Raw genomic sequence first — 267,500 nt, 5'->3', positions numbered from 1 at the left:
TGCGTGAATGAAGTGGAGTTACACAGAGAGAGGGAAAGGGGTCACCTGTGGATATGAGGAGGAGGGCTTTCTAAGGAACTGCAACCATCACCCAACACACAAAAGGAAGAGGACAGTGTCAGCAGCAAGTAGATCACTGTAAAGGTAAGCTGGTTGAAGAAAAGGACCTAACCATCTTTTCTTCTGATACAGGCACTGCTGTATGAATGGGTTCTACATGTATGCACTTCTTACCACGTCTGTCTGTGCATCATCTTCATGATTCTGTTTCCAATAGAGACAAGGGTGTGCAAAAGGATCCGATCTGGTTCCAGGTGGTTCAGTTCACTAGAGTAATTCCAGCAGCCTGATGTGTTCTACTTCTTTTCCTTGAATTAGCCAATATCTGAAAATTTCCCATGGGCTATAATTGGAACAATCTAAATCTGTACCACCGCTGACAGTAGGGTTCCTGTGACTTGTATTACAGTGCTTTAAAAAAACACGTTCTCATATTAAAGAGATCCAGTCAGCTATTACTGAGACAAAAATAAAGCTGCTACTATTTTAAAATAATAGTTCACTATTTAAGGAAGAATAGTGAGTTAAAAAGAAGTATAGAAGTGGAATAAAAATGGGGTTGTCGTTCACTAGCATTGTAACCTCACCTTACACCTTGATTTTGTGTAAGCGGCAAAGAGCCAGTGAAGTTGAGCCTGTAACAGCTACAGAGGACGTGCTTGAAATGTCTGAATCTCAGTGGTGTGCAGTGACTTTTATACAGGCAAAGTTGATTGCCAAATTCTATAATAATACAAAACAATATGACCTCCATGTTGTTCTCCAATGTGTTCATCAGTGTTAATGTTGGATAGAAAGCAGGTGTAGAAAAATGTTTATATGAATGGGAGAACGAAGCAGGCTCCATAAAGTGCCTCGAGTCCTCCAGCAGAGTAGAAAACTCCTATTTTTAAAAAAAACAGCCATTTAGCTGAATGATAGAGTGATTATGCATGTGTCCTTTAAATGTTCCATATGTTTGCATAAATATGGATACGAGGGCTTTCACGTTACATTGATCTGGAGAATTCTCACAGATCTGTACAGATACCATGCACTGCAGAGTAGATATCATCCACAAATAGCAGCAGAACATGAACTCCCTCAACAAGATGTACAATATAACAAATTAAAAACACCACCATAAACTAATGAAGAGGCTCACCTTGCACAGAGCTGAATGCCGCAGGTCTTTGGATAGAGAGAAAGGATGAAAGCAGAGGCAGGAAGTAACCAAGGACAAATTCTCCGGTTTTTATTCGTTTTTTACGGTTTTTATTATTATGAATTTGCCTTCAAACACCAAACCTTTCTGAACCTATATGTGGAGAACAATAAGAGATAAAAGACAACCCTCTTGGTGTATCCATCACCAGTAGATTTACACTACAAGTCAAAAATGTGGACACGCCTTCTCATTCAATGGCCTTCTCTCCATGAGCTTCATGAGGTCGTCACCTGAAATGGTTTTCCAGCAGTCTTGAAGGAGTTCAGAGATGCTGAGCACTTGTTGGTCCTTTTGCCTTCACTCTGCGCTCCATCTCATCCCAAACCATCTCTACTAAGTTTAGGTCAGGTGACTGTGGAGGCCAAGCCATCTGCCGCAGCACTCCACTCTCCTTGTTGGAAAAATAGCCCTCACACAGCCTGGAGTTGTGTTTGGGGTCATTGTGCTGTTGAAAAATAAATGAAGGTCCAACTAAACACAAAGGCTGGTGACTCGTATGAATTATCCTCAGCAGCAGAGGTGACTCTTGCTCTTCCATTCCCGGGGCGTCCTTGTGTGAGTCGGTTTCTTCATAGCACTTGATGGTTTTTGCAGTTCTTGCCAAAATATTAATTCTAACAACCGTCAAATAGGGCTGTCAGCTGTTTACCAACCTGACTTCTACACAACACAACTCATGGTCCCGACTCCATTAAGAAGGCAAGAAATTCCACCAATGAACCCTGACAGGCTCACAAGTATTGAAAGTCAAGAACTATTAAACAGGAAGGTGTGTCCAAACTTTTGACTGGGTGTGTACAAACAAAATTTATGGTTTTATATTATTTATTGCTCTATACTCAAGGGTGAAAGTTGGCTGGAATGACTTGGAAAGACATTCAAGGTGCCAGTGTTAATACGCTTTCTGTTTATTCAACATTTTTTTAGCCCTAAAGTGATTATTTTACAGTTCTGTGTCCTGGATAAGACGGAGCGCTTCACCCGACACCTATAAAAAGAATTGAATCAAGGGACCAGTCTATCCTGCCCAAATAGGGTTTATTCAATTAAACTGAATTGAATTTCTAAACTATTTAAGGGGGGAAAGGTCGCACAATAATAGCGTGAAAACAGAAAAACGTCCAACAGTCAGATGACCCCCCTCGCTTTTCACAGGAAGAAACATCAGGCAGAACCAGACTTAAGAATCGGTGGCCATCTGCTGCAACTGGTTAGGGTTAAAGGGAGGATGAGGCCCTATCCTGGAGCCGGTTCTAGGGAGGGAGCTCGATGATCAGGCTCTACACTGTAGTGAAGCGAGAGCTGAGTGTGAAAGTGAAGCTGTCAGTTTGCTGGTCAAGCAGCAGAAAATAGCTTTTCTGAAAGGTGGCTGGATTGATGAATGGTTCTCATCAGATGACCGTTATGGAGATAATATAACCAAGTAACCTCACACAGAGCAGAAATACTGGGAGCCTGCCTTGTGGATCTAATCTAAGGAAGATTTTGGGTGGTCTATTACTTTGTGGCAGGCAGTGGCAAAAGTGGCCAGAGGCAGTTGCCTTGGCAATCCCTCCCAGGTTACCAAGTCTAGCTTTAGGGGATGAAAACTAATTTCTCTAATGAGGAAATATTCCAAGCTTGTATGTGAAAATACCACTAGATATGAGAAATGAGCGAGAAACACTATTTATTCTATAGTTATAACCAGTGTTGGGTAAGTTACTTTAAAAAAGTAATTCATTACTAATTACTTAGTCAATATTGTATTTTAAATACTTATCTAATTACTGTCAGAAAAGTAACTTAATTACTAAATAAGTAATTTAACCAAATACTTCTTAGAATCCCTCTAAACCTCGAGTGGCAGACGATAGAAATTAAACTCTTTAAATAATGAATAAAGACGGAGACTCTGCAGTACGCAGCGGCAGCATCTCTTCCACAGTGTAGCCTGCAGTCGTTTTTAAGCTCACCTTCAGACGCTTTCTGCGCTGCTGAAGTAAAATCAGGTTTTGCTGCCTAGCGGGAGTTGCCGCGGTGTTATCCATGGATGATGAACAAGGATCGCTCAGAAGTGTTCGTCTATGCTCCGTGTCAGGCGCTTCAGTAGATGACTCGTGCTACGAACAGCAGCCCATAGTTTTTACATATTACTGTAATGTTCTTGTCTGCTCGTTTCAGAAAAGTGAAGAGACGGGAATATGTCCACCTCAAAAAACAGCCACTCGCTTCAGTCCGACAGCTTCCGCTGTAGAAAACGACTGTGCAGCAAACCGGTGTGAAATGACGCGCAGCTGCACTACAGCCATGTTAAAGCGGCAGAGTTTACTTCTACGTTTAGAAGACAAATGATTGAAATGAAATATTCAGCCAGTTTAATTATTTTACCATGTAACGCAAGTACATTGTAAGTAACTGTAATTGAAATACCTAAAAATGAACAGTAATCAGTTACTCTACTCTTTCAGTGGAAAAGTAACTTAATTACAGTAACGCGTTACACCCAACACTGGTCATAAATAATTTGTGGAGCACATAGTCGCGGGGCATCTAATAAGCATCTAATGTGCATTATAATTATGATAGTAAGAACACACACACACAGATTCTGTTTTAAAGAAAATAATTAAGAAACAGAATATATTAGATTTATATTTCAAATATGACAAAATGCTGATTTTACAGCAGCAAAATGATTCTATTTCTACAGTTTAAACATTTAATAAGTTTTCTGCCTGCACAGAGTGAATAGTCAAACAAACTGAATTATCATAAATACATTATTTTATATGTATGACTTAATTTTTTTGCTATTATTATTATTATTATTATTATTATATCACTAGGAATAAATAATAAGGAAAAGATTGTGGATCAGTTTTTATTGTGGCCATAGTATATACAGTATTGTGGAGAACGTATAAAATCTCACTGTATGTCCGTGTGTGTGTTTGTGTATAGATTTTTTTAAGTTATTACTCAACTATAAAAACAATAATAAACACAACTGCAGTGCTTTGGTTCTATAACATTCTTCTGTCATTACTTTATCATGGATTAGGTGAAACGAGTTTAAGTGTGGATAATTAAGTAATAGATCAATGCAATAGCAAATTGTGCCTTGTTGTCAGATGGACAGCAAGTGGAGAGTGATGGATCAGAGGAGATGGAAGGAGAAAGAGTGAGTCACAGGCAGAGTCTAGTTTATTTCCTGTTGCCTTATGGTTCCAAGTGCTGTCACCAATATGATCCCATATTAGATTCTTGATGAATGTGGGTTGTTGTTATTCAGCCTGGTTCTGTGTGCTCCTTTTTAACTTAACCCTAACCCTAAAACATCTCTGCACAGCGCTGGTGCTCACTTTTATCCAACATTTTCCCGAGTGGATAATCAACCCACTCTGCACTGTTCTACAAGCCTCAAATCCCTGCTTTTTCAGGTGCTGGAAGAAGGCTGGGCAGTGCACGTTTGCTGATAGGTGATAAGTAAAATTTAAAATAACAAAAATACAAAAAACTTGGCACGAAACATGAAAAACACAGCAAAAACAAAATGTCAAACATAATGTCAGTTTTCTGTATAACTCCTTCGCACTCTCTTTCGACCTTCATCTTCCTGATGCTGCTGTGGCGCTGTGCTTGTGATTACCTTAATGACTTAATGAATGAAAAGCACTGAGTCGCTCCTTTCAGAAACCATTGGAATTTTTAAGATTGCACAAACTGTTCAAGATTTACAGTAGTTTAAAGAAACATTGGAAAAACCTTTAGCTGGTGGCAGGTTGGAGGTTAAAGGATTGCTCACAATGAGCATAGCATGTGCAAGCCTTAGAACGGTCACCACAGCAGGTCATCTGCCTTCCTTTCACCCTATCCTTACCATTCTTCTCTGGCACACCAACCGTTTGCATGTCCTCCTTCACTACAGCCATGGATCTTTTTTGTGGTCTTCCTCGTTTCCTCCTGTTTGCAGCTCCGTCTTCAACTTTGTTCAACATATGCACTGTCCTTCTAGTGTACAAGTCCATGGTGGTTTATTAAAAATTGGGTAAACACTGAAAATTTGTAATGATTTATGTTACTACAGCACCATGTAGCACTGTAGCTATTTTAAAAACAGTCATTTGTGGACTGTGCTTATTTTTTGCAAATGATTACAATAAATTCATCTTGTCAGCTGGAAAATACATCACAATTCACTATTGTGAACAAATAAGTATTAGTATTTCTATTGAATTAAATAATGAATGCAGTATTAAAGTATGCATTTATTATTCTGTTTTCTGCTCTGTTGTATCTGTGCTGTCACCTACACAATATGTTGTATTTCTTCCTAAAGGCCTTCCATGGCAGAGGCAGGGCGTCCCATGTCAGAGCTGCATCCAATGGGAGGAACTATTCCACTGCAGCCTATTTTTTCCAACCAGTCCGTCTTTGACACCACAGAGACACCTACACAAGTAACATCACCCTCTGGACTGCCTCAACGACCATGTTACAACTGCCAGGAGAAATCCCCCAGTGAAATCTGTGAAGAACAATGTCATTCAACTCCTACTGCAACAGAAACCGCTAAACACCAACAAAGCCCATCTGAACACTTCCCGCTCATCATGGCTTCAAATCACCCACTTCGTCCAGTTGTGACAGAAACACTTTCAGACAATGATGAGATAGTTGTGAATACAAACACTAATTATCCTGAGACCATCAGAACAGAGCAGAATGTGAAGCTGGCCACCCTGATTGTTCACAGGAGTCACTCGGACACTTTGCCTTTGGCGAAAACTGAAATTGCTTTCCACAGCAGAGATGCAAGCGTCCAAGAGGCTGAGACTCACTCCATGATGGCTTGCAAGCAGCCCATGCAGCTACATCAGTGCAACACTGTTACCACTATTTGCAGTGGAGACTGTAGCTTACAGCATCCTCAGAGGAGAGGTCTCTGTATCTCATCTGATGACGCAGATATCAAAGCGCAGTGTCAAGGAGAAGGCGGCCCTCTTTCCACTAAATGTGACAAGCCACACTGTTGCAGCTCCTATATCCACCATGCCAATTTTGAGGATACATTTGCTGCCTACTGCCATCCTCAGCCTATTCCAGCCCCCTCGCAGATGCTGCCACGTCTGGCAGACTCCAGTATCCAGCCTCCAGTACCACCTTCTTCAGCAGGAAACCACCTTACACTGCCTCGCCTCTTCTCCTCTGTTAGTGAGACTGGCTTAGATGCCAAACATTTGCTGCGTTGCTGCAATCTGAGCTGCTCCTGGATTAGTTCACTGCCACCTGGTACTGGCCCACAATGCTCCCAAAAACACTTAGGTAAAGATGACTGGTGCAGTACGACAACTGGCCAAGAAAGAATCACAACGCGTGACATGGGAACTATGACAGCCCAAAAAGTTCTGAGAGATATCGGGGTGCAGACAAATCAGACCACCGGTTCTCATGTGTTCCCTCAGATCTATCTGGCAGAAGCTAACAAGAGTAAGATGTCTTCTAGCCAGACTGACAGCGACAGAGACAAAAAAGCGAGTGGTGCACCTAAGTCCCCAGTCAAGGAAGTGAAGTGGGATGCAGAAGGGATGACATGGGAGGTCTATGGGGCCTCCGTGGACCCTGAGGAGCTGGGTCTCGCCATCCAGAAACACCTTGAGCTGCAGATCAAGGAGACAGCAAACCGTGCGGCCAAGCTCTCACAGCAAAACCCCAACCCCTCCCAGCAAGTCAGGAATGCTGGCTGTTACAGAAAAAGAAGGATGATGGGCTACCTCCAATCTCCGGCTTGCTGCAGTTGCAGCTCTGCAGCTGTTGATTAACTGAGCACCTGACAGATGAACAGGACCTGAACACTGTGCTTAGTAGCCACAAGGGCTGCTCATAGCGTCAACCTCAAATGTCTGGATGATACTGCATTCTTATAAGACAAACCTCTATACCAAATTGAATGGAAAAACTTTTCAGAAAGTGATCCTTATTCAAATATTGTAAAGATTATGAAAGCCTGATAATGATTAAAGATCACTATGACAAAGAAAATGTTAAAAAGAAATAAAACAAAAAACAACAAATTTTTGTTCCATCATTTCTCAGTGAAATATTACCCAGGGACATATTCTATTTCTCTCTCAGTGGATGCAGACATCATTCATCAGTAGTCCATAATATGCTTCTGTGCACTATTACTGTTAATTAAATTGGTGTTTAGCTCAGTCAACATCTCTTTTCACTGCCAGTTTTGCACAAACAGTACAGTACCAACGTCTAAATAACATTCATTCTTTTGGAGTTAACAGACTCCATGACAGTTCTCTGGGAAACTGCTAAAACTTCCACGTTTCACCTCTTTAATGCTGCATTTTTATTGGTCATTAAAATTGTCAATGTTTTCATCTAATCTAGTTCTAGCTGTTGAACTGAATCTCTACCTTTTATTAAGAGTGTTTCATGAATGAAAAATGCCTGAAGTTCCCCATATCTTAATATAATAATAACTCACGATTAACTGCACAGTGGTGTGTAAAACACAGTGAGTGAAGGTTATCATCTCATCAAGTTAACCCAGCGTTTCCCCTGCGAGTTCACATCATATGACCCTTCTACAGAAAATGATCCCTATGAGTGCCACCTTCTCAGAGATGTTATCAAACTGTGATTTATAAAAAAAAAGAAAAAATTGTGAAGATCAAAAGCATATACCAATAAAATGCAACACTTTTGTAAAAAGGATACAATACACAATAAGATTTTAATTAATTTAAATACAGTCCCACAACCTGATAAAGGAGATGTGGAAATCACGTCAGTTTGTCACAGATCAAAGTAAAATGGTAAATGGCCTGTATTTGTACAGCGCTTTACTCGTCCCTAAGGACCCCAAAGCGCTTCACACTACATCCAGTCATCCACCCATTCACACACACATTCACACACTGGTGATGGCAGCTACATTGTAGCCACAGCCACCCTGGGGCGCACTGACAGAGGCGAGGCTGCCGGACACTGGCGCCACCGGGCCCTCTGACCACCACCAGTAGGCAACGGGTGAAGTGTCTCGCCCAAGGACACAACGACCGAGACTGTCCAAGCCGGGGCTCGAACCGGCAACCTTCCGATTACAAGGTGAACTATAAATGTGACCGATTAACAAAAAACTCCACGAGAATCTATAACACACGTTCCCAACAGTTTTAGTTTTTACTTCTTTATCTACAGACTCTGCTGTTTATGGTTCAAGAGTAAAGATTACATATAAAAACACAATTCAAACTTAGTGCAAATTTGATAGAAGTTGTGCAAGTACATAGCAGATGTCCTGTTTCAGGATCTGATATGAAAGCTTATAGAACAATAAAAATATTGCAATGTTTGCTGCTAACAGAGAAAGCATTGCATTAAAAATCTACATTATTTATTATTTGTTGCAGATGCTCTTTAGGCAAGGCAAGGCAAGTTTATTTGTATAGCACAATTCAACAACAAGGTGATTCAAAGTGCTTTACAGAGACATTAGAAACAAGAACAAATAAAAAGCATGATTTAAAATTGATTAAAACAAACAAATAAACTAACTAATTAACTAACAAACAAACAACAGTATATAAAATCAAAACAGATAAAATCAGAACAGTAGATAAAATCAGTAGTTAAATGTAAGTTTTGAAATTTAAGCTTAAAGTGTGGATTTGGTGCTTTATTCAAATGCAGCTGAGAACAGGTGAGTCTTCAACCTGGATTTAAATAAACTGAGTGTTTCAGCTGATCTGAGGCTTTCTGGGAGTTTGTTCCAGATATAAGGAGCATAAAAGCTGAATGCAGCTTCTCCGTGTCTGGTTCTGACTCTGGGAACTGATAAAAGACCGGATCCAGATCCAGGGAAACATAAAGACATTACATGGTATTATTAAACTTCAGGCCCTCCTGCTGTTTGAGCACAGAGGTCCGAGGGATACAAAGGAATATTAGGACCACATTAAGAAAAAATATATATTATTGATCATTATGAGATTAGATTCAAAATTTCTAGATTAACTTCAAAATAATATTTTGAGAGTAAAGTTGAAATGTGGAGATTAAAGCCTTCTAGAAAACGCTTTGTGTACATGAGTTTGTGATCATACTTCAGAATTGTTTTTAGTTAGAAGGAAATAATTTCCTTGTAAGAGCTTTGAAAAGATTGCAGAAAGCTGCATCTGGTCAGAAGGAAGAACACACGACTGTGTACAAAATGAAATACCTGGCATTGGACAGACGCAAGGATAATGATGGTTTACACCCTCAAGCAATAAACACGATGTATGTTGTATCACAAGACCCAATACAATAGATGACGACGTCTATGCATGGCATTTTCTAGAGCAGGGGAGTCAAATTCAAGGCCTCGAGGGCCGGTGTCCTGCAGGTTTTAGATGTGTCCTTGATCCAACACAGCTGATTTAAATGGCTAAATGACCTCCTCAGCAACCTCCTCTTGAACTTCTCCAGAAGCCTGTTAATGAACTAATCATCTGATTCAGGTGTGGTGACCCACGGTGATATCTAAAACCTGCAGGGCACCGGGCCTCGAGGCCTGCAGTTCGACAGCCCTGGCTTAAAATGACAACTGCAGTCTCCACATTTCAACTTTTTTCTCAAAATAGTATTTTAAGTTTAATCTCAAAATTCCATCTTTAATCTGAAAATTAACACTTTTTGTTTAACTTAATGTGCCCCTAATACTCTGTCAGACATGGAATGGTGACACTATTTTCTGGAGAATTGATTGGTCAGTAGGCAATGATTTCAAACCTACTCCAGAACAGGTTACCATGGCAATTTACCCAGGGTTAACCCTGATGTTACCTGGATAAGTCAAAACCCTGGTCCATAGTGTAAGGCTCCGGCCCTAAAAATATAACACTGAGCAGACATGGATCAATATTTTGCAGAGATAAATAGTTTTGTTTTTTTTTTTGATTTTGTGTAAGATTGATGAGACATGTGCAAGCCATTTTATTTAACTTTTTAATATTGTTAATGATAATTAAACTATATATATATATATATATATATATATATATATATATATATATATATATATATATATATATATATATATATATTAATATATTATTATTATTTAACACGGTAAAGGCAACTAAAATGTGTTAAACTCATCTGTTTAAAATTGCCTATTCTTAAATTTCTGTATGTTTTAACTTTATCTTCTATTTTTATCATTGTGTATATTTCCAGTTTTTATCTGTTGTACAGTGTCCTTGGGTGCTTTGAAAGGCGCTATTTAAATAAAATGTATTATTATTATTATTTATTATTAATCTGACACATTTTTAACACAAAAAATCTCACCTACTTCTTCAGATTTCAGGAGTGTATACGCAGAGCCGGACAGCTGAGCCAGAGGTTTGGCCTGGCAGCAGGTCGTCAGATGAAGTGATTTTTAAAAAGGGTCTGCCTGCACCAATTACATGTTGAATAAAAGGACAAAAACAAGCACCCCCTTCTAGCGCTCAGCATCAGCTAGGAGCGCGTGCACCTGGACCAAACCAAATCATGAAATAAGGATGGGGGAGACGCCAAAAACTAAAGCGGAAATCAAGACTTGAAACTAGATCATTTTTAAACGACTGACTTTTACTCAATGCACAGTTTATCCCACCGAGTTCTTTTTCGTAGGCTGAGTGCTTGATGTTGGCCTTTGCGTCTATCACCACCATATCAACCACAAAGAACTGATTATTCATCACCGATAACCACACAGTGCCTCCGAGTGCTACTGACGAATGACTGCAGTTTTTATTCATCACTCAGTGTGAACTGGCGCAAAGTCCATGAACACTGCAGTATGAGCATACTGTGAAAAACACCCGATGCTGCAATTTTGATCTTGTCTCCCGTATAAGAGCCAAATTTCTCCGCGTGCATATTAGAGAGAAACCCCCTGATTCATACAGCTGCTGATGGAGAGGAGAGAACCACTACTGTACCGTAAAGGAGGTGCGGGCGGAGCCAAAGACTCCCCGCCCACTCGGCAAAATGGCAGCCCGCATGGAGAACGTGGAAGAAATTCGGAATCGAGTAATATTGGGAGAATTTGGTGTGACGAATGTAAGTGCGGCTGTGATCGTGGATTTGGAGACGCACAGCATGTCCTCTGTGGGGTAGTGAGGCTCTGACTGACACGCTTTAACTGATACGCGTGTTTGACACGGACTGCATTAATATTACTTAATGAGCACTTATTATAATATACAACAAGGAGGTGAAAGCAGAATGTGTTTCTGCGTTGATTATTCACTAGTAGTATCACCTGCCGGTGTCGTGCCAAACTAGGTATCCCCGACAGAATGTGTCTGATCATACTTGTGGACCTGTGTGCTGTTGTTGTCTCTTATTACTCTCAGCCATTATTTATCTGTTGCTCTTAGGTTCATACTACGGATTTCCCTGGAAACTACCCCGGATATGACGACACTTGGAACGTGGAGAAATTTCAAAAGGTAAAATGTTGTCACTGCGGTGGCCCTGTAAACGCTGGGAGGACGAATGTCATCAGTTTTCTTCTGTAAATCTCACATGGCTTTTCCAAAATGTGTATAAATGGCCTGCATTTGTATAGCGCTTTTCTAGTCCCTAAGGACCCCAAAGCGCTTCACACTACATCCAGTCATCCACCCATTCACACACTGGTGATGGCAGCTACATTGTAGCCACAGCCACCCTGGGGCGCACTGACGGAGGCGAGGCTGCTGGACACTGGCGCCACCGGGCCCTCTGACCACCACCAGTAGGCAAACACGGGGTTAGTATCTTGCCCAAGGATATTTGGCATGCAGCCAGGAGGCAGCCTGGGATCGAACCACCGACCTTCTGATTAGTGGCTGACCTGCTCTGCCACCTGAGCTACAGCCACCCCTAAATGTTTGCACAGCAACAGATTTGTAATTTCACCTATGCATACCACCACATTTCATTTTTAATCAAGTAATCGAGATGCGGCTGAAGTGCAGCCGTTCAGTAGTAACTTAAAGCATTTAACCAAAGTACTGCTTTTAACACACCACAGGGTCATAATTACTCTAAGCATCATTCCTGGCCTGATTCGACGCCAGCAGCACCTTTAGGTTATGTTAGTCACCTGCCTTTTCCTTACATTTGTCTGTCCACCAGTAAAAAGTATTGAATGTGTATTTGGACAAAGATGTGTACAGACTAGAGTGACTAACGTGCTAAATAAAAGACCAGTGCTTGACTTGTGCCTTTAACAAATGCGTGCGATTCTAAATAGAAATGGAACTCTCCTGTTTCTTTGCAGAACTTCAGAATCGATGTCGTGCATCTGGATGAAAACAGTATGGAGTTCGACATGGTGGGGATTGATGCAGCCATTGCCAATGCCTTCAGAAGGATCTTACTGGCAGAGGTGAGCTTGTTTTGTTGTGTCACTACGGTTTCAGACCTGGTCTTGAACTTTCATTATGTGAGGGACTTTGGTTGATGAAGAACGTGTACATTTTGTGAATTTAGGCATTTAGTTTATTCATTTTATGCAAATATATTTTGAAAGCTGCTAATTATTATTTAATTTTTTTTAGGTGCCTACTATGGCTACAGAAAAGGTGTTCATCTATAGTAATACCTCCATTGTCCAAGACGAAGTCCTGGCCCACAGATTAGGCCTCATCCCCATCAAAGCTGACCCTCGTCTGTTTGAGTACAGAAACACTGGTAAAGCATCATATTGAACCACTCACCCATAAGGCAGTTGACACCAATGCTCATTTTATCCCACTGTGTCATCTTCTTGTCATGTGACAAAGTGCCGGTTTAGATAACATCTTGCTTAGTCATAAGTCTAAGAATAAAGACAGTTTTCCTGCTGTGCTGCAGAAACTGAAACTTGACAATGAGCCTGACCTCAGTTGTACTGAGCATCTGAAACAGATATGACGGAGAGGTCATGCCTGCTTCCTACTTATGCCATGTTCTAGTTGCCTCGTTCATTCATGCGTTATGAGCATTAGTACCTTTAGAACACATCTCGTCCTGTAGCTGTGCTTGGTGGGGAAAAAGCTGTGACTCCACGTGAATGTGGAGTCAGCCATCTGTCCGCAGGTTTGTGCTGTGACTGAAAGACTAAATAATCACTTTTTATAATTTCATGAGCTGCAAATTTCCAGTGTCTCCTGCACTTGATTTAACAGTGATGATGTGCAGCATGTTAAGCAACATGTCTAAAATGCTGCTTTGGTTTTTTTAGGGGAGGAGTCTGCAGAGGAAGAGGGTTCAGAAATAGACACAATTCAACTGCAGCTGAAGATTAAGTGCAGCAGGAATCCCAGAGCAAGCAAAGACTCATCAGACCCACGAGAGCTGTACTTAAACCACATGGGTGGGTATTTTTAGGTGTCACAAAATGGTGCAGATATCCTAGTAAAAAAAAAGTATTCCTGTCTAATTGCAGATATCTGCTCTGTCCACTTTTATCTGCTCATAGTTTATTCCAAGGACATAAAGTGGGTCCCCATCGGGAACCAGGCAGACGTGTTTGCAGACTGCTGTATTGGGCCTGTGCATGATGACATTCTGATAGCTCAGCTACGACCGGGACAAGAGCTGGACATTGTCATGCACTGTGTCAAAGGAATTGGTAAGCTTTGTCTCTGAGCGGCTGCAGTGCTGAAGATAGAGACACTAAACAGGCAAACAGAAACAGGAGCATTATTATTATTATTATTATTTACATTTTAATAACAATGCATTATTTCTATTGGCTGGACAGAGATGCTCATAATACACTGCAGTAAGTAGGTAATGTAACATGTAAGTAAGTAAGTAAGTAAGTAAAATTTTATTTATATAGCACATTTCTAGATAAAAGATCACAAAGTGCTTCACAAGGTATAAAAGAAAAAAACAGTCAAAAGTTAACAAAATGCAATTTTAAAAAGATGTTTTTGGCTGCTTTTTAAAAGTAATCACTGAGTCTGCAGATCTTAAGTTCTGAGGAAGAGAGTCCACAGTCTGGCGGCCACAGTGGCAAAAGCTCTGTCACCCTTGCTTTTCAGTCTTGTATACTGAATAACAAGTAGGCCCTGATCACAAGACCTCAGGGACCTGCTAGGGACATAGGGCTGTAAAAGTTCAATGATGTAGGCTGGTGCTTGTTCTTGAAGAGCCTTAAAGGTCAGAACCAGAATCTTAAAGTGGACTCTGAATTCAACAGGGAGCCAGTGCAGCTGTATAAGCAACGGTGTTACATGAGAGTACTTCACCCGTTGCCTACTGGTGGTGGTCAGAGGGCCCGGTGGCGCCAGTGTCCGGCAGCCTCGCCTCTGTCAGTGCGCCCCAGGGTGGCTGTGGCTACAATGTAGCTTACCATCACCAGTGTGTGAATGTGTGCGTGAATGGGTGGATGACTGGATATGTAAAGCGCTTTGGGGTCCTTAGGGACTAGAAAAGCGCTATATAAATACAGGCCATTTATTTACCATTTAGATGTTTTGTCAGAAGCCTTGCTGCAGCATTTTGGACAATCTGCAGACGCTCCAGGGAGTTTTTGTTTAGACATGTAAACAGTGAATTACAGTAGTCCAATCGTGATGAAATGAATGCATGAATAACAATCTCCAGTTCAGTATGAGACACTGTAGGGCTCAATTTAGAAATGCTTCTTAAATGATAGAAGCAGGACCGAACCAGAGATTTGACGTGGACATCCAGGGTAGGAGCAGAATCAAAGGTTACCCCGAGGTTCCTGATAGACGGTTTCACAAATGTTGAAAGAGGACCAAGAGCATTCATTATGTCAGGTACATGTCTGTCTGGAGCACATACAAGGACTTCAGTCTTTTCTTCATTAGGTTGGAGGAAGTTGTCGGCCATCCAACCTTTGATGGTTTCTAAGCACACACTTAGAATCTGCAGTTTAGAAACATCTTCAGATTAATTTCATCAAACTGATATTAAGAAATTTCTCAGTCCGACACAAACCATTGGGATATATGTGTTACATCTGGCTCCAGTAACATTATACAATAGTGTTTTAAACAATCTTTGATTTAACAACATTTTATATGTTGAAGTGCTTCCATGTCACACTTTATTGGTTTGGGATACACGTGGTCCCATTAGGGTTTGAATCCACTGGTCGGTCAGGGGCTCTCCGTCCTCAGTTTGCATGCTCTTCCTGTGTGTGTGGGTTCTCTCAAGGTACGCTGGCTCCCTCCCACAGTCCAAAGATGTGTATGCACATGCATTAATTGGCAACACTGAATCGGCTATAATGCCTGGATTACACTTTGCTGCGGACATCGACACGAGCAGCTGGAGGCCAGATTCCTGAATAGTAATTCCTGTTATATTTCTTTGAATTCATAGTTGTTGGGTTGTAATGTAAATTCTCAGCAGATGAGTACATACAGTCACAAAAAAAGGCCTGGCCAACGGACATCTGTGTGGACCCTCATACTACTGAAGCATGGAGGAGAGGGGGTGTGATGGTGGGGGGGTGCTTTGCTGGTGACACTGTTGGGGATTTATTCAAAATTACCTAAACTCAATGGAGATGGTTTGGGATGAGATGGAGCGCAGAGTGAAGGCCAAAGGACCAACAAGTGCTCAGCATCTCTGGGAACTCCTTCAGGACAAGAGAAGCATTTCAGGGAATGCGTGACAAGCAGTAATCCAAGCAAAGGGTGACTGCTTTGAAGAACCTAAAATATCAAACATGTTTTGAGTTATTTCACACTTTTTTGTTTACTACATAATTCCATATGTGTCCATTGTGTTTTGAGACTTTCAGTGAGATGTGTGTGCGTGTGTGTTTGTAGGGCTTTAGATAGGTGTGTGCACCAAATGGTGGCGTACAGGAGTGGCTGACTTTTTCCATAATATCACGTTCTGGCTGCAGGGAGTTCAAGTACAAGATGAAATGTGAGTTAACAGGTGACCCTGGGTATGTGGCTGGTGCACTACTAAAACATCTCAAGCTAAGGGTGGAATGTTTTCAGGATGTGCTGAAGTGAATGCAGCAGTTTACATACTACTTGGATGTTATCAGTCCAAATAACGGGATAGTCTGTAAACAGTATTTTCTGCTGCCTAATGCTAAAGTGTGTCCTCTGTTGTGTGTTTAGGCAAAGACCATGCCAAGTTCTCCCCAGTGGCCACAGCGAGTTACCGCCTCCTCCCAGAGATCACCCTCCTGGAGGTGGTGGAGGGAGAGAAGGCGGAGCGATTAAAACAGTGCTTCTCACGAGGAGTTATAGACCTGGAAGATATTAATGGTAAGAGTGGCTTCACTTAAATTCAACAAGTTACATTGTATTAACCTGCAATCAGTCACCTGATGCTGCGAATGTTATCACATTTTTTGTGTATTTAAGGGACAAAGGTTGCCAAAGTTGTGAACAGTCGCCTGGACACATGCAGCCGGGAAGTCCTCCGACACAGTGACCTGAAGAATGTGGTGAAGCTTGGACGAGTGCGAGACCATTTCATCTGTACGTTCATGTGTAGCTGCTATAAGACACCATGCAAACTCACTGATAAAAATGCAAATATTCCTTTTACAGTGGCCTAGCCACTCCTAAAACCATGAATCAGTGCCCTGTCTCTTTGTTTATTCCACACACAGTCTGTAACAGAGTCAGTTTGAGAGATCGCGGCATTCAAAGAATCTGAAGTCTATATGCTGTGAAACCACTGCTGCTTTATTCAAGGGGTCAATCCATACCTGAAATGATAAATGATAATGAGTCTTGGTGTTGGACAGATGCGCATTCACTTGTATGCTAAACTATATCTGTACTGATTATTAGTCGGTGTTCTTTTCGGTGTTTACCCCTCGGCCAGAATAAGCTGATTGGTTGTTGTAGTCACCCTACTGGGTGGGCGACGTGGACACTTAAGTTTGTGATTGCATTACTCACCTAGAGTTGTGAAATTGATACCATAGGTGCATCTACTAAAACCCTCAGACGAGTTCAGTGACCTCAAACTTAAAGCCAGGGGTCAGAGGTCGAGTTTTCTGAAAATCTTTTGAATGCGATAACTCAGGACCCCGTGGGGCTGCACGGTTAGCTCGTTAACACGTTAGCGCCGGTGATCCGCGCTAACTTGCTAACAGAGATTTGCCACGTTAATGCGGTTATGGCGTAAACGTCATTTTAACAAGATTAACGCTGACAGCACTAATTTCTACACTTGCACAGACTTTGAAGGATAGGATAGGATAGAACTTTATTAATCCCTCGGGTGGGTTCCTCTGGGAAATTCGACTTCCAAAAAAGCACAGCAACGACCGAAGTTACAGTTACAGAATTGTTATACATACACACACACACACACACACACACACACACACACACACACACACACACACACACACACACACATATATATAAATACAGAGACAAATATAAATAAAATATACGAAGGGGATAAATAGAATAAATAGGAATAAAAATAAAAATACAAGTGAATTGCACATTTCAAGTATTGAGTCTATTGCACTGTTGACTATTTACAAAAAGTATTGCACAAAAGGTATTGCACAGTGAGGTGCAGAGGCACTACAGCTTAGTTGTTCCCCCCTCCTTTGTCCTCCTGTTTCCCCTCCCTCTCCCCTCCAGAGAGGAGTTAAACAGTCTGATGGCGTGTGGGACAAAGGAGTTTTTAAGTCTGTTAGTTCTTGTCTTTGGGAGAAGCAACCTGTCACTGAACAGACTCTTCTGGTTGTTAATGGCCGTGTGCAGAGGATGCCCAGCATTGTCCATAATGTCCATCAGTTTCTTTAATGTCCTTTTCTCTGCCACTGTCACCAGAGTGTCCAGCTTCATGCCGACCACAGAGCTAGCCTTCCTGATCAGTTTCTCCAGCCTGGATGAGTCCTTCTTTGCTGTGCTGCTCCCCCAGCACACCACAGCATAGAAAAGTACTCCAGCAACCACCGACTGGTAAAACATCCTCAGGAGCTTCCTGCAGATGTTAAAAGACCTCAGCCTCCTGAGGAAGTACAGTCGGCTTTGGGCTTTTTTATACAGGTGCTCTGTGTTGCATGACCAGTCCAGTTTATTGTCCACCCACAGCCCGAGGTACTTGTACTTGTTGACCACCTCCACCTCCTCCCCCTCTATCTGAACCGGCAGTGGACCTTCTCTGGACCTCCCGAAGTCCACAACCAGTTCCTTCGTCTTTGAGGTGTTGAGTTGCAGGTGGTTTGTGTGACTCCATGCGACAAAGTTCCTCACCAGACTTCTGTACTCCTCTTCCTGATCATCCCAGATACACCCCATGATGGCCGTGTCATCTGCAAACTTCTGAATATGGCATAATTCAGAGTTGTAGCAGAAGTCAGAGGTGTACAGGGTGAAGAGAAGAGGGGACAGCACAGTTCCCTGTGGGGCTCCTGTGCTGCTGACCACAGTGTCAGACGTGATGTCCTTCAGCCTGACGTACTGTGGTCTGTCGGTGAGGTAGTCGGAGATCCAAGCCACCAGGCAGGGGTCCACCTCCATCCTGTTCAGTTTTTCCTGAAGCATACAGGGCCGGATGGTATTAAAGGCACTGGAAAAGTCAAGAAACAGGATCCTGACCGTGCCTTTTCCCCCATCCAGGTGTGAGTGGGCTCTGTGTAGGAGGTACAGGATGGCATCCTCCACTCCGACACCCGCCTTGTATGCAAACTGTAGTGGGTCCTGGGCATGTTGTACCTGTGGTCGGAGGAGGTTGAGGAAGAGCCGCTCTAGAGTCTTCATAAGATGTGACGTCAGTGCCACCGGTCGGAAGTCATTCAGCTCATTGGGCCGGTTCCTTTTGGGGACCGGGACGATGCAGGATGTCTTCCATAGGGCGGGCACTCTCCCCAGTCGCAGACTGAGGTTGAAGACTCGTTGTAGCGGCTCCCCAAGTTCAGCAGCACACGCCTTAAGCATCCTAGGACACACCTTGTCTGGGCCTGCTGCCTTTCTGGGGCGAAGCTTCCTCAGTTGCCTCCTGACCTGATCCACTGTGACACTGGGAGATGTTTGGGAGGAGGGGAGGGGGGGAGATGTCTTGCTGCTGAGAGAGGGATTGGAGGAGGGGGGTGTCATGGTGTCAGGAAGGGGGGGAAGCGAAGGAGGTAGGAGAGTGGGGATTGGACTCTGTAGTGAAGGTGAGGGTGGGGGGGAGATGTCTTGCTGCTGAGAGAAGGATTGGAGGAGGGGGGTGTCATGGTGTCAGGAAGGGGGGGAAGCGAAGGAGGTAGGAGAGTGGGGAGAGGACTCTGTAGTGAAGGTGAGGGTGGGGGGGAGATGTCTTGCTGCTGAGAGAGGGATTGGAGGAGGGGGGTGTCATGGTGTCAGGAAGGGGGGGAAGCGAGGGAGGTAGGAGAGTGGGGAGAGGACTCTGTAGTGAAGGTGAGGGTGAGGGTGGGGGGGTTGTGGGCTGGTCAAACCTGTTGAAGAAGTTGTTGAGTTCGTTTGCCTTCTCCACAGTCCCCCCCACTGTGCTTTTCTTGGTGTTGTGGCCTGTGATGGTTTTCACACCATTCCAGACCTCCCTCATATTGTTCCTCTCCAACTTCTGCTCCACCTTCCTCCTGTAGGTGTCCTTTGCTTCTCTCAGGCAGCGTTTCACCTCCCGCTGTGCTGCTTTCATCTCCTCCTTCACTTTGCTCCTGAAAGCCTTCTTCTTCATGTTGAGGACAGCTTTGACTTCCTGTGTTACCCACGGTTTGTTTTTAGGATAACACCGTACCGTCTTAGCAGGGGCGACTGTGTCCACACAAAAGTTGAGGTAGTCTGTAAGACAGTGTGTCGCCCCCTCTATGTCCTCACCATGTGGGCTCAGGAGCACATCCCAGTCTGTGGTGTCATAGCAGTCTCTCAGAGCATCCTCCTTTTCTGGGGTCCATCTCCGGATGGAGCGCGTTGTGACCGGCTGCCTTTGGACGAGGGGTGTGTATTGTGGCTGTAGGTAAACCAGGTTGTGGTCTGACTTCCCTAGTGGGGGGAGGGGGGTGGCTCTGTATGCATCTCTCACATTAGCATACAGTAGGTCAATTGTCCTGTTGCTCCTTGTGGGACAATTCACAAACTGGTGAAAAGCAGCCAGAGTAGAGTCCAGTGTGGCATGGTTAAAGTCTCCAGATATAATAATGAAAGCCTCGGGGTTTTGTGTCTGAAGTCTTGCTGTGACTGTGTGTATTTTCTCACAGGCAGCTGTTGCGTCGGCCCTCGGAGGGATGTAAACACACACACAGATCACATGACTGAACTCCCGAGGTAGATAATATGGCCGCAAGCTAACAGCTAGCAGCTCCAGGTCCGGACGGCATACTGAAACTTTAACGGAGACGTGTCCAGGGTTACAGTATCTGTTGTTAACGTAGACAATGAGTCCCCCACCTCTGCTTTTTCCGCTGGCCTGCGTGTCCCTATCGGCTCTCACGGATGTGAAACCGCATAGGTCTACGTTAGCCTGCGGCGTTAGCTCGGTTAGCCACGTCTCCGTGAAGATAAACAAGCTGCACTCACGGTATAGTCTGTGGTTGTTCAGAGCGCACAGTTCGTCAATCTTATACGTGAATACGTGCATCACTGTCTTTACACTATTTTAGCCCATGGATGTTTTTTCTTTTACAGTTACAGTGGAATCCACCGGGATCCTGCCTCCAGACGTCTTAGTCACAGAGGCGATTAAGGTCCTCGTGGCTAAATGTCAGAGGTTTCTCAATGAACTGGACTCGACTGCTATGGAATGAAAGGATGACTGAGCAGCCCGTCAGACCTCGGACGGTTCTTACTATGCTGTCAGTGGAATGACTGTGTTCAAATATTCTATACTGATAAAGAGTACACAGAAATTTCAAAATGCAGGTGTTTTGTTGGTATCATCTGAGTATGTATATACAGCTTTGTCTGGTATTTTGTATACTTTCCATTAAACAAATGTTGAATTGAAGACAAACATCTTAATATTATTGACTGTCAGAGTACTTTCCACTTTTTTCTCTTTTCTAAATAAAATAGCATTAACTGTTTAGGAATTACAGCTATTTTTATGCACGGTTCTCCATCGTTAGAGACTCAAAACCAAATTGGACAGTTGACTGACAATATGAGATCCAAAGAGATTTCAGTCCAAATGAAGGAGACCACCATGAGATCTATTTTGTTTTCGAGCTTCTCAGTTAGAGAGAAAAACACTGCAAGAATGCCAAACTCATTGTTAAAAAAGGAACTCGCTGCCAACAGGTCCAGAAGACCACAGAAGTGGATGTACTTAGTAAAGTAAAAGGAGGTATGTTTATCGTCGCCAAAATCTGCAATCAAGAGAAATTACTGTTTATTTTCTAGAAGGAGAATCCCAGATCCGACTACCAGGAAGCATGTAAACAGTTCTGGTAAAGAATGTTTGGACAGATTAAGCTGGGAAAAGAGACACGGAGGAGGAGAGAAGCAACTCTTGATTGGACACCACATGTATCAAATATGATGGAGGCAGTGTAATGGCATAGGTATGTATGGTTGACAGTGGGATGAAGTCAGTAGTGCTTATTGATTGTGTGATAGAAGTATCAGGATGTATTATGAAACACACAAAACTATGTCCTCTGCTTCAGTCAAATGCTACAAAACTGACAGAGCTTTACATGGATAGCGACCCAAAGCAAAATGGAAACCGAACCAAAGACTTTCTTAAGGCAAAGAAATGGGATATTTTTCTAGACTAGACTACAAAAACCTTTCCTTACATTTAAAATTGTACTAGTTTGTCCAGTTACGTTTGAGCTTGTGATAATGGGTGACTGTATATAATGTAACTCATAAACAGTTACAGAACTTCTGTTGAGCCCTTTGAGTCTAAAAGTGTGCACTTCTGTCCCGTCTTGACAGTGTGATTTCAAATTCACCATTGTGGTCCGCACAGGCAGAACTATGAAAAACATACCATTGACCCAACTGTATGCACTACTGTCCAAAAGTTGTGGATACTTTGCACAGCTGGACTGGCCATCGGGCATACCGGGCATTTGCCAGGTAGGCTGATGTTGTTTGTTTGTTTGTTTCTAACGTTATAAACAATGAAAGGTGGTGGATTGAGTGGTCATGATCGACTCTGGGCTGGACCAATTACAATACATCCATATTGAGGTGAAAAGGAACGTGATTTGTCCCGTACGTCACATCTGCCTCGGGTACAAACAAAGGCGGCGGTGTATGCATTTACATCAACAACACTGGACCACAGCGCTAGGACTACTGCATGACATCATCAGCAAACACGAGACTGCTCACCCAGTTGCTGCGTTTGTTGCTGCCGGGGATTTTAATCACTGCACCCTCAGGACTGTGGTCCCAAAGTTCCATCAATACTTGAGCTTTCCGACAAGGAATAACAACATCATAGACCAGGTCTACAGCAATGTAAGAGGTGCATACAAGGCAGTGCCTCGCCCGCATTTTGGACAGTCCGACCACATTTCTGTGTTCCTCTATCTGGCAAACAGGCAGCTCCTCAAACGAGCCCCCCAAGTAAGTAAAATTACTAAAGCTTGGAGCGAAAAGACTGATTCGGTGCTTCAGAACTGCTTTGGTGCTACAAACTGCGACGTGTTTAAGACTGCTGCCATGAGAGAGGACTGCTCTGTGGATTTAAAGGAATATGCACCAGTGGTCACCAGCTACCTCACCACATGCATTGACAATATTGTCCCCACCAAGCGCTACAAAACATATCCAAATCAGACACCATGGTTGAACTGTGAGGTACGTTCCATGCTACATGCACACTCCACTGCGTTTGCCTCTGGTGGCACAGAGCGCTACAAAAAGGCCAGATATGACCCACATACAGACTGAAGCTGGAGGGATACTACAACAACTCGAATCCCGCCGAATGTGGCAGGGCCTCCAACACATCACTGATTTCCCCTGACAACATCCCAGGCCATGCTTTGAGTGTTTGCTCTTCAGAGACATTTTCAATTTGTCCCTCACCCAGTCAGCTGTGCCCACATGCTTCGAGACCACCATCATAGTGCCCCTCCCCACGTAAATAACCTGTTTGAATGACTTTCGCCCCATTGCACTCACTTCAAATTGTAATGAAGTGTTCTGAGAGGATTGTCATGTCCCATATCAAAGAAGCCATCCCGGACAGATTAGACCCTCTGCAATTTGCATATCGGAGGAATCGCTCTCCCGAGGACGCCGTTAATGCAGCTATCCACACAGCCCTCTCACACCTCGGAAACAAGGACATGTATGTTCAAATGCTGTTTATAGACTACAGCTCAGCATTCAACACCATCATCCCACCATGAAAAAGCTCTCTACTCTTGGACTGACACCCCCCTCTGTCTCTGGGTCCTGGGCTTCCTCACAGGCAGACTCCAGGCAGTCAGAGTTGGTACCGGGACATGAGGTACAAAGATAGTGAGCACAGCGACTCCCCAAGGCTGTGTGCTCAGTCCACTCCTGTACACCTGTTCACCTATGACTGTGTCCCCTCCCAAAGCAACACCTCCATCATTAAATGACACAACCATCGTCAGGCTGATTACTGCTGGAGAGGAGACTGCCTCAGTGAGGATCTCACCTGGACCCATAACACACGGCAGATCATCGAGAAGTCTCAACAACGACTCTTCTTCCTAGGGAAGCTGAGAAAATTTGGATTAACCTCCAAACTTCTCAGCAACTTTTACAGATGCACAGTGGAGAGTATCCTGACAAACTCCATCACAGTGTGCTACGGGAACTCAGGACAGGAAGGCTCTCCAACGTGTCATCAAAATGGCACAACTCATCTGTGGAGTACCACTACAGGACATTTACAACACTCAGGGCAAACTATATCATTAAGGACAGCACCCACCCACAGCACACACTGTTCACACTCCTACCATCTGGCAGACGATACAGGAGTGTGAAAGCTTTGGAGTTTGTACGTGTTTTGTCTCTAGGGGCCACCGTATTTATTTATATATAAACATATATAAATAAAGCCACTTTTTTACATTAGTAATTACTTTTGTGCATAATTTTATATTATTGTTAATAATAAATTAATTAAAGCAACAAAAGAACCTGAAGAGCCGGTTTGGAGCCGAAAGAGCCGTAAATCCCATCACTAATCCACAGCAGAGATGGGCAGTAACGCGTTACTCTAATCTGATTACTTTTTTCAAGTAACGAGTAAAGTAAGGGATTACTATTGCAAAAACGGTAATTAGATTACCGTTACTTTCCCGTAGGAACGCTGCGTTACTGCGTTACTAAAACCGTGATTTTTCTGCGAGAACGTCTCATGACAGTGACGTAAGCGAGTGCGACATCCGTGACAACAGCTGTGTGCAGATCAACAATGGATCATATATCGAGTGCAGAGAGAGTATGAGCGTGCAGCGTTTAAAGCGTGGAAGTACTGACCTTACTTTGAGTTTGATTCCATAAAAAGTGACAAAAACATTAGTGTCCGCTGTGCGTGGGAAGAAAACTTCTTTTTACAGCGAAAAAAAACCCCTAAACTTCCAAGCAAGCACCGAGTAGCTACGACGTAATGGGAAACTCACAGAGAAACTCGCGGATTCTTCCACTGACCGCGGCACACCTGCACCAGGGTAACCCTCCGCCTACCCCACTCCTGCTTTACAGGTGAAAATAGAGCAACAGGACCGCTGAGTCTTTGACTTTATTTATTTTCTGCTGTGTTTTACTTGCATCTATTTGAAAGACTGAGTGTAAACACACAAAATATTTTATTTTATGTGCTGGAATGTGCAGAAAATAGGTTTAAATGTTAAACTAATTTCTTCCAGTCAGTGAATGTTGCATATAATTAAATTTTTGCTTGATGCATAAAGTTAAAAGATTAAAACTAATAAAACAAGTTTTAAAAAGAGACTTTTCCATTTGATTACATTTGTATGATGGATTATGCAGAAAAAGTAGAATTGGGCTGAAAGATCTATCGCTTTATCACCTCTTCAGGTTGTAAATCGTGTTTTTAAAAAGTAACTAAGTAACTAAGTAATTAATTACCTTTGAAAATAAGTAATCAGTAAAGTAACAGGATTACTTTTTTGGGGAAGTAATCAGTAATTAGTTACTGATTACTTTTTTCAAGTAACTTGACCAACACTGATCCACAGGCCATCAGGCTACTGAATCAACCCACACAAACATTTCAGCGTCAGCTACAGTGACAAAAGTCCAAACTGAAACGCTGAGTCAATGACCCAGGTACTCTGACAAGTATATTATTCCCGTTTTATCCTCACTACACTGGTTGCCTGTCCATTTTAGAGTTCCGTTTATTCTTTTATTTTATTCTTTTATTTGTTTTTAAAGCATTAAATGGTCTTGCCCCACACTTCCTCTCTGAGCTCCTAAATTGTGGTACGCACTTCCATTACAAATTAGAAAGGCTTCCTGACTCGGCTTGGCTAGAGCTGGTCTACTCTGTGGCATCACAGACATGCAGTCTGTTTGCTTCTTTCATAGAATGATGACACACTGAAAAGAATTCCACATGACAGAACTTCAAAGTCTATAAAGAGAGGTTGTAACCTTGAGTCATTCCATATCACCTTAGCCGGAGGAGAGAGGAGGTGGCTACGCTCCGTTGAAGAGGCCCGGCGATACATCGACCACCAACCTACTGTGCCACCCGCACAGTAACTGAGACAGACTGCCTTTCTGATCAACACAGCACCTTTACTCGGACGATAACCCCCCCTTTTTTTCCTTCCTCTGTTTTTTAAGCACCTTACAACCTTTTCAAAAGGTGCTGGACTCACTGTCGGCGCCGGAGATATGGTCAGGTGACGTAGCGTTTTAATTCCATACCCTTCTGTTCCATCTTAACTCAGATGTAGAAGAATTTATATATTTATAGTTATTTTTATTTAATTTATTCACTTGTGTTGCCTTCATTACCACTGTCTATGTAACTATATCCCCCCTTTTTTCTCTCTGTTTTTACTGGGTGGCAGGGTGTGGTTAGTATTTTTATTAGTTTGTTTTTGCTTTAGGGTTTCTTTTCCATACCTTTCTACTGTGCTGTTTCCACTAACAGAGTGCGCTGTCAGTCTTCCCTTGTGTTTTTGTTTTGGTTTTTTTCTTGTCTTTTTGTCTATAGGGAAGTCACTCTTCATTCTGGATTTTTTGTGAATGGGGAGAAATCGGGCAAACTCCTAGCTAACCAAGTAAGGGGTCTAAAGCCATGTCAGTGTATAACCGCCATTAACTCAGATGATGGGCTCGTTACTGATCATGCCAAAATCAATGATGCGTTCAGGGAATATTATCTGAAGCTTTATTCCTCTGAATCTCCCACCGACCACTCACTAATCACAAATTTTCTTAAAAGCTTAGACTTTCTTGAGCTGGCAGACACCCACAGAGAGATCTTGGATGCGCCATTTTCCAAAGAAGAGATTAGCGCTGCAATTTTCTCTCTGCAGTCAGGGAAGTTCCCTGGCCCAGACAGCTTTTCGGTAGAATGACACTCCAGAATGTGTTCTTCGCTTGATGCGGAAAAAGCATTTGACCGTGTCGAATGGAACTATTTATTTGCTGTGCTGGAGAGATTTGGGTCCGGTCCCAATTTCATCTCATGGATCAAGTACCTATACTTCTCCCCTGATGTGTCTGTTTGCACCAATAGCCAGAAATCAAAACCATTCCAACTTAAACGAGGCACACGTCAGGGTTGCCCCCTTAGCCCGTTGTTATTTGATCTAGCTATTGAACCCTTAGCAATGCTTTTTCGAAGCAGTAAACTTGTTCAGGGTCTACAAATAGGTCAAACTGAACACAAAGTCAATTCATTCAATTTAAATGAACATCTTTCCTAAATTCTTATACTTATTTCAATCTTTACCAGTCTTCATCTCCAAGTCTTTCTTTACAACTCTAGACTCTATAATCTCCTCTTATATTTGGAAGGGTAAACGGGTAGCTAAGGTGCATTTACAGAAATCTAAGATTGAAGGGGGTCTGGCACTCACCAACTTCCGCTTTTACTATTGGGCTGCCAATATTCGGTCCCTGACCTAGTGGTTAAAGTCTGGGGAGGGTGTGGGACCCACCAGCTGGCTGGCAATGGAATTAGACTCAACGCAGGGTATTTCTCTTGCCTTCTTTCTGGGTTCTTCTCTTCCTTTATCCATTGACAACTTTACATCTAATCCGATAATTCGGCACTCCCTCAGGGTGTGGGCGCAGTTCAGGAGACATTTCAATCTTAATAATTTTTCACTTCAAAGCCCCATCCTTTCAAACCACCTATTCCTCCCCCCAACCTTGGACAACTTGTTCCAGGTCTGGTCTAGAGCAGGTATTATTTGCTTTAAAGATCTCTTTGTACACAATAAACTAGTATCATTTGATCAGCTGTCAAAAAAATACAGTATCCCAAAACTCACTTTTTTAGGTATTTACAACTCAGACATTTTTTGCAATCCCACCTGTCCAATTTTCCAGAAGCTCCAGCTGCTAACTTACTGGACGAGCTCCTTAATTTCCAACTATCAGGCATTTATAATAAACTGCAGTGTAACCCCAGCTCCCGTTGTAGGCTTCAAGTCCACATGGGAGAAGGAGTTGGGTATATCTATGTCAGATGACGTCTAGGACTCAGTCCTTTCTCTGGTAAATTCTACATCACTCTGCGTCCGTCATTCCCTGTTACAATTCAAAGTAGTCCACAGGGCCCACTTATCTAAATCCAAATTAGCTAAGCTTTATCTCAGTTTAGACCCTTGCTGTAACAGGTGAGGGTCTCATGATGCCAATCTAACCCACATGTTTTGGACCCGCCCTGTCCTGGCAAATTTTGGGAAGGAAGTTTTCTGCACTTTGAACAAGGCTACCGGCCTGAAACTAGCCCCCTACTTGCTGTCTTTGGTACAACGGGAGAGGATTATAAGTATATTCCCAGAGCAAAGCGTAGGGTGCTGTCTTTTGGTTCCCTCCTGGCTAGGCGTACAATTTTGATGAGGTGGAAGGCCGCTGCCCCGCCCCTCCATGTTCGGTGGCTTGCTGATCTCATGTCGTGCCTCAGTCTGGAAAAGATCCACTGCTCCATCCAGAACCAAAAGGGCACATTTGATAAAATGCGGGGGGTTTTTCTGGAAAACTTCTCTAAACTTCAACTTAAGGATGTTCCAGCTGACTAACGGATTTGCTTCTCCATAGAGGTCTGGTGTCTGTCTGTGTTAATGGGAACGTGAAGCTCAGTGATGTCGTAGCAAACTTCTGAGTGGTTCTTAAGGGAAGGGTTAGTTAATATCATAATCCCTCCCAGGTTGTGGCTTTTGTTATTTTGTTGGGTTTTTTGTTTTCTCTCTCTCTCTCTCTTTTTCCTTTTACTGGGATTTTTTTTGTCGCTTGTTTGATAAATTAAAAGAGCAAAACAATGTTCTCACCTGAGAAATTCTGTTTTGTATTCAATGTAAACAGTTTGTATTTTCCCTCTTCTTTTTTCTTTATAAACTGTGTCCACAATTAATACAAAATATTGTGAATAATAAAAAAAAAAAGATAAGATGGGGCCTGATTATTTAAGACCTTGTATGTGATTAGCAGGATTTTGAATTCTGGATTTAACAGGGAGCCAATGAAGGGAAGCCAATACAGAGATGAGTCCACTGTCAGAGGCCATAAGAAGATCATTTGTAACCTTCACTAAAGCTGTTTCTGTGCTGTGCTGAGCTCTGAAACCTGACTGAAACTCTTCAAATAAACCATTCCTCTGCAGATGATCTGTTAGCTGTTTGACAACTACTCTTTCAAGGATGTTTGATATGAAAGGAAGGTTGGAGATTGGCCTATAATTAGCTAAGACTGCTGGGTCTAGAGATGCTTTTTGAGTAAAGGTTTAACTACAGCTAGCTTGAAGGCCTGTGGTACATAGCTGATTATTAGAGAAAGTTTAATCATATTTAAGATCGAAGAATTAATTAATGGCAGGACTTCTTTGAGCAGTTTTGTAGGAATGGGGTCTAAAAGACACGTTGAAGGTTTGGAGGAAGTAATTATTGAAGTTAACTCAGAAAGATCAATTAGAGAAAAAGAGTCTAACTTAACATCAATGGTACTAAGAGTAGCTGTAGATAATATTACATCTGTGGGATGATTACTGGTAATTTTTTCTCTAATGATAAAAATTTTATTTGTGAAGAAGTTCATGAAGTCATTACTAGTTAACGTTAAAGGGATGGTTGGCTTAACAGAGCTCTGACTTTTTGTCAGCCTGGCTACAGAGCTGAAGAGAAACCTGGGGTTGTTCTTATTTTCTTCAATCAGTGATGAGTAGTAAGATGTTCTGGCTTTGTGGAGGGCTTTCTTATAAAGCAGCAAACTATTTCTCCAGGCTAAATAATGATCCTCTAAATTTGTGACACGTCATTTCCTCTCCAGATTACGAGTCATCTGCTTTAGGGTACGTGTTTGAGAATTATACCACGGAGTCAGGTACTTCTGATTAGAGACCTTAGTTTTCACTGGAGCTACAGTATCCAGAGTCGTACGTAGTGAGGAGGTGAAATTATTAACAAGATGATCGACCTCTGGAGTAGTGTTCAGATAGCTGCTCTGCTCTGTGTTGGTACAGGGCATTGAAGATGATAACAGTGGGTGGATTATATTCTTAAACTTAGTTACAGCGCTTTCAGAAAGACATCTACTTTGATAAAGTCTACTCTCCACCGCTGTGTAATCAATTATTAGTGTGAATGCTTGAAAAGCATTCACAGTATTGTTCTTCTAATCTTTATTATTATATATTCCGTACGTTTTTTGGCATCTAACTCCTTCAAAACCGTTCAACTTAGAAAAACCATTCAAACACCGTTAGATTCCTCTTCTTTTGGACATGACTGCTTCTACTTTTCTCATTTTTAACATTTATATTTTTAAAATTATTCAACTTTTTTCAACAAAAATTTCCCATGTATTTCAATGGGGAGACCCTTCAAATTCTCATTCAACTTCCTCCTCTTTAAACTGTATCTACTTCCACATACATTGTCATAGAGCCACCATTCAAACTTTAAAACGAAGACAAGACATTCAACTATTCAACTTGTATTTATCTTTTCAATATCTATTATACTTTTTCTTCAGTTCCAGATTAAGTTTCATGATGTTTTTTCACCCGTTTCAGAGTTTATCATGGGTGTGTATGGGACGGAATGTTGGGGCTAGAGTGAGACAGCTCAACTGCTAGAGTGAGAGGAGCAAAAAAATTAATCTTAAAATCTTTTTTAAAACTGCTGCTGTGTCTGCAGCGTTTGCTCTACAGGTATGATTTTACCCTCAAAATGTAGCCATCGCTGTCCTCTTTCATCCAATGTGTTTACTATTGTACTAGGTGTTATGGTTCTTTCGTAAATGTCACCAATGCACAGCCTCCTCCCTCCAACTCTTCCATAGAGACTAATGTTAAAACGGCTCAGAAGGTTCGTTTGAAAATCAGAAGAGCATGGTGTTTTTACACTGTCACCACATCCATATAATAAACTCCACAGGCATGAAAACTGAGAATTAGGTAGACTGGACATTGCTGCCGCTCACGGTGAAAGAATTTCGTCAATACGACCTATACTTTTCATTTGGGAGCGATTTGTTTCGGCCTGACTTTTCTGTTCATTTTAAGCAGCAAAAGTGAGGTGCATGTCTGTGTCCGTGTGTATGGAGCCATTGGGTGCGGTCACTATAGCAACCAGGCTCACACCTGCCTGCTTAACGAGCTCTCTCTGCCACTCTGCCAAGATTCAACTTAAACACTTCTCTTTCAACTGCTGCTGTGTCCACAGTGTTACAGCCATCATTTTACCCTCAAAATGTCGCCATCGTTGTTCTCTTTCTAACACTGTGTCTTTAAAAGCTCAGACATTTAAAATTTTTAAATGGTGTGGATCCAAGCGGAGGGATCACATTTTAGTCATTCAGTGATTCAAAGAATATGACCTTTTAATATTCATTCAGATGTTTTCTGACTCTAAATGTTCTTTTCTCATTTCTTAGGTTTTTTTAATTTAAAATTAAAACATTTTCAGCTTTTTTCCAACTTCTTCTTCTGTGTAACCTTCAGCTTTTAGCAGTTCAGCACTTTTGTTTTCAGGTTAAATTCGGTTTTTTTTTTTATCTCATTCAAGATTTTTAACTTAAATTCAGTAATTAATTCATTTCAGTGCATACATTCAGATTCAAGCATTCACACTGCAGTTTCTTCAGAAAATGCACTTTCTAGTTGTAAATGTAAATGTTATCAGGAAATGATCAGACAGCAGAGGGTTTTCAGGAAACACTGTTAAATGTTCAGTTTCTATGCATATGTTAAAACAAGATCTAGAGTGTGATTAAAGTGGTGGGTGGGTTCTTTTACATTTTGAGAGACGCCAATTGAGTCTAATAACAGATTAAATGCCATGTTGAGGCTGTCATTTTTAGCATCTACATGGATGTTAAAATCACCCACAATAATTATTTTATCTGAGCTCAGAACTAAATTAGATATAAAGTCTGAGAAATCAGACAGAAACTCTGTGTAAGGCCCAGGGATGGATTCCGTCTCTCCTAACAAGACCAGGTTTCCTCTAGAAAGTTTCTCAATTATCTATGAAGCCCACGTCATTTTTTGGACACCACTCGGATGAAACCAGGAGATGTCCTTACTGAATCATCAGAGCTGAACAGGTGATGGAGAAACAGGTTTAACTTTTAGGTGACATGAATGAGTTGAAGGGAAGTTATGAACTGTTTCTGAGAGACAAATAACACCAGGATCGTTTTCTAAGTAGCTGACAGCTGGTAACTGCAGGGGCGGGTCTAGCAACGTTTTGCCAGGTAGAGCATTAACTGCTCAAAATGCCTGGGCCCATTTTTTGTCCCAGTCGAGCCCTGGCAGCGGCTATTTAGCGGAGAGCTCACCTAGTGAAACTGCATCCCCATCCCACTCTGACACCAGTGGAAAAGACCACGAGAGAGTAAACATTGTGAGGTGTGGGCCCTGGCTCACCTGCACCAACTTTCTGATGAACAAAGTGTGGCTGCTGTCTTCATCACACAGGATCACATCAGCATTTAATGTATGTATGTGAGAGCTGCAGCTCATGGTGGTTTCAAATGACTGTGGACCGCACTGTCCGGCTGGCTGTTAACAGCAGAGTCCGTTTTTCCATCTTTGAAGAAAAAATGGCACGAGCTTCCTATTGAAACGTCATTTCCGGCTCCTCTGTCTCAAAGCAAGATGGCGGCCGTGATAGAGAGAGTTGATGGATGTGTTGGGTCCTTGGACTCAGATATCGTGTCACTAAGACATACACCCCCTCCATCGGACCAGCAGCACCAGAACAACCCCCTGCTGGGCCTGCCCATCGTGGCCATCGAGACCATCCTCAACTTCCTGTCCTACGATGAGATCAGCCTGCTGCGCTCGGTGAGAACAAAAACAGCAGCAAAGCTAATGCTAGCCAGGGCTCCGAATCCTGTTTGGGTAGCACTCGTGTAAAGGCAGCGCAGACATCAGGCTGTTTCACATCCGTGCTCCAGTCTGGAGCCGTCTGTTTGCAGCCACGGCCCGCATTGTGCTCCTCGAATTAGCAAGACGGCCGAGATGAGCAGGGCTGGGATACACGACACAACACTATCACCATCACACAACTGTCAGAGCGCAGATGAGTGTTGGTCACGGAGTTGTTTGCAGCCAGTACCGGGCTCGTGGCTGTCCTTGTGTAACTCTGTGGGGTTAGTAGAAGCCTCGCAGCTCCATTCACCTACACTTCAGTCTGCTCGGCACACAGCCTGGAGGCTTCGTTCTTCTCCTGCTGTGCAGAATCAGTCGCTGTCATGTGTTAGTTTGCGTTTGCTGAGGAGTTCGTGGCTCACTGGCTAAGTGAGGTAATAAGACTGCTGTGCACTACCCGTGTTTTCACTGACATTTGCAGATGAACGAACCGTTTTCCTGCTGAGATACTCATAGCTACTAAACACTCCCCTCTTGATGCAAAGTATTGTGACATGTAATACAAACAAGATGTGCAATGAAGATTTTTTTGTCATTACACAATGCTCTGTGGACTGTGTCATACCTTACTTACCAGTATGAGCGGTGCAGCTGTGTCAGCAGATACGTATCAGGTCAGTGTCAAATGACTGTTGATATTTGATGATCAGGTTTAACAAAGTGACTTCATGACTTCTGTAAATGTGGACTTTTTCCTTAAGCAGCAGAAAGCGTTTCCTCCAGTCTAACCCAAAGTAGAATTCAGCCATTGCTTTTTCCTCTGATCCCCTTAACGGTGACATCCGGGAGTAGTTTTTGCAGCAGGATTGTAAGAGAGGATGGTAAATATTCCTTTGAAAACAACAGGAATGATAAGAGCCAATGTATCAGCTCTTAAAACTGTGAATGTAGAGACTGGAAGCCCTCCACTTTATCCAAAGCACTGTGTCAAGAATCCCATGTAGGCAAATAACTTGAAACTCTGAATTGCTACGTACTCATCAGATTACCTGTCCACCTGTTCTCTCTGATCTGTCTTCAGGTATGCAAGCGTATGGACATGATTTGCCAGCGTGTCCTGAATCAGGGATTCCTGAAGGTGGAGCGTTACCACAGCCTGTGCCAGAGGCAAGTCAAAGCCCAGCTGCCCAGGTCAGTATCACATCACAAGTTATTCCACTCTCACTGCACTCTGGTTTTCTTCAGGAACTCTCCTTTATTTAATTATTTGGCCAACTTTAAGAAGCTTGGAAATGACTTTATACTTTTTCCTTGATCTGAATGAATTGGCTGGCACTTATGTAGAGCGCTTTTTTGTCATAATCATCTCATCCTTGCACAAGTATTTTTTCTAAATTCTTCATAAGCTGGGATATAAAATTCACATGTACCTTGTACTAAATGAAAGCATTGTATTTAAATGCAGAGGAGGGAAAAGTCATTGTTCATAAAACAAAACTACAGGTACTGGTTGGTGAGTTAGGACATTGGGAGACAAAACCAAATAAAACATCCTTAACAAACAAAGTGTGTTCTCATGATATCCTTCTGGTAAGGTGCTTCTGTCAGTAGGGTGGGATTTAAGTTCTTGATTCCCATCAAGGACGAGAGCATGATGGGTAACGTCCAAACTGCATCCAGGATAGAAACAGCTGCATTATGCTGCTAACACAACTTCAGCTCCTTCCAAGCACATGCACAGATAGCATGCTAATTCTAAGCTAGCCACGATCCCAGAGTGATGTGAAAACTGACTGAATGCTAAGCCGACCACAGCGGCCAGACCCTGAACTCCAACAGGGAAGAAGCTTGATAATCAGTCAGGCTGCAGTGTCCGTTTATACGGGTTCAGCTTTGTGTTCATACCTAAATGTCAAGAGAAGGGTCATTTGTGTGTCCTTATTAGGGATTTGTGCTGGTGGCTGGGACTGCTTTACACAGTCTGAGCTTTCAGACCCTTTTTATTACCCCTCAGCTGTAAAAGGCTGATGGGGTTTTGCTATCACCCAGCCAGATGAGCAGGCAGTGTGGGCACCCAAGTTTGTGAATGCAACAACTCAAGAATGAGGCGACGTAGAATTCAAACCATAGGTGCATCTACTAAAAATCTTGGATGAGTTTAAATCCGGGTAATCTTAACCTCAAGGTCAAAGGTCAAGTTTTCCAAAAATCATCAGGGATTTTCACATTTCTACTGGTGGCTGCCGGTAGAGCAGGGCGATATGACCAAAAATATTTATCACGATATACATTTGAAAATTTGCGATAACGATATAACTGACGATATAATTGACACCAGGCAAAATACTTTACAACTCCACAACTGTATTAGTGCAAAAAAAACCCATCTATGTATTTTCACTGAAACAAGCAGCTGTTTTTTATGTGCATTAAAGTTATATAAAAACGTAACAGTGCAAATTCCTCGCTGACAGTTTAACCAAAAGGCATTTCCAGTGGAAACTGGCCGACACATCCTCAGCATAACCATGTATAACATCCACAACACTTAAAAAGAGGTTATATACACACAACACGGTAACATTATGTTGAAGCACAGTACGTATCGCTCCGCCTACGATAGCCGTAACGCTCCGACAATCCATCAAGCGGTGCGGGTTTGTAGCTCAGCAAAGTCGTACTGAAACATTTGACAGATTTTCGAGCGCCGTGCACATAAAATCGTTTCGAGGTCAGTAAACACAACCAGAGTTCAAACATAAGGCACACGGGGTTATAAGGGGCTCTGTCGACTTTCAGAAAAATTAAAGGATTGATTTTAAGTGTGCCGTATTTTCCAAACACGGTAATAACGACGGCCCGCTAGCATGCGCTACCAAAAATAGTGCTTTGTTGTGTATCTGAGGGACGAAAGCTAAACCAGTTCCACACCAGTGAAGCTGCAGCATTTTTACAAACCAGTTCAGGTTCATGGTTTCATTCAACGATCCGCTTTCGCTCTTCTCATTCTGCGTCGCCGCCGTGTGCGTATGTAAACAAAGGCACTGTGCATGCGTGTTTTACCCATATTCTATCGCCATATTTCATTTTCTTATCATTGCCCAACATTACACCGGTATTACCGTGAACGGTATGATATGGCCCAGCCCTAGCTGCCGGTATGTCACCATTTTAATTCCAGCCCTATTTATCTGACCTTCGTGTGAAGTTCATGGTGTCGGCCTGATGCTGAGGCCTGGTAGCTTCAGATAATAGTTACCAGACAAAGTAAAAGCAGGTCAGAGGCTCTCTTCCCTTCTGCTTGGTTTCTGTGTAAACAAGAAGCCAAGATTCTTACAGCATATGTGAGCATGGTGTATTGTGTCCACAATATGTATCTATCTTCTCTCTCTTGTATGTATTATTGTAGGGTCTACCTTACTGTGTGTGTGTGTGTGTGTGTGTGTGTGTGTGTGTGTGTGTGTGTGTGTGTGTGTGTGTGTGTGTGTGTGTGTGTGTGTGTGTGTGTGTGTGTGTGTGTGTGTGTGTGTGTGTCCCCTCGTCAGCCTCCTTTTTTGGCAGCTTCTTTTGGGCGTCGCCTCAGTGGATCATCTGCCTCCATCTCACCATAAACCAAAAATCACTTTATGCCTGTGAAACACACACACCCCTTAAACACTGAAAGCACTTCTCTGTCTAAACACTTTGTCTAGTATTCACAACCACAACTTTTCAGCTTTTAATTTTGTGCAGTTGGCAGTAAACTCCATGCCCCAAACCTCAGTAAATTATGTTTGTGTCATTCATTTCAATATTCTCCTCCCACTCGTTTGCCCTCTATGAAAGAGAAACTCCTACAAATACAGATATAATAAGGAGGTTTAATTGGAGTAGTAACTTCCATCTTTCAGACACTGTGTTCTTTTGGGGTTTTTTGTGTTGTTTCTTAGTCAAACCTACAATAGTTTCTTGACGTCATCACAGGCTTTTGTGCTGTGCTGGCTGTGAGTGCCTCCTGTGTCTGTTACAGGCTCTATTTCTGATCCTTTTCAAACAAGTTTGAATCCCACTTCTAAAACAAGTCAAATGAGTCTTGAACAGTAAATCTTTTTCTTAATGATGTCAAGAAAAAGATCATATGAATGATATAAATGACAATACATAGAAATGGATATTCTTTAAAGTTCTCTTCATGTTTCCATTGTCTCCCAGGAGAGAGTCAGAGAGGAGAAACCACTCCCTGGCCCGTCACGCTGACATCCTGGCTGCTGTGGAGACCCGCCTTTCACTACTCAACATGACCTTCATGAAATATGTGGACTCCAACCTGTGTTGCTTCATCCCCGGAAAGGTTAGTGTAGCTGCTACTGGCAAACAACTCTGCAGCATCAGTAGTTTTCAAGACAGAAGGGAAAAGTTCTCATTTAAAAAGCTCATTTTTTCCTTTTGCAGCAAGTCCACATTAATCCACATTTATTTTTCTTTTTTATGTATTTAGTTTATGTTCTATGGACCCCTGTCTGTTAATAAAGTGAAACGAATCCCCACTTTGGTGTTTGCCGTGACATGCTATAATTTGTTCCTGGGTCTGGCGCTACATGCAGGATGGTAAACAGATGAGTCCAAAGCAATAAAAGCAAGTTTTAGTCAAATCCAGATGCTGAATATGGCTCTTGTGCTTTTAAATATAGCGATATAGGTAGGGCTGCTCAATTAATCTAATTTTAATCACGATTACGATCTGGGCTTTCAACGATCATTAAAAATGACTGAGCCGATTATTAGCCCCTCCCTCATGCTTTACTCTCGCGCTGCTCCGTGTGGCAAATCGAGCGCACCTCTCTGCATTTCGAACACGCGTCACAACAATTAAGAGGACCCGAGGGAAGCTCGGAAAGCTAAGCAGAAGTTATTTGGAGAGGAGAGTGACTGCTGTTGGTTAAAAAGAGGTAAAAACCTTCAGTGGTGTGGAAGCATTATGGGTTCATGGAGTCAGACTGGATCAAGTAGACACAGTGTGTAAACTTTGCTACAGTGTAGCTGCACCACAGAGCAACACTGCAAAGCTCACTAAACATAGATGTTTACATTTATTTCTTATATTGCAAACATTTGCACTGTTATCAGTATTTGCACTATTTTATATTATTTTTTTAAAGTCATTATTCAACACATTGTTATTATTAAATAAATATCGTCAAATAATCGAGATCTCAATTTCAGTGAAAATAATCGTGATTATCATTTTTGCCATAATCGAGCGGCCCTAGATATAGGTATAAATATGAATATAAATATAAAAGGACAAGTATGTGTGCAGGTATTTATGGTGGTATACAGAAGTGACAGGGTGCAGTGAGGTGTGATTATTTCTGTGGACCTGACTGATGTGGATGAATTACAGAGTCTGACAGCAGCATGAAGGAACGAGCTCCTGTAACGTTCCCTCAGACAGCCAGGTTGAAGGAACCTGTTGCTGAAACTGCTCTTCAGATTGTCCAGTGTGTTATGTAGGGGGGAGTCATTTTCCATGATTGCCAGCAGTCTTGCCCGCATTCTGTCCCTGATCACCACCTCCAGGGTGACGAGCTTCATGCCAACAACAGAACCAGCCTTCCTCGTTAGTTTGTTCAGTTTGATTGCATTGTCCTATTAAGGTTTATGGAAATCAGTCTGCAGTTGGCTCATCATCAGGAGGGTTTGATCAAGTAACTACCAGGGCTGAGACACTCAGCTGTCACATGACTAATTTATTTATATAGCACCAAATTACAACAACAGTCGCCTCAAGGCGCTTTATATTGTACAGTAGATCCTACAATGATAGATACAGAGAAAAGCCCAACAATCATATGACCCCCTATGAGCAGCACTTTGGCAACAGTTGGAAGGGAAAACTCCCTTTTAACAGGAAGAAACCTCCAGCAGAACCAGGCTCAGGGAGGGGCGGGGCCATCTGCTGTGATTGGTTGGGGTGAGAGAAGGAAGACAGGATAAAAGACATGCTGTGGAAGAGAGACAGAGGTTAATAACAGATATGATTCAATGCAGAGAGGTCTGTTAATACATAGTGAGTGAGAAAGGTGACTGGAAAGGAAAAACCCAGTGCATCATGGGAATCCCCCGGCAGCCTACGTCTATTGCAGCATAACTAAGGGAGGATTCAGGGTCACCTGGTCCAGCCCTAACTATATGCTTTAGCAAAAAGGAAAGTTTGAAGCCTGATCTTAAAAGTAGAGATAGTGTCTGTCTCCTGAATCCAAACTGGAAGCTGGTTCCACAGAAGAGGGGCCTGAAAACTGAAGGCTCTCCCTCCCATTCTACTTTTAAATACTCTAGGAACAACAAGTAGGCCTGCAGAGCGAGAGCGAAGTGCTCTAATAGGGTGATATGGTACTACAAGGTCATTAAGATAAGATGGGGCCTGATTATTTAAGACCTTGTATGTGAGGAGCAGGATTTTGAATTCTGGATTTAACAGGAAGCCAAAACAGGAGAAATCTGCTCTCTCTTTCTAGTCCCTGTCAGGACTCTTGCTGCAGCATTTTGGATCAGCTGAAGGCTTTTCAGCGAGTTTTTTGGACTTCCTGATAATAATGAATTACAGTCGTCCAGCCTGGAAGTAATAAATGCATGAACTAGTTTTTCAGCGTCACTCTGAGACAGGATATTTCTAATTCTAGAGATGTTGCACAAATGGAAGAACGCAGTCTTACATATGTGTTTAATATGTGCGTTGAAGGACATGTCCTGGTCAAAAATGACTCCAAGGTTCCTCACAGCGTTACTGGAGGCCAAGGTAATGCCATCCAGAGTAAGAATCTGGTTAGATACCATATTTCTAAGCTTTTCAGGGCCGAGTACAATAACCTCAGTTTGATCTGAATTAAGAAGCAGAAAGTTAGCGGCCATCCAGGTCTTTATGTCTTTAAGACATTCCTGCAGTTTAACTCATTGGTGTGTGTTATCTGGCTTCATGGACAGATAGAGCTGGGTGTCATCTGCATAGCAGTGAAAATGTATGCTATGTCTTCTAATGATACTGCCTAAGGGAAGCATGTATAATGTAAACAGAATTGGTCCTAGCACTGAACCCTGTGGAACTCCATAATTAACCTCAGTGTGTGAAGAGGACTCTCCATTTACATGCACAAACTGGAGTCTATTAGATAGATATGATACAAACCACTGCAGTGCAGTACCTGTAATACCTACAGCGTGTTCTAATCGCTCTAATAGGATATTATGGTCGACAGTATCGAACGCTGCACTGAGGTCTAGCAGGACAAGCACAGAGATGAGTCCACTGTCAGAGGCCATAAGAAGATCATTTGTAACCTTCACTAAAGCTGTTTCTGTGCTGTGATGAGCTCTGAAACCTGACTGAAACTCTTCAAATAAACCTCTGCAGATGATCTGTTAGCTGTTTGACAACTACTCTTTCAAGGATGTTTGATATAAAGGAAGGTTGGAGATTGGCCTATAATTAGCTAAGACTGCTGGGTCTAGAGATGCTTTTTGAGTAAAGGTTTAACTACAGCTAGCTTGAAGGCCTGTGGTACATAGCCGATCATTAGAGATAGGTTGATCATATTTAAGATCGAAGCATTAATTAATGGCAGGACTTCTTTGAGCAGTTTTGTAGGAATGGGGTCTAAAAGACACGTTGATGGTTTGGAGGAAGTAATTATTGAAGTTAACTCAGAAAGATCAATTGGAGAAAAAGAGTCTAACTTAACATCAATGGTACTAAGAGTAGCTGTAGATAATATTACATCTGTGGGATGATTACTGGTCATTTTTTCTCTAATGATAAAAATTTTATTTGTGAAGAAGTTCATGAAGTCATTACTAGTTAACGTTAAAGGGATGGTTGGCTCAACAGAGCTCTGACTGTTTGTCAGCCTGGCTACAGAGCTGAAGAGAAACCTGGGGTTGTTCTTATTTTCTTCAATCAGTGATGAATAGTAAGATGTTCTGGCTTTGCGGAGGGCTTTCTTATAAAGCAGCAAACTATTTCTCCAGGCTAAATGATGATCCTCTAAATTTGTGACACGCCATTTCCTCTCCAGATTACGAGTCATCTGCTTTAGGCTACGTGTTTGAGAATTATACCACAGAGTCAGGTACTTCTGATTAGAGACCTTAGTTTTCACAGGAGCTACAGTATCCAGAGTCGTACGTAGGTAGGAGGTGAAATTATTAACAAGATAATCGACCTCTGTTGGGTTAGCGTTCAGATAGCTGCTCTGCTCTGTGTTGGTACAGGGCATCAGGAAACACTGTTAAATGTTCAGTTTCTATGCCATATGTTAAAACAAGATCTAGAGAGTGATTAAAGTGGTGGGTGGGTTCTTTTACATTTTGAGAGACGCCAATTGAGTCTAATAACAGATTAAATGCCATGTTGAGGCTGTCATTTTTAGCATCTACATGGATGTTAAAATCACCCACAATAATTATTTTATCTGAGCTTAGCACTGAGATTCAAGTAAAGTGAATGGCTACTTTGACAGGGTTTCCACACCCCTGTCCCCCAATAGTCAATCTAAGAGTGAGGTTTATTGCTACCAATAACAACAAAACTGAAAGCATAAACTCCAGGTCTGTGAAGGTTCTTTAAGTTGCTCGAAGACGTCTTCAAGCAACTTAAAGAAGTCCAGATGCTTTTCTTTCCAAACTCCTTAGACCATAAACTCCAGGGTGAAAAAAGGTCAAAATAATAAACAAAACAACCTATTCCAAAGAAGTGCTACCTAAACCCTACTCGAAACCAAACTAAACAAAACACAAGCACTACCTTTAATTCCCTAATTTAATAAACAAGAGAAAAAGTGCAAAAAAATAGGGTGTTCACCCCTTCTGCTTCAGTGCTATTTACAAGATCAAGCACTGCCAGTTTGGAGGCCGAGGACAGGTCTGCTGTTGCTGCCTGGGGAACATCTGCGGGAGACAGGGTTTTTGAAATGGCCAGTTCATAGTGGGTGTCAGTCAGCAGGTGGCAGGTCAAAGCTGGCCCAAAACGGCTCCTCCAATCACGTGGAGGCCCTGCAGAGACTCTTAAAGGCACAGAACACACACTGATTCAGAATATGGCCAGGGCCTTAACACACATGTTGAACTGCAGTGGAAGGAAAATGCCCTAAATCAACAACAGTACCAGCATGATTAAAAAGGAAAACTATTTCTTTGATTATTGATGTTGAAACCGTCTTTAATCAGGTTGGTGCCGTTGCTGCTGGTTTAGGACGTCTTAGCTGCACCACAGTTCAACATGTGACCATTAAAAACTATGCTTTAACTGTTAGTAGTGGCTCATACCAGAGCCTTTTTCATTTGTTTCTTCCGACCAGGTCAGCTCCCCACACATGAATGCCGCATCGAGCTTTTAAAAGCCTGTTTCACTCATTATTTCTCTGTTATTTGTATTCTCCTGATCACGTGCTGTTGTGTGTCATCAGGTTATAGATGAGATTTACCGCGTGTTGCGCTACGTGAACTCTACCCGAGCACCTCAGCGAGCTCATGAGGTTCTGCAGGAGTTGAGGGACATCTCCTCCATGGCCATGGAGTACTTCGATGAGAAGATCGTCCCCATTCTGAAGAAGAAACTGCCGGGAGCCGATCTGTCTGGTCGCCTCATTGGCTCTGCACCAGGTAATTGAAATGTGACAAAAACAATAATAGTTGCGCATCCCTATTGCACCGGGTGTCCAAGGTTTTAAATGCAACATGTGAGCCACAGTGGTTGTGCGTTTGTGGCTTTCCATTTGTATCAGAGTTGTCGCTAAATGTGAGAGACGAGAAAGTCATCGTCCTGTTTAGTCTTACGTGCCACCCCAGCCGTTGGTTGTTTGCACTGCTCTGCACGCGCTCTGCTTCACACGCTATGCTAACTCTGGAACACGCTTTACTCAGATGTGTGTCTTGTGCCCTCAGTGGCAGGTCCATCTACCTCTTTGACCACCATGTCCTTGCTGGCTAAGAACACACCTTCTCGCTCTGAGATGACCAAGGTGCAGCAGCAGGTGAAAGTGAACGGGGCATCGATGACGGTATTGCGGAGGGAGATGCAGGAAATTCGGGTCAAGCAGCTGGAGCAGCAGAAGCAGCTGCAGGACCAGGAGCAGAAGCTGCAGGAACAGAGCCAGGTGATCGCTGAGCAGAACGCCCGCCTCGCAGAGCTGGAGCACAAGCTCCGTGAACTGATGGAGAGTAGCGCTGCTGCTATCGGAGGACCCAGGCCCAACACAACTGTCCCCTCCACATCCAGCAGCTCTGCTGTGTCTTTCACTGCTGCCAGCACATCTGCTGCTGTCTTGACAGGCGTGGCTGCAGCCTCACCCAGGGAGACAGAGGGTGAGGTAGGGTCTTCGCTAAAACGCACCAGAAAAAGCTCAGACCTTCCACGGCAATCCAAACGGCTGCGCAGCAAGAAATGAGAAACTAGTGTGTCATTTAGCTCAAGTTATTTTGATTTTTAAGGTCTGACTGATCACATCTTAAACCAGTGCCCAGAGTTATCAGCCACTCCACCAACACACTTCCTGTATACTGTCTCACACACAGCGCTGACACCACCTGCTGTGGTGTGGAATAATTCTCTGCTGTCCACAACCAAAGCACTGAACCCTGAATGTCATCCAGGACTTTGCACATGGTTAGGTTTGTCGTTACAGAACTGTTAATGTCTGATTTTCCTTTTGTTAAAGACTCGCCTAAATAATACATTACTGTGTAAACACGTCACTAGTTTATAGTTTCACCTTTAAAAAGGTCCCGTTCTCAGCTACTCCGCGTTGTAGTTTCTACTTTGAGCAGTGGATTACTCCACATGTGGCGATGTAGTGATTTCAGGCAGTGGACTGAGTCAGACTACAGTGTGACCTAGGGTGACAGAGTGACTTGCTGATGATTTATCACTACCTGCATGATAATGTAACTCTATAGAAGACATTAGGCTTTGACTACACAATGTTTTTTCTTATGCTCCATTCATCAGTGTCCTGGTTCTGCACATAGGGTTTGTTGGCCAGTCCTTGCAAGGCTTCTGAACCACTTAAATCAATAAGGGTATAGGTGGGTGGTTGGCTATTTGCCTCTAAAAAGGTTGTTTCATTGAAATGACTGTACTCTCAAATGAAGATGCTTATATTTGCAGCCTTGTTAACAGAAGTCACCTTGCACATGTGATTTAATGCATTTCCTGTTTGTTAAGAAAATGTTCATATTTGTCATTTTGGGAACATAAACTACTAAAGGATATCGAATGAAAATAGGAAGTGTGATGCTCCTGGAACAGCCTAACTGCGGTTGCATGTTGTCAGTAGTTAGTGATCTTCACAGGGGTCTAAATCAGTTGCAACAGCTTCTTTCTAAGTTTGGCTAAGTGCAATATGAATCGATGAAATAGTCAGTGGTTTATTTCTTTGTAGTAGCTCGCTTTTTCTTTTTTTTCAAGAGCTGCTGCTCAGATGAGTTTTTGATGAATTCTTGAATCTTCATGAAAAGCACGGCTGAAAGGAGGAGAAGGCCAAACTGTCATGTCAAGCTCTTTGGGGGGGGAATATGCACATCAGTTTCTTTCCACTCTTTACAGAAGCAGCAGAGAGCACAGGAGCCATGCTGTGCTGAATATGAAAGCAGTCATGCGTTTGAAGCCCCTCATGTCCATATTTGGCTGTTATATGATGCATTACTGTATGAGCTGTGCTGAGGATAAAAATACTATAAAACTGACCTTGATGGCAAACTGGTGTTTTGCATCTGTTCTCTGAATAACGTGAGAAGCCTGATATGAGCTTCAAACATTCTGCATATTCACTGTACACAACATGTACTCCAGTACAGGTCAGTGTTTTACCCTGGGGGGGTTTCATTGTGTAGTCTGTCCTGACTGCACAAACTGGAGACACACAAGGCCTAACTTTGGCAGGCTTGCACAATACTTTTAATACTTTCACTTTGCTAACAGTCTGAAAACTGAGACGACCTTGAATTAAGTACTTTAACTCAATAAATGTAACCTGGTGTCACTTGCTGGCTTTTATCGACATTTTCAGCCACATGTTGCTTGATACAACATTTGGCCAACCTCGTCTGCTGATGAAGATCTGAAGGTTTTAGTCCGTTTCTGAGGTCTAAATGAAAACAACGATCAGTTGTTTGCTTCTTATACTTTTTTGAGCTTTTAAGATTTCTGGGATGTCGTTGTCAGATCATGTAAACACTCCTCCAGTATTGAATTGCAAATATAGAATCCCCGCTGGCTCATACTGGGCTTCTCCCCAGCTTAGGACTTGTAGTACTTCAGTAAACCCAGAGAAAAACACAAGTGTAGAAGTACATGTGGGGGAAAAGAAGGAAGGAAAAAACCAGAACAAGATTGCATTTCAAAGGTCACTTCTAAAACTTGCAGGTTTTTCTCACTTTGTCCCAAATGCCAGCTGATTTTTGTTTTTTCCTTATGTTTTGAAACTCTTCCTGAGACTTCTGCCTCCACCTGAAAAAGACGAGGGAGTGAACCTGATTTTTGGACTTTTTTGCACAAATAGATGGTGGCAGTGGGAACCGATTACCGTTAGACTGCCTGCTTCCTTCTCTGTACAAACTTGTTTTGTTGCCTTGTGGCTGCACTTGTGTTTTCCTTGTTCCAAGTGTTTCTGTTCTTTGGAAGACCTGAACTAACACATGGCACATTCATTTGGTAAAGACATTTTGGAAATGCATCTCACGTGTCTATTATGAAGACACAAGGCAACAAAGCACAAGAAGATGTAATCTGGTGGTTCCATCTGAGACTGCGTCTCAGTCTAGAAAACCTTACTGTATTCTTCATGTATTTTAAAGTGCAGATTGTGAATTATTTCATGTACGTATGCCAAGAAAACTATCTTTTGAGTTGGGGCTAATTGTACAGTCTTGTTGCACACATTATTGTTACTGGTGTACAAATCAAACCTATTAAAAATCAGCTAACACATTTGTGTATCTCTGATTGTAAACATGAAGCTGTAGATTTAATGTTAATATTTGAGTGTTCATTCATCATATACATTCATTACGTTTGGTAGTAAAACAAATGTAATTGACATCATTCTTTGCTTGTGTGGTCGGTCGTATTATCCATTTTGGTGGATACATGACATTGGCACGAAAGAAATAAAAACAATAACAGGAAATGTTCGTGCTGGAGACAGGAAACCAGTTCTGATGACTAACTAACTGGAGTGCTGTGCTGGTACGCTGCAGTGTGGCAATGAGACTGCATCCAAATCAAAGCCATTTTTTAAACATATGGGCAGAAATCTGTGCCATCAGAAACTGAATTTGAATAAGTTCAATTTGAATTTGAATTTATGGTTTGAAAATGATCATCACTAAATTGAAATTGAATTTATATTTTGAAAATGAATTGATTTGCTTTGAAACTGCATTTTATCCTTTAAAAATTCAGCTCTCGAATAATTTCAGTTTCACTTCTCACCATTCAATTTCAGTTCCAAAATTCAGTTTTTTGGAACTTACATCCGGTTCCGGTTCAAGCGCAGATTAATAGAACTACGTTTTACTAGCGGACCGAAAGTGTTACTGACGGGAATCTACAGCGTCTTGAGCTGAATTAAGACTTCAGAAGTCATTCGTCATGTCGAATGACCAGCGGATAAACTCTCAGGTTGGTAATAAATGTATTACATGTATAAGAACAAGCGTCATGTTAACAAAAGATAGCCGTACAGTAACTTTTATGCTTATTGTAGCTGTTAGCTAAAAACGCTAATTTAGCGTAGTTTGCCCTGAATTCAGCTTTGACAACAAATATGATCGACTGTTTCTAGTAGAATTCCAAAGTTGTCATCTTGGACCCTGTCAGGGTACCCCCTCTGTATGCTTGCAGAGACCCCTACAGTAGGGAAACATGCAAAACGGTGTCCAAACCTTTGTGTTTTAGCTTTATTTATGTCTTACACAGCATCCCAACTCTTTAGCTGACTTAATAACTTTAGCTAAAGTGAATAGTTAGTCTAATTCATTAGTGCAGCATTACTGGATCAATTCATTTTCAAACCATAAATTCAATTTCAAATTAGACTAATTCAAATTCAGTTTTCAAAAGCATTTATTCAAGTTACAATTCAGATTCAATCGGAGCAATTCAAATTCAAATTGAACTTATTCAAATTCAGTTTCTGATGGCACAGATTTCTGCCCATACAGGTGTTACTTCCTGCAATATGCATTATGTATGGTGCAAATATGCAGTATACGCGTTTCATATAAATTTTCTTTAGCCCAGATAAATAAACATTCCAGTCATAAAATGTGAATTTTTATGTGCTGTACAGCGTATAGAATAAATAAGTAAGCCAATAAGTGAGACTTGTGTTTGTAAACCCCCTGTGTTGTGTAGCTTCAGTTTGTCTTTTTTTTTTTTTATTAAGCAATAATCAAATTGTTATATGCTTAAATTTACACAAAATGCAAGAACTCTGCCCCGTCATGAACACATTTTTCACCAAGAATCTAAACCCAGTTTTTCATAATTTATTGGCTTAATAACACGAACCTTCATTTCATTTCCAGAGTGTAACAATCAACCACCTGTGTTGAAATCTAAAAGTGCCCATGGTGTTAATTCAAACGGGAGCTTCCTCACCAAGCAAGTCATCAGTATGTTGAAGCTCATCAATTAGTTCCTGCTGATCAGTCACATTATCCAGGACCATTAACAGAGCTTGAAGTCACTCATGGTGATGGACGGAAAAATAAATGAACAAACACACAGAAAAACCACACAAGACAGAGAACAATAAAGGCAGAAACTGAGCCCTAAAACACATTTACAACAGACTGACATGGCTCTTAAAAGTCCCTTACGGATTTTAAAAAAAAGCAGATGTATGAAGCAATAATAGGCTGATTGATGAAGAACCTGTTGAGAATTTTTTTTTTTTTCAGAATTCAGAAGCACCTTAAACCAGCGTTCCCTTCATCTGTGTTCCCACTGGCTGCTAGGGACAGGTGGAGAATTTAGTTGTGCTGATGCAAGTTTGACTTGCATTTAAATACAACATTTAAATACAGCAGTATATGAATAAATAAAGTGAAACTACAAATATATACATTTAATCATTTCTGATGCAAAGACAGTCAGTCATTCAGCTGGCAAACCCAGTTTACTGTTCTTTTGTGTTTAATGCAGTGATGCTTGGTCTGCTATTTAATGGTTATGTTTGATTGATAGACAACATCTGGCTGGATTAGAGCATCAACCCAATCTGGCAACACTGACCCTCATTAGAAACTCAAACTTTACAAAGTGGCAACAACAGCAAAGGTGAGTACACGCTTCTCTGTGACTTTACTCTGGATGATGACTTGTACTAGTAAGTATGTCCGTATGAATAGTCTTTGAAGTTTATTATTATCTAAAACACTTGTTTAATGTTTTGAGATCGCCCCCACCCCTCCAGCACTATCTGCAGCAGGAGCAGCAGCAACTGCTCAACAGCAACATTTTACACATCAGGTAAAACATAGGCTACATTTGCTTTGCATTGTCCCTGCCTGATGACCAGAGATGGGCAGTAACGCGTTACTTGTAACGCGTTATTACAGTAACGCGTTACTTGTAACGCATTACTGTAAATCCGATTACTTTTTTCAAGTAACAAGTAAAGTAAGGGATTACTATTGCAAAAACGGTAATTAGATTACCGTTACTTTGCCGTAGGAACGCTGCATTACTGCGTTACTAAAACCGTGATTTTTTTTTGCAAGAATGTCTCATGACAGTGAGGTAAGCAAGTGCGACGTTCGTGACAACAGCTGTGTGCAGATCAACAATGGATAACATATCGATTGTGGGAGAGAGTATGAGCGTGCAGCGTTTAAAGCGTGGAAGTACTGACCTTACTTTGAGTTTGATTCCATAAAAAGTGACAAAAACATTAGTGTCCGCTGTGCGTGGGAAGAAAACTTCTTTTTACAGCAAAAAAACCCCTAAACTTCCAACAAGCACCGAGTAGCTACGACGTAATGGGAAACTCACAGAGAAACTCGCGGATTCTTCCACTGACCGCGGCACACCTGCACCAGGGTAAACCTCCGCCTACCCCACTCCTGCTTTACAGGTGAAAATAGAGCAACAGGACCGCTGAGTCTGTGACTTTATTTATTTTCTGCTGTGTTTTACTTGCATCTATTTGAAAGACTGAGTGTAAACACACACAAAAAATTATTTTATGTGCTGGAATGTGCAGAAAATAGGTTTAAATATTAAATAAATTTGTTCCAGTCAGTGAATGTTGCATATAATTAAATTTTTGCTTGATGCATAAAGTTAAAAGATTAAAACTAATAAAACAAGTTTTAAAAAGAGACTTTTCCATTTGATTACATTTGTATGATGGATTATGCAGAAAAAGTAGAATTGGGCTGAAAGATCTATCGCTTTTTCACCTCTTCAGGTTGTAAATCGTGTTTTTAAAAAGTAACTAAGTAACTAAGTAATTAATTACTTTTGAAAATAAGTAATCAGTAAAGTAACGGGATTACTTTTGGGGGGAAGTAATCAGTAATTAGTTACTGATTACTTTTTTCAAGTAACTTGACCAACACTGCTGATGACAGTGATATAGTAAGATGTGATTCCATATTAGATTCTTGATGAATGGAGGTTCAGCCTGGTTGTTGGTGCCCTCTTTTAACTTTGAGCACATGCCCCTTCAAACATCTCTGCACGGCCCTGCTCAAAGCCTTAGTATTTCTGCTCAGAGAATGTCCTGTTTTACACTTGTTTTTTACTGTCACATTTTCATTTCACAACAGTTTAATTTAATGTCACTTTTAAAAAGGATATGAACACACAACTGGAGAATAAAAGAATCTCAGTTATTTAACTTGCTCAGGTATGCGGTGAACTATTTTCACTCCAAGTCAAGAGGTTTGACGATTTTTGAGGTGCTAACTCAAGAAAAACAAAAAACCCTCAAGATATATTCTGTAAATATATGTTTCGCTGAAATGTTAGTTTGTTGACATAGCAACAGCCTTAAAACAAGGTTGTCGTCACGTAACGGTGTTCGCTGTTACGTGACGACAGGCCACCGGGGGGCGGAGTCTGCAGCCTGCCGGCTTTTGCGCACGTCAGCGTCGGGCCATCAAAGACGAAAGGAAGGGAGGCAAAGAAGTTTCTTTTAAAGAAACGACCTTGTGCTATTACTTTTTGGAGAAGTGCTGTAAACCTCTCACTACAGTAGTCACAAAGATGGGAAACCGAGTCGCCCGTGAGGACTACGAATGGGTTTATACGGACCAGCCGCATGCTGACAGGAGAAAAGCGATTTTGGGTGAGCTAGCTTATCCGTTAGCAAATTGCGCATAAATCCATAGTTAACAAAGGTATAACCAAGTTTGGCTTTTGACGACTAACTTTCGTTAAACCGTCTAATTGCACACCCCGACACCATAAAGGCTTAGTTTTTTGAGTAGTTTTAAGCAACGGTAAGTTGCTAATTAGTTTCAAGCTAACGGTTCCTTATGCACCCGTATATGTTAGCTATCAGGCCAACTTTGCTCAATATTTAACCCACAGTGAGAACCACTATCGTTCAGTTACACAATTTGACATGGACACGCGCTCGCGCACACAAGGAAGTTCCAGCTATTTAGGCCATTCGACCCAACTAATATTATGTGAGGCTAGCAAATGGGGAGTTCTCGCAGTGGTTATGTGCCACTCCCTAAGTTTCTCTTGGGAAAACTGCAGTAACGGTTTGACACATAACCGGTGCTCTCGGGGCCTGTCAGGAGTGGTTTGTTGACTTTGGGGGCAGATTTTAAGCGTTAAACGCACATATTATATCACATTCTCGCCCCACACTTGGTATAGTTAAAGCATTGCAAACAAAAAAGGAAAAGTATTGCAATTTGACAATAGCCAGTATAAAAACTACAGTATGCTCCGTACGTATTGGGTTTTTTTTTTTTTAAAGTTTGTTCTGGTTTGTAGTTTAAGTGGTATAGCTAATTTCCAAGGACTCTTTTTTTGTTTTTTTGTTTCAGAGTTCAAACCCAAAGATAATGAATTATCGTGACATGAAACTGAAAGACGTACATAAACTTTTTTGCATTTTAGCTCGAAAACTAAATAATCAGAACCATGATGTCTCTCTCTCTACATATATGATTCACATTAGTAACTATAGGCAGCTGACTCACATTGAATGCTGCTTTTCTTCTTTCAAACACACAAAGCGTTCATTGTGTCAAAGTGCCTTTTTCTCTGAATCAGGTGGTCTGCTTTAGCCACTGGACCAAGAGGACAGTGATCAGTGTTTCTTTTGCATTTCTAGTGTCTTTTTCACTGAGGAGAGTCACACTTTCACACAGAGATTTCACAATACTTTAAGTTCACTGAGTTTTTTTTCCTTACAGCATTTTAAGTTGTTTTTATGACTGAGAACCTTCACAGACAAGTTGTTTTTATGTCACATATTGCAAGGTCTTTGCGATTATATACCTCCAAACTTTGTGAATTGTGCCCCTACTAAATATTGGCTACTTGGTCCAATGTAGTTTGTATGTCCATACATATTTGCTTGTAAAGAGCTTAACTGTATGTGGTCTCAGGTCCCTCCCTCTGAGAGCCATCTTGCTCTAGTAGTGGAGGCAGCATGGTGTGACACAGGATGTGTTGAGACACATCTCTCTGCTGTAAGGTCCCACGTTTTGTGCAAATATATGTAGCCTGGAGGCCCTGTGAGTTTGCTCTTTTAACCTGAGTGAATCTGAAATGAGTCAACAGCTTATACTTACGTGGCTTGAGCTGGCTTTCGTCTTGTTTTGACTGAGGTTGTTAAAGGTTTGAGTCATTCAAATTTTTAATCCATTTTATTTCTATTGCACCTTTCATTGCACGTCAGTGGAGTTCAGTCAGATTAAGTTGTGGACTTAATCCATTGCAGCACATTGAGTTTTAGTTTAAGTATTAGTTTCAGTGTTAGTTTTAGTCTTTTCAAGTATTTCTGTGTTGTAGGTCATATGCTGAACGTTGGCTTTCAGTCTTGTAGGCTCTAGTAAACTCAATAAACTTGTCCATCAAAGCGCCATCAGGCAAGGTGTAGTAACATACTTTAGCAGACTAAAGCTAAGGAGATCTCTTTGATTATGTTTATTTTCACAAAATAAATTCAGTTTGTCCCCCCCCCCCCCAAGGCATAGTTCTAATTATGTACAATAACCTTTCAAAGGGTATTTTTCCATAAGTCTTGGGGTTTATAACTAGTCTGTTTGTCTTTACATGTTAAACTGGATCTTTTGGATTTTTGAAATGCATCTGTCATGTAGGTACAAATGTATCATGATTATAAAACATGACTACCAGGGGAGAGAAAATTTTAGACTTACTGTATGCTAACGTCAAGGATGCATACAGCTCCTCCTCCCTCCCCCCACTTGGTAGGTCAGATCATAACCTGATTCACCTCACCCCCCGCTATGTGCCAATTGTGAGGAGGGAACCTGTGACCACCAGGACTGTTAGGAGGTGGTCAGAGGAGGCCTTAGCAGAACTACAGGGCTGTTTCAAGTTGACCAACTGGGAAACACTCTGTGAGCCTCACGCCGAGGACATCAATGGGCTTACTGAGTGTATCACAGGTAGGGCTGCCACGATTAGTCGACTAGTCACGATTATGTCGACTATTAAAATCGTCGACGACTAATTTAATAGTCGACGCATCGTTTGAAGCTTTGTAAGATCACAAAGGACGCAGGAATAAGTAGTAGGATTTAAGAGTGTAATAACGGACTGAAACAGAAGATGGCAGCACTGCATGTACAAGGATGCCAGCTGCCGTTAAACCCCGAAGAAGAAGAAGCTGTGTCCCAGAATTCATAGCGCAGCCCAGCGCAGTTGTCAACAATGGCGGCAGCTAGTTAGTTTTAACTTTACTCTTATTATTCTTTCTGGGTCACAAAATAAACGTTTAACATATTTTCAGGCGAGAATGTAGCTGTGTAAACCTCAAATATCTGCTCAGTTTATCAAGACACCACATATTTTCAAAAGCGCTCCGACGTTTTCAGAGACATCTGTTACCCACTAGCTCGTTAGCTTGGCGGGGGCAAGGCTAACTAGAGCCGTGAGAACACCGGACTCCCGGCAAATCGTTTTCAAACCCACCGCCGTCTTTCGCTAGTCAGGTTAAACATATATATAAGTCACTTAGATAACTTAAAAATGTTATTGTTTGGCTTTCTTTAGTATTTTATTTGTTCCTGAGTAAATCGGTTTGGCTGAGATTAAAGTTATAGTTTTTGCACAGCTAAAACTGTCAAGCAGACAGCTGATTATCAGAAGTGTGAGACGCTGGAGAATATACTCCGGTGTCCTGTTATATTTTAGAAAGCAAGGAGTTTATTAAACTTCACCGAAACAATCTGCAAACTTCATTAAAAATTAATAAACTACCATCTTGTCTTTATTTTTAGTTAGCACAAACACTTCAAGCTGTAAGCTAATGATAGTTATATAAGAGCAGATGCTGCTGGTGCAATAAGCTGTAGTTTTACGTCCAATGGATGATGATCTGATTAGTCGACTAATCGCAAAAATAATCGGTGACTAGTCGACTATCAAAATAATCGTTTGTGGCAGCCCTAATCACAGGCTACATAACTTTCTGCACCGACTCCATTGTTCCAGCTCAGACTGTTCATTGTTACCCAAATAACAAGCCGTGGGTGACTAAGAACATCAAAGCCCTCCTCAACAAGAAGAAGAGGGCTTTCAGAGGGGGCAACAAAGAGGAAGTGAGGAAGATCCAGGTGTTACTAAAGGACAAGATCAGAGAGGCTAAGGACAATTACAGGAGGAAGCTGGAGTGGAAACTCCAGCAGAACAGCATGAGAGAGGTGTGGAGGGGCATGAAGACCATCACTGGATTCAGGCCAACCAACAGCAGGGGAGCTGAGGGAGGTGAGAATAGAGCCAATGAGTTGAAACTGAGTCTGAGTCTGCAGAGGGTCCCGGTGATGTGGAAGACATCATGCCTCGTCCCTGTACCAAAGACGCCTCGTCCCAGTGGCCCCCAGGATTACAGGCCCGTGGCACTGACCTCTCACATCATGAAGACCCTGGAAAGGCTCATCCTGGACCAGCTGCGACCCATAGTAAGACCACATCTGGATCCCCTTCAGTTCGCTTATCAGCCTCGTCTCGGAACTGAGGACGCCATCATCTACCTGCTCAATCGTGTCTACACCCATCTGGACCAGCCGGCGAGCACTGTGAGGGTCATGTTTTTTGACTTTTCTAGTGCTTTCAACACCATCAGGCCGACCCTCCTGGGTGATAAGTTAGCAGCGATGCAGGTGGATGCTTCTCTGGTGTCCTGGATTGTTGATTACCTGACAGGAAGACCACAATATGTACGTCTCCCACAGTGTGTGTCTGACAAGGTGATCAGCAACACAGGGGCACCACAGGGGACTGTCCTCTCCCCCTTCCTCTTCACTCTCTACACCACAGACTTCAGCCACTGCACAGAGACCTCCATCTTCAGAAGTTTTCTCATGACTCTGCGGTGGTTGGATGCATCAGCAGGGATGATGAGACAGAGTACCGGGCTGTGGTCGACTCCTTTGTCACATGTGTGAGCAGAATCATCTGCAGCTCAACGTGGCAAAGACCAAGGAACTGATCGTGGACTTCAGGAAGACCAGGAAACACTTGACCCCTGTTTCAATCCAGGGGGTCAGTGTGGACATTGTGGAGGACTATAAATACCTTGGAGTACACATTGACAATAAACTGGACTGGGCTAAAAACACCACAGCACTTTACAGGAAGGGCCAGAGTCGTCTCTATTTTTTGAGGCGATTGAGGTCCTTCAACATCTGCCAGAAAATGCTCAGGATTTTCTATGAGTCTGTGGTGGCCAGTGCGATCCTGTATGCTGTTGCATGCTGGGGGAGCAGGCTGAGGGTCGCAGATGCCAACAGACTCAATAAACTGATCCGTAAGGCCAGCAATGTTGTGGGGATGGAGCTGGACACCCTCAAGGTGGTGTCGGAGAGGCGGATGCTGTCCAAGATAAAGACAATGTTGGATAACACCTCCCACCCACTCCACGACATGCTGGTCAGTCACAGGAGCTCGTTCAGTGAGAGACTGAGATTACCGAAAAGCACCACTGAACGACACAGGAAATCTTTCCTGCCTGTGGCCATCTCCCTGTACAACGCATCCACTTAACACACTGTTTGCTGCTACAACTACACATGTTTCTTTTCCAGCTATTTATTTATGAGTGACTTATGTATGCATGTATATATATGTATATATTGTACTATTCTTAGTTAGTGTATTGTCTGTCTTGTCTTAATGTTGGTTTATAATGGAGCACTGTAACAAAAAATAATTTCCCCCAGGGATCAATAAAGTATTCTGATTCTGATATTAGCTTTGTGGTGTTGGGGTCAAAGGTTTTATGAAAGGACAGGAAGATACAGAGAGAATCGACACCCAGGTCACTAATTAAGTGGTGGGGGTTGTTGCTGTTTTAACATTGCCTTGACCAAATTTGGTTTTGTAATCTATGCTTTTTTTTTTTTTTTTTTTATGGAAAAAATGTGATGCTTTAATGTAAATGAAACATGTTTAATCACATGAACCTGTGGAAAAGGCTTGAGCGAAACACTGTCTTCAGCAAGTCTCTTAAAGTGTCCTGAAGTGTTTATTATTCTTGAGTCAGCCATTAAAATAAGATCGAAATACTATTTATGGCAGCAGTTTTAAATGACCGATTAGCAAAGTGCACTAGTGTTTTTCAAATTTAACAAGGGTACATGTGTTCCAAATTCATAAATGGTCTTAATTCAAGGATATCATTGTCTACAACTTTGTACGAAGAGTGTAACGTTTAATTAGGAGCGCAGCTTTACCTCGGAGGTTGCGATTGTCTTCTTTTCAGCATTTGAATGTTGACTGAACTGACTTTGAGTCTCCTGTGTTTATCTTGCAGCCAAATATCCAAAAATCAAAACGCTGATGGGTCCTGACCCGAGGTTGAAGTGGATCGTGTGCATGATGGTGGTGATACAGTTTGTAGCTTTCTACCTGGTCAAGGACTTGGACTGGAAATGGGTTCTGTTTTGGACTTATGCATTTGGCAGTTGCATCAACCACTCAATGACCCTTGCTATTCACGAGATCTCCCACAATACAGCATTTGGAAATAACAAAGCCATGTGGAACCGCTACTTTGCCATCTTTGCCAACCTGCCGATCGGCCTGCCCTACTCTGCGTCTTTCAAACGCTATCACCTGGATCATCATCGCTACCTGGGTGGAGATGGGATTGATGTAGATATCCCCACTGATTTTGAAGGCTGGTTTTTCTGCACTCGCTTTCGCAAGTTTATCTGGATTATTCTGCAGCCACTTTTCTATGCTATACGGCCCCTTTGCATTAACCCTAAACCCATCACTCAGCTTGAGATGACCAATGTGGCTTTCCAGGTCACCTTCAATGTTCTGCTCTACTGGCTGTGGGGGGCTAAGCCTGTGGTCTACATGTTGGCTGGCTCCATGCTGGGAATGGGCTTGCATCCAATTTCTGGCCACTTCATAGCTGAGCACTACATGTTCCTGAAGGGTCACGAGACCTACTCTTATTACGGCTCTCTCAATCTGCTCACCTTCAATGTGGGTTACCACAATGAGCACCATGACTTCCCCAGCATCCCAGGACGCAGGCTGCCCATGGTGAGTAAAGTTCAGAGACAGTGCAGGTTGTTACCCACACATTCTGACCACTGGAGTTAGTTCCCTGCTAATGTCACATTGTTGTGTACACATGCAAAGTCAACAGATGGTTTAGGCAGTCGTTCTGAGAGAGAAACTGCAATGGTTAAAAACATTCTTCAGCCGAGAACTAGATTTGTCGCATAAAACCTGCCTAATAGAACAGTAAAGCTGTACTCCATGATTTGATTTGGTTCAATATTAAAATTATACAGAATATTGTGATTGAATGTACTCAGGAGAACAATAAAGGATCCCTGCCCCTCTGTAACCTGAGATATGAAAGAAACTGAAATCAGCATTGAAAATCCTAAAGGAACATGAAGTTATCTGTGAGCAGCAGGCTTTCACAGGAGTTTGATTTCACCACCACCAGTGTAATTTGTGCAGAAACAGTAAAATCATTATGTCTCAAGCATGAAAGAAAATTGTATAGTGAGTAAATGGAGAAAGTTGTGATGTGTCCATTCCTTGTGTTTTGTTTTCAGGTAAAGGAAATTGCTGCAGAGTATTACGCTGACCTGCCTCAGTACACATCTTGGGTGAAGGTCCTATATGACTTCATCATGGACGATACCATAAGCCCATATTCACGAATCAAGAGAAAGCTGAAGGGAGAGGTCAAACAGGAGTAACGCCACTGTGGGAACACTGCTGTGTGTCCGCTGTAAAGGCAGCCTTTCCACTTTGAAAAAATTAACAGCTTCTGCAGATGAGTGCATTCCACATGTGGGCTAAACTGACTAGAGGGATGAGGTGCTGAGTGTGCACAGAACGGGTCCAAAAACGGGTGGTGCTGGGCTTTAATTTGTTGGTGTTGTAGAGCGAGAACAAATATAGGACTGGCTGCACAGAGACCTGATATCTGAACAGCTATGAATCGGTTCAGATATCCGAAAAAGTAAAGCTTCATTCATACTTTTCCTGAGTGCTTCTCAAAGTCAGGTGGTGGGGGCCCTGGAGCCTGTGTGCGGATACTGGGGGTAGGGTAACTCCGGGGCGGGCTGCCAGTCCACCCAGGGCTAACACAATGCAGCACTTCTCTCTGACACACCCTTGCTGTTACAAAGAGGCTTCATTCAGACTGGACTTCCTTTTTAACGGAGTGATCTCTGCAACTTCCATGTCTGCGTCCTGTCCCGCTAGTCGAACTGTTAGAGTATGAGGTCTTTGTGCAGCCAGCCCCACAGATTCCTCTGCTGAAGTAAAGCATCACAGCTGGCTGTGCAAAGCAGCTGGATCCAACCAGATGTTTTCTTCCACTTTAGAGCTCAAACACAGTGTATTTAAATGTAACTTCCTTCCATATAAATTGAATTTCTTGTGAGTGATGCATCTATGCACATTTAAAGCCAACATAAAAGCGAAATTTAGATGTTCACACTTTGTGGCCTGTAATGGCTCCCGGCCCATCCTCAACAAGATCCAACCTGTGACTGAAAATGTCTGAGCTTGTGACATGCATATGTAACTGATCACCAGAGCTTTGTTTTCCATGATTGTGATCTTAACTCAGTTGATTGCTTCTTGAGCAAGACTTTAAAAGATGAAAGTGTTAAAACAATTAGCTTTACTTTATGTTTTAAGCCTGCACATTTACTTATGTTGAACTGAATGAGGTGGACAGTACTGAGGCGACTGTGGTGCTGTTATGATTTCACTGTGGGACATCTCTGGATGTAAAACGCAGAGGAGTGCACTCACTGTTTTGTGCTGTGTGCTTGGAGCAGGCCTGTCACTTCTGTACTGTGCTGTACGTTTCACACTGTTTGCTTCCTCCTTAAAGAGACCAGCGTCACATTAAACTCTGGAAAACAAACGTCTTGGTCCTTCGTGTCCTCTCTGTGTGTCAGGTGGCTGCTCATTTTAGCCAGTGATAAACTTGAAGAAAGAAATCCATTGTCTGATTTTACAGCTTATGGAAGCAAAGTAAGAGAATGCACCTTGAACACTTATTTATATGTATATAAATATAGAAATGGAAAAGAGTGAAAACTAAAAAATGATCCCCACGCCAGTTAGTAAAGCATTTGGTAGTTTTGGCACTTTAGACACCTCCAAGTTTCCATTTAGAAATATACTTTCATGTGGGGCGCCGGTTTGGCTCACTGGGATGGGGAGGCGGCCGGCCGGCATGGGTTTTTGTTCCGCCCAATCTCTACTGTCCTGTCACTCTTCACTGCATATATTGAGGGTGTCTGGAAAAGGGCCAAAAGTAAATCTTTAAAAAAGAAATGACTTTGATGTGGGAAGAGGACTTTGGAGCACTAAACTACAGGCCAGTTGTTTCTCTTTGGTTCAGGGCTGGCTTGATATCGCCTGTGAGACCGTTGCAGTGCCTGTCCCTCTCCTCCCACTGACAGCAGTCTCAATACAAATTCCTGAGCTGACACTTTCCCTTCAGTCAGCGCTGTTGCTTGAGCACCTCTTGCTGCACTTCCTTTGCAGCCTTCATCAGCATGCTTTGATAAAGCACTCAGACGAGCCAGCCTCCTCAGCAGCGACCTTCTGACATCGTCTTCCATGTGAATCTGGTGCTCTGTGTAATTCAAAATGAATGTATTAACCTTTTGAGTTGAAGAACCCCTTAGTGTGGGTGTCCTGGGCTGGCACGTTCAGCATTAACCTGACACATTTTACAGTTTTATGTTGAATACAGAATGTTTAAAGGCTTCCCTGTTAAATTCATTTGCAACCCCCCCCCACCTTTTTCTACAATATAATTTATAGCGATGCAGTAGTAAGTACTCCTCTGCCTTGTAGTAATCAGAGCTGTGCTGCTGCGTTTAGTCGGCACCCACGCTGTTGCATTTTTAAGCCTCTCAGCTCGTTTTTCAAAGACAAAGCAGCGGCTCGTAGAGTCGGTGTGCTCCAGCTGAAAGAACACGTGCAAGTCGCGTCTGTCAAACTTTAATAGAAAAGTATTATACCTGTATATACACTACAATATTATTCAATCACTTGTGAGTGGGGCTGATGTTTTCTTGGTCTGGCAGTCATCTGAGGGACTCTCTCAGCTGCTCATATATCCTCTGGTCCTACACAAGGAACACACACACAGTCAGTGCACGTTTGTGGTTTTCACACAGAAACAAAAGTTGAACAGCTCGTCTCCGTTTCTCTGTCACTCACTCAGTCCACACTTATTTTAAACAGTTACCTGAGTAATGATCACATTGACATTCGGTTTGTAGGTTAGTACTGCAGAGTTTTTTGGCATGCAGTGTTCAGCGTGACGAGTCAGACCGGTTCAGGTAGGTTGCGGGACTGTGACTGAGGCCAGTTCAGTCTGCTGTGACAAACACTTCTTATCAGCAGCATGTGGAATGCTGCCAGAGTAATGGACTCTGGCAGCATGAGTTATGGGGAGAGAGAGGAGCGCTGGCAGTCAACTATGAGGTGTGATAAGACTGGCAGCTGCCTCTCCCTGACCTGCTTTTTTTACACACACATTTTATTTCTATCTATCTATATATATATTAGAGGTGGGAATCACCATACATCCCACGATACGATATTATCACAATACTTAACGCACGATACGATATTATTGCAATTTTTTAAAATATTTTGCGATATTCAGATTCTGTACATAAAGGTAAACTTTATCAATATTCATTTTATCTAATATCAAAGTCTCGCACTCAGTTCAGTTTTATTGTTGACAAACTGAACGGTTTGTATTACAGTCTAGTCCAACTTAACTGAATGCAACCATCTGGTACAATTATAGCTATTCTGAACTATGCAATTTATGAAAACTATGCAGCCCCTGAAGAATTTGAAAGTAAATTAAAACAAAATATAATTTTACATTAAATAAAAAAGTTTTAAACTTAATTAAAATAAAACATGTCTTAAAGTTAAACACATTTGGGGAGTGAAGGAATGTCAGGATTGTTGCTCAGAAAAGGATCAACATGCTCTGAAGTCAGAGCACAAAAACTTTTTTTGTAACAAAATATCGATTTCTGCTGTCCCTGTATCGATACAAAATATCACGATACTACACAGTACGTACCTACATACAGGCAAATTTCATATAAATAAAAATCACAGGCCACATGGTGTTGTTGATATGTATTGACTCTAAGACCTAATCACTTAAAAAAACATATATCATGGTATGTTAACCTTTTGTCACCACTGTACTTGCAGGACACGTCTGAGAATTTGGATCCATCTAGATCCTGATTGAAAATACATTCCCAAAATGTGACCATGCTTTATTACCTTTGTGGACACAGACGGTCGGACCTTCCCGAAGGCATCCTCAAAGTTGTGCTTGCTCACTCTGATGTCAGCAGCAGAGCCAGACGAATGTGTGTGGCCTGTGTGGAGCGTAGAGGCGAACAGAATGGACATGCATGAGTGTAATTAGCTAGTTTCAGTGCAACTGTGAATCGTGTTTTACTTTTTGATAGCACAACAATCGTTAGCTGTACTAAAGAGGAAACAGAAATCAATAGAAAGAAGAGGGAATACAGGTGCTATGATTGTTTCTTCTTTACGTTTATAAATCACTAAAAATAATCTTCAGTGAAAACCCAGGTAGGTCTCGGTTGCACCTCGTAGGCCAGCTTATTGTTGTTATTTGAGTTGGAATATGAAAGTTTGATATACTGCATACAGTGTTCTCTTGTATATGTTATTGTAGGGTCAATATTAAAGCGCTTTGAGGCGACTGTTGCTGTGATTTGGTGTAATATTAACAAAACTGAACTGAATTAAACTGAGTCCATGCACTAACTAGACCGTAACGTGCTAAAGTAAAGTGAAACCATGGGAATGTGTTTGGTGACTACCTGCAGACCCACAGGAGGACTACAGCTGTGGAGCTAAACACTGTGCAGGCATGCAGAGGACGAGTTCAGTTACCAGGAGATGCAGCCGAGGAAGGCTGGGACTTCAGGTAGGTCCTCAGGGCATTAAGAGACGCCTCCCTCACCAATGCAGTCAGGTCAGCTCCACTACGTCAAAACACACACACACCTTTAGTGTGGATCAGATTTCACTCTTTTCAGTGCTGTTTATGTGTCAGTGCAGTTTGAACACTGCAAGCTAGAACAGAAGGCTTTGCAGCCACACTGCTGCTTCACGGCTCAAACCTACCTGAAGCCATCGCAGCGCTTATCTCGTGCAATCTCTTCAAGGCTGACATCCTGCTCCAGCTGAGGTCTGGTCCCCCCCTAAACATGGAGCAGTGAAGTTGATCAACAGCTTTTCTATAATGTCCTTAATCAGCAGTATGTGGCAGGATATTTTCAGTGTCAGCTAGATTTTAAAATACAGTCATCAGTGCACCAACATAACTGTTTAATGTGTTTGTTTCCCCTTTGTTCTCTATTTGATAGTATACAATATATAATGCACACTTTTTCATTTCATCTGAATAGAAACGGTCCATTTCCTACTTTAGTGATTGTATGCAGGATAGTATGGCGGTCTGCTGGTGGTGGCAGACCCACATACAAGGTTTTATCCAGACGGCCTGGTCTCAGTACAGCAGGGTCGATGATATCTGGTGATAAAACAGAACATTGTAACAGTAAAAACCTGCCATTTCAAATCATTTAAAGAAGAATGTGCTCAAAGTATTCTTTTTAACCTAAATCCGCTTCCTGTTCCATGCATCTAACTTCCCAAATTCTACAGACACTTTAACTTTGTCATCAGTAAATGTCCTCAGCAAAACCCATTTTCAGTCTCCAGTTACTCTATATGAGCAAAAGTCCTCGGCCACACCTGTTACTCTTTGGATTTAGTAGTTTTCAGTCCCATTGTGTAGAGTCCAGTCATGCAGCTGCCTTTACAAGCCTTTGTGAAAGAATGGGTTATTCTCAATGAAATAAGGTGGCACTGTAATACTGTAAGATTTTCTCTCTCCTCGATATTCCACATTCAGCTGACATCTAGTGGAAGCAACAGCATTGCTTAAACATACTGAAAAACAGAAGCAACTCAAAGTGGTGGACACGTACGGCGGTGCACAGCGCTCTGCCGAGCTCCTTTAGTTTAAACATCAACACACAAACAGTGAACCAGGAGCTTCACAGCCTGGGTTTCCATGGCCAAGCAGCTCCTTGAGGCGTGCTGTTATGGTAATACGTCTCCATACCTGGTCTGTTAGTGGCAGCCATGATGAAGACCTGCCGTCGACTCTCCAAGCCGTCCATCTCTGTAAGCAGCTGGTTGACGACCCGCACACTGGCTCCTGACTGAACACAAACAAAGACAGTTCACGCCTGCTGTGGGGGGGCGGTTGTTTTTTTAGATTTTCTCCCCCTTTCTCTTCCTGCCTCTCAGTGCTGGCATTGGCATGTTGCACATTGTGAGATTATTCTGTTATTATATGTTATCTTATATATGTAGTTAAAGTAGTTGAATTATGATAACAGCTGTAGGTCATATATTATCCTTTAGTTTAGATGGTGTGCTGTGTATGTAGTCTAGTTCTCATTATACTTTTGAGTTAACAGAACATATTCACTAGGGGTGCAACGATATTCGTATCGATATTGAACCGTTCGATACAGTGCTTTCGGTTTGGTACGCATATGTATCGAACAATACAACATTTGTAATTTATTTTATCAACTTTCCTTCTGACGATGCTGTCTGTGTTGAGCGCTCAGTGAATCTGTGTTCGACTACTCCGCCTAGGCTCGACAGTGCAGCCTAGGCGGAGTAGTCGAACGCAGATTCACTGAGCGCTCAACACAGACAGCATAGTCAGAAGGAAGAGCGCAGGGCAAGCTAGCGAGACAGAAGTTAAGCTCTCCTTGTAACATGGACCTCCCCCACCCTCATTCAGATCTGGCGTTTGGAATTATTTTGGTTTTCATGTGACGTATGACCCTGAAGGTAAGCGAGTCATGGACTAAAGTAAAACAGTATGTTGGATGTGCCATGCAATGCTCAATTACATGGGTGGGAACTAGTGTGTTAGCGCAGTCTAGCCCCATGCACGGGGCGATCTGCGGTAGCTCGTTAACGGAGATTTGCCGTGTTGTGGCGTTAAGGTCATTTCAACGAGATTAACCTGAAAGCACTAGTGGGAACACAACGAATATGACTGCACATTTACACCGACATCATCCTAGTGCAAAGACAAAAACAACAAGCATGCTACTAACTTTAGCCGAGTCATTTAGACAGCTGTTAGCACATGATTCAATCAATCAATCAATCTTTATTTATAAAGCACTTTTCATACAGAAAAAATGTAGCACAAAGTGCTTTACATAGTTAAAAGCAGCCCACCCCACCCTCCAACTCACTCCCCACACTCTCAATACACATATATCCCCCCACCCCCACCCACACACACATACACACACGCGCACACTTAAAGAGTAAAAATTGGGCTGGGCTCGCATGAGCCAAGTGAGGAAACATTATAACAGAGAGCCGTCTGCACCGGGAGCCGGTCACAGACCGCAGCCTCCGGGCTGGGCACACAGCAGGAGGGAGGCCAAGGAGCCCCCCAACCAGGCTGAGAGGACCCCAGAGACCCAGCAGCCACGGTCAATAACAGCCCCGGTGCAGAGAGCGCCCTCCGAGGAAACACTGGAGATATGACGCAATACGATATATACAGGGTAAAATGATAAAATAAATAAGAACAGGATACAATATAAATATAAATATAAATAGAGTAAGAAGATTAAAAAATGAATAAGAATAAAATCAAAAAATATTAGGTAAATCCTAAATTAATAATAGAATAACAGGATAGAATAAATAAGCATAAAAAATAAATAAACGCTAAGTAAAAGCTAAATTAAAAAGGTGGGTCTTGAGCCTGTTCTTAAAAACATGTACGTTCTCTGCGGCCCTGAGCTCCTCCGGCAGGCTGTTCCACAGACGAGGACCATACCACTGAAAAGCTGCCTCTCCGTGAGTATGTGTCCTGACTTTAGGGACAATCAAAAGGCCAGTACCAGAGGACCTCAGGGTCCGCGAGGGTTCGTATGGTAAAAGCAGATCTGAGAGATAAGAAGGCCCAAGACCATTAAGACATTTAAAAACCAATAAAAGAACTTTAAAATCGATCCTGAAACACACGGGGAGCCAGTGCAGCGATTCTAAAACCGGTGTAATGTGGGCCCGCCCTCTGGTCTTCGTCAGCACACGAGCTGCCGAGTTTTGCAAGAGTTGTAAAGTTGAAATATTCTTCTTAGGAAGACCAGAGAGCAGGGCATTACAGTAATCAATGCGACTGGTAATAAAAGCATGCATCAGCATCTCCGTGTTGGCCCGAGAGAGAATAGGGCGGACTCTGGCTATATTTTTTAGATGATAAAATCCAATTTTGGTTACATGTTTAACATGTGGGATAAAACCAAGCTCAGAGTCAAAAATAACATTCTCCTTATGCTGCTGAGAATATAGCCCAGAAGAAGCGTATAGTATAGCTTTTATTTTGGAAAGAGCCATTTCTCTGTAACAAACTCTTTTCCAAAGATGAGTGATTCCTCAATCAGATACAGGGCTCGCAATATCGCTAGCCCGACGTCCCGGAGCTAGCGATTTTTTCAGTCGGGCTACCAAAATCTATCTCTGCCCTGCCCGTCGGGCTATTGTAGGAAAAATATATGTCAATGCTTTTGCATTCTTTCAGAAATGTAGCTGGGTAATTATGTCATTGGCATCGGTGAGCCACTGTCAATATGTGACATATTGAAGTCGCGTTTGAATTTGCGCTTGTTTTTTTGCTTTCACTTTGCAATCGCGCGAACTGTGTATAGAGAGCGACAGCACTGATCTGTGAGTGATGATAATTTGTGCACCAATTCCTCTGACATCGTCTTATTAATCGTTAGCTTACTATGCAAACATGACAAGTGAAATCTCCCGCAGCTTAAACATGTGAGAGGTTGATCGCGCAGAGAATCGCTGAGCTTATGTGAGTGCGCGTGTAAAAGCATTTCAGTTCTGCTGAGCCAAATAAGACAGGTCAGGGTGAAGAAGTGACAGCCAAAGAAAAGCTTACCACAAAACGGAGAAGTTATGACAAATCAGACTATAAGGCAAAAAGAAAGTGCAGCTTTATGGTTTCATGGACAAAAGAATTTCTGTGGCTGCGATATGACGAGCTAAATAACCAGGGCTGCACATAAGTGGTCCGCAGGTGCGCATTCGCTGTCAAAATAAAAAACACGCACAAGGGTTAGGGTTAAATTTAAAAACTGTACTTTTGAGTTAAAATATATATTTATAATTTTAATAAATGACAAATTAAAAAGGCATGAACATTTTTTTGTATCGAAAAAATATCGAACCGTGACACCAAAGTATCGAACCGAACCGTGAATTTTGTGTATCGTTGCACCCCTAATATTCACTTATTAGTTCATTAGATAAGTGTGCATCACTCTGTATCCTTGATCTGCTGGGAATGTGTTACACTGTTTTCTTGACATGCTTTATTGTTGAATCATAAAAAGAAGGTTGTAAGCAGGAGACTCTGTGTATAAGACAGGGGAGATGGACCACATTCCAGACCCCCACCTTACAGAGAGCAGAAAGACAGGGAGCCGAGGTCATAACTTAGGCGCCGTATGAGAGAAAGAATGTGAATGTTTGGGCTTTTACGACTAGGTGGGGGCCACTAGCGGCTATAAGAAGCTTAGTAGCCCGTCACCAGTTTGAGACTTGCGGTGACCCTCTTCAGGCATGTCTCCCCATCATGATGGTCCTTATGCTCTTAAGTGTTGAATTGTATGGAAATAAAGTATTGTTGATTGAGCATAAATACACCGAGTACTGTCCTTCCTTCAGCCCAAAGATTCAAAGAATTGGGAGATTTCAACAACATGCACATGTGAATAATAACAGAAATTCATAGATAAATACATAAAAGGGAAGATGAGCCCACAGAGGTATTAAAAACGAAGTGCTTGTCCTGCTTGGTGCAGCGTTTGATACTGTCAACCACGGTATGTTACTACAGAGAGACACACTGGCTGTGAAAGGAAATGGCCTGCATTGGTTTGAATAACATCTGACAGATATGTAAATGGGGAGTCTTCTTAACCACAAGTCATGGAGTTCCACAGGGCTTTGTGTGTCTAATGGGAACATACAGTTTAAATGAAATCACACTTTCCTGACATGCTAACATTATGATCTTACCTCGTGGCCTGAGCGGCGTGGACACAGTGCGTCGATCTCGTCAAAGAAGATCACACAAGGAGCAGAGTTGCGTCCTCTTTGGAAGACCTGTCTGACAGCCCGCTCGCTCTCTCCCACATACTGCAAACACAGAGCACAAGTCAGCTCTGAGGTCGACACAGACGGTCGACTTTTATTCAGCACAATTATAAAGAAATCAACAGAAATGAGAATCCAGATATGCAGATAATATGCAGGCATGTGTGGCTGGTGGTTCGGGACAAACCCTCAGAGGCATGTTTCTTGGCTCTGCTACGACTCTCCAAAACAATGCAGCAATGCACAGGCTGAGGCCAGCACAGCAGCATGCTCTCCAGCTCAGTGACTTACCATGTTGAGCAGCTCTGGTCCTTTGACAGAGATGAAGTTGAGGCCTGACTCGTTGGCTACGGCCTGCCAGGAAAGAGAATAGAAGCATTCAGTGAGGCACGCTGAGAAAATGAGCAGCATGACAGAGCCAAGTTAGCCATAGGCCTTATGCTAAGTTAAGTGTGTTTGTCCAGTCTCCACAGAGACGTGTGACTGATACTGACAGTGACCCTACTTCATCCTCAGAAAGAGACCGAATGTCCTGATTTACTTCATATTAAAGTTACATATAAAATAAATAAATGATAATCGATTTGGTTTGAACATGTTTAAAATTCATCACTCAGATTTTCATAACTATGCTGTGCTATGAAAACAGATGATGCTCGTGTATGTGTCGGTGGGCGGGACAACCTTGGCCAGCAGGGTTTTTCCACATCCTGGAGGTCCAGCCAGCAGCACCCCAGACGGAGCGCTCAGCCCCAGAGCTCTGAACTGCTCTGGAGAACGCACTGGAGCCTGCAGGGCACACACGGCTGTGTTATCTGTGCTAACACTGATCAGAGACGAGTGAGGCTGAACCAGCTCAAACACAGGTAACGTGTGAGAGAACAGAGGACAGTAGTATAATAAAAGACAATAAAATAAAAGGGTCATGGCTTATTCTGAAATCCATGTGTTTACCAGTATAGCCATGGTGAGCTCCTCTCGGACATCCTGCAGCGCTCCCACATCTTCCCAGGTGACATCAGGCACTGTGGCAAATCCTTCCCTCTTAGCTGAGGGCTGCACACTAGCCAGAGAGAGCTGGAAATCTGACATGAGAATGGACAAGCCAGCCAGCTTCTCCTCTGATAGGGTCTCTGTGCTCTTCAGCAGGCACAGCACGCTCCACAGCTCCCCCTGCTGGACGCAGCACATAACACGTCAGGGCAACGCAGAGGCAGGAAATCCCGTCGAGTCGTTTTGCATTCAAATGCAGCACAACAGAGTGAGTGTGGCATCTCCACAAAAACAGGGCAGCGACGCGTACACGTGCTGTGGTTGAAGCAGCACCAACATATTTAACAGCCTGCCACACTGAAGGTGTGTCTGCTGTGTGATATGAGCCATACAGATCTGTGTGCGCCGCTCGCCTCAGTTTGGCTCTAATCTATGTCAAGTTCAAACTTCTTAAGTGAGTATTTCTGTAAAACATGCAAAGATCTGTGTTCGTGCTCTGAGAACAGCAGTTCTGTTAGCCCGAGTCATCCAAACATGAGCAGTAACGACAGCTTTAACAGCACCTGCAGGCATCTCTCACTCTGATCTCATATACTAACACTGACAAGAGCTCATAAGAAAAACAAATAAGCAGCAAGTCTGTAGTCCTCATTATTTAAGAACGATCATCGTGCTGAGTAACGTTTGAGACCGTCCCGGAGCTCCTCGTACCTGCTGATGATTCTGTCCCGGCTCCTCCTGAGGCACGGGGTTGGCGTCGGTCGCTTGTTGTTGTTCTGACGTGACGTCTGTCAAAGCTAACGGTTCTTTAGCAGATGTCTGGCTTTGGCTGTGCGGAGGCCCCCTCGTTTCCAGCAGCACCCTGTTTACAGCACTCATGGCAGCTTCGCGGCACAAAGCCATGAGGTCAGCACCCACGTAGCCTGGGGTGAGTCGGGCCAGCTGCTGGTAATCAAAGTCCTCTGGCAGCTTCAGCTTTCGACATAACGTCCTCAAGATCCTGGGAGAGTAACAAACACGTTCAAACTGTGTACTCGTGAGCCGAGCGAGAGACTGCTGTGGTAAATACCCAAAAGTGTCAACAATCCCTGCTCCACAAACGGGCACGGTGCTGATCGTCCACCTGCCCAACACTTTGCTTTAGGTCTCAGCATCCTCTGAGCATCTCATCGCCATCTGTGATGGACATGTTATTCAAATCACGACCCCTTCCTTCAGTATCACCTCATCTTTCTGCCACAGAACTGGAGTTCGTGGTGTGATTCAGTTCTGCTCTGCTTTCCACAGAGGTCGCACGTATGCTTCCCTGTTTTTTCAGGACGATACAGGTCAGCATACGCAGCGTATTAAGGAAACCTTGCTTCACATTCCTGCTCTGTTGTTAGCTAATATCGATCAGGCTGCCTGTGATGTGTTCACGTCACTGTTAGATCCCTGACACTGCCTCTGTCACCTCTATTTTCTTTTACTTGGAACCCAAAGTGACCCAAGTGTTTCCCAATAACAGAGAGAACCTCGAGTAGGGAAGGTGCTGTTCCTTTAATTTCTCACCCATTCCCGCCCTGATGGCCTTTGGCTACCAGTCAAGAAAGTACAAAAGGTAAACGTGAAATGTTGACACGAAGCACAACTGAAACACCAATTTGTCCGTCTAGTTGTGTGTAGCTGACCTGAGACGTGCCGCTTCATCTGGGATACCCATGCAGATCTCTCTGTCAAAGCGGCCGGCTCTGCGGAGGGCGGGGTCCAGGGAGTCTGGTCTGTTGGTGGCACCGACGACCAGGAGCTGAGCCGGAACTGCCAGACTATTCAGATCTGTCAGGCAGAGTGCAAAAAAACGTGACGGCGCTGGCGAAAGCCGAGGTGTGGTGTTAATGAACACGAGCGTTCCGGTGCGACGAGCCTGATAAGTGCTTATGTTTGTGAGTCTGCTTGTATTTCCACAAGAGAATTGCATGTCATACCATCCATGCAGGTTAGCAGCTGGGCTACAATCCTCCTCTCCATATCTTTAGAGGCCACCTCTCTTTTAGGGGTGATGGCATCTATCTCATCTATGAAGAGGATACACGGAGCTGAACTCTGCAAGGGAGGAAGAGAAACTACATTCGCTTTACATTGTTACAGTCACGCCACAGGTCTCATGCTTATTCATGCACCGCCTTGATCTCTATACAAGTTTTTAACCACATTCAAAGAGGACTTTCTCTGACACCATAACACGTCTGCACCCGTGAGCCTGCAGCTCCATCAAACCATCTAAACTTAGAGCGTTGCTGCGGCTTTGAGGATCAGCTGCGTTCGACTGCCTGTCAATCACCAGCACGCTGCTAAAATAAGGTGCGGGCTCAGGAGCGAGCTGGACACTTCTGGAACGATTGGAAGTAAAAGTGGAAAAAAAGCAGTATTAACCACAGCGAGGTCAAACAGCTCCCTGAGCTTCTGTTCAGACTCCCCGGACACTCCGGACACCAGCTCTGGAGCAGAAACCTTCAACATGGGCAGGTGCATCTCCTGAAACACACAATCACAGCTTATTTAAGTGCACAACACCTTCATGGACGTCACCCATACTCAGACCCTGTTAGAGAAGTAGCAGCACTTTGTTGCCAAAACGTGATGAAACCAGGCTGAAAGGATGCCGAGGTGCATCTCTATATATGAATTGTCCAGCACTCACCCCAGCCACAGCCTGGGCCAGCAGGGTCTTTCCACAACCAGGTGGTCCATGCAGCAGAAAGCCCCTCGGAGGAACCATTCCCAGCTGCTGGTACACCTCTGGGTGTCGCATGTGTATGAGCAGCTTACACACTTCCTGCAGCAATGTTTTTTATAGAAATGAGTGAACACCAGCTGGACAATTTCATGTGCAGTCAACACATTCTTCATTTACGCCGTGCTGTGTTACAGCAATGCACTTTAATCAAAGAAGCTAATGTAGCTACAGACAAGGCAGCAAGGACGACGGTACTAACCACTAACGTCTCTTCATTTCCTCCAACATCTTCAAACTTCAAAGTGGGGTAGTGCAGCTCGGGCGACTTTGCTAAAGAATCATTCATAGAGAAAATGACTGCAAAGAAACAGACGCTGACAACCACTGCAGTGAAGTCTTATACTAACAGACGTATTGGAACTGAAGTGAAACACATGCCTTATTTATAGAATTAGAAATAAGGGGTCAAAAATGTTTGCATGCAAGTTTTTCTGCAAGGCTGAAAATGTTGTGGGGGGTGGAGCTGAACCCTTTTAAAGTGGAGCCAGATATCGTCTGAGACGTACCTTAGCTCCCACCCACTGCACGAGGTGCATGCTCAGTGAGGCACGGCGATTACCCATAATGCATCTCTGAACAGCACAGCAAATTATTCCCGCCTGTGGATGCCTCTCTTTACAATCGCTCCATCTAATGCACAGGAAGCACTGCAGTAGCTGTATGATCGCACTGACAAACTACACAAAGCGGTACCTTTCTTGTTGAGCGTGTGTGTCTCTGTGGTTTCAGGACTTCTTTCAGCAGTCTTTCTCCTTTTTTTGGACTTCTTGTGAGACCTGTCCCCCTCCAGAATGGACACGTCAGTCTGTTTGTGACAGGCGAGGAGGCCATGTAACGTGAACATAGGACATAAATACTGATCAAAATACCGTCTCTTTTTGCATATGTGTCACAGTTACATGTTTCATGTCATCAAATGTTAATATGACACAACTGTGGACTTCATCTATTAATGGGGAAAAGCTAGCCAAGTCTACCGTGGCCTGTGTGAGGAAGTAATTGCCCCCCTCATGAAACGCTGCGTCCAACCACAGTTCAGCTTCGCCACACGCAGGCTTACTGTCAGACATGCTCAAGAAATCAGCTACATGTTAGGTGATTTCTTATCAAGTCCTTTATTTGAGAAAATGAAGTAAACTAAAAGAGCTAAAAAAAGGAACACGTCATTATGATCTAAAGAACCTGCTGGAAGACAAAACACTGCCGTGTCTGGAAAGGATGGATACCGAGCCGTTTCTAAGGCTGGGACTCCAGAAAACCAGGAAACAAGGGGAAGAAAACTGTGGAGAGCTGAAGGTGAAAACCATTGCTGACCAAAACAACACAAAGACTGGAAGCTTGAGTCACGTTACATATGAGAGCAAACTAACACAGCATTTCATACCAGCAGTCAGACACAGTGGTGCTGCTTCAAGCCTGGATAGTCCATAGATTTGTCTCTCTACCAGAAAATCTTGAAGGAGAATGTCAGGCCATCAGTTTATGACCCGACAAGAGCACTCGGGTTACGCAGCAGGAAAATAACCCAACACACGGCATCAAGTGCACCTCTGACTGGCTCAAAGAAGCAACGAACAAAGTCGGGCCTAAATCTGATTGAGATGCTTTGGCATGGACAGTGCTCCAGTGTGGCTGAACTTGGGTCAAAGTGGGGCAAAGCTTCACCACAGAGATGTGAAAGACTCACTGCCAGTGCTTGATGGCAGTTCTTGCAGCCAAGGGTTAGTTTTAGGGGCAATTACTTTCCCACACATGGCCAGGTAGGTCTGGATAACGTCTTTCCCTCAATGGATGAAACAAACATTTCAAATGTGTAACTCAGGTTATCTTTGATATTAACATTTATTTGGTGATTGAAACCTTCAAGTGGGACAAATATGTAAACAACCGAAGGAAGGTTAGTGATTCTGGCTGCTCCCAGTCTGTAAGTTCCACACCAGTGCCAAATTGCTCTCTGATGGAGTATGAATGTACTTCCATACAGAAAGAAAAAGGTGAAGGAGGCATGTTGTCTAAAGTGCTCAGGTAGAGACAAAAGCACTATAAAAGAAGCAGTGCCGTTCAACAGCTTCTTGTCCGTGACCCATTTTCTCACCACCTTTGATTGCACACTTCACTTTTGAGCCACAGTGACCGTCTCAGTGTCACTATGATATCATGTATGTATTTATCCATTTCCATATTCAAACGGTCTTCACTCCTGTGGAGACCTGTTGCTTCGTCCTTGGACCTCAGACACTATTATTAATTTTTTCCTCGTTTCTTGCCTTGGCCACTGCTTTCTCCGCTTCACTTGGAGGTAAACGCGTTTCCTTCAAGAGGAAAATTGGAGCTAGTGCCCGTGAACTGTATGAGACTGTTTAGAACTAATGGCCTTGTGCAATTCTGATTCACTCACACGTGATGGTGAGAACAAAATAGGCCAGAATCACCTTTCATACATGCAGCAGTGATTTTGCATGCAAACTCATTTTTTGCGCAGGGTAAGAACAATTCCACGTGAATGTGAGTAAATCAGGCCCAACGTCCTTTGGGCAGAGGACAACAAAGAGCGGCAAACACAGCATATCAGCACAGAGTACAATGGCAGAGCTGCCACACCTTGATAAATGGTATCCAAGTAATACTTTTTTACTCCATTTGAGAACTCAAAGCACTTTCTAGTATGATCCTCATTCACATACCTTTTCTATACTTAAGCACTTCAATATAACATTCCCATTTCAGTGAATGCACTGGTGCAACTGAGAATTCAGTGAGGACTAGGGCTGCCACGATTTGTCGACTAGTCACGATTATGTCGACTATCAAAATCATCACGACTGATTTAATAGTCGACGCGTCGTTTGAAGCTTTGTAAGATCACAAAAGACGCAGGAATAAGTAGCAGGATTTAAGAGTGTAATAACGGACTGAAACAGAAGATGGCAGCATTGCATGTACAAGGATGTCAGCTACCGTTAAACCCCGAAGAAGAAGAAGAAGCAGCTGTGTCCCAGAATTCATAGCGCGGCCCAGCTCAGTTTCCAACAATGGCAGCAGCTAGTTAGTTTTAATGTTACTCTTATTATTCTTTCTGGGTCAGAAAATAAACGCTTAACATATTTTCAGGCGAGAATGTAGCTGTGTAAACCTCAAATATCGGCTCAGTTTATCAGGACACCGCATATTTTCAAAAGCGCTCCGACGTTTTCGGAGATGTCTGTTACCCACTGGCTCGTTAGTGAGCCGGGGGCAAGGTCACTAGCGCCGTGAGAACACCGGACTCCCCGCAAATCGTTTTCAAACCCACCGCCGTCTTTCACTACTCAGGTTAAACATATATATGAGTCACTTAGATAAATTAAAAATGTTATTGTTTGGCTTTTTTAGTATTTTATTTGTTCCTGAGTAAATCGGTTTGGCTGAGATTAAAGTTATAGTTTTTACACAGCTGAATAAACGTCAAGCAGACAGCTGATTATCAGAAGTGTGAGATGCTGGAGAATTTACTCCGGTGTCCTGTTATATTTTAGATAGCAAGGAGTTTATTAAACTTCACCGAAACAATCTGCAAACTTCATTAAAATTTAATAAACTATCATCTTGTCTTTATTTTTAGTTAGCACCTTAAACACTTAAAGCTGTAAGCTAATGATAGTTATATAAGAGCAGATGCTGCTGGTGCAATAAGCTGTAGTTTTACGTCCAATGGATGATGATCTGATTAGTCGACTAATCGCAAAAATAATCGGTGACTAGTCGACTATCAAAATGATCGTTTGTGGCAGCCCTAGTGAGGACCAAGAACACTTCCAGACTGGGGAGCCGGGGATGAACCCAGTCGGAGCTGGACCTCAGCCTGATTGAAATGCTGTGGCGGGACCTTAAGAGAAATGTGCATAAATGATAGTTTGCTGCCTGCAAACCTCCATGGACCGGGGGTGGCTGTGGCAGAGCAGATCAGCTACTGACTGGAAGGTTGGTGGTTCGATTCCTGGCTTCCCCAGTCTGCATGCCAAATACCTTTGGGCAAAATATTAACCCCAAATTGCTCTCCGATGCGTCCATCGGAGTGTGAATGTGTGTGAATGTTTATTAGTTGCACTTGTGTTTAGAAGTGCTTGAATGTGGCGTGTTGTATAGAGCGCTTTGAGTACTCCGGGAGAGTAAAGCGCTACATAAGAATCAGTCCATTTGCCATGGACTGAAGCGGAGTGGTTCAAAACTCCTCCACAGTGATGTGAGGGACTGAAATCATGCAGAGAAAGCTGACAGGCACAACCAGCACTTTTCTTATTGAAGCCAAACAACTTGCAATACTGACTGTGATGCAATTCCAAGCACCAAAGAGCACAACCACATCACATCTTAATGATTATCACACGACGCTTACTAGGGTTCATCTGTGCAGACATGTTAGTTACAGACATTTACTGGTTGTTTGGTCGGGTCGTCACAAAGGTCGATGATGGTGCTGCTCTTCTCGGGAGCTCTATCAATAAACCAGCCTCCTTTGGAGACCAGGGTCACTGAAGCCGAAGGCGGAGCAGTGGCTGTGCTGCGAGGACTGCTGGTAGCAGCGTTCCCTTTCCGGTACAGAGACGACAGAGAGCTGTTCATTTGGTTTGTGGGCTGTGACAGGGAGAAAAAGGTCATTAGCAAATTAGTGCTAAACCACACACGCACGCACACACACGCGCACGCACGCACACGCACACACGCGCGCACACACACACACGCACACACGCTGCCCCAAGAAGTTGATTCTGTTCATCTGGATGTTTTCGTCACTCATCAGGTGACGTCTTCAGTCTCAGCTGAACATTCGCACGGTGACTAACAACGGGCTGTGAGCTCAACTTCTTCATCATTAACATGTAAATCATGACCACTGACCATCGAACTATTGTTTCCTCTGCCTCCATAATGACATCTCAATAAAATCCAGGGTGTTCTGGATGTGGTGTTCAGAGCTGCAGCAGGTTGAGGATCGAAGCCAGAAACTTTGAGATGTTATAGGTGACAGAGTTACAGTCGGTCTTAAAGGTGCACCCTGTTAATGTGTCTTTGGTAAACCATTCAGCCTTGGTGCAGCTTGCGGTCAACAGCATCGTCTTGTTCTAACTGCTTCAGTCTATCCACTTCCTGGGTCTTCTTTCAGGGGCTCATAAGTATTTCTCATGATAGTCTTTCTGGTTGGTGCACCTACGCTTGACAGGATGCATGATACTGTTGTTGTCATTACTAAGGGATGCGAGTGCCTTCCTTTCCTCCATGCAGATGTTGGATGCTGGGCGCTTTGCATTGCTGGGACAAGTTGAAGCTTTTGTCCGCAGCAGCTCTACTTTGCCTCGGCGTCACAACAAAGTTTTCGCAGCTTTTGCGAGGATGTTTTTCTCCACTTTTTGCTACTCTCATCGAGAAGATCTCTGTCGGATCTCTTTTAATTTTAGCATGTCAAATCTGTCTCACCCGTTCACTGAGCAGCTGGTTCTGGGGCATTTTTGTTGCTGGGAAGCCTTAAATGAAGATTGCATTTGCAGACTTTTAGGAGTAATCCTGCTTTGTCTGCATCTGAATCTCAGGTGCAGCCATCAGTCGTGCTGTTTGCTCGTGCACATGTGCTAGCTTTAGGCAGTCCTTGCTAAAGTCGGTTAAAATTCTGTTCAGAGAAAAGAATCAACTTTTTGGGATTTCCTTACCTGGATGACTGAGCATCCACACACACACACACGCATCACTAATTAGTGCTTACAATGTTCTCATTACTGTCAGAAGCCTCCTCTGAGCTGCTGCTACCACTCTCGTCACTGTAAACACAGATTTAGAGCACATCAATTACACATTTAAAGAGCAGAAGAACAGCAGAGGACACAACAAGCAGAGGGCCTCACCCAGTGTCACGGTGGCTGTGCTTGGCTCTCTTAGCCAGGTGTTTGCTCTCCAGCTCGTTCAGCCCAGAATCCTTAATGACTGCTTCATACACTAGAAAAGCCATACATGTCAAACTGAGTGCACAATCATTAGGCTGTAACAGACACACACAAGCTGCAGAGGTCATCTGGGCTTTTGTCATATTGCTGCACGACAAGACTTCCTGTGATGGAAAACCTGAATGATCCTGCCTGTTTTTCATTAAAAAGGTTCAACATGATCATCCTTAACCAGCCTGCTGCTACAGTGGAATCATTCATCCTTCTTGTTCAATATCAATCGAGATGTGTCCAAACAGCAGAACCACACAGACCGTGCTCTCTTACCTTTCTCTACCTGGATCCTGAACGCCGTCTTGTTTCTTCTGCCATAGTCCATCCTAAAGACACAATAACTTCATGTCACCAGGACCAAAGCGGTGGAAGCACCTAAGGCCGACACGGACTCAGATTTATGTGCATTTTCAATTCTATCCCAGCCGTCCTTCACCTCATGCATGTAAAAGGAATGTAATTAAAAAGTGGTGAAGCTAATTAATATAACGGACTACCAGACACAGGAAAGACAACTGATTCACGCTTTCTGTGACAATAAACAATGGACTAATGATCAGATGTTTCTTCACTGATTTTCTCAACCCAAAGACGGAGTTTCCAGAGTCTTTGTACACCTTGTTCTGCTCTCCTCAGTGAGCTCAGTGGTGTGAAAGAGGAGGTACAACCCCTTTCAGTAGTAAGGTTTTCAGGCCATGATAAAAACAAAAAACAATCTGGTCTTTACCAAGTCTGAAAATGAAATAAAGAACCACATGTCATATTTCTTTTTAACAAAAATGAAGCCCGATGCAGCGAATAGGAAAAAAGCACGGCGTAACACTCTGACAGGGACGAGGGAGGTCAGCAGCAGCCAGGTGCTGATGAGCTGATCAGTGTGAACACAGCAGCACTCAGGTGTGTGTTAACACAATGCCAAGGTGGAAGGACATCAGCAATGATCTGCTGCCCATCGGTCTGACACAGGTTACAGGGTCATTTCAAACACATGCCTGCAAACCTCAGAGAACAGAACTTCATCCACAATGATGACAGAATGATGGAGAACACCTTTACTTCAGCTTATTGCTGCTGAAGGAACTCCAACAAGCTCCTTATGAGCACTGACCCCACTCTAAGACCCACTAAGGACCAGATTTGTCGAACTGACAAGTCCAGTGACCGTATGTGTCACTGTTATCAGTGTCTGTGAAAATGTGCTCATAAATTTCAGATATTAGCCAACCTCACAGATGCAGGTCTGCAGTGTGATGCATTAAAACCATGTCAGCCACTCAAGCATTAAAATAGAGCCGATTTAACACAGACAAAGAAGAGTCAACATGCAGGGCTTTTACACCACCACATATCTTCACTGGAACCAGCCGTGCAGATCTCAGCTTTGTGGAACAAGCTCGAGTGTCTTATTTGAGCCAGGACAGATGACTCGCCTGTACAGTTTCTGAAGGTCCAGGGCCATGGCTGACAGATCCACATATTCACTGCTGCTGGAGCCCAGATACTGAAAACACAGTTCAACATTCATGTAACCAAAGTGGTGGACACAAGGAAAATCACCAGGAAACATCATGAAATCCACTCGCTGGCATTATATTTATGGAACATCAATAGTTTTGACAGCTCGATGATGGCCACACAGTGTGAAGCAGTGCCAGGGTCTCTCTCACACACACACACACACACACACACACAGCAGATGCTCAAAGAACTCATGCAACACAAATGATGACATCATTGGTTTCAGTAACATGTAATCTGATTACTTTGTACTGGTCTTGGTCGCACTGGTGACTGAGGAGAGACACGTACCTGCTCAACTCTTTGTCTGAGGCGACCGTCCTGCCACCCGCCGCCGCGGCCCTTCATGCCTTCTCCGCGCCTGCTGCAGGACACACCCTCAGCTTTAGTAACCATGGTAACCACAGCGTCATTTTACACACCTTTTACAACAGAAAAGCACTGTGTCCAGCTTTCTGTGACAACTTACAACCACTATGTCCCCACGGCGCCTTTACTAGCCTCGTATTAAACTATGATACATCACATTTGCACCGAACTTCAAAGTCTTCATGTTATTGTTTTTCCAAGCCCGCTCAGCCCCTCACTGCGCCACTAATAACACCGGTGTTATTCATTGCTTTCTGTTAGGAGCATCATTTCTCCAATTTCTTTATTTGGACAATTTTCTACACAGTTTGCAGCAGAAATCAGATTTTTCACTCAGCAGCAAACAAAAGCTCTGGGACAGACGGTGGCCTGGCTCTTATTGTTTCTTTCCTTCACCATCTTCAAGCATCCCAGAAGGAACTCCTGTTCATCTGCAAGTGCCGTTTCATCTCATCTCTATGATTTCTTCAGCACATCCAGGTGATCAGAAGCGACTCTGTGACAGCGGCATTCATCAGGCAGGGACGGCTAGAAAACAAGAGCTGTGAGTGTGGGCACAGCTGTACGGCCACTCGCGTGTTTTTAAGCACCCACGTATGAAAGAGGCACAGACTCAAGCGTAGCGGACCAAACAAAAGTCTAAACGGCTCCTGCAAAAACGTGACTCACGATCAAAGTAGTGGAGGGCGCTCCTGTTCGCGGGCTTTAAAGGGTGGATGTCCGGCTTGTATCAGCTGGACGGCATTAAAACACAACCCCGTCACCACGCGGTTTCTCACGCGTGGCTTTTACAGGCACGGGGAAACAGCCTTACCACCAACACGAGTGCGACACACAGTTATCCCGGAAACGAAAATGATCACATCCGGGTGATTATTTTCAAAATAAAACAGCCTTTCTTGAGATTTGGGAAACATCAGAACACACCGGTACGTTTTGCGATGTAGTTTGAAAAGCTCGAAATATGAATTTGTCATAAAGAAAATGAGTTGACCGTTACTTCAGCACTCCCGACACCGAACACGTCCTCGTATCAGTGAGAAGCAGCAGTCCAAACCGCGTGGTTCCTGGCCCCGGGGAAGCTGTAGTGTGAGACAGTAGTCGGCGGGCACGGTGGCTCCCAGTCTGCCGCTCTGTGCCGCACACGGCGTGAGGAGGAGCCGCTGTCGCTTTCACTTCCTCGTCGTGCTGTCGGACTGCCACACTTCCTCGTTAGTCCGAGGTGGTGGGGCTCGTCGCTGTGGCGGTCATGAAGGACGGTACCGGAGCAGGAGGGCCGGCTCCTTCCCGCGGGGACGTGTACGCGGACTATGTCAAGTGTTACCTGGAGGAGCGGGCAGAGGTCGGGCCGTGCCGCGACCCCCAGCTGCAGAAGAGGGCGGCTCAGTATCTACTGAGCGAGGCGGAGACCGGCGGGACTTTCACAATGTTCCCCTTTTACCAGGCTGTGACTGAGCGCTGTGAGGCTCAGAGCGACTTCAGGAAACACCTGTCCGCCTTCATCAGAGCCTCAGAAGTGCTGGAAACTCTGTGCGTCAACCTGTTCCTGCAGCCATGGAAGAAGGAAATCAGGACACTAAAGGTCAGAAGACGCGCCGCGTTTCCCGCACAGCGGCTCTGTACAGGAGTACACTTGATACTCGTTTGACATGTTACACTGTGACTGCAGATGTCATTCAGCTGAACCACACCGTGTCACAACATCTGCTTGTGTAGCAGTGAGTGGACACACAACAGCCCAGTGACGCTTATCTTTTTTCTGCTCACAGCTGTGTCAGGCCAAACGGAAGTGATCACTGAGCCTGTGTACTAACAGATGAACCGTGTTTGTGTTTTCTTTCTCTTTCAGACATTTACGGCTCCATTTGTTTACTGTCTTGAGCCAGTTTTCAGCAATTCCACCATACAGTCTGTCCTGGCCTCCATTGGTTATGTGCCTCATACAGACCCCAAACAATGGTAAGAACCAGCGCAAGAGTGACGCACCAACTGTAGACATTAATCCACAAGGTCGCAGCCTTGCACAGCTCTTTGTCAGGACAAACGTAGACTCCTTAGGGTGGCTGTGACTCAGGAGGTAGAGCGGGTTAAATGGACGCGATCCCAAAGCTGTGTGTGTGTGAATATTCCACTGGTGCTCAGGTCTGAATGTGTGACCGAGTGAGGCTTGTAGTAGAGAGCAGTTTGAGTGCTCAGAATAGAAAAGTCCAGCTCATTTACCACTTTAATTCCACACGTGGACACGTAACAAGCGACACCTGGTGACACAACGTGTATACAAAGCTTTCCAAAAATTCCCCAAGAATGTTTTCATGTGTCAAGACACTCAGCTTGTTCATATATCATATGTGTCCCTCTCAGAATAAATGACTCCAAAACACAGCAGGCAGTCTGATTTTTTTCTTTTTAATATATTTTTATATGACAGCTGGGATAGGCTCCAGCGCCCCGCGACCCTGAAAAGGATGAGCGGAAGCGAATGGATGGATATTTTTTTATAAATATATTTTATTTTATTGACCTCCAGCACACGCCTTGGTCAGCCGAGGTTCTTTGACTTGACTTTCATAGGATCACTTTTCTTACAAAGGTTCCTGAGACCAAGTAAAAACCCGAGTTCAGATTTTACACACTATCTGTACCTAAGTGCTTTCTATCTAAGATTTGCACTGTGATGGATGCATCAGAGCCCAACCTGCAGTATCTTGCCCAAGAATAATTGGCAGACAGGTATCAACCTTCCGATTAGCAGACTCTACCCGCACAGCTGCAGCCACCTCAGTCGTCTGTGGTTCTGCTCTCCTCATCACTTTGTCTCTGTTCTGTTTGATGCATTTCAGTGAGTACAGGCTCAGTGAGGATGTTAATGCAGACAAAGCCATGCTCGTTGGTTTTGAGCTGCTCTTGGCCAGAGTGGAATGTAACCACTTCCTGGAACTTCAGGAGGATCAGCTGAGACCACAGGTATGACCATGTTTCATGTTAGTAATCGTCTCATCAGTTACGTTACAGTATATCACATCGATTGTTTTTTAAGCCACTGTGGTAAGTTAGTAGGGCTGAGCAGCTGTACTCAGCTTGTAGAGTAGATAATCGAACCTGTCTCCTCCAGTCCACCTGCTGAAACATCCTCGGGCAAGATACTGAAGTTCAAGTTGTGCACAGACTCACAGAGACTATAATAAATCCCTGATGTGAGCGCTGTCTCTGCGCTTACACTGATGGCTCATTGATTATAAAAGCACTTGTTAAAAAGAAAAATAACTAACATCTAACTAAGATTTCAACGTTTGTAAACACATGAATTCTGTGAACAGGGGTGTCCGTCAGCTGGTTCAGCTGCAGCAGGAAGGCGGAGTCAGGGAGAAACTCCGAATTTGTTAAAGAAAACCTGCCGGCCAGCAGGTTGAGTACCACAGTAACTGATGCAGAGTTGAGCTTAACTCTTTGTCTCTTCCTCATATCACAGTTAGCAAACTCTCACTGAGAGTGAAACCTGGTTCCTGGACCCTGCTCCTCTGATCATTCCCCATAAATTATCCCCTTTTTTATTTCCTCCCTTTTTGAAGCTGTGAGTTTAAACGGTGGAACCTTGGAGCCGTGGCATATTCAGTGTGTCACCATGAAATACTAAATGACTGTAACTTTTCATGGTTGCTCAGCTTTGGCACATTTCCATTCTAATATTCAGCAGTGTGAGGAGGAAGTGTCATGTTTTATACTTTGCTCTGAATAAAGTCATGAATCCCAGAATAACAACTGCTGAAAACGGCTCCATGCTGCCAAATACAACCCAATTGTGAAAAGGTTGTGTAGCTGTGTGGAATATAGATGAAACCAGAATCCAGTGATTTGCAAACCTCATAAAGCCAGATTTTATTATTAATAGAACATAGAAACATATAAAGAGAAAATATGAGCCCATTCTGAATTGAATGTGTGCAGAATTCCCCAATGTTGCTGCCTTGCTGCATCTGACCCCTGCTCACCTTAAACAATTCAGGATCTCCTGGGAATTAATACAGAATTCCTACACTAAGTGGCTCTAAAAGAAAAGTAAGCAAAGAAATAATGTAGAGACAAAATCAGAGAAAGGAAAAACAAAGTATACAAAAAAGACATTAATTTTTATTATTATTATTATTGTTGAAGCATTATTCAATTCAGTTAAATCAGATTTTTACTCAAACACAGCAGCAAAGTGCTTTGTGCTGTGAGGTAACGAGCATGCAATCAGTACGAGAGGGGGGCAGAATAGAAATCAGTAAAGCATCATGGGAAATCCCTCAGCACAGATCAGGCTGCAGCCTGACACAGGAGTGGCTGTTGGGAGAGGATGTGCAGGTGACACAGACGGCAGGTCAGAGGTCACGCTAGATGGGTTTGGTTTGACCGCCACGTGACGGTGATTGTCTTACTTTACAGGAGTGGCTCGATGTTCTTCAGAGACGAGAGCGAGCTGTGAAACTGACTGAATGCACGCAAAACAGGACGGCAACGGAACAAACGGAGGACGAGGAGGAAAAGAAGACGGAGGAGGATAAAAAAGAGGTAGCTGCTGCTTCCTGAAACCTGCAGCTTTTCCCAGAGCCGGACAAAGTGCTTTACAGAGACCGACTGAAGACACACGATACTGTGTGCATTCATTAAAACAAGTCCCAACAGTTTAAAATAAGCACCCACACGATATTTGATATAAGAGTGACTGACAAAGCTTAATAACTAAACTACATTAGAATCAGCTCAGTTTGCTGTTTATGAATGAAGCTTGCTGAGGGTGCCGGGTGTTACTGTTTGTGCTGGGACACATTCATGCACATCACAGCCAAGCATTTAAATAAGTAGTGTCAGGAATTCTTCACCCGAGGCAGGGTCTCAGTATTAGGCTTCTCCCAGCGTTCAGCACACGCACCGACCCTTCTCTGGTGGTTTTCATGATACTGGCAAGTAAAAATAGCCGAATGTGTGTCTGACAAACATTAACTGGAGCTAAAGTTGAGTTTCTTGCTTCCACCTGTTTGACTTTATTGAATATCTGCAGCTCCACAGGATCGAAGTGTGGAAAAGCTGCTTGTAATGGCAGCGACCTCAATAGCTATTCCTTCTTGCCAACAGAAAGGCCATCTTCAGCAGCTGATGGTAAATCGCAGTCTGCCTGTCTCAGGCCGAGGCAGCGTCCTGTGTGTAACATGCTAGATCCACGCAGTTACACACAGCCATCCTCAGGTCGAGCTCTAAGCGCCATCGCGTTTCTACATTTTGTGTTTTTCTGCTCAACTCCAGCAGCACTGCAGTCGTGTGTCAGTGTTCATGCTGTGGACACCTTAGACTAGAAGCCACACCCAACTATCCCCCCACACCTGCATCACAGTACTGGCACATTTCAAACCACAAACACGTACCGCACACAGCTCTGAACCAGGAGCCTTTAGTTGTGACACATCAGTGCTAATCACTGCTCCACTGTGCTCCCCATGTCTGCTGCCCCTTCAGCCCTCTTATTAAACCTGACCTTACTCTGGAAACCCTCTGGCAGTGCAATGTGGTGTTCCAGCACGGCAAGGCAACTCGGATAGTTCCTTTAAAGACTCGTTCTTTAGCCTGAGATAAAACTGAATCTGTTTTCATCAGTAAACTCAGCAGCATTATTTATGTTACATGAATACAACATGTCGAAGCTGGAACACAGCTGGGAAACAGCTGGACTGATGTCTAACACATGAAGAAAGAACACTGGACCACCATACTGCTGTGGTATGTAGAGCAATAGGTTTAGAGGCCTCTACAAATACCATAGTTTTCAGACCAGAAGGCGCATGGATTATAAGGCACGCTGCCGATGAACGGGTCTGTTTTCATACATAAGGCGAAACAAAATCAGAGAAGTCAAACATTACTCAACTCATTCTTCTTGCTTCCTCCACTTCTGTGCCATTGATTCATTAATGCTGAATCCTCTGGCAGCTGCTCTATTCCCATGTTGTTGCAGTACATTAATGACTAACCTCGTATAGTGGATGGATTATCTCAGTTGTTCTCCTGACTGAAGTTTGGTCCGTGTACAGCATCCTGCCATGCGATTGCATTTGTCTCTAACCATCAGGAACCTTCACGTTAACTTTTATCGAGTGGAAAAAGGTTAGTGTTCATCCTGCAGCTTCACTGTTTATGTTATGCTAACATAGCTGTGTTGCTAGCAATCCCATAGCACATCATTATATACCAGCTAGCCCAACTTCAGTCAGGGGCGTAATTTCCAGGGGGGTTAGGTTGGTTATGACCCCCCCCCCCCCCAATAATCAGACCCAACCAATATAACCCCCCAATAAAATTATGAATTATCTTGCATAAATAGGCTGTTGATTTTCTTTACTCATTTCAGGTATTACCAGCAAAATAGTTGCATGTTTAATCATTTAGGACAACTCTGTTAAATGTAATAAATCCTGTTTTCATGGACGCCTGGATGTTAACTTAATTGTTACACCTGGTAAAGCAGCAACGCTGATCGTTTTATTAAAGGTGAAAGAATTTAGACAGTTTTCAATGCTCAGTGATGCCACAGTGTTCGTTTGACTTTGGGACCTGAAGAGGACGGAGTTTAGGACCCAGATTACTCCGCAAGGCTACTGACCAGTGTTGGTCAAGTTACTTGAAAAAAGTAATCAGTAACTAATTACTGATTACTTCCCCCCAAAAGTAATCCCGTTACTTTACTGATTACTTATTTTCAAAAGTAATTAATTACTTAGTTACTTTTTAAAAACAGGATTTACAAGCTGAAGAGGTGATAAAGTGATAGATCTTTCAGCCCAGTTCTACTTTTTCTGCATAATCCATCATACAAAATGTAATCAAATGGAAAAGTCTCTTTTTAAAACTTGTTTTATTAGTTTTAATCTTTTAACTTTATGCATCAAGCAAAAATTTAATTATATGCAACATTCTCTGACTGGAAGAAATTTGTTTAACATTTAAACCTATTTTCTGCACATTCCAGCACATAAAATAAAATATTTTGTGTGTTTACACTCAGTCTTTCAAATAGATGCAAGTAAAACACAGCAGAAAATAAATAAAGTCAAAGACTCAGCGGTCCTGTTGCTCTATTTTCACCTGTAAAGCAGGAGTGGGGTAGGCGGAGGTTTACCCTGGTGCAGGTGTGCCGCGGTCAGTGGAAGAATCCGCGAGTTTCTCTGTGAGTTTCCCATCACGTCGTAGCTACTCGGTGCTTGTTGGAAGTTTAGGGGTTTTTTCGCTGTAAAAAGAAGTTTTCTTCCCACGCACAGCGGACACTAATGTTTTTGTCACTTTTTATGGAATCAAACTCAAAGTAAGGTCAGTACTTCCACGCTTTAAACGCTGCACGCTCATACTCTCTCTGCACTCGATATATGATCCATTGTTGATCTGCACACAGCTGTTGTCACGAACGTCGCACTCGCTTACGTCACTGTCATGAGACATTCTTGCAAAAAAAAAATCACGGTTTTAGTAACGCAGTAACGCAGCGTTCCTACGGGAAAGTAACGGTAATCTAATTACCGTTTTTGCAATAGTAATCCCTTACTTTACTCGTTACTTGAAAAAAGTAATCAGATTACAGTAACTGCCCATCTCTGCTCCTGACTACAGTAGTCGTAATGCTGCGACAGTCCATCAAGCAGTGCGGCTTCGTAGCTTAGCAAAGTTGACTAAGATCTTTTTGACAGATTGCTGAGCGCTGTGTAGCAGATAACATCGGTTCGAGGTCAGTAAGCACAACCAGGATTCATACATAAGGCCGATGTTGATTTTAAGTGCGCCTTATAGTGCAGAAAATACTGTAAGCCTAAAATAAGGAAGCCTGTATGTAAGATATTTCAGTGGCATGAACAATTTTTTCTTTTAAAATGCCAATCACATGTTATATTAAAAAAACAGACGCTTTTTAAAATAATGGCTCCATGTGATATCTATATCAACTAAGCTTTTAGCTATCAACCGTGTTGAACACGTGAAGGGGGAGCCTTTAACCCAGATAAGAAAGCAGCGTGTAGTGATGAGGAAGAAACAGACCTGGGGAAAAGGCAGGAAAAACCAAAAAGACAACCGTAAGATCGATGGTTTAAGTCCGCTTTCATATTTTTGGAAAATGAACAGATGCAATGGGCCATCTGCAGTGAAGAGAGGAGTGAGTATCTCAGACACAAGCAGCACAGCGAATGTGTGGGAATGAAAGCACAAAGTTGTTTAAAATGCTTTGAGTGCTCAGCTAGAGCAGAAAGGCGTTTACCAGTCCGTTTAGCTGAAGCTCCTCAGCCCTGAAGGCGCTTCAGACATCTTGCTGACAGTCAGAAGAGCATAAACGAAAGTGTGGTGAACGTTAAGAGGCCAGCCTGTGAGCTAAATGTTATTTATACTGTAAGGTAAAACTACAATGATACAATACTAAATCACCTGTTCTGTTTGCCAGGTACTGTACTTGGACACCAGGCTTGTAACAACCCCCCAGCCTAAGCCTCAGCATTACCACCTCTGCAGTGTAGACCCATCTATTATGGAGATGCAGAGGACCTACCCTGACCTGGCCATCAGGGGCCGGCCCCTGCTTCCAGACAAGCCCCACAAAGTCTGCAGCAGCACTAAAGCTGTGAGTGCCGCTGACCTGCCCAAGACAGATTGCAGCGAGAATCCCTGCACTGCTGTTGCACCTGTGCTCACTACCAACGACGACAGCAAAGCTCAGCAAAGTTTGGACGGCAGTCGGAGAGGCAGGAACAGTGGAGGGGCAAGCGCTCCAGGGGACACCGGCAGCGACACCCACAGAAGCAGAGTGGATGATGAGCTCAGTGGCCCCAAGGCCATTTCCCTCCACATCACACTCAGAGCAGGAGCCACAGCACAGCCTCCAACACAGCACGACACTGGTAACACACACTCACACACTCAGAATACAACAAAATTTGTCATTTGCTCCAAGGGTGCCCTAACAGCCTCCAGCACTTAACTGACACACGCTGATTTTCACAGGGACACAAGACGAGAGTCCGGTCAAGTCAGAGCTTTCCTCTCTCAGCTCCGTGGATGAGGAGGAGCAGGAGCTGAGAGGGTTGGTGGAGTGGATGGGACAAGTGCAGGAAAATGAACATGAGACAACAAGAAAAGAGGGGGACAACACAAACCAAGACAGGAGGAAACAAATAAGAAAAGCAAACACAGAAACAAAGAAGAGAAGCCTCAGGAAGCCAGTGGTGGGAAAAGCTTCAGCGCTGAGTCATGACGACGGCACACACACGAGCCCGCAACAGTGTGACGCGACAGTGACGAACCAGCAGCCCGCCGAGTGTCAGCCCTCGCCTCCAGCCGACAGTACGGCAGACACCCAGAGGCAGCGGGAAGGAGATCCAGGCGGTTCTGGAGACGAGGACGCTGGCCCAGCAGAGGAGGAGCAGGTGGCGCAGAGCTTTGTTATAGTGGAACAATGCAGAGACTGAAGAGCAGGTGCAAACAAGCTGAGCCGAGGTGTAAGTGTGCTGTGGGAGTGTGAGTGTTCTTCCTTCTCTCACTTTGACCCTGTTCTGCTGTCCAGCTGCAGAGCGCCACACAGATCCAGTCACGTTCATTTGTCAAGATGACGCTTTCATAGTTTCAGTGTATTTGGGCAGCTTTATGCTGGATGCCCTTCCTGACACAACCTCCAAGGCAGTTTTGTCTTCAGCTGGAATTGAACCTGCGACATTTTGATTTGCAAGGGAACGTGTTAACCGCTAAATCATCGGAGGCACTCTGAAGAGCAAAACGTGCGTTACTGCTAGGTGGTTGAGCTAATTAACCAGTATGTTGTGCTATTTACAGCAGCCTCATAATTTGACCCCTCCTCACGAACGGCAGCTTTCTGTCTCTTTCCAACGATGGAAGTATGTTTACAATGATCAAAGATCTTCTTTCCTGCAGATAAAGCACAGATAGTCTTATCATCATTTTTTTATAAAATGTTAAATTGTGATTGTTGTGCCTAAATGACCAAAATCAAAGCTGTATACCTTTGGTATATTATTAAAGCCATATAATGTAATGTAAACTTCTTGAATGCATCAATAAATAATCATGTTTTATTTAAAATAAATGAATAAATTAAAAGAAAATGAAGAGAGCTCATGAGTGGGACCCATTTTCGGCTCTGGTTGTGACCAGCATGCAGCATTTCCTGTATATGTATTTGTGCTGTTGTTTGTGAAAGCAGACTCATTCACCGCTGTCAGACTAATGCAGAGGTAGATGCATTGCATGTAGATGCTGTTTGTGTGTGAAGGTCCTCAGTCAGTCGCAGCATCAGTGCAGCCAGGAATGCTCAGACCTCTACATCGGAGAGACCAAACAGCCACTTCACAAGCGCATGGCACAACACAGAAGAGCCACCTCCACAGGACAAGACTCAGCAGTCCATCTGCATCTTAAGGATAAAGGACACTCTTTCGAGGATGCCAATGTTCACATTTTGGACAGAGAGGACAGATGGTTTGAAAGAGGAGTGAAAGAAGCATCTATGTCCACTGTGAGCGACCATCTTTGAACAGAGGCGGGGCTTACGACACCAACTGTCTGCCATCTATAATCCAGATCCTTCCCAGACGCCTTAACGCCCACTCACATCCTGGGCCCTCTGACCTCAGGAAATCACATGATCGGGTGGGGCCAGGTTTCACAATGAGCTCACCCGAAACTCTGGCTGATTGTGACCCACACCCAGTTTCACACCTTGGCTTGTGTGATTAGACCCTTTGTAAAGCTCAGACATGTATATGCTACCTAAACTAAACTTAAGTAATAAATACATTAACTAGTTGTTAGTGTCACTCTGGGATCTAATCATAGAGATGCTGCACAAATGGAAGTAAGCAGTCCTACATATCTGTTTAATATGTGCACTGGAGGTCCAAAATGACTCGGGCTCCTAACAGGAATATGTGACTTCACTATTACAAAGTTGTGACCCAGTATTTTCCTGAAACTGAACATACAACTGAGAAAAATCCTGAATCAGGAGCTGCATCGTTCCCAAGGGCAGCGATGGTGGTAAACTGTAAAGCATATGTTCACACAGGCTTTGATTAAAACTTGCTGTTGTTCACCCTCAGCATCGCAGGTTCATTGATGGAAACATCTGTACATTCGTTGACTGGTGAAAGTTCTTCATTGTGTTTGGTTTGTTCGGCAGCATCAGGAAAGCTGATGTTCACTGTTCAAAAACGAACTGTTGTGAACAGAGTTGCTTATAGATCTTTTTAAAAAGTGGCGATGAATAGATTAGTCTGCTGGTGTTCCTTTAGCTGTGTTGCCTCATTTACTAAAGACCTGTCTGGACTACGTTCACAAATACTGCTCAGCCACAGTTAAACATGTCTGCTTGAAGAATGAAGCAAAGCTTTTACATTTGAAGACACATTTTTGAAAGTTGTTTTGATGCAAGCATGCATGAGCTTAAGGCTCATCTGCAGAACTGCTCCAGTATCCTAGAGTTAGGCAGGAAAAACTGCAAATGATGCAAAACAGTGCAGCTAATAAATGTAAATATTTTTTTTCTCTTCTGCCAGTTTTTGTTATTACCTTTTTGCATGACAGCAACATAATTTTATTTTATTTATTTTTTATTTTTTTATTTTTTCTGCCTGTCCCGTTTGGCTCTTTTGCATCAGAATTGTTGTCTAAAGGCAAAGAAAGATGCCCAACGGATTTACTTTACCAAATGGACCATCCCAGCCTTGCCATAATGGTCTATTTGATTCACCTTTTATTGTTTATTTTATTTTCACTTACTGAATACGGGACAGACTGGACTGGGGGAAAGAAGGGGAGAAAGAAAGAGGGAAAGAGAAACAGCTGAGAAGAGGGACGGGGGAGAAGGGCAAAAAACATAAACCAACAGAATGAGCAGAAAAAAAAATGCATATATCAATCACCTGGATCACCTGCTGAGAAAGAAAAAAGAGAACAAGCAGAAGAGAACAAGAGTAATAGAATAAACAACATCACGATGATATATGGGAATATGACAGTAAATACTAAACATTAAACATTATTATACAGGCACACACAGACACAAACATCCATTCCCACCCTCATGCTCTCATATGCACTTACTCCACACTCAACCAACGTGGAGACAGACATGAAGAGACGCTGTACACACGATCACACTCCCCAAGCGTACTCTACAAACCGGGTCTAGGTGCCCTTGCCCCTGGAGGGGGAACTGCACCCAGACCCAGGTGGTGTTTCCCTTTTCCCTGCGGTGGGGGGAGGCAGACCGCCCCGACTCCGCAGCAGCAGGGAGGCCCCACACTCCAGACCCCAGTCGGACGGCCAACTCCTCCTCCTAGCCCCCCCCCGCTCCAGCAGGCCGCAGAGAATGGGGGTGAGAGAAGACTCCAAACCTCCCTCCACCCGCTCATTGTAGTGTTGATGCATGTGTGTTCTAAGGTGCATTTAAAACCCAGGAGGGCTTGGAGCTACCTGCCAGAGAGCAGCAGGTAAGCGCATGGTCCCTCCTGCTAGCCCTCAATGTCTACGTGTATTTAAAATTGAGAGGTGGGCAACGATGCCAGGGGTGGGGTGTACACCCTGATGGTACTTTGGACTCTGTGTATCGTGCCCACCCCCAAGATCCTATATGTATGTGTAATGAGAGTGTGAGTAATGTGAATGTCTAAGTTGTGGGATAAAATTGAGGCAGAGGCAGCCAGAAGGGGACAGAGGGGGGGGGGGGGGGGGGTAGCCTCCTCTGCACCCTGGTGACATACCCCTACTCCAAGGTCCTGCATGTGTGGGTGGTTGTGGTGGAGCGGGAAGAGGGAGGCAGCTGGAGATGGGGAGGGAAGGAAGGGAGGGGCAGGTGACCCCTCCCTGGGGCCAGCTCCCCTGCTGACCCCAGTAGGCACCCCCATACTCTGCGACCCGCCAGGGAAAGGGGGCCCAGGCCCATCCAGACCGGGCCCAGTGCAGCAGCGCCTCCCGGCCACACAGAGCCCGGGACAGTCCACCCAACCCCACCACAGAGAAAACTGCACCCACCCCACCATCCACTCATCTTCCAGACTACATAAGACAATAGACACCCAGGCTGAGATCTTCCTCCACCTCTCCTGTATCTCCCCCTCCTGCAGAGAGAGCTCCTGAGGAGAGGAAAGCTCCTGCAAGATGTGACAATCTCCCCCACCAGTTGAAGAGCCCCCCAGGCGGCTCGATGCACTGGCGGCACCCTGCTCCTGGGCTGGGCCCCGATGCACCCACCCGCCCACAACCCTGGTGACACACCAACCAGGACCCAAGCCCCCGAGGCCCGGCCCGGGCCCCAGCCCAGAGGCGGAGCGCCCCCAGAACCTCACGCCCATCCCGGACCCACCCAGGGGCAGCCAGGCTACCAGGTCAGTAACCCACGTCCGTCAGCACAGACCCTCCCCTAGCCCCGCTGCACGCAGCCACGAGGAAACAGTCACCCGAGAGCCAACAGAGCCCTTAATAGGCCATGATCGATACCCCGGGTTGAGCCCCCCAAGGAAGACGCCTCCGGGAACCCCCCGACGCCCTAAGCCTGTCGTAAATATTATTTACATTGAAAGTCTAATTACAGACTCGCGTTGAATGCCATTTCTGTAGGATACGAGACAAAAACCCAACTTTGACTTGTAAGAAATATTTTATTAGTTCATTATATGTGTTGGATGGAAGAGTGACGTCTAAGTAAAGTGGTGCAGTGCAAAAACATGTGTATGCATGCTGCCTCTGTGGTCTGAGGTCACTAATCTTCTGTTGGTGGATCTGGATGGAGGACAAACAATAGTTTGGGTCATTTTTTTCCCTTTGGTTAAAAGCTGTCACGTTTATTTATAGCACCAAACCACAGCAATGTTTGAGCTCAAGCTGCTTTATACTTGCAGCCCCAAGACGAGTTTTCTATTCATTACCCAAGTCTGTCGGCCTCCCACAGCCCAGAAAAATATCACCCTGACTTTAACTGATGTGCAAGCAGTTTGCTAATCCCTCTGCAGTCAACACGCCAATAATTCAGTTCAATCATATTGTTTAATTGATGCTTTTGACTTTTATTACACAGAGTGCCAACTCTCAATGAGCACAATTGCAAAGTGTATAAAATAAAACACAAATTTTTACACACATTTTATTCCTAACACAATGCAGCCAACTCTGCTTGATCCTTCAAGCGCTGTAAACTCGACTGATCAGTCATGTGACCTGGCAGTGAGTCTTTAAGCACGCTCAATCATCCGGGTAAGGAAAGAGAAGGCAGAGAGCCCACAGCATCACTCAGGAAGCTCCAACGTGTCCCCGAGTTCAAGGCTCCAGGGCGTCAGGCTGTCAGTGGCTGCAGATTTTTCACAGTGCCGGATCACACAGCCTGTTCAAACACTGACTAAATGTTGTCATGGAAATAGGCTCCTTCATTCAGGTGGCAGAGCAGATGGAGGCAGGTAAAGGACAGAGGAGTGATACAGAGTGATGATCAGACCAGGACGTATAACTCGTGGTCTGAAGTGACACAACGCTGTCACTGGACTTGTTCTGTATGAAGAGTTTTCACTTACACACTTCCTCAGACTCACAGAGGATTAATCACGCTCTCAGGAAAAACTCAGCAGATAAGATGCAAGGACCAGCCTGAGCGCGCAGCATCTTTGAAGGCTGACAGGCTTGGGCTCGAGCACTGGAATGATCCGCTCTCATGTTCAGTTTCTCGATAGTTTCTTGTGAGCACATCGATTACATTTTACTTTAATACTGCAATCAAATGTACTGAGATTGGTCTTCATGAATAGGAATGGCTGACCTGGGAGTGCATACAAAAATGTCACATGTGACGAGGTGTAAGATCAGAAACAGCTTAAAAAAGGTGCTGTAACAGCTTCCTGTCAGGTTGGGGTTAGCATGAGTGCGTGTTCGGGAATCAGAGACTTGCTGCTAGGATCTTGGCTCGGTTCTCTTCGTACTGGTGCAGCATCCTCTGCAGGTTGTGGTCAGCAGGAATCACCTGCAAACACACACATCATTCTTAAATATCAGGAAGATCAGGGTTGGCTATGAGGGACTTACTCGACACAGAAAGCAGCAAAAACATGGCTCCAAACCAGATTAAAGCCTGTGTTTTGGGGGAAGCGGGGAAAACAAACAATGATACAGTGTCTCTACGCTGCACTAAAGGACAAACCTGGATAAAACTAATTGTAGGGACGGCTTTCCCAAGCGTTCTTCATAGTGGGGTTGAATATGCTTCATCACAAAGCGTAATCCTGACAGCAGACAGTCTTCTGAATCAAAACAGAGCTGGTACTGCAAAAGAGACGGCTGAAAGCTGAAGGCTCCGCCTCTCCTGTGGGGGCTGAACGTCCCTGTCACTGCAGTATTTTGGATCAACTGAAGGCTTTTCAGGGAGTTTTTAGGACATCCTGATAAGAATGAATATGTCCAGCCTAGAAGTAATAAACAGGAAGAACACCACTACACAGGCTCTTCTATACAGTGAGCAGCAAAGATCTTCTAAATGAGTGGATAGAGCTGGATAGAAAGAATAGAAAACAGTGCTCGTATGTGTTGTGTGTGGATGGGTGAATGAGGCATACAGTATGACATGCTTTGAGTAGAAAAGCACTTAATAAGAACGAGTCCAATCACACTGACACAACTCGTGCTTCAAAAACAACTTGGGTCAACCAGACCTGGGAGTTTGGGCCCAGGTTCCTCGTCGTGTTTCTAATCAGTGTGGAAGAGTGCACCGTCCCGTCCTTGTTATGGGCTTAGTTGCAACAATATTTAGGTGGGTGGCATGAGACAAGAACCCAAGGTTTCCCCAATTCATTGTTATCATTCACTGTGTGTGTCTGTGGTGTGAGAGTACTACCTGAAAGCAAAGCTGTGCTCGTGTGAACACTCACCAACACAGGAGCAGGAACAGGCCAGGAGCTACGCCTGATTAGCCACTCCTCATAAAGCTGGTGAATGGACTCAAGGTACTCCTGGTGGATGGACACACACACACACACCTGAGAGACAGCTCACTGCTGATATTTATGGGCTCCGCAGTTTAACAAGGATTTTATTTAAGGTCTTTTTATCCGGAACGACTCTAATTCTTTGGGATTTTAAGATTCATGTTTGCTGCCCCACTAAACCTCTTGTGAAAGACGTCCTGAACCTTACTGACTGTTTTAGTCTTGTTCAGTCGGCGCTCCCTCCCACGAGCGTGGACGTACTTTGGATTCAGTCTTATCTCGTGCTCTGTAATTATGTGATATTCTAATTTGCACTTTTGGTAAATGGCCTGGTTCTTATATAGCGCTTTTCTACTCTGAGCACTCAAAGCGCTTTATACAACTAATTCATTCACCCATTCACACAAGCACTTCTAAGCTTAAGTGCTAAGTATCTAGCATTCATAGACATTCACACTCCGATGGATGCATCGGAGAGCAACATGGGTTAGTATCTTGCCCGAGGATATTTGGCATGCAGACTGGAGCAGCCTGGGATCGAACCACCGACCTTCTGGTTAGTGGCTGATCTGCTCTGCCACCTGAGCTACAGCCACTTTTCTGATCACTGTCATAATTCAAATTTCTGTGCTGACCAGTTAAACCTCTGTTACCTGTGCGCGAGCTCTGCACCATCACTCCTGCTGGACATTTTTCTGCTGTTTCAGAATATTGGGGCCTTTATTTGGGCATCAGCCAGGCTCTGCTCCCTCTTCTCCAACCTGCTCACAGGCAACGTAAACGCGACAGCATTTCCCCAGTTTTGGCTTCCAGTAAATTTTAGATTTGATTTTAAGCTTTAATTGTTTGCTTTTAAGTCTCTAAATGGGTCGGCTCCCTCTTACCTCTCTGAACATACTCCTAACAGAGCCTTCAGGTCTTGTTGTTCCTAGAAGCAGACTCAAACACAGAGCAGGCCGGCCTTTACGGTGGCTACATCGTGACTTTGGAACGCTCTCCTTTTCGCATTAGGACCTCCCTAACACCACATCTTTATTCCCTTACTGTGACTCTTTTCTTTGTTTTTGTGACCTGTCTGTTGGGTTTTTTCCCAGTTTGTGCAGCACTTTGGTCAACCTGTTGTTTAAAAACATACTTATAAATACACTGACTTGAATTGACAGGACGCCTGCTGTAAACTTGTCATGTATGTTTGTAGTAGCAGTTGTCTGGTAAGGTGTAAATATTGATGCCACCTCACTGCAGTCCATGTAGTGAAGCCCCAGGTGAACAGAAACTGGAGCTAGGAGGAAGCCGTGTGCTGACGTGTGCTGCTGCTCACATCTTTAGCCTTTTGTTGCATCTCTAGGAACCAGCTTCACCTTTGAAGCAGAGCTCCAGCATTTGTACGCGTTTCAAACAAAGTGTTAAATGCCATTTGCCTTGACAAACCTCAGATTTTTCACCATGAGTTGGAAATGTTTTCAGACTCTCTGGAGTAGCTTTGTGGTCACTTCAAGTGGTCATTAGATTGGCACTACTGTGCAGCTGTCTGTGTCCCTTTGAATTGACAAACTTCAATGAAGTGAAGCACAAGCTCCTCACCAGTGGAATGACTTTCTCCTCTTCTCTGCATCGCTGCTTTAACCTTTCATGGCAGGTCTGAGGAGACGTCTGCAGGTAAACTGGAGCCAGGGAAAAAGCCAAATATGACATGTATCATTATTATTACTGCGACTACATGAACTCATTTCATTACATAGGAATGCCATTTGTATAAACACACAACCTCAAAGACAGAGGTCAGTTCTCATCGTGTACATTCAGACGTGCACAGGATTCGTGCTTTGTTTCTTGATGCTGAGCTGCAGCAGGTTTGTTTGTGTTGTACTCACCAATGAGATCAACAGGAATGCAAATGTTAGCTGTAATCCAGTCAAACCACTCGCTGAGAACAGCATAGTCCACCTCTGGCATTTTCCCACTGGAAGAAAAACATGAAATAAAACTCTAATTCTACTCAAAGCACTTTATAAACATGTCTCATTCACTCATTCACAGGTTCTATCTGACCTAACGAGCTTGGAAAGAAAACCGACTGGACTTCTTGAAATGTCTTGAAGACGTTTCAGCTCTCACCTTAGAAGCATCTTCAGTTCTAAGGTCTCACAGTGATTTCACCCAGAACCTCCGCTGATAATGACCCACACCCCATTTCACACGTTGGCACATGATCACTAGCGGGTCAACAACACCAACTACGGCTTAAATACCCGGGACTCTCCACACATTGGAGGTTCAACCATAGACTGTAGCAGTCAAAGATCAAACCATCAACGCTCTGATTAGTAGGTGACCGTCTCTACCTCCCGAACCACCCCAGCTCTCTAAATTCCCAGAAATGTCAGAAATGCTCAGTTACAGGTTGGATGATTCATTTGAGACAGTTACATATTTTAAATGAAATGTTACATTTTAAGTAACTGCTTCTCTGTTTACATAGCTGCGGCTGTGAGGCACTTTGGCCATTACTGCAAATCAACATCTGGACTATTTCATGGTAAGACTTGGCTACAATGATGCATGACTGAACACGACCTTTACATTAAAGACATGAGAACAGATGCTGAGCCTGACTGAAATAACAATCCATCCTCTCTGTCTGTACATAAATCACATGCACAGGTTGCACACTCTCCTACTTCAGCGCTGCAGGGCTGTGTTGTTCAGGTGAAACTGTGTGGATGATCCGTGGATCAGATTACTGTACCTTCTGAAGAGATTCTCCACAAAGATGTACTTGGCGCTGAAGAGAGATCTCTCCATCATCCTAACAGGAGCTGCCTGAAACCAACAAGAAACAGCACGTGTGCCAGCGTATCCGTTTGCATAACCAGCGTACAGCCATCAGTGTGCTAGCCCAGGCTATATGGGTGTTAGCATGCAACAAAACAAGCACAGAGTAAACCAGCTGTGGTGCTAGCTAGCAGGACACTTACCACAGCTGACAGGTGTCGATCCAGCATAGTGAGCTGAACGTAGGTCTGTAGCGTGATGCCCCAGCGCTGAGGATCCTGGTACATTAAAGCCTGCGGGGACAGAACCTGCAGGTGAACAGCTAGACTGACATGCAGGGAAGTCACACTACCAACCAGCACTCAACACATTCCCAGAGCATTTGATAAGCTTGACCAGACTCCTGAGGAAGGATCCTGATGGAAGCGGGAGTATACAGAGACAATCCATGGTGTTTACACTCACCACATCTCATCCCAAGTCAACACTGTTCAGCACCAGCGCGTTAAGCACCAGCGCGTTAAACACCGGCGCGTTCAGCACCGGCATGTTAAGCACCGGCGCGTTCAGCACCGGCATGTTAAACACCGGCGCGTTCAGCACCGGCATGTTAAGCACCGGCGCGTTCAGCACCGGCATGTTAAGCACCGGCATGTTCAGCACCGGCGCGTTCAGCACCGGTGCGTTCAACACTCCAGCATCATAAAAGCACAAAATGTTTTGGAAGAATCCTTCCAGCTCTGCACACTGACAGCACGGTCATGTACGTTACCAGAGGGTTGTGCCCTCGGACATCTCTCCATTTAGAGATTGGCTCTGTAAGGACCTGCAAGAAAGAGGCAAGGAGAGAGGAATACATTCGTGAACAAATGGTATACTTTGAGCTCGGTAACACTGGAAATCTTGAACGCACACAGCTACACTGCACAAAGACTGACTGACCTCGATACTGCTGGTTTTGCTGAAATATTCCAGACATGTTGTCTTCCCACTGGCAATGTTCCCCTCAACACAGATCTGAACACAGCAACGTACAGGCAGACTGTCAGACACTGCTGTGAGTCTCTGAATATTCATCACTTCCACTGAAAAACTATGGACGATCCGTCCCACATGAGAATCTGCTGTCCACATTAACATTCACATCATTCCCAGCATGCACCGAGGGGCAAACTCAGATTAAACATGGAGGCTCACCACTGCTTTCCTGTCCTCTCCATCCCGCAACAGCTTCCCTTAGAAGGGAGACAACACAGTCAGACTCGATTTCACTTCCTGTAAGTGTTATTGGTTGATTGATTTGAAGGGGGCTCAATACTGTGGGAAATAAAAGATAAAACCTCAAAGAGCTCGTTTTGAACTGTTTGTTTCCCCACATGTTCTTATGACGCTACTCTGAGTCACTCCCTTTTCATCAGCTACTGCTGACAGCACACAACACGTTAACTGACTGCAGATACTCTGTAGGCTACAATTAACCTGAGTTCAGACTGAGGTCAGATCGCTGCTGTCGATCTGTAAGCACCGGGGCAGACATTTGAACCCGGCTGGTTAAACGCTGCTTTAAAGCTCGAGTTCAGCACGGGTCTGATGTGTCCTGACAGCGGCAGCACTGACCTGCAGCCCCGGGCCGTGTCCCGCTGCGGGCTCTGGACGGGACCAGCCTGAATCCCCCGGCACACGCTTTCCTCCACCCGCTCCATCCAGCCCACAAACATGCCGGCGCCACGGCACGGCGAGCGGACACGAGTGTGACACACACCGACATCAGTGTGCCATGTCAACAGCCTGTACACGATCCTCTGTACTCACCACACAGGAAGAAGAAGCGCCGCATTTCTTCTTCGAATTATAAGAAGCCGCATCACTGTCAAACAGCGCCACCTACTGTAGACGACCAATCGTCTGCTCGACGGAAGTTGCGTCACCAAAACAACAACAACACGAAGCGGAAGAGCGAAGAAGTCGGCAAGTCCGCTATTTTTTTTAATGGAAACTGGCATTTCTTCTATGTTTACGTCAAGTTACAGAGTCTGGATTTAGCGGAAACGACGCTGAATAGCGCGTTTAACCCTTTTGCTTTGTGGTAAATGTTAGCCGCGCGCTAGCCGCCCATTTCTAGTCTTTTCAGTGGCTACACCTGCTTTCCGTGGCTCGTTACAAACGATCTGAGATATATGAAGTAGTAAGCGTATTTAATGCCATACTAGGCAGATTTACCGCACTGCCATTTACTACACATTTACCCGTGTTTGGCTATTGTCAGTACATCTCGCTCGTTGTAAACTTTCTTTAAACATGTATGATTCCAGCCTACCGGATGGGCACTTTTGACTTTTTGTAGTTCAGTTCACTGATTGACTCTCCTGCAGTGCTGTTTTCCTGTATTCATCACCTTTAATAAAGTGTCCTGTGTTACAGTAACAGTGAGTTGTGGATTTACTTAATGAATGCCTAAGTTGGGCTTTAATCTGCCTTAGACATGTGTTTTGTATTTTTTTATTATTAAGTTATTCTCTGCCAATAGGTCTAGAAACACATAACAGACCTGAACCAACGAAGCAATGTGTACATGCAGGCAAAGACAAGTTTTGGAAGTATTTGTACAACACATGCCTCCGCAACAACTTCAGCGTTTCCTGGAATTGATTAGGAAACACTAACAGAGCTATTATCTGTTATGGGAGTCAAATTTCCCCAGATAGTCTTGGTTGACTGTGAAGGCCATGGTGTATGATCACGCCATTTTCATAATCAACTATTCAGTCTATTTGTCACAGGACAAACATAATCTCTCATAGCAAGTTTGTAATGATTTTACAACTCTTTTACCTTTGGCAAGTGAACTCTAACATGTCTGTCTGTAAATGACAGTGTCATGAATAATCCTTCAGTTTTTACCAGTACAAAAGTAAAACAGTTACATTGTCTCATCAGGAGAACCTAAAAGACTCCTCTTATGGCTAGTCTTTGCACATGATAATCACAGAAGAAAAGAAAGGAATTGATTTTCAATTGCGCTTAATTTCAGGAGACTTTCCAACCTGTTGGTTCAAAAGAGCCAAAAGAAAATCCTCATCGACGTTGGAGTAAAAACTAGATGCTTTTATTGGAATATACACTGATAATGCTTACTGTCCTGTCATTGTAAACCAGTCAGAATACATAAATAACTCATTGTGATCATGCTGACTGACTTATGTATGTATGTATGTATATATTGTACTATTCTTAGTTAGTGTATTGTCTGTCTTGTCTTAATGTTGGTTTAAAATGGAGCACTGTAACAAAAAATAATTTCCCCCAGGGATCAATAAAGTATTCTGATTCTGAAGACCACAGACAGCAGTCCAGGCGTCAGGTGGGATAAAGGAGCTGGAAACATCACCTGACAAAGAAAAATCAGACAACAAACTGAGTGAATAAAAGAAGGCTTCTTCGTTGCACATTTTTCACCAATCACAAGCCTGTTCTTTCACTCTAGACTTTCGACCAATCACCGATCAGGATGAATTGCACTGCTGTACTGTGCATCCCCGTCCGCACAAGAGGGCGACAAAGGAGTGTTTGCACACCGTAGGAGGAGGAGAAGAAGAAGAAGTAGCGTTCAGCATGGCCGCAGGTTGGGAGGCAAAGCTGCAGCTGGTCCAGAGACACGTCCGCGCTTTCCCAGACTTTCCCAAGAAAGGGATCCTGTTCAGGTAAGACACTGCGTTCTTGTTTGAACGGCCCAGCAAACGTAAGGTCTCTTCGCTGGTCTACCGCGAATAGAAACGGGTCTCTGAGAGCTGTAACCAGGTGCAAGGGCACGTGTCAGACCCCTGCTACCAGGAAGCACACTTTGCCCCCACAGTGAGCACTTAGGAACAGCCGAATAGTGTGTGTGTGTGTGTGTGTGTGTGTGTGTGTGTGTGTGTGTGTGTGTGTGTGTGTGTGTGTGTGTGTGTGTCGTGCAGTGCAGAGGGAGGGCGGGGCTCTTCAAGTTAAAGCAGCGGCTCATGTAGTCTGTCATCGGTACCAGCTCATCTATGACCTACGATTGTTTCCACAGCCTGAGCTTCAGACAGTGAACGGCCTCCGTGACCCGCTGAGCATGAGGTCAATATCAGTGTGTATTTCAAAATAAAATCCCTTTGAAATCTTGCTGTCAGGATGCCGCAATGGCTCAAAGCACTGAAAGCCTTCACTGTAGTCAGAGAACTGCTCAGAGGTTAACTTCAGAGGCCTTTGAACATGACGATGAGCTGTTTAATAAGGAATACATCACGCAAATGAATATGAAACAACGTTTAACCTTCAGGCTGTTAGTAGTTTTTGACGGTGGCAATATTTTCTTGCAACACTTTGATGACTGTGCATGAAAATTGCCACTCAGCTCTGAATGTTGCAGACACAGAAACAGTTGATCTGTTACAGTAATATAATCGGGTGTTAGCCTTCCAGCAGTGAAAATGCATACAGTGTTTTCTAATAGTACTCCCTAGAGGTAGCATGTAAAAAGTAGTCCGCCCAACACAGAGCCCAGTGACACTACAACATCCAGCTACAGGCTGGTTCAGTTCAAATAACATGCAGTATTTGTTCAGTTAGTACTGTGCATTATAACTATGCCACCTACAAGTCAAAGGCTGGGTTTTGTCACTCCAATGTCAAATATAGATCAGAAATCAACACTTTGCATCTCTAGGAAATGAAATCTCTCTGTGGAAATGTATGTTATAATTCTGATGTGTATCCAAAAGGACTGGTTACTATTTAAGCCTGACTCTTTACCTGGAGGTCCAATCCCCCCAGTAAGTAGACGAACCACTATTCCTGCTGAGCCACAGCTACTCCCAGTATCAGCTGATCATAGGAATTTGCTGATATATCAGTATTGGGATTTATAACAGCTGATAAATGGAGACACAGGAGAAAACCCTTCAGCATGGTTTCAGGGTGTTCCTCCTGTGCTCATGTTGCATTGTTTGTCTATCAGAGGGTGGCTTCCCTCAGAAAAAGATCAGCAGTTATATCTGACTTTTAAGCCACCAAACAATAGCATGAGTGTTAAAAGCCCTGTATCTGCCAGGCTATAAATGCTACAAACTGTTGTGTCTGAATCTTGCAGAGATATTTGTCCCATCCTCAAGGATGCAGCTGCCCTTAAAGCAGTAATTGACCTGTTTGAAGAACATGTGAGGAACATGTACCAGCACGTGGATCTGATTGTAGGTAAGAAAAACAAAAGCAGAGCTCTGAAACTGCTGTGCTCCACCTTTTAAAGGCGTCTTTAACACACCTTAAACATCCTCTCAGCCAGCTGTATCGCATGCTTGGTGTTCGGAAAGTCCACTTTATTTGTGCAGCTGTGTGAGATATTGTGTGTTAACTCCTGTGAGTATAGTGGTAAAGCATGTACACTCCATCAGATACTTCTGTTCAATATTTTTCCATCACTTGTTCTTAGTGTAAGCTGTCTTACAACGTCAAACATGAGGCCGCCCTGGACCCAGCTCCTCAGCAACAGCTGCTCAAAGTGAAAGAGTTGAGACTGGCAGGAAGCCGGCCTGTACCTGCTTGCTTCCTTAGTTTATTTATGTTCTTAAGCCAGTCAGGTCCGTGTAACAGTCAACAGCACACGGTGAATAAATGAAAGTGGCTCTCTTTTTATCTGGTTAAGTTACCATGGTAACTCATGCTGAAGTTGGCTGTGTTCAGTTTAGGTTTAAAATTGCCTGGAAAGACAATATTTACATTGACTCTTTATTGTGCAACATGTGTGAGTTAAGCAGTGCTGTAATTAAACCATCACAAACTTGCATTATCACAGGATTATTTGTGATGTAGAAAATGTTGTGTTTGATCCTTAAGCTGCTGCCGAGTCTCTTTTAGTCTGTTCGAAGTGCAGCTGCTAGAGTACAAGAATATCTGTTACACACTGAACTCCTTTATCAGGCTGTGGGACCGTGAGCTTTACTGCTTCCATGCATCCAGTTTAAATGTGCAGCCGTCACTTTAGTAGCAAACAGCAACCCTGAGCACGCTCAGACACACAATCACTCACAGAGGATTAAATAATCTTATCAGTTTACTGCTGTTTCTATAGAATTCTAATCATTCAATCACAGTCATCATCTGATAACGTCTCTGGTTTGGTTCGGGCAGGTTTGATGTTATTGTGTCCTTTTAATGTAAATGTTGCTCCTCCCACCTCATTATTGCTGTTTGTGTGTGGCAGGTTTAGATGCTCGTGGTTTCCTGTTTGGGCCTCTGCTCGCCCAGAGGCTAGGTGTTGGCTTCGTCCTGGTCAGAAAGAAAGGCAAACTGCCCGGAGCCACTGTTTCTGTCTCTTATGATCTGGAGTATGGCAAGGTAAAGAACACAAGGACACACTCTGAAAGGTTTGTGTGTTTGGAGGGCGGGCAGGATGAAACTGTTAGAGATGAGGTACTAAGGACAATCCTCATAAAAGTGGAGGAAATATGTATTTTTGGACATTTCACTGCTCGACTTTTTCATCCCCACTCCTCTTTTCCATGGGGCAGTTGAACGCATCCCTTCCACAAGCCGTATACAGAGACACTTATGGAAATGTAGACACTATGATCCTATTCTGCAGACAAGGCAGCAATATCTTAGACACACCTTCAGCCTTACTGGCCTGCTGTAAGCGCTGCGTCCTATAGGAAGGATCCAGCACCACAAACCCAGGATGGGAGGGTTTGTGGTGTTTGTTACATAACAAACAAACAGTATACTAAGACAATGTCAGCTTGTTTTCACCTGTTGAAGTGGAAAATAAGATCCAGTTGAAGTGCATCCTTTAGGTCCTGTAGTGCTAATCACAAATACGTGCACTGCAGCTTGCTGTCATATTCGTGTTTTTGTTTCAGTGACGTGTCTGCACAGCAGCTCAGAGATTCAGAGACAGAAAACCCACTGCTAGCTATCATGATGCAGATATGAGTCGAGGTTTACAAGAAACTCAGTTTCTCCTTTCACTGTTACTTGAGATAAGAAGTTTAGTCTCTGTTGCATCGTTGAGCTTGACCACATTCAGATCTCATTAAAAATGGTATTTACTCTGTTCCCCCAGGCAGAAGCAGAGATCCAGGAGGATGCTGTGGCGCCAGGACAAAGGGTCCTGCTCGTCGATGACCTCCTGGCTACTGGAGGTGAGAAATTGCCCAGTTTAGATGTGATTCAGTCCGACTGAGACATGAATACAAGTTATGTTGCTGAATATTTCCCCTTACTGGCACTTCTGCTTTTACTTCAACATTAGATAATCCGTGTAACATTATGGATGCCACGGGGGGATTCAGCGTTCACAGAAACAACCTTCATGACAGACGGCAGCTCTGATGCGTAGCGGTCGTTTCTTATGGTTTATGAAAGAAGCTGCACAGCTCGCTCGCGGCTGACACACAGCATTAATATTACTAGAATCTTTTTTCCCCCAGTCTCATGTTGTGACTCTGGTTTGACTTTTTTAATTAATGGCAGCTTTCCTGTCTTGAAATGGCAGTGATGCGCACTACTCGTCTTCACTTTTCATACTTTGTTTAATCTTCTCCTGGTGAACTCGGCTGTTGCCTCCTCCCCTGTTTTGGCCCATAGAGTCGTGCACGTCCAGCGAGGGGCAGTTACATTTTGGAGGTCTGTCTGTGAAACCCCTCTGAGACGCATAACGTGAATGGGACCATAAGTTAGGCTAAAGTCAACCCAGGCTTTCAGCTCAGCTTGAAGCGAATGTTGTTGTGCGCGAGACACCTTTAAGCTTTCTTTCAGCTGCAGCAGCAGGGCTGTAATTCAAACACAGGCTTACTCTGCATGAAAGTTTCATACATCGGTCCAGAAGTACTAACAGTTGCTGTTTTGGGTCATATTGATCCATTAAATATGTTTTTTTATTGATCCATATCACAGAACGCCGAGGTAATGAGGTCTGAGAGCTCTCCCTGTTTTCTGGAAGACTGAAAGAAAAGTTACCTGACAAGCCCAAATCCTGCTTTGCACTGTCGTCTTGGGTCCCCCTACTTCAATAAAAACTCGGTGTAGAGGGAAATAAAGCGGATTGGGCTGTTAGGAGTATCGGTGGGATGCGTGACTTTCTTTGGACTGATTTCTCTTAGGAAGTCTGCCTTTAAGACTTTGACATGTGTGTATTGCAGGGACGCTGCATGCTGCCGCCGAGCTGATGAGGAAACAGCAGGCTGAGGTTCTGGGCTGCATGGTGGTCATCGAGCTCAAAGAGCTAAACGGCATCGACAAACTCAAACCACACAGAGTCTTCTCCCTGCTTCAGTACTGAGGACACTCGACCCAGACAAGAAATCTCTTAATTTTACAGTAATTTTGTTTACAGGGTGTAGCTGCGCCCCGTTATTTTAATGGGATGTTACTGGAAGTACAGTACGTCCAGTGTCTGAGCAGCATCCAAGTTTACTTTGCCTCGGCTCAGAAGGCAGGGTGAGTTTGACCCTGTCTGGGTTCATGTTCAGGCGTGACGACTCTGCCACTGGAAGGCAGCTGCTAGTCACGTAACATGAACAACTGTGATGGAAATAACAGGGAGTGCAGATGAGACTGAAATGACTAAGAATACAAAAGATGCAGCACATGAACACGCAGCAGCCTCCATCAATGTAATGACTGAAAAATGAAACGTTCCACTGGAAATGACCAAAACCAGCTTTACTGGGTGTAACTTTGCAATAAAGTGTACAACACATCTGTGTCAGTCCAATCATGTAACATCTAAAAACAAACACTGGTTATCACTGATGACTAAATGATCATCACGGTCTATGCTGGAACATTTAAAGCCGTGAGACAAGCTTAATACTGGTTTAGAATCAAGTGTGCAGCTTAAATTGTCTTTGTGTGCAAGTCTTCCAGCTGCAGCCAGCTGTGCTTTGCTCGAGGGTGAGTGTAGTTGTAGAGCACAGCAGCTGTCATGAAGCAGGTCTGCTTACACATCAAACCAGAACGAGCCGAACACGAGCTGAAACTCCGGTTTGGTCACAGCAAAGTCAATCATTACCTTTACTGATGAGTTACATCAGCCTGCAGCTGCTCGAATGGACCCGTTTTCTGCATCAGTAATGAGAACATCAAACACCCACAGCACCCTGCTGAGCTGTTTAAGATCCCCTCATGACCAATCCACCATTCGTGACAGCACAAAGCTGGGTGCAGCTCTTCACTGTGTTTCTTGAACATTATCATCAAACAGTGACTCTGAATCTAAAATACAAAATGAGTTTACTGCATAGAAAAGTGTTCCTAATAACAAAGTCAGTACATCCGTGTTACACTTTGGATAGAAGGAAAAAACAAAACTGGATCAGTGTTTCGAACAACTCAGCACAAGCATGTCAGGAGGACTCCTTCAACTCCATCCATGTATTATCCAAACCAGACGAACGTGCCAAAACCTGCGGACAACCACTGAAACGTGCTAAAAATACTGCGAGGCGACCAGGCCTCAGATCAGAGTCTCCTCCTCTCGGAGTCTGCTGTTCACCGTGTCCGTCACAGTGCTGAGCTCCATGTTCTTATTCAGCTTCAGGTACAAGTCCTTCCTCACTGTGTGAAGAGTCAGCCAATCACCAGCCACTTCTGCCAGCAGATGGATGTGTTTCTCCATTTCACCTGTTGATTACAAAGGATCAGCCGGTCAGCTTCTACCTAGTGAATACGGCTCTACCTGGTTCAGTTTTCTGATACATTTCTAACAGTTACAAACAGAAACCCTGTGTGGAGGGAGATCTCAGCACAAGCACCACATTGTTCTTGTTTCGTGAACCAACCTGTGCTCAGAGAAGATCTGTAGCTTGCCACCATCCGGTTACACGCCACCTCCATCGTTAAAGCCGGTTTCTTCTCTGCAACAAACACACTGCGGAGAATCCGTGCCAGCTCCCCAAGGCGTGACATCATTAACAGGCGCTCCTCCTGCTTGCTGTTACGAGTCATGACTGCCTGGAGCTTCTGTGCCTCCTTTGCCCGAATCTGAGGAGAAAGCAAAGTAAACTATAAAGATGTGTTTTTAGCAGCTGTTAGAGACAAAAATCACATCTTAAAGAAGCTCCAACAGCACTGTGGTCGACCCCCCTGAAGAACTGTGTGCCCGGTCTACCTACCCGGTCCAGCAGAGACTGGGACACCCCTTTCAGGGCATTTGGGACAGCTGATGTTTGGGGGACTGTGGGGTTCTCCTGGGATGTTGGCTCTTTGTGAGCAGCTTTGTCTTCTGTCTTCAGAGCCAGCCCAATCAGAGCCTTCTCCATCTGAACACACACAAAAAGCCAACACATTTAGCGTTACAGTAATTATACTAATATAAAGTTCCGTTAAAGAGCATCATGACAATCCCCGGCAGCCTACACCTGTTGCAGCATAACTAAGGGAGGATTCAGGGTCACCGGTCCAGCCCTAACTTCAGCAAAAAGGAAAGCTTGAATCTTAAAAGTAGAGATAGCGTCTGTCTCCTGAATCCAAACTGGAAGCTGGTTCCACAGAAGAGGGACCTGAAAACTGAAGGCTCTGCCTCCCATTCTACTTTTAAATACTCTAGGAACAACAAGTAGGCCTGCAGAGCGAGAGCGAAGTGCTCTGATAGGGTGATATGGTACTACAATAATGATTGCATTTTATAAAGCGCTTTACAATGCCACTATTCATTCACTCTCACATTCACACACTGGTGGAGGCAGCTGCAGTTGTAGCCACAGCTGCCCTGGGGCAGACTGACATCATTAAGATATGATGGGGCACAAATATACAAGAATATGATTTTGGATTTCCAAATATCCAACTACGCTCTCTCTCTAGTCCCCGTCACCCAACGAAAGCAGTCCTACATGTTGGATGGAGCACACGTGCTGGTCAAAACGACTCAGCCTCTTAACAGTAAGACGTTCTTGTGACTACACCCACTGTTACTAAGTAGTGCTCACCAGTTTCCTGGAACTGAACATACAACTGAGAAAAATGCTGAATTAGGAGCTGCATCTCTCCAAAGGGATCGATGGCGGTAAGCTGTCAGTCACCATGTTCACGCAGACGGCTTTGATTAAACTTGTTCCTTCTGTCCTTCACCCTCATGAACAGTAGGAGGTGATGCGAGTTTACAAGTAACAACACAAAACACGCGACGCTGGTCTGGTGGCAGACTCAGGAGGGGCTACGTGATTAACTGAGAGGGGAAAGTGCTACAGAGTGTGGGTATGACACAGCTGTTTGTGATTGAGGTCAAGTGTTGAACTGACAGCCTGGAGTGATTACTGCCCATGTGACCTTCAATCTTTTGAGACAACGCCACAAATGTGTGTAAACAACACCTGAAATTCAGAGTGCTAACACCTAACAGATATTAATCTCAGACTACAGTAAGCTCATCGTTTACGCAGAAGCGTGAGAGCGGCGACACTGCTGCAGCACCTTAGGTGTGATGAGTGAGCGGGCCTTGTCGAGCACCTCCTGAGCTGTGGCCAGTTTCTCCGGGCGAGGAGTCTGAGGCAGTGCGCTCGTATGGACGGCTGGCACAGAGTCCACATTAAAGCGAGGATGCCAGCGGGTCAGTTTGTCTTCTGGAACCAACACTGGGGGATCCAACGAGGACAGGAAAACCTGCAGGGAAAAAAAAGGAGATTTAGGCAAAAGTTTGAGACGACAACAAAAAAGTAACTGCTGTGTGACTTATTAAAAAAATGAGTGAACCCAAACTAGAGCAGCTGACCTTGTGGTGCTGTTTGACAATGGAAAGCAGGCTGTTATGGAACACACGTCTTCTCTCCAGGAGACGAGAGGCTGACAGCACAGGTCGAGCCTCGCCATTTTCTGAGGAGAACAACCCCAAAAACCCAAATCAAAGCCATGTACTGAGGGACAGTTTACAAATATGGTATTTGGAGAAAAGGGTTGGCTGAGCTGAAGGTGACGTGCGCTCTAACCGGAGACGATGATGGGGTCCACGGTCAGCTGGTAGCTTCCCTTCTTAATGCTGCTGTTGAAAGCTTGGATGTGTTTCTCCTGCCGGAACGTGTAGGCCTCAGGAAACACCGTCTTTATCTGACCCACGTGGCTCTCTTCAAAGCGCCTCAAAGAGGAAAGAAGTCAGTTATTATCTTTAGCAGCGAGCCACAGGTCCAGCGAGCCTTAGCTTAAAAACACACGAAGCTGCTGACAGCTGGAACCTTTCTAGCACAAACAACAGGACTGCTGACACATTCCACTTTCCCACACATTCTCAGCTTTTGTCTCACGAACTCATCCGACTAACCGAACACTTACTTGTGCATCATGTCCTGAACTCCCCGTTTGATCTTGGTGAAGGTCGCGGTCTCGCAGCGGTTGTACAACATGGCGACCACAGTGTCCATGCTTCTGAACATTTCAGCCAGCACCTTGTAATGGTAGGGGAGCGAGAGGCCTGGGGGGGCATCTTGAGCAAGAGTGTGGTACCGCTGATACGCTGGCTGCTCGGTGCTGGACACACAAGGGAGGACATTCACTTTAACATGGACTAAACAAAAGCTCATCTTTGGGGAAATGCAGCTTACTCTCACTTAGCTCTGTGCACATGTGCAAGTGCTCACCTGTCCTGAGCACGGGTCTCAGTCAGCTCATGCTCCGCTGCTGCTTTTGCTTCCTTCCTCTTCTGAGCTTTAGCTGCAAGCTCTTTGGCCCGAGCTACAGAGAGCTTCAGGGTCTTAGCTTCAGCAGAGGCCGAAATGATGGTTTCAGGAACAGCAGGGGAGCTACTGTCAGGCACTAAAGATGGAGAGGGTGTAGCTGAGGACGCAGTGGCAGGGATCTCATCTACACGCTTCTTAATCCTCAGAAGGCGTGACTTGAGAGCAGCGATGTCCTCTTTACCCAGGACCTGCCAGAAATGGAAAAAGGTGATCTCAGCTAGGGCTGCTCAGTTAATCGAATTTTAACCACGATCTGGGCTTTCAGTGAAAATAATGGTGATTATCATTTTTGCCATAATCGAGCAGCCCTACTCTCAGCTGCGACCAAAACACACCAGAGGTCATGTGTGCAGCCCTGCTCCCCACATGCTGATTAGCCATCATGAGTGTTTCTCTCTCACACACAGCAACCTTTGTTAAAGAGAGGCGTGTTTCAGATATGATCAGGCTGCTCTCATTGTTCCAGTATGAAGACCGATCGACTTATTCAAACTGCTGAGACTGAACCCTCTCAGGAATGATATTAAATCACAAGTTCAGTCTCTGAGAAAAGGCATAGAAACATCTCATTTATTCAGCTGAGAAACCTCGTGAGATTCAGAATGCCGATTTAAAGCCAGATCAGTCCAGAGGAGCAAATATCCAGACACTACAAAGATCTGAGCATGACGAAGAGTACACAAAGCCTGCAACTACAGAGTGAAGGCAGGACAAAGCCTGTGGGTCTGTGTGTACATGCACACATCTGTTACCTGTGCCGTGTCTGCGGGCAGCTCCAGTTTCTTCCTGGCAGACCGCCTCGCCGGCCTCTCTGCTCCTGCAGCGGCTGCCGGTGCTCCGAGATCCGCCTGCCGCCTCTTCTTGGCGGTGCTGTGCTCGACGGCTGCGGCGGACACGGTCGCTCCGAGGTCAGCCGAGCCCCGCTTGGGGGTGCGGGGACTGGAGAGGGGTTGCTCCGCGCCATGGTTCAGCCCTGCGGCCTCGTCGATTACACGGAGAAACTCTTCATGAACTGTCGACGAACACGAGAAGGCGCTGCGTGGCTCTGTCGGCTTCGTTGGGCCGCCAGTGGCTTTCTTCGTCCGGGAGTAGAAGTCGGTAACCCGAGCCTGAGACATGCCGCTGGCCTCACAAGCGAACACGAAAACAAAACGAGGACGAGCAGAGCCCCAGCACACAGACGCCGTCTGCAAACGTTCTCCGGAAGTGCGCACACTGCACAGGAAGAAGAAACAAATGTTCGCGCGAAATGAATAAAGCCACGCCTCCCCCGGTCCTCTTGGTCGGAGGGTAAACCAGGACTGGAGCAGACCGTGGGCGGGCGTGTTCTTCTTCTGTGTAAAAGTTTTCCACACGCTAAACACGGGCTTTGAGCGGTGCTGTGGATCAACATGTCCAGTGTCTGTTTGTGAAAGTGTAACTTTACCTGTCTAATCACCATGGTTACAGCAGGTGATCACGTTCAAATCACGCCACCTTCCCGATAGTTTGCTGCGTGTTTCAGTGACACACACAAATAACACCGGTCCACCCAACCTTGTGGGTTCACACAAAGGGAGAATCTGTCTAACAAACCACAGTAAAGGTAATGAGAATATTCGTGCTAAATAGTATGCAGTTAATCATGACAAAGTTCAAAAGGGACATGAATGTGAAAGCTATCCTGAGACTTCTGGGTCACGTGCTAGAACATCTTGTCTTTACTTTGAAATGGGAAAATGTTGTATTTGTTTCTTTCAAAGGCAAAACGGAAGATGTATACTTTATAATAAATCTGTTAGCTATCTTAGCTAAATGTTATTTCCAGAAATGCAAATACAGTAGCCAAAAGCCTCATTTTAAACACAGCTATACTGATAACTGCTTAGTGGATCACTTAATAAAAAGGCTATAAAAACAATTACTATTTGTACTAATTACAAATTATTTGAATGTAGGCTATGTAACTTTTTATATGCACCCCCTGGCATGTGTTAATTATGTTCAAATACATTCTCTGTATACTGTTGCTTAATAAAGTTGTTGTTGTTTTTTTTTGTTTTTTGTTTTTTTTTTGGGGGGGGGGGGGGGGGGGGGAGCAGAATAACACTAGATCACAACCACGTCACTGTGTGTCGACAGGGGCGTAATTTCCAGGGGGGTTAGGGGGGTCAGATTTATTTATTTATTTAGACAGAGAGACCCCCCAAGGTTTAGCACGCTGATGAGCAGTGAGCTTTGAATGGTCCACAGCAGCCACTCAGCCACAGGATGACTGAGTGGACTGTGCGCCATTGATCTCTTCTGTGATTTGCAGCCGGAAGCTGGAAGATAAATCTGTGGCTGTGGCTCAATGCGGACACTGAGCCACAGCCACAGATTTATCAAATCCAAACTTTTGTTGACTTTGTAACTGAAACCTGTGAAAAATCAGCTGATATCTGGAGTTCTGTAATGTGGAAACATCTGGAGAGAACAAGTCGTAATTTCACTGCTTTGCAGTCAGGAGTGGCTGCTGAGCGCCACGAGTTTATTTCAATTAATATCGTTTTTCTAAGTCATCACATCAGGATCAACGCGGTGACCTCTCCACGCCGGTGCTGCGTCACCCTGCGTACGCAGAGGGGCGCTACCTGACCGCGTTATTATACGAATTTTGCCAAACTTGACGTGAGGAGCGGCCTCAGGTACCCCCAAGTACTGACTGACACGGATCTGACACGGGAGAGTGTGAAAGGGTCATTAGAAGAAGGACTGAGTGCTGTGAGCGCTCTGCACGAACTTTAACGCGCAGTCAGACTGCGAGAGAGGGAGGCGACTGTGAGCAGCTGCAGTATGAACGCCCCTCACACGGACCGCCCGTGAATCACTTTTTCCATGTGCCGCGGAGCCGCCTCAGCCCGGCCTCCAGCTATCCCTACAGAAGACCCCCTCCCTCGGCTCAGCGCGAAGCGGAGCTTCAGTGTGAGTGTTCACGTTACGGAGTAACGGCCCGGACAGCGATCGGCCACCTTAGACCAAATGGAGTGCGTCTGACATCGAGCCAGCCTTCGTGCCGTGTGCGCGGCGTTGACGTGCTCTGCCATGGATCTTCAGGTGGTTGTCTGGCTCTTCTACTGCCTTCTGCTGCCCTCCGGCCTCTTAACAGGTAAGCTGAAAGAGAAGCAGCTGCACTGATGCCAGCACAGCGGCTCTCGGCTCGTCCGGGCTCGGCTCCGTGACGCACTGGGAGTTCGCCAGGGAGTCAAAACTCTCCACAAGTTTGACAGAAGTCGTACAGGCCGACACATTTCCACACTGCGTTTATAGTTCAGAGGTGTTCACAGAAACTCTCAGCCCTGCGTGTCACACAGCTCTCTGCTCCGGAGTTTGGCTCAAAAGTGTCACTGCTGCGCGTGCACGAGCACGAGCTTTTCTCCAAGGCGCTGATGTGGAAAACACCAGTTCACATTAGGTAACCGAACTGCTGCATGCACTGCAGGTTTTCCTGAGCGTGAGCGGAAAGTAAGTGTGTCTATTGCGCGTGTTAAAGCTGCCATCCTGTCTGGGCTGTGGAAAAGCTTGTTTGCGCCCCCGTTTCTCAGTCAGCCATCAGTTTAACAGTGGACATGATGAAATGCCTTTCAGTTGGGGCCTGCAGGAGAGAAGACGACCCTCTGTGTGTGGGACAGACAACAATCCAGTGGCTTGTTGGGTGGTGGGTCCTTGCTAAAAGCAGTGTGTGGCTGTGGTCTCCAGCAGCCCGCTGACACACCCTGCACTGACTCGACTGCACTGGTACTTTCTAGGGCTGGGTATCGTCACTGATTTCTAGAATCGATTCAATTCCGATTCACAAGGTCCCGAATCGATTCGATCCACGATTCGATTTAATTCGATTCGATTCGATTTAAATCTGGGAAATTTTGACAGTCAGAAATATTATAATTCAGATCAGTACATTTACATATTTTTGTATCAATAAAAAGGAAGCTGACACACGCAAGACTTTATCAAAGGTGTGAGCATCACAGCAGAGGCCTTTGTGTCAAAGTAGCTGAAGATAAAACACAGAAAAACATGAAGGTGGTTTTCCTGGCCTGGGATTTTATAAAAATATTCTGCAGTACATCAAAAACGAAAGAAAACCATTAATCAACATATGAACATTACCTCTGAAGTTACAGAGGTTTTATTAGAGACACGGTTAAGCGTTTTGCATTTTGAATAATTTTAAAAAGTTTAAATTTGTTCAGTATTGAACAGCAGAAATGAGGTTTTCTTTTCGGAAGAATGTAAAAGGGAAAAAAACAGCGGCCGACAGCGCTGTAAACCAGAGGTGGGACCAAGTCATTGTTTTGCAAGTCTCAAGTAAGTCTCAAGTCTTTATCCTCAAGTCTCAAGTCAAGTCTCAAGTAATGTCAGGCAAGTCAGAGTCGAGTCTCAAGTCACTGGTGTAAAAGTCCGAGTCAAGTCACAAGTCTGAAACTTTGAATTTCAAGTCCTTTCGAGTCTTTAAAAAAAAAAAACGAAAAAATAATGTTGCAGTTATGCTAAATGTAAATATTAGACCATGTAATTTTAAATCTGTGTTTTTCTCAACACATGACAAAATAGTGAACTTAGAAAATATACACAAATTGTGAAATTGCACCTCTTTAAAATGCAGCTCAATTAAACCTAGCTCCAAGAATAATTTTCACCGACAGTTCTGAGATAAGCTGCATGTTATTCTTGGATGCGGTTGTAGGACCGGCTTTAAAATCGCATGACAAAAATATCATACACATTAAAAAAACTGTATCACCAACGTAGCCTGGACAACATTTGCTAGTTAGATGAAGTCAGCTATCTCATCTTAGCATATTTATATGCATATTTATAATTATACGGTTCTTGGAGTGAGTGCATACACTCATGAAGTTTAGTAACTTCAGGTCACTGCAACAAGCCCAGGTACAGTTTACCGACGGATGGGTGCAGGACCTTGAAACGCACCGTGTAGAACGAAAGACCATCGTACGTATCATAAGTTTACCAGTCTCACAAATCGTCGTCATAAATACACATTCCTTAACCGTTTATTAATAGGACCTTTGAGCTCAACGGTAATTAATTAGTAGTGGAAATAATTTCTGGTAGCATCACAGAAATGTAGCAGTGACAATAATACTGTATGCTGTAATCGTACTGGGCAATTAGTGATACAAAAAACCTGTTTTACCCTGTGAATAAAAGTATATGTTTTTGTCAATGTACCATAATAACATAAGCGAAACGCAATATTGTGTCAGGACAATTTACTATTTATGCACAATAAACAAAGGAGCATAGCGCGACAATTTCTGTTCAGCGCCAGACTTGCTTGTAACCTATATCACCAGTTATGTTATGAAAAATGACGCATTAACTACAACAGCAGACTGACCTTCGTGTAAATGCTTGGAGCAGACTAACCTGTGAGCTGGAGTGTTCTGGGACGTTATAATTGGTCTTTGAATGGCTGCGATCCAGTCGCGTCTTTGTTACTTCGGAAACATGGCTCGAACAATTTCTCTTCAACGTCGTAATCCGATAACAACCGATCTCTTTACCCGTCGGCTTCCCGTGGCTGTCATGCGACCGGCTATTGCAGTTAATAATACAACAGCTTCTTGACATTTTTGTGTTTCTTTTTATCGCTGTGTGACTGATTTTAATTGAAAGCCTGCGTGCGCTAGTACCGCTTGCCACGAGTTCCCAGAATCCTTTGCGGTTCTACCCGTGAATGACGTCACATTTTCAATCTCCATATAATATGCATGTTAAATTTTATATTTGGGGTAAAATATCAAGTCTTTTCAAGTAAACCGGTTCAAGTCCAATTCAAGTCCCAAGTCATTGGTGTAAAAGTCCAAGTCAAGTCACAAGTCTTAGAACATTTTTTCAAGTCAAGTCTAAAGTCATAAAATTAATGACTCGAGTCTGACTCGAGTCCAAGTCATGTGACTCGAGTCCACACCTCTGCTGTAAACAACGGTAGACTTGTGCGTAACAAGCAAGCGAATAATGAAGAAAGGGAAACTGTTCTTGAAGTACACAGAGAGAGAGAGAGGGCGAGAGAGACAGAGAGAGAGAGAGACAGAGAGAGAGAGAGACAGAGAGAGAGAGAGGGCGAGAGAGAGAGAGAGACAGAGAGAGAGAGCTGTGCATCGCGGTGGAAGCAAAACAGTAAAAGTCAGAGTGAATTCATGACGATGTTTATGTGAATCTTCTTTTGCTGCTGGTTCGGTCAATATTGTTTGGAAAGAGATCAAACTAACAGCTTTAGAATCAGCACATAAAGGGCGTGAACACAAAGCGCGGACCCGCCGACAGATCAGAATCAGCGAGCTGTCGGCTTTCAGCCCCGACCGTGTCCGTGCCGTCGGGTGAGAAAGGCGACATCTAAATGATTCTGATCCGCGGGTCGTGCTGTGTGTTTAAGTCTTTGTGCAGAATCCGTGTTCCTGCTCTCATTTACTGTCTTAGCTGTTTGGTGGTTCTTGAAATTTTGTGAGATGTCACCAGAGATTCTGGCATTTCGGGCAAAATAAATTTATATTAAAAAAATCGATTCAGGATTTTAATTAATCGATTTTACGTTATCCAAGCCATAATCGATTTTAATCAATGAATCGATTATAAAAACCCACCCCTAGTACTTTCCTTTACAGTTGTGTAAATATGACATGTTGGTGACGGTCATTCGTAGTATGGCAGCTTTGTTGGGAGCAGTGCCATTGCTCAGCGGTTCATGCAGACGCTGTTTAAAGATGAAGGGTGTAGCTGTCCCAAAGCTTTTGGAAGAATGGTCTCCTGAATGTTGCTGAACACATCAGCAAACAGTTCATACTGCCATTCTCCTCCTTTACCACCGCAGTGTTTTACTGCTACTCTTTCATAAAGACCTGCAAAAGGCTGGGTCCTGACACGTGTTTGTCTTCTTGCTCGCATGTTCACCGCAAACTTCTCTCAGTTGTGGTTTGAATCAGTGGTGCTGTTCTGTAAAGGCAGTCCCACACAGGTTCCTGCACGCGATACACTGCACTTCTCTAACAAATTCCTCTGAGAAGAATCACAACAAAGTTGTGATTTTGAGCATATAGTCAAAGTCTGAACTGTTGGCTTGGTTTGATCAGGTTCCCAGTGTGAAGCTGTACTAATATCATGGAAAACTCTGGTGATCACAGAGCCTCTTCTTAGGAAACCCAATAATGCTGATTCCTGCACAGAGCCCTCTGAATGCCATGGTCACATATTCAGTTAAAAATAACTACTGCTGTTTATGGATCATTTACACTATCTATTCTGTTTCACCCAAATCCATGTAGTGATCCTACAAAAATAATGACTCTTTTCTGCCATTTAGGGATTTTCCAAATCTAAAGCCATGTTATTTAAATGTTTTTATGCCCAATCTGCTCTGGTTTAGGTTAGGAGTGTCATTCAGCAGAGTTTGTAACAAGTAAAATTAATATTCTGCTCAGATAAAACAGGAAGTGTATGTTTAGCCTAAATCCAGCTGGCAATCTCAGAGGACAAATGTCATAAGCTGGAATGTTAACAGTCTTACTGTGTGGGGCATGACTACTGTTGCTATGAAATGTTGGGAGACTGAGAGAAACAGAAACAGTCTCAGACAGGATGCAACTTGTTACAACTTGCAACATTGTGTCTTTAAACAGTTCACATTGTGATACAAAGGAAGTGAAACCCGACGATATAACAGCCAAGAGGACATTGCATCAACATTTCCTGGAGAATTACCCTCATCCAAACAAACACTTTGTGATCCTGATCATGTGTCGCTCTTCACACTAAAATTTCAAATATTAAGGGTGGTTGTAGCTCATCTGCTAATCCCAAGGTTGGTAGTTTGATCCCAGTCTGCCAAAGTGTCCTTGGGTAAGACACTGGACCTTGGGAGAATGTTTGATAGAAAGCACTTTTATGAATATTGTTTGTAATCAGTTGTTTCAAAACTCGTGGTACATTGACTTTTTATGAACGTTAGTGACAGTGATTTATAAAAACATGCAAACGTACATGGAAGTACAGCTTCAAAGCAAATATTTGTTGTGAGGACCTTAATTTTTGATAGATAGCTGGCAAAGGAACAATGAGACAGGAGCTTCTTGTTGTTGGGAGTGTATTCCAATGCTCACAACCCAGAGTTGACAGATTCCTTCCACCTGTTTCTTTGCAGAGACAGTAAGAAAGTCCATTCCTTACATATAATGATGGATCAAGTATCAACAACAACAACTTTATAAGGGCTGTGGAATAATGTAGTTAAAGTTTACACAAGTACACTTCACTCGAGCGTGTTGAACATAAGTAGCGAGGTGTTATTTTAGGTTTCGGTGAAAGATCTGAATTAAAAAAGATGAGAGGGGGAAAAAGCGCAGCACCACTGGCTGGGTTTGTTTCAGACACAGACCTGATCTGAGTAACAAAAATGAGCCTGTTTACAAGAGAACTGTGTGATGTAGCCTAGTGAGTCAGAGTCATTCCACAGTAGTGCAGTTTAACAGGACTTCACGGCTCGGTGAGAAATCCTCGGTGTGTAGGAGTGAGTCAGAGAGAAGGATTTATTTGTGCTTTAATTTCGCCACCATCAGCACACTGAACAGCAGCTCATCTCACTGTCATTTCTAAGAAAAGGAAACTGTACAACCTGCTCTTGACTCGGAGTCCGATTTTCCTACGTGCTTAGTTTTAATGGTAAAGGTATACTGTTACATGTTGATGCCAGGAGGCAAAGAGGATAGCTACGTTTGGAGAGTTCAGAGTTGGGACAGCGTCTGCTTCAGTGCTGTGATTGGCCTGTTTGTAACAGAGCCTTAACTCATGGAATATCTGACTATAGCTGTAGAACTCATTTAAACACATATGAACCAGGGCAGAGCCAGTGCTTTCCTGCTCTCACAGGCCTTTAACATGCCGCACACTACAGTCACATTTAAGCAATCCCACAGACTGATTTAGTACGTTCATTCTTTGCACTTGAAGCACTTTGTCTCTCTGACATACACTGATATGTCTGAGTTTGCTGTGAGCCACTCAACCTGTATACTGGGCAGAAACATCCTTTGATAAGGAATAGGCTGCAAAGCACCGCTGAGTCTCACAGCTACAGACCTACACACTGTGTACCTGCTTGAAATACTTGGCAATAAGTACTGCTGTATTTTCACCCTGACACAAGTTTTTGTGCTATTTCTCTGAATATACAGATGACAGAATATAAGAGAATTCAGCATCAGGCTGCTGAATGAGTCTGCTCCTCTGCTAGCTAGACTAAGTGTTTTGCGTCTGTTATACCCAATAAAACGGCTCTGTTGTTTGTTAGTTTTGATCAGCTGGTATTCTTTCTGTGGTTTCTGGTGTTTGGTCAGTCAGTTCAACATTTTGGCAGCTTGTTGAGTGATTTCATCAGGCCCGAGTCAAAACTGTTTCTGTTCTTTAAGTGTTTGCTTCAAATCCAGGCTTTCACCTTCAACTCTTCCGATTCCTTCGGCTGATGTATCATCACAGACATTTATGTTATGCAGTGTATTTGTTTTTACTGTCATGGAAACGGTGCAGAGGAGCACTGGGCCATAAATGACACACACCAGCCACTTCATTAGGTACACCTGTTGAGCTGCTTGTTAACACACTTTGAACACAAGTTCAACATGAGCATAAAAATTTGGAAGAAAGTTCATTTGTGTGACTTGGAACGTGGCGTCATTGTTAGTGCCAGATGGGCTGATTTGAGCATTTCAGAATCTGCTGACCTGATAGGATTTTCCCACACAAGCATTTCTAGAGTTTACAGAGACTGGTCTGCAAAACAAGAAAACATCCAGTGAGTGGCTTTGTTGTTAGTGGAGGTCAGACTGCTTCAGGAAGACAACAGTGATTCAAATCACCGCTCGCTACAACCCAAATATGTACAAAAGCATCTCTGAACACATCGAACCTTGAACGGGATGGCAACAGCTGTGGGCTGAGCAAAACTGGGCAATAAATGGATCCATCGGCGTCGTAGCAGTGGTTCAGGTGGCTGTAAATGTGTCTCTTATATTTTCCTGGCTCACTTTGTGCCCCTTAGTATCAGCTGATTGTCGTTTAAACCCCACGGCCCACCCAAGAATGTTGTTGACCATGTCTATCTATTTCTGACCACAGTGTTCTAGATCAGCGGTCCCCAACCCCCGGGCCTCGGGCCGGTACCGGTCTGTGAGTCGTTTGGTACCGGGCCGCGAGAGTTGAGGCTCAGGTGTGAAATGTCTGGTTTTCAGGGTTTTTATCGGTTTTCAGCGTTATTTTGTCATCGTTTTTATCGTTTACTCGGTTTTCCTGGGTCTTTTCACGTATGTTATGAATAAATCTTATTTTTTTCGGTACCGGTACTAGTTTTATTTTGTTGTATTTATCCGCGACACCTTAAAGGCCGGTCCGTGAAAATATTGTCGGGCATAAACCGGTCCGTGGCGCAAAAAAGGTTGGAGACCGCTGTGCTAGATCATTGCAGAACCTCTGACAGCTGCAACCAGCAGGATGATGCACAATGTCACAAAATTAAAATGGATCTCACACCACTGTGCTCAGATGGCCTCACAGTCACCTTATCTTAGTGCAATAGAGCACCTCATCCATCGATGTCATGGATGTAGCAGCTGTGACAGCGTTACATCAATGTGGACCAAAATCTCTGAGGAATATTTCTGGCAGTCTGAAGTCCTACCCAGTGTTAGTCAGATGTAACTAATGAAGTGGCCAGTGAGCATACGTGTGTGTGTGTGTGTGCACACACCTTTTTTCTTTCCACAAAAACAGGAAAGTTGCTCAGGATGAACTCTACTACATGCAACAAGAGAATGTTCCATTCCAACAAAGCTGAGCTGGACCTTTATCACCGTTGCTCCTCGCTTTGATTCTTTCCTCAGCAGAAGCGTTTTTACCTTTTAGATCTGAAAAAGAGTGGAGAGGAATCTCACTGACAGAACAGATTGTAATATAAATAGCATTTGATCAAACCTCTGTTATAACTGGAGAGAATGTGATCACCATGTCTTTATTTCATCTCTCTAATCATGTCATCATACATAAAGCTACGTTTAAGAGTTCTGAGGACCTCACATGAAGGGAGCCTTTCTGCAACCTGGAGCTTGCAAAAGTGCACTCATGTATGAGGTGAGCAGCAATAACATAATCTGCCAGACTGAATCTCAGCATGGACTCAAACGGAGACATAAAGTTAAAAATCAAAATGTGGCATTGTTAGTCAGCGAGCTAGCTGTCGCTCTTGGTACTCTTGTATTTGATTGTGGATTTTGTCCTTGGCACATATTGTGCACTTCCTTTTATTGTTGTTTGCCGTTGTTCTGCCCTGTGTATTTGAGTTCAGTGCTTAGCTAAGGTTTGATGACAGGACGCATCAGTTATTGTTCAACTGAACAAGAAGCAGGAAACCCTGGCTTGGAAGCACAATGAGGGATTTTTAAGTTAAATACTAATATAGAGAGCTCTGATAGTTTAGCAGTTTACACATTCGCCTAAAAGTGGAAAGACCCCTAGTTTCATCCAGGGAGGAGATACAAATCCCTTTGGCCAAATCAAACATGCCGACCGGCACGCTGAGGCACTCCCAGCAGAAAAGAACGTCTCCCGCTGACACAGAGGATTCCCTTTTGACTTCTCTAAATTGCACTTCTGTTCTAGTTTTCCTCAGTTGTGTGAATAGAGGGTTGCAGAAAGACAAACTTGTGTCAGCAAGTATATTGCAGTTGTTCTGTCCTTGATGCAGTGTGCACTTGACTATCATATTCCTGTGGCACTCTTTCATGTAATAAAAATAAAAGTATTTCCACATCTCCACTGCAGTCTATGAACCTGTATGGAGCTTCCTTTAATTAGCTCTAGCCTGTGTAGGGGAGACCTCAGATGCCCCAGCAGATGATGTAGAAGGCCGTTCAAGAACTGGCTCCAGTGTTTGTTGCTTTGGTAGTTGATAGGTTTGTAGCTTGAACCCATCCGCTGGAACGTTGAAGACAATATAATTACACAGCAAAGCAAGACACGAAGTAGGCAAAGTTCTTCATGTTTCTCGTGCACGGGAGAGAACCGGACAAACGCCGTCCCTTCGCTTGACCCCAGTTGCTCTCGTCCGTTCTCCCGTAACACTGCTCTTTTATTGAGGTTACATGAATATGCATAGGTTCATTAACATATAACATCTTACATAGGTATACATGTGAACAAAGAATACTGTGTGTGTGTGTGTGTGTGTGTGTGTGTGTGTGTGTGTGTGTGTGTGTGTGTGTGTGTGTGTGTGATTTGTGTGTGTGTGTGTGATTTGTGTGAGGTCAAGATGTGACCCTGTGAAGAGTCTAGCGGGTCCATCTGAACAAAAGGCTCTTATACTTAAACAGATATACGTGTGTTTGCTATGCCATATATCAACAAGAGAAGATACGGATCTATGCCAGAACACTCTGTAGAGGAGTGAACGCACTCCCCTCTTCATGCTACACAGAGTTGTTACAGACCTCCTAGGATGAGACATTCTTTCAATCTACAAATGATTATACACTTCTAAGCATATATGAGTAAATATTTCTAAGCATAAATGACAATCAACAATACAAAACCTAACAGTAGTGAACGCCTGTCAGTGCAAAGATATTAGATGGTGGTGGTTGTGTCACACTCAGAGGTGGAGCTAGAAAGATTTTCTTTGGGTGGCACGGAAATCAGATGGGCTGGCAAAAGCCATTTCATACACATTTGCAGGTGTTTCATTCTCTGTTCTGTACCGTGTATAGTAAAATACATCAAATGAAGCAAGAGAACATGTTTGATATATCTTGATGCATGCTCAATCATCCAGGTAAGTAAATCTCCAAACGTTGATCCAGTTCATCTGGACGTAGCGTTTTGTGGGAGAAACGTTTCGTCACCCATCCAGCTGACTTCTTCAGTCTCGCAGAACACAAGAACCTCTGTTTCACCTGGATTTACACGAGCAAAGTTTGAAGACATTCAATTATTAATGGCAGAAAAGCATTGTGTTGGGGTTGTTGGCTTAGCAGAAAACTACAGCTACATATTATCAGCATAGCAGTGGTCGGAGATGCATTTGAACATGTTTCATACATGACCCAGAGGTAACGTATGTAGTGAAAACAGAAGAGGTCTAAGTATAGATCCACATACAAGGGGTGCCTACAGACTGGCGACCTGTAGCCCTGACCCCCATCGTAAGCAAATGCTTCGAGAAGCTGGTCAGGGACTTCATCTGCTCTGCACTACCCGACTCACTGGACCCTCTACAGTTTGCATACCGCCACAACAGGTCCACTGATGATGCCATAGCCCTGACACTACACACTGCCCTGTCACACCTGGAGAAGAGAGACACGTATGTGAGGATGCTGTTTGTAGATTACAGCTCAGCATTCAATACCATCGTTCCCTCGAAGCTGGACAGGAAACTGCAGGATCTAGGACTGAGCAGCTCCCTCTGCAGCTGGATCCTTAGCTTCCTGTCTGACAGACGCCAGGTGGTCAGACTGGGCAGCATCACCTCATCCCCCATCACACTGAACACTGGTGCTCCACAGGGGTGTGTACTGAGCCCTCTCCTGTACTCACTCTACACCTACGACTGCACAGCCACTAACAGCTCCAACATCATCGTGAAGTTTGCGGACGACACTACAGTGGTGGGTCTTATCACCAATGGTGACGAGACGGCTTACAGGGAGGAGGTCAGCGCCCTGACCCACTGGTGTCAAGACAACCATCTCACCCTCAACGTCGCAAAGACAAAGGAGTTGATAGTGGACTTCCGGAGGTGCAGAGAAGTACACACCCCCATCACCATCAACGGCGCTGCTGTGGAGAGAGTGAGCAGCTTCCGGTTCCTTGGCGTACACCTGGCTGAGGATCTTACGTGGTCAGTACACACAAACAAAACAGTGAAGAACGCCTCTTCTTTCTCAGGAGACTGAAAAGATTCGGCATGAGCCCCCGCATCCTCAGGACCTTCTATCACTGTGCCATTGAGAGCATCCTCACTGGATGCATCACCACCTGGTATGGCAACGGCACCGCCTACAACTGCAAAGCTCTCCAGCGAGTAGTGCGGTGCTCTGAACGGATAATTGGAGGTGAGCTTCCCTCCCTCCAAGACATCTACAGGAAGCGGTGCCTGAGGAAAGCGGGGAGGACCATCAAGGACTCCAGTCACCCCAGCCATAAACTGTTCAGACTGCTTCCATCAGGAAGGAGGTTCTGCAGCATCTGGTCCCGTACCAGCAGACTGAGAGACAGCTTCTTCCATCAGGCCATCAGACTGCTGAACACGTCATAGACACCTCAGCTTCACTACTGGAACTTCAACATTATGCACTCGATACTGTACAGTAATGCCACTGTTTTGCACATATTCAACTCTGTATATTTTATATATTTTATTATTATTATTATTATTATTATTATTATTATTATTTTATTTTATTTTTTTACTATTTAATTTGTAAAAATGTGTATACACACACACACACACACACACACACACACACACACACACACACACACACACACACACACACACACACACGTAGGAAAATATTTAGTATACACATCCAGAAATGCATACACTATTATATATTGTACATATATTTATTAGTTTCAGGTTGGCCATTCTTGTATTTTGCTCGTTTGTGTTGTTGTGTTTGCACATCTCTGTTGCTTGTGGGGCTCGCACACAAGAATTTCACTCGCATGTGCTGTGCCAGTGTGCCTGCACATGTGATGTGACAATAAAAGTGATTTGATTTGATTTGATTTGCCTAAACTGACTAATATGAATTCTGAAGTATCTGTTAGATGTGTGATAAAACTTTTAGAGAACAGTTCCAGTCAACTCGGCTCTGTTTAGTGAGACTAAAATGGATTACTCACCTTTATCTAAGTGAGAGTATCATTAGTAATTATTTATGATGTTTCTGTGCTGGGCTTTTGTTTTCATTTTCAATTGAAACAAAAAAATTAAATTTATCAAAGATATTATTTCCCTCTGCTACGTGAAAGCAGCAAGGATCCAGATGAAAGGACTGGATATATAATAATAATAATAATAATAGATTTTATTTATGAGCGCCTTTCAAGTCACCCAAGGACACTTTACAATAGGATAAAACACTTAGTAAAACAATGGCAGAATAAGAACAATAAAACAAAAGCACAAGATAAAATGAACAAACAGTGGATTCACAGTGAATATGCAGATTTGAACAGATGAGCTTTGAGTTGGGATTTAAACTGGGAGAGAACCAGTGTTTCTTATTTCAGGGGGCAGAGAATTCCACAGCCTGGGAGCAGAGCAGCTGTAAGCTCTGCTTCCCACGGTGGTGAGGCGGAAGGAAGGTACAGCAAGCTGGATAGAAGAAGAAGAACGAAGTGAACGGGCAGAACAGGTGGTGGTTAACAGGTCAGAAAGGTAAGAAGGAGCGAGGTTATGAATGGCCTTGAAGGTGAGCAGAAGTCTGAAAATTATCCGGAATTTCACTGTGAGCCAGTGAAGTTCCTGAAGAACAGGTGATGTGCTGGTAGGAGGGGTTCTGGTGAGAATGCGAGCAGCAGAGTTCTGAACCAGTTGAAGCTGATGGAGGGATTTTTGGGGGAGACCATGCAGAAGAGAATTGCAGTAGTCAATACGGGAGGTAACAAGACTGTGTACAAGAATGGACGTAGACTGGGTGGAAAGAGAAGGAAGCAATCTGTTAATGTTACGTAGATGGAAGTAGGCAGAACGGGTGAGATTACTGATGGGAGATTTATAGGAAAGCGAACTGTCTAGGATGACACCAAGGCTCTTAACCTGAGGAGAAGGGAAAACTGTGGAGTGATGGTGAGTGAGAAATGGTTCGCCTTCAAAAGGTGTATATATATGATGGAGAGAAGCTGGGGCAGATGGAGGGGTGATGTCAGTCGGGCAGGAAGAAGAGTGCACGTGTGAGGCAATATCAATGAGAGCTGTTATTGAAATCAGAACTGGGTGAGACACTCGACGAGGGTAAAATCATCTAGACTCAAATTATGATCTGATAGCTTTGAACTTGTCACCAAAGGAATTTAGCAGTATCAGAAAACGTGGTAAGCAAAGAGGAGGAATCAGGAGTAAGTCTAAGTCTGTTAATGGTGTCAAACAAGAGCCTTGGATTGTGCTTGTTAATGAAACCAGCTAAGTAAGATGTTTTTCGCTGGTTATAGTTGAGTGTGCTTAGCAATTCCTTCATGCGATGGTAATGAACATCGCATAGTGAACATAGTGACATATGTAGATGGATATGTAGCTGCGCCTGATGGCTTCTAAGGTCAGTGAGCTGAGCATCCTTGAGTTAGCTGGGGTAACTTTGACTGAAGGTAGTGGACCACTGGGAAAGGTCAGGAAACCAGGCGTCAGTGCAGTGATGACATCAGCAGAGTTGAAGGTGTCAGTGCAGGATTTCAGTCACTCCACAGTAAAATTCAGTAAATCCAATAAAACCAGTGAAAGCTGTCAGAATACAAAGAGAACCAGTTTGAAAAATTAGAGTCCAGAAGTGACAAGTGATCTTAGCGAGGAGAAAGATTGGCACTGTTGTGCGAAATCATCACACAATAGTGCCACAATGGAGCAGCTGCACTGCACCATAACCAAAAAGAGTCATGGCTCTATGATAAGGGACTGCAGTTTTTCCAGCCTGCTTCTCCATCACTCTGTCGAAATCTTGGGCTGGTGACGCACCTGAATCTTTATTTGGCTGCTCTGAAAACCGGCCTGTTGTCTCACATCACACCTGGAGAAAGCCGTGGCACACAAATCATGGCACACTTACAACCCACTTTGATTTAAAACTGCCCCAACTGTCAGTGAAAGGAAATGTAGTTACACATTAAATCGATGAGATATTATAAAATTATAAAATATAATTTTTTTACACAAGTAATATACAATCCTAATATGTTATTTATTTATTATTTCATTGTGGACACTGTGAAAAAACAATTTCTATAGTAGATAATGAGACAACTTTACTGTCATTTAATTGTTTTTCTATCTATTATTTTGATGCAGCATGAATGTCTGTGTTAGCTGTAAAACTTTATGCCCTCCTTTACACTTCCCACAGTAATCCAGGGGCCACACTGGATTCTTTGCTGGGCCAGTTCTAGCAGGTTGGTGTCTGTTTGACACCCATGCCTTAGATCAGGGCTGCCCAATCCCGGTCCTCGAGAGCTACCGTCCTGCAGCTTTTAGATGCATCCTTGTTCCCACACACCCGAATCAAATGAATAGCTTGTTATCAGGCCTTTGCCAAACACGATGGCATGCTGAAGAGGTAATCAAACCATTTGATTCAGCTGTGTTGGAGTAGGGATGCATCTAAAAGCTGCAGGATAGTAGCTCTCGAGGACTGGGATTGGGCAGCCCTGCTTTAGATGGACTTCAAATTCAGATTCCTTTTATTTGTCATTTTCATGCTTTGCATACAAAACACATCAACCACACAGTAGTGCATTTTGTAAAGTAATAAACCAATAAATAAGAGCGTTTAATAAATGGACTAAAAATATGCAATAAGATGAAATAAATCAGAATCAGAATCAGAATACTTTATTGATCCCTGGGGGAAATTATTTTTTGTTACAGTGCTCCATTTTAAACCAACATTAAGACAAGACAGACAATACACTAACTAAGAATAGTACAATATATACATATATATACATACATACATACATAAGTCACTCATAAATAAATAGCTGGAAAAGAAACATGTGTAGTTGTAGCAGCAAACAGTGTGTTAAGTGGATGCGTTGTACAGGGAGCCACAGGCAGGAATGATTTCCTGTGTCGTTCAGTGGTGCTTTTCAGTAATCTCAGTCTCTCACTGAACGAGCTCCTGTGACTGACCAGCATGTCATGGAGTGGGTGGGAGGTGTAATCCAACATATATTATGAATGGTAAATGGGTAAAAGTACTGTAGCAAGGAAACAGTACAGTCAGTCCCTATGAGCAGCTCACATACTCTGGTTAAGACGTCTGTGTGCTGTCCTTGATCTAATGCTACTGTATCTGCTCCCAGACTCTGAGCATGAACCAGGGGGTTGGTCGAGTCCTTTATGATGCTTAATGCTCTGCGCCTACAGCACTTAGTGTAGATGAGGCCAGGAGAGCGAAAGTGTTGCTGGGCCTTCATGATGATGGCTGCGGCGTCACTGGTAGTTAGCTCATCTATCAGGTGAACTTCAAGGTTTTGGTGCAGTGAGCCCTCTGCATTTGAAAACTGCTGATGGTTAATGGGAGCTGCTGCAGGCAGCTAGTTCATCTGAAGTCATCCATCCTTAGTTATGTGATTCATGGCTGTTAGCTGCTCTTTCCTATGTAAGAAACAACTGTGGTATCATTGCAACTGTTATCACATGATTTGCTGAAGTTAGCAGAGCAGTCATATGTCATCAAGGTTAACAGTAAGGAGCTCAGTAAGACAGTAACAGTGAGCACAGACTGATGGGCCATGCTCTGCCTGTAACAAGCAATCATGATGTAAACAACATATTTCTTCTCAAAGCATCATTAGTTAAGCAATTTGTAACATCTAAAGGAACAACATTTGATTATTAGAATTATTTTTGAAAATTACAACTAATTTACATCTTTTGTCAAATGAAAAGTGTATAAAACATATAATCCACATTATTATTGAAGACGTTATTCACCATCTTTTTACTAATGTATCACATGGTTTTCATTCAAAGCAAGCAACATTATTCTTATTTGTATAATGAAACCACGTTGGATTATTTTGACCATCAAAACAATGTAAATAAGCACACAAGCAGCCGAGAGGTGGAATTCCTCCAGTGGGTCCTGGGTCTATCCTGCAGCCTCCTCGGACATGCCTGAAGCCCCTGACCCAGGGTCCATGTGTGAGCTGCAGTGACTGATGCATACAGCAGTAAGCTAAAAATAACTAGACAAATTATGATTGATTCCTCTTACATTCAATTAATTCAAAGCTGCTGCTGCTGCTGCCTCTTGTTGACATTGTAAATCTGAGTTAAACATTTTGGCTGGTCCTAACTGTGTCATACATCTTTAAAGAGTTGTTTGAAGGTTAAGACTAGGTTTATAGCTAAGGTAAGAATCAGGTTTTAGCTAAGATAAAGATTGCAGTTAGGTACTTAGTTATGATAGTTAATGTTAGGCTAAGGGACTGGGGAGAAGACTATTCCCAGTTTCAGCCAGAAAGTCACTGGACTTCTTGAAGTTTCTTGAAGACCTTTCACCCAGCAGGTCCCTGAGGTCATGTGACCAGGGCTTGCTTGCTGTCCAACACACGAGGCTGAAAACAAAAGGCGACAAACTTTTTGTAACTGTGGCCCCCAGACTGTGGAACTCTCTCCCTTTGAGCCTGAGATCTGTGGACTCAGTGGTCTCTTTTAAAAAACAGCTAAAAACCCATCTTTTTAAACTTGCTTTTGGTTGATTTTTATTTTTATGTTTTAGCTTCTGTGAAGCACTTTGTGATTTTTATCTTGAAAGAGGCTGTATAAATAAAGTTTTACTTACTTACTTACTTACTTACTTACTTACTTACCTCGCATCTGAGAAGCTTTTTCAGTCCTAAAGCCAAATAGTGGAGAGTCACAGGTATTTAAGCTGTAGTGGGAGTTGTCCCTTAACAGGGTCGTTGGCCTACTATCGATCATGTGCTTTACCACAAGGTGTGAAAAAATGCCTGGGTCATTATCAGCAGAGACTTTGCCTCACCCTATCATGTGACCCATTGAGATCAACTGATGCAAGATGTGAGCGGGGGTTGAGGCGCCTCGGGAGAAATCTCAAAACTGTGTTTGGTGGCAATCAGTTGGTGTTGAAAGCCACCCCCTCTGTTCAAATATAGTAATATAATGTAATAAATAAATAAGGGCTATGGTCCTTTAGGGTGGGGATGGCAGTTGCACATCTGCCAGAATATTGCACACACTAAAATATTGCACATGGAATGGCAGCAACATAGTCAGTAGCTGTGACAGAGTGATTATATGCAAGCCTGTTCACACTCTTAGTTTGCATTAAAAGTTCTGACTTGTCCTGTTGTCTTGTCCATCGTGTCCTGCAGACATAGCTTTATTGAGTGGCTGTTCGGTTTGTCCGGTGCAGAGGTCCGAGCGCTCCTCGCTGCGCTGCACAGCATACACTATGTTTTTTAGCTTGTTTCCAGGTTTTGTCCTTGGGATGAACCAGTTCATGCCTGAGTGTGCGGCTGGCTCTGAGTGCACTGGGATGTCGTGCTTGGAGAAGATTAGGAGTTTCTGAGTTTCTCCAATAAACCTGGTTTCAAAGGGATGACAATCTTGTTCTGTTTGTCATTTACAGTGGGGCAAAAAAGTATTTAGTCAGCCACCGATTGTGCAAGTTCCCCCACCTAAAATGATGACAGAGGTCAGTAATTTGCACCAGAGGTACACTTCAACTGTGAGAGACAGAATGTGAAAAAAAAATCCATGAATCCACATGGTAGGATTTGTAAAGAATTTATTGGTAAATCAGGGTGGAAAATAAGTATTTGGTCAATAACAAAAATACAACTCAATACTTTGTAACATAACCTTTGTTGGCAATAACAGAGGTCAAACGTTTACTATAGGTCTTTACCAGGTTTGCACACACAGTAGCTGGTATTTTGGCCCATTCCTCCATGCAGATCTTCTCGAGAGCAGTGATGTTTTGGGGCTGTCGCCGAGCAACACGGACTTTCAACTCCCGCCACAGATTTTCTATGGGGTTGAGGTCTGGAGACTGGCTAGGCCACTCCAGGACTTTCAAATGCTTCTTACGGAGCCACTCCTTTGTTGCCCGGGCGGTGTGTTTTGGATCATTGTCATGTTGGAAGACCCAGCCTCGTTTCATCTTCAAAGTTCTCACTGATGGAAGGAGGTTTTGGCTCAAAATCTCACGATACATGGCCCCATTCATTCTGTCCTTAACACGGATCAGTCGTCCTGTCCCCTTGGCAGAAAAACAGCCCCATAGCATGATGTTTCCACCCCCATGCTTCACAGTAGGTATGGTGTTCTTGGGATGCAACTCAGTATTCTTCTTCCTCCAAACACGACGAGTTGAGTTTATACCAAAAAGTTCTACTTTGGTTTCATCTGACCACATGACATTCTCCCAATCCTCTGCTGTATCATCCATGTGCTCTCTGGCAAACTTCAGACGGGCCTGGACATGCACTGGCTTCAGCAGCGCAACACGTCTGGCACTGCGGGATTTGATTCCCTGCCGTTGTAGTGTGTTACTGATGGTGACCTTTGTTACTTTGGTCCCAGCTCTCTGCAGGTCATTCACCAGGTCCCCCCGTGTGGTTCTGGGATCTTTGCTCACCGTTCTCATGATCATTTTGACCCCACGGGATGAGATCTTGCGTGGAGCCCCAGATCGAGGGAGATTATCAGTGGTCTTGTATGTCTTCCATTTTCTGATGATTGCTCCCACAGTTGATTTTTTCACACCAAGCTGCTTGCCTATTGTAGATTCACTCTTCCCAGTCTGGTGCAGGTCTACAATACTTTTCCTGGTGTCCTTCCAAAGCTCTTTGGTCTTGGCCATGGCGGAGTTTGGAGTCTGACTGTTTGAGGCTGTGGACAGGTGTCTTTTATACAGATGATGAGTTCAAACAGGTGCCATTCATACAGGTAACGAGTGGGGGACAGAAAAGCTTCTTACAGAAGACGTTACAGGTCTGTGAGAGCCAGAGATTTTCCTTGTTTGAGGTGACCAAATACTTATTTTCCACCCTGATTTACCAATAAATTCTTTACAAATCCTACCATGTGGATTCATGGATTTTTTTTTTCACATTCTGTCTCTCACGGTTGAAGTGTACCTCTGGTGCAAATTACTGACCTCTGTCATCATTTTAAGTGGGGGAACTTGCACAATCGGTGGCTGACTAAATACTTTTTTGCCCCACTGTAGTTTCTCCCTAGTTGGCGTCTGACCTTCACTTTAGAACTGAAGAAGCTTCTCAGATGAGAGAAGTCCAAAAACGTACACTGGATCCAGATGAAACCACTGTGTCGTTGGATGTGGTCTCCTTTTTCACTTGTATCCCTACAACCAAGGCAGTGGAGACTGTCAGAAAATGACTACAGCACGACAGCTCCTTAGAAAACAGAAGTGGGTTTACCCCAGTCTCTGCCTTACCACTGCACACTTTAAATACAACAAGGGTTTCTACAGACAAAAACATGGATGTGCTATTGGCCCCCCAGTGTCACCCAGTATGGCAAACCTTTACATGGAGGAAGTGAAAAGTAAAGCTCTTAGCTCTTTCAAAGAGCAGCTATAGATGGATCTATATTAAATCAACTCAATCTAAAAAAAAGAAACAGCTGTGGGAAAATGAGTATTAGAAGCAAGAAAAAAATAAAATATGCTTAACTAGACTTTTCATTTTTAATCATAATATCTTATTTTTTTCATTATAACAAAGAAAAGGATAGCAAAGAGGGAGCAGAGCTCTAACCCACCAACGAAACATCAAACCAGAGACGGCTATATTTGTTTCTTAGAAAGTGCAACGAGTGAAACATACATTCATGGTAGTGTGAATGGACCAGCAATACTATATTGTTACTATCATGTAGTACTGACAGTAGTACTTGAGTAGCCTCTTACCTTATTATGAAAAAATGCAAGTATAACTGCACCATGGTGGACCTGAAGCGTATGTATTTATGTATAAGTTTTATCAGAGAATGAACAAAAGGAAGTGCTTTGTGTTGGAACACTGGACGTACCCTCTGTCTGTCGGGTTTGTTCTGAGTGCTAGTGAGAGATAGATGCTGCCTGTGGGCCTAACGAGTGTTATCATGTTTGTCAAGAGACATCATTTTGGGCGGGTCTGAAGTTTTACTGGGCAGCAGGGTGGAGCTCCTCCATGCAGAGTTTGTCCTGTATGTGAATATTCATACAGTAGGTGTAGACATAGATCCACTGGGTGTGGATCTATGTTGTTCCAGACAATTTTGATAGCACGATGTAAGTTATATAGAAGTTGTATCAGCTTTTAGAAGCTGATAAAATTTTAAACCTGTCGTGCAATTTTCCTTATTTTTATTAAATTTCTTGTGAAGTACTGCCTGTTTTCATCATTTCTTTTATCTTTAAGACTTTAACAAATGTAACAAGTAAATCTACAGAACTTTCTAGAGGCGAATGGATTAATATAGTTCATATGTTGCCAAAAGGCTACACTTATCTTTCCAACTATTTACCTTTGAAAAAGATCTATTCTGATGATTGGGCGTGGACACCAAGGATCTCGGCCAGGTTTGATTGGTATTGGCTGTTTTTAATAGTTTGATGAGTAAAGAGTTTGGGGCTTTAAGTCAGATTTGAACTTAAAATGACAAAAGCTGCACTTAAAGTCCAGCATGTATGTGACTAATCTAACAGGAAATCAGTGAGTGCCTCCAGCTAACTTCGTATTATGAAAACTGTTCTATATATAGGCTGTCAAAGTATTTAAGGGTGTTAGAAATGTGGAGCTTTTTCATTGTGCAGCCAGACTTTCTACCCATTCTCTCGACACATGTAGATACACTGTTGATTCTGTATGCTGGTGTAGCAAAGTGCACACTGTAATGCAAACTCAGAGTTTTTTGCACAGTCCACAGTGCGATTGACCGCCTGATATGTGTGCAACTCCTCCAGGTCCCGGTGTGCTACTGGGACGAGGCTGATTAGCAAATGAGTGGCAGCCAATTAGCCCAGTTGGCACTGCTCCCTGAACCACTGAGCAACTTACTTTTACAAGCATTTTTGAGCCCTTATAACTTGTATATACAAAACTAGATAATGATAATGGGTGTGGGGCGAGACCAGTGATTGTCGGTTTCTCAAAAAAGAAAGCTAACCAACACAACATCCCACTAGTGACACAATTTTGTGTGTCCTGCAACAACACCAGCTAGGTTTGAACGAGCCATCGGTTCCACAGGGGAGGGCAGCGTGACAGCCAGGGAACAGAGAATGGAGCAGATCCTTTCTTAAAGAAAATAAACTGATTCCCCCTCGATAAATTCACATAAAGTAAGAATAGAGGTGCCTCTAAATAAAACACAGATCTGAAAATAGCAGTTATTGTGGTCTCAAAAACAACCACCAGGGAGAAGAATTTAAACAATGAGCACAGAGGAAACTTGTACAGTCAAGACAACAATAAAAATACTGTCCAGCAAGCTGTTAATTACCAGACAGTCCAATATTTGTCTAAGTGCTAAATTCAGTGACTGTTCGGGTTCTTCTCAGCTCTGAATAGTGAGTCTCAGCTGAGCAGATTGTAGCCGCTCCCTCCTGATGCCGCTTCTAGGGTTGCTCGGTCAGCAGCTCTAAAGAATAGACAATGGTGACATTACCCAGCCACGTACAGCCACTGCTGATCTTACACACTCCCCTAATGAACTACTGTTGCCCAACACCGAGGAAAAACAGGTTACTCACAGGGCTGGGCGAGGCGCTAGCCAGAAAATTCTTATGACAACATGACAAAACTAAGAGAGTTCAGAGTTTGCACAACAAATATGAAACAAATAAAACCAAACACATGCAAAATCCCTAAAAACACAAGAACTTAAAAGACAATCGAAAATAAAAAGATGGAAATGGCACCAGCATGAATATTCTGTTATAACATACATGCAGGCAATCAGAAGGTCCTGAGTCCAGTTCCACCTTCAGGCCGAGGTCTTGCTGTGCATGTTCTCCCTGTGTTTGTGTGGGTTCTCTCCGGGTACTCCGGCTTCCTGCCACAGTCCAAAGACATGCAGTTAGTGGGGCTAGGTTAATTGGTGACTCTAAATGATAGAGTTACCACAGGCAATGGGAGTGAATGGTTGTCTGTCTCTGTGTGTCAGCCTGTCCAGGGTGCACTCTGCTTCTTATCCTAAGACAGCAGGGAGAGGCTCCAGGCCCCCGCGAGCCTAAAAGGGATAAGCAGAACAGAACACACTAACAATCACAAAGCTTAAAACCCCTGGTCGATATCACTGTTCTTCTGAGCTGACTGCAGAACTGATCAAACTAGGAGCTGGCTGGTGCCTGTTTTACCTTCAGCCATTGTCTTTTGTGGAGGACGAAAGGTTTCAAACTTCCAGGCCTTAAACTTCACGTCTGTTCTCCGTGGTAATAGTAAATGGATAAAATAAGGCTGAATGAAAGAATGCTTCTTTGAAAAAGACTTGAATACTACATAAAATAAACCTCATCCAAAGTGTCTTTGAATGGCAGACACAGGATGTGTCTGAGTGTCTACATGAGTCTCACAGGCCTGAACTCTGAACTGTTTGATTTGCTGCTCACCACAAACGAGCAGACGATGCATCAGCTTTTCCTACTGATAAAAACCTTCCTTATGGCCATTCATACTACACAAAGTAATGAAGCAATAAACAATTAAATGACACAAAAGTTTCTTTTTAACTTTCTACTTAAATTGTTTTTTTACAATTACGGTTAAAAAACAAAACAGTGAAGGGAGTCTCACTGGTCCGGCCCACCTAAGGTCAGAGTGCGCTGTATGTGGCCTGTGATGTAAAATGAGTTTGGCACCCCGGCTCCAGACTGCGTGGGCCTTTCTTGCACCAGTGTAGTGTCTCGTGGAGGTCTGGATCGAGCCTCTGGGGTCCCCTTTGTTTGAAAATGGTGGCTCCAGTCTTCAAACAGGTGGACCAGAGAGTATGCTCCAATTATCATCCAATTAATGGGAAATTCTATTCGAGGGTGCTGAAGGAGGCTCTGGCTGGCAACTGGGGGCAAAGGAAAAATAAATAAATAAAAATTGGATCCCTAGTTCCCTGGGATTAATTACAGCAATAATTGCAGGACGAGCAACTCCCACCCGAACACTGTGGACGCACAAATTGGATTTGTAATTTTTTTCTGTTTCTCTGCTCATTCTTGCCTTGTTGGATTATTCCGAGGAATTGGCTCCCTTCCTATCAACATGTATCTACATGCAGCAGAGATGATCGTGTTGGTGGCCAAGGTGTTCCCACTCTCTCCTCTCGAGATCAGCTTTAGCTTTGTGTATTATTATTATTACATCACTCTCAGGGTTCTTACAGGTTACTCTAGCCTTAAAAATGAACAGGACTTTGGAGCCTATTTTTCCAGGCTGCTAAATTTGAACCTAATTAGTTACAGGATGCATGGATTTAGAGGTGAGCTGCTGTTACCGGGTGTGGGTGAAGGAGGGGTGCTTGACCCCAAGGCCACCCTGGCGAGGGTAAACAGGGCTGTGCGCTGTCAGAGGAGAGTAGTCCCTTTACCGTTTTGCTGCTATCCCTCTGTAACAAAGCATCCCTAACACTCGCCTCCACCCACTCCACCCTGTTTGCGCTCTTCTTCATCTCTCTTGTACACGGTCCTTGCTTTTGATAGTAAACAACAGTACTTAAAGTCATCTACCTTAACTACCTCTGCTTATTTCATCTTCACTGTCAAACCCGTCTCTCTCTCCTCTTCTTTGTAACACACAGCTTTGATAAAACAAACACAACTGGTTCTCAGCTGAATTAGTTTTTTCAGTACATATGCAGCTATTGTTTAAACGCTGAGGGCTTTTTTTGGTTATGAATAGTCTCGTTATAAAGAATAAAGCCTTGCTGCTCAACAGTCATTATGATAATGCTTTAGTTGTTATCTGAGTATTTGCATTTTGTTTCTAACTATACACCACATCAGGAGATTCAAACAAGCTAACTGAAGTAATTCAGCTTTGAATCTAAGAATGTAACGAAGGTATTGCAAAGCTATTCACGAGTGTTGAATCTGGTAGCTTTTCACTGTAACTCCAGCAGATTCACAGAGGTCTTGGTGCAAGTAAAGTATGCCCCCACCAGTGGGCTGAAAATACTCAGCAAAGAAGAAAAAAGAGTCAAAGCCTTAATCACCATGTTTAAGGCGAATAATATACCTTTGCAATTCTCGACAATATTCCTAACTGATCGTGATCATCTGCAGGACATGAGAAATGAATATCTTTTTATAATACTTGTGCCAAAAACGCAGTTACAAGATGCTGGCTCCGCCCCCCACTATGTCAGATTGCAGGGACAGTGTGAATGACTCAATTACATTCTCAATACGTCTTAAGAAGAATGTTTTTGCCAAGCTATGGTGCGAGTGGGTCAATTTTATGAAGCCTCTTCAACCAGACTTTAGAGGCTTGAGTGCTGTGTTTTATTTCCTGTTGAGTTCTACGTATGACATTGTTGCCTTCTCTCCCCATGTGCTTTTTGTCTGTTTGTTTGGGGCATATCTGGATGTTTTGTTTTTGATGTACTATGTGTTATACTCCACTTTGTTTTGAAAATAAAAAATAAAAGTGGCTAAATCAACTGTGTTGCCTGTTTCTGCAAAGAAAGCTCAGTAACACAGAAAAGGCCTGAGACAGCAGGCAACAACTTAAAGTGAGCAAAGTGATTCCAAAATGTGTTTCAGGTTAAGACAAATGGCCGTAATTCATAAGCAGTTAATGTGATCGTTTTGTTAAACCTCTTGAATTAAAGCGTAAAGTTTTCACTTTAATAACATGTTGATTGTTTGATGAGTAAAAACAATATGATCACGTGTAAAAGGTTTCTCTCTGAAATCCAGACCTGACATTACATCAAAATCCAGTTCAAATATGGGTATAATTTGAATATTTATCAGAATCGTTTTTCCTGAGATGATTCCATAGTAAGATGATCTGTGTAAAGATGTGCCCACACTGCTGTTTGACTGCGCTGTTTCTGTCTTTGCAGCTTGTCTTTTTCGCCTCAACATCCTGTCATTGGTTTACTTCTTGTACCTGCTGCTCTTACCGTGGTTCCTGTGTCCCAACAAACACACCATCAAAGGTAAGACCATCTGTGTTTTCAGGTCCGACCTTTTATGCATTTGAAACCTGCTTTTCTTTAAGCCGTCCATCCATCCGGGCCGCGAGGGCAGGAGCCTTCTTTCTAGCTTATCCAAGGAACGCCAGGGTGTTCCCAGGATAGCCGAGAGGTTTAATCGCTGCACTGTATCCTGGGTCTGTTCAGCTGGCTCCTTTTGATGTGGAGACGTGGCGGCTCCACTCTGAGCCCCTTCTGAATGGCCGAGCTCCTCACCCGGTGTGTAAGGGAGAGGCCAGCCACCCTGTGAAAGCTGCTTTTCACGCTTAGATTAGATTAGATTAGATAGAACTTTATTAATCCCTCGGGTGGGTTCCTCTGGGAAATTCGATTTCCAAAAAAGCACAGCACCGACAGAAGTTACAGAGTTACACACCCCAGCACACCACAGCATAGAAAAGTACTCCAGCAACCACCGACTGGTAAAACATCCTCAGGAGCTTCCTGCAGATGTTAAAAGACCTCAGCCTCCTGAGGAAGTACAGTCGGCTTTGGGCTTTTTTATACAGGTGCTCTGTGTTGCATGACCAGTCCAGTTTATTGTCCACCCACAGCCCGAGGTACTTGTACTTGTTGACCACCTCCACCTCCTCCCCCTCTATCTGAACCGGCAGTGGACCTGCTCTGGACCTCCCGAAGTCCACAACCAGTTCCTTCGTCTTTGAGGTGTTGAGTTGCAGGTGGTTTGTGTGACTCCATGCGACAAAGTTCCTCACCAGACTTCTGTACTCCTCTTCCTGATCATCCCAGATACACCCCATGATGGCCGTGTCGTCTGCAAACTTCTGAATATGGCATAATTCAGAGTTGTAGCAGAAGTCAGAGGTGTACAGGGTGAAGAGAAGAGGGGACAGCACAGTTCCCTGTGGTGCTCCTGTGCTGCTGACCACTGTGTCAGACGTGATGTCACGCTTGTGTCCACGAGCTCGTTGTTTTGGTCACTATGCGGAGCTTAGGACCATTTTTGTTCTCATGATTCATCAAGTAATGCTACTGACCAGCCAATCAGTGGCAAATATTATTCCTGTGGTGAGAAGTTCTTGTCCTTAATGTCATGCGTTTAGTGAAAAAAGAATCCACTGGTTCATATCCTGTTCGATTTCCGGTTTAAAAACATAGTTTTCATGGCAGTAGTTAAGATGACTTCATAGGGTTTGGAGGTTCTTGTTCTGGGGTGCGTGATTTTGACTTTTTCAGTTCAGGAGAAAAGCAGTGGCCTATTTATGATGTTATTCTTTTTTAAACCTTACAATGTAAAGCAAGAAGCTCTGTGACTGAAATGTTTTTGACTTTATTCTGTTCTGTGTCTGTCCATGACTCACTCTAGCTGTCCATTAGTATCCATTTGATCAAACATTGTATTGTTGCCATTTTTTATGATATAATTTTGTCTTTAGCGAGTTGAGTGATTTCATCCCGTAGTTTGTGAGAGCAGTCGAGTGCTTTGTTTACATACAGGCCTTCCTTAAGAATCATTCTGGGCCCTCTTCTCTTTTCCCTGTATATCCATGATTTACCGCCTGTGTGTTGTGGAGATGGTCTTCAAATGTATGACGATGATATTCGTATATTAATTTTTCAAATAGAAATGGTGTCAAACATTTAGCACGCGGAGAAACTACTGAGTAGCATTTCTTATAATGAAACTTCAGCAAAATGAACACGCCTGCCACATCATTTGTCATTTTGATTTTGGGATGTCTTTGAATTCTGAAGGTTGAGTAATGAATCAGTAATGAATCCAATGTCTACAGCTGTGTGCACACTGGGAGTTGTTTGCAGTCATGTGGCAGTCAGAGACTACAGAAAGTCAATGATGTCTTCAAGCAAATAAAGGGCGAAATAATCACTGACACTGGGAAGTGTGGGCATGGGCAGGAACCAGGCTGAAGTGACTACCAATGAGAGTGAAGTACACTAATGATTGACTTGGTAGTAAACGCATTAGAGGGTCAGCTAGTCATCTAGAATGTCCACAAATGACCAGCTATCAGCTTCAGAACGATGGCTGACGCACAAATTGCTTCCAGTGTGGATGCAGCGTAAGCACTTTCATTTGAAGGACCAAAACACTTTGGTCCTTCAAATGAACAGGTACAAAAAAGAAACCAAACACATCAGACATCGCAATAAAGCTATTGCCAAATAAAGGTAACCTGAAGAGCAGTGAAATTGAGATGATTTACAAGGATCTTCTAACATTCACACACACTCAGTCACACACTCAGTCACACTGGGGGCAGTTCAGGATTCAGTGTCTTGCATATACTTATTCCATGTCTGTAAAATAAAGATTTATTTATTTATCTTGGTTTTATTTATGCTGCATTTAACCATTTCTGTATCTCTCCTGTCTTTGCCTTTTAGGTCACACAGGACGCTTTATCAGAGCAATATTCTGCACCAGTCTGCTATTTGTACTGGCTCATATCTGCTTCCAGACAGTACTATACACATATCCTCCTCTCAACACTGCAATAGGTGATAACTGTTCACAATGGAATACCATAAGCAGACATATAGGACTGTCAAGGTATGTAACTATGTATCTAATTCCATGAGTTGCACCATGTATCCCTGCCAGTGTCACTGATGGGCTGATTGTGGGAAATAGTAGGTAAATGTAGCCTACAAGTAAATGCAAAGCCTCCCACCGCTCTCTCCTTGTCTCCTCACCCTCAGCCAGTGGTGGAGAGGGCTGCCTCCTCCCTGAGCCTGGTTCTCACACATGTTTCTTTGTGAAAAGTTATTTTTTCCTTTGCACTTGCTCACCGGGGGGTCACAGGATTGTTTGGCCTTTCTCTGTATTATTTTAGCACCTTTAGATGAAAGTTGTTGTAAGTTTTACACTATATAAATAAGAGAATTAAAAATAAATTGAACTGAATAGACACCTGAGGAAGAAAATACTGAAATTAAGATGCTTATTTTAAAACACTGCCATTAATACTTTTTCATTTGAACATAGAGCTGTACATTAAATCACATTTAATTCAGTTTACTTTAATGAAAGCGCCTTTTGCATTTAAACCATCTTAATCAACCTTATTCCCATTGTTAGAATTGCACACAGGTCTTCAAGGTCCTTGGTAACTAACGTCTTGGAGAAGTTGCAAAGCTTCTACGAACTTTTTGTGCTTTCCCAAACTCATGCTATGATAACGATTAGGGACCAGAGCACCTTCTTCCTGTCAGTGTGCATCTATGTCACATGGGCCATATGCTGTTTTTGTAAAGCTGCAGATTAAACTGATTCGATTAGTATGAACTTGGCAGGAGGCGACCTTAAATCTATTTGCACGAGTGCAACCTTAAATTCACTATTGCCTGTATACATTCATCTTTTAGCATTCTGTATTTATTTGGTCTTCTATTAGCCACGTATCTAACTTTTTGCTTGATTTGCAGTAATGTGTCAAATAACATTTAATAATAATAATAATGGATTGGATTTATATAGCGCTTTTCAAGGCACCCAAAGCGCTTTACAATGCCACTATTCATTCACTCATTTGAATAAATCAAGTGTTCCCAACAGGACTCTGGATTGTAATGGTATCCATACATCCACCATGCAATGTGGATATATTTTGTGTATGATATCTCTGAAATGTTTTACATGAGTTGAGATAAAATGAGATATACTTTATTTATCCTATAATTGTAACAGCCTTACATGTGTACGTGTGTCATAGGCTTCCCTTGGAAGACCCTTGGAAAGTGGCACGTCTCCTGTGCCCAGACCTTGGTGTGTGTATACTTGCATTGGTAACAGTCATCCTCTGCAGCAGATTGGTCAGGAACAGAGAAATGGTGGCTGCTGCCAACATTACATCGGTGAGTCTCTTTGCATATGTTTAAATGTGTATCTTTATGACAGGAAACCAGCAGTGTGGTTGTGCTGAAATCAAAGAAGTCACAAAATTACACATAAAAACTATATATGGTAGATGGACAATCACTAGTGCATGCAGCAAGGAGAAGGTCAAAACAAAACTGTGTTGTTGTTTTTTGTCTTTTAGCATCATAGCAGGTTCTAAAATGATTGAAATACAACCTCAGAGGAACAATAACACGTCATTTTTTAATCAAAAGCTGAAGTAGACTGTGTGAAAAATGAAGTCCTCTTACAAATTGTTGATACTCACACACAACTGAGTGTGCTAATCCGTGCCTCACCAGATCAAGTGCATGGATATTACTCAGTGAAACCAATTCCTCGAGTACAGTACTACTCAAAAGTCTTGAGACTGTTAGGTGACGGCTGTGTGCAAACAGGAATAGGACCCAAGATGCAGACTCCGGAGACAAACTTAAACCAAAACAGCTGAACGCAAACATAACATAACTGGGAAAAACTGAAAATAAACTAACACCGGTGGACTGGCAAAACACACAGCAACGTAAACGGTAGATCGCGACACAGACACAGAGAAACACAGGGCTTAAATACACAGAGGAAGCAATCAGGGAATGGGTAACAGGAGGGAAACACAGCTGGGGCAAATCAGAACTGACGAGACCAAAGAAGCGTAACCTGAACACACTGAGATAAGACACAGACCTTCAAAGTAAAACAGGAAATGCATAACACAGACTGAACAAAGAGACAGGCTCATATGCAGGCACTACAAAGGGAACAGAGACGTGGGAACAGGGCAGACACAAAACACTGACTGAACACGGGGATATAGGAACTTAAGATACACATAGACGCGAACTAGACAAGGGGATGCAGGTGATAGGGGAGACAGAGCAACTAAAGAAGACAGAGACATAAGCCATAAGACAGAACTCAAAGAAACCAAAAACTAGACAGTATAAATAATATCATAAACTCAAAAACCCTGGGTCGACGACCCAGGCATCCTAACAGAGACAGCTTTCAATTCTTTATATGTTGCTAGAAAAATGGGTAATGGGTACAGCAATTTATCAAAACATTGTCAAACATACAAACAAATACAGCAGATAAGGCAAAGACGAGGGGTGTGCAATTCTTACTACCTGGAACGTCAATATTTGGTATGACCACCTTGATTCTACAGCACAGGCAGTTTTCTTATCATTTATTCTATTTCTGAAGTCTACTTAAACTTTATTTTTTTCTATAACTATAATTATTTTCCAGCCAGTCAGAATTTTTGCACACTGAGAGCAGATGTGTGATCTGAGCAACAGGGGCTGTTATTGTGTGTGTGGATGGATAATAGCCAACACTGAAATTCATTTCTTGCACACAGAAATGAATTTTGTTTGCACAAATTAAACTTTTCTTCTCAAAATACAGCATTTGTTCTTGCAAATTATTTACTGCGCTCAGAATAGAGGCACAAAAATAACGCCACAGTTTTTGAGTTTTCAAGTAAAATCTTACAAATCTAAGGGGGGACATCTCATTGTTGATCTCATTGTTGCTCACTAACAACTCAGTGTCCCAGAGGTTTAACTGACTTGATGCTGTGCTCTGAATACATGTTCCTTTCATCTTATTGAGAAGTGTAACACATGTTGTAAATACATAATCTTACTAGCAAGGACTACTTTCTTCTTTGAGAACAATAAGCCTTAAATCACTGGTGATCTGAAAAAAAAAAAGCCTAATTAAAAGAAGGCTGGCTTCTACAGAGGAGGATTAAGGTCTCTGGAAAAAGTCAGAATTCTGACTTTAATCTGAGAATTCTGGAAAAGAAGAAAAAAACAGTGGCCCTAATCCTCTTCCGTAGCTTTCAGGTCTGGGGGCAGGGAAGAACTGGAAAGTGCAGAACGGGCTGCGGGTGAATTCACAGAAATGCAAGAATTCCTACAGAAGGAAGCTCGAGGGCAAACTCGAGCAGAACAACAGGAGGGATGGGTGGAGTGAAGAAAATCACTGGGTTTAAGGTGACAGATGGACAGCCATCACTGCAGTGGGCAGCCTGGAGGGGGTGAAGAGCCATTCATTCAACAGGTTTAGGTTCAGCTCTCTGCTACACACTTGTTTGGGTGCAGTGCAGGAGCGTCTCACAGTGCCGTCTCCAGTCCCGATCATCTCGATGCCTCAGATCTTCACTACAGGTCATGCCATCTACAGAAACACTCTAATAATTCTGCAGTGGTTACATGTATTAATTAAGAACAGGGGGAGGAGTGGATGGTTTAGTGAGGTGGTGTGGGAGAAATCACCTGCTTCTGAATGTGAATAGGGGGGCTCTGGGAGGACAGTCCATACCCGAGAGTGTGTGTTTTTTCAGGAATGCTGTGTTTGGGACCAATGTCATGTTGAAAAATAAGCTGACATGACAGCATCATGTCAGATGCTTTCCACATGGCATTGCAGGTTGGATCAAAATATGATGGTACTTGAAATTGAGCCTCAAACCATGACGGCGCCTCCACCATGTTTTACAGATGGCTGTAGACTCACTGTTGGATCTCTCCTGACCAACCATAACAATTTGAACCAAACTTTTTAAATGTGTATTCATCCATCCATCAGACTTGTTGCCACTGATTTTCACCTGGTTCTTCTGTGATTGGCGTAACTCTGCCTATTGTTTTCGTTTCCTTCCTTAAACTCCTAAGACCCGAACTCTTTCACGCCATGCAATTTTAAATCTCTTTGCGATTTGGGCTGATTCGGACCCGATGAATGAAAAAACAAAGAATCATCTTTTTACCTGATGTCGTTTCTGGTGATGTTGTGCAAAACTCTTTATTTGTTGTCTGAACACAGCAGCATTTTTCCTGAGTACAAAAACAAAAAGAGAAACAACAGTTGTGCCCCTTTGAGCAATATAGCTAATTTGAGGTGCTGCTAACAGTTGCAGGAAGACGTAACAAAGTAAAAAAAAGTAAAAGATTTCTGAACGTCGCATAAAACATGAAAACTTTCGGTCCAAAGCTGCTACTTCAAACATGGGAACATGTTCACACCTATATGTGTAACATTTTCTATTGTGGTCTAACAACCTGAAATGTGATGTCCACATTTAAGAGGTTAAGAATTCCTTCCTTTTTACCCAGACCATTTCTCTGAGACTTCAGTGAACAGTACACGAGTTTCAGATACTGTTCATCTACTGCAGTTTTTATTTTTTAGGCCTCACACCTTTACTTTTGCCGTATGTTTGTCCACTTGCCACATATTGTTACAACGCACCAGGTCAAGATATGAAAGATGCGTTCTTTTGTAAGCAGCCGATGTCTAAAGAAAACCTCTGAAATGCACCCAGAAAGCATTACAAAACATCATGAAATAAGGATTGGCTCAAGACTTTTTGCACAGTAATATATATTCAGATTTCGACATTTATTTCATCAGATTTTTACATCAGTAGATAATCACACAGTGAGCTGAGAATGTGTCCGCAGAAATAAAGTGTAGGATATTAGCTCCAGCACTACTCCTGTAACCGAAGGAATCCTCTGGGTGATGTAATTTACAAAGCATGTCTTTCTTTTCATTCCTACACATCATAGCTAGAACATAATTCAACAGACGACACAGAAGACGTTGGGGATGATGATAACAGTGACTGTGATGATGATAATGAAGAAGAGGCAACAGGAGAGGAAGATGAAGAAGAGAGGTCATTAGCTGGTGATGCTGATGAGGTTTCCACAGTAACCAGAGCCAAGCAGTTGGCTGAGCAGCTGAAGGCTACAGCCCAGAAAGTTCTGCGGGACCTGGGGAGGATCTTGGCGATTAGCCTGCTGGGTCTTGCTGGTGAGATCTTAGTGTTGTTTTTTGTTACTTTTTATTACCCCCTCATCTGTAAAAGGCCGATGGGGTGTTGTCGTCACCCTGCTGTGCGAGCGGGCTACGCGGACACCCAAGTTTGTGGACACGATAACTCGAGAATGAAGGGACGTAGATTTCAAATTGATACCATAGGTGCAGGTACCAGAATAATACTTGCGGCAGTAATACTTACTGCCGCAAGTATTATTATCTTTTTGCCTGTCTCAAATAGCAAGAAAAAAGATTGACAGGAGATTTGGAAAAACAGGGAAAATAAGAATAAATGTCGAAATGCTCAAGAAAGAACTGAAAGCAAAAACGCAGCCGAAATACGACTGATGTCTTTTACATGACGACATTTTGTTTGTTTGCCCAGACAAAAGCTGCAAGTTGGTTTTGCTTCATTGTAACGTAAAAAAATCAAAATTCTAAAGGAAATCCACGTCATCTCATGAAATTCTCGTTCATCAACATAGTCAAACGGTGAAAATCTCCATCATAAATGACCAAATCACCATCTGACTCATGACAAAGATTCATCTGGATTTGCGTAAAAGTTGCTCTTTAAGAAATATTGTGTTTTTCCTTTAAGACACAAAGGAGCATAAAACTTTTATCAGGCCCACTTTGTTTGTACTTCATTTTCTGGACCTTTGTGTGCACTGCATATAAACCTCTGACCTTTTCTTTATAGGGATCACACTGCCATCTGCCTTCTCAGCCATTTACTTCCTGCTTTTCATTGGTATTTGCACTTGGTGGGCATGTCATCTTCCCATCAGCCACCTGGGTTTCAATGCGCTGTGTGTGATGGTGGGCTTCTTCACTGCTGGCCATATGGTGTGTCTGTATTTATACCAGAGTCTGCTGGCCCAGGCCCTGTTCCCCCCACAAAGCCTGTGGGCCAGGTAAGTCTTCATAATAACAGATTATATGCATATGCAGAATTGCAGGGGACAGCGACCCTTTGGTTGCATCATTTCATACCGTGCATGGTTATTCAGCAGATTTCAACAGAAATAGATGCCACATGACCGCAGGCAAAAGTGCTATTTCATCAGTGTTGCAGGACATGTAACTTGGGGGAAAAGAAACTCCAGTTGACATGACGAAACCTCTGGCAGTGCCAGTTTTTGGCCTGATTATTAAAGGCCGTGTATACGTCTTGATACAGTTGGGTCAATAATTTATTGCACAAACAGATTTGTAAGAGTGGATTTTACTGTCGAGATATAACTGAAGTGCAGACTTTCTAATCTAAACAAATAAAAATATTTGAATTCGTTGTTTAACAGTTTATTTGGGTTTCAGCTCAACACTGGTCTCTCTCCGGTGCGGTCGAATCACTTTGAGCCTCACATTTAAAAAGAAATTCCCTGTCGGCCTTTTGTCCAGTTATTTTTGAGCCTCTGATATTTTTGAGCCTCTGTTTAAAGCAGCTTTAATTCCTCAACAGATAATCCAGAATTTGGGTTAAATCCCTTAAATTAGAGCTGAAAGGCCACACTTGGCTCACGATTTACAGATTTACAGAGGAACAAGACAACGTTTTGCCGTTGGTTTTAACATTTGAGTAATAAAGACCCCATCTTTGTGGTGAAGTGACTGTGAGAGGCCAGTATTTAAACACATATAATTCAGCCTACAACAACAAAAATGTCATTTGCTGTGCCTTCATGCCTGTAAACCCTCCTTAATTGTATCAGTACACATATCTGTGGCTATGAAATTTCTCTTTCGGGTCAACTATTCAAGTTTACTGACGAGAAACGAAATGAACGCAGTGTGACTGTGCTGGCATGAGAGGCATGAGTGGAATGAGCCTCCACTGGGATTTACGGTCTCTCTTCTTCTCAGTTTCTTCCTCATGACGTCACGGCCCTCTTGGCAGGTTTCTGTATCGGTATCACTTAGCCAGCTGTTCATCAGTCAGCCTAGTCGACGTTTACCCAGCAAACATACTCCACTGTCATAAAACTGAGTCTGTGTCTCTTTAGTGAAGCTGACGGGAAAATAGTCAAATGTTCAATGTAGATAATGTAGATGTGTGATTATTATTATTAGTACTTTAAAAGAACTCTTAGCCTTTTTGATATTACTGTGCCATGTCCCAGGTGTCAGCTGATCCTAAGCTTCACACTTTGTTTGATCACGTTGGAACATGTTTGGTATCATCAACATAAAGATGAGTTCAACTCTGAGCTGTGATAAAAAAAAAATGATTAGAATTGTGATGAAGGCACAGCTATGGAAGCCCGTTTCCGCCACTAAATAAAAACAAAACAGCTAGTATGCATAACTCGAAATTTCGAGTTATTTTCTTGAAATTTAGACTTACTTTTCTCGAAATTTCGAGAAAATAACTCGAAATTTCGAGTTAGCTCTGCCAATCAAAAATATGTGTGAATGAGGTCGCTTTCTTGTTACCCGGAAGCATATGGCGCAGAGGAGCGCGCATTCAAAAACGGATCCCAACAAATTGGCGCTTTGGCGAGTACGTTTGCTGATAGTAACACCGTGTGATTCAGCTAATAACAGGGATTTCATCATTTGTGAAGCCAGGCTGAAAACACTCAGCAATCTGTGCGACTGGATGTAATACAGCTTAGCTGTAGCATTTGTAGCTGAGGCTTCAGCTTCTGCGTAATGAGGAAATCATGTCAAATTTCGAGTTACTTTGAGTTAATATGTCGGAATTTTGAGTTATGGATCCTTTTTTTTTAGTGGCGGAAACAGGCTTCCATACACAGCTGTTGCATATGACTGAAGTGCGTCTGTAACGTGGATGGTGACAGAAATAATACGATTCTGTTCCTTCAATTTGTTTACTGCATGTAACACAGGTCATGCAAATCTGTGACCCAACGTACTTGTACTTATTTTCATTAGTGATGAAAGACACGTTTCCAACTTAAAACCCCCAAACAAACAAACAACCCCCCAAAAAACGTGTACTAGTGTATCCCACCAAAGATTTGAAAAAGCTTTCTTCTTTTGTCATTCAATTCAAAAAGGTTATTCATTGTTCAGTACACATTTTGAGTTCGTGCTTGTTCAGTGCACACAAACACAATCATAGGAAAGACTGCTCATTGGATTGTTGAGATGATGACTCGCCGAGCCACAGACGCACATTGCTGGAACAAAGCATATCAATGGAAAGTTGACTGGAAGTGAGACTCCTGAGACGACAGTCAAGAAAACCCACCGAGAACCCTGCAGGGAATCTATTGTTGTTGTCAAGAGGAGAGGTCAAGGGTCGGACTCGAACTCCGGCCACTGTGTTCTAACCATGTAGTACGTGGTGGCCGCTCACGCTAAACCAGCACCTGTGAGAAGCTGCGTGCATGATTTTAGTGAGCTGTAAGCTGTAATCATCAAAGTTAAAACAAAAGAACATCTGAAATACTTCCCTTGCAAACTTTACTGAATTGCCTGATGCTAATCGTACTTTAGCATTGTGGCTACGACTCTACATCTTTGCTTTGCTATGTCTATGGTGCCGGATTTTCACTGATCACACCTGATCATAATGTTCTAGATCCTGACACTTGGTCACAACAGTATTAGTAAATCAATTAACACAGGTCTATTCCTCGATTTCTTTCTCTTTTTTTCTGCCTAGACTCTTTGGTCTGAAGGACATCATCATACCAGGAAACTGCACCCTGCCCTATGACCTCAATCTGAACAGCAGTCATGACTGGCCAGTTTATGTCAACCCAGGAATCCTCTTTTTGCTCTATACTACCATAGTGACTGTTCTCAGAACAGGACGTCACGGAGGCTCTAACGCGGTATCTCCTCACTCACTCTTTTTATATTATAACATACAGTGGGGCAAAAAAGTATTTAGTCAGCCACCGATTGTGCAAGTTCCCCCACCTAAAATGATGACAGAGGTCAGTAATTTGCACCAGAGGTACACTTCAACTGTGAGAGCCAGAGATTTTCCTTGTTTGAGGTGACCAAATACTTATTTTCCACCCTGATTTACCAATAAATTCTTTACAAATCCTACCATGTGGATTCATGGATTTTTTTTTCACATTCTGGCTCTCACAGTTGAAGTGTACCTCTGGTGCAAATTACTGACCTCTGTCATCATTTTAGGTGAGGGAACTTGCACAATCGGTGGCTGACTAAATACTTTTTTGCCCCACTGTATCTTTATATTCTCTTAGTACTGAATGTGCCCCCACTGGCTTTTCTTTGATAAAGTATTTAAACATAATGGAAAGCTTTGTTATCGTATCAAATCTCACATACTGAAACAGTGTTTATACAAAAACCCAAACATATTGATATTCAAAATATAAAAACAAACATAATAAAAATAACTCTTTTATTGAAAAGATTTTTTACGTTAGGGAGACGTAGGAGAGCAAAGAGGCCCAGGTGGGTTTAACATGGCACAGACTCTGCAGCTGATGCACTTTTGTAGCTGCCACGTGACTTTTGAAAAACTGTATCTTCTGAAATCTTCTGAGGGCTTGTTCTTTTTCTGCAGGAAAAGCAGCAACAGGAGAAAAGACGCGAGAGGAAAGAAGAGCTGGTGGAATTACAGCCTTGGAATGAACAAAAAGACGACTATGAAGACGACACACAGGTAGATCATTTCTATTGGCTGTACAAAAGGCTCTATTTGGATTTATTGCCTACGGCTGATATTTAAATAGAGATTCTTCTTCTCTTCTGTGTTTTTATATCGTACTAAAGAAATGCTTGTCTATCTTCACTATATATCCAATTCAGTTTCAGTTGTATAGACCCAAAATTACAACAGCAGTCGCCTCAGGGTGCTTTATGTTGTAAGGTGTAAAATATATTGTAATGGAGTTCCACAGGGTTCAGTGCTGGGACCAGTTCAGTTTACATTATGCATGCTTCTCCTAGGCAGTATCATTAGTAGGTATAGCATACATTTTTACTTCTGTGCAGATGACAAACTAAGGTTCTTGTACTTGGCTCCAAAAATTCGTAGAAATACAGTGTCTAACCAGATTGTTACCCTGGATGCCATTACTTTGGCCTCCGCTAACACTGTGGAGTCATTTTTGACCAGGACATGTCCTTGTTAAATCTGGGACTAGTTTCTTCGATTTTTGTACAACATCTCTAAAATTAGAAACACCTTATCTCAGAGTGATGCTTAAAACCCCAGTTCATGCATTTATTGCTGTTAGACTGCACTATTGTAATTCATTATTATCAGGATGTCCTAAAAGCCTTCAGTTGATCCAAAACGCTGCAGTAGCCTATCTCCCTGATCAAGCACTGCTAACTTACTTGTGGTTCCTAGGATCAAACTTTCCTTTTTGCTAAAGCATATAGCTGAGGCTGGATCAGGTGACCCTGAATCCTCCCTTAGTTACACTGCAATATGTTAAGGCTACTGGGGGCTTCCCATGATGCACTGGGTGTTTCTTCTTACTCATACCAGTATCGACCGTGCTGCTCTTTGTGCTGACATCCAGATAGGGCTGGAACTATTTAATATTTAAAACTGTCATATACCCTCCACATAAGTACAAATAAACATCTGTGTGTGTGTGTGTGTGTGTGTGTGTGTGTGTGTGTGTGTGTGTGTGTGTGTGTGTGTGTGTGTGTGTGTTCTGTGTTTCAGGTCGTACTCTTGTCTGTACCAACAGAAAGCGGAGGGACTGTGACCGAAGACAGTCAGCCCTATCTCGGTACCAGCTGCTATTTTTCACAGAAATGACTAACCAGTATAAGTCACCCAGTATGAAAGTGTGTCAGAAAAGAATCAAACAGTGGACAGCCGTTATAGGCCTGACTGGAGGACATCGATCCGACAGCCTGAAGTGAATCATTTATGATGTAGCGCACAAAAGTGAACGATATTCTGTGGACATCACTGACTTTTTCAGCTTAATTGAAAAACAACATTTAATTGTCTTTGAGGACGTACACATAGAGTATACTCAAACCAAGAAACGAGTTTTAATGGATGAAAAACATGTCACTTATAAGTACACCCAACAGTTATCTGGGATCAGGGGTCTCAGGTTTGGTGCCAGTGAATATCACCCCCTTATGACCTCAGCCATACATAAATGACCATAAGTCCTGTGACTGAGATACTTGCTTCCTGCAGCTCTAGCATAACTCAGTCTAACACGAAGGACCCCAGACTCAGCCAGAAAGCTGCCATCATGGCAGGTTTACATTTACAACATGCTCACACGAGTGCGCTGGTCCGTGCAGCCAAACAGTGTCTGACTTTTCAGCACGGCTTCACCTCTACGTGTCCACTGAAACAGGAGGCAAAACCACACAATTACTGTCAAAGGTGTGCTGACCAGCCTCCACTGGCACTGCCCCCTGAACCCACCCCTCCCCTGCAGCTGATCCTCAGACCACATCCCGCCACATACCCACGTCCCCCAACTTAGGCAGGGGAGCCATCGAGCTTCTGCTACTTGCCCTTGGTTTAATCCAATGTCATAGAAAAAAGAGCAGTGCCTGAGCGGTTCAGGGGCATGGTATAAGCACCATATTACCTGCCCCGCATCCATCATCCGGCAGTCCAGACGAAGGTGCCCCGGTTACCCACATTTCTAACTTTCCTGCCCTGGCACTTGTGCGGCTCCCGGTGAACGGGATACAGCATCCGTAGCCACCGGGACCTACTGGGAAATGGGACTGGCTGGCTCTTCCCTGCTGGCTGCTTGGGCTCTCGCAGGGACCCTGGTGCTTTCAGGCGATCCTTTACCAGGATTACAGCCTGTTTCTCTCCAGGTGTTTTTGAGTGGCTGCTGCCTGCTCCCGGTGGATCACTGTGAGCTCCACCACCATCGTGGTTAGCACCTCCACCGGTCGAGGCTGTCGCAGGCCTCACACTGATGCACTGGCGAACTCAGGTTTCAGTGATGCTTTGACACCCAGATTTTAGGAGCTGGGGATTAAGTCTCTGAACTTCTAATTGGTAGACAACCTGTCCACCTCCTCCACGTCCTCCTCCTCCTCCTGTCCACCTCCTGAGCCACAGCTGCCTCTAGAGCTGTAATATTGTAGTTTCTCGTTTTACCTCAACAAATGGTTGTTGGAGGTCTAACGCAACATTGTGAACATGAATATGATTCTTTTCTTTAGGTGCAGAGGCGAATGTGGCCTGCAGTGGGAAACGGGGTGAAAGCCCATTCTTCCTGCTGGGAAGAGTGGTCATGCAGCAGAGTTACGTCTGTGCTCTCATAGCAATGATGGTAACCATGAAGTTCTGTTCAGACTCGTTTCAGCAGCAGCGTCACAGACTTTCACACACAGTCACTTTGTGTCCAGGTTTGGAGCATCACATACCACAGCTGGTTAACCTTTGTGCTGCTGCTGTGGGCGTGTCTCATTTGGATCCTGCGTGCGAGGTACTGTTACCACACGTTTGTTACACATCTGTGACAGAACAAGTCAAGCGTCTGCTGCCTGGTTATTGTGTGTAAACATGTTCATTGATACTTCTTAAATATTTATAAATGTAACAATGTAAATGTAACACCTGTAACACCCTCTAGAGGTTAAAGAACTCAATACTTACTTAATCCTGACGGTGCATCTGTCAGACCCTGATGAAGACTTGGATCGGTCTTAATCAGGTCTGGTTGCTTCCAAGAATGCATTTTTATATAAATTGATCCCAAACAGAGTGCCTCAGCAGCTCCTCTTTGATATATTAAAAAAATCATTGATTGTGGATTTTGCTAATAATAACTGATCATTAAGAAGAATACAGATATTGTAGGGAAAAAATACATCACACAACAATAATTATTAATTGCAGTGTTTTTTAACTGTTGTGCATTTAAAATTGTTTCCCAGTATTTTAATAGTCTGATTGAGTTGGGGGCGGGGTCTGTGTTTTCAGGCGACATGCAGCCACATTGTGCTCGCCATTCATCCTGCTCTACGGCTTGGCTCTGTGCTGTCTGCAGTACGTCTGGGCCATGGAGCTTCAACCTGAGCTGCCCACCACAGTGGGAACCATGAGCCTCGGACAGCTAGGACTGAATAGAACCCAGTACCCCTGCCTCAGACTGGGAGCTATGGTAAGAAGAGAGCATATGTGACATGATAACGAAGTTATGAAACTGTGACGGACTGTAACATTCAGCAGGATGTTTACCCATAAATATGTGTTTGGCTTTACTTATTGGTCTGTACAGCTCCTAGAAGGTTAAACTGTCCAGTTCTCACCATGTGCTCTCGAACAACAACAACAATAGCAGAGCTGGTTTCTCAGATCATTTCTACATCAGATACTCACTGATGTTGGTCAGAGGCTGAATGTGCAAGAACTGCATCTCGTGTTCCTTTAAACCACAGCACGAGGGCCTTCACCGCTAATTCTTAACCTGACTTGATCTAGTAATTATAAAAGTCCACACAGTGAAACAGAATAAAGACACGACTAACAACAGATGAAGGATGAAAACAGCTTCATCACTTTGACAGCAAGTGTGCTGCAAATGCAACACGTGTAACATTAACAGCTTGGACGCTGCAGCTCCGCTTGTGTCTGTTTATTCTACCACAGAAACCTTTGAGCACAGTGATGCACAGAAACACTGCAAACATGAACAAAAACATCAGTGTTGGAGGGAACACAACACAGTAACACAGACAGACGTACTGCTGCTTAGCCAAGAGCCAGCTGTTGGTAAATAAGCTGAAATATGACATTTAGCTTTGAGTTGGATAATATTTCTAATCGAATCTGAAGGCGCTCGAGGGAATCGCCAAACAGTCCGGAGACGTGTCAGCCAGTAGCTTTGGCTGCTTTCTCACCACAGAGCTGACGTTTCATGACTAACCTGGTTTGGTGACTGGACATTGTGTTGAGCACATTCAGCCCCTCCTTGGGCAAAATACTGAACCCCTTCATTGATCAGAGTGTGACAGAAAATACTTAGGGTATAGACTACAGTGATGTATGAATGTGTGTGTCCGTGCATGAGTGAGGCTGGTAGCAAACAGCACTTTGGAGTCTGAACATTGTTTTCCTTTCAGTGCCCAGCATTGGGCAAAGTAACACGGATCATCCCGTTGTTGTTGTGCAGCTTGGCTCATTTTTGTCTGTTTGGTTACGTTGTGTGTAGTTACTGCACAGACCGTTGTTCTCTTTCACTGCTTTGTCTCGTGTGTATTTGGTTTTATTGTTGATTTGCTGGATGCTCAACAATGATGTTTTGCATGAATTTGCAAAGTAAAATCTCGCTGCTGGTTGCGTTTGTACTTTTGTGTATTCTGCGTGTCTTAAAACTGAACTTGTGGTCTTCATGTTCGTCTTCTTTCCCTCTGTCTCTCCAGCTTTTATTTACCTTAACCTTTTGGCTGTTAGTACGTCAGTCAGTGAAGGAAAACTTCAGCAGGAAAAGGAAAATAGCCACACCACTACAGGAAGTCACTACAGGAGGTCAGAATCACACACACAACTTCACACTGACCTGCTGAATAAATGAAATGATTTAGGTTTGTTTTCATATCAGTGATTAGATGTTAAAAATTCTGGTAAAATAAGATGTACTGTGTTTATCCCAGAGTTGGGAAATTCCTTTATTGCAGTCCTTAATTATTAAGTGAAACACATCAAAAATACAACAAATAGCTCAAATAGGTAGAATCGTACAATGTGACAGAACAAATGTCATAAAAAAGTTAAAAACAAAACATTGATTCAAACTGGATCCTGATAATCAACGATGGATTACCACTAAAAGTAACAGACACACCCCGACATCACAAACACTCCAGTTCCTCTGGCAGTCTGAGTGAGGTCTCGATCATTCAGAATGTTCATTTTCCAGCACTGTGTGTGGGAGGTTATGCATTTCCATCAAGCAGAATACTGCAGTATACTACGACACCACCGATGTCTCTCTTAGCTTTTCATGTAGCCGCAGCTCTGCAGCCGTCTCCTCTGACAGGTCCCGTTCAGCCCGTGTGGCGGCAGCGTGGTTCTCCATCGTTACTGTGCTGTACACCTAACCTCGGTTTCTTCCCAACGTCTCGTCCTTATTAGACGAGGAGGCTGGTAATGAATCTGTGCTGAAGGTTCTGGGAGGCATGGTGATGAGCTGCTATGCCAAATACTGGATCTATGTCTGTGGAGGGATGTTCATCATGGTGTCCTTTGCTGGAAAACTTGTTGCATACAAGATCATCTACATGCTGCTGTTCCTGCTCTGCATGTGCCTTTATCAGGTATGCACACATGTTGTAGACATCATCATGCCAAATAAATGGCTTCTGGCCCTTTTGTGTTAAACTGTGTTAAAACGCCTCCTCGAATGTTTCGTATGTCATAATAAGTAATTTTAAAAATCTCTTTTAACTCGTAACTTGTTCCTATTTTTCAGGTTTACTATTCTCTGTGGAGGCGCCTGCTGAAGCTCTTCTGGTGGCTCGTTGTGGCCTACACCATGCTTGTGCTGATTTCCATCTACACTTACCAGTTTGAAGACTTCCCTGGATACTGGAGGAACTTGACTGGTTTCACAGAAGTACAGTACGTGCTTTAACTAAAGCTTTTTTAATCCTGTCTGCACCGTTTACGTGCCTGTGTGTGTGTGTATATATATATATATATATATATATATATATATATATATATATATATATATATATATATATATATATATACATATATATATATATACATATATATATATATGTATATATATATATGTATATATATATACATATATATATATATACCTACTGGAACAAGAAGGCATCGGTGGGCAAGAGACGAAAACAGGGCGTTGTTGGAATGCTACTACGCAAGTAACCCTGGCGGAAGGGGCTACATGAATAGGCTGAGGGACCTATGGATTCTTCGATACCCAACATCCACAATGACGGCGAAACAACTAGTAGCTCAGTGTTCCAACATTCGAAAGAAGGGACTGCTCTCACAGCTAGAGATTGACGAGGTACAACACAAATGCTACGGCAAGGAGGAGTCAGGACGCCAGGTCAGGGGGGCGATATCATCACCCCCACCCGAGATTGGGTACATAGCCCCAAGTGCGATAGGAGAAGGATCGTTAAGTGCGAGAGGAACTGACCTGAAAGATAGGATCATGGCCAAGCTTGAAACCTGGATCCCCCGTAGCCGGTTACCAAGATTACGTGAAGTACCCTCAGAAGGTCTGCTAGATGATGTTAATGCAGCACTACGGATTAGACCTACAACCACGATTACCGACACTAACAAGCTGATCTACAATACGGCAGCAGTGATCAGTGAGATGCTTGGCTACAAGTTGAACAGCCACAAGGGGCAGTACCCTCCATGGAGAAGGAGGCTAGAGGGCAAGATCAAAGTAGCACGGAGGGAGGTTAGCCAACTAACGGAGTTGCAGAAAGGTGCGACAAAGAAGGTGCATAAGAAATACAGCAAGCTGTCCATACCTGAGGCCTTAGAAACTGCCAAGCAAAGACTCACAGCCTTGGCCAGCCGCTTGAGAAGGTACACCAGAGAGATAGAAGGCAGGAGAATAAACCAGCTGTTCTCCACAGAACCAGCAAAGGTGTACTCTCAGTGGCAAGGGAACAATAAGAGAACAGCACCACCAAGGCTGGAGACGGAGCAATACTGGAAGAGCATATGGGAGAAGGACGCAACCCATAACGGCAATGCTCAGTGGCTAGTGGATCTGAGGGCAGACCACAGCAACCTCCCCGAACAGGATCCAGTAACCATCACAGTGGCAGATATCCAAGAAAGGGTCTCCAGTATGAAGAGTTGGACAGCACCAGGGCCCGACATGGTTCACGCCTACTGGCTGAAGAAGCTGACTGCACTCCACGAGCGTCTAGCAGCACAAATGAACCAGCTGCTAGTTAACGAGAGACACCCGGAATGGCTAACCGAAGGTCGGACGGTCCTGATCCCCAAGGACCCCAAGAAGGGACCGGTCCCCTCCAACTACCGACCAATAACCTGCCTCAGTACTACATGGAAGCTCCTGTCAGGCATCATATCGGCTAAGATGAACAGGCACATGGGTCAATACATGAGCGGGACACAGAAAGGAATTGGCAAGAATACCAGAGGCGCAAAACACCAGCTACTGGTAGACAGAACAGTCAGCCGAGACTGCAAGACCAGACTGACCAACCTGTGCACTGCCTGGATTGATTACAAGAAGGCCTATGACTCAATGCCCCACAGCTGGATACTGGAATGCCTAGAATTGTACAAGATCAATGGGACCCTAAGAGCCTTCATCAGGAACTCAATGGGGATGTGGCGTACAACACTAGAGGCCAACTCCAAGCCCATAGCACAAGTCACCATCAAGTGCGGGATCTACCAAGGAGATGCTCTGTCCCCACTGCTGTTCTGCATAGGCCTGAACCCCCTCAGTGAGATCATTAACAAGACTGGCTACGGATACCGACTACGGAACGGAGCAGTTGTCAGCCACCTCCTGTACATGGATGACATCAAGCTGTATGCCAAGAGTGAACGAGACATCGATTCACTGATCCACACTACCAGGCTATACAGCAATGACATTGGAATGTCGTTCGGACTGGAGAAGTGTAGTCGGATGGTAACAAAGAGAGGGAAGGTAGTCAGAACTGAGGGGATTGAACTACCAGAAGGCAACATTGCAGACATAGAGGACAGTTACAAGTACCTGGGGATCCCGCAGGCGAATGGGAACCATGAAGAGGCCGCTAGAAAAGCTGCAACCACCAAGTACCTGCAGAGGGTCAGGCAAGTCCTGAGGAGTCAGCTGAATGGTAAGAACAAGATCCGGGCCATCAACACCTATGCCCTGCCCGTGATCAGGTACCCTGCTGGGGTAATAGGCTGGCCAAAGGAGGAGATAGAAGCCACTGACATAAAGACAAGAAAGCTCCTTACCATGCATGGAGGGTTTCACCCCAAGTCCAGCACCCTGAGGCTGTACGCTAAGCGGAAGGAAGGGGGCCGGGGACTGGTGAGTGTCAGCACCACAGTCCAGGATGAGACAACGAACATCCAAGAATACATTGGGAAGATGGCCCCAACTGACCGAGTGCTCAGTGAATACCTCAGGCAGCAGAAACCCAAGAAAGAGGAGGGAGATGAGGAACCATCATGGAAGGACAGGCCCCTGCACGGTATGTACCACCGGCAGATAGAGGGGGTGGCTGATATCCAGAAATCCTACCAGTGGCTGGACAAAGCTGGACTGAAAGACAGCACAGAGGCACTAATCATGGCAGCACAAGAACAAGCTCTGAGCACAAGATCCATAGAGGCTGGGGTCTATCACACCAGGCAAGACCCCAGGTGCAGGCTGTGTAAAGATGCCCCAGAGACAATCCAGCACATAACAGCAGGGTGCAAGATGCTAGCAGGCAAGGCATACATGGAACGCCATAACCAAGTGGCCGGCATAGTGTACAGGAACATCTGTGCCGAGTATAACCTGGAAGTCCCGAGGTCAAAATGGGAGATGCCCCCAAGGGTGGTGGAGAATGACCGAGCTAAGATCCTGTGGGACTTCCAGATACAGACGGACAAAATGGTGGTGGCTAACCAACCGGACATAGTGGTGGTAGATAAACAGAAGAAGACGGCCGTAGTGATCGATGTAGCGGTTCCGAATGACAGCAATATCAGGAAGAAGGAACACGAGAAGCTGGAGAAATACCAAGGGCTCAGAGAAGAGCTCGAGAGGATGTGGAGGGTGAAGGTAACGGTGGTCCCCGTGGTAATCGGAGCACTAGGTGCGGTGACTCCCAAGCTAGGCGAGTGGCTCCAGCAGATCCCGGGAACAACATCGGAGATCTCTGTCCAGAAGAGCGCAGTCCTGGGAACAGCTAAGATACTGCGCAGGACCCTCAAGCTCCCAGGCCTCTGGTAGAGGACCCGAGCTTGAAGGATAAACCGCCCGCAGGGGCGTGCTGGGTGTTTTTTTTTTTTTTTATATATATATATACATATATATATATATGTATATGTATATATATATATATATGTGTGTATATATGTGTATATATATATGTGTATATATGTGTATATATGTGTATATATGTGTATATATGTGTATATATATATATGTGTATATATGTATATATATATACAGAGGGATAACGAGGGAATGAGACAGAGAAGGGGAGCGATCAGGCTGGACGAGACAGAGACGCAAAACTAGAAACACTCACATGAGGCATGGACCTACAAAGTAAAACAGGAAACACACTGACTGAATTCTAAACATGCAAACTTAACAGCAACAGGGGAGACATAACATGGAACACAGGGAAGCCATATGACAAAGCCAAAGAGCAAAACCTAAGATAACCATAACTGAGATCTAGGGAAACACGAAACAGTACCACAAAGGACTCAAAACATAATCCATAATATAAAAACACGAGATCTCTCCAAAATGAAACAGGAAACATGAGAGGCAGACATGACAACATAAGACAACAGACATGAAACACACGAAGGGCAAGGGAGACTTCACAGGGGTTGAAAACACAAGAGGGAACTAATAAGCAAATGAACATAGGAGACCTGATGAGCTTAACATACTATAAACATCAAAATGAACTAAAACTCAAAACACTGGGTCCTAAGACCCAGGATTGTGACAGGGATGGATTAGCTCAGCGAAGGAGACGTTCTCACTAACACAGATTTAGACAGATTTGTGGACAACATATGGAAGTGATGGATCTTTAGTGTAGTAGAAAATGTTTCAGAGCTTTGAGTTCAGCTCATGAAAAACGGGAGCAAAAACAAAAGTGTTGTGATTATATTTTTGTTCAGTGTAACTCAGTTTTTGTTTATACATATATATATAAAACGTGTGAATTTTGATTTTATGTACTGTATATAATAAATAAGCATGAAATCCAGAAAGCTAAACAACATGAGGTGGTTTGTTTACGAGCACGATCTAAGTCAAAGTTGTAATTGATACGTGCTTAAATTTACACAAAATGTCAGAAATCATGAAACATTTTTGGTAAAAATGTTTCATGATTTCTGGGGTGTGTTGGGCCATTTTTGACACAAAACAGAAGAAACAAAACTTTCTGTCCACGTCGCTGTCTCTGTCACTCCCAAAACTTTACCCTCTTCCTAAGCAACCACAGCTCATGATTTTTTATTGGTCGATATGCTACATTTTTCCACCAATAGGAAAGGGCTGGCATTTCTTTTCTTCTTTTTTTTGCACTGTACTTAGAAAATGCTTTTTCCCCGTTTCTTCCCGCATGAAACGTGACGATAGTATTCAGCAAACCCTCTAACACGCACCCTCATTCCACTTCCAGAGTGTAGCAATCAACCACAACCTGTGCTGAAATCTGAAATGCCCACGGTGTTGCTCTGTCATCCTCAGGCTGGCAGCGATCGGCCTGGAGACCTTTGCTCTGTCTGAACTCTTCACTAGCATTCTGATCCCCGGCTTCTTCCTGCTGGCCTGTATCCTACAGCTGCACTACTTTCACAAGCCGTTCATGAGAATCACTGACCTGGAGCAGATCACGCCCATACACAGGTAACACCTCCTGCTGCTGCTCATGACATGTAACAGCAGAATGTCTTTGCTTTTCTTCATAGTACAGTGTTAATACTGTTGTCGGACGCTGTCACGTCTTAAGAAGCTACCCAAGTTCGTTTTTACGTCCTGTGTGGAGTTGCTGGGCTGGACAGCTCTGTCCTCGTGCTGGAACGGTTAAACATTTGAACCTGGTTTTAAATATTTAGAAAATGTAGAAATGATCAGAGGACCCACAAACAGCTTCGTTGTCCCTGAAATAAGTTGGGTTTTCATTCAGTTGTTGGTCACGCTTGGTTTTTACATGGAGTGACACCCACCACCACCTGTGTTGCGTTATAAAGAAAGGTGATGTTTGTGCTTTGGTCTAATCTTCTCAGAAAAAAGCGCAGCGGCAGGGCAGACCAGACTGGCTCTGCTGAGGTGCAAACGAACCATGACGAGGACCTTGTTGCAAACGCTGATGATGACTCTGAAGATGAAGGTAAAACAAAACCTTCAGGTTTCTTATAATTATGTAAAAGTTGCTTTCTAATATCATATAGAACTATGAGGCTGTTACATCTGAAGAGACAGCAACCGACTGCTAATTGATCATCGGGTTTATTAAGCTGTTTGTCCTTGAATGGGTCACTGGTCCCATTCATTCTGTCTTACTGGTGTTGATGTTCCAGAGCTTCTCGTCATTAGCTCCTCTCTCTTACTCGCAGCGGTCCTGAGGTTTGAGATTACACTGTGTGCCTGTCCAAGAGAATCAAATCCTAAACATTCCCATTAAATCAGAGGACTGAGCAGGCAGACTGGATGCACTGGAAATATACCTTTTAATTTAAGAAGTCATCCCAGTCAGACTCACAGATGTTTGTCTGATTTCTTCATTAGTGGAGCTGATGCCTAGTAAATGGGGTCTGGTGATGGACAGGTTACTGGATCTTTCCAGAAGATTCTCTGACATTCTCACCACAATTCAAGAGTTTCTCTGGAGGCTTCTGGAGCGTCACATCCTCAAGATGGTGGCCTTCTTCGCTGTATGGGTCGCCCTCGAAGAGGTACGGCAACGACTGAAGCATCAAGTTATTGTGTTGTATCTTTATTTTGAACATGTTACAACAACAACACAGAAAAAAGAGACAAACAAACAAAGGAAAACAAAACAGTAATAATTATAAATCACCTGCATGTCTAAAAAGCAGCAGGATGAGCTTATTTAATCCCGCCCCTGCTCTTCTTCCTGTTTATGGCCTATCATCATTACAAATATACTGAGACATACATAAGCATGCTTGTGCAGCCGCACACACTCTTATACACACATCCCTGTAGTGGGCGATCCACCCGGTCCAGCCCTCCCTCCTCTCTGTACAACTGGTTCATGCTGGGACGTTGCTCCGGTTCTTCACTCCACTCAGAGAGGCAAACACCTCGTAGTGTTGGACGGATACAGGGATGTTTGAAATTGAATTCCCACATGCATTATCCAAGCATGATGAGGAATATTCACCCAGCTGCACAAACTGTTTCCTGTCAGTAAATCCTTTTTCACTCAGCCCCCGATCCCATACTGCTCCAGTTTATTAATAACATGTCGTGATTGATTGCATCAAATGCCTTCTAGTTATCGAGGAATAATCCGGCTGCATACTGTTTCTGATCTATAGCATTTATGATCTCCTCGATTTATTCGATTAACGGCAGTGATGATGTTTTGATCTGAGGCCACACTGACTGTCAGAGTCAGTTCTGTTTCTCTGAGATTAGATATTAGCTGTCACTGTCCCATATCCTCCACTGCAGATGATGAATGTAGAACCACAGCGGCCTGTAAAAGTTAGCAGTGAACTCACCAACAAGGAGACATTACTTGGCTTCAAAAGGCGTCATTCAGCATTTCATACAAAACCCTCACGCTGGTCTCAAATCTAAGAGGACCATTTATGCTCGAGTTCACAGTTCAAACCTGTACTGAGATGTCACGCGTGTCAGACATTTATCTGGGCTAAGACTCGGCTAAACTTCTGAACACAAACCCAAATTTTACATAAGCTCTCAAAAAACACACATCCAGCTGCTACACACATGTGACGTTGTTGTTAGTGGTTCATGTAACCGCTACACGGTCTGTACATGCGTTCCCACATGCACGCACAGCACACCTACACTCAGTAATGCAGCTGATCTTTACAGACGCATATTTGCAGGTGAATCTCACATTTTTAATAACGGATAAAGTTTATCTGTCAGGAAGATCAAAGTGACAGCAGGAGCTTCTAAATGCTTAACACTCTTTCCTCTGGATATATGTACGCATAGCAAAGTCAGCTCGTTATATGACGTTGGTGATGATGACGGTGAGAAAGACAATGACAACAAATGTTAAGAAACTGTCCCGATTAGGGGAAAGCATACCTGTTAAAGTGCTGTCTCTCTCTGTTTGTCTGTAGCCATCCGTGATGAATCTGGTCCTGGTTGTCCTCTGGTCTCTGGCGATGCCTTATGACCGTTTCAGATCCATGGCGTCCTGCCTGTCCACAGTTTGGGTGTGCGTCATCATTGTGTGCAAGATGTTGTACCAGCTCAGTGTTGTTGACCCTGACGACTACTCCCGTAACTGTACCATGGTGAGACTCTGCTTTACTGCAGGCGTGCAAAGCCAGTAGGAGAGAAGCGGCTGCATGGTTTGGTTAATACCTGAGACGAGCATGCGTTTGTGCTGAGCCTGTGTTTATGCAGTCAGTTCAAGGAACAAAAAAGAAAGTGGCCGGGGTCACAGACTGGGCTGAAAATGAGCTGAAAGTCTGGTTATGTTCCCAACTGTGACTTCCGGAACATCTCAGTAGTGTTTTATAAATCCGGTGAGATCAGAATAATAATTTTATTACTAATAATTTTAGAGAACTTCTTGTTGTTTGACTGCTCTTGTAGAATAATCATTATCAGCACTGGAGTGAGAAAGTGTTTGTGATCCATCTTTTCTTTTACAGCCTCTTGCAAATGAAACCAACCTGTTACCAGAGGAAATGAAAAACTCTTCCTTGTATAAGGAACCAGTGGATCCCGCCAAATGGTTTGGCATTAGGAAAGATGCTACAGCACTCGGATACAGCAAGGTATATTCATTTCACTTCAAATAATGCAGATGAATTAAACGTGTAGTATAAACACTAATAATGGCATTTAAGTCAAAGCCACTTGGCTCTGTGATGTGTTTGACAGCAGTGTGACCCGCGTAGCACTCTCAGAGTGAGGCCTTTGTTTCTCTTTGTTTAACTTGTACTGTCCAGCAGGATCGTGGTCATTGTACCTGCAGGGTGTCAGCAGCCCGGTGCACAGCTTCTGTGCACTTCTATCACTTACTTCATTAACACAGGTAGCTCAGAATCTAAGATGACTAATGCTTTGTGTTTCTCTGCACATGGTACATGTCAGCTGTTGCTCATAGACTCAGGCTTTAAAGGAGGAGTCACCCACTTCTCTGTGGATAAATCCTTCGCTGCACCTGCGTCCTAGTCCTCAAGTCCTCAGAGTTCCTGGCAATTTCTAACAAAAGACTTCAACCTTGTATTTAATATAAACATATGTGTGCTTCTTCAGAGAGAAACATTTGCATTTTCCCTTTGATAGATTTTGTTAGCGCCCTCATGTTTGAGCCACACATTTGTATTGCTGTCGGTAGAATCTTCATAATTAGTTTTTTACCAGTTTGTGCCTGAGAGTTGCACCTCTGCGTGCAGGCGAGTCCACCCTAGCTTAAAGCTTTACATATCACATTTGAGGTTTATTACAGTCAGCGGTGGCATGAATGCATTGTAGCAGATTGCATGCAGGTGGCTGTTTAATCAAAAGGAATTGCAGACACACGTACACACGTACAATTAGATGTTCTGTTTTACTCTGTGCATCTTACAGTGTACGTGGTTATCACCCAACTGTTATGAAATTTTGGTGAAAGCCTAATCTGATTGTTTCCTAATGCTTTTTTGCAGAACCATTTAATTGTGCTGATGTTGTTGGTTTTTGAGGCAACAGTGTATCGACACCAGGCTCACCATTACCGACAACTCCAGCGTTCCCCGCCCGTCATCCCGGCGCTCTTTCCTGGCGCCACAAGAGACACTTCAGACCAGGGCCTCATATCCTGCTTCAAGTATCTGCTTAACTACACTTTCTACAAATTTGGATTAGAGGTAGTTAAGAAAAGAATCTCTTACTGCACAAATGTGGGCTTTGGATCAGAGTATATCAGTGACAGCTGTGCATTTTGCAGGGAATCCTTTCTATTGTATACTGTAATATTTGTTTTATTTTATTCTAAAGAAGATAAGTTAAATATAGCGTTCCAGCGCATCAGTGTCGTTTTTAGTCTTAATTTTTAAATATCTGCTCTTTTTTAAAGATTTGCTTCCTGATGACTGTGAATGTGATTGGACAGAGGATGAATTTTTTAGTGATAATCCACGGCTGTTGGTTAGTAGCAATCTTAGTGAGGCGGAGGCGGGCAGCTATTGCAAGGATCTGGCCAAAATACTGTCTCTTCCTGTCCATCATCATGATCTACCAGTATCTGCTGTGTGTGGGCATACCGCCAGCTCTCTGCATAGGTGAGTTTTAAAAGCCTTCGATTTTAAAATAAATTAGATGTCAGAAATGTGTAATACATGAATAAAGTATATTCTTGCATATTTCCACACTAGATAAATATTAGTAATACAATATGTATGTTTTATTATGATAAATCTGTGGATGAAGATGCTCACGTTGCATCTTTTTGTTGCATCTTTGCCCATATCAAATCATCCAACTTATTTTGAGACGATGGAATCAGGAGTTGTAGACCTAACAGTCTCCACATGTGTGACTACTTCTCACATGTCTGAAAGAGAGCCCACACATGCCAAGAAGCAATCCACCCTGAACCAGCAGCGTTTAATAGAGAACCATGTCTTTGGAGATGCTCAATCTTTCTCCGATCGTTCTCTCAGGATTGCAGATTCACCCAGTGAACAAATCCAACAATACGTCCATGTCTTCTACAAAACCAAGCACTGTGTGCTCTATTCACTTCCCTTTAGCTCGTATCCCTGGATAACGACTTTGTGGTTTATATCAATGGATGCAGTGCCGTATCTTTACATTTATAACGGTAATTATTTAGGAAGCACTGTGCTGTTCTTGAAAACAAGACTGCATGATGATAAGCATCTTGAAGTAAGTTGATCTGGCACTATATAAAAAAAAATGTAATTGTATATGTTAATAATGAATGTTAATAACAGTTCAGCCTCCAACCTAAAAGCCTAACAGAAAAGAGCTTTAGTGGCCCATGTACAGTTTTATTACGCTGCAAAAAAGCTTTTATTTTGAAATATTTCAGTTTTATTAATATCTACTTAAGCCTTAAAATAAATTGGGTCTCATACACCCCATGTCCCCCTTTAGATGCAGCCCTGCTGGTTGCAGATATTGCTGGTTCTGTGCGCTTCCTCAGGTGGGGGCTCCCAGTTTGCACTGGAATTGTTTGCAGCAGAGTCTGACTTGGTAGGAAGGAGAATTAGCAGTCTTAGGACAGGGGTGGGCAATCTCAGTCCACGAGGGCCGGTGTCCCTGCAGGTTTTAGATGTGTCCTCGAACCAACACAGCTGATTTAAATGGCTAAATGACCTCCTCAACATGTCCTGAAGTTCTCCAGAGGCCTGGTAACGAACTAATCATGTGATTCAGGTGTGTTGACCCAAGATGAGATCTAATACCTGCAGGACACCGGCCCTCAAGGCCTGAGATTGCCCACCCCTGCCTTAGGACCATGGTCCTCAGACTGGGAGGTGCATCATCCATGATGCAGACACTGTAGCAGTCCAGTCCAAACAGAGCTGAGTATAAAACCAGGCTGATCTTTGTCCCTACACTCACCTATGGTCATGAGCTCTGGGTAATGACTACATTAATGAGACTGTGTATACAGGCTTTGGAAATTATATCTCTCTCAAGGGTGGATGGGCTCAGTCTTAGAGGTAGGGTGAATCATTCGGGAGGGTACTTAAAGTAGAGTCACTACTCCTCCACATGGAAAGGTTGTGGTGGTTCCTTCATCTGATTGGGATGGTTTCTGGGAGCCTCCTGGATGTAGTTTTCCAGGAATGTCCTACCAGGAGCAAACCCCCCCCCCCAAACAAAAACCCAGGACACACTGGAGAGATTATATCACCTGGCTGACCTGAGAGCACATTGGTGTTCCCGCTGATGGGGGGCGGTCTGGGCTTTTCTGCTGTACAGCCCGGATGAACAGTAGTGGATGGATGTGCTGTTTGTCTGAATTAGCTGAGGCCGCTCGTATTTCAGCTAGTAGTTTTATAGATGTGTGGAATGTCTGAGAAATGCAGGCGTGTGCGGACTGTCTCCATTTCACTTGTTTTATTTAAATTATGGCCGATTACAAAAGGTCGGTCTTATGTGTCAGTCGGGCACTTTTCAGAGAGGATGTTTACACATGTTTCTATAAATACTACTGTATGTCTCTGCTTTTGTGTGTGCTTGTTGTAGACTACCCATGGAGATGGAAGAGTCCAGTGTTGATGAACTCAGCTCTCATTAAATGGATCTATCTGCCTGATTTTTATACTGTTCCAAACTCCAGAAATCTCATAGGTTAGTCTGTGTGCTTGGTCACTCCATCCATGAGTGAACAAAGCAAACCTTTGTGTCACTGCCACTCCCACAGTGTGGAGTGTGCATATTCTAATGGAGTGCACTTCAGAGTTTGTATGGATTATTATTGGAAATTGTCACAAAAGAGCAGTTTTTATTACACTAAAAGGCATATTTGTGCTGGTTATGTTTGTCGTCTCACAGTTGTTCCAATAACTTCTGCATATTGTTAATGTTTATGACACTATTTACACAATTGTGTGTTAATATAATAATATATGTAGACAAATTCTGCTCTTTATAGTATAAAATCCAGAGCGCTCAGTAGAACAAGTACATTTGACTGTAATGTGTAGTCAGAGTTCACAGTTAACATATTGTCATGTTGTAGTCAAAGGAGCTTGCAAAGAAAAGCGTCTGGACTTCTTTAAGTTGCTTGAAGACGTTTCACCTCTCATCAGAGAAGCTTCTTCAGTTCTAAGGTCAAATGGTGGAGAGTCCCAGATATAAACCTAGTGGGAGTATCCCCCCACAGAGGGACGAAAGGATAAAGGACACACTTTCGAGGATGCCAATGTTCACATTTTGGACAGAGAGGACAGATGGTTTGAAAGAGGAGTGAAAGAAGCATCTTTGTCCACTGTGAGCGACCATCTTTGAACAGAGGCGGGGTTTACGACACCAACTCTCTGCCATCTATAATCCAGTTTTGAGATCCCTTCCCAGACGCCTTGACGCCCACTCGCATCCTGGGCCATCTGACCTCAGGAATGATAAGGTGGGGCCAGGTTTTACAATGAACACACCCGAAACTCTGGCTGATTGGGACCCACACCCAGTTTCACACCTTGGCTCAGGCGATTAGAGGGTCATCAGGGGGTCCTTTTGTCCCTCTGTGGGGGGAAACTCCCACTAGGTTTATATCTGGGACTCTCCACCATTTGACCTTAGAACTGAAGAAGCTTCTCGGATGAGAGGTGAAACGTCTTCAAGCAACTTAAAGAAGTCCAGACGCTTTTCTTTGCAAGCTCCTTGGACTTCACAGACGTTGTCATGTATAGTTTTGTGTGTATTCCAGTTACTAAGAATTCAGTGCTGCAGGTGAAAATCATTGCGTTATGTTGTGTGCGCCCACAGCGGACTTTGTGCTGCTGATGTGTGCATCTCAGCAGTGGAAGGTGTTTGAGTGTGAGCACGTGGAGGAGTGGATGGTTCTCGCAGGAGAGAACACAGATGAACCAGAACCAATGGAAGGTCGATTGTTTAACCCTGCACCTAATTTCATGAATTGCAGGTAAATATCATAAAGTCTATACGTCTATATTTTCAGTCATTTCAAATTTAACCTGCTTTGGGTGATTGGAGTGATGACACAAACAGCTTGACAGCGTGGGAAAGTGGGAGTGATAAAGCTTAGATTTAGCTGTCAGCTCCCAGCAGTGGACAGATGTGAGGCCATAGAGCGTGCTTATTGAACTCTAAGCTTCATTTATGCAAACACTGTTTCAGGGAAGGAAAATAACCACATGGAGCTGAGTTCATATTGTAGATACTGTATAGAAACAACAGAAATCCCAGTGAAATCACTTATTTGTGCAATTTAAAGCCAATGAGATCAATGATCAATATTGAGATAGTATTGGAGAAAATGGAGCCCCCTTGTGGGCTCAGGTGGTAGAGCAGGTCATCCACTAACTGGAAGGTTGGTGGTTCAATCCCTGGCTGCGCCTGTCTGCATGCCAGATATCCTTCAGCAAGATGCAAACCGCAGGCTGCTCTTCGATGCATCCATCACAGTATGAATGTGTGTGAATGAGGCATGATGCATGAAGCCCTTTAAGTTAGTTAGTTAGTAGAAAGTTACAAGATGAGAAGCAGTCCATTCACCCTTAGAACAGAAATTCTGCTGAGGCTGTGACCTGTAGAGGGTCAGCCCAGTACCACAGCAAACTGTGTGACAGTGCAGCCACAGTTTTTTTAGTTAGGAGCAAATTAGAAAAAAAGGGGATATTCTTGGAAAACGAAAAGGTAAAGTTTTTATTTATTTCCTTCCACATTTTCCCATATTTGCAAAATACTATTATTATTATCCGTTCATCCACCCGTTCTCTTTCGCGTATGCTTATTGGGGGGGCAGCTAGCCTATACCAGCCATCGTATGGTGAGAGTGGAAATTGTGGACTTGACGTATGTAACAGTATGAATAACTTTGCTTTTGACATTTTGTGATGAAAGCTTTAATGTGATGTTGTAAAAGGACACTTAATCCTTACTTTAACTCTCTGACAGATGGCCTCACACATTACCTTCATGATTTTCTAGCACATGGAAGAAGAGGTTGTAAGACTGTGCACTGCAGCCTGACCTGCCTGTTCTCGATCTAAATCTAAAGAAAAAATGGATTTTACTCATAGTTTGTCTTGCTCTCCTTCTCCATCTCACTACAGGAGCAGCTCTGTCATTCAAATATGTATTTTATGATTTGTTTTCTCTTTTTCCTCTTGTAGGAGTTACCTGGACATGGCGAAGGTTTTGGTGTTTCGCCACTTCTTCTGGTTTGTGTTGTCGGTGGTCTTTATCACAGGGTCGACTCGCATATCTGTGTTTGGACTGGGCTACCTGCTTGCTTGCTTCTTTTTTCTGTTGTTTGGAACGCAGCTATTGGGCAAACCATCCAGAACTCGCCTCAACCTGTGGGACTGTCTCATCATCTATAATGTGGCAGTCATCATATCTAAAAATCTCTTATCTGTAAGTATAACATCTATAGTTTGGTGATGAAATATATTTTACGTTTACATCCACAACTAAGCAACAATGTGTTGTCCTGCTTCACGTATGTTGATGATATCACAAGGCTAACCTTGTTTGACCTTGTTTGAAAAATAATTTACTCTTACCAAAAAACAACATTAAAAAAAATAAGCAAACTGTCGATGTGATGTCCAGGGACCGCCTGGCTCCTCCCCCACCACATGGCAGTGGTTTGCTGTAAAAATCAGCTGCTAAAGCAGGGGTGGGCAATCCCAGTCCACGAGGGCCGGTGCCCTGCAGGTTTTAGATCTCACCTTGGGTCAACACACCTGAATCACATGATTAGTTCATTACCAGGCCTCTGGAGAACTTCAGGACATGTTGAGGGGCTAATTTAGCCATTTAAATCAGCTGTGTTGGTTCGAGGACACATCTAAAGCCTGCAGGACACCGGCCCTCGTGGACTGAGATTGCCCCCCCCCCCCCCCCCCGTGCTAAAGCCTCAGTCACACAAGGACAGACGATGGTCAGTGACATCGACTGCTAGGGGAAAATGTGTATTCCTCAACCAGATGGCGAGTGGTTTCTGGAGGTTATTGAGGCGATTGAGGCTGAAATAGGTCCACAGTGCTAGGTGTGTTCCACCTCTTCAAACGCGTTTGCTTTTACTTTGAGTTCAGGTGCTCAGGTAGAACACAACCAGCCAGTTGACCAGTTCAAACACTTGCTCGTTGTTTAGGGAGTGTTTGCAGACAAATCAGCTTTGCCCATTAAACTGCTGTGACCAAGGCTTTGTGATCGCTTTCAGCCAGCGTACTCCAGTAACCACTCACCAACCGGTCGAGGAATACAGAGGTCGTCAGGGGGCGGGTACCTGGTTGCTAGGTCGATGTGATTAACACGGTCTGGTAAAGCAGGACTCACAAAGTGTTAGGTGTTGTCATTGAGAGTCCTGTGAAGCTGTCTCTCGTCAGTGCTGTCATTTCTTTATAGGAGCCTTTGAAAAAGCCAGAGGTTCTGTGTCCCACAGAGACGCCTCATCACTTTGTGATATCATGATATAAAGAAAAAGAACAAGTTTGGAATCTGTGTATACAAAACGTCACATATAGAAATATTGACTGTGCTTATGTGTGTTTGTGTGTTTCAGATCCTGGCATGTGTGTTTGTGTTTGAGATGCAGAAGGGCTTCTGCTGGGTCATCCAACTCTTCAGCTTGGTATGCACAGTGAAAGGATACTATGATCGTAAGTTTTTAAAAATACTTGAGCTGCCGTATCAGTTTCTACTCAGACTGAACGTTGTGCCTTCAATCTGTTTTGGGGTTTTTTGCCAAGTACAATATGAAATGAGTCTTGGTTGTACTTGGTATTTTAAAAAGCTTTAATTCTGATGGGGATTGATGTTCTGCAAAATTCACATTTACTTTCTTTGGATTTCTTGACAGCACAAGCAGTTAGTGACAAGACGTGCAGTCTCCCAGTAGAAGAAGCCGGAATAATGTGGGACAGTATTTGCTTCCTGTGCCTGCTGCTGCAGAGAAGGATCTTCCTCAGTTTCTACTTCCTTCATGTGACAACTGAACTGCAGGCTTCTGCCAAACAGGCCTCGAGGTACGACTCGGTGACATCGCTGACTGACATCACGCAAACGTGCATGAGATGTTTGTCCTGAATTTACCCAAAAGAAGTTTTGAAAATGCTTTAATTACTCACAAGTTATATTTATCGCGATGCCAAAGACACAACAAATCTAGACGATTCATATTTCACCTGACCACAGAAGCGCTGCAGATATTACCATTGTGGTTATTTGGTGCATTCACCGGCAATATTTGAAATCTAAAATGTTGCACGTGCTGACCGAAATATTTGGCACAAAGTGTGTGCGTGACCTGGCCTGAAGCAATGTGCACGGGTATCAGTGACACAGCGTCTGCCAAAAACATGTTTCATCACTTCACTGTCATAGTGCACTGTTAATGTGCTGTCACCGTGACAATCACCCTGTCCGCTGCTCAGTAATACTCATTTCATATTTAACATTTTGAAAAAAGGCTGTGGCCATAACCAGCTGGGACAGCAGGTGGCAGCTATACTGACACCTGTATTTACACGCACACACTTTTGTTCACAAACATGAAACGACCTGGTTCCTGGCTGTAAACTGCTGATGGCACTAACTGACCTTTTCCTCTCAGGGGTTTCGAGCTCTTTAGAGCCAGTATTGTGAAGAACATCAAGTTCCACCAACAAGCTGAGAAGAAATCGCTGTCGCAACTCAAGAGATCGTAAGTGCTCACAGCAATGGAAAAATATATCGCAAATTCTAAGAAACCCTGAAAATGAGAGTGTTCAGAAACAAAGCATCACAGAAATGAAGTCCGTGTCCTTCTCTTCTTTTGTCCTCAGGATGCAGAGAATTCGATCCAAGCAGCAGAAGTACAAATATGGACACAAAATAAGTGAAAGCTCCAAAGAAAGCCCGGCTGTCGGTGCGGCTCTTTTTACTGCCGTGTGTTTCCTGTCACTGCCAGAAGTTTAATCAGTGTCATCTGAAATCAATTACATACGTTAGATACAGCTTCTTTTCTTTCTACAACACTTTCTGTTATTTGTGCTTTGTAAAAATGTTTATTTGCAGAAGCATATTTGCTGTCTCCTCATCCTCTTTCCTGCCTCGGTGTCCTGATTTCCCTTCATTGTATTCCTTCCTGTTCCGTACATTTTTCTTCACTTCTGTTAGTCAATAAAACTTCTCTGTGCTGCACGTGAGTTAGCTTCACATTACACCCTTAACATTTACTCTTCTTTTGTATTTCTGTTCTTCCTTCTGTGTCGTTTTAGGACCACTTGTATTAGGAAGATTGTTTCCCCCAAAAAAGATTAAAACACTTGCCAGACTTCTCCTAGTACAACTGCTAGTGCAACTCTAAGCTTCGCATCCCCGCAGTGAGTCTGTCCTGAAAGCTCTTTGAACTTCTGTTTTCATTCCAGATGATCCAGAGATGCAGACAGGAAAAAAGAGGTCCAGGAAGAAGCTGTGGTACCAGCCGTGGTTGGACCATGCTGCAGGTAGCCTGGATGGAGACAATACTGATATGTGGAAAACCATACAAATAACCCAAACCCAAGAGCTCTGTCTGTCTAAACAACAGACAGAGCTCCAGGCTTGGCTACAAGATCTGTAGCCAAGCCTGTAGTCTTAGTAGTAGAACAGTCTCTGTATGCAGTCTTGAATATAGAGTGTTGATCTGTGGAACCAGCAGCCCAATACAGGAAGTCTGCAAAGGCTTCTGGATGTCTTACAGAAACCCTGAATAGCCTCGCAGGCCGGTCCTCCCAACCACGTCCGTCATGGTAGCTCTTCTCTAGATCTGTGCTCCTGAAATACGACTGGGTTTATTTTAACTGGAAAACTAAGCCTAGAATGGTCTGTTACTTTAGAAGGCTGGAGTGACCTGTGATGTAGATTAATACTCAGACTTTTACCTTTACTGTTTCTGTAAAATAGTAAAGAGAAAAGGGAACGTCCACAATTTAGACTTCTTTGATGATGTTTTATTGAAGCAGTTTAGCAGCCTGACTGTAGATGTCCAGAGCCAGATCTTCATTTGACGTCTTCTGCTCATCACAGGAACTAGAGAAAAAAAAAACAATGGCAAATGTTCCCGAGCACCATTTTTATACTCTGCCCTTGTGCATCCCCCTCTCTCCTTCTCTCTGGATATCCAATCACCATTGTTGAGATGCAGTCACCTGGTGTCCAGACACACCTCATTTCTCTCCTTATCCCTCTCTGCCTCTCTGAGTACTCTTACGCCCTCTCCTCCATTCAGAGATGGTCTTTCCCTTTTCACGTAAATGGCCTCCTTGACTCCCCATCTCTGAATCGAGGAGGGGGTGAGGGTTAGTGTCTTACATTGCTGTGATTGCAGCCATTCCCCAACTCTCTGTGAATGCGACTCATCACCACTGATCATGAAACTGACCTGACGGCCCATTGATAGTCAGTGATGCTAGTTTCAGTCATTGTGCAAATGTGCTGAGATTTCCTCACCTGGATGACTGAGCTTGCATAACTGACACTTTGTGTTTCATTCAGTTCTTGCAGTGTCACAGTTAGATTTATTAGTAGCTATTTCTCACATGAACATCTATTTCAAACATTGTCCTCACAAATTAGCCCATGTGTCAGTTACATACATATATAGAACCAATATATTCTGTGTCTCTGTGTGTAACTGTTTTCACTCACAAAAAAGAACACAAATAATCAGCTTCGGTAGAGTCGAACTTTGTGACATCTAACATGCACAAACATACATACTCTGAATGCACTGGGAACAACTTGGGCTTCAGTATCTTGCCCAAGGATGCTTTGGTATGGAGACTAGAGCAGCTAGGGGTCAAACTACTTTCAAACGTTCCAGTTAGCAGGTGATCCGCCCTACCTCATGAGCAACATCCACCTCAGTCCACTCATCCATCGATGAAAACCCCTGTGTACAGACTACAAAGCAGGGAGATACAAGTATATCCACCTTTGCTCACCACATCTTGTTGAAGGCAGTTCTGGAGGGAACAGGGGGTGGCTGTGGTCATCAGCTGAGTTACTACAGTAACAACCTGTATCTATAAAGAAGGCAAAGTTAGTCTTTGTCATTTTTGGATGATGCAGTCCTGCTTGTGTCTATGAGCAGTGATGATTTTGGTTTGAACGATGCATTCAAGAACTATAAAATGAGCCGTGTTTGCTCAGAACGGACCATCGTAAATGCTACATGACCAGATTTTCTTTTGGTGCTATGATACAGACCGAGATTCAGATTTAGATTCATTACTTGTCATTGTAGAAAGATACAGTAACATTTTGTGTGCTTACTCAACCACTGGCGAGGTATAAAAGCAGCTTTTTCAAAAAAAGACCCCAAAATAGTAACAATGAAAAGAACTCTAAAAAGTAGCATTAAAGGCAACAATAGCAACATATACAAATGATTGTTATGGCAGCATTAGAGACTTATTTGAGTTATTTACATGACAGTATGTTTTCCTACTTACAGTGCTACACTCAGGAGACTATTACCTGTTTGAATCTGACAGCGAGGATGAAGATGAGCTACAGTCTGAAGAACAGAAGCCTCAGAAACAGACTGCCTGTCAGGTGCTCACACACACAATTTATTCACACAAACAAAAGCGCAAAGTTTTGTGTTGTATGATGTATGCTGTTGCTAAAATGAGATGTCTCTCCCAGTTGGCGTATCAGGCATGGGTGACTAGTGTGAAAACAGCTCTGAGAGAACGGCAGAATCGACAGGGTCGACTGAAGAGAACTGAGGGAGACGAAAGAGCTGATTCACACGAGGCTCTGTCAGTAAAAGGTTGGATTTACTTACATCGATTTCTGATAAGATATTGGATCACACGGCATCCCTGGAGTCAAACAGGAAAATCTGTCATTTATAAATCTGTGAGAATAACATGTGAACTAGTAAATGACTGACTGCTCTCAGCCTCTTAATGTCCTTTGGCAGTAAAACTGTAAACAGCTTTGCACAACTGTTACAAGTATTTATGTGTGTAAAAGCTAAAATGATTGTGATTTAATCCATTCAGACAATTTTACGATGTGACAACGATCAGTTAGAAAACTGAAGCAATTTGTCTACAAACCCTCCAAATTTCACCCCAACAAAGGGTCTTGTTACATAGTTACAAGTCAAGTCCAGTTAAGTCTTTAGTCCAAAATGCAGTGACTAAAGGATGTAGTTCTTGATTGTAGTGTGAATGCTTAAAGCTGCAAGACAAACTTTTAAACTTTGTCTACCTAACGGATTGCAAAATGAAATAAACTGTATTGCTAAATACAAAAAATAGTAGCAAAACCATAGAGTAAAGAACATGGACACGTTGGGGTGAAATAATCATTTGATCCCCTCCTAAATTTGTATGTTTGCTCACTTACAAAGAATCTGTTGCCACCTTTAAGAAAGGGCACTGGACCATGTGCTCCAACAGCAACATTCAAGTCACTACTCCAGGTGGAGCAGTTTAAGGATCTCAGGGTCTTGATCACGCGTACGCTCTGTCAGTGGTTATGCTGATGCTCCAGTCAAGTCTGTCCCGTATTTAGCAAGTGAAAATAAAATAAAATAAACCGTAATAAACCATTACGGCAAGGCTGGGATGGTCCATTTGGTAAAGTAAATCCGTTGGGCATCTTTCTTTGCCTTTAGACAACAATTCTGATGCAAAAGAGCCAAACGGGACAGGCAGAAAAAAAGACTACAAAAAATGCATATAACAATTAGTATAGCTGTGGTTTTGTGGAATATATTGACCCATTAAAGATGCAATTATATATATATATATATATATATATATATATATATATATATATATATATATATATATATATATATATATACATAAATAAATTTAAAAAAAAAAAGAAAACAAGTGAAAGTTGCTATAGGCCCCTTGGAGGTATGTTTTACTTTTGTTTATATATTTAATGAGTCATTACAAAAATAAAAAAAAAATAATTTCAATTAAGCTAAAGTGGACTAATTAACAGGCTGAGTGTGAAAAGCAATTCCAGCTCATTTGAAATGACCGAGCTCTTTACTTTCTCCCTGGGAGAGCCCAGCCTTCTTCACAGAATCGTTTCCTCTTTCAGTCACTACATTTGGTGCCACAGGTGAAGGCATGGATGAAGGTGGATTGCTAAATCAACGGGGAAAAGAAAGAGGGAAAGAAAAACAGCGGGGAAGAGGGACGGGGATAAAGGGCAAAAACCAAAAACCAACAAAATAAGCAGACAAAAAAATGCATCTATCAATCACCTGGATCACCTGCTGAGAAAGAAAAAAGAAAACAAGCAGAAGAGAACAAGAGTAATAGAATAAACAACATCACAATGATATATGGGAATATGACAGTAAATACTAAATATTAAACATTATTGTGCAGCACATAAGATCAACAGAACACAGTGTGCTTTAAGGTAGGAGCCAAAAAGGGTGTAGTTTGTGGGTGTGATCACCCGTGTGTACACCTGTGAGCATGGACGCGCTTGTTTTTTGTTTTTTAAAAGGTTCCTTCATGTAATGATCTGCTAGAGGGTGTGGGGGGGCCACAGCCCCGTCCTCCAGGGCGTGAAGCAGGTATGGAGGAGATCAAAACTCCAGACATCCAGAGGCCCCCAGAACACAAGAGACCAAGGAAGACCAACAGAGGGGCAGCTGCGCCACTGTCCCAGAAAGAGCTGAGGAGAGTCCCAGATGAGGGCTCACTCAGCAGCCGCGGAGCAGAAGCCAGGGGGAGTTGCAGTGACGCGCCCGTGAGCTCCGCCGGCAGCCAGCCGTGCCTGAGTGACCGAGCCCCAGGCCGAGAGGCCGGGGGCACCCCACCTCCGAAGTGGCCCGAGCGAGCCCCAGGCTCCAGGCCCCGATAAGCGGCCGCCAAGGAGTGAGCCGGTGTGTACCTGGACACCCATCCCCGGACACAAAGAACCACCAACGCACCGACACCTGAGGGAGTCCGCCACTGGCAGGGGAAGTGGTGGTGGGGGGAGATAGGCCTCCAAACCTTGGAGGGCCTGAGATGTCCCCAGAGAGGTGGCGTCTGATACCCAACCTGACATATAGACACAGACATACAGGCACACACAGATACAAACATCCATTCCCACCCTCATGCTCTCATATGCACTTACTCCACACTCAACCAACGTGGAGACAGACATAAAGAGCCCCCCCCGAGGCCCGGCCCGGGCCCCAGCCCAGAGACGGAGCGCCCCCAGAACCTCACGCCCATCCCGGACCCACCCAGGGGCAGCCAGGCTACCAGGTCAGTAACCCACGTCCGTCAGCACAGACCCTCCCCTAGCCCCGCTGCACGCAGCCACGAGGAAACAGTCACCTGAGAGCCAACAGAGCCCTTAATAGGCCATGACCGCTACCCCGGGTTGAGCCCCCCAAGGAAGATGCCTCCGGGGAACCCCCCGACGCCCTAAGCCTGTCCCTACCCCCACACCAATCACAACAGTGAAGGCGGGACCAAACTATGACCCCCCACCCCCACTAGGTGATGGAGCTGATCAAAGGAGCCCAGAGCAACTGATCTGATGTGGTGGCAGAGGCTGTATCAAGACTAATGTAATCTAATAGATAATTTCTATATTGGTTAGAATTAAGATTGTTTTTATTTTTCCAGTTCATGAGGACTGTTTTCTTGGCTATGCATAGGGCAGTGAAAACCATATGGGCCATATTCTTATCTGTAGTGACATTATCTAAGCTGCCCAACAAACACACTAAAGGGGACACTTTCACTCGTTTTCACAACAAGTGGTAGAAGACGAGTTATGTGACAAAAAACTAAAATAATAACAGCTAAAGATTTTATTCTCTTTATAACAATATATATTTTTCAGGTTTTCCACCCATAGAGGTTTAGAGGTCAATACTGTGTGAAGTCAGCCTTCACATCAATTATCACATTTACATCATGTTGCATTAATTAAAATGAGCTGCAAATTAAACTGATGTCAGGTGAACTGGTGATTGCAGCATACATGACACACGCAGACCTGAAATAAACAAAGTCAACACTTTGTCCAAAGCATTAGAGTAAGGTCTACAAGCCTGGTGCCACATCGCATCTCTGGATGTTTTTCTCAGTTTTAAGTGTTCTTGAGCACCAGGTTTCTGGAGAGGATTCATTGGGCATCCACTGCTTTTTCACTCCTTTTCAGTCCAGCCATTGTACCTGATCAATGTTTGTTTTGTTTGTTTTTGTTTTTTGTTTGTTTTTGAAAAACAAAAACAAACAAAAAAAGAGAAATGTGTGTGTGTTTGTTTTTGAACTCGATGGTCAAACCAGCGTTGTCTCTACACATGACAATTTTGTGTCACAAAATACGTTGGTTAATTTCTTTAGTTGAATCAACAGAAAGTGTCAAAGACAGCAGTTTGACGGACATAAAATTGTATTTTTGGACCAACAAAGTGATTCGAGCTGTTTGCTAAAAATTGGCACGTCTTGGTTAAAATGACAAAAGAAGAACCTGCAGGCCTAAAACTTTCTGTCTCTAAAACCCGGCTGGCCACTCTCAGCCGTACGGCATGTGGTCGCCTGCTCAGTACACCGAGCTAAACCGGCGCCCACAATCGACTCGTTCAGAAAAATCCACCATACATTATCATCTGTAAAGTATTTAACTGGCAACACCTTCATTTATCAGCATGACAGTGATCCAAACAGTCACTACAGATCTGACATGATGGCGGTTTGACAGTGTTTGCAACAGAAATGAACAAGTCTCAGTCAGCAGTGGGTTATTATATCTGGTCTTTGACAACTAATGTGAAGAGAAGCAGTGAAACACAAAGGCACATGCTGTTATCAAAACAATTTATAACCATTTTCTTTCCTTCTGAAGACATGCAAAAACCAAAAAGTTGTCAGACTTATTGGTATTAAAAGGTCGCATCTACGTGGTAGAGATTGTACAGATATACTATACTAATGCAGATATTTACAGTCTTTGTGTATTTGATTTTGTCTAGGCTCTGGGGATGATGATTACGAGGAACCCATCGTTCAGGATGGGGAGTCAAAGCAACAAGAGTCTGGTAGGTTCACGTAGTCCCTGCTTTTCTGCTCTTGACCATTTGCAAAGGGGTTCCATCATCATAGTTTGTGTCCAGTTTGTGTGGTTTTGTGTACTATCAGATGGCTTTCTTTCTGTGTTTTACTTTACGAGAATGCACGCAGGGAAATGCAGGCTGAACTAGATTAGGAAGGAACACCAGAGGAACCACCGAGTCACAGAATGACATCATTAACTCAACTTACAAAACACGAGAATCCAAAGACTCAGGGAAAGCATAAAGTCCCGAGGCCCTGATATAATTTGCATTAATTATATAAGAATCTTTTTCAGTGTGGCTTCACATCATACTTTGTTGTCTGTCTTTTACCTGTGCAGGTCGTGGTGAGACGGTGCAGAGGATCTTGGATATTCTGCGTTTCTTGGGGGCGATAGTGCTGGCGATGGTTGATGGACTCACTCAGTGGCTTAATTTACTGACTAAACAGTACAGAGAGATTTCTACTGTTTTGTGCAATGAGCGCTACTTCATCATCCAAAAGATTCAGCAGGTAAACACAACAGAGTGTGCAGTATGCACAAGCAAGTGCACATGCACGCACGCACACACACGGATCGTACATATGCATGCATGCACGTACAAACACATAGAAACGAACACTAACTACAGTCTGTGTGACTCTGGTGACAGCGCGGATCAGCAGCAGACTCCAGAGATGATCAGGAATCTCAGGGCAGTGAAAGCTGCACCCTGGAGACGTGTTTGGACGACACCGATGCAGAAAATTCTACCAGGTACAGGTTTGCAGGGTCACCGATGTTTCCTGTGGATTTGATTTGATGTAGCTTTTATCCCTCTGGGCGTGGTGGGGAGTGGCGTCAGTTTTCAAGTGGTCCTTTGCATGAACATAGTTTCTCAGGAGCACCTAAAGGAATTACTTCAATTTTGGCATACATTTTTATTTTGACTGGGGGATAAAATGAATAGAAGTAGGTTGTCAAAGGTTAAAGTCATTATGACCTCAAAAACTACAATTTTCACCCATAATAAATGTATTATCCAAGGCAGAAATTCCTCTTAATGTATGGAACTGTCCTACTTCAACACTCTTTGTGCTTGCCATAAAATGGACTGCATAATTCTAGAGTATCTTCTCTGCTTGACTGTTTTCTCCAGCATTTATATTCTATATTCTGAGGCTCTAGTAATGAACAGTGCATTAGTTTCATCCAAATGGTAAAAGGCAGGTCACCAGAGGATTTAAATAGTTGATGTTGATTTAATTCTGTAGATGAATCCACTTCTTGTCCTCAATTTTTGTTGGTGTGTGTCTCAGGTGCCTGGAGGATAGCATAAACCAGTGTACCCCCAAGCTAAGACTCAACAGCAGTGGGAATATCCTAACTCCAAAACCGCCATCCAGCAGTACGGGACTGATCCCAGACTTATCCAACCAGCAGCAAGGCAGACACTCCAGAACAGCCAGTGAGCTGCTGGGAGACAGGTAGATGCTGGGGACACTCTGAGTAAAGTTACCGACACTCACAGGCAGTGATTGTACTTTATGAAACTAGCAGTGTGCCACAAAACATCTCTCAAGCAGCCCAATTCTAGCATGTTTCTATGGAAGCCCGTTTCCGCCACTAAAAAAAAAAAAAAAAAAAAGGATCCATAACTCAAAATTTTGAGTTATTTTCTCGAAGTTTCGAGTTACTTTCTCGAAATTTTGACATATTAACTTGAAATTTCGATTTATTAACTCAAAATTTTGAGAAAGTAACTCGAAATTTCGAGTTATTTTCTCAAAATTTCGAGTTAGCGCTGCCAATCAGTAATCTACGTGAATGACGTCATTTCCTCGTTACCCAGAAGCTGAAGCGTCAGCTACAAATGCTACAGCTAAGCTAGGTATTACATGCAGTCGCACAGATTGCTGAGTGTTTTCAGCCTGGCTTCACAAATGATGAAATCCCTGTTATTAGCTGAATCACACAGTGTTACTATCAGCAAACGTACTCGCCAAAGCGCCAATTTGTTGGGATCCGTTTTTGAGTGCGCGCTCCTCTGCGCCATATGCTTCCGGGTAACAAGAAAGCGACCTCATTCACGCATATTTTTGATTGGCAGAGCTAACTCGAAATTTTGAGAAAAGTAACTCGAAATTTTGAGAAAAGTAACTCGAAATTTCGAGTTAATAAGTCGAAACTAGCTGTTTTGTTTTTATTTAGTGGCGGAAACAGGCTTCCATAGGTTTCAGTGTATTCTCTCCCATTCCCTCTTCCTTCACTCAGATTCTTTCTTTTGCACTGCATTCATGTGCAAACGTGTGGTCCTGACCAGCCTTGTGTCTCTACAGGCAGTTTTTGATCGAGGAGTTGGAACAGAGCAGAGAGTTTTTTTCCAGCCAGAGCCGTCTGCTGAAGATGCTGTTTGCCATGTACAACCTGCTGTCAGCCAACTCTGAGCTGGTGTGCTATTTCATCATAGTGTTAAATAATGTGGTCAGTGCCTCCGTCATATCGCTAGTCCTGCCCATACTGGTGTTCCTGTGGGCTATGCTGTCTGTTCCAAGACCAACCAAAAAGTTTTGGATGACTGCTATAATCTACACGGAGGTAAGAACAGAGAAATGTTGTTATTTTCATCGTGTGGGCTTTTTCAGTTCATCCATAAATATCTTACTATGTTGCTCAGTATCATGTGTAGCACGTATGAGTGCCTCTGTCCACACCTCTGTGGAGTGGAGAGTCAACTGGATGCAGCTGTACTTGTATCCAGTAAACTTAATTTGTCCAAATTATTCAGACTAATATCTTGTGTTTTATGATTTAAAGCAGCCAATCGAAAGCTGGCTCATCTGTATATGACTTCTTTAACAGAGGACGGCGGGTCGGGGCTCTTTGCTGGTTTGACCGCTGGCTTCTCTGCTTCTTTTCAGGTTATGGTAGTGGTGAAATATATTTTCCAGTTTGGATTTTTTCCTTGGAACAGTAGTTTCGAGATGACCCTTGATAAGCCTTTCTTCCCACCTCGCATCCTTGGCCTGGAAAAGACTGACAACTACATCAGATATGATCTTCTTCAGTTGCTGGCTCTGTTTTTCCACAGATCCCTGCTGATGGTAAGTCCACCACTGATTTCGGCTCGAGGAGCCTGCAGAGTTGATTTCAGTAGGCCCTTGTCTGTGTGCTCCATGATGAGTGTTCAGACAGCACTGAGAAAAGGGGACATTTCTTTGTAATTTGGTTTGCCTGTTTGTGTACACACAGCGGTATGGCCTGTGGGACCATGAAGGCCCCATGGAGGATCACAGCGCTTCTCCAGAAACGTTTAATGTTGGAGTTAAAACTAGAGAAGGAGATGAAGATGGAAAGCAAAAGGCAAAAAGAAAAAAAGAAGAGAGAGAGGAAGACGGAGTCAGTACAGCCTCCACGCTGGAAAACCTGGAAATAGCTGAAATCAGCCAAATTAAAAAGGTTGGTGTGAATACGAGATGTTGTTTGGTCTCGGTTACTGGGCTGTTTTTAAAAGAATGCTTTGGGACATTCATTAAAAGCTGCAGGATCATGTAACACAATCAGCACATTTACAGTCACCTGCCATTTCATTAGTTACACTTTGCTAGAACGGGTTGGACCTGCTTTAGCATCAGAGTCGTCACGGTGATGGAGATCTGATTACAGTGAACTCATCGGCGTTTTCAAGAAATCCGTCTGAGATTAATTGAATTTTGTGACGCAGAACATTATCCTGCTGGAAGCAGCCTTTAGAAGATGGGTAGCAACAGGTAGGCTGTGGGGTTTAAATGACGGGCAGGTTGGTACTCAGAGGCCACGAGTGTGCCAAGAATTACAATCCCAGCAGATCAGAGGTTTCAGAAATACTCAGACTGGCCCGTCTCGCACCCACAACCACGCCACCTTCCACGTCACTTAAATGAACTTTCTTGCAGGTTATCTTGAGCAAGTCTACATCCCTAAATGCATTCGTTTGCTGCTGTGGGATTATCTATCTATCTAATCTAATCAGTCGATCACGCAGCAAGATAACCTTCATTTAAGTGACTTGGAAGCTGGAATGGTTGTTTAGCATATGTGTTGAAGAGGTGTACCTAATGAAGTGGGCGAGTTTATTGTATAATGATCTGGAATTAAGTCCAAATGTATTAAATCGCTCATTTATCAACACAGGATGATGAGAACTACGTTGAACCGAGTACCAGCTCTGACCTTTCTACCATACAGCCCACTGAATCAACACCCACTGGGTCGCAAGATACACCAGGAGAAGAAATCCTGCCTTGGGTGAAGAGTATCCAGCCGGATAAGAGGGAAGGAGACGATGAGGACGTGACAGAAGAAGTCCCAAAGAAGAGAAGCAGCATCAGGTTCCGCAAGAAAATAAAAACTCCTAAACAGCAGCACGGTAAAGGTTTGTAGGTTCATTATATGTAGACTGTGATGATAAAGGTTTCTCTGTTTCTGTGTGTTATTGTGGGGTCTTTACTTTACAATATAAAGTACTTTGGGGAAACGGTTGTTGTGATTTGGCCCAGTCCAAAGAGCTGATGTTAGTGGGGTTAACTGGAAAGTTCACAGGTGTGAATGTGAGAGTTGGCCCTGCCACCGACTGCCGACCTGTCCACAGTGCACCCTGCCTCTCGCCCTATGACAGCCAGGCTATAATCTGCCTTTAGCACAGAGACACGTTTTCTAAATACAGTGGTGTGAAAAAGGGCTCCCCCTTTCATCAGGAAGCGATGTCTCACTTAAATGTTTCAGATCATTAAACAGATTTAACTATTAGACAAAGATAACACAAGTAAACACAATCAGTTTCTAAATAAAGGTGTTTATTATTAAACCTACTCTGTGTGAAAATGGCATTGCCCCTAAACCTTTCAGCCTGATTACTTCAAAGTAAAACTAAAGCAACCCAACGTTTGAAGAACTACAGTCCGTTGTGGTGCCAAATATAGAACATGTTATCACCGGTAATTACGTGCCTGTGAAGGAAGCTGTCAATAAATGACCTCATTAAAGTCATTAGTAAATGTAATATTTGGATTGAAATGAAATGAAGCAGAATAAGACTAAAGACCGTTTTTTCCACCTTAGTCATCCCAGTGTGTGTCTCCTCCTATTTTACCTCTTTTATTTTACATCTCTTATGCTTTTGGTTGCCTAGTTGGATTAAGTGTATTAAACTTAGCTTTGATTCAGTTCTTTTCTCTCCTTCACTGTCACCTGTCCAAGACACCAATCATTGTTGAGTTTGAAGTGTTGAATCTAAAACGTCCTCGCTGCCTTAGGCTGTAAAGCCGCCCTAGTGGATCTGAGCCAGAGGAAAAACCGACATTACTGAACTCTGCAGTCTTTGTGGTGCAGTGGTTCGCACTCTCACCTCACAGCAAGAATCTCCTTCAATTCCCTGGCCGGTTGGGGTTCCTCTGTGTGTAGCTGGCATACAGTGGGGCAAAAAAGTATTTAGTCAGCCACCGATTGTGCAAGTTCCCCCACTTAAAATGATGACAGAGGTCAGTAATTTGCACCAGAGGTACACTTCAACTGTGAGAGACAGAATGTGAAAAAAAAATCCATGAATCCACATGGTAGGATTTGTAAAGAATTTATTGGTAAATCAGGGTGGAAAATAAGTATTTGGTCACCTCAAACAAGGAAAATCTCTGGCTCTCACAGACCTGTAACGTCTTCTGTAAGAAGCTTTTCTGTCCCCCACTCGTTACCTGTATGAATGGCACCTGTTTGAACTCATCATCTGTATAAAAGACACCTGTCCACAGCCTCAAACAGTCAGACTCCAAACTCCGCCATGGCCAAGACCAAAGAGCTTTCGAAGGACACCAGGAAAAGTATTGTAGACCTGCACCAGACTGGGAAGAGTGAATCTACAATAGGCAAGCAGCTTGGTGTGAAAAAATCAACTGTGGGAGCAATCATCAGAAAATGGAAGACATACAAGACCACTGATAATCTCCCTCCATCTGGGGCTCCACGCAAGATCTCATCCCGTGGGGTCAAAATGATCATGAGAACGGTGAGCAAAGATCCCAGAACCACATGGGGGGACCTGGTGAATGACCTGCAGAGAGCTGGGACCAAAGTAACAAAGGTCACCATCAGTAACACACTACAACGGCAGGGAATCAAATCCCGCAGTGCCAGACGTGTTCCGCTGCTGAAGCCAGTGCATGTCCAGGCCCGTCTGAAGTTTGCCAGAGAGCACATGGATGATACAGCAGAGGATTGGGAGAATGTCATGTGGTCAGATGAAACCAAAGTAGAACTTTTTGGTATAAACTCAACTCGTCGTGTTTGGAGGAAGAAGAATACTGAGTTGCATCCCAAGAACACCATACCTACTGTGAAGCATGGGGGTGGAAACATCATGCTATGGGGCTGTTTTTCTGCCAAGGGGACAGGACGACTGATCCGTGTTAAGGACAGAATGAATGGGGCCATGTATCGTGAGATTTTGAGCCAAAACCTCCTTCCATCAGTGAGAACTTTGAAGATGAAACGAGGTCTTCCAACATGACAATGATCCAAAACACACCGCCCGGGGGGCGCTAGCGAGCCAGCAATGGAGTAGGACGTGTTTCTGAAGGCTCCCGCTAACAGAGTTTCAGAAATAGTTTTTTTTCAACCTACAAAGTCTCATTTTATGTCACAGGGGAAGCTAACAGTTTTATATACTATATTAAAGCTTCACTCGAGACAAAATGGCATCGAACCTAAGGAAATACAAGTACACCGGAGGAACTGCGGCTAGGCCCGGCGCATCCTCGGGCGAGAATACCAATGGTGGTCCAAGGGCGGCGCCCGGCTCAGCGACCACTGAGGAACGGGCTCAGCAGAGCGATGGGCGCTTTGTGGACACTGATGCCCTGAAATTAGAGCTTCTTCAATCCATTAAAGATGATATCAGCGTGGTGTTAAAAGAAGAACTCAGGAATGCACTGAAAGAAGATTTTGATAACATTAGGGCTGACGTGCAAGAAGTGAGAAATGAGATTGCTAACAATACGTTGGCAGCGCGCGCTGAAATGGATGGAGTTAAGGCCACGGTGAAAGAAGTAGAGGACGGGCTGTCAATGTGGAGCGATGAGGTGGTCACCTTGCAATCTACGGTGAAGACTTTGAGGAAGGAGCTATCTGACCTGAAAGATAAATGTGATGACATGGAAGGCAGGATGCGGAGATCCAATATCCGTATCATGGGGGTCCCGGAGGGCCCGGATTCGAGCTCCACCACGGCCGTATCCGCGCTACTACGTGAAGCGCTGGGTATGGATAAAGATGTTATTGTCGACCGCTCACACAGGAGTCTGGCCCCGAGAAGGCCGGGTGGTAACCCGCGGGCCATCATAGCCAAGCTTCATTACTACCAGGACTGTGTGGAAATTCTACGCCGTGCCAGGACCCAAGCTCCGCTGAGGTTCAATGGACAATCGATTGCAATATTCCCGGATTTTACGACCTCGGTGGCCCGAGCTCGGGCTGCTTTTACAGAAGTCCGGAAACTTCTCCGTGAGCAGGAAGGTATCCGTTTTGGGATCAGGTTCCCAGCACGACTTTGTATCACGCACAACGGGGAGGAGAAAGAATTTCTGGATGCGGCGAAGGCAATGGAATATGTTAAAGAACATATTATCAACGTCTGAGGAGGCTGCGCCTGTCGCTCTATGTGGGAGCGCCAGTGCTACGGTTGGTTGTCTCAGTTACGGCTGAGTGTACATGACTGTTTGTTGTAGCGTTCGCACGGTGATGAAAAGCTTGAAGAGACACTTCTTGTTCAGACATTTAAACTTATTTCATAAACACATTTTGGTTCATTTTATTTCATGGCAATACCATTGGGTTTAGAAAAGTTCTATACTTTGTTTGGATGTCGATATATGTATGTGTATATATATATATATATATATATTTTCTTTTTCTTTTTCTATTTTATTGACTATTTTTCTTTGTAGGATATGTTATGTCAAGCGGCCAGCGGGAGCCTAAGAGTCTGGCTTATAGTAACCCAAACAAGCACTAGGCTATATGTGTGGATCTGTTTGCAGGGGGTTTGGCAGTCACCATGTTCGATCTGGTGTAATTGCTCATTGTGTTCTTGGTTTGGGCTTCAGCCAGATATGTTTATTTTACTTATCAATGTGTTTTTTGTTTTTCCCTTTTTTTTTTTCTTTTTTTTTTCCTTCTTCTTCCTCCCCTCTCTTTCCTCTTCTCCTATGCCTGTTGTGCATCTGGAGCTTTCATATTTTACTATTTGAGCAGGGATGAGCACAGCGCGATCATTTAGTGATCGGGTGGTAAATTTTGTAAGCTGGAATGTAAAATCACTCAACCATCCAGTCAAGCGGAAAAAGGTTATTACTCATTTACAACGACTTAGAACGGATATAGCATTTCTCCAGGAAACGCATCTGCGTACCTCTGATCATCTTCGAATCAAGTCTGGATGGGTAGGCCAGATATATCACTCTAAATTTAATTCTAAAGCTCGGGGGACAGCAATATTGATAAGCAAAACTTTACCATTTATAGCCACAACTGTAGATGAAGACCCTGCAGGCCGTTTTGTTGTAGTTGTAGGACATTTATATGGTTTCCCCTTGATTTTAGCGAATGTCTATGCCCCTAACTGGGACGATCATAGTTTTTTCACTGATGTCTTTGCACGGCTTCCCAACATGGCAACGCATAATATTATTCTTGGTGGGGACCTAAATTGCTCATTATCTGCTATGGACCGCAGCTCGCACAAATGCACGCCTATTTCAAAATCAGCACGTGTTATACAGCGTTTTCTTCATAACTACGGGTTAGCTGATGTATGGAGATTTCGTAACCCAACTTCAAGTCAATATTCTTTTTTTTCTAATGTCCATAAAACATATACTCGTATAGATTATTTCTTTCTGGACAAAAAACTCCTCCCTTTGGTGACAGACTGTGATTACAAGGCCATGGTGATTTCAGATCATTCACCTGTTGTTCTTTCACTGCGTATTCCCAATGCCTACTCCAATTATCGGCCATGGAGGTTCAACCCAGTATTGTTAGCAGACGAAGAGTTTGTTAATTATATTAGGTCTCAAATAAATTTCTTTCTTGCCATCAATCAAACTCCAGAGATGTCACCATCAACTGTTTGGGAATCCCTAAAAGCATATCTGAGAGGCCAGATAATCTCATTCTGTGCGAACAAAAGGAAGAGGGATACTGAGCAACTCTCTCTATTGGCTGACGAAATTACTAAACTAGACGCTGTATATAGCCATTCCCCTGACCCGGTATTATATAAACGTAGGCTGAAATTACAAACTGAATATAATCTTCTATCTACAAAACAGGCTGAGTATCTAATTTCGAAGTTGCGTAGCTACTCGTATGAGCATGGAGAAAAAACAGGCAAGCTGCTAGCTCATCAGCTACGACAAAGAACAGCTAATCAAGCTATCCCTGAGATCCGGAATGACCAGGGAATAAGATGCACGGATAACCAAGGTATAAATAATAGTTTTTTTAGATACTATCAGACTTTATACAGCTCCCCCCCGGCTAAGGATGACCTGGCTCTAGAAAATTTCTTTGAGAAACTTGATATCCCTTCCTTAGGAGATGACGCGGCCACCAGTTTGGAGGAGCCCATTTCTGATGCTGAAATTGAAATGGCCATACGGAGTATGCAGTCTGGAAAATCACCTGGCCCCGACGGGTATCCTTCCGATTTTTTTAAGAAGTTTTCTAACCAATTGAATCCATTGTTAAAATCGACTTTTGAAGAATCTTTCCTCTCACAATCCTTGCCTCCAACAATGCGTCAGGCAGTGATCTCCCTAATTCTAAAAAAGGATAAGGATCATTTAGATTGTGGCTCATACCGTCCAATATCTCTGCTGAACACCGACACCAAAATCCTTGCTAAAGTGTTGGCCCGCCGTTTAGAGAAACATCTGCCCTCCATTATCTCACCTGATCAGACAGGCTTTATCAAAAACAGGTACTCGTTTTTTAATATTAGACGTTTATTAAATATAATCTATAGCCATGTCAAAGGTACTGTATTGGAAACTGTTATTTCACTTGATGCTGAGAAAGCGTTTGATCGGGTGAGATGGGACTTTCTTTTCCATACGCTTGAAAAATTTGGCCTCGGGAGTAATTTTGTATCCTGGATAAAAGTATTGTACTGTGACCCTGTAGCGGCCATTCGGACCAACAATAGTCTGTCCCCCTTTTTTCAGCTTCAGTGTGGCACACGACAGGGGTGCCCTTTGTCACCTCTCCTTTTTGCCATCGCAATTGAACCGCTAGCTATTGCTCTAAGACACTGTGTTGAGGTTGAGGGAATACGTCGTGGGGATATCGAGCATAAAGTCTCTCTTTATGCCGACGACATGCTCTTGTTTATTTCCAACCCTTCAAATAGCCTCCCTAAACTTTTAGATGTACTTAAGGAATTCGGGACAATTTCCGGATATAAGGTGAATTTCGGGAAAAGTGAGGCAATGCCTTTAGGTACAATAACCAGGGAACTTTCGTCTATTTTAGCACCTTTCAAGCTCAGCTATAACAAGTTCAAATACTTGGGCATTTGGATTACGCAGAATCATAGAGACTTGTATAAAACTAATTATCTTCCTTTATTGTCTAAACTAAAGGAGGATTTTGGAAAGTGGGAGTCCTTGCCTCTTTCGCTGGGTGGTAGATTAAATATCATTAAGATGACTATATTCCCTAAATTTCTATATCTTTTTCAGTGTCTTCCAATTTTTTTAACCAAGTCTTTTTTTAATAATCTAAATAGTCAAATCTCCTCCTTCATTTGGAACAAAAAACCACCTAGGCTGAAACAGAGTGTATTACAAAGACCGCGGAGCGCAGGAGGCTTGGCACTCCCAAATTTTCTGTTTTATTACTGGGCAGCTAATATAAGAGCATTATTGTACTGGATGAAAGACCATGATAATTTATCATCATCATGGGTAACACTGGAGCGGCTATCGGTGAGTCAATCCTCCCTGGTGTCTTTGCTGTGTGCCAGATTACCTCTGGCGGGACCGATCTCCAGCTTCACCACGAATCCTCTTGTTGTCCACTCACTGAAGTTATGGTATCAGCTCAGACGGCACTTTAAACAGACTGAACTCTCTCTTAATGCACCACCGCATAGACATTGCATGTTCTCCCCATCCTTGACGGACGAGGCATTTAACATATGGACAAAGCTGGGAATAACGTCAATGGCTGCTCTTTTCACGGACAATATCTTTTTCTTCATTTGAACAGCTGGTGAACAAGTTCAAGATCCCTCAGTCACACTTTTTCAGGTATCTACAACTCAGGAATTTTGTTGCTTCTAATACTGACTGCTTTCCGTCCTGTCCACCACCATCCCTTTTGGATGATATTTTTGATTTTAAGCCAAATGCTAAGCGGGTTATAAGTGATGTTTATGAGCTGTTGAGTAATTTTATGCTGTCCACATTGCAATCACTTAGGGAACGATGGGGAAGTGATCTTGGCCAACGGATTACAGATGAGACTTGGCACAAGATAATCAATAGCATTTCTTCATCATCTATTTGCCTTAAACATGTGGTGATTCAGTTCAAAGTTGTTCACCGTCTCCATTGGTCTAAAACTAGACTGAGCAAAATCAAGGATGGGTTTGACCCCACATGTGACCGGTGCAAACGAGAGCCTGCTTCCCTATTTCACATGTTCTGGGCATGTCCAAAACTGGGTAGCTTTTGGAAAAGCATATTTGAAACCATATCCAACATATTTGGTGTTCCAATTGCATCCTGCCCGTTTATAGCTATTTTTGGGGTGACGCCTTGTGATGCCAGTCTTTCCAAATCACACTCTGATCTTCTGGCCTTCTGCACTCTTTTGGCCCGTAGAATGATATTATTGAAATGGAAAGAGCCACTTCCACCTGTATATGGGCAATGGGTTAAGGATGTCATGTACTATACTCAGCTGGAAAAGATCCGCTACACTGTAAAAGGTTCGGTTCGGCGGTTCTATGACACATGGCAACCTTTTCTTACTTACTTTGAAAGATTAAGTCCGGATACTATTGCTTAATGTGCGTGTGAGTGGGTTTTTTTTTTGTTTTTTGTTTTTTCTCTTGCTGTTGTTCATTTATTTTATTATTTACTTTGTATCTGTAACTTTATTTTATTTTATGTTATTTTGTCTCTCCTTTCCTCTCTGGCTGGGTTTTAGTTACACTGTTCTGGGGGGGTGGGGGCACAACTGTTTGTTAATTTTGCCATAATTGTTGTTGGAAGCAATTCTTTGTTCAATAAAAAGACCTTGATCAAAACACACCGCCCGGGCAACAAAGGAGTGGCTCCGTAAGAAGCATTTGAAAGTCCTGGAGTGGCCTAGCCAGTCTCCAGACCTCAACCCCATAGAAAATCTGTGGCGGGGGTTGAAAGTCCGTGTTGCTCGGCGACAGCCCCAAAACATCACTGCTCTCGAGAAGATCTGCATGGAGGAATGGGCCAAAATACCAGCTACTGTGTGTGCAAACCTGGTAAAGACCTATAGTAAACGTTTGACCTCTGTTATTGCCAACAAAGGTTATGTTACAAAGTATTGAGTTGTATTCTTGTTATTGACCAAATACTTATTTTCCACCCTGATTTACGAATGAATTCTTTACAAATCCTACCATGTGGATTCATGGATTTTTTTTTCACATTCTGTCTCTCACAGTTGAAGTGTACCTCTGGTGCAAATTACTGACCTCTATCGTCATTTTAGGTGGGGGAACTTGCACAATCGGTGGCTGACTAAATACTTTTTTGCCCCACTGTATTTTCCCAGTGTCTTTGAAGCTTCTCTCCAGGGTCTCCAACAAACCAAAGACATGCATATTCTTCTCGTTTGTGATTCTAAAATTGTCTGTAAGTGCGAATGTGAGCATGAGTGTGTTTCTCTGTGTCCTAGCGGCCTGTCCACAGTGTACCCAGCCTCTGGCCCCATTACAGCCAGGATAGGTCCCAGCCTTTCTGTAGCCCTGTAGTAGATAAGTGGGAGAAAATGGATGGATGGTTTTTCTTGCCACCAACAGTGATTAAAATGATGCTGCATTGTTTGAACCTTTCCTTTATGATCCCCGGACAGACCAGATGACCCCATCTTGTGCTTCCTACAGACCTGGATTTCCCTCGCAATAAGATGGAAAATCACCTGCACACCCCGTCCACTTACTTCCCAACATTCTCCTCCAACCTTTACAGTATCCTCTGGTGAACCTGAAAGCACCTGCCCAAGCGCATTAGATCAGCTTTTATAATCAAAGCATCATATCATCATATAATGTATTTAACAGTTAAGCTGGAAGTGGTATTACTGTAAAGTTGGGAATGTTTAGGAACAACACAGCCAAAAGTGTCAGAGCATGTAAAGTGGCATATAATGCATAAACGTCATCAAACCTCCTCTGGCATTAACATCAGTACAGAAACAGCCCAGCATGGGTGTTCATGGCCACCTATGGCCACTCCCTCTCCATGTGCTGTGATTTAAGGCTCACTCTGGTTTTTACTGCTGGGATAATGTGTCAAGTGAACAAAAAGACAAATGTTGCATCTTCTAAAATATAATTCCCCCTTCCTGTTGTGCCGATTGTAGTTAAATCTCTCATCTGGTTTCGACTTTTCCAGTGGAGTCCAGTGGAGCTGAGACTGTTGACTCCAGTAAAGAAATGATGACGAAGAATCAAAAAGGCAGGAAGAGAGAAGCAGCCAGTAAGAGAATACAGGATGTGGGACACAAGATAAAACATGTCTTCATTTACGGGTAAGTGAAAGCTGCTCCTGATGATCTCTTAAGAAAATGTATCATTGTGCTTCTTGTGTTAATGAAAAAGTAATGTTAAAAGGTGTGGTGCTGTAGTAAAAGCCGTGTGCAGTGACTTAATGCAAGCTGGTTTCCTGCAGGCTTCAGAGTGTTTACAGGCCAGCTCAGGGTTTCTTCAGGGATATTCTGCACTCTGAGTACCGGGCTGCCACCGATGTCTATGCACTCATGTTCCTGACCGACGTCATTGACTTCATCATCATCGTCTTTGGCTTTTGGGCTTTTGGGGTGAGACACAAGCTCGTCATTTTGTGACTAACGGTAAAATACAGAAATGAAAACGAAAACTACAAAGAGATCAAAACGATAACATTTGACCTAAATCAAGTGTTTTGGAAATGAGACTTTTAACCTCAGTGAGATGTTTGCCTGGATACATAAAAGACAAACCCCAAACATCTGCCACACAGCTGGAACTGAATAGGCCGACTAACAGCGCCCTCTGTATGCCTCATTGTTCCTAACGGTGATCTCAACATGTAACAACAGTCTGACCTTTAGTTTGTTGTCATGGTGTCCAAAGGTATGTAAGTAAATTAGCCAGACTGTGTTTTATTTGTGGTAAGTATTTATATTTGTCCCATTTTTGCCTTTATTACTCCAAAGCCTTTATTTGTAACAATGCTTAAGTTTCATCAAAGAACACAAACACACTGTTGAAACTGAAGCTGAATAATAGTAAATGTCTTAACTATAAAAGTACATGTCATGTTTGGAAGATAATCTTTAAACCACGTAAAAGAGGAAAGCCTTCTCATTACTTTTGTCCTGTTTCTTCAGAAACACAGTGCAGCAGCTGATATAGCGTCCACGCTGTCAGAAGACCAGGTGCCGGAAGCTTTCCTGGTGATGCTGCTCATCCAGTTCAGCACTATGATCATTGACCGAGCGCTATACCTGCGCAAGGCTGTCACGGGAAAACTCATCTTCCAGGTTCTGTTCACATAATAAAATTCTTATCATTAATTATTCACATAGCTTCACGGGGTGATCCAAGTTCAGAGGAACAGTCCACAAAAAACAAGAAACTATTTTAATAAAACTGATTTAAATGTGATCTTTCTCCCATTCAGAGTCATCCTCTCTGTAGGGTGCTATTGTTAGTTTACTCCGTAGAAGCTGCCTGTATCCTCCTGTACTAGTGCTTCAGAGTGGCATCATAGAGGAGGGTGGAGAGCCAGAAAGGCCCACAGGGAGGTGTGTGGCTGTGCTCTCCGTGAGAGTGCTGAAGGACTGCCAGCTGCTGAATGCAGGCGATTGGAGCAGAAATCTTGCTGTAACCTTGAATGAACCGGTGATTAAAAATGAGCAAATCCTAAACTTTGAACTTTATTAGTTGATTATGGTCATTCAGCTACATCTTTTACCTTACCTGGATCTGCCTTTATCTGCTCAATCGTGATGAAAAACTAGTACATCACCACAGTAGGAAAAGATGCACCGACTGACCCAGTCAAGGGTAACTGCAGTAACTGTGGCAGGACACAGGGCATTACCAAGTTAAATGCTTCGTCTCCTCTTCATTGATTGTTCTCTTACAACTGCACCACAGAAGGATTCATGACAGGAAACGGCTTCAATATCGTGGTCGCCCTTTACACCTGTATCCCTACAACGAGGCAGCGAGGCTGTCGTGGCTACAGCAAAAACAGAACGAGCTTTACGCCGATCAGATGTGCCAGGTTGAACCTTTCAGTGACCACACCCACCCTGGAGAGTCAACCACAGCACATAAACCCTCACACGGGCCACAGGAGAAAGGGTCAGCAGTCAGCACCTCGGTCGGTCTCTCCCAGAGGCTGTTATAGTAAAATTCCACGTTAAACCAATTCCCATTAGGGAATGCTGGAAAAAAATGACACGTTTGCTCCTAGTCTTAGTTTCCATGCTTCCAAACGCTTGGAAGTTGTGGACTCTGGGTCGTATGCAGCGATCCAGCTCTCGTGACCCAAAACAATAATTCGAGGTAGGTTTGAAATAGAAGTTTGTCTTTGCTCTCTGTGCAGAGTCTGGCATGAAAAGTGCACAGTGGTCAGAGCAGTCAGGGAGTGGTCAGCAGGTCAGTCAGTCTCTACCTGGATGTGCACCAGAGGCTGATCTTGAATGGGAGATTAGACACTTTTACAGTTGGGTATGATTTTCAGTTTTTGTGAACGTGATTGTGTCATATATCTTCTGTCTGGTCTCTTGTTTGTTGAAAGACTCTTTTACATAAAATTGATTTGAATCTTTTTTCTTCCTAAAACGTTGCATCTTTTAAATCCTAAAATCACTCGTAGGTTGCGTCAGAAAAGATTTTTTCTTCTTATGTCATTTAGTGCTTCTGTAATATTTGTTAGGATGGCATCTGTGGAGCCACTCACTGCTCATCTCTGCTGTTGTTTTTCACAATTCTAACTATTTTATATTATTTTAATGACATTTCTTGTTTTGCTGTCCTATTGTTCTTTCTCTCCAGGTGATCCTTGTTTTTGGGATTCATCTTTGGATGTTCTTTATCCTGCCCGCTGTCACTGAAAGGTGATGTCTTGCATTTACTGTATTATTTGTGATAAATTATGACATCGATAATGATCTGAGTCCTGCTTTAACAAAAACAACTCCTTGGAGGAGTAATGGATGATTGTTGACCAGCCTCTAACAAGTGCATGCTTTAATTAGCTGCACCTGTTGAGCTGTTTATTAACACAAATATATAATCAGCCATTTCCATGCTCAAGCTGCAACTACATGCATGTAGGTATGCAGACATGGTGAAGATGATCTGCTGAATCTTAGGAAGTTGATTCTGTTCATCTGGACTGTTTTCAGTGACAGTTCGAGTCTCGACTGCCTTCGAGGTTTTCCAACCTTATAAACTGTACATTTGCACAATGACCCAAACTGACTAACAACAGGCCGCGAGGTCGGGTTTTATGGTCGTTAATATTAAATTGTAATATTCACAGAGAGTTGGGGAACGGCTGCCTTATAAGAGGGTGACAGTTGTACCCTCCTTCTTTCAGAGAGGATCTTTCTGTTTACATAAATGGCCTCCTCGACTTGATTAATATACCCAGACATAACCATCCCCCGTTTTGATCTTCAAAGCAAACATCTACCAGTCAGGGATCAAATTACTGACTGCTGCACTCGGCATGTCAGTGTGTCCTCGGTACAAAACCCCGAGTTGTCCCAACGCATCCATGGAAGTGTGAGGTGTGTGTGCTTAGGCCTAGAAGCACTACAAGCCTTATGTGGAAATAAGGTTTGCAGTGAAAAGTGCTTTGAGTGTTCAGTTTGAGTGGAGGAGCTCTATAGAAGAACCATTTACTGCTTCAAGCTCATGGGAAGCTAGCAGCAATGCAAAAAGGCGATTGCTACAACCAAGGAATACTGCAGAGCATCTCTGAGTACGCAACATGTTAAACCTTGAAGCAGGCGGCTGCAGCCACATGGACGCCTCCTGTGGCCAGAGTTTACATGGGCTCATCCAGGGAAGCCTGGATAAACCACCCACCCGTCTGCCAGCCAGACTCTCTCTGCTCTGAGCTTACCACCCTGCAGTGGGAAACAGACTTTTTAATGGGAAATATAAGTCATGTTTCTAAAACTAAAAAGTGCTACAAAAGAGACAAAGTATTAAAAAAAGAGCCTCAAAGAAAATTATTGGAAGAAATAGGAAGTGAGATCTGGACTCTGAAACAGTGACCCCAGATGGTTTTCCAGCTGATTTATACAAGAAATTCAGAATAACGTAGAAAATAAGATCTAAGAAAGCAGCTCTGCACGTGTTTGATCAGGGTTACTTGTTTCTGACAGCGGTCAGACGGGTCACAGAGGCTGCAGGTGAAAGTGTTGGACTGTTCCCGGCTGTTCTCTTTGTCTTTAAGATTTGTGGCGTGAGTGACTTTAAAGGTGTACAAACTTGTATCCCTTTGCTTTACGTGTGTGATTGCTGTGTGTCATGGCACAGGTGAAGCGCTGGGCCTGGTTCATTTGGACTCAGGCACAATTCACAGCACCAAAGCCTGACAGTTAAGGATTGCTGCCTACATTAACATTTCTGTTTTAAGTAATTAACAAACCAGTAGCGTTAGGCATGTACAGCGTGTCACTGCTTCCAAAAATTGAAGACATGAAATCATTGTCTTCTGCAAGCACATTTTTCAGAGACGAATGAAAGAAAGCAAGCGCATGTCAGAGGAGTTAACATGCTTAAACTGGCTGATGCACACTGTCAGAGCAGGCTAGTGAGAGAAAAGGGAAGGGGGACAGCTGGGCACAAGGTACCCACCAAAAAGCCTCTGAGAGTTGATTATGTGGAATAAGGCAGCAGTCTTTCATTCTGCTCCCAGTCTAGTTGGGTCTTTCGTAGCATTGGAGGCCTGCTCTGCACAAAATCCTCAAAATGACTCTCAGATTCTCTCCATGGATGGAGCACGGACAGCACTGGAAATGCTCCAGGACTCTCACGCAGAGCAAACAGACCCCCAAGTATATGTGTTTGTGTTAGACAGTTTGGTGCATATTGCTAATGCTGAGGTCGCCCAAATACAAAAGAACTGTGTAAAAGTTTCAGGTTTGGCATCAGTGATGCAATGTTCACAACTTAGAATAATAATTCAAAGTTGTGGCTGGCGGGACACACGCTGCAAGATTGGGTCCAGTAGGCATAGTGTGTTAGTAATGGTGTTCATGACTGTAGTCCCAACTGGCTTCAGATCATCAACAAGCTTCTCCTGTAATCAGACTCGTTCCTTCAGCCAAGATCTGGCATGAAGCTCCAGACTGAGGCCATTGATGGTCATTTTATAATTCTTCTACTTCTGATCAATCACACACATCGAATGGACCGGTGCTTATAGAGTGCTTTCCTACTCTGCCTGAGAACTCAAAGCACTTCATACATACAGCCTCATTCTCATGAGTGCTTGTTTCCATGCTTAATGCTTCCTATGTAAAATTCACACTCCAATATCTGCAACAGAGAGCAACTTGAGGTAAGCATATTCTCAAGGATATTGTGCATGCAGATCAGGAAATCTCTCCTGGCTGTCGGTACTGGAAGTGCAACCAGAGATTTCAGTGAAATGGGTCATGACGAAACAGAACCTGAACACCTTGACATAAAGAGTGAATATTCAGTTGGATATTTTTTAATAGCCTTTTTGTCTAAATTGTGTTTTTTAAGATTTTGAATTACTAGCATTTGTTGTTATTTGTCCTGTGACTCTTGGTTTTGGGGATTGTTAAATTCGAATTATTGTTATGCAAGTCTCACAATGATATGGAAAAAAAGTCCCGTAAAATTTCCCCAAAAATGCAAGATGTTTCTTTTTTGCATGCTTCTTTAAATCAAATTCAAATCATGGTTAACGTTGTGTTTGTGCTTTTTGAGTCATTGTTGGGGGAGCACTGATACAACTGTGTAGTTTCATCAATAGCTGCGAGGTGGCCTGTCCCTGAGCTCACAGCAACCCAAGACCAAACATTGTCACTGTCTCACAGGTGCTTTTGCGTCTCCTGACAAAGGCATCTTTTGTCAGCAACTGTTGTTATAGCAGACCTACTTTGTCTGAGCCGCCTGTCCAGACTACAATATTCCTCTGGTACTTTGGCAATGAATGTCAAATTTGTGCAGTCACTCTCTGAAGTCACAATTTGCATTATTTTGCACTTTGCAAGCTGTTTTGCTGACTGTATAAACTGGTTTATGAGCTAAGTGTTATGTTCTTTCTCTCGTCTTGTCTTAGGATGTTCAACCAAAACTTTGTGGCACAGCTCTGGTACTTTGTCAAGTGCATTTACTTTGGCTTATCAGCTTATCAGATCCGCTGTGGGTACCCCACTTGTATCCTTGGCAACTTCCTTACCAAGAAATACAACCACCTCAATCTGTTTCTCTTCCAAGGGTATGTACACAAAGAAAGTGTGAGCTTCTCTGTGTTTGTCTTTGCTCTCTCCATGCAGCGTATTGCAGATATCTGTAGGTTCTTAGTCACTCTTGGTAGTTTCGAGTTATTTCAAAGAAAGCTCGTGGACTTATTTTACATTTGTGAAGATGTTTCCCTTCTTGACCAAGAGCTTCTTCAGTTCTAAAACATCTGACAGAAACTCCCAGTTATTTAAGTCCACTATTAATCATGTGAGTCGCCACTTGAGTGTCATTACCGTCACTGGCCAACCTCAACCCACCATCATGTCACCTATTTAAGTGAACAGGTGTGAGTGGGGACCATAACAGGGAGACACTACAGCTAGAGACAGCTAGGATAAGTTACTGAGAAGCATGTGAGATAGAGACCTGACCAAACCAGAAAAGCTTCCTGTCCAAATGGCTCAGATTTTGCCACATCTCCACTATGGCTGCCCATAGTGGACGTCATCACAGACACAGCAACAAGAATGAATGCCTTACAGCCAAAAGCAGAACAGCTGCACCTGAAAGTTGCAGCGGCCTTATCCATCCAACCGCACCATTCAGGAAAAGTAAACTATCACGTCCCTGAGTAAAGGTCAAAGTGTTAGTGTACTACCCAAAGGGAAGGGGCATTTCCCCTTGACCCACTGTTGTTTCAAGCTCAACCGTCAGATTAAAATCACCACACTTCTCAGTGACAAGAGAAGATGATGCCCCGCAAGCAGCGACAGGAAGAAAATCATTACTTGCCTACAACAATTAACCCTACATACCCAAGGGATGCTACAGCCAACATATGTGGACTTCAAAAAGGAGGAAGCCCGTCCCTCTTGAGTGAGAAGCATAAGCTCTTCATAAGTCCAGCTTAACATTATTAGTCTTCTTGCAAAGGAAAGACACACCATGTACGTCATGTATGTTTGAGATCAAGTGTGATAAATGTATGTGAAATGGGTCAGGAGTCAAAGCTGACTGCGTGTTTGTAGGTTTCGCCTGGTGCCGTTCTTGGTGGAGCTCCGAGCAGTGATGGATTGGGTTTGGACCGATACCACATTGTCTCTGTCAAACTGGATGTGTGTGGAGGATATTTATGCCAACATTTTCATCATCAAATGCAGCCGTGAGACAGAAAAGGTATGAAAGATACGAGCGCAACAAAGTCAAAGTTCATTAAAAAAATGCTCACGACCATTACACGTGGAAACCTTTTGAATACCAGCGCGCTGATGCACACAGGTGTGCACACGCGTGTTCACTGCTCGTAGACTTAAATCACACCTTACTTGGCTGCTACTTCAAAGCACATTGTGCGCTGTCTGTCCTGCGTGCTGCACAACAACATTCAATATTCAGTATTTACTGCTGTTTACACTTAGCTAGATTAATGCGATGGTGTTGTGTTTAGTATGTTGCTTTGTTTTTTTTGCTTGTTTTCTCTTCTTCTTCTCTCAACAGGTGATCCAGGAGATTTGTTTCCCTCTCTCACTGTCCCTCTCCCCTTCTGTTTTTCTTTTCCTTCCTCTTTCTTTCTCCCTTTCCTATCCCTCACTCATGTCTGTCCCGTCTGTAACATCTGAAAATAAAATATAATAAAAACAAAGGTCGATCAAATGGACCAATACGGCAATGCCACGATGATCCATTTGGCAAAGTAAATCCATCGGGTCTCCTTGTTGGTCTTCAGACAACAATTCTGACGGCTAAAGAACCAAATGGGACAGGCGGGGAAAAAATGCTCACGAATGAGTCTTTTTTTATATTAAACATGATTTAGTGCTATTGTGTTTCAGAGTATTCTTATCTGAACCTGCTTGGCGTTTCCGAGTTTACTGGATGGCTCCTCATAAGCAGTTTTTTTGTCCTGTTTTCTAACTCGTGGTTAATGAGATCGGGAGGACAATAAGTTGTATTTTTAAGAAGTAAGTTAAGAAAATCTATTTTTTTTAGTAAAAACAATCTCTTTGCCCTCAGAAATACCCACAGCCTAAAGGGCAGAAGAAAAAGAAGATAGTGAAATATGGCATGGGTGGACTTATTATCTTCTTCTTGATCTGCATCATCTGGTTTCCCCTTCTCTTCATTTCATTGGTCCGATCTGTCGTGGGTGTGGTCAACCATCCCATTGACGTCACAGTAACTGTCAAGCTGGGTGGATATGAGGTAACACAATCTTCAAAGTTGTTTCTTGGGTATTGATAAAATTGCTCCAAATTAATGTTAATAAATGATTAATTTAATTTATTGTTTATCTGTCAAACACATACGCAGACAGTATACAGGGATGATTTCATACGTTTGCTTGGTCTTGTATTAACAGACAACAGAAAGCAGAACACTAAGAACATAAACTGCTATTTGGCACATTTTAAGACTGTGCTGATTGTGATGAGGGATTAACGTGGAGTTTGGAAGGTAGCCAACCCCGAATGAAACGCCTCTCTGGATATGGTTACAGGACAGGCAACCTCTAACCAGTCACAGTGGCTGATGGTTTTTCCTTCCCAGTGTCACAAAATGCTTGCTCCCACGGGGCTGTGTGGCTGCTGTAGGGTCCTTACCTTTTCATCCTCCTTCCCTTTTTAATATTGAGCATGTTGACTGTTGTTGTGATTTGGTGCTATAGAAGTAAAATTCGACTCTGACTCCAAACTGGGATCAGCCGTGTTCTTCTTCTGTTTCCAGCCCCTGTTTACCATGAGTGTGCAGCAGCAGTACATCAAGCCCTTTTCAGAGGATGAATATGACCAACTCGCCAAAGACTTTGAAGACAATGCTGTGCGTATTGGTTTCCGTTTGGTTTACCTCAGTGTACTGCAGTGTTACAGTATCTGCATTTGTAGCTGTTCTGTGCTCACATCGATTTATCTCTGCTTGTTCTGTGACACTCAGTGTGCCTCTGTCCTGTTTCACTGTGTAATCACACACCTGTGTTGTGTTAAGAGCATGAATTGAAAATAATTTCACATCCAGCATGTAATAGCACTAAATACCGGGTAGACAGACCGTTTATACTCCGTCTGCTCCATCCCCGGCTCGCTGTGTACTCTGAAACTTTGATCATTTTCTCCCTGTTGTTTTTGTTTTGGTTGATTTGTCATTAAAACTTTCTTCTTCCTTTGCGTGTAGGTCGCCATGCAGTTCATCATTCTCTACAGTTATGAGGACATTGTGACAGCCATGATTGAGGGTAGTTCTGGATCTGTTTGGAGGATCAGTCCCCCGAGCAGGCAGGAAGTCATTAAAGAGTTACTCGGTCCTGTTGACCTCACACTTCGCCTGTCCTGGAATTTTCAGAGGTAAAACAATATCAAACAATATTCTTCATCTAAGCAACATTCGAGTACATGCTTGTTAGAGAGGTACAACAGTTATTGTCTACAGCAGGGGTCCCCAATCCCAGTCCACGAGGGCCGGTGTCCCTGCAGGTTTTAGATCTCACCCTGGGTCAACACACCTGAATCCCATGATTAGTTCATTACCAGCCTCTGGAGAACTGAAGACATGTTGAGAAGGTCATTTATCCATTTAAATCAGCTGTGATGGATCAAGGACACAACTACAACCTGCAGGGACACCGGCCCTCGTGGACTGGGATTGGGGACCCCTGGTCTACAGCCATCTCTAAAGAGTGAGGCTCATTTCCGCCGGCGGTGGTGGAGATTTTGTTGATAGAAAAACGCACACAAACACCATCAGTCGTGGATTGGCCTGCAGTGTGGGATCATCTCTGCACATCTGTGATAAGCTGTTGATTTCATATTTGATCTGCATTCCTGTTCTCACCTACAGTCCTGTAGTAACTGAAAGAACAACAGTGCGGACACAAGCAACAGATACAAGCTTTTCATAGAGGCTGACAGGGCTCAGTCATCAGTGTTACTGGTCCTCCTGTGAGGTGGTTCAGACATCTGACTAGGATGCCTCCTAGGTGAGGTGTTTAGGCCAAGATGTGTAATATCCACCCGATGGGTGGGTGAATCTGATCCTGACAAGTTTATCGTTGTCTGATAGACACTCACTTTTTCACACAAGATCTAGCTTTTATAAACAAAGTAATTCATAAAGTAAATAATAAAAATGGGTTACAATGAAAGCATTCTATCAGATAGAGTGAAACACATGTTGTGAACATAAAGGCTCTCAGACTTTTTGAGCTCTGCTGACGTGTCACTGAGGCTGTAACTGTTCTGCTTTCCTTCCTCTCAGGGACCTGGGTAAGGGTGGAACAGTGGAACATGCCTTTGATAAGCATTCCATCGACCTGGAACCTGGGAACCCAGTCAGAGCAGACTTGGCTTCATTGCTGGTTGGCAACCGCACTGAGCCAGTGTAGGTTTTCTCTCTGGAGCGATGTTTATGTTAATAAAAGTGTTTACATTAATGAAAAACATGAATAGTGCTTCTTTTAACAGGCGCTGTCTTGTATTTCTTCCAGGCTTGTTCCCAGTATGTTTCCTAAGTACATCCGTGCCCCCAATGGAGCTGAGGCCAAGCCAGTCGGTCAGCTGCACGAAGGTTTACAGATTTTATATTATAATGATTACGTTAGTGAACAATTATTTATTTAGGAAAATTTCCACAAATTATTACTATATAGTACTAAGATATATGTATGATACAGCATAGTTTGAACAAGAAGCACAAAGTCACTCACCTAACAGGTAGAACAGAGAAGAATCCTTTAATTGTCCCACAAGGGGAAATTTGGTGGTGGGAGCTGCTGATACTGGCTGCCAGCTCGGAGCAGCACCGGAAGTAGATGCACTCAAATGGGATACTGAGTGCATGTAAGAAAAAATACCTAGTGTATATGAAACAGTTAAAGAAAGGAACGACCGGAGCTGAAAAAATCTATAAGATACATGAGAATAACTGACATGAATAATAAAAAAACTGCAAAACAGGTTACAACGTTAGATTTTTACGTTACAATAATAAGAAAAACGCACTGGAAGTATTAATATTATTGTCAATAAAATAAATTAAAAAACTCCCCAATAGCAAACACAATGATCAGTGACAGCTTATTGTGAAAGATTTGAATGGTTTTGTTCTTAATGTTCGTCCTGTCATGGCCAACAAACCTGCAGAAACTCTTTGTAACTAGTGTAGCAAACTCCATATTTATAAAGGCAACAGATGAAGATGAAATTACTGCTATAGTGACATCATTTAAGTTTAAGAGATCAATGGGTTATGATGGCTTTGATATGGATTTAGTCAAAGACATCACTGGACATAAGGTGAAAACATTTACCTGCACTGCAAACGGTTTATTCCCTGGAAAGGTTGTGCTGATATACAACGCTGGAGATGAACATCTGCACTCCTCTAAGATACTGGAACAAATAGTTTGCGTCACAAAAAACAATGTTTTGTATGCAACACTGTGGCTTTAGAACCAACATAACCACAACACATGATCTCAATATGTTTGTAGATACACTCCTGCCAAAAACAAAGAATATGCTGTGGGAGTGTTCTTACAGCTTAAAAAAGCATTTGATACAGTCGATCAAAAACCCGTACTTAACAAACTACACACATACGGGCGTGGAGGAGTCACATTAATGCACATTAATGACATCTCTCCAATTTCAAAGACATTGAAAGTAGTATTGCTTAGTGTGTTGTGGAAGCATCTGAATGAAGTAGAAAATGCAATAAGCTGAAGACCAGGTTTTAAACTATAACGCTATGAGATAATATAATAACAATGAATCTGAGTAAAACAAAATTCATAATATTTCAGGATCATACAGATTCTACTACTAGAAAACAATGAAAGACACCGTAGAAAATCTATAATCAAATCTCTTGGTCATGATGCATCACAAACTACTCCGGATGTCCCGCAGTGATCGTATTAAAGCCAAAACATCAAAGTCTCTTGCAAATTCTTTTTAAAGTCAAAGACTGCAAACATCATATATTCTATATTGTTCAATCATACCTGCTTGCATGACCTTCTGTGTGATATCTGGGGAAATGCTTATAAAACACAAATCCAGTATGCGCTCAACATGCATAAACCATCAAATACACTTTTTATTAAAAGAAATACTCCTAAACTTAAAGACTCGGTCGACCTTGGAGCTGCACAAATAATGTACAAAGCAGCAAACAAGTATTTGCCCCACAACATGCAGGACGTCTAATGCCGACTCATCATGACCTGAGCCAGTGGTTAGCAGAGATGGGCAGTAACGCGTTACTATAATCCGATTACTTTTTTCAAGTAATGAGTAAAGTAAGGGATTACTATTGCAAAAACGGTAATTAGATTACCGTTACTTTCCCGTAGGAACGCTGCGTTACTGCGTTACTAAAACTGTGATTTTTCTGTGAGAATGTCTCACGACAGTGACGTAAGCGAGTGCGACGTTGGTGACAACAGCTGTGTGCAGATCAACAATGGATCATATATCGAGTGTGGAGAGAGTATGAGCGTGCAGCGTTTAAAGCGTGGAAGTACTGACCTTACTTTGAGTTTGATTCCATAAAAAGTGACAAAAACATTAGCGTCCGCTGTGCGTGGGAAGAAAACTTCTTTTTACAGCGAAAAAACCCCTAAACTTCCAACAAGCACCGAGTAGCTACGACGTAATGGGAAACTCACAGAGAAACTCGCGGATTCTTCCACTGACCGCGGCACACCTGCACCAGGGTAACCCTCCGCCTGCCCCACTCCTGCTTTACAGGTGAAAATAGAGCAACAGGACCGCTGAGTCTTTGACTTTATTTATTTTCTGCTGTGTTTTACTTGCATCTATTTGAAAGACTGAGTGTAAACACACAAAATATTTTATTTTATGAGCTGGAATGTGCAGAAAATAGGTTTAAATGTTAAACTAATTTCTTCCAGTCAGTGAATGTTGCAGATAATTAAATCTTTGCTTGATGCATAAAGTTAAAAGATTAAATCTAATAAAACAAGTTTTAAAAAGATACTTTTCCATTTGATTACATTTTGTATGATGGATTATGCAGAAAAAGTAGAATTGGGCTGAAAGATCTATCGCTTTATCACCTCTTCAGCTTGTAAATCCTGTTTTTAAAAAGTAACTAAGTAACTAAGTAATTAATTACTTTTGAAAATAAGTAATCAGTAAAGTAACGGGATTACCTTTTTGGGTAAGTAATCAGTAATTAGTTTTGATTACTTTTTTCAAGTAACTTGACCAACACTGGTGGTTAGTAAGGACTAATGTAAAATATCACAGCATTACAGTCACAGGAGTGAGTATGTGGAACAAAGATCCTTTGATAAATCATCACAACAGTTCAGTAAAAAACTGCAAATCCCTCACAGAGTTGTAGCAAATCTACATCTGTGGGTCACAGGCTTTCCATCCATGCTCCAACTCAAAATCCCCAAATTTGGAGTATTTGGAGTATACCTCAAACACTAGGCAAAATAAAACAGTCACAGGCTCGATGTCAGCATCCAGATATTTTACTCCTTAACATATGTGATATTGAGAAACAGATTGTTGTCTTATAGGTAATGAAGCTGGATACATGGATATAACCCTGTCACTAAATAGCAGTGGGAACCAGGAGTGGTGGGACATTGCTATTGCGAACTGTGACTCCTCACAGTGTGGTGTACTACCCATGGTCATATTCAGTGACAAAGTCAGTCCTCCCAGCCTGGGCTTTCTGGCAGGATACGGGTAAGAAACACAACTACGAATGTAGGAGTTCTGGGCATCAGTCAGCAAAAACATTCATGCAACTGAAACAGTTCAGTTCAATTTTTTTATAGCACTAAATCACAACAATGATTGCCTGTTTATATTGTAAGGTAAACCTTACAATAATACAAAGGAAACAGAGCAAACCCAACAATCATATGAACCCCCAATGAGCAAACACCTTGGCAACAGTGGGAAGCAAAAACTCCCTTTTAACAGGAAGAAACCTCCAGCAGGAACAGGCTTTAAATGCTTTATGTAAGCCTGCAGTGTGAAGTGCTCTAACGAGGTGCTACTGTGTGTTGCCTCACAGCGAGCAGGCTCATCGCTGTGCAGCCTTTGTATGTTCTCCTAATGCTTGTGGGGGTTCCTTGGGGTTCTCTAGCTTTCACAATCCAAAGACATGCACGTGAGGTTAATTAGTGTTTCATAACTGTATGCGGGCAGACAAAGTCCTTAAAGATGTGACGAAAACAGCACTGTGTGAATGAATGTTTAAAGGTGTAATCTGAGTTGTCATTAAGACCAAATAATCTCGATATAACTGTGAGTCTCTTTCTGTTTACTCGCAGTGCTGCTTTACAAAAAAGGTGCTTGATCTCTATAGAGCTGTTAAGACGTTATAATTGCATTCAGGAAACTAAAATGCTGTTATAAGTTAAAGTTTGGTTTCTTTTACTAGCTGACTTCAGTGTAAACATGTAATAAAAATAAATACATTAAAAAAATTCCCCTCGCGCCTCTGCAGGCGGTTTATCCTTCAAGCTCGGGTCCTCTACCAGAGGCCTGGGAGCTTGAGGGTCCTGCGCAGTATCTTAGCTGTTCCCAGGACTGCGCTCTTCTGGACAGAGATCTCCGATGTTGTTCCCGGGATCTGCTGGAGCCACTCGCCTAGCTTGGAGGTCACTGCACCTAGTGCTCCGATTACCACGGGGACCACTGAATGAATGAATATAGATAGATAGATAGATATAAATAAAATATAATGTAATGTAATTTTCCCCCTTCTTTTCAGTATCATGGGGCTGTATGTGTCTGTGGTCTTAGTCATTGGGAAGTTTGTCCGTGGCTTCTTCAGTGAGATCTCCCACTCCATCATGTTTGAGGAGCTGCCCTGTGTGGACCGCATTCTCAAGCTCTGCACTGATATCTTCTTGGTAAGTGTGCGCTGCATGTATAATAACACACATGCATTTAATGTAGACTCACCAATAACAGAGAATAATTAAAGTTAGTATTTCCAAATTGCTAAACGCACACATACACATTGAAACTACAAAAACACACAGTCGTGTCTGGAGCTGCGATTCTTTAAAATCCATGTCGACTAAACGTCTGTGTGTTTCAGGTGCGTGAGACAGGGGAACTGGAGTTAGAAGAGGAACTTTACTCCAAACTGATCTTTCTCTATCGATCTCCTGAGACTATGATCAAATGGACTCGGGACATTATCAGTCAACACCGAGACGGGCAATGATTGACTGCCTGAGAAATCATGTTTCCCTGGGATAAACTACAGTAAAGCACAAATGCAAAGATCTCCAGGAGACAATGCACGGAAGGGGATTGTTGAGAACACTCCACACTTACCAAGTGGACACCAGCAGACACACAGACCCTAACCCTCCTCTGTGGGACACATGCTGTGGCATATTTGCAGCTCTCTGACAACTTCAGTATACTCAGTACAGAGTGGACAGGAATGAGAGTGGAACTGCAGTTCATATCTGTTGTGCAAAGCTGGACATCATTTCCCTGGAAGGCAAAATCTGTCATATCATGTTGTGTGCATATGTGTGTGTGCACGTTACACTGTAGGTGGAGTCATTTTGCAGACAAAAACCGATGATAAGAAGAAGCAGCTGAAGTCTCTATGCTACATCAAAATATGCAAACTATAAATTAGAAGTATGTCAGCTGGTCACTATTTTAAGTTAACTAGCTCTTTTTCATTAAATTACCATCATTTACAAAAATGCAAACAGCTTAAAAGGGTTGGAACAAATACACTACAAGACTGCAAATCCTGAACGATTCATTCGATGAACTGACTGATAAGTTGGACTCATCAGGCCACACCCCCCTGTCCTCATCAGCTCTGGGATTCTGTAACTGATGTTTTTATGTGTACGACCATGCTGTGCATGACGCTGACAAACAGTCTGCCAAATATGAAGTCAGTTCATGTGAACCCCCTGGAATTAACTTGGTGCCAGAATGTCTGTGCAACTAAGCACTAGTACAACACCTGTTTATACATTATGGTGAAATATACATCATAAAACACTAAATTTCCAGGTTAAAAAACTGTCACTATTTATTCTGTTCATGCAAACATTGTTGCCATAGATATCAAACCCATTGTGACAGGTTTTTGCTGTTCCACGCTGTCTTTACAAAACAACCATTTCTTTACTTTCAGGTGGAGAGCGCATATGTTTTCTCTTTGTTTTTAGATATTAAAAGTACCTGTTTCTACAAAAATAGAGTTCTTGGTTTTTACGACCTGGGAAATGGGCTGAATCTGCGATGGTGTCATTTAAACAGAAAGTTACTTTTCATCGTTGAAGAAGGAACATGGATGCTAATATGGATGTTCTATTTTGGGGGGGTTAAAACTTAAGAGCAGTTCAGTCTGAACTCCAGCATGTTTGTTATCATAAGTTGTCAGAGATTACTCTTGAGATAAGAAAGATATTGTAAATTCAAGCGTCTTATAGTAGCTGACGACTGAAAGGTTCAGAACATAGGAAGAAGTCCTCCTGTGTGTTCTAAGTGGCCTAAACGATGTCAGGTGAGTTTTCCAATTCTAACGTTCCACCAACATTCTACGATACACCATTTTATTAAATAAATATTTAATATTTATTCAAGAAACACCAAAAACCCCATGCACAAAGATTCCCTTTGCCTCTCCCGGAACTTTTAAATGGTGTTTGGACCCCGGGAAACATTTGCCCCAACATCCTGGAGAGGACACAGGAAAGACAGGTGAGTAATCTCATCTCAGCAGCTACTTCTTTGCAGTGCGTTAGACTTTGCACGCACATTTGCATTAGTTCTCCTTCATAGTAGGCCTTATTTGCTCCCAGTAACAATGCTTTCCTCCTCACAGACAACCACCACATTTCTTGATGAGGAGCAGCCGTGCAGGAGCCGGAACAAAAGGCTACCTGCTAATCATTAAAATACTCAATAAATATTCAATAAATAATTAAACCTCTTGTGTGCAAATGTTACTGATGTGCAAACCTATGTTTAAATCTAAATAAAGTGCTGTACAAATTATAATACAAATAATGATATTAAGGGAGTCCTCTTCCTTACATGCCTACATGGGTTCACTCAGTCTAAAATCATGCATGTTAGGTTAACTGACCATTCTGAAATGTCCAGATGTGTGAATGTGAAATATTATTTGTGTCCCTTTATGGGAAGCAGATGCCAGTAAATTTTATTTACTGAAACACAATTGCTGGCTCTGGTTCTGGGCAAAACATTAGGCGTTAGCAAGGTTTGTCCCCATAAAACACTGCAGAGCTGTTAGAGCAGGGGTGTCAAACTCAAATACACAGTGGGCCAAAATTCAAAACTGGAACAAAGTCGCGGGCTGACGTTAATATTTATTGAAAAAAAAAAATCTTCCTCCAGATATAAGAATGAATCTCTTCTTATGGACACGTTTTGCTGAAAAACTGAATATGGAACAAGCCAAGCTTAATACTAAACAATATATATATTAGCTGTATAATACCAGCAGGCCAGCTCTAATAGTAATTTGGTATGGCTTCGCGGGCCAAATGTAATTAGGCTGCGGGCCAAATTTGGCCCGCGGGCCAGAGTTTGACACCTATGTGTTAGAGGCTGTGACCTGTTGGACCTTATTATAACAATATAGCACAGGCATAAGGAGAACACGTAAACATGACAAAGAAACGGCCAAGCCGGCCAGGAAATTAGACCTTCTTGCTGCAAGGGGACAATGCTGATTTTCAACATGGCTGCCCAGCGACCCTCTTTGTTCTGCTTCCCCAAGAACAACTTCAGGTGCCAAGGCAGCGTCGAGAGCGGATCCAGTGATTGTTTCAAATAACCAGACTTGTGATGTTTTACTGTAGTGAAAAAGTGAAAGATGGGTGTGGGTACATTACCGTTTAGTTTGTGGGTTACAGCAGAAAATGATCCATTTCATGTTCCCACGTGGTTCTGGACAAAGACATTTTCCCCAATAAGAGGATAATCACGCGTCTAACCTCGACTCATAGAAACTTTAATGGTCAATATTCTCAACAAGGAAACGGCTCTGTGTTTGTTTCCAGACGTCCTCAACCGTTTACTCTGATTGTTGCACATTGCCAAAGGTTATGTCTGCTGGAAACAGAAACACAGCTTTCTGAGTACATCACTCAAAACAATTGTCTACTTTGTCCCCCCTCTTAACCTTAAGAGTACTTTAATGTACTCACTATGTACTATGTACTCAGAAAGCTGTGAATGGTAGTCCATTGTTAGTCAGTGGAGCTGCAGTCATTGTGCAAATGTGCTGTTTATAAGGTTGGAAACCTGCAGTCAGCTGAGACTGAAGAAGTCTCCTGGATGAGCGACGAAACGTTTCTCCCACTGAAAACGACATCCTTCACATCTTGGTTTGCATAGAGGCCTTTAGAGGCCACCGGCCTTTAAGGTTCCTCACTTTTGCCACAGGTTTCAGAGCTTTTTGTTGTATTTACTTACCTGAACATGTTCAGACACTACAAACAACTTTAGACCTCCCTGAGACCATGAGTGATGAAAATTCAGAGGTTGTTAACCTTGAAATGAGAGAAACAAGGTTTCTGTTCGTTACCAGAGCAACAGACTTCTGATGTTACCTTTTATTTCGTTACATTAAAAGCAAACAAAGATAATGCAGTTTGATAAACAACATTTTCTACACTAAGATGATTAACAGTTATTAGCTGGAACCCTAGCATGACTCAGCATACTCTGCAGTGTCTCCTTAAAAAAAAGGAAACACACATAGTAGAAAAACACAATTTAGATGAGTATCTAAAAGTGATTCACAAAGAGCTATTAACCTTGTTTTTGGAAAGGCAGGGTATTGTTATATCTTTGGACACAAACCAAAGGTCATCAACTACAATTATTGCACTCAGAAATGTTTAGATCTACAACATAAAAATTGTTTGAGATGTATGTTTCTCTTCCACCATCACCAAGTGATCTTACACGACTGTTTCATAGAAGTAATCCGTCACCCCCTACAAGGAATGCAGGAATTTGAAGAGTTTCAGTCAGGTTTCAGAGCTCATCACAGCACAGAAACAGCTTTAGTGAAGGTTACAAATGATCTTCTTATGGCCTCTGACAGTGGACTCATCTCTGTGCTTGTCCTGCTAGACCTCAGTGCAGCGTTCGATACTGTCGACCATAATATCCTATTAGAGCGATTAGAACATGCTGTAGGTATTACAGGTACTGTGCTGCAGTGGTTTGTATCATATCTATCTAATAGACTCCAGTTTGTGCATGTAAATGGAGAGTCCTCTTCACACACTGAGGTTAATTATGGAGTTCCACAGGGTTCAGTGCTAGGACCAATTCTGTTTACATTATACATGCTTCCTAGCTTGCTAGCATGCTTTCCAGGCTGGACTACTGTCACTTTTATCTTAAAGAGCTCATCGTACTGTGTCATTGCATACAGATGCAGGCTTCTCTGTGGGTCCTGGGGTATTTAATTAGAATGGGAAACAACCCTTAGCTTAGGTTCCAGGTTCCTCTTCTATTGAATCAAATCCCAGTTTGTGTTTCTATTTCACTTACTGTGTACTGTATACACCACTCTGTTAATTATTAATCTTTGCCTCTCTTCCACAGCGTGTCGTTGTCCTGCTCACACCCAACCAATCATGGCAGATGGCCCCGCCCCACCCTGAGCTTGGCTCTGCCAAAGGTTTCTTCCTGTTAAAAGGGAGTTTCTCCTTTCCACCGTCGCCAAAGTGCTTGCTCAAAGTGGAAAATGTGATTGTTGGGTTTTCTCTGTATTATTCTTGGGTCTTTACCTTACAATATAAAGTGCCTTGAGGCAACTGTTGTGTGTGAAGAAAAACAAAAACTGAAAGTTATTTTATTTGGAAAAGTTTGTTTATTTTTCTCAGTCAGTTCATCCAAATTTCAATGTTTGGCCTACCAACAACAATATCTATTAAGCAGTAAAACCTAAGTACAACAGAGTAATTGGAACAGTCAGCTGAATCAAAGACACAAGACAACTGTGTGAGCACCCACACCAACATTGTGACACAGTTCAACTCCATCTGTCCCAGTTCACACAAGTCACATGTCAAAGGGAACAGATCATGTTTTATTCCAGCTCCACAAGCAGGTCTCCTTCCCCCACAGTCTCGCCCGGCTTACAGTGGACACTCTTAACCTGTAAGGACACACGTGCAGTTAAACACAAACTTTAAATAATGCATTTACAGTTTTACAAACACACCACTTAAACTCTATGCTCTGGATTGCGGATGTCACACTCCAGTCTTTCAGGGCCGATGTCTGTCTGGACTAGAACTTGACTGAATGCTGAGGTGGCAGTTCAGCCATTTGATTCATGTTACAGCAGCTCATGAGTGCAATAAACAAACTTTTAGAAGTACATTTTTCTAAAAACATTTACTTATATATATATATTTAAATTTACTTGAGTAGGGTTAGGGGTTGCCTCCTCAGCATGCAGTCAGGTCACTGTAGAGTCTTGCTAATCACATATTAATTTTATTTAGGTGTGTTGCAGCAGGAACCATGGAGAAGTTTGAAGAAACCAGCGTTTGAGGACCGGAGTTTGACCCCCCGACCTAGATAATACTACTGAAATCTAGTGATGGGAGTAACTGTCACATTTCCTGTTACCTTTGCTTGCTTGACAGCAGTCAAACTGTTCTGCATCTTCATGGCTTCAATTACACAAATCTCCTGACCTTCTGCAACCTAAAAAAAACAGAGTGTGTAAAAGCAATGGCTTAACTGTAAATGTAAATGTTTAAGAAGGGATGACTAAAAGCTACTCCTGCTGCCTTCCGTGCACCATTTGTCAACATGCGCATATTCAAGAGATTTATTTGAAGCTCAGGCTGCCATCTACGAGGAGCGACAGCCCTGTTGAAAAGAGACTGGCAGCACGTAGACTCCAAATGTTTCTTGTGACAAACTGATGGCATTTTGTTAACTGCAAAAATAATGGTTTTCCTTTCTTTTCACTGATAGGCTCAATCTCCTGGCTCACCTGGTTTTATAGTGTTTTTCTACTTTACCTGAGCAGTCAAAGCTCTTTATACAACATGCCTCATTCACCCATTCATACACAGGGTGCTTGACCTCATTTAAGCATTACGCTGGTAGTGAAAGATGGGCAGCATCGCCAGTTTCTGAGGAATATGAATAATGTTAACATGGACAATTATGAGAACCTGACAGAGTAATGTGAGTGAACTGAAGATAAAAACATGGATTAAACAGATAAAACAGTCTAGTTTTGGAGTAAAACTGTTTGGTGTGATTGCAGAGGGAGAAAAAAACCCCATACATTTAAAATAACGCCCAACAACATTCAGTGACTCTAATCTATGAATATATAAGAACATGAAATGTCAAAATACACTCACAGGCTGCAGCATGCATTCAAAAACTCACCAACTTAAACTTTGATTCTATGCTTAAGAATTAAAATAATGTTGAATCTTAATCATTTCTGCACATCTGCACAGTCTTACCAGCAACATGTCAACTACAACAGGCTTTTCCCCATTATGAACTATGAACTCATTAAACAGCATTTAAACGATGTGTACATATTGGAATGTGTTACCGTATCTCCAGGTTTGACAGATACAGCCACAACTGTTCCCGGCATCGGTGAACGCAGGATGCTGCTCGTGTCCTCTGAAGCTTTTTCTGGCATGTAGGAGTTCAACTCTGCAGCCAGCTTGGACAGAACTCGAACCTTAAACTATATATATTTACAAGAAAAAGAAACGTATGGGGAACAGTGGGATGTTTGGCACTGCAATATATCAATAACATGGAAAGTTCTTCTGATCATACATACATACATACAGCCACTAGCCTACATTTTGAATTATTCAGTCTTACCAAGGTGCCCAGGTACTGTAGGACAATCCCTCCTGCAGCATCTCTGGAAAGGCACTATAAAAAAGAGAGAATACGTTATCTGTATTACAGCTGACATCTTTCATTATTTTATTGTTACTGGTGAGTTTAGCACATTTCTGTTCTAAATTTGTTCTGCCAAGACGCCGGTGTCCCCCAGTTTAAAAACTATTTAAAAAAACTTGCTGCGTCTTCAGAGGGTCAGGCAGGAATGAGGCATGAAGTAACTGAGTGCACTGATAAAAGCTGCACCACATGGACAGACATTTTGGTTTTACCACTTTTCCACCATATCACCATGGCTCCAATCCGTTTGAGGTCTCTTTACCAACACTTAGCTGTGTGTTACCTGTAGCATTCTGTGTGTGCCGTTGACTGTGAGTGGCAGCAATGGGGAGGCCAGATTCAACGCTCCCCAAACTTCCACCTTCGCTCCATCTATCTCCACCTGCAGACACAGTTAACACAGTCTAACTGGAGAGCCACTCTTTCACATCACACAATGCTCACACTGTTGTTTTATTATCTGAATGAATCGGGACTTCTGATGATCACCAATAGCTTTCCAATCAAGACAAATTCTGGCTTGAATTCCTATTAACTAATCTTTAAATTCATATTAAACTTAATCTGCAGTCAAATACACTCACCTGCCATTTTATTAGATACACCCTTTCCCCTGCTTGCCACCCCATGGCTCCGTTTCTATGTAAAAGGTCAAGTAACTGAATTTAAAGTAGTGATTATTTTCGACCTGCTGTGTGAACGTACTGCTTCTTATTTAGCTCGTTTCTACTCGTTGTAACTTGCCTCGTTCACCCATTTACTCCCATTTGCAAAAGCACTTTTTTCTATGCTCTGTTTCTGTCTCCTGACACAGTGTAGATAAACTTTGCTGCCACAGAGGTCAGTTATCATGTTACCAGTATTACTTCCTCACTGCATACTGGATACTCTGAAAAAGAGCAGAAGTTTGACTCCTTGATATAATTTTTAAATGTGCATTAAAAGCAGATATTTTGTAAGGTGGAGTGGAAAGCCAGGAAAAATAGTTTGTTTTTTAAATCTAGATGAACAAACAAACCCAACCCTAAACTGGGACATCTCACCTCATCACTAAGAGGACAACCCCAGCTCTGTAGCCAAGCTGAGTTAGAGGTCTGCTAAGCCGAGGACTTTAACTAGCGATAACATTTAATCAGACCCACCGTGGAATTCCCAGTGTGGACTGATGAGACTGACACCATCTCTAGTCTTGATATTGTAGAATGTTTAGCTGATTTAGAGTTTAGAAATGTGTTATCATAGAATGTAGAACTATTGTAGAGACACTGACACTGCCCTTAATATAATAAAGGGCTCATTGTGTTGTGAACTTAGGAGTAGATTGTAGGAGACCCCTTCCCCACTGAGTGGAAATTCCCCAGAGGATGTTTGGGTGGGGGTCTCAACATTTGTAACTGGATAACTGTGGTCTGGAAGGGAGATGGGTTTTTATGACCTCTAGGGAGTCACCTACCCCCACAGTGTTTTAACTGTCACGCACACACATCCACACGCACACTCACTCATGTGCACTCACACATACACACAGGTATGCGCACACAGTCACACACGAGCACTCATATAGGCACGCGGGAACGCGCACATGTAGGCATTCACAGGCTCGCACACACACACACACACACACACACACACACACACACACACACACACACGAAAGTATGTAAACATAGTACTTAGTTTTATGGCACCTTGTAGAGGGTTTAGAAGGGGGGTCACTGATACAAAACTGCATGTAACAGACAAAGGAGTTGAGATCTGCAGAGGAGTTCCGGGGTCCTGTACATCTCCCTTCTAGAAGGTGTAATCAATAGGTGTGATCAATGAGTGTGGATTAATAAAAGTGTTGGGAATTGACTACTGAGTCGCCGGTGTTCTTTCTGGAGGCCTGAGCAATCTACGAACCGGGCGAAACTGTGAAAAGGTCACAATATTAAGCTTAAAACGTTCCTTTTTCCTCCTTGAATCGCTACCTTATCGTGATGAAGGGGTTTGTGTGTCCCAGGGATCCCAGGGGCTATGTTGTCTGGGGGCTTTTGCCCCCTGGTAGGGTCTCCCATGGCAAATTGGTCCTGGGTGAGGGACCAGACAAAGAGCGATTCAGAAGACCCTTATGAAGAGAACATCGAGGGAACAGTTTACCCTGCCCAGGATAGGGTTACCGGGGCCCCGCCCTGGAGACAGTCGGAGGGTGCCCGAAGGCGAGCATCTGGTGGCCGGGCCTTAGTCCATGGGGCCCGGCCGGGCACAGCCCGAAGAGGAGACATGGGCCCATCCTCTCACAGGCCCACCACCTGCAGGAGGCGCCATAGAGGTCGGGTGCATTGTGTGCCGGGTGGCGGCCAGGCGCGGAGGCCCTGGCGGACTGACCCCCGGCTGCCAAGACTGGCAATAGGGACATGGAATGTCACCTCTCTGGTGGGGAAGGAGCCTGAGTTCGTGCGTGAGGTTGAGAGGTACCGGCTAGATATAGTCGGGCTCACCTCTACGCATGGCTTGGGCTCTGGAACCAGTCTCCTGGAGAGGGGCTGGACTCTGTCTCAGTCTGGAGTTGCCCCTGGTGAGAGGCGGCGGGCTGAAAGTTGGAACACATCGCGGAACGGATCACTGCAGTTGTGAGGTCTCAGAATCAAAAGAATGACAACACCATGGAACAGAAGTTTGATACCATCATGGGGAGGCTCGCGGCTCTCCAACGGGAGATTGAGAGACCAGTGTCAGAGTGTTAAAGAGCAGTTTGAAATTCTCCTGGGCTGCTTGCATGAAAAATCAACAAAATCAACATCGTAATGCGGACACCACCACGGCGCCAGCTGCAGGCCCAAGGCTGGAGCCGAACAATCACTCCCTGAAAACGACTGTGTGATGACTATTCTTCCCATCCCATGCAAGGCCACCTGGATTGGCTGGAGGACTGTTTACTTAGCCTGATAGGGCGAAGGACACTGTCTCAGCTGAACTATGGACACGCGCACACACACACACACACACTTACACTGATAATCACTCACTCATCCCCCCTCCCCTTCTAACGCCTTCGATGCTTACCTCCCCCATGATGTGGACATCGGGTCAGCTGGCGGTGCAGTCGAAAGATTGCAGCAGTCCCAGATCAGATGTGCACACTGTGTTTATTGTGTTATGATATCCCCTACCCAACCCTGTGGCTTGTCATGTCTTTCACAATGTTGTGCTGTGGCCATTCATGTGCTTTTTTTGTGCAGAGGAGTTTTTTTGTTTCCTGTTCTCGTGCTGTCCTACCATGGAAGCACAGCATGAGTGGAGGTCTCTTTTTTTCCTCTTGTACCCTCCCGTTGTTGTGTACATTTCAGTGTTCTTTTCTGTAATGCTACCGATCTCCGACTTGTAACCCCATGTGATGTCTGTGTTATGCGTGCAAGGTCGGGGGGGGGGGGGGGGGGGGGTCCCATTGTCACCTGCTTGTGACAAATAAAGCTTTGATTGATTGATTGATTGAATCCCACTGACACGTCTTCCGAGGAGGAAGCAGAGTCTGGGGATGAGGGGAATGACCCGCCAATTTCCGGGGGCGAGGTCACTGAGGCAGTTAAACAACTCCTTGGTGGCAGAGCCCCTGGTGTTGATGAGGTCCGCCCCGAGTTCCTGAAGGCTCTGGACGTTGTAGGGCTGTCCTGGTTGACACGCCTCTGCAATGTTGCGTGGAGATCAGGGGCAGTACCTGTGGACTGGCAGACCGGGGTGGTGGTCCCCATCTTCAAGAAAGGGGACCGGAGGGTGTGTTCCAACTACAGGGGGATCACACTCCTCAGCCTCCCTGGGAAAGTCTATGCCAGGGTGCTGGAAACGAGAGTTCGTCCGCTAGTCGAACCTCGGATACAGGAGGAACAATGCAGTTTTCGTCCTGGACCAGCTCTTTATCCTCTCCAGGATACTTGAGGGTGCATGGGAGTTTGCCCAACCAGTCTACATGTGTTTTGTGGACTTGGAGAAGGCATTCGACCGTGTCCCTCGGGGTGTCCTGTGGGTGTTGCGGGAGTATGGGGTGTCTGGCCCATTGCTACGGGCCATTCGATCCCTATACAACCGTTGCAAGAGCTTGGTTCGCATTGCCGGCAATAAGTCGGACTCGTTCCCGGTGGGTGATGGGCTCCACCAGGGCTGCCCTTTGTCTCCGGTTCTGTTCATAATTTTTATGGACAGGATTTCTAGGCGCAGCCAAGTGGTGGAGGGCTTTCGCTTTGGTGGCCTCAGAATCTCATCTCTGATTTTTGCGGATGATGTGGTTCTGTTGGCTTCATCGGGTGAGGGCCTCCAGCTCGCACTGGAACGGTTCGCAGCCGAGTGTGAAGCAGCGGGAATGAGGATCAGCACCTCCAAATCTGAGGCCGTGGTTCTCAGCCGGAAAAGGGTGGAGTGCCCACTCAGGGTCGGGGATGAGTTCCTGCCCCAAGTGGAGGAGTTCAAGTATCTCGGGGTCTTGTTCGCGAGTGATGGGAGAAGGGAGCCGGAGATCGACAGACGGATTGGGGCTGCAGCTGCAGTAATGCGGACGCTGCACCGGTCCGTCGTGGTGAAGAGGGAGCTGAGTGTAAACGCGAAGCTCTCAATTTACCGGTCGATCTATGTCCCTACCCTCACCTATGGCCACGAGCTGTGGGTAGTGACCGAAAGAACGAGATCGCGGATACAAGCGGCAGAAATGAGCTTCCTCCGAAGGGTGGCTGGCCTCTCCCTTAGAGATAGGGTGAGAAGTTCGGCCATCCGGGAGGGGCTCAGAGTAGAGCAGCTGCTGCTCCACATCGAAAGGAGCCAGCTGAGGTGGTTCGGGCATCTGACAAGGATGCCCCCTGGGCGCCTCCTGGGTGAGGTGTTCCAGGCATGTCCCACCGGGAGGAGGCCCCGGGGCAGACCCAAGACACGCTGGAGAGATTATATCTCTCGGCTGGCCTGGGAACGCCTTGGTATTCCCCCGGATAAGCTGGAGGAGGTGGCTGGGGAGAGGGAGGTCTGGGCCTCTTTGCTTAGGCTGCTGCCCCCGCGACCTGGCCTCGGATAACGTGGATGAAGATGGATGGATGGATGGACGTTCCTTTTTCATAAAGCCTCGTTAGGAGTCACCATGGATCAGGGTCATGTGATCCAGCTCTCAGTAATGCTGCTGTGGGCTCAGACTGGAGGACTTCCCTCCCCAGGTCTATACACACCGCTGCTGCGTGTGATAAATTGTACCCATCAGTTCCCCTCTCAGCCAACCAGTCACAGCAGATGGCAGCTTCTGTCTGAGCTTTTCCTCACCAAGTGCTGTTGATAGTGGACTGTGCGATTTTGGGTTTCCTCTATCACTGCACTTACAGTACAGATGGAGCCTCCTGCCAACTGTTCTGAACTCAAACTGAAAGTGAATGTCTTCAGTGTTCTTTGTACATATTTGTAAGTAAAAAGGCACACCACACATTATTATTCTTCACAAACAAGAGTCAACAAGTTAGTAAAATTATAAAGGAACAGAAAACAGTGAAAGCTTATAACGTTATATCATCAAGACAGGTATCACCTTTTTACAGAAGGCTAAATCAGGAACTGGAACAGGCCAGACCTGCCCGTCTGTTTAACACTTCTGTGTATGCTCACAATTCACTTCAGTTTTATTTATACAGCACCAAATCACAACAACAGTCACCTCAAGCTGCTTTGTAAGGTAGATCCTACAATAATACATACAAAGAAAAACCCAACAATCATATGACCCCCTATGAGCAGCACTTTGGCGACAGTGAGAAGGAAAAACTCCCTTTTAACAGGAAGAAACCTCCAGCAGAACCAGGCTCAGGGAGGGGCGGGTCCCTCTGTGGGAGTTTCCCCCCACAGAGGGACAAAAGGACCCCCTGATGATCCTCTAATCGGCTGAGCCAAGGTGTGAAACTGGGCGTGGGTCCCAATCAGCCAGAGTTTCGGGTGTGTTCATTGTGAAACCTGGCCCCACCTTATCATTTGATTTCCTGAGGTCAGATGGCCCAGGATGTGAGTGGGTGTTAAGGCGTCTGGGGAGGAATCTCAAAACTGGATTATAGATGGCAGACAGTTTGTGTCGTAAACCCCGCCTCTGTTCAAAGATGGTCGCTCACAGTGGACGTAGATGGCTTCTTTCACTCCTCTAAAGTGAAAAGAAGTCCAGACGCTTTCCTTGCAAGCTCCTTTGACTACGATGACCTGGATGACTGAGAACCTTCACAGACATACTTAGGTTTGTCCTTTTCTCAGCTTTCTAGTACAGCAAGAATGAACGAGAACAGATGTGCTTTAATACTCACAGTATAAACAGTTCCTGATTTGCTGATTTGCACATCCTGGCGTTCCTCACCCAGCTCCACACACAGCTCCCAGTGGCTGCATTCCACAGGAGTGGAGGCCACCCTGAAATGAACAAACTTTAACCGAGGCCTCATCGCTGCTCCTGAGGTCAGCTAACGCAGTGACCCCATAACTGAGAGATGGGACACAGAATAATGGTTTGGATCTATAGATGTCAGACGTGCTAAAACGAAACTGACAAGTTAATTTTAATAATAATGCCCTTTATTATAAGAACTTTAACTTTAATGTTTAAGACAACAAAATATCATGCAGTATATGAAAATCTGCTGGTGTGTATGAAAGAGATGATGTGGATTGTAGTTTAAAAGTACTGTGAGTGCTCAGTAACAGCTATATAAATGCCAGTCCACTCAGGCTGAACCGTGATCGACTGCACTTTGATTTAGGATACAACTCCAGCCCTATTACTTTCTCCCAAGAATCCCATCACGTAGCACCAAGCAACAAGTACTGCAGCATTCACCTCTGGGTGCTGAGGACCTTTGCTGAACGAAGCTCAGCAGCGATGTAGAGCACTGCTGCTGATGCCAACAGCTCCCTTTTTGCATCTGCCTCTAGCTGATGGCCCTTAAAGCCATCAGGGTAAACCTCTGGGAGGAAGTTGGTGCTGATGTGACCAGAGACAAAGCGAGGATGAGTGATGATTTCTCGCAGGAGAGGAATGTTGTGGGTCACACCTGGAAAGAAAACGATCCAACTTTAGAGAAATAAAACCCAACAAATGTTGTTTTAGTGACAGACTACGAACATGTACTCCACCTCTGATCACATAGTTATCCAGAGCGTCCTCCATCCTACCAAGAGCTTCAGCTCGTGTAGCTCCGTAGGTAATCAGCTACAAATTGATATCAGAGAATATTAATATGTTATTATTGAACCAGTCAAGTCATCAGGAGCTGCTGTGAATCATCACTAACATGGCTAGAGAAACAGAACATCCCATAACTGAGAATGAGCACCTGCACCCTCACAGAGCACACAGGTGAAATTTTCTCACCCGTTTCCTTTTAAACACATGCACTGATTTAATGTAAGGTGTTTAATTCCTGGATACGCGGTGCATGTTGGTATCGTCCTGTCGTATATTAAGTGATGAGCACAATTCCTGTTCAAGGGCTGAGTACTGAGAGCAGAAAAGTGCTGAATAAGAATCTTTACACAAGCAACTACACCACTTTCTATCAAACGTTCACACTTACAGACTCTGATGAACATGTCAAGAGCAACTCGGGGTTCGGTACCTTGACCGAGGACACTTTGGCAAGCAGGCTGGAGCAGGGATTGAAGCACCGAGCTTCTGATTAGTAGACGACCTGCTCCACAAACACCCCATCTTACCCACTGTGTCCTCAGCCGTACACTAGATTCAACGAGGTGCTGGAAACAATCTTCAGATTTTGGTCCACACTGACACAACAGCATCATGTGAGTCTCCCATTTCACCACATCCGCTGGGCTGAGACCTGATGAGCGTGGAGGTCATCTGAGTGCAGTGAGCTCATCTTCATATTCAAGACACCAGACTGAGATGATCCGAGCTTGGTGACACGATTGCTTCCAGCAGGATAGCTCGCCATCAGAAGATGGTTCACTGTGTTCATGAAGGGATGGACATCGTCAGCAACGACACTCGGGTTGGCGTGGTGTTTAAATGATGCTCGGGTGGTGCTAAGAGGCCCAAAGACTGCCAATAAAATATCCCCCCAGCCTTAAACAAGCTTGGTCACCAGGGAACACTTTTCAGCTTTGTGCAGTTTTGGTGAGCCTGTGCACACTGTAGCCTTAAGTTTCCTGTTCTTAGCTGACAGACACGGCAGGTGGCGTGGTCGTCTGCTGCTGTATCTGCTTCACGGGTCAACATGTTGTGCATTCAGAGATGCTCCTCTACAAACCTTGGTTGCTGTAAGTGACCGACTTCTGTTGCCATCCTGAAAGCTGTCTGACCTCTGGCATCGTGATATCGTGACTCTTACTGAAGGCCTGACTGAGTGCCGTTAACGTGCACGACTGACATCGCTCAACCTTTACATTTTTATCATTGTATTTATCTTTTTTGGTCAGGATTAAATGTAGAAAACACAGAAACTTGTTTACGGTGACAGAAAGAGGACTTTTACTAGTCTGGCCCACGGCTGTATGTGGCCCACGAGTAAAGGGAGTTTGCGACAGCCGTCTTACCAGCAGTCATCTGTGAAGCAGCGACCTCCTTCAAAGATCTGATACAAATAAACTTTGGAACTGAATGGTTACATTTTGTATCCAATATATCACTGACCTTAGAGATCATGGGATCATAGTAGATGCTGATGTCACTTCCCTCCTGAATGCCGCTGTCTACACGGACCTGGAGGAAAGCAGAGTGAGCCAGGAAACGACAGCGTCCGGCAGACCGCGTGTTTAAAAAGAAAACTGACTGATCGACTCACTTTGTCAAGGTTGAGTGGCTCCTGGTATTGAGACAGGCGTCCAATGGAAGGAAGACCAAAAGACTTGTAAGGGTCCTACCAGAGGAAACAGGATTTTTGGGTGTTTTTACTTTTATTCGTGTTTCACTCAGAAATGATTCTTGTCGGCGGACAACGAGCAACGACAAGTTTGACTGAATGTAACTAAAATAAAACAAAACAAAGATGCTGTCTTTAAACAAAGGCTTTAAATTATTTTTTAATTATTGCACTGCTTTTATATTTTCTGCAGTCCCAACGTTAGCAAAATAAAGGATCATCTTCATATTTTATGTGCTGTATTTTCAACTATGTTTGCAAAGCTGTGTGGTTAAGTAAACGAGTAAGGTTCATGTGATCTCAGTTACCATTACAGGTGCACACACACACACAGACACACGCACACCTACCTCTGCATAGACACGGCACTCAATGGCCCAGCCATTTATTGGGATATCTTCCTGTGTGTGCTGCAGTTGGTAACCCTTGGCAACCCTGATCATCTGCTCCACCAGATCCAAGCCAGTGATACACTCTGTAATTGGATGCTCCACCTGGAGTAAAAATAAGCAGTTTATGAAGTACAGACAGGATTCAGCTCGGGGTCAAACTCTGCCTTATCTCAGTGAGTTTGCTCGAGTGTAGGAACAGCAGGCTTTATTTTTCCCTGTGAGGGCCCACAGACACCCTCTCTAGTTTTCAGAGAAGGGTTCAAACTTTCCTTTTTGATAAAGCATATAGTTAGGGCTGGATCAGGTGACCTGAAGGTGAAGGTCTCCACCTTACAATATAAAGCGCCTTGAGGCAACTGTTTGTCATACATATAAATAAAATGGAACTGAACCTGTAGTCGTGTGTTCATCTCCAGGAAATAGAAGTTCTTCTTAGAATCCACTAGAAACTCCACAGTCCCAGCAGAGGAGTACTGCACAGCTTTGGCTAGTTGGACTGCTTGCTCACCCATTGCCCGTCGTGTGACTGGGTCCAGGAAAGTACTGCATGGACACGACACAGAAGCTCAAACTCGTTTCACTGAAACAAAAACAAACAGCTCGAGTCTTCCAGCCACCTTTCATTGCAAATTATTGAAGAGCAAAATTAAAAATCTGTGTTTTATTGCTGATTATTTTACACCTGATTGCTGCTTCGCTCCATCGTACAGGCTAAAACAAAACATTTTTTGAGGCATTTCTCTGACATGGACGGCGTTGTGGCAGCTGTGGGAGAGATGAGGACGGAGATAAACTCCGCGAGTCACAGGCTGATCTGTGATTACTTTGGAGGACCACGTTGCTTCCCTGCAAACTAAAGTAAGGGCACAAAACTCTGAGTAAATATGCCAAAGGAACAGCAAATTAGTCGGGGAGGACACAATGAGAAGTCAATATCAAAGAAGAAGAAAAAGAGGAAGGAAGGAAATTAATGATAATTAACGAGATAACCCATCCTGTTAAAATTAAAAACCTTTAAAGACTATGAAAATAAAGCACAACAGATTAGAGCTACAACAACGTTATCATTTTGAATGATTCCACTTTGCTTTGACACTTGATTTAATGCAGAGTTCTGTAACACTCAGTCGTGATTAAAAACAGACCGTGTGTGTGTGTGTGTGTGTGTGTGTGTGTGTGTGTGTGTGTGTGTGTGTAACTAAACCAGACTAATGTGGGCAGGAAAGCAAGAAATCAGGGAAGTAAGAACTCCGCCTGCTAAGCGTTTTCTTAATTTGGCTCTAAATACATTTAAAAATAAAAAACACAAAAACTATCAAACAGTAAGAAATACAACCATGGACATACAAAGACCACAGTGGAGGTCAATAAGCATGCGGACTAAACATTTTTGTAATTATATAGAACTTGATAGCAGCTCCATGTACAGGGGAAGCAGCCCACAGATGCAGCCTCTAAAAAGCTTTGGAAGAAACAAAAGTGGATGTGAAACCAAAGTAGCCTTACAGAAATGTCAAATAATGTCTCAATGACCTTGTAGTACCATATCACCCTATTAGAGCACTTCGCTCTCGCTCTGCAGGCCTACTTGTTGTTCCTAGAGTATTTAAAAGTAGAATGGGAGGCAGAGCCTTCAGTTTTCAGGCCCCTCTTCTGTGGAACCAGCTTCCAGTTTGGATTCAGGAGACAGACACTATCTCTACTTTTAAGATCAGGCTTCAAACTTTCCTTTTGAAAAAGCAGGTGACCCCGAATCCTCTGTTAGCTATGCTGCAATAGGCCTAGGCTGCTGGGGGCTTTCCCATGATGCACTGGGTGTTTGTTCTGTCTTCCTCCCTTAACCTTGCAGCAGATGGCCCCGCCCCTCCCTGAGCCTGGTTCTGCTGCAGGTTTCTTCCTGTTAAAAGGGAGTTTTTCCTTCCCACTGTCACCAAAGTGGTGCTCATAGGGGGTCATATGATTGTTGGGTTTTTCTCTGTATGTGTTATTGTAGGGTCTGCCTTACAATATAAAGCACCTTCAGGCAACTGTTGCTGTGATTTGCTGTAATAAAATATAATTGAATTGAAATTAAATAGAGATAAGAACAGGTACAGCAGGCGTGGGAGGATATTCATTTTTATGGAGCCTAGTTTGGCACTAAAGGCAGGTAGACCATCCTGCCAAGTCTTTGTTTGCTTCATACAGCTTTGGTGTATTTTTAGTCATGTTGCCCTCAGGATATTTTAGTGATTTAAAAGGATTTCATAAAGGATTGCACTGTTTATTTTAAACGATATATCATAATATCATCCACGAACAAGCTGCATGATTCTGTTGACTGATTTCTATTCCTGTGATTGAGTTTGTCTAATCCAAGTGGAATCTTTCAGTTAGCGAGCCATTCGTTTTAATCTAGCAGTGAGATTTGTATAAATCGCTTTAATGCACTGAATGGCCTTTTCATTAAATCAAAATCTTCCTAATGTTAAACAGATTATTAACTTTGTCGAATGATTTTTCTGCATCTAAACTGATCCAGGCAGCTGATATTTGATTTCCTTGTATTCTCTGTATTACATGTAATGTGCTCCTCATATTGTCTGTGCCTTACAAACCCCGTTTGATATTATAGAGGTGCATGTGTTATACGCTACACTCAGGATAGTGATTGCTCTATAATTTTGACATATTTCGTGTTTGTCTGTTCTTGGTTTGGGAAGTACAGTAATGACAGCTTCCTTCCAGCAGGGGGAGTACTTTCATTATTTAAATATCTGTGTCCTCCCCTTTCTTAGTTCAGTCATAATTCTAACCGTTAACAGAGTTTCCCAGACCGCTGACATTTAATGACAAGATTTTAATCTCCCCATGTTTCATCTCCATGTTTTACTAATTGACTAATGAGTAAAAACTAATTAAAGCGCTTTGAGTGAGCAGAAAAGCGCCATGTAACAACCAGTTTGTTTACTATTTACTTGCTGTATGTCCATTTGAAGCTGTGGTGGGGCGTGGTCTGCGGTGCCGCTGCAGGGAAGATGGACGCACCTGCACGGCATCTGCAATCACGCCTCGCCGGCACAAAGGCTGTGCTGTCTGTCAGTACATTGTTGTTGTGATGCGAGTCGGGCTGTGAGCTGGAAAGCTGCAGCCGACTGAGTCGATTGTGTGAACAACAACCGAGTCAATAAAGATGTCGTCGGGTCTGTCGTGGGTTCTTTACAGAAACAAATAACTGCGAAGCTCAAAAACGTCTCACTAACCTGGGCGCCTCTTCCACTACCTTCTGGTTCCTCCTCTGGATGGAGCACTCCCTCTCATTGAGCCACAGAGCATTTCCATGTTTATCAGCCAACACCTGAAACAGGTTTTCAAGTCAACACACTATGTGGTTTACACATGTCGCTGAACATGCCTGCATGTTAGAGCATCTGTCACAAAAGTCCAGAAAATTATTCTTTGAAATCTAAAAACTTTATTAAAATAAAAAACACCAAATTCACACTTGGATCCTCAGATGTGAGCTGGTACAGTGATCCTCATGTTTCTCTTCAGGAATGCAAGAAAACCATTCAGCATCTTAGTCAAACAATAATCACGTGTTTTCCTATTTTTCAGGTTTTTGTAAAATGTTAATGATTTTGTTAAATACCAACACTGTTCATTTAGGGCAGCTGTGGCATAAAACCTTTAATTCATTCAATGCATTCCTAAGCGCTGCACACTGGGATCCAATAGTTTGAGCCCACATCAGAACCTGTCACTCAGAGTGGACGGCTGTGACCTACGAACTTTTCAGGCTGGATTCAGCCAAACTCTGCCTCCCGTCTGCAGTCTCAGCAGAGAGGGAGAGTCGTTAGGCTACGCTTCGCTCTGTTCACGGTCTTATTAGTGCAGGCCTGCTGCATGTCTGACTCACAGGAGGCAGTGTGACCTTCTGACTCTTCAAGCTTCTTTGCGTGGTGCATTGTGAGATGGCGTTTTGTGAGAGCTGTTAGGTAACAGCCTCCTCTCGACTCGACTGAACAGACTGTCTATTTCAGTGAATCTAGAGCTGAGACGAGGAGTTTAGGAATCAAAGAGTCACCTCCGCTTGCTCTTTTGGCTTTCATGTATCCATCAAAGTTAAAGGAGATCAGTGTAGACAGTCGATATACCTGAATCTCTATATGTCTGGGGTTGTCTATGTATTTCTCAATGAGCAGCCTGTCGTCTCCAAAGCTGGATGCTGCCTCCTGCGATGAGAACCGGAAACCTTCCCTGTTAACAGCACACCCACAGATCACAGCAGTTTTAAAGAGCAAATACAGACTTTCCATTGGTCTACAAGTAACAACAGGAAAACAGTTAAGTAAGTAAATAAGCTTCAGTTTAGAGCACAAGGAGCTGAATGAATAACTTTAGCAACAACAGGTGATTTTGACTAACGTCTGTAAAACACACGGGGACGAAACAAAAAGGAAGACCTGGACTGTTTAATGTCGTATAATATAACTGCTTGTGTTGTTAGGTTATCCAATGAGTTTGTATAGTGTTCTGGAAGAACTTCAGAGCTCACTAATGCCTCTTTTCCACTAGCACCCACTCCATCTGTTCTGGTTGTTTTCCATTACAGTGGAGTACCATTTGCTTGGGGTCATTAAAGCAACGCTGCCAAAACAACAAACATCATGACAATGGGAGACTCCGGCCTGGTACCAGGTACTACCATCTAATGGAAAACCCTACAAACCTGAACTGACCCAAGCAGCTACTAGTGGAAAAGGCCCACACATTTCTGGCCACTAGTTTAACTAGGGGCTGAATCAGTGTTTGGGGCAATAGTATTTTAACTGTGGTATTTGGAGCTACTTAAGATCAAAGAGTTTAACTAATGTGAGCAGAAGACGCTGCACGAGCATCTTCCATAAGCTGCAGACGTACGAGCTAATAGCAGTAGCTTTAGTCCTTATATTTGCAATATAAGACTGTACAGTATTACCTGAGGTAGAGTACTTTAAGTCATTACTACATAAGCAATGCTTGTAATAATAAAAACAATTACTTCTACGTTTTGTTCAACACATAATTGAGTGTGTATTTACTAAAAAAATAGTAAATGGCCTGTATCTGTATAGCGCTTTACTTAGTCCCCAAGGACCCCAAAGCACCACATTCAGTCATTCACCCATTCACACACACACTGGTGATAGCAACACTATAGCTGCCCTGGGGCGCACTGACAGAGTAGCTGATGGGCTCGTGTATACTGAGCACGTGACCAAGTACAATACCTCGTCTCCTCATCGTTCCAAGCAATCCTCATTCCTTTCCCTCCTCCACCTGCAGAAGCTTTGATCATCACAGGGTAACCTGGCAACAAAACAAAACAACTGCAAAGGTGCATTTTTCACAGTCAGGCAACAGAACAGAATGAAACTTTATTACACAGCTGTGGGTGTTACACAGCTCTTATAGCAGGAGGAATATAGACCTAAAGTAGTGTGTGTGTGTGTGTGTGTGTGTGTGTGTGTGTGTGTGTGTGTGTGTGTGTGTGTGTGTGTAGGGGGGGGGGGGGGGTATGAATGATCCTGGTGAAATATTCAGTGTACAAACAAGATGCAAATGAGTATCAGCAATTACAAACATGTGATATGTCAATTAAACAGGTGATGAGTAAGATTATGTTAAACTGTGTAATAGTCTGACAGCTGCTGGTCACAATGTCCTTTGGTAGCGCTCCTTCCTACACTGCGGGTGTAAAAGTCCTTCCTAAACTGCGGGTGTAAAAGTCCTTCCTACAGTGCGGGTGTAATAGTCCTTCCTACAGTGCGGGTGTAAAAGTCCTTCCTACAGTGCGGGTGTAATAGTCCTTCCTACACTGCGGGTGTAAAAGTCCTTCCTACACTGCGGGTGTAATAGTCCTTCCTACACTGCGGGTGTAAAAGTCCTTCCTACAGTGCGGGTGTAATAGTCCTTCCTACAGTGCGGGTGTAAAAGTCCTTCCTACAGTGCGGGTGTGATAGTCCTTCCTACACTGCGGGTGTAATAGTCCTTCCTACAGTGCGGGTGTAAAAGTCCTTCCTACAGTGCGGGTGTAATAGTCCTTCCTACAGTGCGGGTGTAAAAGTCCTTCCTACACTGCGGGTGTAATAGTCCTTCCTACAGTGCGGGTGTAAAAGTCCTTCCTACAGTGCGGGTGTAATAGTCCTTCCTACAGTGCGGGTGTAAAAGTCCTTCCTACACTGCGGGTGTAATAGTCCTTCCTACAGTGCGGGTGTAAAAGTCCTTCCTACAGTGCGGGTGTAATAGTCCTTCCTACACTGCGGGTGTAAAAGTCCTTCCTACAGTGCGGGTGTAAAAGTCCTTCCTACAGTGCGGGTGTAATAGTCCTTCCTACACTGCGGGTGTAATAGTCCTTCCTGCACTGCGGGTGTAAAAGTCCTTCCTACACTGCGGGTGTAAAAGTCCTTCCTACAGTGCGGGTGTGATAGTCCTTCCTACAGTGCGGGTGTAAAAGTCCTTCCTACAGTGCGGGTGTAAAAGTCCTTCCTACACTGCGGGTGTAAAAGTCCTTCCTACACTGCGGGTGTAAAAGTCCTTCCTACAGTGCGGGTGTAAAAGTCCTTCCTACAGTGCGGGTGTGATAGTCCTTCCTACAGTGCGGGTGTAAAAGTCCTTCCTACAGTGCGGGTGTAAAAGTCCTTCCTACACTGCGGGTGTAAAAGTCCTTCCTACACTGCGGGTGTAAAAGTCCTTCCTACACTGCGGGTGTAAAAGTCCTTCCTACAGTGCGGGTGTAAAAGTCCTTCCTACACTGCGGGTGTAAAAGTCCTTCCTACAGTGCGGGTGTAAAAGTCCTTCCTACAGTGCGGGTGTAATAGTCCTTCCTGCACTGCGGGTGTAAAAGTCCTTCCTACACTGCGGGTGTAATAGTCCTTCCTACACTGCGGGTGTAAAAGTCCTTCCTACACTGCGGGTGTAAAAGTCTGCTGCTGAACGAGCTGCTCAGTGCTCGTACAGTCTCATGCAGGGGTGGGAGGTGTCGTCCTTGATGGATGTCAGCTTAGACATCATCCTCAGCAAAACCCCAGCAGCCTTTTAAGACTGAGGAGTAAAACAGACTCTTTATATTCCCACACTGAGAGTTCTGCTTTCATCTGTTCCATCTCTTCAGATATCGTAAACCTACACAGCGTTTACATCTTTAGCTTCTGTGTTTAGCACATTGAGTTTTCCTACAATGATATTTTCAACATAATAAATGTGTTATCTTTTGGTAACAGCTCCATGAAGATGTGATGATTGACAGCAATTCAACAAAAATAAATAAATACATTTAAAAAATAATCAGAAATAGGAGTAAACAGCTCGAGTGGGCCAGGAACACGTGTGTGGGAGATCATGTCTGCAGTAAACAAACTCACTAAGATTCTTCCTGTCATCACTAAAGTTTACTGTAAACTTTTAGCACACAGAAAAACCGATGACTTACCAATCTGCTGTGCAATCTTCACAGCTTCCTCTGCAGTCTGACACAGGCGAGGAGTAAAACAAAGTATTTAAGGGCAAATGAATATATGGATCCATTACTATTAATACATGCGGTTTGTTCACAGCAGCAATCACCTTCACAGCTGCACTTATTGCAAGAGGTGCAGAACTATTAAAGTGCTGAGCAACAGATCAGCAAAGCAAACTTTGAGAAGTCTGAAGAAATAAATGATTCCCATTTTAACTGAGGCACAGCTGATCAAAGTCTCAGCTCTGTGTTGTGATATTGTAATTTACTAGGTTGTTTTTCATGATCTGGCTGCTGTAACCAACTTTTTGAGGATAAATAAATCACATTTCATCTTCACAACAAAGGGAATAATATAATTTTATCATCTGTTTACATCTCCATACACTCCATCATACAGCTCCAACCTCTTCATCAAGTTTGCGGACGACACAACGGTGGTGGGTCTCATTAGCAACAGGGATGAGACCGACTACAGAAGTGAGGTGAGACGCCTGGCCACGTGGTGTGCTGACAACAATCTCTCTCTGAATGTGGAGAAGACGAAGGAGATTGTTGTGGACTTCAGGAGAATGCACACCCAACATGCTCCTCTTGTGGCGGACCACCAGGTGGCTCCACTCACACACAAGTTGAAAGGAAGTGTGGGGGTGGAGATTTTGGCGCTGACTATATGTGAAGTTCTGTCAGTTAATAAAGTTGTTGGAGTGAGACACTGAGACCTCTCCTGTCGTTGTTACATACCTCCACATTGGTGACCCCTGTAGTGAACATGCTAAGGCTCGACGACGAAGCCAGCTCTGGCCTGGAAGCATCGGCGGCCGCCGGACCTTCACCTCCGCCGATGGCTGCGTTTGCTGTGGCGCTTAAATTGCCGGATTTTTGGCTTCACGATCCTCCTTCATGGTTCATGCACGTAGAAGCTCAGTTTGCTCTTCGTGGAGTTTCAGCCGACGACACTAAATACCACCATGTGGTGGCCTCACTTGACCCGCTGTCAACCCGCCGTGTGATGACTCTCCTCCGGGATCCCCCAGCCCAGGGCAAGTACGCCGCCCTCAAGGGGCTGCTGCTGCGGCGTTACTCCCTCTCTGATGCTGAGCGGGCCGAGAAACTCCTTTCCATCGCGGGCCTGGGCGACGGCACCGCCCTCGAGCTCATGGAGAGCATGCTGTCCTTGCTGGGCGCGGAGGACGGAGGATTTCTCTTCACCCACCTCTTTCTTCGACAGCTGCCGGCTCCAGTGCGCGCTGGCCTTGCCAACTCCCCGCTATTGGCCACGAAGGATTACCGCTCCCTTGCGGAAGAGGCGGATCGCATCCTCCTGGCTACCAGGACTTTCGGCGTCCAGACGGTTATTCAGGACCCACCAGCGTTTTCCCCCTCCCCCTCACCGATGCTCCACGGGCCCTCCGACTCGTCCACTGTGGCCGGAATCGCTGCACGGCGGCACCGCGGAAAGGGGCTTTGTTTTTATCACCAGCGTTTTGGAGCAAAGGCACGGCGCTGCCTCCCGCCTTGCAGTTTCCAGACCCAGGGAAACGGGCATGTCAGCGCTCTGTAGCAGCCGCGACCGCTGGCAACAAGGAAAGGCTGCTTTTCTTAGAGGACTCACGCTCGGGGAGGCGTTTCCTGGTGGACTCCGGCTCACAGAAGAGCCTTCTTCCCCCGGCTGGCTCGGACAGGCTAGCTGAGGGTTGCGGGCCATTGCTAACAGCGGCTAATGGCTCTCCCATCAAAACCTTCGGTGAAAGGTTGGTGACTGTTTGCTTTCACGACCGTGACTTTCAGTGGAACTTTGTTGTTGCTGCTAGCTCTGTGCCTATAATAGGCGCTGATTTTCTTTGTGCTCACGGACTGCTGGTTGATGTTGCTAACAGACGTTTAATTGATGCTGTGTCCTTTTCCTCATTACCCTGTTTGACTCGGGGTGCTCAGCCCGTGGTGCATGCTAACTCAGTAGATTCGGGTGACGTTTTTCAGTGTTTGCTTTCTGAGTTTCCCTCACTCACTGTCCCCACTTTCTCGAGCACGGTGACGAAGCATGGGGTAGAGCATTACATAACTACAGTAGGGCCCCCGGTGTTCGCGCGCGCGCGCGCCGCCTCGACCCCACCAAACTGGCTGTCGCTAGGGAAGAATTTGCCACCATGGAGCGTCTGGGCATCGTGCAGCGTTCGAACAGTGCCTGGGCTTCTCCGTTACACATGGTGCCTAAATCTGATGGTCGGTGGCGACCTTGTGGGGATTTCCGCCGTCTTAATAATGTCACGGAGAACGATCGTTATCCCATTCCCCACATCCAAGATTTTTCCGCCCATCTTGCGGGGACCTCGGTTTTTTCTAAGATCGATTTGGTACGGGGATATCACCAGGTTCCCGTGCGCGCGGAGGATGTCCCCAAAACCGCCGTAATTACACCTTTCGGCCTTTTCGAGTTTCTGCGCATGCCGTTTGGCCTGAAAGGTGCCGCCCAAACCTTCCAGCGGTTGATGGACTCGGTCTTGTGCGGGCTGCCCTTTGTTTTTGTATATCTTGATGATATACTGGTGGCCAGCAGCTCGAAGGAGCAGCACATGTTCCATCTGCGTCAGGTTTTTCAGCGTTTGGCGGAGCATGGACTGATTATTAATCCGTCTAAATGCCAGTTTGGGTTGCCCGTTCTCGATTTCCTTGGGCACCGTGTTTCCGCCGAGGGCGCGGTTCCGTTGCCTGACAAAGTCCGAGCTGTTTCGGAATTTCCGCGTCCCACGACTGTTAAGGCACTGCAGGAATTTTTGGGGATGGTGAATTTTTACAACCGTTTTCTCCCCAGAGCGGCACATCTGCTGAAGCCCCTTTATGGGGCGTTAAAGGGTAAAAAAGCTAATGACCCCGTTGACTGGTTTCCGGACAGCATCCAAGCGTTTTCTGATGCTAAGTCAGCGTTAGCTAATGCTGCCCTTCTGGCCCACCCATCCCCCTCAGCGCCGATTGCGTTGACCACTGATGCGTCGGACATAGCGGTGGGTGCGGTGCTGGAACAGCGAATCTCGGGTGTCTGGCAACCGCTCGCCTTTTTCAGCCGTACGCTACGTGACAGCGAACGCAATTACAGCGTTTTTGACAGGGAGCTACTGGCGCTCCACCTGGCGTCTCGTCATTTCCGGTTTTTTCTCGAGGGTCGTCACTTTACCGCATACGTGGACCACAAACCCTTGACGTTTGCCATGTCCAAGGTTTCCGATCCATGGAGTGCACGCCAGCAGCGCCAGTTGGCAGCCATTTCTGAGTTTACCACGGACATTCGGCACGTGGCTGGTAAATCCAATCATGTGGCTGACTGTTTGTCCCGTGCGCTGGTTTCTCCCGTCTTTCTCGGCATAGACTACTCCGCCATGGCTGCCGATCAGAGCGGTGACCCTGACATCCTCGCGCTTAAATCCACCCAGACGGGCCTCATACTAGAGGACAGACCCGTGCAGGACGGTGGTCCCCTCCTCGTCTGTGACGTTTCCACCGGCCGCCCTCGCCCTGTGGTTCCCGCTTCCTGGCGTCGTCAAGTTTTTGACTCGGTACATGCTCTCTCTCATCCAGGGGTCCGGGCCTCTGTTAAACTGGTCAGCTCTAAATTTGTTTGGCCAGGCCTTCGCAAATCTGTTAAGGAATGGGCGTCGGCGTGCATTCCCTGCCAGCGCGCGAAGGTTCATAAACACACCAAGGCGCCCCTGGAGCCGTTCTTCATACCCGGCAAACGTTTCGATCATGTGCATGTCGATCTGGTGGGTCCCTTGCCGCAGTCACAAGGTTTTACGCACCTTTTGACTGTTGTTGACCGGACCACCAGGTGGCCGGAGGCGGTCCCCCTGGCGTCCACTACCGCAGCAGTGGTGGCCAAGGCGTTTTTGTCGACCTGGGTCTCGCGTTTCGGCCCACCCGCGGACATTACGTCAGACAGAGGCCCCCAGTTCATTTCCGAGCTTTGGTCGGCCATGGCTGATGGACTGGGGGCTAAAGTCCACCGCACAACCGCATACAACCCGCAGGCTAATGGGATGTGTGAACGGTTCCACCGGTCGCTGAAGGCTGCCTTTCGCGCCTCCTTAAAGGATGGCAATTGGGTTGACCGCCTCCCGTGGGTTTTGCTTGGGCTGCGCTCTGCGGTTAAGGAGGATCTCGGCGCTTCCCCAGCTGAGCTAGTGTTTGGTCAGCCCCTCCGCGTGCCTGGAGAATTCTTGCCTGAAAATCCTCCTCCCTGCTTCGATCCATCGGTGCTCTCTCTCACCCCGCTTTTGCACTCGCTTCGGGTTCCTGGTCCGGTGCACCATTGCGTGCCTGACACCTTTGTTCCAAAGACTTTAGAGACTGCTAAGTTTGTTTTTGTCAGGCACGATGCCCACAGGACACCGCTGCGGCCGCTGTATGACGGCCCGTTCAGGGTTATTGAACCGGGCCAGAAACATTTTGTTTTGGATTTTGGGGGTCGAAGGGAGACTGTGTGTGTTGACAGACTTAAACCAGCACATGTTCTTCCGGACAGTGATGTAGTGCCGGCCCAGGCCCCTCGCCGTGGCCGACCTCCTGCGCTGGGGTTGACAGTCTCTGGTTTTCCCCCCAGGACTACCCCCGGACCACCAACGTTTGAGCCTCCTCCTGCCTTTCCTGCTCGCCTTCACCAGCCTCGTTCACAGGATGGACCTTCCTCTGCCTGTTCTCTCCCTCCCAGGTTCAGTCGTGCGGGTCGTTTGCTTAGACCCAGGGTCCTGGACTGAATGGAGACCTGACTGTGTGTTCAAGGGGGGGTATGTGTGGCGGACCACCAGGTGGCTCCACTCACACACAAGTTGAAAGGAAGTGTGGGGGTGGAGATTTTGGCGCTGACTATATGTGAAGTTCTGTCAGTTAATAAAGTTGTTGGAGTGAGACACTGAGACCTCTCCTGTCGTTGTTACATACCTCCACACTCTGACCATTGACGGAGCGTCTGTGGAGAGAGTGAGCAGCACCAAGTTCTTGGGTGTGCACATCACAGAGGATCTCTCCTGGACGTACAACACCACAGCACTGGCCAAGAAATCACAGCAGCGTCTCTTCTTTCTCCGCAAACTAAGAAGAGCAGGAGCACCAGCCCCCATCATGTACACTTTCTACAGAGGCACCATCGAGAGCATCCTGTCGAGCTGCATCACTGTGTGGTTTGGAGCCTGCAATGCGTCCTGTCATAGAACCCTCCAACGCATAGTGAGAGCTGCAGAGAGGATCATTGGTGTCTCTCTCCCCTCCCTCCAGGACATTTACAGCACCCGTCTCACTAAAAAAGCCCTTTGCATAGCGGCTGATCCCACGCACCCAATGCAAAGCTTCTTCAAGCTGCTGCCGTCGGGGAGGAGACTGCGGAGTCTCCAGGCCAGGACCAGCAGGCTGAAGGACAGCTTCATCCATCAGGCTGTCAGGAAGCTTAACTCCCTCCCGATTCTGCCCCCTCTCCCCTCTCTCCTCCACGGTCTCACTGAACTCTGTCACACACACTCACACACACACACACTCTCTGACTCACTCACTGGCCTGCACCAATTACCAGTCACTTTGTGGAGCATTGGACTGCCATTACCTCATAAGACTTTGTTGTTACACTATCTCTTACCGTACATTACTAAATCTCCATTTGCACTATTTGCCTACTTGCACTACTCTGCCTGGTTTACACTCAATGTCACTTACCCATTATATTGTATATTGTATAGCTTTCTTGTTATATGTAAAATTGTATTTATTTAAATTTTTACTTTTTAATTATTTTACTTGCATTTTTAGTCACTTTTATATTTAAATATATTTAAATGTTCATTTGCTATTTATCTAGGGATTGAGAGTAACGCAATTTCTATTCTCTGTATGTCCTGTACATGTGGCAGAATCGACAAATAAAGTTGACTTTGACTTTGGGGGAGAAAAAAAAAAAAAAAAAAAAAAATCCTGTTCAGAACTTTAAAGCTTAAAGCGTGGAATTAAAAATTCAAAGACAAAATCTTTAAATTCCAAAAATGAGGTTTTGCCAACTTGAATTCCTCCCTCAGCCTGAACATGAAGGTTCGTAACACCTCTATGAGAATCACAATGGACTGCACACATCACACTAAAGTGAATGCAGAGGAGAAGGAGCAGTATTAAGCCAAGCGTTGAAACATTAAGAGGTTAGAGTGATGTGCAAGGAGACTTTCTGAAGAAGCTTCGCTGATCAAACGCAATTTTTAGCTGTTTTTTTTAGAACTACGTGACTTTAAAATGTAACACCGTCGTGGTTTTAATTGTTAAAATGGTTAAACATAATTGAATCGTATTACAGCACAGCAAAATAATTGCACGATTTTTTTAAATGACAAGAAAAATATGCCATAAATATTAACATTTGAACATTTGCTATAGATGCAAAAATCCAGTTTAGCTTATGTGAGTGAAGTTGGCCCCCACCTTCTTCAAATCCAACAAAAGTGGTATCAAACGTTTGTGCTGCAAAAAGTTTCGTTTGTGCTGCCTTTGTTTTAAAGATATTAATGAAAAGGTAAAGGTCAAAAGGTCAACCAGCCCCCCCACATTGCCCAAATCAAACAAAATTGATGTCAAATGTTTGTGCTGCAAAAATTTTTGTTTGTGCTGCTAACATTTTAAAAATTTTAATAAAATAACGTCTTGATGCGTGCTTAATCATCCAGGTAAGTAAATCCCAAAAGGTTGATTATGTTCATCTGGAGAAACGTTTCGTCATCATCCAGGTGACTTCTTCAGTCTCAGCTGACTGCAGGTTTCCCCAACCTTATTAACAGTACATTTGCATAGTGAAGGAAACTAGCACCACTGAATGAACAATGTGCTGGGGGCTTAGTTCCATGATTGTTAGTATGCAAATTCTTATGACCATTGATCAATGACAACTAATCAAAGCCTACTGATCAATGGCCATGAGTCCCATTCACAGAAAGTGGGAAAGGCTACAATCACAGCATTGTAAGCCAAGCGTTGAAACATTAAGACGTACCCTTGGGCCCCCCTTCTCGATTCAGAGATGGTCAGCATCCTGACAGCCCGATGGAAGAAGCTGTCTCTCAGTCTGCTGGTTCTGGCCCGGAGGCTCTTCAGTATCCTTCCTGATGGTAGCAAACTGAAGACACTGCTGAAGGGATGAGTGGAGTCACCTGTAATGGAGAGGACCTTCCAGATGAGGCAGGTGCAGCTGCTCTCACTACCCGTTGTCATTTTGTCCTGCAGAACCCAGTGCAGGAGTCATACCACACAGTGATGCAGCTGGTGAGGATACTCTCAACTGTGCCTCTGTAGAAGGTGCTCATAATGGGGGTTGAATCTCTTGTGCTTCTCAGTTTGCAGAGGAAGTAGAGTCGCTGTTGGTCTTCTCCACATTCAGGGACAGGTTGTTGTTGCTGTACCACTCTGGCAGATGGTTAACTTCACCCCTGTAGTAGATCTCGTCGTGGGTCAGCAGAGTGAAGAGAAGGGAGCTCAACACACATCCTTGGGGAGCCCCTGTATTCTGTGCTCTTGGGCTGGAGGTGTTGCTGTCGACCCGTACTGTCTGCTGTCTTCCTGTCAAGAAATCTAGCAGCCAGTTATACAGCAAGGTGCTGATCACAGCAGATCCAGATTGTGAATGAGTTGCTGGGGAATGATGATGCTGAAGGCTGAACTGAAGTCTATGAACAGCACTCTGACATATGAGTCTCTAGTGTTCAGATGTGTGAGGGCTGAGTGAGGGGCAGTTGATTCCATCATCACTTGAGCGTTTTCACGAAAGCGATAATTTGATTTGATGCATGACTAACCGTTCAAAGCACTTCATAATGATGGAGGTGAGTTTGACAGGACGCTGGTCCTTAAAGCAGGAGGTAGATGACTTCTTGGGTACAGTAATGATGTTGGAGGCTTTGAGGCATGTGGGAACGGCGGTACTGATTTTGGCAAGGGATCTCCACACACTGTCTGGGGCGATCGTGGCTCAAGAGTTGGGAGTTCGCCTTGTAATCGGAAGGTTGCCGGTTCGAGCCCCGGCTTGGACAGTCTCGGTCGTTGTGTCCTTGGGCAAGACGCTTCATCCGTTGCCTACTGGTGGTGGTCAGAGGGCCCGGTGGCGCCAGTGTCCGGCAGCCTCGCCTCTGTCAGTGCGCCCCAGGGTGACTGTGGCTACAATGTAGCTGCCATCACCAGTGTGTGGATGACTGGATGTGTAAAGCGCTATACAGATACAGGCCATTTACGATTTGATCCTGTGATCTCTTATGAACGACCTCCAACGCTTCCGTGACTGGGATGTAACATCTCTCACTGTACATGTACTGTTTATAAAATTAGGGAAACATAACCTGCATTTGCAGGACAAATGTTTGACATCAATTTTGTTCGATTTGAAGAAGGTAGGGGGCCAACTTCACTCACATGTGTTTATAAGGTTGGAAACCTGCAGTCAGCTGAGACTGAAGAAGTCACCTGGATGATGACGAAACGTTTCTCCAACTGAAAATGTCCAGATGAACAGAATCAACCTTTTGGGATTGACTTACCTGGATGATTAAGCACGCATCAAGACGTTATTTTATTAAAATTTTTAAAATGTTAGCAGCACAAATATTTTTGCAGCACAAACCAGCACAAACGTTTGACATCAATTTTGTTTGATTTGGGTAATGTGGGGGGGCTGGTTGACCTCTGATGACCTCTAGAAATTTTTATTAATATCTTTAAAATGATATTAGCACAAACGAAACTTTTTGCAGCACAAACGTAGCACAAACTTTTGATACCACTTTGTTGGATTTGAAGAAGGTGGGGGCCAACTTCACTCACATGTTTAGCTTTAACCTATTAATTGGAAAAAAAATATTAGTGAAAAACAAAAACCATGACACAGCCGATGAACAGCCCTCAGACTTGATCTAGCAAACGCCTTCGCGTTTCCATGCATTGCCGTTTTGATGGCCCTACCTTGACAACGCCATCGAATCCTGGGATAGTGTTGACTTTGGCAGCCTTTGCAATTAGCTTGCTTTCAATTTTATCCCCCATCGCCTGGATAGCATGGGTGTCTGGGCCAATGAATGCCACACCTTCTGCTGCCTGGCAACAAGACAAAGTACCATGAGACTCCTAACAGACTTTGTGCTGAGAGAGAAGTAATTCACTGCATAACTCACCAGTCGTTTTGCAAACTCTTTATTTTCAGACAGAAACCCATAACCAGGATGAACCTTAGAGAGGAGAAAAAAGTCACACTTTCAAACCCAAATATACTTTAAAGGGGGTTTGGAAGAAAACTCCTTTCATGCAAAAAACAATTGCTTAATTGTACTTGTGAATTAAAAGCTGTTGACATCAAAAAGAGTCACAACAGTATTACTGCATCTGACCTAGAAGGAGACTCTAGCAGGACTGTCAATACAAGTCTGAATGCATGTTAACGGCCTGGACACTCCTGGCCGTAGGACTCCAATGTAAATAGGTATACATCATGCACTTTGTCCCCTTTCAGCCACTGAACAGGTGGCTGTAGCTCAGGAGGCATAGCAGCTCATCTAATAATCAGAAGGTGGTTCAGAGCAAGACACTGAACCTTAGTTTCTCTCTGATGTGTTCAACAGAGTGTGAATGTTAGATAAAAAGCACTTTGATAAACTCACCCACTGTACTTTGCATTGTTTTATAAAACATACATTACAAGCCTGTCCCTTTTATTTTGGAGGCAACAACTTAAAACAAATTACACTCATACATGTGTGTAAGCAACTACATCATCAACATAAAAGCCTCTCTGCAGCCCCACTGTAACATGACGGAGGACACTGCAGGAAATCTGAGCTTCAACTGAAAAACAAAATGACTCTTTGGAATACAGAAAAGCATCATCTTCATCTTAACATGAAGACAGAAGTCGATTCGGACCCAGAGTTACCCCCCTCTGCCTCCTAGTAGATGCACCTGTCGTATGAATTTCAAAATTTTACATCACCTTGTTCTTAAGGTATTCCATTCACAAGATTTTCAGAAAACCTGACCTCTGACCTCTAACCTTAAGGATGCAGTCACTGAGAATCAAACTCCTATAAGATTGTCAGTAGATGCACCTGTGGCATCAGGTTCTCGGGTCATCGACTTGGGCTAAATACACAAAATGAATATGCAAGTCATGTCATTCACTTACAGCTTGTGCTCCAGTCACTCTGATGGCATCCATGATGGCATCCATGTTCAAGTAGCTTTTACTGGTGGGGGCGGAGCCAACACAGACCGCCTCATCAGCCATCTTTACATGAACCTAGATCCATACAGAGCAGAACATTAACATCCACAGCAGGAGGTAAACCGAGGCTCACTGTGCGGCTAAAACGTCAACAACAGTTTTCACTGCACAGTAATCTACTCATATACCCATTCTTTGATTAAAGATTTTATTCCAGATGATGTGCTTTAAAGTCACTAAAACGGTAAAACAAAAAAGTGAAAAATGAATGCAAAGGTCATATAGAACCTAGGCACACATGTTGGGCTCGCTTTCACATCATACTTGTAAAAGAGTTACAGAGAATCATTTGTTTGAAGCAGCGGAGGCCTCTGTGACTTTTTGCACTGTTTTTAAGGGTGATCTGAAAAGATCTGAGCTCACGCTTCCTGAAGTGCCACTCTGTTTTTGTTTGAGTTTAAGTGCACTTTTTGTATAATGTGCACACGGTGTTGTTCCATGGCATTGCAAGAGAACATGCTCTACCAACGTCCCACAAACAAAGCACCGACAAACATCGTTTAAAGCTCTCCTGCTGCTCACAAAGGATCTTTTTGAGCCAAATGTTGATTACCATTCAAAGTTTACACTAAAAAGGTGATAAACCTTTAAGGCAGTAGTTAGGGCTGCCACAAACGATTATTTTGATAGTGGACTAGTCACCGATTATTTTTGCGATTAGTCGACTAATCAGATCATCATCCACTGGACGTACAGGTACAGCTTATTGCACCAGCAGCATCTGCTCTTATATAACTATCATTAGCTTACAGCGTTAAGTGTTTAAGGTGCTAACTAAAAGTAAAGACAAGTTGATGGTTTATTAAATTTTAATGAAATCTGCAGATTGTTTCGGTGAGTTTAATAAACTCCTTGCTATCTAAAATATAACAGGACACCGGAGTAAATTCTCCAGCATCTCACACTTCTGATAATCAGCTGTCTGCTTGACGTTTATTCAGCTGTGTAAAAACTATAACTTTAATCTCAGCCAAACCGATTTACTCAGGAACAAATAAAATACTGAAAAAAGCCAAACAATAACATTTTTAAGTTATCTAAGTGACTTATATATCATGTTTAACCTGAGTAGTGAAAGAGGGCGGTGGGTTTGAAAACGATTTGCCGGGAGTCTGGTGTTCTCACGGCTCTAGTGAGTAGTGATGGGTCGTTCGCGAACGAAATGGCTCTTAGAGCAGACTCTTTGAAGTGAATGAGGCGAGCCAGCTCCTTATTGGGAGCCGTGAGGTTTGTTTTTTGTTTTTTCACCCTCTCTCACCCTCTCTCTCGCCCTTTTTTCCGCTAAACTCCGCACACGCGGCCTGTACTTTGCGCTGGGCAGAGGGGGGGAGGGGCGTTAGTTACACTCGCAGTAGCACAGGAACAGAGCCAGAGAGAAAAAGCGCAAGGGACAACAACGTCACATTAGAAAGGTATAGTAATTATCCACTATTTTCAGTTGCGGATGATAAAGGATTCAGAAATCATGCAGGCCCATATGACAGAGAATGTGCATCTTCTTTTTGTTTTAATATTTTAATTTATATTTAATTGTGTTGTGGTTTGCAGTGTTTTGTGTTGTTTCACGTTAAATTTGTTTAAAAGGAAAAAGCTGAAAATTTAAATAGTTAAAAGTTTAAAATGTAAATAGTTTTTTTTGTATTATATGATTTATTTATTACATTTTATTTGGAGTGAATAAATAAAGTATATTTATGGTGGCCCTTAGAGACAAAGCACGTACAAACCCCAAAACGCGTACAAACTCCAAAACACGTAAAAACTCAGAAGCACGTACAAAAGACAACAGAAGTGCTCCAGGATGCTAGGTCGCAGTGTTGAGCTTTTGTTACCTAGTGGCTACACAAGCCAGGAAGTATCAACAACCGGATTTGGTGTGTGGTAGTAAGATCTTCAACGCACACCTCCAGCCAAATGGTGGACACCAGAGGTGAAGGGAGCCACCAGGCTGAAGAAGGAGTCCTATCGGGCTTGGTTAGCCTGTGGGACTCCGGAGGCAGCCGACAGGTATCGACAGGTCAAGCGTAATGCGGCTCGGGCAGTGGCTGAAGCAAAAACTCGGGTGTGGGAGGAGTTCGGAGAGGCCATGGAAAAAGACTTTCGGACTGCCTCGAAGAGATTCTGGCAAACCGTCAGACGTCTCAGGAGGGGAAAGCGGTGCTCTACCTGCACTGTGTATAGTGCTGGCGGAGCGCTGCTGACGTCGACTGAGAAAATTGTCAGGCGGTGGAAGGAATACTTCGAGGACCTCCTTAATCCCACTGACACGTCTTCCGAGGAGGAAGCAGAGTCTGGGGATGAGGGGAATGACCCGCCAATTTCCGGGGGCGAGGTCACTGAGGCAGTTAAACAACTCCTTGGTGGCAGAGCCCCTGGTGTTGATGAGGTCCGCCCCGAGTTCCTGAAGGCTCTGGACGTTGTAGGGCTGTCCTGGTTGACACGCCTCTGCAATGTTGCGTGGAGGTCAGGGGCAGTACCTGTGGACTGGCAGACCGGGGTGGTGGTCCCCATCTTTAAGAAGGGGGACCGGAGGGTGTGTTCCAACTACAGGGGGATCACACTCCTCAGCCTCCCTGGGAAAGTCTATGCCAGGGTGCTGGAAAGGAGAGTTCGTCCGCTAGTCGAACCTCGGATACAATGCGGTTTTCATCCTGGTCGCGGAACACTGGACCAGCTCTTTATCCTCTCGAGGATACTTGAGGGTGCATGGGAGTTTGCCCAACCAGTCTACATGTGTTTTGTGGACTTGGAGAAGGCATTCGACCGTGTCCCTCGGGGTGTCCTGTGGGAGGTGTTGCGGGAGTATGGGGTGTATGGCCCATTGCTACGGGTCATTCGATCCCTATACAACCGTTGCAAGAGCTTGGTTCGCATTGCCGGCAATAAGTCGGACTCATTCCCGGTGGGTGATGGGCTCCGCCAGGGCTGCCCTTTGTCTCCGGTTCTGTTCATAATTTTTATGGACAGGATTTCTAGGCGCAGCCAAGTGGTGGAGGGCTTTCGCTTTGGTGGCCTCAGAATCTCATCTCTGATTTTTGCGGATGATTTGGTTCTGTTGGCTTCATCGGGTGAGGGCCTCCAGCTCGCACTGGAACGGTTCGCAGCAGAGTGTGAAGCAGCGGGAATGAGGATCAGCACCTCCAAATCTGAGGCCGTGGTTCTCAGCCGGAAAAGGGTGGGTGCCCACTCCGGGTCGGGGATGAGTTCCTGCCCCAAGTGGAGGAGTTCAAGTATCTCGGGGTCTTGTTCGCGAGTGATGGGAGAAGGGAGCCGGAGATCAACAGACGGATTGGGGCTGCAGCAATGCGGACGCTGCACCGGTCCGTCGTGGTGAAGAAGGAGCTGAGTGTAAAAGCGAAGCTCTCAATTTACCGGTCGATCTACGTCCCTACCCTCACCTATGGCCACGAGCTGTGGGTAGTGACCGAAAGAACGAGATCGCGGATACAAGCGGCAGAAATGAGCTTCCTCCGAAGGGTGGCTGGCCTCTCCCTTAGAGATAGGGTGAGAAGTTCGGCCATCCGGGAGGGGCTCAGAGTAGAGCAGCTGCTGCTCCACATCGAAAGGAGCCAGCTGAGGTGGTTCGGGCATCTGACAAGGATGCCCCCTGGGCGCCTCCTGGGTGAGGTGTTCCAGGCATGTCCCACCGGGAGGAGGCCCCGGGGCAGACCCAAGACACGCTGGAGAGATTATATCTCTCGGCTGGCCTGGGAACGCCTTGGTATTTCCCCGGATAAGCTGGAGGAGGTGGCTGGGGAGAGGGAGGTCTGGGCCTCTTTGCTTAGGCTGCTGCCCCCACGACCCGGCCCCGGATAAAGCGGATGAAGATGGATGGTAGTAACAGGTAAATGAACTTTTTTAAAATTATTTGAATAAATATGAGTGCTTGTCTATAAATACACAAACAATACACACATGCTTTCAATTGTGTAATTTAAGTGATCCGAGTAGCTCTGTTTTGGAAGTTCAGTTAACTCTAGAAATGTGTTTTGGAGTTTGTACGTGCTTTGTCTCTAGGGGCCATATATAAACATATATAAATAAAACCACTTTTTTTACATTAGTAATTCCTTTTCTGCATAATTTTATATTATTGTTAATGATAAATTAATTAAAGCAACAAAACAACCTGAAGAGCCGGTTCGGAGCCGAAAGAGCCGGCTCTTTTTAGTGAGCCGAGCCGAAAGAGCCGGGTCTCTAAAAAGAGCCGGAAATCCCATCACTACTAGTGAGCCTTGCCCCCGGCTCGCTATCGAGCTAGTGGGTAACAGACGTCTCCGAAAACGTCGGAGCGCTTTTGAAAATATGTGGTGTCTTGATAAACTGAGCAGATATTTGAGGTTTACACAGCTACATTCTCACCTGAAAATATGTCAAACGTTTATTTTGTGACCCAGAAAGAATAATAAGAGTAATATTAAAACTAACTAGCTGCCGCCATTGTTGACAACTGAGCTGGGCTGCGCTATGAATTCTGGGACACAGCTTCTTCTTCTTCGGGGTTTAACAGCAGCTGGCATCCTTGTACATGCAGTGCTGCCATCTTCTGTTTCAGTCCGTTATTACACTCTTAAATCCTGCTACTTATTCCTGCGTCTTTTGTGATCTTACAAAGCTTCAAACGACGCGTCGACTATTAAATCAGTCGTCGACGATTTTAATAGTCGACTAATCGTGACTAGTTGACTAATCGTGGCAGCTCTAGCGGTAGTGTACATGGTAATGTCAGCACACAAACAAGGTTTTTTAATCATCAGTCAGGTATGAATAACATTAGTTATTATACCTGACTGTAACACAGTCAGTGCAGAAGCATCAGCTGATTTATCACTGCCCAGGTGTCTGATCCAACACTGAAGTGTTAACTATAAACTATGTAATATAAAACCATTCCTCTTTGCATCAACGTGCATTAACTGTTAACTCTCAGGATAAAGTATTTAAGTTAACCTGAGCTTGAATTTACATTTAACCTACTGAATCACATTCAGATCACACTGAGTTTGAAAATTCAAATGAAACCCTTGAACACAAAGACAAGTCCTCAGGTAGGTGTGAAATTAAACCAGCATGCAGTTATTCAACACGAGGTTATGTCTAACATCAGAGTTCCCCTGCTCCCTGGAAATGCACAGGTCGTGACTCACAGCGCTGGAGTCTACATCACTGTGAACAGCCACAGTCTGGATGCCCATCTTCTTGCACGTCTTGATCACCTGATTGAAAACAAGGAAAATACTTCACAGTGGAACATATCAGCAGGCACAGCCAACTGCACCAATCAGCTGCAGCATTAAAAGCACTGAGATATGAATAATATATAGAGGATGTCATTATCTGTATTGGAAATCATGGATCCCGGACGTTTACCCCACCACCACAGCCCCCGTGCTGCTACATAATATCAGGCAGCTGGTGGCTGAAAGGTGGACCCACTGATGCAGAAGTTAGCATGAGATGAAGAACGTAGGCAGAGCACCTTTCACAGCTGAGCCCTGCAGAGTTTCCTGCTGCAGCAATGAGACGGGCTGTGAGCTGCAGCTGCTCTCTGCTTCATTTTAAGATGAACAGCTTGACACGTCCACGCATGAAACACATTCATCGTGACCATGACTTAACATTAATCACACACGAAAACTCTATTTACAGCTGTGTGAATGCTGTTTTTGGCATTTGGATAGGTCAGGGGTACGGACCTGTTATTGTCAAGGATCACTTTGCTACCTGTGGTCCCATACGAGCACAAGTACTGTCACATTTAAAGAATTCTGGCACCAACTTGATGTGAAAGTCGATACATATCAGTGGCATTTATCCGTAAAGTCAAAGTGGAATTTCCTCTTAGTCCCCCCAAAACAACCAGCTGTTAACTGTACATATTGTGTGAGTCAATGAGAGTTACCCTGCAAGCAATCTCTCCTCTGTTTGCAATGAGGATCTTATCAAAGGTCTGCGGAGGAAGAAGACAAACAGCAACGTTGCATTACTACAAAGACTTTGTACTGAAAGTAAAATATATAGATTTTCTTAATCAGCATTGTTGAAAATATGAATGAATACAAAAATGAAATAAGCAGACGAGAGCCATGCATTACCTTTTCATTGGGACTAGATATGGTGGAATACTGAGCCTCTCTCTGCACAACACAGCATCTGGACTGGAGAGGGGAACACTGCAGAGCACACAGCACAACTTTACTGTTAGTACACACACACACACACACACACACACACACACACACACACACACACACACACACACACACACACACTCTGACCTCATTACTGATTCTTAGAAACAAGTAAATATCCAAATATGCTACAAAGAGCCTCTCATTGAAGTTTAAGTAAAGTCGGATATTTTCCTTTGAAGTTTTGCTTGAAGACTTCAAAGCATTCTTCTTCATTTTTATTGACAGTTTTGAGCCGGTAGAGCAGTGTGCTTGTGGCTGAAGTTCTACACAGGTGAGCAGGAAGAGACTAACTGCACCTACTTATGCTCGCCAGCTTTGACAATAACGGGGTTTATGCTTGAGCTCGATCGCCACCTGCTGGACTGTCTGCCTGCCTGCAGTCAGTGTGTAACCAAGCAGCTTTGGGAGGAGAGCGCGGAGTGCTGGAAACAGTGAAAAGTGTCACTGGCTGCGCTTTTCCTGCTTTATGTGTCGTTTCTCTGAAGCGTTGGTCCGTGTTCCCGTTGCATCGCTCCCCGCTGGGACTGCGATGATTCATCGAGTAATTCCAACGAATCGATTATGAAAAATTCTCGACACGCATTCTTCGCATCGATTGTCGTCTAACGCGCGGCTCTGTAGCAGATGCGTTTAAACACCAGCGTTTCTCCGACATTTTCAACTGAAACAAAGCTGCAACAGAAACGTATGCAGGAGCAGTGAATGAACGAGAGCCCCCAGCTTTAACATCACACTGCAGAACAACAGCAGCAGTGATGATGACGTGGGCACAGTTTAACGTGGAGCCCGAGTCTGTCCACACACCGTGACATGCTGAGCGTGGAAGAAACAGCAGCGCTGTTCCTGGAATCAACATTAAAACCTTTACAGGGAAAAAGTCACGGGAGGTCTGCATCAAAGCACCAGATCAACTTTCAGCTACAAAGTGTCTGACACAGCACAACATCTGGATCAAAACATGCAGATGAACTGTCAACTTGGTGTGACTCCGTGTTTGAGTTGCACAGCTCGCTGAAGGCTGACAGGTGTCGCGATAAGGTAGCTACCCCCTGCATCGGGAGCGCGCGCTGTGCATGGAGAGCAGTGGGATGAAGCGGGGAGCTTCCACAGACCTTCAATCAGTAGATGACCTGCGGCACCTCCTGAGCTACAGCCACTCCAAATGCAGGACATGGCCTGAGCTTTTAACTATTTGTTCGCAGCTTGTCACCTGGTTTCCGTCTGCCTGTGTTTGAGGTGCCGGTGTCCCAGTTGCACAAACACGGGATGTTTGGTGTGCAGGGTCACAGCAGCCGACTCAGTGCAGACAGAGGAGGGAGAGGGCAGCACAGTCCCGGGAATGTCTGTGGCATGAAAGCGTGAAGCAACAGGCCACGCATCACCCGCAGTATGGGCTCAAAATGTGGTCATAAATATTTTGTACTTGTAAATCAGTTTTGTATGTGTTAAAAGAATTTGTGTGTGCGTAAAAAAGATTTGTATGTGGACTTAGCCAAAAAACCTGCAAGTTACAAGTACGAGTTCTGACCCTATTCTTTTGAAGAACCAGCAAAAAAAACCAAACTCTTGTAGAGGACATAAAGTCAGAGCTAGAAACGACAAGGAGCAGGTGCATCTAGTACAGGTAGAGCTGCTGCAAAAACCCACAGAGCCCAGCAGCCAGCAACAAATTCTGGATCCTTTGCTTTTAGTTAGCAGTTAGCATTAGCAGCACATCCTGCGTCCGATGTGAAAGGACCTTTATGCTGCGCACTGTGACTCACAGCAATGGTCCTGGGTCAGCCCTGACTTTGTGTTAAACTAATCCTAAAGTAATAATGGTATTTCTAACCACTGATATACCACAACTTTATCCTTTCAACAGCTGCTGAAAGTTAGGGGACCTAGCTGCTATCGGATATTTATATAGAGATCCTCCAGCTTCAAACTGTATCACCCTTCAAGGACCTGCAGTTCAACCATCTGTTCTCTGATTGGATTGTTACATTTGTGATTGACATGACATTGACCAATCAGATGAAAGCAAGAGAAATAGGGTCAAAATTCGTACTTGTCACTTGCAGTTTACACATACAAAACTGATTTACAAGTACAAAATATTTATGACCACATTTGAGCCCATACCCGCAAGACTCAGTGTCTACTCTGCTGCACAAGATACGCGACACAGCAGCGCCAACATGTCAAGTTTCAGCGCAAAATACTTTGAAACCTCTAACAGTGTGGTACAGCCCCTCGTAATGGAAACTCCAAGTTTGTTTCCAGCGGCTGTTCCGTCACAGACTCTGCGGACTGTGCGTTAGCTGTTTGTGGAGGTCCTCTGAGTGAAAGCACAGACCCTGGCGGTCAGCTCACCTTTACAGCGAACAGAAGCCTCTTTAACGTCGAAGGAACACTGTGCGCCGCCATGTTGCCGATCATCCACAACGTCATGACGTAGCGTGCAGAGCGCACAGCCGCAGGAGGCCAGTGTGATGCCAAAAAGTGATTTCCGGTACTTAAATAGTAAATACTGAATCATGCCAAGCCAGAAAGAACATTTGTGCCATAAGGTAGAAGTGCCAATCAGTTTATAGCAAAGACACTTTAATATGTTCTTTGATTATGAACTCTGATTGACATTAAACATTAAGAGCGGCCAGGCCAACGGGGCAGCAGCAATTGCAGCAAATATAAGATAGATATTTAAAGTGACCAAAAATGTTTCAGGTAGATTTGGATAACTCTTTTCTCTTAAGAAATCAAATTTAAAAACTCCTTTTTGTATTTACTCAGGTTATCTTTGTCCAACATTAAAGTTTAGTTGATGACTGGAAGCATGTGAGCAATGTGTTTGTAGATATGCAAAAAAACAACAACTAAGAAATGAGGAAGGGGGCACAGCACTGCACATGCCCAGTGCAGGAGTCGTGATTCAAACCTTCCAGAGCTGCAGTCAGCCCTCGGATGAGCCTAATAACTTACACATGCTGAATTCTTTCTTGGCTGGAGAGCCTCCTGGGTTTAATCTAGGTGCAGAAATGTTTGCTTTGCACAAGAGTCCAAGAGCACCACTCACCAGAGCTGTGAAGATAGCACACCCCAACCCAAAAGTAACTTAAAATGCTTGGAACAAAATTTTCATTGGTATATAAACACGACTAAACACGCTTACTGAAAATGCTGTCCCTTTGTTTGCCATTAGGTTTCTGAGGGCCTCAGGGTGCTATCCTAGCTGATATTAACACATCACATGTCGGTTGCAGACACACTCACACCCAGACACTTCTTTAATTACATCCTTTAGCCTTTGAAGCTAAAGGGACCCACACAGTTGCTGCAGATTTCTTGGCTGAATTCATCCCCCGTTTCAACCACATCCCAACGGTGCTTTGTTGGTCTGAGCTCTGGAGACTCTGGAGGCCATCAGAGTACAGAGAACTCCTCGCCACGTTCTAGAAACCAATTTGAGATTATGTGAGCTTTGTGACATGCAGTGTTGGACTCAAACTCACAGTCTGGCTCTGGTTTTTAAAGAATAGCATTAAGGGTGTCAAGACACCAATACACCGCCACCACCACCCACGTCCAGAGCTGCAGATACAAGGCAGGGTTAATTCACGCTGTGACATTACATCAAACTGCCATCTGAACGTTGCAGCAGAAGCCACGGCTCATCAGACCAGGCAACGTTTTTCCAGTCTGGTTAATGGACTTACCTTCCAACTCTAAGCAGTCTGACCATTATTTTCTAGCAGAGTCACTCAGCGGATGCTTTCTCTTTCTGAGGTCATTCTCTGTTAACACTACAGAGGTTTGTCTGTGACAGTCCCAGAGCAGTCCACCTGGTAACAGCAACACCTCGTCCCAATTCTGATGCTCACTTCGAAGTTCACTGTTATCTTGACTACATGTGTAAAAGCATTGTTCTGCTGTGTGAATGGCTAATTTGATCTTTGCATTAACAAGCAATTCAGCAGGTATGCCTAATGAAATAGCATTGAGTTCACTCGAGCAGTGTCAGAAAGCATTTATCTGGCAACGTGCTTTAGTAACTTACCCAAGGGCATGACGATGTATTTGATTGGTGTTGCCTGTAGCTAATGTTACAAGAATGTATCAAATTTTAAATTCTGAACCAGCTGCTGGTCAAAATATAGACAGCTTTCATTTTAGCTTCTTTTCACCCAGATTAGCCCAAAAGCATGCTGCGCTGCTGTGAAACATCCTGGCAGTGGATGAGTGCACCCTCCACATAATCTTACTGCCACAGGCTGGATCGCACTTTCAGGTCTACCTTTCACATCACTGAGTCAGTCTGTACAGGGGAGCCACCTACCTTACTCTCTCTGTCAGAGTATCAAGACACAAGAACATGGAGACTTCCAATGCAGGAAACCCCTGATACAGTCAATACAGCCAGCTCTCTGTCTGCCTGGGGTAAGCTTTGACATGGTAAGTGTGAATACTTGGTGAATTATCATGTTTAGATAGACTTTTGCAATGTGTTCATGGCAAAATTAAATTACAACCTTTTAGGAGGAACCACTGTGGTTATGGTTGGTGGACAGTTCCACCTGCTGCAGGTCTCTGAACTTTTCTGGTGGGTGGATCATGAATCTGAGCCACATATGAAGAGTGCACTTTAAAACAGTTACTTTTTTCAGCAGTTTCAAAAATCATGCACACTTCTACTTCTTTTCTTGATTTATTGATGCACATTGTGTGTAGGACATGAGATTTTTGAAAGCTTGAGGTGCTGGAAATGAAGTGTAAACAAACACAAGAGATTAACTCACTCATAATCCAACCGAGATTCAGTGGGAGATTCAGTACAAACAAGGACGTGAGTATAGTTTCACTGACTTCTGCTACGTTGGATTAAACTCACAAATACTTCCAGACTTCTGTTTGTTACTAAAGACCTCTGTATGCTTCCACAGAGGTGGCGGCCTGACAGCAGAATCAGCTGTTCCAGATCAACCTTTTAAAGTTGTACAAACCAGTCTGCTCGAAGCATACAGAGACTATAAAGTACTCCCCTGTGTACCTGCTGGTTTGGTCCTGCCGTGTTACCTTGTGTACATTGGTGCTGTGACATCAAGGAAACATTAACCTCTTTCCATCAACTTGGCCCCTAAAATTGCTTCACCTAAGTGGAGCCCTTGAATTGGTCATTGATCCGTGTCTCTAGAGGTCGTCATGTACACAAATCTCTTTAATATTCGCTGATCCACTTGCACAAAGTTAACTCCTTATCTTAGTTCAGGTTAGCTAGCCATGACTGATAACTTGCAGTAAAACATTTTGTTTCATAATCAGGAGTTCCTCCCGTCCTTTCGGACACCATTTGAGCCGTTTCTGTTGATCCACACATTTTTAATGTGACACAGTCCCTTTGACCTTCTCCGAGGGCCACCGATGTGGAACCATGCAGCTGCTTGTTCTGGCCCGACCTGGATCTGACGATATGAGATCTGTTCTGCGAGTCAAATTTCACCAGTCCCTCAACTTTACGTGACGTACTCCTCGTCATCACTAGGTTCTGATTTGATGTGGTCTGGGTGAAGGAGAGGAAAGTGTGGTGCTGTAGTCCTGGTACAGACATACCACTCCTTAATGTTAGACAACTGAGGTAAGGCTGGGTTGACTGAGCGCTGGCTCCGCCGTGGGGTCCTGCCGCTCTGCTGCTGCTGGCTCAGCTGGCTCTTCAGGCCTGAAAGAGAGAGATCCAGAGGCATCGCTACCGGAGACGAACTCCGTAGCAGCAGCTTATGGTCCACTTCGCTGGCTGAACGGAGGTCCAATTCGTGATTGGACAGCAGAGAAAAATGAGTGTTTCTGTCAGTAAGTGATGGAGAGAGGTGGTTCATTTTAAGGTCAAGGGGCTCGAGGACAGCCGGATGAGGTTGCTGGAGTTGAAGAGGGATGGCATTGTACAGGTCCTGGGTTTCAGAGGTAGGTGATGACTTTATGTGAACCTTCATGTGTTTGCGCAGGGAGCTGGGGTGGGTGTAAGACTTGGTGCATCCTACTGCCTTGCAGTCGTAGGGCTTTGAGGCTGTGTGGACCTGCGAGTGCTTCTTTCGGTCGCTGCTGTTGGCAAAGCGCCGCTCGCAAAACTCACACTGGAATGGCTTCTCACCTGAAAAACAAACATCACACGCACAATTATCAGCCTTGCAAAGGGAATGGACCTGAAAAACCAACATTCAACTGGACACGTTCAAAGGAGTGATGCTGAGAAATAGCATTGTTATTCCAAAAAAGGACACTTGTTTCTAAAGAACAGTAAATATTTAATGGAATCGTATTTTAACCTCCTAGGACCTGCGTCCACATATGTGGACATCACATTTTGGGTTATTTAGACCAAAACACTCAATTTTGCTCTACAAGGGCCTGATATCCACTTACGAGGACATTATGCTGCTACTGTTCTATCAAAATGTTAAACGAATATCCTCATGTGTGGCCCTCATTTTTCTTAAAAACAAAAATAAGGTTAAAAAAAAATCTGGTAATTCTTTGTTTTTACATTCATCAGGTCCCAATCAGCCCAAATATCAAAGAGAAATTAAAAATGCTGCCGTGGAAGAGCTCGGGTCTTAGGAGGTTAAATAATCAAAACTCATATCAAAGTTGGAACGCAGTGACCGATGTTCAGCAACCATCACTGAGCACACAGTTAAAGCAGGTTTAACAAATATGATGCTGCTGAAGAAGTGATCCTTTAGCTTTTAGGCATACATCCCAGTCAGGGAACAGCTTCCAAACCTCAGCAGAGTGATGTTGCTTTTTAAGAAATGAAGGTTGATCCATTGAGAAATTAGCAAAACAGCAGCTCTTGAATGGTGACTGAAAGCTTTGAAGAAGAAAGTCATCACCAACAAGAAGGCGATTGGTTACAAAAGAAGCAAATCTGTGAGTGCAGAACAAATGGTGCTTGATATCCTCTGTCAAGCATGGTGGAGAGAAGTTATGGATGCTGCATGATTCCTTCCCTTTGTTTTTAAATGTAATATCTCCAGTAAATGTAATAAATAGAAGGAAATTTAAACCAAAAAATCTGCTGCAGTTTTAGATCAACAGTCAGGAACCACATTGATTAATGCAGCACCAAATGGACAGAAGAGCTGTGTAGGTCAGGCTCTCACTGCTTCCATGCAGACACGCTGCAGCTTGTGAGAGCCCATATGGAAAAGAAAAAGACAATATACTTATAAAGCTTATATGATTTACTCATGAAAGTGGCCACTTTCTCATTACTTTCATATATTGTTTTAGGAAGTGTCCAAAACATACAAGTTTCATTTCTATAATTTTCAAGGGATCTCATATCTGTTTTCACTTTTGTATGCTTTTCATACACGTTTCACACAAGGCAGATACAAACTTTATAAGATTTATATTTATCTTTTCCATATGGGAGGACAGACACACACCAGGGTTTTTACCTTCTTCTGGGATAAAGAGAAAACACAGTGGGGTCAGCGAGGAAGCACCAGCTAATAAAAAACCCTGTTTTCACATAAGACTGGATGATTTAGCTTAATGTAAAACGATGAATGATTATCAGCAGAAGAGATAACGACATGCTAAATTTTAACATTTGCATGTTTTGTATTCCTTTTGAAAACACAGTTGTACTAATGCTTTCATGCTGTCTTTAACGGGAATGGGAGTGATGTCTTGGGGAAACTGGAAGCACACATAAAAGCATCGACTGTATTAAAGATGAATGCAGTGGCAGACCTGTTTTTGAAGCTATGTGCTGATCTTTTTTCGCCTCACCACTATAGCTACACCAACACGGGCTTCACTGGAATCTGTGTCCATCTTTTATGTACAGTCTATGTACAGAGCCTCTACCGTGACATCATGCCATCACAGGCCTTCCTAGAAAAAGTCTATATCAGTAACATAAACTCAGTGTTGTGGTAATAAAGCATCTTTAAGAGACATGGTCAGAAAATGGACCTGCATGTATGTGGGACCACTCAGCTACTTATACGGCTGCAGACCACTTAGCTGGAGCCTCTGTGACTCACATCAGAAGCAGCTTTTCTACCAATCAGAGAGCTGGTGGCTTGAGCCCCAGCCCCTTCAGCCTGCATGTCCAAGCATCCTGGAGTAAGTTGATCCATTAGATTGTGAGTGCATGCATGAATGTTAGACGTGGCACTTGTCTATAGAATGAATGAATGAAGGTGTGTGAGAGCTTGTTGGGGGGGGGGGGGGGGGGGGTGCACCCAGTAAGTACCAGTTTTTATTGGATGCAGTTTCAGAGCATCTGTCACACATGCAGCCAGTTTCAATCAGCGCCCTGCGCTACCCTGCCCGTGATGTCGGTACAGCATCGCACTCGTTTTCTGCATTGTGTGGTTGTTTCTAGTTTAGCTGGTGACTTTTATACTTTTACTGGCTTATTGATTTCAAGATCCTAAACGCAGCAAGCGCTGTTGTTATTGATGATTAATAACTGATGTATAGTCATTGCCCAAGGACGGGTTTACCGCTCATACACGTCCTGAGGACTAAACTAAAGCTCAGTGCTGACCTGTGCTGATGCCTGTCACCTTGCTTGACTCCTCTGCTGCAGTTTAGAACCGTGGCTGCTCGAGGAAACAAGGGAGCACTCAAGTCTAATGTGAATCTACACCGAACTAAGCCCAAGTAAACATGGAGGGGATTCCTAGCAGGGGAGAGCGCTGTGTATTATGCTGTGTTCTCGGTCCCTGACAGGAAGCTTGTGTTGACGGATGGCACGGACTGAGCGAGCGCAATGACAGTATCTGCGCTCTCGTAGCAGTCACACAATCACGAACCCTTACCAGTGTGCGTGCGCGTGTGGATCTTGAGGTTTTCCGAGCGTGCGAACATCTTGCCGCAATTGGGAAATGCGCATGAAAACGGCTTCTCCCCGGTGTGCACGCGAATGTGGTTAATGAGTTTGTATTTGGCTTTGAACGCCTTCCCGCCGCGCATACACTCGTCCCACATACAGACGTGACTGAGGCTTTCCAGTCCCGCAGCTACATGCTCGGTGGTGACGTGGTCCACGAGCTCGTGCATGGAGCTGAAAGTTTGATCGCAGACGGATGTCGCCGTCCGCCCAAGCCTCTGTCTTGAAGAAGTTCGGTCAATCCATTTGCACACTAGCTCCGTTTTAACGGTGGGGCCTTTGGAGAAATCCAGCAGGCCGTCCATCCCACCGCCCGCATCGGTGTCGGCAGAAGCGGGGATACTGGTAGCTCTCGGATGGGGTGGCGAGACGATGCTAGAAGCTCCAGAGTTGTTGTTCCCCAACGGAGAGACGAGGCCATTGTGCCTGGCCACCACAGCCGTCCGCTTCATGCTCTGCACGGCGGGCTGTCCCGCTCCTGTCGCCACCAGCACACCTTGCTTTCACTTAAAATGAGTTCAATCCAACTGGCCAAAGCCTCACCACTATCACGCTTCCTTCCTGTGTGTTTTAGTCGAGGCGAGAGCGCATGCGGCAGCGTTTTTACCCCCCGCTGCTCGCTGTTAGCTCCCGAGAGTCAAAGCCTCCATGCTTCTATTTACTGTGAATAGAGATGAACGGAGTCGAAGGAATACAGCAGGACGCGACCCGCTACCATTTGGCGGCGTCCTTGTCTCCTTTCCTTCCTTACTCCAGCCTTCCTTCCTTTTAGTTTTAACTAACGTGTCCATATTGCTGATGTGCGTCGAGGATCAGGAGCGCCAGCACACAGAAATGAAGCATTGCCTGATTTAATGATGACTCGTGAAATAACCTGCATTAGTAAATTCTTTTAGAACTGTTTTCATGTCTTTTGTTTATTTAGACATGCATAACATCCATCGTTGTTTATATGTTAAAGGGAAATGAAAAACATAAATATGAATAAATATTTCCAAAATAATCCAACAACAAATACTTAATGTAGTTAATACTAAATATGATTTATAGAAAGAAAAAGAAAGAATCAAAACCTCATTTTAAAAAATGTTCAAATTGAGACTTTAAAAAAATGCAAATTAAAAAGAGAAATAAGTAAATGAATTGAAAAATCCAATTAGTTTTGAAATGTTTATTCCACTCACCTTTTAAGTTTCATTTTTCCCGTTAGCTGTAATAATTACTAGATTAGCTATTGGATTAGCTTTTCCATTTCTATGGCTTTTTTGTCCTTGGAGAAAAAGCAATGCAAATTAGGCATGCATGTAAAGAGGTCTCTCATTGGTTGCTCACAGGCATGCTGGCTGGGTTTTTCTGTGCCACTGACAGCTTTTCACTGTTAAGGAGACTTTTTAAAGAAGTGTTTGTGGACAGTTAGCCTCGGTATTCACTCTCTGAAAATGTCCAACACAAATATATGAATGATGTGAAGGGAAAATGCAGGGAAAAGAAAACCTGAACCCCTCATGATTTGGCTGAAAGTAATGTAGTAACACAGCTAATGCTAGTATCCCTCCACGTAGCCATGTAGCCCCAGTCTTACCTTGTGAAAATGTGACATACCAGTAGTACTAGCTAGCTTCTGTTTTTAGTAAGCTAATGTGCACAAATAAAGCTTGAAGAAGCTCAGACTGTTACAATGGTTAAAACCAGTCCTGTTACATTTATACACATTGCTAAAGCAATGGCTGCAACCTACAGCCTTTGAAATCACGATTAATATGCTGTCCTAATATTAATTTTCTCTATACAATCTGTGGCCATAAAGTCTCTGAATGTTGTGTGAGCTACAATAAATGATGTGAAATAATGTTTTTAAACCAGGGCAGCACGGTGGCACGGTGGTGAGCACTGTTGCCACACAGCAAGCAGGCCCTGATTCAATTCCACCTTCAGGCCAGGGTCTTTTGTGTGGAGTTTGCATGTTCTCCCCATGTTTGCGTGGCTTCTCACCGGGTACTCCAGTTTTCTCCCACAGTCCAAAGACTTGCAGTTAGTGGGGATTAGGTTAATTGATCAATCTAAATTGCCCATAGGAGTGAATGTGAGTGAGAATGGTTGTCTGTCTCTGGCTGTATCCCAACTCAGGGTCTGCAGCCTTAAAGGCCGCATTTTAAGGCCGATTACGTCACAGCGGCGCGCCGAAGGCTGTCCCAATTCGAAGGCTGCTCGACATGCGGCCCTGAAATGCGTCCTTCATTTCCCTGAATTTTAAGGATGTGGCGGTGTAGACTTCGTGGCCCAATATATCCCAGAATGCATAGCGCGGCGGTGGGTGTGGATAATTTTGCCGAAAAAAAACGGCAGACGAGGGGCGCCCGAAGAGTAAACTTTAAGTACTGAATATTATGTCACTTATTTATGTGCGAATGTTTAATAACGAAGAACAATAAAACATTCCTGTTGGCCACATGTCGGCAAAGTTATGTGACGTTAGTGACGTTTGTACTAACTTGGTTTTAAAGCCTTTACTTTAAAATATACGCCGTTCAATAGCTGAGCTTCATCTCACAGAGAATGATCAAAGCTCATGTAGAAACAAACAAATGAACAAAAGATTGTCTCAAATAATGCTGAAAAGTTTCCAGCTGGTAGTATCATGGTTGCCCGGCAACCTGGGCAGCGTGACGGAGGCTAGACCGTCCCATTTCACAAGCCTCGCACTTCCGGCCTTAGCGGTCTTTGAGTACGCGGCCCTTGAGGATCGTTGAGGCTGCGTACTTTAAGGCTGCAGACCCTGAATTGGGAGACAGCCACTTGTGTCTTAGCCCAGACTGGCGACCTGTCCGGGGTGTACCCCGCCTCTCGCCCTATGACAGCTGAGATAGGCTCCAGCGCCCCCCTGCGACCCTAAAAAAGGATAAGCAGAAGTGATTGGATGGATGGAAGTTTTATAGAAAATAAAGTGAACTTATTAAATTACTACTGATATTGTGGGTGATTTTTGTCATGGTACTGGGTCTGCGACCCACTGTTTGTGTTTCAACTTCTGGAATGATATTCTTTGATTACTGATGTTGATGTTTTGTTTACTTACTGTTTATCTGTGGTTAGTCTCTGGCCCCATGTTTTCCCGGTGCTTTTGTATTTCCTCTGTTCCAGACTCTGTCACCACCTCTGCCTCTACATGATGTCACGCTTCCTGTTTTATTTTGATAGTCCATGCCTTATGTCAGTGTATTCTGCTTTGTCTCTGTATGTCTGATTTGTCCCAGCTGTATTCCCACCTGATCCCCATCCTCTCTTGTCTTGCCTGTGCATTTAAGCCATGTGTTTTCCTTTGCCCTTCATCGTGTTGTACCCTCACTGTGCTGAGTTTTGCCCTTTGTGATCCTGGCTAAGTTCAGGTTCTCAGTTCCTGGTTTGTTTTCCAGTTAGTCTGTCTTATATCTAGTTTTTCGTTTTCATATTTGTGGCTTTGGTTAGTTTTTTTGTGAGTTTACTTTTATAGAAAGTCTTCCCAGCAATAAAGCTGCTGCTTTAAGTTTCCATGCTGTGTACGAGTCCTGTGTTTGGGTCATCCTGACTGCCACAGCACACATCCTGACAATTTTTAATCTTTTAAATGGATTTGTGTGTGTAGGTTTGTTTCTGGATGACAACTTGGTTTCCTTTGGGAGGTGAGGACACAACTACATCTGTTCTACACCATGCTGTAATGGGTTTCACAGGTCGTGACCTTGGAGCGCTTTGAGTCAGCTTTTTGGCTTCAGGCACCCCAAGGGGAATTTTTTTTTATTGATATAGATATACAGCGGTCCCTCGTTTATCGCGGGAGTTACATTCTGAGAATAACCTGCAATCTGTGAAATCCGCAAAGTAGCCAACTTTATATTTTACAATTAATATAGATGTTTTAAGGCTGTAAAACCCCTCACTACACACTTTATACACTTTTCTCAGACAGGCATGAACATTTTCACATTTTTCTCTCTTGTTTAAACTCTCAAAGTTCAAACCTTCGTAGAAAAATAAGTCCAGTATTATAGGATCAAACCAAAGATCAAACCCTGTTTTCAGGTCCAGGACATGGGAATAGAGCAGCTGCCAGAAAATTCAACATTAATGAATCAATTGTACGGAAGTAGAGGAAGCAAGAAGAATGAGTTGAGTAAAGTTTGACTAATCTGGCTGTTTTGTTTCGCTTAATGCGCCTTATAATCCAAAAAATACGCTAACTTTTACCTTTCTTTTGCATGTCAGGAAGTCCAAATTTTTGTGTGATGGTTAGCATCTTCCTGTTACGGCCGAGAGGGCCAGGCTGTGGGTGTGGACTCAAATGCAGACACAGAGGGAGGCAAAACGGGCGTGAACACAGTGCTTTATTTACAGTGCCTAGTGAACTTACAAAGCAGGAAACTATGAATGCTATGAACTGTGGAAGCTATGAACTGAGAACTGTGAGGCCAAACTATGAACATGAAACTCTGAGTGCTATGGCTAGGTGCTAGATTTCACGGATGGATCCGGGGAATGGAAAAAGGGGCAGCAGCTTGGATGGAGGTACGCAGTCACTATAATGAGAGGAGACAAGTAGTCAGTGGCAGTCTAGTGAATCACAGCTGAAGGATTAGACTATGGTGGTTAGGGCTTACGCGTTGCAGGTTAAAGTGTCATGCGAGGAGGGGGTGTCCAGGGGGTTCTGGGTGAGGAGTGGCCAGAGAGGATCCAGAATATGCTTGGAGTGAGGGACTTGGCAGGGAGGCAGACAGGTGTAGTCCAATGATGGAAAGGAAGCAACCAGATGACAGAACCAGCATCCAGGCGGAGATGTGAGTAGTTTAGGTTGGGAAGCGCAACTGCCAGGTGGGTCGTGAATTAGCAGAAGATCTGGCAGAGGTCTGTTGTGAATGCTGGTCTTATATACTGGTGACTTGATTGGAACCAGGTGTGGAAGCTGATTGGAGTCTCTCCCTGAAGGTGGAGCCCAGCGGAGTGGAAAAACCCCGTACTCACCCGGACCATGACACTTCCCTGCCTTTTGGGTGCTACCGCAGGTGCCTTTGACGGTGCAAAACGTTTAGTCGACATTGTTGTGTTTGTTGGGGAGAAAACTTACAAACATACAGTGCTATACTGTATGTTTCAGAGTCACAGTGCTAGCAATTGAAGATTTATGTAAATTTGACAAACTGAACGCATTCTGTACTGTACAGGAGACACGGCACGGAGGTGTCTGACTGACAATGGTCTACAGCCAATCAGGACACAGAACACAATACGCTGTAAAAGAAAAAAAAAGCATGCAAAATTGCACAAAAAAAATCAGTGAGACAGCAAGGCTGCAAAAGGTGAACCGCATTATAGCGAGGGACACTGTATATAGATATTTCAATCATTTTGTCCGTCTGTATCTGGAAGTCCCACAGGATCTTAGCTCGGTCATTCTCCACCACCCTTGGGGGCATCTCCCATTTTGACCTCGGGACTTCCAGGTTATACTCGGCACAGATGTTCCTGTACACTATGCCGGCCACTTGGTTATGGCGTTCCATGTATGCCTTGCCTGCTAGCATCTTGCACCCTGCTGTTATGTGCATCTTTACACAGCCTGCACCTGGGGTCTTGCCTGGTGTGATAGACCCCAGCCTCTATGGATCTTGTGCTCAGAGCTTGTTCTTGTGCTGCCATGATTAGTGCCTCTGTGCTGTCTTTCAGTCCAGCCTTGTCCAGCCACTGGTAGGATTTCTGGATATCAGCCACCTCCTCTATCTGCCGGTGGTACATACCGTGCAGGGGCCTGTCCTTCCATGATGGTTCCTCGTCTCCCTCCTCTTTCTTGGGTTTCTGCTGCCTGAGGTATTCACTGAGCACTCGGTCAGTTGGGGCCATCTTCGTGATGTATTCGTGGATGTTCCTTGTCTCATCCTGGACTGTGGTGCTGACACTCACCAGTCCCTGGCCCCCTTCCTTCTGCTTAGCGTACACCAGGGGTAGGCAACTCCAGGCCTCGAGTGCCGGTGTCCTGGAGGTTTTAGATGTCTCCATGATCCATCACAGCTGATTTAAAGGGCTAAATGACTCCTCAGCATTTCTTGAAGTTCTCCAGAGGTCTGGTAATGAACTAATCATTTGATTCAGGTGTGTTAACCCAGGGTGTGATCTAAAACCTCCAGGACACCGGCATTCGAGGCCTGGAGTTGCCTACCCCTGGCGTACAGCCTCAGGGTGCTGGACTTGGGGTGAAACCCTCCATGCATGGTAAGGAGCTTTCTTGTCTTTTTTTTTTAAACTCAATTTTTATTATAATTTACAACATTGTAACTTGTACTTGTCAATGTTCACAAGTAGGACAGTTACAGAAACCGCAATGCAGAAATGTAGATCAAAATAAGAACTGCAATTAGGAAGCACAAAGCAAAACTGGAAAGCAAAACAAAACCCAAGCAAGCAAACAAACACACAACAACAAAAAGAAAACAAAACAAAAACTTTATGTAACATTAAATAACGTGACAAATCTAGCCATAAATGAACAAAACGAAACAGACCTATGCTAAACTATTGAAACAGTAAAGCATGTATGGGTCGCCAACGCTCAGTAAACAACTCTCTCTGAATCCGCAGAGCGTATGTTATTTCCTCCATCTGGTAAATTTCTCTCACTTTATCAAGCCACATATTATATGAAGGTGGGTCAAGATTCAGCCATTTAATAGTGATACACTTTAGTGCTGCTGTAAGCAGGATTCTTAAGAGATACTTTTATTGTTTCCCGCAAAACCAAAAATACTCCTAAAATGGCTAGCTGTTGGTCTTTCGTTAATGGTTGTTGGAAAACTGTGTTGAGAACTTTAAATATGTCATTCCAAAATGAGCAGAGTTTTGGGCATGACCAGAATATATGTGAATGGGTTCCTAAATAAGTACCACAATTTCGCCAACAGGTGTCAGGATTTGTAGGCTTCATTTTGGCCATTATCTCTGGGGTTCTAAAATATCTCATGACCACCTTCCATTTAAATTCTCTCCACAGCTCAGAATTAGTCACAAGATGGGCTTCGCCGAACACCTCTTCCCAGGTGTCCTCTGAAATTTGAGTGCCAGTCTCAGCTTCCCACCTTGCCTTAATATCCAAAGTTGCATTTGTATTGAAACTCATAAATGCGTTATAAAAATTACTGATTATTTTTGGGGAGGAATTACTTTGAAATGTTTTTAGAAATATTTCCTCAATGGGTGAGGGCTCCAAAATGCAGAAACCTAAAAAAGTCAGAAGAAGGAAGCTGAAACTGACCTCTCAACTGTTCAAATGAGCTCAGGTGCCCATTCCTCACAACATGACATAGTTTATAAAGCCCGCTATTTGACCATGCTCTGAAGCCAGGTGTTGGAGCTATTTGTTCTTTATTTTTGTTTTTGTTCTTATTTTTGAAATTAGTTAAAGTTTGTTGTTTGTTTACTTATATTTTGGGGTTTATTTGTCGGTTAATATTTTGTTTTAAATGATTTGTTTTGTTTGTTGTTATTTTGTTAAATTAGTCAGTAAGAGCTGTAGGGCCATTTTGTTTCTATAAATAAAGAGACTGGTTTAGGACCAGCATGCATTGGGGTGGGCCTATGGTTTTTTTTACCAGAGCAGGAGAAGCAGCAGGAAGGATCTTGTTATTGCTTGCCAAGATGGATAAATAAACCAAAACTTTCAACTAAAATGTTTGGACAATGGACTTCTTTTGCCTGCGTACGAAATATTACCTCAGTGCAGCAGTGGCTTGTGGACTTTAAGTTGTGGGACGTTGGCTCTTTCAAAAGTAAAGGAATTGCCACTACATAAAGTAAAAAACCTTCCCGTGGACAAAGGAATTATCCTTCATTAATGGATATAAGGATTTCAAGGATCACCGTCGAACTCGAATAAAAGTTATTGGATCGTCTGGTGAGTAATCCAGACGGATGTGATGTTGAGGCCTGGATCAACATGTCACTCGTTCATCAAAGCTGGTGAGTGATAATATTGTTTAAGCCGTAAAGGAAAACGGTGAAACTATTGGAGTTTAAAGACATAATTTCACTACAAAGACTGATGAACTGAGTTTTGATGTACTAAATTGGTGCAAAATTGGATCGCTAATTGAAACATGCCAACGCCCTCTGTGGAAATGTTTGTCCGCTGCAAAAGGCAGGTAAATGGATGTCATGTTTGTACTTTAGGCTATGGACTCTCAGTGTGCTGTGCATCTTTATAAAGTTTGAAATAATCCAAGAGGACAATAAAAATGTCGGATATTAAGAGTAAACGAGAGGATGACACTGAGATGCAAGCAGAGAAAAGAAGCGTTAAATTTACGCCAAAAGGTTTGGATTTGTATATAAAGACATGCCAAGAAAAGCGCAGTTCAATGTGTAAGCAAGCATCTAAGTACATGGGGAAAATTTCTGCTTTAATGACCTCATATGAGAACGTTAAGGAAGTGTCTTCTGAATTTGGGAAGTTTATTAAATGCTATCAAGATGCAAACGCTTTGCAAGAATCCTTTTTAAGTTTGCCACTGCCAGAAGATGAAGTAAAAAGGCAAGTTGCACATTTTCAGTCGAAGGTGACAGCATTCTCTGTTTTTATGGACAAAGTAAAGGTTTGGTTGCAGGAGGCGGGTGAGCCGTATACTGAACAAAGCAATACTGTTCGCAATGATAAAGCTGTTGAAAGTTTGGATGAAATAAAACCTGAAGACAGTGTCTCTAATATCTCAAGTGTAAAACCACCTTCAAAAACCTTGTCACAGCAAAGTCGAATTTCATCAACATCTTCCGCATGCATTAAAGCTGCGGCTGACAAGGCAGCGCTCATGGAGCGACTCGCTGCATTAAAGAAAAACATTCTATCGAAGCGCAAGAGGAAAAACTGAGAAAAGAAAAGGAGACATTATCCTTGGAAACAGAGCTGGCAGCCACTAATGCAAAGCTTCGTGTCTTAAAAATAAATTCAGTTTGTAGCTCTGAGCATTCTGATGGAATGAACTCTTATTTTGAAAGAGGGCACGTACAAGAAGCGCCTAGTTTAAATCCTTGTGCCGATACATTTGTTCCAACATCAAGAGATTACTCTGGTATAAATTCTGCATCTGAATCACAAGTAATCGTACCTAGACAAAGTCAAACCCAACATCAGGTTGATGATTCAGCTCAAGTGACGCAGCAAACACAGCCTCAGTCTCCTACTTTGACTGGGAACTGCACGAAGGAGATTGTAAATATTATGCAAAAACAAAATGACATCACTACTTTGCTTGTAAAACAAAACTTATCTTCTGTCCTCCCCGCCAGAAACATCCCTGTGTTTGATGGAGACCCTTTACAGTACAGATCATTTATGAACGCCTTTGAAAATGGAGTGGAAGTTAAAACTGATAACTGGAGCGACTGTCTGCATTTTTTAGAGCAGTTCACTAGGGGGCAGCCTAGGGATTTGGTGCATAGTTGTCAGCACTTACCTCCTGAGCAGGGCTATTCCACAGCTAAAGATCTTCTTGAAGAACATTTTGGGAACGAAAATAAAATTGCCTCTGCATATATGGAGAGGATTGTGAGTTGGGTACCTATTAAAAGTGAGGATGTGAAAGGTCTACAGTCATTCTCTCTTTTTCTT

General features: G+C 43.8%; 13 protein-coding genes across 22 annotated transcripts in view; 8 read left to right on the top strand and 5 right to left on the bottom strand.

Moving 5' to 3' along the window:
- Positions 1-7,251, top strand: part of LOC308388357 (uncharacterized protein) — an 8,515-nt gene extending 1,264 nt beyond the window's left edge. Inside the window, exons 1-2 of the mRNA XM_080869033.1 lie at positions 1-144; positions 5,589-7,251. The exon at positions 1-144 is cut by the window's left edge and continues 1,264 nt beyond it. Coding sequence (XP_080725159.1) covers positions 5,596-7,071 — 1,476 coding nt within the window. The 5' untranslated portion in view covers positions 1-144; positions 5,589-5,595 and the 3' untranslated portion in view covers positions 7,072-7,251. The remainder of the gene's footprint in view (positions 145-5,588) is intronic.
- A 3,954-nt stretch (positions 7,252-11,205) lies between these two features.
- Positions 11,206-21,205, top strand: polr1c (RNA polymerase I and III subunit C). Its single transcript, XM_080868815.1, has 9 exons — positions 11,206-11,359; positions 11,680-11,751; positions 12,567-12,674; positions 12,847-12,979; positions 13,512-13,643; positions 13,749-13,901; positions 16,390-16,539; positions 16,639-16,755; positions 20,881-21,205. The coding sequence occupies exons 1-9, from the start codon at positions 11,288-11,290 to the stop codon at positions 20,997-20,999; spliced, it is 1,056 nt and encodes a 351-aa protein (XP_080724941.1). The 5' UTR covers positions 11,206-11,287; the 3' UTR covers positions 21,000-21,205.
- An 11,278-nt stretch (positions 21,206-32,483) lies between these two features.
- Positions 32,484-45,675, top strand: fbxo28 (F-box protein 28). Its single transcript, XM_080868557.1, has 5 exons — positions 32,484-32,689; positions 33,798-33,907; positions 36,908-37,046; positions 42,157-42,352; positions 42,635-45,675. The coding sequence occupies exons 1-5, from the start codon at positions 32,501-32,503 to the stop codon at positions 43,135-43,137; spliced, it is 1,137 nt and encodes a 378-aa protein (XP_080724683.1). The 5' UTR covers positions 32,484-32,500; the 3' UTR covers positions 43,138-45,675.
- A 4,134-nt stretch (positions 45,676-49,809) lies between these two features.
- On the top strand, positions 49,810-58,326 carry degs1 (delta(4)-desaturase, sphingolipid 1). The gene is made up of 3 exons (XM_080868558.1): positions 49,810-50,046; positions 55,726-56,468; positions 56,996-58,326. Exons 1-3 carry the CDS (start codon positions 49,965-49,967, stop codon positions 57,140-57,142), a joined length of 972 nt encoding a protein of 323 aa, XP_080724684.1. The 5' UTR covers positions 49,810-49,964; the 3' UTR covers positions 57,143-58,326.
- Positions 58,327-59,383: 1,057 nt separating this feature from the next.
- On the bottom strand, positions 59,384-79,483 carry nvl (nuclear VCP like). Of its 6 annotated transcripts, none has more exons than XM_080868552.1 (24): positions 79,348-79,483; positions 78,270-78,342; positions 77,891-77,961; positions 76,734-76,786; positions 76,368-76,458; positions 76,229-76,283; positions 74,902-75,105; positions 71,185-71,296; positions 70,691-70,761; positions 70,396-70,530; positions 70,128-70,229; positions 69,680-69,797; positions 69,386-69,530; positions 68,427-68,715; positions 67,677-67,898; positions 67,407-67,511; positions 67,014-67,076; positions 66,645-66,764; positions 62,626-62,725; positions 61,922-62,028; positions 61,620-61,696; positions 61,386-61,477; positions 60,741-60,838; positions 59,384-59,545 (listed from the first exon to the last, which is right to left on the bottom strand). In XM_080868552.1, exons 2-24 carry the CDS (start codon positions 78,324-78,326, stop codon positions 59,504-59,506), a joined length of 2,529 nt encoding a protein of 842 aa, XP_080724678.1. In that variant the 5' UTR covers positions 78,327-78,342; positions 79,348-79,483; the 3' UTR covers positions 59,384-59,503. The 6 variants fall into 6 exon arrangements, with proteins under 6 accessions (XP_080724678.1, XP_080724676.1, XP_080724679.1 ...); XM_080868550.1 differs by lacking the exon at positions 79,348-79,483 and adding an exon at positions 79,017-79,192; XM_080868553.1 differs by lacking the exon at positions 79,348-79,483 and adding an exon at positions 79,017-79,192 and having other exon boundaries at positions 74,908-75,105.
- Positions 79,484-79,596: 113 nt separating this feature from the next.
- On the top strand, positions 79,597-88,474 carry LOC308388071 (uncharacterized protein; the record flags this gene model as incomplete). The annotated part of the gene is made up of 6 exons (XM_080868556.1): positions 79,597-79,929; positions 80,197-80,306; positions 81,188-81,311; positions 82,773-82,898; positions 86,803-87,256; positions 87,360-88,474. 6 exons carry the CDS (start codon positions 79,597-79,599, stop codon positions 87,821-87,823), a joined length of 1,611 nt encoding a protein of 536 aa, XP_080724682.1. The 3' UTR covers positions 87,824-88,474.
- Positions 88,475-92,415: 3,941 nt separating this feature from the next.
- tk2 (thymidine kinase 2) lies at positions 92,416-98,954 on the bottom strand. Of its 2 annotated transcripts, XM_080869227.1 has the most exons (10): positions 98,726-98,949; positions 98,306-98,343; positions 98,051-98,125; positions 97,881-97,934; positions 97,312-97,401; positions 97,083-97,156; positions 96,208-96,296; positions 95,918-95,997; positions 94,277-94,357; positions 92,416-93,375 (listed from the first exon to the last, which is right to left on the bottom strand). In XM_080869227.1, exons 1-10 carry the CDS (start codon positions 98,874-98,876, stop codon positions 93,292-93,294), a joined length of 816 nt encoding a protein of 271 aa, XP_080725353.1. In that variant the 5' UTR covers positions 98,877-98,949; the 3' UTR covers positions 92,416-93,291. The 2 variants fall into 2 exon arrangements, with proteins under 2 accessions (XP_080725353.1, XP_080725354.1); XM_080869228.1 differs by lacking the exon at positions 94,277-94,357 and having other exon boundaries at positions 98,726-98,954.
- A 1,751-nt stretch (positions 98,955-100,705) lies between these two features.
- On the top strand, positions 100,706-105,824 carry aprt (adenine phosphoribosyltransferase). The gene is made up of 5 exons (XM_080869229.1): positions 100,706-100,809; positions 102,219-102,322; positions 103,329-103,462; positions 104,187-104,265; positions 105,265-105,824. The coding sequence occupies exons 1-5, from the start codon at positions 100,721-100,723 to the stop codon at positions 105,402-105,404; spliced, it is 546 nt and encodes a 181-aa protein (XP_080725355.1). The 5' UTR covers positions 100,706-100,720; the 3' UTR covers positions 105,405-105,824.
- Positions 105,767-111,018, bottom strand: cdt1 (chromatin licensing and DNA replication factor 1). The gene is made up of 9 exons (XM_080869226.1): positions 110,547-111,018; positions 109,696-109,982; positions 109,391-109,585; positions 109,051-109,196; positions 108,837-108,937; positions 108,539-108,727; positions 107,239-107,385; positions 106,906-107,107; positions 105,767-106,747 (listed from the first exon to the last, which is right to left on the bottom strand). Exons 1-9 carry the CDS (start codon positions 110,910-110,912, stop codon positions 106,581-106,583), a joined length of 1,800 nt encoding a protein of 599 aa, XP_080725352.1. The 5' UTR covers positions 110,913-111,018; the 3' UTR covers positions 105,767-106,580.
- Positions 111,019-112,449: 1,431 nt separating this feature from the next.
- piezo1 (piezo type mechanosensitive ion channel component 1 (Er blood group)) lies at positions 112,450-210,031 on the top strand. Of its 4 annotated transcripts, none has more exons than XM_080869218.1 (54): positions 112,450-112,921; positions 137,639-137,734; positions 140,138-140,303; positions 141,466-141,607; positions 145,232-145,478; positions 146,188-146,401; positions 149,119-149,290; positions 150,004-150,102; positions 151,120-151,186; positions 152,610-152,719; positions 152,796-152,875; positions 153,373-153,553; positions 154,815-154,920; positions 155,527-155,708; positions 155,864-156,012; positions 160,865-161,023; positions 161,404-161,507; positions 161,906-162,072; positions 163,465-163,641; positions 164,005-164,130; positions 165,007-165,207; positions 165,417-165,621; positions 167,561-167,665; positions 168,803-168,959; positions 170,173-170,416; positions 171,570-171,666; positions 171,867-172,032; positions 172,620-172,709; positions 172,831-172,913; positions 173,416-173,493; positions 175,485-175,585; positions 175,679-175,805; positions 179,997-180,062; positions 180,419-180,591; positions 180,732-180,835; positions 181,378-181,545; positions 182,398-182,656; positions 182,980-183,162; positions 183,311-183,517; positions 184,286-184,472; positions 193,753-193,888; positions 194,029-194,176; positions 194,729-194,881; positions 196,407-196,468; positions 199,684-199,842; positions 200,837-200,984; positions 201,822-202,010; positions 202,533-202,625; positions 202,977-203,146; positions 204,057-204,179; positions 204,286-204,365; positions 207,355-207,526; positions 208,563-208,704; positions 208,896-210,031. In XM_080869218.1, exons 1-54 carry the CDS (start codon positions 112,858-112,860, stop codon positions 209,022-209,024), a joined length of 7,713 nt encoding a protein of 2,570 aa, XP_080725344.1. In that variant the 5' UTR covers positions 112,450-112,857; the 3' UTR covers positions 209,025-210,031. The 4 variants fall into 4 exon arrangements, with proteins under 4 accessions (XP_080725344.1, XP_080725343.1, XP_080725342.1 ...); XM_080869217.1 differs by having other exon boundaries at positions 184,232-184,466; XM_080869216.1 differs by having other exon boundaries at positions 112,451-112,921; positions 150,010-150,102; positions 184,232-184,472.
- Positions 210,032-213,672: 3,641 nt separating this feature from the next.
- On the bottom strand, positions 213,673-251,457 carry pcca (propionyl-CoA carboxylase subunit alpha). The gene is made up of 23 exons (XM_080868461.1): positions 251,347-251,457; positions 248,893-248,970; positions 248,700-248,747; positions 247,945-248,013; positions 242,699-242,812; positions 241,695-241,748; positions 241,486-241,617; positions 232,489-232,525; positions 230,288-230,366; positions 229,172-229,274; positions 228,278-228,372; positions 225,428-225,578; positions 224,994-225,137; positions 224,566-224,640; positions 224,415-224,483; positions 222,899-222,974; positions 222,603-222,816; positions 222,076-222,178; positions 216,069-216,167; positions 215,702-215,755; positions 215,418-215,558; positions 214,463-214,540; positions 213,673-213,983 (listed from the first exon to the last, which is right to left on the bottom strand). Exons 1-23 carry the CDS (start codon positions 251,422-251,424, stop codon positions 213,915-213,917), a joined length of 2,160 nt encoding a protein of 719 aa, XP_080724587.1. The 5' UTR covers positions 251,425-251,457; the 3' UTR covers positions 213,673-213,914.
- LOC308388019 (uncharacterized protein) lies at positions 232,532-237,245 on the top strand. Its single transcript, XM_080868462.1, has 2 exons — positions 232,532-234,269; positions 237,113-237,245. Exon 1 carries the CDS (start codon positions 233,288-233,290, stop codon positions 234,077-234,079), a length of 792 nt encoding a protein of 263 aa, XP_080724588.1. The 5' UTR covers positions 232,532-233,287; the 3' UTR covers positions 234,080-234,269; positions 237,113-237,245.
- A 2,202-nt stretch (positions 251,458-253,659) lies between the features above and the next one.
- zic2b (zic family member 2 (odd-paired homolog, Drosophila) b) lies at positions 253,660-258,553 on the bottom strand. The gene is made up of 2 exons (XM_080869032.1): positions 257,805-258,553; positions 253,660-255,115 (listed from the first exon to the last, which is right to left on the bottom strand). The coding sequence occupies exons 1-2, from the start codon at positions 258,325-258,327 to the stop codon at positions 254,484-254,486; spliced, it is 1,155 nt and encodes a 384-aa protein (XP_080725158.1). The 5' UTR covers positions 258,328-258,553; the 3' UTR covers positions 253,660-254,483.
- Positions 258,554-267,500: the final 8,947 nt, after the last annotated feature.

The sequence above is a fragment of the Rhamphochromis sp. 'chilingali' genome, assembly GCF_963969265.1.
Source record: "Rhamphochromis sp. 'chilingali' genome assembly, chromosome: 20".
Classification (NCBI taxonomy): Eukaryota; Metazoa; Chordata; class Actinopteri; order Cichliformes; family Cichlidae; genus Rhamphochromis; species Rhamphochromis sp. 'chilingali'.
This window is presented reverse-complemented; position numbering and strand designations above follow the sequence as displayed.

Bases quoted from the DNA above. Each gene is read 5' to 3' on its own strand.
- fbxo28 (XM_080868557.1), top strand. From the start codon at position 32,501: ATGGCGGCCGTGATAGAGAGAGTTGATGGATGTGTTGGGTCCTTGGAC. The intron at 33,908-36,907 runs GTCAGTATCACA...ATTGTCTCCCAG, and splicing joins GTCAAAGCCCAGCTGCCCAG to GAGAGAGTCAGAGAGGAGAA. The intron at 37,047-42,156 runs GTTAGTGTAGCT...GTGTGTCATCAG, and splicing joins GTTGCTTCATCCCCGGAAAG to GTTATAGATGAGATTTACCG.
- degs1 (XM_080868558.1), top strand. From the start codon at position 49,965: ATGGGAAACCGAGTCGCCCGTGAGGACTACGAATGGGTTTATACGGAC. The intron at 50,047-55,725 runs GTGAGCTAGCTT...TTTATCTTGCAG, and splicing joins CAGGAGAAAAGCGATTTTGG to CCAAATATCCAAAAATCAAA. The intron at 56,469-56,995 runs GTGAGTAAAGTT...TTTTGTTTTCAG, and splicing joins CAGGACGCAGGCTGCCCATG to GTAAAGGAAATTGCTGCAGA.
- piezo1 (XM_080869215.1), top strand. From the start codon at position 112,858: ATGGATCTTCAGGTGGTTGTCTGGCTCTTCTACTGCCTTCTGCTGCCC. The intron at 165,208-165,416 runs GTAGTTAAGAAA...TCTTTTTTAAAG, and splicing joins TCTACAAATTTGGATTAGAG to ATTTGCTTCCTGATGACTGT. The intron at 180,836-181,377 runs GTACAGGTTTGC...TGTGTGTCTCAG, and splicing joins GATGCAGAAAATTCTACCAG to GTGCCTGGAGGATAGCATAA.
- aprt (XM_080869229.1), top strand. From the start codon at position 100,721: ATGGCCGCAGGTTGGGAGGCAAAGCTGCAGCTGGTCCAGAGACACGTC. The intron at 100,810-102,218 runs GTAAGACACTGC...TGAATCTTGCAG, and splicing joins AAGAAAGGGATCCTGTTCAG to AGATATTTGTCCCATCCTCA. The intron at 103,463-104,186 runs GTAAAGAACACA...CTGTTCCCCCAG, and splicing joins ATGATCTGGAGTATGGCAAG to GCAGAAGCAGAGATCCAGGA.
- LOC308388019 (XM_080868462.1), top strand. From the start codon at position 233,288: ATGCTAAGGCTCGACGACGAAGCCAGCTCTGGCCTGGAAGCATCGGCG.
- polr1c (XM_080868815.1), top strand. From the start codon at position 11,288: ATGGCAGCCCGCATGGAGAACGTGGAAGAAATTCGGAATCGAGTAATA. The intron at 12,980-13,511 runs GTAAAGCATCAT...TGGTTTTTTTAG, and splicing joins GTTTGAGTACAGAAACACTG to GGGAGGAGTCTGCAGAGGAA. The intron at 13,902-16,389 runs GTAAGCTTTGTC...TTGTGTGTTTAG, and splicing joins GCACTGTGTCAAAGGAATTG to GCAAAGACCATGCCAAGTTC.
- nvl (XM_080868552.1), bottom strand. From the start codon at position 78,326: ATGAAGGGCCGCGGCGGCGGGTGGCAGGACGGTCGCCTCAGACAAAGA. The intron at 70,762-71,184 runs GTACCGCTTTGT...ATGATTCTTTAG, and splicing joins ACACACGCTCAACAAGAAAG to CAAAGTCGCCCGAGCTGCAC. The intron at 68,716-69,385 runs GTCAGCTACACA...TTACTCTCCCAG, and splicing joins GATGAAGCGGCACGTCTCAG to GATCTTGAGGACGTTATGTC.
- pcca (XM_080868461.1), bottom strand. From the start codon at position 251,424: ATGACGTTGTGGATGATCGGCAACATGGCGGCGCACAGTGTTCCTTCG. The intron at 248,971-251,346 runs GTGAGCTGACCG...TGTGCTCTGCAG, and splicing joins GGCTTCTGTTCGCTGTAAAG to TGTTCCCCTCTCCAGTCCAG. The intron at 216,168-222,075 runs GTGAGTATTAAA...CTGTGTCTGCAG, and splicing joins AATCAGGAACTGTTTATACT to GTGGAGATAGATGGAGCGAA.
- zic2b (XM_080869032.1), bottom strand. From the start codon at position 258,327: ATGAAGCGGACGGCTGTGGTGGCCAGGCACAATGGCCTCGTCTCTCCG. The intron at 255,116-257,804 runs GTAAGGGTTCGT...TTTGTTTTTCAG, and splicing joins CCACACGCGCACGCACACTG to GTGAGAAGCCATTCCAGTGT.
- tk2 (XM_080869227.1), bottom strand. From the start codon at position 98,876: ATGTCGGTGTGTGTCACACTCGTGTCCGCTCGCCGTGCCGTGGCGCCG. The intron at 98,344-98,725 runs GTCAGTGCTGCC...CTCCCTTCTAAG, and splicing joins GACACGGCCCGGGGCTGCAG to GGAAGCTGTTGCGGGATGGA. The intron at 95,998-96,207 runs GTGAGTACAACA...CCCTGGCTCCAG, and splicing joins CATTCCTGTTGATCTCATTG to TTTACCTGCAGACGTCTCCT.
- cdt1 (XM_080869226.1), bottom strand. From the start codon at position 110,912: ATGTCTCAGGCTCGGGTTACCGACTTCTACTCCCGGACGAAGAAAGCC. The intron at 109,983-110,546 runs GTAACAGATGTG...CATTTCTGGCAG, and splicing joins TGCCCGCAGACACGGCACAG to GTCCTGGGTAAAGAGGACAT. The intron at 109,197-109,390 runs GTAAGTGTTCGG...TTCCTCTTTGAG, and splicing joins GTTCAGGACATGATGCACAA to GCGCTTTGAAGAGAGCCACG.